The sequence below is a fragment of the Bos mutus genome, chromosome 1 (genome assembly GCF_027580195.1).
Source record: "Bos mutus isolate GX-2022 chromosome 1, NWIPB_WYAK_1.1, whole genome shotgun sequence".
NCBI lineage: Eukaryota > Metazoa > Chordata > Mammalia > Artiodactyla > Bovidae > Bos > Bos mutus.
The window spans coordinates 101,038,404-101,326,761 of NC_091617.1; the positions used below are offsets into that span (position 1 = coordinate 101,038,404).

At 35.8% G+C, this 288,358-nt stretch overlaps 2 protein-coding genes and 2 pseudogenes across 2 annotated transcripts; all 4 read left to right on the forward strand.

The window, feature by feature from the left end:
* The first annotated feature begins 24,174 nt into the window (after window positions 1-24,174).
* SLITRK3 (SLIT and NTRK like family member 3) lies at window positions 24,175-27,117 on the forward strand. The gene has a single exon (XM_070380827.1). The coding sequence runs from the start codon at window positions 24,175-24,177 to the stop codon at window positions 27,115-27,117; it is 2,943 nt and encodes a 980-aa protein (XP_070236928.1).
* Window positions 27,118-84,572: 57,455 nt separating this feature from the next.
* Window positions 84,573-85,189, forward strand: LOC102269159 (securin-like; annotated as a pseudogene).
* A 7,629-nt stretch (window positions 85,190-92,818) lies between these two features.
* LOC102269450 (zinc finger CCHC domain-containing protein 17 pseudogene) lies at window positions 92,819-93,511 on the forward strand (annotated as a pseudogene).
* Window positions 93,512-111,848: 18,337 nt separating this feature from the next.
* On the forward strand, window positions 111,849-225,255 carry SI (sucrase-isomaltase). Its single transcript, XM_005895337.3, has 47 exons — window positions 111,849-111,966; window positions 113,190-113,284; window positions 115,151-115,268; window positions 115,564-115,673; window positions 116,607-116,758; window positions 118,260-118,431; window positions 120,243-120,342; window positions 121,423-121,535; window positions 123,666-123,791; window positions 125,981-126,112; window positions 126,199-126,318; window positions 128,148-128,261; window positions 134,985-135,069; window positions 138,571-138,688; window positions 140,681-140,852; window positions 144,375-144,491; window positions 146,385-146,539; window positions 147,499-147,583; window positions 148,476-148,532; window positions 149,232-149,356; window positions 151,206-151,294; window positions 154,474-154,523; window positions 155,995-156,165; window positions 164,134-164,289; window positions 174,385-174,588; window positions 176,182-176,336; window positions 177,770-177,938; window positions 179,521-179,617; window positions 179,723-179,835; window positions 179,924-180,049; window positions 181,515-181,643; window positions 183,338-183,448; window positions 186,169-186,231; window positions 188,175-188,291; window positions 189,698-189,785; window positions 190,715-190,853; window positions 195,555-195,688; window positions 196,601-196,635; window positions 196,723-196,839; window positions 199,999-200,147; window positions 203,100-203,184; window positions 203,267-203,323; window positions 203,925-204,049; window positions 207,180-207,268; window positions 221,688-221,737; window positions 222,196-222,363; window positions 225,187-225,255. The coding sequence occupies exons 1-47, from the start codon at window positions 111,849-111,851 to the stop codon at window positions 225,253-225,255; spliced, it is 5,439 nt and encodes a 1,812-aa protein (XP_005895399.2).
* Window positions 225,256-288,358: the final 63,103 nt, after the last annotated feature.

Below are 288,358 nucleotides of genomic sequence, written 5' to 3' on the forward strand. Positions count from 1 at the left end.
GGAATGGTTCTAAAGCATGTCAAAACTTCTAAGGTTCCATAAGGTTAATTTCTGCTGTTAGGAACTCTTCTGATTTGCTTGAACTTTTAGCAATTCTGACTACTTGTAGTTACACAACATCCCAGAGACACAGGCATGCCAGAAGGTATCTATTCCAGATATAAATAACTTTACTGAGTCAAGGTAAGTTTGAGGCCTTTATAGATATCTTCATATTTCAAATATTATTTTTTAAAAAGATGTCTCATTTCAAAGTTTTATTTGAGGAGAAGGAACTTTCTTTTTCTGCTGTGGTGTGTCAGATATAGCCCCAGTATACAGAGTCTAGAAAGATTTCCATTTTGCCTTTTAGAAGTCACTTCTATATGACTACAATCACTTATTTGAATTTGTACAAAAAAAAGAATTTCATCTTTACTTAATCATCAAGTAAACAAACTTCAGTGCTGTTTGTGGCTGGTAGTGTAAAATAGGAAGATTCAAAGGAAACACAGGATTTATTTCCTTTCTTTAAGGAGTTTGCATTATGGTTGGAAAAGCTAAAAATCATCTTAAAATGATTTGGGGCACTGACCACAGAAAAGAGTAATATCAGGACACCAGAGGAAGAAAACTTTTCTCTACACTAAGAAAGAGGAGCATAACATGGGATCCAGTAGCACAGTTTTCTATTATTTATATATATTTTGTATCTGTGTTTTTTGAATCCCTAGTTTTCCAAATAAAGGAAAGCATCTAGTATATTTTTCAAGGCAACGTATCTTTCAAAATGATCACTTAAATAAATTAAAAAAAATGTGCTCTCCTGAAATAAGTTTTTAAAAATGTATGTTAGAGAATCTTCACCAAACTATTTCCAATATGCCAAGAAAAGTATATTTCAATTGTTACAAGAAACAGCAGCTTTAATTCAACCACTAGGGGGGAAATCCTGCAGTACTCACTGCAGTATATTTCTCTGAAGCTGAATTTTTAGCTTTATTTGAACAAGGTATGCTTCCTCTAAGCCGTTAGTCTCTAGCCGAGCCAAGCTCCAAGGCTTAAAATAAGGTGAAAGTCTTGGGTCACTATATCTTACTACTTCTTCTCATATGGATTAAAAATAAAACAGTAACAGCGGATCCAACTCCAAGGAATGGTGTGGAAATGTGTCTTTCTGACACTGAAGAGAGAAGGCGCCTGACTCTGTGCAGATTAGCTCACAGAGAAATTCTGCTTCCTCACTTCAACTGACACTTAAAAAATTCCAACAATTTTTTAGTTGAAGAATTACACTCTTGCATAATTTTGGAGACATTATATAAAATCAAATTAAAACAAAAATATCATCATCACAGAAGACAGGTCTGTCTTGGACAAAAGGGGAAATTCCAGGTCTTTGTATAATTTTTAATGCTGTGGATTCAGTGACATTGTTTTTTAGCCTCTTTATTTGTAAGACACTATACATCTATCTATAATTTAAGTAGATAACATTTATAAGTTTCTTTAAAATGTTTATTTTCATTTAGTGTCATCTTTTCAAATGACACAAGTTTTTCTTTACATATGCCTATCACTCTCCATACAAGGTATAGATATCATTACACAAAGACAAAAAAAAGGACAGCCTGTGTGTGAAGGCTGGGACCCCAAGAATGTTACCTCAGTGCTCCCCAAAACTATGTAAGCAAATACCTAAGGATCTCCCAAGAAATTACTTTGGACTCCTACAATTGTAAAAGAGCTGTAGAGAGTATGACCTAAACTATGTTATGGACAACCAAATATTTGATCTTCGTGTAAGAAGAGAAGCTTTTATTATAGGATGCAAAAAAACAGTCCTCAAACTCTTCAACTGTTTCCTTAAATTTATTGCTTTAACATGTATTATATATCTACTCTATCTCTACTGAAGAGATATAAAGATAAGCTGGTGAATTCTGCCTGAATAATTATACAGTTTATAACTGTCTTAATAACACTTTTAAAACCATAAAGGCAGGACTATTCGTGTAAGAGGTTAAAGACAGAGTAAGATTAAACATCAACAGTGGCTATCCTAGCCACTATTCTAACTTGCTCTGCCTTACTTGAGCCATAAAAGCAATCAACTAGAACAACAGCTCCAAAGAGCTTGGTAAATTTTGAGGTTGTTAATCATTGTTGAGTGTTAGGAAATCTACATGTAAATAATAAATAAACCTGGCCTTGTCTTCCTTCTACCATTCATTTATTATGGTAGATAAACACTTTTCAAGAAATTTCTAGGTTCTCTGGATATAATATTGAAAGACTTTGTGTTTTGGAACTTATATTCCCATATGGTAGATACACAATAAGTTAATTACAAAATTACTGTAAAAATCTCATATTGGCTCTCACTGTTATGCACAGCCCTCAATGTTTCTAGAAGAGTACTGAATGCCTATATTGTCAGTGGCACTGGGCACAAACTAGTGATAAAATCCAAAATTTTCAGCCCAATGTTCAAGGCCATCTCCAATACTGCCTCACCCGCCTGTATGATATGATCTCTTACTGCTCACATCTAAGACCAATGGAGAAGGCAGAGCCCAACACAAATGAAATGTGTGGTAGGACATTATCATTTTCACCCACCAAAATTGCTCTTTCTGTCCATGCCTTGAGAGGAGAGCCTTCCAATGTGGTCTCTACTAAACCCCTAAGTCCAATTTTTCCCTCCACTTAAATGCTATAAACCTTGTGCATACTGTTCTCTAGTAGCATTTATTTTGATTTGTAATTTACTGGGTACTCATATTCATATATATGCCCATCCTGGTCATTTGACTGACCACTTTTTGAGGGCAGGAACTGCCTCTAACTTTTCTTGGCATCTCAGGCTTTTCTTTTTTAGCATATTATCTTACATAGTTAACTCAATTCATTTTTTTATGTTGAATTGTGTTATATTTGCAATGGCAGCACATAAAATTCAGTATCTGATTCACTTTACACATCTGTTACAAGGGAATACATACAAGTTTATAAGTGGTCTAACATTAGTTTTAGAGTATTAATACTAACAGTAAAACCTCAGCAACTCAGCGTCTGATATTTCCAAATTAATTCTGAACTTTTGAATCATTCATTTTCTGGCTAGTTTCTAATATGAACTCTTAGTTAGAACTCTAAAGTTTTCAGAGTTTTTGTGCATTTTGGCCATCTCAACTCTAGGGAACCTGAATTTATATATCTATGTATCCTCTTTTCATATAATCATGTCAGCCAATATTTCCTGTTCAAAATATAAAAAAACATTTCCCCAAAGTTTAAAAGCACAAAAAACTAAGCACACAACTGAATGAAACAGTGAAACAAGTACATTCTTTAAATTTAATATTTTTCAATAGATAATCTTCATACTAAGTTATCTAGCTAGAAATTGGTGTGTGTATGTGAAGGTGCAAAAATCCATCTAATATCCAACATATTCTTTTTTATAACTGTGCAATATTTCTGCAACAGAGTCACATATGCATGCCACTGACTACACATACACAACACACATTTACATGGCATATTAGACTACACAAAATTACACACAAAACACATATTTTCCATCTTCATTGTTTTCATAGTTACACAACATTCTTTCTGGCACACAGATGTGAAAATCACTCATATTTTACAGGTGTGTTTATGCCTACACCTACAGGTAAAAGTGATTTAATATTTAATCCCTGGTAGTTAAATATAAATATTTTTTGGTTTTTAGAAGTCGATCTGGTAAAATTACATGGTAATATGGTTTAGGTTTACTTTCTTCTTCTTTTTCCCCTCTAACAAAGAAATATAAAAGTATTTTTGTGCCACTGTCATGTGTTTCTTGAGACCATGATTCGGGTCATATTTTATCAATAAACAATGTTCTGTAAAGCTTTTATTATATCATGTTGGAAAAATTAAAGATTGTTATCCCAAGCCCCCATGATCCAGGTGAAAATGAAATGAGGGTATACACATAAGCACAATTCAGGACAGAGAACGTTTGGTACACAAAGAATAATCAGATGGGTTCCTACCCAGCACAATTCCATTCAGTAGTTTCTCTTGCACGTACCAGCTCAGCTGCCCACGATCCATGCTGCTTTTAGATACTACAAAGCAATTTTCACTCCAATTGCCGCTCGCTCAAGTTCTTCCTTTTGCACTCAGAAACGGATATGCCTGGACAGTGAGTGATGCCCTGTTGCAGCTGCCTCCCGGAATCCTTCAGCAACCCATCTCAGAGCTTCGCCGGTTTAAGCCCTGCCGCCAGCTCCAAGCTCGTTTTCCCTGGCAGCTGGTGGTATTCCGTCGGCCACTGGGCGGAGAGAACGAGCACTAGGGCGCCATCTGGAGGCGTCTTTAGGCAGCCACAGCAAGCTTAAAACAACTAGGTGTAACAAAAATGACAGCAAATTCTTTGTTAAATAAGCATACCGTTCTATACACTTTCCTGCGAACATTTTTTTAAAAGACAGAAAAATGTAGGAGAGTCTCATTCTGTTCCCTATGAGCATTCTCTCTTTCTTTTACACATCACAATAAAGTGAAAACTTCTATTTCTTTTAGGTACAAATATCAAGAGATGCCAAATTAATTGCTTCTTCTTGTCTCATCTCAAAAGAAAATAATCAACACTGGCTACTATCAGAAATTTTCAATATTTTAGTAGCTAACTCAAAGGCAGCTTTTCAAAAGAGAAATATATGCCTCTGAACTAACATAATGTAAGCATGTTAAACATGCTGTGCTACTTTAAAAATTACAAAACTTACCTCTGGAAATGTTTAGTGTGTTCCTTATCAATGCAATATACTGACTTGAGAATGATAACAAGGAAAACCAGTTTCAGTTCAAGCACATGTGATAAGGTGTTCATATGACTTTAATATTTCAACAAAAGCTCTTTGAATTAATTTCCCTCTAAATATCTCCCTAAGCTTCTTTCCCTTAAAGAGGATAATTTGTATACCTGAATGAGATATAAGCTTAATTAATTAATTGAATGGAGCACTTAAAGTCTTATCTACTGTGATATGCATTTAGAAATGTGATTATTGGATGTTTCATTACTCCCTACAGATCAAAATGAATATGCATCACCATCCACAATCCCCATTCAACCACTAGTCCTACTTCCACTAAGCATCATGATTTGGTATTTCACTTTTCCTTTAAAATTAAAATTTGACTTTTAAACTATTTAGTAATAGACACATCTACAGTGATTTATAGTTTTTCAAGCAAATGTGGACTAGAGCTTGATTATATACTCTGTGAGACCCCTGTGGGAAATAGAAATTCTTAACACTTCAATTTCAAATCAGTGTTTGAGAATTTCTGTCAGGGTAAACAGAGAATAAATTTGTTTCATCAATAGTTCATCTTAATTTTTATTTATGTATGTATGATAAATGAACGTACTGGCTTTTCAAAGGCATGCCATTAAACATATTCTTAAGAAACATTAGATTTTTTTTTCTTTTAAATAGAGCATGTACCAAATAATCAAGCCATAATTTCTGTGGGTTTGTAAAGTCTCTAAAAATTTATGTGCTGATGAGATTAAAAAAGAATGTTAACTCTTCATGTCTGTATATCCTCAACTCCTACTATTGTGGAATATGAAAACATATTAGTTAACTGATTACTAAATTACATGACTTACATGTTGCACTATGGTTAGTGTTGCACCAGAACTTCTTAGATGACAAGACACTGAAATATATAGTTTAAGACAACAAACAGAAAAATAAGGCTTGGAAATTTACAAATAATAAAGTAATAAGCACTGACCAAATACAGATATGCCTAACTTTTACCAAGTAAAATTTTATACATGAAAATGTAAATGTAAGAAAGAGATAAATTAGAGGATAAAGTTTCCCCTGATAAATATTTTGAACTTACAAAATCATTCTTTATGTAAAAAATCCCCAAAATCTCAAGAATGTCTTCATTAAAATATAAATTTACATGCATAAATAGAAAAAAAGAGATATTAATGAGAAGAGTAGATGTATGAATTTCATAGCCAGAGTTACTCTGCCTATCTACATCATCACCAAAAGCTAAAAATGATAGAAAATGGATGCTGCATGCAAAAGAGAAGATTATGTGGCTAGAAGGAGAAAAAAAGTATTATAATCATGTGCTGTCCCCTGAAAGAAGGTCTAAAATTAATCTCAAGACACTGAGACAAGAGAAAAATATAGGGAAAGACTAAGTCCCCAAATAGAAGTATACTAAGGAAGTCAATTATTTCAATTTAGCATGTAAAACTTATAGAAAGCAAAAAGGTCCAAGTCAAAGTCACACACTGGAGTCTAAAAATGAAAGCAACATGTGGAGTCTAAACATCTGTCTTTTACAATGAATTAAGATAAAAGGCCTGTGTTAGTGTTCTATGTAACAACAACAACAAATTAAATGTATTACCTGTCAGGTTTTGTAGGGCAGCCATCCACAGACAAAACTTTGATGAGTACCCAGCTCAGAGTCTCACAGGCTGCATGCAGGTATCAACTGGACCATATTCTTGTCTAGAGACATGATTGGGGAAGAATGTTTCTAAATTAAATCAGGTTACTGGCAGAATTCATTTCCTTGACTTCTTCAAGGCCACCAGGAAAACACGTCTTCATTTCAGGGAAGCAGCAGTCTCTCTTTTAGACTTTCACCTGAGTTAAGTCTGACTGACTCAGAATAATCTCCCTTTCAATGAATTCAAGATCAACTAATTTGTGACTTTAATTACATCTACAAATATCTTTCTTTTTTTTTTTTTTTTTTTAATTGGGTAGAAGCAAGTCATAGGTTCTAGTTATACCAAAGAAGAGGGAGTTATGTAAGGGTATTTACACACTGAGGGTCACCTTAGGGTGTGTCTACGATAGGTTCTATGTAGACACACTTGAGTTTTATTGCTTATTGTCCAAAAACATGAGTGGAACGGCCTGATAGGCATGGGAGTTCATTTTGTTGCCTTTAGGATCAGGGCAGAAACATATCATAGAGGTTTTATAGATGCATGGTTATATCTAACAAAAAAATATTACAGCAACAACAACAAAAATACCTAGAACAGTCATTTGATCAAGGACACGGGGCAGAACATAGGAGCCTTGAACTGAAGAGTGATATGAGACACATGAGCAAGACTTGGGACAGGGAAGAGCACTGTTGCTGATGTAGTTGTAATGGTTATTTGTACTAGACATATTTGTGTTGCCTGGTTGCCTGCCCACATCTCCTCACATCTAGTCATCCATACTCAGCCTTATTAGACCAGGAATATATGCCTGAAGAAAGAAGACATCCAGAGATGGGCCAGAAACTTATGGGAAAAATAGAAACCTGTCCAATTAGATTTTGAGGAATTTGAACTAAAGTAAAAGGGAGAAGCTGCCAGTTGGTGGAGAACACTGCAGCTGAAAGGCCACACAGCAATTAAGAACCATGTGTTAGCTGATGTAGAGAAAGAAGCTTAGCATAAGGGAAAAAAACACGGTGCAGACTCAAAAACAAGTAGAGATTAGAGAAACCATTCGTTCTCTTAATTCCTCTAATACATTCATATGGAGTTCCCATTGTGTACTAGGCACTGTTCTAGGTGCTAGGAATACCACAATAACTAAAACAAAGTCCCTGTTCTTGCGAAGCTTATTCTTGTAGTGGGAGATGGTAAATATGTACCAGCATATAAATTATATTTCATTAGTTGAAAAAACTGTAGAAGCAAAAACAAAGCAGGGAATGCAGTTTAAAAGTAATGGGGGAAATGCTACCTGGGGAAATGGGCAGGGATATTTGATCATGTGCCTTTTGAATGGAAACTTGTATGCCAATGATGGTGCCAGCCATGCTGATATTTGTGGAAAAGGGATATTGGACAGAGTGCAAGGCAGGTACAAAAGCTCTGAAACAAATGTGTGCTTGATGAATCAAAGCAACAGCAAAGGGGGAAAACTGCCTTGTATAGTGAAAGCAAGAGAGCTGGCAATAGGATCTGAAGTCAGATACGGAGAGAGTGAGAAGATCACACAGGGCTTGTGAACTTGTGTCAGAATGCTAGCTTTTACCTAGAGAGGTGAGGCTTACCAGAAGATGATATCAGGCTTACATTTTTAAGAATTATTCTGGCTACTGTACAGAACAGATGGGAAGTGAGGTAGGTAACTGGAAGGCCATTTGGACCCTGAGACAGATGAAGTCTGGCCTAATTTCCAATTATGTTTCCCATGAGGTCTATATATTTGTTTGAGTCTTTGAATTTCCATGAGCCAACACTATATCTTTTTCTTCCAGAAAAAGAAGAAAAACCCTTTTCTTAAACTACATTGCTAAAGACTCTAAGGAATGTTAAAAGTATTCCAGACTTGGATATTTTGAATTTTTATATGTTTTGGCATAAGAGCTAAAAGATACTAGTACTTTAAAATCATGATACCCTTTTTTTTGGTTTGTTTTATAAATGATAGAAAGTACTTGCACATGGGCAGGTGATGTCAACCTATTGTTGAACAGAGTTATTTTTCCAGGGCATTGGCTTAAGCCAGAGAAAGATCAGTTCCTAAAAATTATCTTCTGATCCTTTGTGGCATGAGTGTTTCAAGAGTTTTCAAAACCATGAATATTATCATCCAATATCAATAAAAGAGAATTTAAGATATATGTCTGAATTTTAATATTTTATGGATAACTATTTTGTTTGTTATACTATGTGTATGCTAAGTTGCTTCAGTTGTGTTTGACTCTTTGTGACCCTATGGACTGTTGTGCACCAATCCCCTCTGTCCATGGGATTCTCCAGGCAAGAATACTGGAGTAGGTTGCCATGCCCTCCTCTAGGGGGTCTTCCCAATCCAGGGATTGAACCCATATCTTTTACGTCTCCTGCATTGGCAAGTGGGTTCTTTACCAGTACTGCCACCTGGGAAGCCCTTGTTATATTATAGTTTTAAAATTAGGTATGCCTTCCCTTTTAGAAATAAGATAATTTTAGAGACAAAACAATTCAAATATTTTATAAAGAATCCATTAATTTCCAATTTTATATCCTAATTCACACAAATACAGAAACACATACAGATGTGGGTCATTTGTACATGTGTAGACATATTTTGTGTACTTTTCATGGCATTTCAAATGAAATTTTACAAAATCAGTCATAAAGTATTTCAAAATGAGAGGGAGTTGGGACAGTTAGCAAACACTCTGTCACTGTGTTAACCATAAGAGACATCTCATCACTACCTTTTCAATAAAAATATCCAATCAAATCAAGAAATAAGAAAATTAGTGTTTGTTCAGATTATCCTTTGAAAATATTAAGTGCACATCACATTAAAATACATGCTTAAATATACAAAATCCTTATCTTTTATTTATATTTTTGGTGAAGATTTCTAGAAGGTATTTAATTATATTTTTAGAGGGGAGTAAATTTATAGCATCATCAGTTCCACATTGTTTGATAATCTTGTCATCATTAAAAACAGTGAATGGTATCTTTTTTTATTCTTATTTTAAAAATTTGCTAAAATAGCATTTAAAATAAACATTTCCCACTCACCGAGTTCTTAAAAATACCAACCATTAGAAGAAATAAAATTCAGATCACTATCTGTGAAAGAAGAGAATTTCGTTTGTATGAAGGTAAAAAATTAGCACCCATGCAATCATATATCTATGCTGAGATTTCCAAATGTAGAAGCACACACAAAACATCAATTTTAACATTAAAAAGGACAGATTTATAGATATAGTAATCAACTAAACATTGAGCGGGGCCTTCCAGATGACACTGTTTTAAGGAACTGGCCTGCCAGTGGAAGAGATGTAAGATCTCTGGGTCATGAAGATCCCTGGGGTAGGAAATGGCAAGCTACTCCAGTGTTCTAGCCTTGAAACTTCCATGTTCAGAGGGCCCTAATGGGCTATGATCTCACAAAGAGTCAGACATGACTGAGCACACAGCACACACACAAAACACTAACAACAGAAATGTGAAGGGAGACTTATTAATAGATATAACATAAAAGTAGATAAATTAATAGGACAAAAAAAGATGTCCTTATCCTTATAGGGGACTAAAATGCAAAAGTACAAAGTCAAGAGACACCTGGAGTAACAAACAAGTTTGGCCTTAGGGTACAAAATTAAGCAGGGCAAAGGCTAATAGAGTTTTGCCAAGAGAATGCACTGGTCATAGCAAACACTCTCTTCCAACAGCACAAGAGACAACTCTACACATGGACATCAGCAGATGGCCAATACTGAAATCAGACTGATTATATTCTTTGCAGCCACAGATGGAGAAGCTCTATACAGTCAGCAAAAATAAGACTGGGAGCTGACTGTGGCTCAGATCATTAGCTCCTTATTGCAAAATTCAGACTTAAATTGAAGAATGTAGGGAAAACCACTAAGCCATTCAGGTATGGTCTAAATCAAACTCCTTATGATTATACAGTGGAGATGAAAAATAGATTCAAGGGATTAGATCTGGTAGACAGAGTGCCTGAAGAACCATGGATAAAGTTTCATAACATTGTACAGGAGGCAGTAATCAAAACCATCCCCAAGAAAAAGAAACGCAAAAAGGCAAAATGGTTGTCTGAGGAGGCCTTACAAGTAGCTAAGAAAAGAAGAAAAGGGTAAATATAAGCATCTGAATGCAGAGTTCCAAACAATAGCAAGGAGAGATAAGAAAGCCTTCCTGAGTGATCAATGCAAAGAAATAGAGGAAAATAATAGAATGGGAAAGACTTTCTCTTCAAGAAAATTAGAGATACCAAGGGAACATTTCATGAAAGATGGACACAATAAAGGACAGATATGGTATGGACCTAATAGAAGCAGAAGACATTGAAAAGAGGTGGCAAGAAAACACAGAACTATACAAAAAAAGATCTTCGTGACCCAGATGATCACCTTGGTGTGATCACTCACCTAGAGCCAGACATCCTGGAATGTGAAGTCAAGTGGGCCTTAGGAAACATCACTACGAACAAAGCTAGTGGAGGTGATGGAATTCCAGTTAAGCTATTTCAAATCCTAAAAAGATGATGCTGTGAAAGTGCTACACTCAATATGCCAGGAAATTTGGAAAACTCAGCAGTGGCCACAGGACTAGAAAATGTCAGTTTTCATTCCAATCCCAAAGAAAGGCAATGCCAAAGAAGGTTCAAATTACCATAAAATTTCACTCACTTCACATGCTAGCATGATTATGCTCAAAATCCTTCAAACTAGGCTTCAGCAGCACATGAACTGAGAAATTCCAGATCACAAGTTGGATTTAGAAAAGGCAGAGGAACCAGAGATTAAATTGCCAACATTTGCTGGATCATAGAAAAAGCAAGGAAATTCCAAACAAAAAAATCTACTTCTGCTTCATTGAGTACACTAATCTTGTCATCAAGATTGTGTGGATCCCAGCAAACTGGGAAATTCTTAAAGAGATATGAATATCATCAGACCAACTTACCTGTCTCCTGAGAAACCTGTATGCAGGACAAGAAGCAACAGTTAGAAATGGACATGGAACAAAGGACAGGTTCAATATTGGGAAAGGAGTAATTCAAGGCTGTATAATGTCACCCTGATTATTTAATTTATATTCAGAGTACATTATACAAAATGCCAGACTAGATGAATCACAAGCTGGAATCAAGACTGATGGGAGAAATATAAAAAACCTCAGCTATGCAGATAATAACACTTTAATGGCAGAAAGTGAAGAGGAACTAAACAGCCTCTTGATGAAAGTGAAAGAAGAGAGAGAAAAAGCTGGCTAAAACTCAACATACAAAAGCCAAGATCATGGCATCTGGTCCCATCATTTCAAGGAAAATAGATGGGGAAAAAGTGTAAACAGTGACAGATTTTATTTCTTAGGCTCCAAAATCCTTACAGATGGTAACTACAGCCACAAAATTAAAAGACACTTGATCCTTGGGGAAAAAAACTATGGCAAATATAGCATATTAAAAAGCAGAGACATCACTTTGCTACCAAAGGTCCATCTAATCAAAGCTATGGTTTTTCCAGTGGTCATGTATGTTATGAGTGTTGGATCATAAAGAAGGCTGAGTGCTGAAGAACTGATGCTTTCAAACTGTGGTGCTGGAGAAGACTCTTGAGAGTCCCTTGGAGGGCAAGGAGATCAAACCAGTCAATCCTAAAGGAAACCAACACCGAATATTCATTGGAAGGATTGATGCTGGAGCTGAAGTTCCAATATTTTGGCTACATGATGCAAATAGCCAACTCACTGGAAAAGTCTCATGCTGGGAAAAACTGAGGGCAGGAGAAGAAGGGGTGACAGAGGATGAAATGATTGAGTGGCATCTGGACTCAGTGGAGACAAGTCTGAGCAAATTCTGGGAGATAGTGAAGGAAAGGGAAACCTAGCATGCTGCAGTTCATGGGGTTGCAAAAAGTTGGACACAACTTAGTGATTGAAGAAAACAACAACATAAAAGCTAAAAGGAGCTGTGTGGCTAAGTAACCAAGCAGAGTGATATAGGGGAGGTAGCCAAATTCAGGAAAATAATTTTTTTTTATATAAGTCACTTTAGGAATTACTAACATTTATTTATATTCAGTGTTTTATAACATTCTTGTTCTATCCCTAAAATGCAAAGTTCTATTTAAGATTTTCACTATCTGTGATTTTGAGAACATGATTGTATTAAAGCCTTTTATCTTGTCCCATAGTTGCTGGGGAAAGCATTTTTCATCAGGTTTATATTGAAACCAGTCTGATATAACAATATTCACTCCATATTCATGTTATCATTTAGAGATCAAAAATTCAAAGACCATGGAAAATTTGATTTGACTTATAAACATCTAAATGTATTGTTTTGGCTCTCCAGCTTCTTTCGTTGATACCAAATGATATTCCTCTATGATGCTGCAGTTGATCTGAAATTACATTGAGGACACATATAGAACTTCAAATGTGGTCCCTTGGAGATTTCCATGAAAATTAGCTTAAATATTTTGAATATTTCAGAAATAATTTTTAAGTCCTATAAAGTCCTCTAACATTTTCTCCCTGCAGTAATTATTACAAATTCTATAGTTTCATGACTTCACATCAATTTAAATGACTCCTTTAGCTCTAACTCATCTCTTGAATGGAGAAGGCAATGGAACCCCATTCCAGTACTCTAGCCTGGAAAATCCCATGGATGGAGGAGCCTGGTAGGCTGCAGTCTATGGGGTCACAAAGAGTCGGACACGACTGAACGACTTCGCTTTCACTTTTCACTTTCATGTGTTGGAGAAGGAAATGGCAACCCACTCCAGTGTTCTCTCCTGGAGAATCCCTGGGAGGGGGAGCCTGGTGGGCTGCCGTCTCTGGGGTCACACAGAGTTGGACACTACTGAAGCGACTTAGCAGCAGCAGCAGCATCTCTTGAAGATCTGGTTCTGTATTTCTACCTGCCAGGTGAGTTTCTCTGAGTAAATAGATAAATAGATAGTTTATTACCTCAGATTTTTTCAACAAATTCTTAAGAGGTAACTAATACACTGATGTATAGAACAGTCTTTTGGACTCTGTGGGAGGGGGAGGGGGTGGGAAGATTTTGGAGAATGGCATTGAAACATGTATACTATCATGTATGACACGAGTTGACAGTCCAGGTTCGATGCACGATATGGGATGTTTGGGGCTGGTGCACTGGGACAACCCAGAGGGATGATATGGGGAGGTAGGAGGGAGGAGGGTTCAGGATGGGGAACACATGTATACCTGTGGCGGATTCATTTCAATATTTGGCAAAAACCAATACAATATTGTAAAGTTTAAAAATAAAATAAAATTTTAAAAAAAGAGGTAACTAATGCAAATTAATAGGAAGTAGAAGAAAACGTTTTATTTTTAGTTTGCTTAAACATTTTTCTATTGATTACATTTATCAAAAAATAAAATGGGCTTCCCTGGAATGTACTATGCTCCACATCCTAGGCAATACTAAAGAGCATAGGCTAGATAACAACTTGGCAAGGGATGGTGAAGTAGGAGTTTGACTATCACATAGTTGATCAAACAAGATAAACTTTCAAGTCCCACTTAATTCTGAGGTTCTATTATGTTATACAATTACTCTTATGCTCTTCTCTCATCATATATTTTTTGAAAACACTTCTTTCACTGATAAAACTTACATGGTTTACATTTTTCCATTACATATAATACAGATTACTTACTTCCTGGTATATTATTCAACAGTTTAATTCATTTCAAAAAATATATTTGCTCCTAATTTGATCTCTTAAGGATTTTTTTTTTTGTCTCTTAGTAAATTTAATCTTAACACCTATAATCTGTTAATTCCAAATAAATTTAGAAAATCTTTTATAAAAGAAACAACTTTCTAAGCTTGATCCAAATTACAAATAAAAATCTGGAAATATGTTCATATTGAAAGATTTACTCTAGGAATCCTAAAATAGTTTTTCTTCGAGAAAGATGTGTTTACTTCAAAAATAAACTGAGATTTCATTTGACGGATGCCTATAAAATGTATCTAAATGTTTCAGTGAAACAGGATAGAAAAGATCACTGTCTAATTGAATATCTTGGACCTACCCCATACTTATGGCTTGTTAGTTATAATGAAAGTGCAGCTAACATTACAAATCTAAGTTGATTAACTAAATTTTACAAGATGCTTTTGAACAAAGTTATGAGTGCTCTTGAGCTTTTTCTACATGATATAAAATGGTACAAGCATGTTTCTTATGGAGGTTTAGAAAGATCTATATCTTTCTAATAAATATTTATGTAAAACATAATCTCAGTATCAATTAATCAAGCCTTTGAATTCTCTCAATAAATACCAATAAGCTCAAAAACAAAACAAAACTAAAAATATTTAATTTCTGTTTCCTCATACTTTTATTTGCCTATTTATTTTTGGCAGGCTAAATTTCCATTTTAAAACTTGTGTAAGTAATTGTATTTTCAATTGTTTCAACAATGATCTAAAAAGTTGATGAAATGAGGCTACAATTAACATTTTTATAATTATTAAATACATGGCTTATTGGCCTGAAAATTATTTGGAATCCACAAATAAATAAAAGAAAGAAATAGGGTTCACAATGCTTATGCAATAGTTGAAGACAAATGAATACAATATTTAGATAATTTAGATATGCTATATAAAATCATAAATTGCTACAGTTTGGAACTTTCTTGGGTGAATGTTCCATTATACAACAAACTCTGTAGTGATATTTCAATTAGTTTTAAATCTTTCAAAAGATGTATTTATATCATTTAAATCAGAGTAAGTAAAATATATATTAGACAAAAGAAATGTGCCTCCTTTATGCATTTTAATACCCTTGTCTTTCTCTGGAAAATGGCACAGTAGTAAAAAGGAACCTTGTGAAGCATTATAAAGTCTTTGTAACTAAAAATATATGTCAATCAGCATTATAAACATTTAATTTTTACTGAACTGAAAACTATATTTTGTATGTTATGGCTACATTTTCCCTTTATCCATTATGCATTTTTAATAAAGAACAGTTTTTTTCATAAGAGTTCTCCCTTTCACAATGTAAATTTATATGTAATTAAAACAAAACTAAGGACTTCTCAGGTGGCACTAGTGGTAAAGAATCTACCTGCCAATGCAGGAGATGTAAGAGATGAAATTTGGATTCCTGGGTCAGGGAGACCCTCCTGAAGACAGGAATGGCAACCCACTCCAGTATTCTCACCTGGAGAATCCCATGGACAGAGGTGTCTGCTGGGCTACAGTCCATAGGGTTGCACAGAGCTAGACATGACTGAAGAGACTTAGCACACAAAATAAAACTATGGACATATAAAAGGTTTTCCCAATGGCTCAGCAGGTAAAGAATCTGCAGTGTAGGTGAAACAGGAGACACGTATTTGATCTCTGAGTTGAGAAGATCCCCTGGAGAAGGAAATGAGAACCCACTCTAGTATTCTTGCCTGAAAAACCCCATGGACGGACGAGCCTGGAAGGCTACAGCCCAACGGGTAGCAAAGAGTCTGACATAACTGGGCAATTAAGCACACACAAGCATGGACATATAATTGCCTTCACAGAATCCACTAAAACTCACAATACAGAATCACTCTAAGGCCCATGAAATTTACTACCCTGCTGCTGCTGCTAAGTTGCTTCAGTCGTGTCTGAGTCTGTGTGACCCCATAGACTGCAGCCCACCAGGCTCCTCCATCCATGGGTATTCTCCAGGCAAGAATACTGGAGTGGGTTGCCATTTCCTTCTCCAATGCATGAATGCATGCTAAGACGCTTCAGTCGTGTCCGACTCTGTGTGACCCTATGGACAGCAGCCCACCAGGCTCCTCTGTCCACAGGATTCTCCAGGCAAGAATAGTGGAGTAGGTTGCCATTGCCTTCTCCACAACATTTTTATAGCCTGAAATATTTGTGTTGGAAGTACTCAACACTAACAATCTGCCTTCTCTATTCAGTCTTATGTAGCTCCCCAGTACCCTCAAGCCATACCAAAATCTGCTCAGTATTAACATGTTCAGGGTCCTCTCATCAACAAATAACTTTGAAAATCAAATAAAATGAAAAAAATTTTTTTCAAAAGTTAAAGAGATTCAGCTGTTTTAGAAATGATGTTGCCTGACGGCTTTCAGGGTTACTCTAATATCCTCCAGTCCTAAAGCTCAGGGGTGTGTATGTGATTTCACACCTGCCCACATAGAATATGGTGTACTCAGGAGTGATTCTCCTCAAATTGAGCAACCACCTGAAAAGGCCAGAAACATGTCTATGACTCATCAGCTTACTGATGTAGCTTGGTTTCCTCTAAATCAGACTGATTTGTTATAGGTATGGATCTTTTTTGCAACCTTTCCTGGATATAGCTCTTCAAAACTGAACTTAAAGACTTAATGATTGTGAAACCTAAGATAAATGTTCTTTTCATATCCATGTTTTCACTTATGTAAAATTCATATGGAAGTATTTATTACCTAAGAAAATACTGAGGAAATGTTTGGAATTCATGCCAGTAGATATGCAAAGCTACATTTACAGGAATAAGTTTTGATATCATGGTACTCTTTTATCACTTTCTTGGTTCCTATAGATATCTTGTTAATCTAAATAGTTTTAAAGGAAACAGTATTTTGGAAAACAAATTGGAACATTGCAATTATTTTTAAAAAAACAATATGTATTCACACTTTATACATAACTGATACAGTTAGTATACTGACTTTGGCATATATTTGATCCAAAAAAATTCACAGGCCTCTAGTTTTTCAATATAACCAGTTTCATCCTTGTCATTTTTTAATGAAGGTAATATGGACACTAGACTTCTCATATGCATATAATAAAGAGTAACAATGATATAACACAGAAAATAGAATCCATTAAATAAAGGCTAAAATCGTATCTTGAGACCTGCTCCTCAGAGATTTTCATATATGAAAGCACTGTCTCTTAGTAAGGGTTGAGTTAGAGTTCCTTTGAAAGCTTTTGAAAATAGGGTGAGTTCACGTTACATCTACAATTGTAATAGCTACACAACTTCTCCCGTCTTGGACAATTTATTGCATTCACTTCAGGAAGGAATGGTAAGAGATACAGAGATGATTCTGCAGACTCTGTCCTATTCAGTTTGGTAGCTAGTGGAAGACTGCCCTCTCTACCAACACAAGTCTCTGATGAACGGGGTCTATTAAGAACTGCGTTGGTTTACACTGCAGATTGAATGGAGCATTAAGTGACTGCTTTAGTATGACTGCAGTGGGGGTAATGGTCGCCTTCAGTGGGTATATAATGTTGCAATAATACTTTCACATAGGTGCAACAATTGTTCAAGTGTCCTTAATTTGTCTCTATCCAGCATATCTCCGTTAAATTCCCCCACCATCCTTCACTCTACAATCTTATTTTCTTCTTTCTTAGCAGGTGTAAACAGATGAGCAAATATACGTACTCTCAAATTGTCACTTATGTATCATGAAGGTGGAGGTCTACTGCAAATAACTTGAAAACTGCTTCTAGGAGGCGTTTAGCGATACCGCCCACCGAGACAGGTCAGATGCGCTTAATTTGATCACCCCCACCCCCTCAGGCCTGGGCTGTAATTTTCCAAACAACCATCTCTCATTTGCAAATAAAAGTTAAAATCAATCCAGAGATACAGAATGCTAACTTCTTGTTAGTCAAATTTACAGGGTTTTTCTTTGTAGAGCTGCCAGATTGTGACCGATCAAAAGAGGAGAGAGAGAGAGAATATGAATATCACTTGCTTCCTTGCTTCCTAAGCAGGGATTTGCCTGCGATGCGCGGCGAGAGGACTGCGGCGGCTGATTTACACAGTTGGAGCGGAGGAGGGGCCGGGGGTGCTGGGGGGACAAGCTGGCGGAGGCTCCGGTGATGGGCTGATCTGGGGGCTCCCGAGCGGCGCTCCCTCCATGAGCGATTTGGGGGCGGCTGATGGATTTGCATTCGGGTTCCAGCCTGGCGTTCGGTATATTGTCTCCTAACACCCGACCTGGTGCTCCCAGTTTGGGTGCAGACGTTGGTAAGTAACGTGTAATCCGATTTTAGTTATTTCCTAGGCCATTAAAGTGGCACTTTTAAAGCAGGTCAGTCTTAAATGAGGCTGCCGCCGAGAGCGTCTCCTTGGCCTGAAGCATTCCGCGGTCCCCTTCCCCGCCCCCCACCCTCTCCTGCTCCAGAAGTGAGGACGCTTGAATGGTGAGCTGTCAGGGGGCTCACTTTCTGCCAACCGGATCGCTTCACCTTGGTGTTTTACCCGAGATCCCCCAAATTCAAGTAGAATTTGGAGTGTTCAGCCATACTGTTGTATTTGTATCCCGTCTCTCTTTTTCTCTCCTCCTCCCCCCGCCCCCACCTTCGCTGTCTGGCCAATGCTGGGATCTGGGATCTGGACACCCCCTTCCAGTCTGCTTCCCACTCCACCCCACCTCTTCTTCTCTCATCTACACAGCACCCACCCCCACTTCCACCTACCCAAAGGGTCAAGAGCAAAGACACCGGGAGAAGGCAAGGTCTAATCCCAGCTCCCTTTAGGGAAGGAGGCCTCGGGAAGGGATTGCGCTTTGAGTGACAACCTTTCAGGAAGCTAGAGAGAAAAACCGGAGACCGAGCCAGGGTTCTCGGGGACCGTGGAGCTCACAGCTGAATCGAGATCACCGAGATCTGAAATCAAAGAGCTCAGTCCTGGGACACTCACGCTGCCTGCCTGCCATCGAGGGTATATAGAGCTGTGGTCCTGAGTGTCTGTCACCGGCATTGCCGCGCTAGGTGTGCGCCCGGCTCTCCCATTGGTATGCAGCGACCATTTCCCTGCGAGTCTCAAAGGTGGAAACACTTGAAAGGATTACAAGCGTGATTTGGTGGCCTTTCTGAAAGTTGGCGGCCTGGGGAGGAGAAACTGCAGGCTACGGCATGATGGATATAATTCTGCCTCCCAGAGAGTTTGCACCTCTCGCTGGGAAGCCCCTTGGAGTAAACCTCGGAGATCGAGAGCGCTCTGCACTGATAGGTACTCGCCGCCATCCTTTCCTACTTTGCCTAATTGAAACCAGTGTTCTCGCGTGTAAGGATGTTCTTTGTAGAGCGTATAGTTTGGCCGCGGTGGCTTCTGTACGCTCACAGGTGCTCGAGGGTTATATCTTTGAAGCGGATCATTTAGCTGTAAGGACGATGATAGAAAGAGTGGTACTGGAAACTAAAATATCCTCGGACCCCTTTTCTTGGGGGTGTAAATCGTAAGTAACTCCAACAAATAGGCCAGGTGGCAGAGCGAAGGGCCCCTCCCCCAGCGGATCGCTCGTGTTGTAAAGGATAGAAGGAAAATGGCTTGAGCTTTTTAATCATTTTCCATTTCTAAACAGACCCATTGTGCGTTTCGCCTGGCGACAGATTAGAAAAGGACCTCTGGAAGGATCAGGGCTTTTCAGAAAATGAATGATGCAGCATTTTAATTATTTGTTCTAGGGAAGATCATTTTGCTTCCATATTGGAATATTTAATCTTAGATATGGAGAGATTAGTGGGCTCGGAGATCCAGCAAAGGGGAGGGGGAGGTGGGAGGGGGCACTGTGGGGAGAAAGGGCTTCTTGTCCTCCCTGTGGACAAACAAATGATGCCGGGCGCTCGCAGCAGGAAGCGGTCGAAATCCGGACTCCAGGGCCCTTCATCTCCTAACTTTTGGAGCTCTTCCTATCTCTGAGATACCCTGCATCGAGAAAAAGGGAAGGAAAATGGTGAAATGCCCTTTAGGACATGTCCCGGATCAAGAACTTGGAGCGGGATGTGGGGGTGGGGGGTGGTGGTGGTGGTGGTTGTAGTTCAAGACAGAACAGAGAATGATTGCAGAGAGGGCCATTTACTGTCACTGGAGCGCAGGGAAGCCTCCCGGTTACCCATCGATTCCATCGCATCTTGGGTTCCGATAAGATTCCTGAAATAGTCACCATCTCTGCACGTTGGGTACAGAAGGTGGTGTTGGGGGCTGGGGCGGGGGGCAGCTGGTGAAAGAGACGGGATTGCTCTGTTCTGAGCTCAGCCTCTTGGCTGAGAGACCGATAGATTGGGTGGGTCTGGAATGTTAAGGTTGGGGAACGTTAAGAGAATCCTGCCCTCCTTCTTACTTAGTCTCTGACAGCCACTGTGGAGTGTCGGACACAGGTGCGGTCACTTCTAATGCAAAATATGCAAATATCCTATGACTGATTTTTAAGTAACGGTTTTTTTTCTGTTAGATTATTTATATATATTTAGAATGGTAATGACATATACATTTGGTCTCGTGAAAAAGTGCTTTAAGAAAAACTCACCTCTACGGGCTAGCTAACTTTGAGCCCTTGGGCAAGTCCAGTTCTTTAGCGACCATAAAGCCTTTCCTTTCCCCGTGAGATGATGACAGGATTCATGTGTGTTGTGGGGGCGAGGGCGACATCCTCGAGGCACAGTTGTCGCTAACTAGACTCCTTTGCTGCACACTTGCCTCTCTCCAGTTTCCCTACTAAGGTGCATTTTCGTCCCAGCAGGTAGGACTGTAAAACCATCAGATGAGGCTTTAAAAACTCTTCTTAGAGAATCCTTGTGAGCTCTGATCTGGTGGCTCCTCTTCACTGAAATGTCTTCCCTCAATCAACCCCACCCTCAGGACTCTCTACCATCCTCTTCCCGAAAATACCACGGAGAAATATGAGGGGGTTGGGGGGGAGGGGCGGGGCAAATAAATGAAAGGAAAAAAAAAAAAAAAAAGAATCTAAACCCTGAAATGCTGCCCCCTATCCCAGCGAGGTCTTTCCTGGTGGAAGAAGTGAAATATGTCATTGTTATCCAAGTGGTCTGCGTATCCTTCCAGAGCACTGGCTTGTCTCTGGTTTTTAGAAGGTGGAAGCAGCCAGAGCTGTTGAATCCAGGGGAAATCGAAGGCTCTGAACTGCTGCACAACAAAAAGGATTCCTGGTGCAAAGAAATCGAAGCAAAATGCAGGAGAAACTCGGTCCAAGTCGCTCAGGCTGCCTGAGCTCTTACTCAGGACACCCAAGCAGAATCAGCTATATTCAGCTCTTCTGCTTTGGAGACCTGAATTTCCCTTTATCCCCGTCTTTGAGAGTAAGTGTGGGCTGTGAAAACGATAATTCTAAAGAACAGTCTTACTTTTCAAACTGTCTACACTAGAGAGCGGAGATTTGGGAACTAGAGGAGCAAACTAGTCAGGCAATGGTTTCCTTCAGTTAAATTAAGAAATCAAAAAAAAAAAAGCCAACCACCCCTTCCCCCGTCCCGACCAAAGGAATGTTTCCCTTTGGTTGATCTCTTCTTCCTTTTTAAAAAAATTTTGACAGTTTGTCATCTTGACCCCTCCACTTCTTTTCTCTCCCCTTAAACACACACACACACTCACACCCACACAACTGTATAGTCACGGCTTCCTAGTGCTCGCGCCCGACCCCATGGTAAGCGCGTTCCCCTTCTCGGGGCTCATTTTCGTGACGTGGAAAGCCGGATCCAGGGTTACAGCACATATTAAAAAAAAAAAAAAGCCAGCGCAAGAGAAGTCCGCGATTCTGCACTGTGATTGAGCCTGCCCTCCTCCCTGCCTTCCTCCCGCCCTTCCTCCAAGTGCCCAATGATGTGCTGCCGGTACCCAGGGAGAGCAGCTACCGCGGCGGCAGCGGCGGCGGCGGCGGCAGCGAAGCTGGAAGCCTGCAGCAGCCCCTTCTCTCTCCTCTATTGAGTGTGCCAAGCGGCAGTTCTGCATTCTAAAGAAACCCATTGAAAGGCCCCTTGCATTCCCAGCACGTCTCAAGCTTGCTTTTATTTTTTTTTCTGTGGTCTCTCCCCCCACCCCCCACTATCCCCCTTTGCTTCAGCTTCAGCAAAAGGAAGGAAGGGGGAGGGAAAGAAAGAATCCTTAAACTCAAGCTTCTTCTTCTTCTTTTCTTTTTCCTTCCCCCCTCCCCCGATGATCAATGCTTAAAAAAATAAAAATCCTGCAAAATAGGTAAGTCAAAGCCATATGGAGCTTTTCTTGTCTAAATATCAGGGACCTCAAAAACAAGGAAAAACATAGAAAAAAAAAGAATGGTAAAAAAGAAAGAACTTAAGTAGGTTTTAATATTTTAAAAGGGGTACAAGGAAGACTTATACTGCAGTGTAGCCTCATCTGCTTTCTTTTTTCATTTAATTGTTTCCAAAAATTGAGTACTGCATGCCTGAGGCAAATTTCTCTTTGCTTTCTTAAGGGTTCTCCTCTCCGTACAGTTGTGTACATCATATGCAAGCTGAATGTGGAGATTTATTCTTTTCACTCTCCCTATAAGTTATATCATTGTGTTTTAAGTTAGGTTGACAAAATATTTCCTTAATGGATGCATCTGTGTGGAAAGAAAATACATACTAAAAACTCCGGTCTATTTTTATTGATCAAAAACAATTTAATTTTGATTGATATTTCAGTGACTTAGAAGGGCAATCTAATATAACTGCATCATTATAATTTATTTATATATGCATTTTCATATATGGATATTAGGCTCCAAGAGATCCATGGAGGAAAGCTCCGAATTATTAGATTAGTGCACTGTATTTGTTCCTTCTCATTGGAAAAGAGCAATATCTTTCTGAAATGTATTTCATGTGATCATTTATCAGGAGGTAAGAATCCAGGTTTCCACTATTTCTTGCCTTTACCCAAACCTCCTCTACAAACCACCTGCCATTCCATCTTTTTGCAGGATTCCTCAGTTGATCATGATGGAACAGATATACATTCCAAACTAAGCTCTGCAAGTGTTTTAATACAGACACTCCTAGGCTCAGCACCCTTTAGCTGTCACTATCTTTAGCTCTGACAACTGCATGGGCTTGTTCTTTAGAAAGGCTAATCACGCCTAAAGGATTTAAACAGCCAAATGATACACATATGTAGAAATAATGTAATTAAAGGAGATGTTAATAATCTGTGCTTGGGCAAAAGGGGTTGGGGTACAGTGAGTTACTGGGCATGCACTAAAATTAAGCATATTGTGCTCATTTCTTAAGAGAAATCTTGGGTTTTCCTGAGATACCAATCATCTTACACAGCTTAACATCTGATGTTGGTCCAAAGGCTCATAATCTATCATACTCTTTAATCTAATAACTTTGAGGCATGCCATATCTTTTTATGAACAGAAACCCATAGTTTAAAGAACATTTTCTTCCATCAGAGTTTCAATCAGATCCATAATAGGCACCTCTGATAGCAATGAGAGTTTTAACAGGCAAACAAGTGTAATAGCCAAATAATTGCCATTATTACTGAATCTGCCTATCCCTAAGAGGAATCACTGTATGCCAGTTTCCTTGCTTGCTACAAGAGACAACAAAGGATGCTTTTGATTTAATGATACACCCTTCCCCAGGTATGGCTTGATTCAGGAAAATGTCATCACATGGCACAATACTTCAGTCTCCTAATTTTAAGATATAGGACATATTAAGCATGTTGATAGGTCATTTTGAGTGTCAGTTCAACAATTACTAAAGTTTTTATATCACTCTTAAAAAGGTCCACATATAGGAGTCAATTAGAGTAGTGTATATGATGAAAAGCTAAAAATCTGCATCTTTATTTCTGTTGCAGTTTTGTAATCAACCGCGAATGATGAAACCTTCTATAGCTGAGATGCTTCACAGAGGGAGGATGTTGTGGATAATTCTTCTAAGCACAATTGCTTTAGGATGGACTACCCCGATTCCCCTCATAGAGGACTCAGAGGAAATAGATGAGCCCTGTTTTGATCCATGCTACTGTGAAGTTAAAGAAAGCCTCTTTCATATACATTGTGACAGCAAAGGATTTACAAATATTAGTCAGATTACTGAGTTCTGGTCAAGACCTTTTAAACTGTATCTGCAGAGAAATTCAATGAGGAAATTGTACACCAACAGTTTTCTTCATTTGAATAATGCTGTGTCCATTAACCTTGGGAACAATGCATTGCAGGACATTCAAACAGGAGCTTTCAACGGTCTTAAGATTTTAAAGAGACTGTATCTTCACGAGAACAAGCTAGACATCTTCAGAAATGACACCTTCCTTGGCTTGGAAAGTCTGGAATATCTTCAGGCAGACTACAATGTAATTAAACGTATTGAGAGTGGGGCATTTCGGAATCTAAGTAAATTGAGAGTTCTGATTTTAAATGATAATCTCATTCCCATGCTTCCAACAAATTTATTTAAGGCTGTCTCCTTAACCCACTTGGACCTGCGTGGAAACAGGTTAAAAGTTCTTTTTTACCGAGGAATGCTAGACCATATTGGCAGAAGCCTGATGGAGCTCCAGCTGGAAGAAAATCCCTGGAACTGTACATGTGAAATCGTGCAACTGAAGAGTTGGCTGGAACGCATTCCTTACACTGCCCTGGTGGGAGATATCACCTGTGAGACTCCTTTCCATTTTCATGGAAAGGACCTGAGAGAAATCAGGAAAACAGAACTCTGTCCCTTGTTGTCTGACTCTGAGGTAGAGGCTAGTTTGGGGATTCCCCACTTGTCATCAAACAAGGAGAATGCATGGCCAACTAAGCCTTCCTCAATGCTGTCCTCTGTCCATTTTACTGCTTCTTCTGTTGAATACAAGTCCTCAAATAAACAGCCCAAACCCACCAAACAGCCTCGAACACCAAGGCCACCGTCCACATCTCAAGCTTTATACCCTGGTCCAAACCAACCTCCCATTGCTCCTTATCAGACCAGACCACCCATTCCCATTATATGCCCTACTGGGTGTACCTGTAATTTGCATATCAATGACCTTGGTTTGACTGTCAACTGCAAAGAGCGAGGATTTAATAACATTTCTGAACTTCTTCCAAGGCCTCTGAATGCCAAGAAATTGTACCTGAGTAGCAATCTGATTCAGAAAATATACCGTTCTGATTTTTGGAATTTCTCTTCCTTGGATCTCTTACATCTGGGGAACAATCGTATTTCTTATGTCCAGGATGGGGCCTTCATCAACCTGCCTAACCTAAAGAGCCTCTTTCTCAATGGCAACGATATCGAGAAGCTGACTCCAGGCATGTTTCGAGGCCTACAGAGTTTGCACTACTTGTACTTTGAGTTCAACGTCATCCGGGAAATCCAGCCTGCAGCCTTCAGCCTCATGCCCAACTTGAAGCTGCTATTCCTCAACAATAACTTGCTGAGGACCCTGCCAACAGATGCCTTTGCAGGCACATCCCTGGCTCGGCTCAACTTGAGAAAGAACTACTTCCTCTATCTTCCTGTGGCTGGTGTCCTAGAACACTTGAATGCCATTGTCCAGATAGACCTCAATGAGAATCCTTGGGACTGTACCTGTGACCTGGTTCCCTTCAAACAGTGGATTGAAACCATCAGCTCAGTCAGTGTGGTGGGTGATGTCCTATGCAGGAGCCCTGAGAACCTCACCCACCGTGACGTGCGCACTATTGAACTGGAAGTTCTCTGCCCAGAGATGCTACACATCGCACCAGCTGGAGCATCCCCCGCTCAGCCTGGAGATGCTCACCTTGCTGGGGGGCCGACGAGTGCATCACCTTATGAGTTCTCTCCCCCTGGAGGCCCTGTGCCACTTTCTGTGTTGATTCTCAGCCTGCTGGTTCTGTTTTTTTCAGCAGTCTTTGTTGCTGCAGGCCTCTTTGCCTATGTCCTCCGACGGCGCCGGAAGAAGCTGCCCTTTAGAAGCAAGAGGCAGGAAGGCGTGGACCTCACTGGCATCCAGATGCAATGCCACCGACTTTTTGAGGATGGTGGAGGTGGTGGAGGTGGAAATGGAGGTGGGGGCCGACCAACTATTTCTTCCCCAGAGAAGGCCCCTCCTGTGGGTCATGTATACGAGTACATTCCTCATCCCGTTACTCAGATGTGCAACAACCCCATCTACAAGCCTCGTGAGGAGGAGGAGGTGGTTGTTTCATCAGGGCCAGAGGCAGGGGGTGCAGAACGTGGGGCTCCTGTGACACAACCTCCGGGAATGGGGGAGGTTCTCCTAGGAAGTGAGCAGTTTGCTGAGACACCCAAGGAGAACCACAGCAACTACCGGACCTTGCTAGAAAAAGAAAAGGAGTGGGCGCTGGCAGTGTCCAGCTCCCAGCTCAATACCATAGTGACCATGAATCATCATCACCCTCACCCTCACCACTCAGCAGTTGGTGGGGTTTCCGGGGTAGTTGCGGGAACTGGGGGAGACTTGGTTGGGTTCCGCCACCACGAGAAGAATGGCGGGGTGGTGCTGTTTCCTCCGGGGGGAGGTTGTGGTGGCAGCAGTATGCTACTAGACCGAGAGAGGCCACAACCAGCCCCCTGTACGGTGGGGTTTGTGGACTGTCTCTATGGCACAGTGCCCAAATTAAAGGAACTGCATGTCCATCCTCCTGGCATGCAATACCCAGACTTACAGCAGGACGCCAGGCTCAAAGAAACCCTTCTCTTCTCGGCTGGAAAGGGCTTCACAGACCACCAAACCCAAAAAAGTGATTACCTCGAGTTAAGGGCCAAACTTCAAACCAAGCCGGATTACCTCGAAGTCCTGGAGAAGACAACATATAGGTTCTAACGGAAAAAGAAAAATACATTAGTGCTTTTTTTTTTTTTCAAAAGAAAAGAAAAATAAAAGAAATATATCCCTTGCTCCCTTTACACTTGTCCCAATAACTCCATCCTCACAAACTTCCCTGCCCTGAACAGAACTGAAACCGCATGATAACTAGAAAATACAGATGTATGCTCTCCCCACTCAGATGTGATTTGGAGGAAGGGCCATACACAGATCATTAATCAATGAAGTGCCTTCGCAGACTTTTGCCAGCAAATGTTATCATTATTTTTTTATACTGAAACTTGAGACTTTGACTGTGCCATGTATAAGGTATATTGGGGATCATTGTATTGATCCTAATTAAGTAAAATTCAATGTGTCTTTTTATTTTCAGTAACTTTTTTTTTTAGTTGTAGTTTTGTTTTGACAGGGAGGGGGGAAAACAGATTGCCATTTGTGGTTTTCGTTCCTCTTCCCATCATGGCACAGATTCTGTACATGTATTAACAATGCAGTTTGCTGCATGCCTGGAAACTGCAAGACGGGGAGGGAGGGGGCGGGCTTTGCTGGAATGTTCTCACCCACTCGTTTTTTCTGTCACACACATACCCACATGCACATCACAAATCCCTGCACATAGTTAGGTCCCTAAACCTGCAGTTTCTTCCTTCTGGTGTAGGTACACACACACACACACACACACATACACACACACACACACCCCTCATCCATTCAACCCAATCTAATTAGTTCAGGTTTGATCCATTCCTATCCTCTCCATAGCTTCACCTTCCTTTCTCCTCTAGTGTACAGCTCAAAACATCTCTCCTACCACCCTGGAAAAGTCATCTTCTAGGCTGGAGCCTACTGAAGTGGAGGCCTGATGGTTTAACAGCTGGAGGCACTCACCTAGGGATGAGCACCTTCTTTGTGACACTTCAGCTTGATGCCAAGATTTTTTGGAGAACATCTGCACTTTCTTATATATATATAATATAAAAAAACATAAAAAAGCAACTGGGTATATATCACTAACAGCTTTGTAGGAAGCACTTTTAATGTTTTCTCTCTCACACACAAAGATTCAAAAGAAATGTGCATATATTTATTCTGTAATTTCAGTGATTATAAATTGTAAAGGTAATGTTTAATCATTGTATAGTGATTATGCGTCTGGTATAGCTTTCCTAATAAAAAGTTTTTGAAAAACATAATACATTATATATAGAGGATACAAAGCTTGAACTTTAAACTCCAGCTATGCCATGCCTTTTGTGCTCCCATTTTTTAAAATCTTTCTTTTACTTCTTACACAGAAAGCTAGTTTATTAACAAGTTTGATGCACTGTGATGTTAATAAATCTTGTAACTCACGACACCCATTCCACACCCTAGGATAAAAATGGGACATAAAAAAATGTGATTTATCAATATATAGTTCACTTCTTTCTCTTGAATTATGAGTTTCAAACTTAGTACTCCAATGATGTATCATTTTTCCTAGGCAGGATGCAGTTGGGAGAAACTGTAAATATATTGCTAAGAAGTACAGGATTAATTAGGAAACACTGATCAAGAATCCATGAATCGTATGATAGTTAAAGGCTTAAAGGAATGCTATAGTTTTTAAAAAATATGCACTAAAATTACTTACACACACACACACACACACCAACCAATCAAAGTATAAGGCCTGGGAGCCAATTTGACAGTCAGCATTCTGTTATTTCTGAAAGCTGTCATTGTTATATTTTAGCTCTTGCTTTTATCAACCGCTTACTGCAACCGACCCCAAACATGCTTGAACTAAGACAGGATGCTGAATGAGTTTATCTTTCTGTATGACACTAAAATTATGTTACAAAATTAATCTGACAATAATTTGAGTTATTATCCATTTACATGTGAGCGAAACCAAAGAAAATCGTATTTTTAAGGTGCCAGTATCTTGTTTGTGAAGGAAACTGAACTAATACAAAGAAACCAGAGAGCTTTGAGACAGGCATTTATCTCATCAGGCCAGTAGAGGACAGCAGAGCTCCAGAGATTCATAGACCCTTTACCTGCAGAGCTGTGCAGTGAGGCCAGCGTTCTCTGCTAGTTTCCTCCAGTTGCCCTTAGTAGAAATTATCATTATGCTTTGAATGTAATTCACTGCAGGCCCTGATGCCTTACATCACATTTTTTTTCCATAAAAAAGAAGACTAGTAGCTTCTAAAGCTCCTTAACTGATACGAAACTAAGGCACGGTACTTAAAAAAGCCCCATGAATGTCTAGAATAACATATTTGTATTTCTTGATTAATTATATATGAGTAATAACATAGATATGCATAAAATAAAAAACACAAGTATATCAATGTAAAACGCAACTTTTCAGGACTACCTTGTATTTGGCACATTATATCTAAAACTTTCCTCCTCCATTATTTGAAGTATATTTTGGAATTAGTTCAGATGAAGAAAAGCCCTTGGGCATAATTCACTATTTCTCTATATACAATATTGAAATACAGATCTTTTGCAAGAGGATCAGATCCACTATTACATAGCTGTTGTTCTTTGTTTCTTCTTTTCACTTTCCCAGAAGTTACCTTTTTCTAAGTTATCTCACCTTCCTTGTTCTTTCTAATCATCTCTTCATCCTTTACCTGACAATTTTATTTTTTAAGGTACAGAAAGTTAGTATTAACCTTTAAGTGGCTTACTATCAGATTTATGAAGTCCCTCTAGACTAGGTATTTACCATGTTCCTATTCCTCCTAATCAAATGTTTTAATGATTAGCATAAAGCATGTGCATAATAAAACTCAGAGTGCAAAGCAAGATACTTCTAACATTATCATCATTTCCTTAACAACTATGCATACAATCATAACATGACATATTATACAAATCAGACTATAGTACAATCCCTAATAAAACCAGATCTTTCAACATTTGAAGTGTCCATAAACCATATCAAATTATAACTTGATAACTGTAATGTTTATATTTTATTCATTAAATACAGAAAGTAAGACTATCTCTTCTTATATAGGTATGAATTTTATCCTTGAATTAGGAATAAATTTATTTAATGAAAATAAATTTACATGAGAATGAAATTTTGTATCTAAAGAGATAATATTTTGCTTCCATGGAGTTTTCTATCCCCTGGGCAAGGCCACTTATTTTAGCTGTGCATTAAAAATAGTTAAGTTAGCTTCAATTTATGATATCAGATAACATTTTCTTCAAGTACCATGGGCATTAACATAGGTCCTATGATTAGGATTTGTTCTATGTTTTTGCTGCAGTAAAATGATTATTTTTTTTAAAAGACAGATTATTAATTCACTTCATAATGATGGTCAGTTTGACTGAAGCAGTCCCAGATCTGACTAATATCTTCTTATCTTCTTTGCTGTTTTAGTACAAATTAGAATAACAATATTTGACAATAACATGTATTGTTTTAGCCCTTTAACTATGAGATGGTGAGTAGAAAATACTCGAAAGTGAAATGTTAGTTTGACTCACTACTAGTTTTAACACATTATTTTTCTATACAGAATTATTATGTGAATACTTTTAGGTTTTAATTTTAAAAGTATTGTTTCATCTAATTGCAAAATACTAAAAAATATAAGGATAATGAGTACCATATTTTAAATAAAAGTTTAGAAAGAGAGATCACAAGGAAAAAGCTTACTGAGCTTGAAAAGTTTTTTTTTTTCCCCTTATCTAGGAATCCTAGTTTTAAATTCTTACTATCTACAAAAAATACTTGTGTTTAGAATTATTAAACTTGGTAATGCAATCACAGAACATAACTTTTCTTTGACTATTGTAACACATTATTTTGATCCATTTAGTATAAATACATTGCTCACACAGTGCTAACCTTTTTCAATTATGTTGTCTAAGCCAATAAATGTTGTATTTTTTTGTAAAATTGCTACAACAAAGCAATCATTAACAAGATGCTCCACAAAACGTAAGACATATGACTGTAATGAGTTAAGATAATGTGAGAGGAAATGACTAAAAGAAGACTTCATCTTAAGTGACTTGAGCAAGTTGAATTTGAGCTTAGACATTTTTTTTTTTTCTTTTTTTCCTTTTTGCCGAACCATGTGGCATGCGGAACTTCCCTGACCAGGGATGGAACCTGTACCCCCTGCAGTCTTAACCACTGGATCTCCAGGGAAGTCTAAGCTTAGGCATTTCTAATATATTTAGCTCAAAATTCTCAACTGTGAAAATTCAGGTAAACAGAACATAAATAACTATCACGAATTTTACTATATAAGTATTCTGCTTAACAAATATACTACATGCCTTTTAAAATAGGAGCAATAACACGTGTAATTGGGCAGTCATGTGTGTGTGTGTATATAAATATAGTACTATTATATATGTATATACATTGTATATACATGTATAGAGTTTATATATGCTGGATTATACATACATGTAAATTATGGATCTTTTTCTTTCATGTATAATAATTTCAGTTTTATGCATTTATTTTCCTTGCTTCTGTTTAGCTACCGTCCAAGTAAAGCTGGATGAAATTATGAGTCTTCACTTTGGGAATATTCACATGTAAAAAGTAACTCTGTAATTAGTATCTTTGAATTTAAAAGTCTTTTATCTTCCAATTTGTTTCATTTTATTATTTAAGTCATAGGGGACAAATCTCAGTCAAACTGTGATTTAAGTCAAGTCCTCACAGAAAAGAAACTAATCTCTTATAAATATGCAACACAAGTCAAATGAAAAGCAAGTGCTTCTTTCATTTTTATATTTCCAAAATAAATTTTACAGGTAAAAACAATTTCAGCAGCTTTATTAATTTGATAAGATCTTTGTAATTTATTTAGATATATAGAAAAAGTGAAATCTTAAAGGTAAATATAAGTAAAGGACTTATTTAAGACATTCAGCATCCTATTTTACTTTTTAAAATAATATCCTTGATATATAATATATAATACTAGTAATAATAATAAGCAGAGGTGATCATTTCTAGTATGCTTTTACAAAATATAAATATAAGGCAAAGATTTTTCAATCAAGAAGGCAGGTGTACACCAGGTCTGCTAGTTGTGAAGAAGTAATGGTTTGACTATCCTCTTTAATTCTGATACTATTTGCTCCTGAAAATAATATACATTTTTTAAGAATATGTATGGTTTCTTCTGTATTGCATAAATATAGATAATTTTTCATATGACTTTAAAATTTTAATAGAAACTGATACTTGTGATGAACTTCAAAGATATATAGCCAGGAAGACTTTATCATAAATTTATGGGTGACCCAATACCTTCAAACATTAAAACATAGATGAACACTAGTAAAAAGGAGCCTTTCTTCATTAACACCCAGTATAAAAAGGCCCAGCATACATAATTAAATATTTCTTTAGTGTATCAGTTCATCCATGTGTTTATGAGTATAGTAAACTGGTAGAATTTACAGTGTATTCAATGGTATCAAAAAAGTTTCATTGAAAAGAATGTGCTAATAACCATTTAAAAATAAACCTGAGTACTTTATTTTAATTCAATTGTAATAATTAGCAGACCATTCTCTTAAAGAGGAATTAGCAGACCATTCTCGTGAAGAGGAAAAGTACCATGTTACTGATATCGTATTATATCTGAATGCAGGGTTTTTGTGCATTTGACCTACTTTACTGGGAACTTTTGAGGTTTAGAGTTTATTTGCATGATGAAATACTAAATAATGATTTTTGGTAGAATTTAAAACAAGAGCATATCTTGCCTAACCTGAGGTGGCAAAGTTAGCTCTGAAAAAGGATGCTGAAACAAGGATGTCACCTGATTATGTGAAGGAATGGAAAGTTCTCTTCTGGCTCCTGATCTTATTCCTTTCACTATTCCTGACAGTTCTGCTTCTACTTCTGTTTTTGACTCAGTACCAAGATATTCTTGTGACTAAGGGCACAATCACTGAGCTCAAATTAGGTGCTAAGGCAAGATGAGGGAATGATGAGAAACCCCTCACCCGATAACAAAATGTTCAATTCACTTATCTTGCACCTGAAGCTGAGAAAATAATTCAACATATCTCATTTCACTGTGAAATCATGTTTAAGTCCAGTGAAAAAAGTCAGAATCTAAAATAATAAACTCAGAACCACTTCTAAAGATCAAGAGAGAACCTCCAAATGCTTTAAAACTGTGGACCTTATCTTTAAAATCTCAATGCCCTGATTTTCCTACTCTAAAATGCCTTTGTCTTTGCCATGCATTCAAAATATTGGTTTAATCAAAATTAAAACAATAATGTAAAATACCTGTATTAAGACCCACTCTTCCTATTGGAATCCACACATTTTCAGCAGATTTCCCTTATTTGCAATTTAAACTTTCCATTTAGCTGTTACAATGTTCATTAGAATTCTAAAGGTTTCTTTCCCCACCAGAATTATGGCAATTTATCTTAAAATGTCTCTTTTTTTGCCTTTCATAACTAGCTTTATAATAAAACAAGTCTGTCAATATGTAAACTATTAACCATATACAGTAATTTGCAGGGAAAAAAAAAAAAAACTCTAAAATCTACCTAAATTGGGCATCTTATATGTACTGAATTGAACTGGGATTTTTTTTTTTTTTTTGCTTACTTATGCTCTTCTTCACAAAATTTGTATTCAAAAGTGAAATCTAGTCCTTTATTTCTAATTAACAGTTTATTAGATGCTTTATATTTTCAGCAGGTAATAAGAGGAAGGTGGGCAAAGAAAATATTAATGGGTAAAAATAATCTGTTTGTGTAATAATTAAGTCCATGACCTCTCCTTTTTCCTTTAGTAAAACTTCCTCAACATGAAGGACAATGGAAAGAGAAGAGAAAAAAATAAATATGCTTTCTCTTTTTGAAGACCATTTGATAAAGGCTTAGTGGAGAAAGTTTGAACTAGACTTTCATAATAATTTTTTGATGTTCTACCTTTGGAAGAGTTAAACCTATACAAGATACAGTTGGTTCACCGTATCTTCCAACACGATTCTAAGCCATTTCAATCTCCATTATTTGACATAGTCATTGACATGAAATTAACCCTTAACAATAATTAAACCAATCATAATTAAAAGTAAATATTTTGTGTGTATATATCAATCTCAATCTCCCAATTTATCCCTCCCTTTCTTACACCATAATTTTTATTTTTAAATCTGTAACTCAATTTCTGTTTTGTAAATAAGTTCATTTGTACCCTTTTTTAAGATTCCATGTGTAAGTGATACTGTATGATATATGTCTTCCTGTGTCTGACTTAATCTCACTCAGTAGGATAATCTCTAGGTCCATACATGTTGCTGCAAATGGCATTACTTTGCTCTTTTTTTTATTGCTGAGTAATATTTCAATGAATATATGCACCACATTTTCTTTATCCATTCATCTGTCGATGGACATTAAGGTTGCTTCCATGCCCTTACTATTGTAAATAGTTCTGTAATGAACATTGGGGTGCATGTATCTTTCCAAATTATAATTTTCTCTGGATATATACTCAGGAGTGGGATTGCTCCATCATATGAGAGTTCTGTTTTTAGTTTAAGGAATCTCCAGACTGTTCTCCATAATGGCTGTACCAATTTACATTCCCAACCACATGGTAGGAGAGTTCCTTTTCTCCACACCCTTTGCAGCATTTATTGTTTGTAAATTTTTTGATGATGGACATTCTCACTGGTGTGAGGTGATACCACATTGTAGTTTTAATTTGTATTTCTCTAATAATTAGTGACATTGAGCATCTGTTCATGTGCTTTTTAAACCATCTGTATGTCTTTGGAGAAATATTAGATCTTCTGTCCATTTTTTTATTGCCTTTTTTTTTTTGATACCGAGCTACATGAGATGCTTGTATATTTCAGAGATTGATCCCTTGTGGGTTGCTTCATTTGCAAATATTTTCTTTCATTTTGATAAATGTTTTCTCTTTTGTTTATGGTTTTCTTTACTGTGCAAAAACATGTAAGATTAATTAGGTCCTATTTGGTTATTATGGTTTTAATTTTTTTTACTCTAGGAGGTGGATCAAAAAAGATACTGCTGCAGTTTATGTCAAAGAGTGTTCTGCCTGTTTTTTCCTCATGGCTCTAGCAGTAAAGAACCTGTCTGCCAATGCAGTAGACATAAGAGACATGGGTTCCATCCCTGGGTTAGAAAGATCTCCTGAAGGAAGGCATGGCAACCCACTCCAGTATTCTTGCCTGGAGAATCCCATGGACAGAGGAGCATGCAGAGCTACAGTCGAGGGAGTTGCAAAGAGTCAAACATGACTGAAAGCGACTTATAGGCACAAGAGTTTCATAGTATATAAACTTCCATATAGGTCTCTAATCCATTTTGAATTTATTTTTGTATTATGATGTCAGGGAGCATAAAAAATAAATTTTAATGCAAAAGAAATTATAAGGATAAAGGAAGGTAATGATGCAAACTAAGACAATTAACTTAATTCATGTTATAGATGTGTAAAATGAAGTCTTCTCTTTTAATTAGTGGTTTTTCCAAATAACACATAAATCATTACAACACAGTTAATTTGGGGGCTGTGTTAACATATTTTTATCCTTTGCCCCATATCAGAGTTTATTTAAGGAACATAAACCAGTTATGAATATTTAAGGAAAATAATTATTTATTAAAAATTTACTGTGATTTGTCATATAATATATCCTAGATCTATGACTATTCCAGAGTCAAATATATGTAATTTAAAACAGTTTTCATTATTTTTCTTGTTCAGTCGCTCAGTCATGTCTGAATCTTTGTGACCCCATGGATTACCACACACGAGGCTTCTCTGTCCTTCACCATCTCCAAGAGCTTGCTCAAACTCATGTCCATTGAGTTGGTGATGCCATCCAACCACCTTATCCTGTGCTGTCCCCTTCTCCTCCTGCCTTCAATCTTTCCCAGCACCAGGATCTTTTCTAATGAGTTGGCTCTTTGCATCAGTTGGCTAAAGTATTGGAGCTTCAGCTTCAGCCTCAGTCCTTCCAATGAATATTCAGGATTGATTTCTTTTAGAATTGACTGGATTGATCTCCTTGCAGACCAATGGACTCTCAAGAGATTTCTCCAGCACCACAGGTAAAGCATCAGTTCTTTGGCACTCAGCCTTCTTTATGGTCTACATCTCACATCCACACATGACTACTGGAAAAACCATAGCTTTGACTATATGGAACTTTGTTGGCAAACTATCTGCTTTTTACTATGCTGTCTACATTTGTCATAGCTTTTATTTTATTTATTTATTTATTTTAATTTTATTTTATTTTTAAACTTTACATAATTGTATTGGTTCTGCCATATATTGAAATGAATCCGCCATAGGCATACACGTGTTCCCCATCCTGAACCCTCCTCCCTCCTCCCTATCCATACCATCCCTCTGGGTCATCCCAGTGCACCAGCCCCAAGCATCCAGTATCCTGCATCGAACCTGGACTGGCGACTCATTTCATATATGATATTATACATATTTCAGTGCCATTCTCCCAAATCATCTCACCCTCCCTCTCCCACAGAGTCCAAAAGACTGTTCTATACATCAGTGTCTCTTTTGCTGTCTCGTACACAGGGTTATTGTTACCATCTTTCTAAATTCCATATGTATGCGTTAATATACTGTATTGGTGTTTTCCTTTCTGGCTTACTTCACTGTGTATAATAGGCTCCAGTTTCATCCACCTCATTAGAACTGATTCAAATGTATTCTTTTTAATGGCTGAGTAATACTCCATTGTGTATATGTACCACATCTTTCTTATCCATTCATCTGCTGATGGACATCTAGGTTGCTTCCATGTCCTGGCTATTATAAACAGTGCTGCGATGAACATTGGGGTACACGTGTCTCTTTCAATTCTGGTTTCCTCAGTGTGTATGCCCAGCAGTGGGATTGTTGGATCATGAGGCAGTTCTATTTCCAGTTTTTTCAAGGAGCAAGTGTTTTTTAATTTCATGGCTGCAGTCACCACCTGTAGTGATTTTGGAGCCCAAGAAAATAAAATCTGTCACTGTGTCCATTGTTTCCCCATCATCCATTTGCCATGAAGTGATTGGACCAGATGCCAGGATCTTCATGTTTTTTGAATGTTGAGTTTTAAGCCAGCTTTTTCACTCTGCTCTTTCCTTTCATTAATAAGCTCTTTAGTTCCTTTTCACTTTCTCCCATAAGGCTGGTATCATCTGCATATATGAATTTATTTGATATTTCTCCCAGCAATCTTGATTCCAGTTTGTGCTTCATCCAGTCCACCATTTTGCATGATGTATTCTGGATATAAGTTAAATAAGCAGGGTGACAATATATAGCCTTGACATACTCCTTTCTCGATTTGGAACCAGTCTGTTGTTCCATGTCCCATTCTAACTGTTGCTTCCTGACCTACATACAGATTTCTCGAGAGGCAGGTAAGGTGGTCTGGTATTCCCATCTTTTAAAGAATTTTCCACAGTTTGTTGTGATCCACACAGTCAAAGGCTTTGGCATAATCAATAAACCAGAAGTAGATGTTTTTCTGTAACTCTCTTGCTTTTTGTATGATCCAACAGATGTTGGCAATTTAAATCTTGGCCTGCATACAGGTTTTGCAGGAGGCAGGTAAGGCGGTCTCTTTAAGAAATTTTCCACAGTTTGTCGTGATGCACACAAAGGCTTTAGCATAATCAATGAAGGATAAATAGATGTTTTCCTGGAATTCTCTTGCTTTTTCTATGATCCAACAGATATTTGCAATTTGTCATGCAATATATCCTAGATCTATGATGATTCTTGTTTAAATATGTAATTTAAACAGTTTTCATTAGCTATAATATTGTTCTTCTCTATTGGTATTTTTAATTTAAATTTTATCAAGTCATACTGAAATTACTCCTTAATTTGGATCATAAACTCTTATCTCTTTATAAACGTAGATAACTGATATCTGAGTACTGCTTAGATAACTTTAATATATATAAGGAATGATGCTAAAGCTGAAACTCCAGTACTTTGGCCACCTCATGTGAAGAGTTGACTCATTGGAAAAGACTCTGAAGAGGAGAAGGGGACAACAGAGGATGAGATGGCTGGATGGTATCACTGACTCGATGGATGTGAGTCTCAGTGAACTCCGGGAGTTGGTGATGGACAGGGAGGCCTGGCATGCTGCTATTCATGGTGTCGCAAAGAGTTGGACATGACTGAGCGACTGATCTGCACATATAAATATATACACACATATATGGATTTTATTTACTAATAACTTTATCAAATAAATTTACATAATGCATCACTGCACACAGATGAAATTTTAAGAAGATTTAAATTAAGGATTAAAACAGGGTTAAAATATACTGTAGAATGCTGAATAATACATAAAATCTGGTAATTAATGTTTTCTTTGTTAAACAAACCAGGCTTAAGTTTGACAATAAATCACTTCTCGTCTCATTAATTTAAGCATGGCTACCCCATTTTGAGATGATAAATGCACTACTTCTACCCCATTTCAAAATTAAATTAGCATTTCTATAAATCACTGTGTCTAAAGAAGGGCAGGTAGAGATACCAATTCTGGGAAATTTCTCTGCAAACTACTCTCTGCCTATACTAACTGCAACATGCAAAGTTCCACACTTATTTCCACTACAAGAGGCACCACAAAAAGGTAATAAACAAATATATATTTCACACAGAAAATGAAACAAGAGAGAAGATAGTGTGTTGTCGGTTGAAAAAGCTCCTAAGGTAGTTCTGATATATTCACTCATCAACCTGAACTTAGGGAACTACTGTTCTCAGCAAGTATCTTTAGTTGCATCCAAGTAAATGCTTTATCTTTCAGTGTTTGCAATTTGCTAATTTCCATGTTTGTACAAATCACCATGGTTATCCTTTTATTTTCTGAAAATACACATCTCTCATGGACATCTAAGTTTAGTTTCAATTTCCATCATCCAGTAGACCTTTACTGATACAACAAAATTTTGATATTCTCTCAAATACTCATGTATGCAATGCTGATTTAGATAAATTATGTTGGAATATTTTACCCTAAGTGTCCTTCAGTCACTTTGCCTGTCTAAACCAAGAATTATTGACTTATCCATTATATTATAAGCACTTGAGAATACACACTCTCTTCAAGTCTTCTGTAGCTCTTGTCTGGGACCATATTTTGCATAGCTATGGAAAATGCATTCTGATCAAATTTCTGAGCTTTATGGATCTTATCTTGTTTCTAGAATAGCTACAACACTATGATTTTTCCCCATTATTTCGAATACACAGCCTTCATAACAATAGACAGTATGTAAATATTTGTTGACTAAATACATGAACAGAGTTTTAAAATATGTAAGGCCTATGAATTCTTGCAAAAAGTTTATAGCCTTTTGGTATGTAACCCAGGGCAAAGCTGAAAAGAGATAGAGGGGGCTGGAGTATGGAAGAGGTGGTAAGAACTATGACAGTATGTGAAATTAATAGCCTTTTATATTTTTCTTTCATTTCTGTACTAGTAATATACACACTGACCTAAAGGAAATAAGACCGAAGAAACTGAGTAGTGTGAGTTTGTCTCTTGGGAGAAAATAGTGAAAAGAAAGACAGGAAAGATGGGAAGGAGGAAGGAAGGAAAAGAGGGAAGGAGGGAGAGGGAGGATCTACAAAACTGAGTTTTATCTTCCTCAACAGCACCCAAAGCAAAGGAATTTACCCAGTAGTGTGCAGATGTTGCATTAGTGAAGCTTGTGCTCAGTTGTTTAAATGTTTATAAATAAGAGCAATAATTTAATAGGCTTTGTTGATGTCTTCATTGTCATCATTGTTTAACTGATAGTTTTACTGCTTTACTGAAAATTTTATTGAAATATTAATCCAGCCAAGATTGGTAAGTAAAGTAGGGCATATATACACGAATTTTATGCACAACCTTCCTTTAAAGAGATGTGCAATTTAAATTTTTAATTTTTCTATACCATCCAAATATATCACTACAAAATTTCACACTTAGTGACAGATGATGACTATCTCTATTCATATATTTCAGTCTCTGATCCTGTTGTGGATAATGGTGAGGTAAATTTAGCTGATGAGTGAAGAAGTGCATGGCTCATCATATGAATAATATATAAAATATATTCCTATCTTATAAGATTCAAATATTAATGCATAGCTAACCACATTTTCACTTAGGTAATGCCAGACTTTAAAAAGAGAAAAAAAGTCATTTATGTTCTTACTAACATTTGAATCTTTTTTGTTATTTATTTTTTTTAAGTTTTTATTTTGTATTGGGGTATATAGCTGATTAACAAACAATGTTGTGATAGTTTCAAGTGAACAAAGAAGGGACTCAGTCATACATACACATGTATCCATTCTCCCACAAAATACCCTGCCATCCAGGTTGCCACATAACATTGAGCAGAGCTCCATGTGCTATACAGGACTTTTGGTTGTCCATTTTAAGTATAGCAGTGTGCACATATTCACCCCAAACTTCCTAGTATCCCTTCCCCACGTCCTTTCTCCCAGCAACCATAAACTCCTTCTCTTAAGTCTGTAAGTCTGTTTCCGTTTTGTAACTAAGTTCATGTGGATCATTTCTTTTTAGATTCCACAATTAAGAGACATCCTACAATATTTTCCCTTCTCTGTCTGACTTACTTCACTAAGGATGACACTCTCTAGGTCCATCCATGTTGCTGAAAATGGCATTATTTCTTTTTTTTTAATGTCTGAATCATATTCCATTGCGTATATATACCACTTCTTTTTTATCAATTCCTCTGTCAATGGACATTTCGGTTGCTTTCATGTCTTGGCTATGATAAATAGTGCTGCAGTGACATTGTGGTACATGTATCCTATCAGATAACGTTTTTCTCCGAATATACGAAGGGTCATACGGTAGCTCTATTTTTATTTTTTTAAGGAACCTCCATACTGGTCTCCATTGCAGCTGTACCAATTTACATTCCCACCAACAATGTAGGGAGCTTTCCTTCTCACCAAACCCTCTCTGACATTTACTCTTTTGGGGGTTTTTTGATGACAGCCAGTCTGGCTGGTGTGAGGTGATACCTCATTGTAGTTTTGATGTGCATTTCTCTAATAATCAGCGATGCTGAACATTTTTCATGTACCTATTGGTCATCTGTATGTCTTCTTTGAAGAAGTGTCGACTTTAAGTCTTCTGCCTATTTTTTGAGTGGGTTGTTTCTTTGGTGTTGCTAAGCATCTTTGGAGACTAATCCTTAATCAGTTACATCATTAGCAAGTATTTTCTCCCAACCTGTGGACTGCTTTTCCATTTTGTTATTGTTTCCTTTACTATGCAAAAGCTTTTATTTTATTTAGGTCCCATTTCTTTATTTTTGGTTTTATTTCCATTATTCTGGGAAGTGGATCAAAATAAATATTGCTGTGATTTCCTCTAGGAGTTTTACAGTGTCTGGGTCACAGTTAGGTCTTTAATCCATTTGAGCTTGTTTTTTGTGTATGGAGTTAAAGAATGATCTAATTTCATTTTTTCACATGTAGCTGTCCAGTTTTTCCCAGCACCATTTGTTGAAGAGACTGTCTTTCCAATACTATGTAGTCTAGCCTCTTTTGTCATAACCATATGTGCATGGGCTTATTTCTGGATTTTCTATCCTGTTCCATTGATCTATATTTTCACTTTCATGCCAGTACCATACTATTTTGATGACTGCAGCTTTGTATATAATCTGGAGTCAGGGAGCCTGATTCCTCCAGCCCTGTTTTCCTTTCTCAAGATTGCTTTGGCTATTTGAGGTTTTTGTGTCTCTACAAATTTTGAGAATTTTTTGTTCCACTTCTGTGAAAAATGTCATTGGTAATTTCATAGGGATTACACTGAATCTGTAGATTGCCTTAGGTAGTATAGTCATTTGACAATACTGATTGTTCCAATCCACAAACATGGTATATCTTTCCATCTGGTTTTGTCTTTTCTTTCCTTCACAGGCTTCTTACAGTTTTCTGAGTACAGGACTTTTGTCTCCTTAAGTAGGTTTATTCCTAGGTATTTTATTGTTTTGATGCAATGGCAGGTGGAATTATTTCTTGAATTTATCTTTCTGATCTTTCATTGTACTAATGTTTGAACTTTGAAATGCTACTATGATCACACTCTTTTCTATCCTACCAAAGGAAATAATAAGGCAATCAATGAAAGTTTAGTTGATGGTAAAATTAGACCAAAAATAAACATGTAAGGCAAATACAATGACATACTTTTATAATTTGCAGATATTTATTTCATTTATCTTCAGCTTATGTAAATTCAGAGTTCTTTTTTGGGTATCAGGAAGCTTGCTACTGTGGTGCTACACCTTAACTGTCTTGACTGCTTAACTTTGCATTAAAACTGCATATTCCTGTTGGCATTTTATGGGGTTATTGAAATATACTGTGTTTCAATTTTAATTCTATTATTAAAAAAATGATCCTAAATTGTACATTTGTATCTTTTAATACATCTAGAGTATACTTCATTCACATATCTTAGAAGTTATTGTGCAAAAGAATTGCAGAATTTCAAATGATTGTCAAAGCAAATAAATGATATATAGTACACTGTGTTTTAGAAGATGTAACATAAGAGTATCTTGCTTATTAAACAGAATCAGGCATGTAGAGATAATGAATTCCTCAAATGTAAAGTAAGCTTATATAAAATTAAAATATAAAAATATGATATTAAAGACTAATATATTGGGATTTTAAAGTAAAATCTTCAAATATATAGCTATATGTACTTATATTCCACATACTTTTATTACTATTTCCATTAATAAAAATGCTACAAACATGGGTAAAAAAGTTAACATACAACTTATAAAAGCTATGAACATGCGACACAAATTGAGAATCAAATCTTGACCCAGCGTAAAAGTTAGTAAGCATATCAACCTGAATTTTTCTGAATAACCAGCTTATGTAAAAACATGATGTTGTATGGAGGGCAGATATGGTAGTAATGAATAACTCACAGGGAAAATTTTTCCATGCCTTGAAAATGGTCATAAACTATATATCTCACTGGAGCTTTACAGCATGCTGAAATCTAAGAAACATAAAAGGCCTTTTGCATCTCCTAATAAAATGTATTTTTTGATTGCATATAGTTATGAAATTGCAACATGATCAGATTTGTTTTAAAGAGCTGAGGATTTCCAATATATCACTGCGGTATGTAGATTCTGCTCTGAGTCATTATTATTTTTGTAATATTATCGATTATGCTATTATCTTAAAAGATGAAAATGCCAAAACAAATGAAAAATATAAAAACACATATCCCAACAACTATGAATCTTTGTTAAATGAGTATTATATGCATTAAGATTTCCTGTGCTTTCTGCAATTAGCAACTGAAGTGACAACTAGAAGCAAAGAAAACTATAGTTTGTGATATTAAGTTTCTTCACTAAAGTTACTATGGTTCAACAGAAAGCTAGTCTAATGAGGATCCCACAGATAAACAGAGATAACAGGTCTCAGGGCTAAATATCTTCCACCCCATGAAAACTGAACCTGGGATATTAGGGCTCTTTGTTGTTGTCGTCCTGTCACTCAGTTGTGTCCAACTCTTTGCGACCCCATGGACTGCAGCATGCCAGGCCTCCCTGTTCCTTACAATTTCCTGAAGTTTGCCCAAGTTCATGTCCATTGCATCAGTGATGCCATCCAGCCATCTCATCCTCTGACATTCTCTTCTCCTTCTGCCCTTGATCTTTCCCAGCATCAGGGACTTTTCCAATGAGTCAGCTGTTCACATCAGATAACCAAAATACTGGGGTTTCACCTTTAGCATCAGTCCTTCCAAGGAGTATTCAGGGTTTATTTTCCTTAAGATTGACTAGTTTGATCTCCTTTTTGTCCAAGGGACTCTCAAGAATCTTCTCCAGCATCACAGTTTGAAGGCATCAATTTTTTTGGCACTCTGCCTTCTTTATGGTACAGCTCTCATGACCATATGTGACCACTGAGATGACCACAGCCTTGACTACACAAACTTTTGTTGGCAGAGTAATGTCTCTACTTTTCAAAACACTGTCTAGATTTATCATAGCTTTCCTCTGCCTTCTGCTATTAACAACTGAAGTGATAACTGGACAAGAAAAGACTACTGTAGCTTGGAATCTCATCCTTTGTCCAAGTTTCTCCACTAAAGCTACTTATGGGTCAACAGAAAGCTAAGGTTAATGAGGATCATGTAGATAACCAGAGATAATAGGTCTCATTGCTAAATGCCTTCCCCCTGTGAAAATGGAACTTGGGATATTAGGGGTCTTTGACCTAATACTGAGCTGAGTATCCTATAATAATACAGCTTGAAAATCCTTGTCTTTTTTTTAAACATAATCTTAGTTCCCCATTAAACTCAAGAATGTGGGATGGGCCTAAACTACAAAGGATGTCTTCATGATTCAGGTACTGCTTTGTAAGGAAGGGGAGAATGAAGCTCAGTATTCAGGATGTGGAACCTCTGCTAATGACCCATTTGATAGTGTATCCTTTTGAAAGTCCATCCCTGTAAGGCATCATTGTGAAGGCAATTGTGACTACTGTAATAACCTTTCAGGAAGACTTTACTCATACCTTGATAAAAATCTCAAAAACTGCATTGTAGCTGAAAAACATTAAACCCCCTACCCCCACACACATCTTTTTTTAATCTCTTGCCTAGCAGTTTAGTTGGTATTGAGGAGGATTTCTTAGGATTTTGAATCAGACTGAATTATACCATGAGTAGGACATATGCAAAGCTGGGAGACACTGATTTCTTTCTGATACATGTTGAATTCACGATTCACATAGAGAACCCAGGAGTAAAATGCTTAAGATACAGTGAATTCTGTCAGATCTGGATGAGACTCCCTGTTCAGCCATTAATACCAATATAATCTTGGGCAGGTTGTTTTACTCTTTCTGAGATGCTTAAACTCTCTAAGTTACATGGCCAAATTTATATTATAAGAAGATCACTCTAGCAACTGTGAAGAATGGACTGAAGGGGACTAGATAGCAGCTAAGAAAGTAGGGTTTATAAAAGAATTTTTCTTTGCAATAATTTGTGATGTACAGAAAAGCTGCAAAAATAGTAAAGAGAGTTTCATGTGTATCATTCAATCAGGCTACCCTAAGAATATATCACATACTGATGATGCGATTGTCAAAAATAAAAATTGGTACACCATTATTAGTTCAACTACAACTTTACATTTCAACAGTTTTTTTTCCTCACAAGTTTCCTTTTTTTTTTTTCTGATCTAAGATCCAACTCAGGATATCATATTGAATTTAATAGCATTGTTTTTACTTTTTAAATTTTATTTTCTTCCACATACCAGCCTAGACTTGATGGTAGCAGTGAAGATTGAAGGAAGTAGATGTGAAATATATGCTGAGGCTATCTTCACCCATGAAACAATGGGTGAAGTTACTAACAGATATAAACCATGAGCAAAGGAAAGAATCAAAGATGTTTTATACCTCTGGCTAGAAGAACTGAATAGATGGTGGTGACTTTCACTGAGACAGGTGACTAGAGGGAAGGTGGTATTGAAAACATGTCTAGAATGAAAATCATGAGTTTCATGTTAGACTTGTTAAGATATATTAGCAATAATGTACATAAGACTTTTAGATCAATGGCTGTTCCACAGTATGTGTCCAATAAATGATGACCACTACACAATTATGATGATGATCACCACTATCATCATTATCATCATTATTGTCATCAGAAAGTAATTTTGATATTGCTTCAGATTGCAAAGAAATTTTCTATCAGATGCCAGTTAGACACATTCCTGTTTGGTTCTATACTTTTCTCTGTAGAGTGTATTCAGATTCCTATCCAAGGTAAGTGTAATCTCAAAATGCCAGGCCTTGTTCGGGGCCACAGAAGGATGTGCATATTAACATTCCCTAATTAAGGACCCTATAATACAAGGGCTCCACTGTAAAATCCCAAGTTGAGAGTAACTGCATGACTTGAACAAAGCCACAGGGGTATAAAAGGGAACAAAATGTTATGACAACTGAAGAGTTTTGGTGAGTTGAAAGGAATAAAGATGAAACTGTTAAGGCAGACTGGGGTCATACTGAGAAGGGCTTAAATGCATACTAAGGAGTTTGGAATTTATGGTGCCTGAGATGGTAAAGAATCCACCTATAGTGTAGGAGACCCGATCCCAGGGTCAGGAAGATCCCCTGGAGAAGAAAGTGGCAACTCACTCCAGTCTTCTTTGCCTGGAAAATCCCATGAATAGAGGAACCTGGTGGGCTACAGTCCATGGGGTTGCAAAGAGTCAGATATGACTGAGTGACTAACACTTTTATTTCAGAGGGGAGAGTATATAATTTTTTAATATCAATATCCTTCTCAGTGGGAAAACTACTACATCAATGTAATAATGGAATTCAAAGTGAAAAAAAACAATCCTTATAAGGAACATGATTTCCTGTATTCAGTCCATCACTAATCATATAGTGCTTTTTAGAACAGTAAGAAAGGATATTTTGAGGATGAGAATGGTGAATTTAGCCAAAGGAGTCACATTTGCTTTTGATAGAAATATTTAGTAGATTCCTACACTGGAAAAGGCCCAGGGCTGCTGGAAATGTTCAATTATCATGTTCCTTTCCTCTGTCCATCTGAAACCATTCTAAAGTCAGAGAGTGAGAAGACTAACGTGCCAAAAATGAGGGATTGCTCTTAATCTTCTCTGAAGGAAGGTAAAATATTTTAAATCCTGGCATAAGTTTTATCCAGTGCCAAGAAGTAAATTCTGGCTGAGCCAAGAAATTAGTCATCTCCAGGGTAAGAAAGACCAGTATGTCTTCATGATGCTATAGGATACTTCCTTTGTGCTGTTCATAACCAAAATACCCAGAATTTGCTGGCTACCTGATTTTAAAAGTATCATCATGTATCTAGACTCCATGCTAATCATAAGGTAGTCTAATTGGAATTATATGTTATATTTAATCTTGTGACAGGTTCATTATACATGTGACTTGAACACTGAAGAGGGACAAAAGGGTAGCCTCAAAGTACTACTGAATGTGAAAACAGGAAATGAGTTGCATACATACTAACCAATTAAGAGTTTTTCTATCATTCATTAGATGGAAGGTGGGCACATGTAAGTTGGTAGAATATAAAGCAAAGGAGCAAAGATTGCTTCTTAACTACTAATAATCTTTCAAACTCTAGTCATATTTCCCCTGTGCTGGTATTATTGGGCATCAGACACATTCCCTAGAATTATTTAATTGTGTTGACATAGGTTCCTGAGACTCAGATTCTTCAGTGTGAACAGTACAGAAAGGACTGGAGCTGAACTGCACTTATCCTTCTACTTATCCTTCTGCTCTGTTTATCCTTCTGTTTATAGCTTATGTTTATACTTTTCTATCTGCTTATATTTTATTCTCTGAGCACACATACATGCTAAACAGTAGAGAATAATAAGGTTTAAAGCATTCACAAACAAGGAAATGTTATTAAGAAAATGAATATTTTTACTTAGAGTTAGCATGGTAGAACCCAGGCCATGAATCCCATTAGTCGATTTAGTCCTTTAATGCAGCCCGTGGGGATAGATAAAATGCCAATAAAGATTGACTTCACATACATATATGAAGAATGGGAGTGTGAATGTTTAAAAACATTCCCACTTCTTCCTCATCCAAAGGGTTATTTAATCTTACTGGTGTTTCAGGAATAATGGTCTCAACTCTCTCCTTTGCTTTTCCTGTGCAGACACAGCCACCATAGTGCTGAGCGGAGAACCTGTTTTCATAATTTAAGTACTGTTAGAATAAAAATAGGAGATGAGCCTTCAATAACGTGTGTACTATTTAAAAATATCTTTGAAAGTTCTCTGAATGATATTCTATAGGCTTCTTTCTTAAAGTAAGAGATGTCATTTTTAAAGGCTTAATTCTGAATGACTTTAACATTGCTGTCTGTGATACTGATGCCTGACCTTTCTCAGTTTCACTTAGTCCAGTTTCTGAACCAGTAATCCTCCCCGCTCACCCCATTTGTATCTTGTTTTGAGTGAAGAATTTAATTATATCAGTTTAAATTTTAAACCTGCCATAAAACGGGCAACAGTGGCAGGGATTTTATAACTAAAATGATACAACATGATGCTTCTTAAATGATGTTTAAAAATGTGACTTTCAGGTGTCCTAGGAATGATGCAAAGTTACTTATCAAGAAGTATGTGAGGTACTGACAAGGATATATAGATCCATATTTTGCAGAGGGCTACTGAACATCTGCTGGAAGGCAAGTCACTATGAATACAAAACTGTATTATCTCAAGGAAATGACAGACTAGTTTTTGGAGATGTCATCTACACATGCAAAATTATTTAAAGGTTTAAAAACTACTGCTATAGATAAAACAGTATAGGAATTAAGAAGGAGTTAATTACTATTTGATATTTTTTGATACCTTGATATGTAATCTAATGACCAACACAAAGGTCAGCCCTTGGCAAGAACCTTTTGAAATTTAAAGAACACAGCTCAAGCTCCTTATTCACAGCTCATTTTTGTCTCAGTTTGTATTAGCTTGAAACAACTATTAAGTGTATAAAATGCAAAGTCTGTAAATTATTTGAAGGAAAAGATTAACCGTGACTTGATGCTTATAAGTCCTGAGATGCAAGTCACTTAATGATACAGTTATAATTATTCAAACTACTGTATATTATTAAAGTGGTCTAAGCAAATAGATTTAGAAAAATGCTGACTTGTTCAAACAACTGCATCTGAAATCATTACACTCCTTTTGCAAGGAAAAAAAAAGAATCTCATATCATCATGTTTTAAAATATTCATTTTAGCATATTTTATGGAAATAAACTCCAGCTCCCTGAATTTGGTTGTCTTGCCATTTTTATCTCTGAACTGATTCATAATCATTGTTTCCATACAGCCTTCTGTGAACAGTAGAAAAGGACTCACAGTGCTATGAAAGAATGGCTGAAGTTATAGTGGTTGTACAGTTGGGAATCAGGTTTTTCCAAAATCTTTTAGGTTGCTATGACTGCACTCACCACTATGCACATTTCAATAAATAATTATTGATCTCTGCAATAAATCTATAGGAGTCAGCAATATTCTACTCCTTAGAACTTAAAAAGAGGCTCTTAAAGTAAAAATCATAAGCATAATGCAATCATTCATAATAAAAAATGTTATCCATCTGCAGAATAACTCAGGCAGTTATTTCTGTTGTCAGTTTCTTATATAATCATATTTGGTCAGAATGATTTAAGTGTAGTCTCAGGAATCCATGGCAGGAAAAAAACAGCCTATTGATTTTTATATCCTTAATATTTCTGGAATTGTTTTTATCTACCACTAGAAAACCATTCTTTAAGCCATCATAATTTATTCCTAAACTAAGCAATAGCTAATTATTTCTAACAGTTTTCACTCTTGACCCTACCCAGATAAATACTTGATAGCCCTAGCAGTCAAACTGATAATTTTAAAATGGAATCCTAACTAGTTTCTTCCTTGCTTAAAAACCCTTCAACAACTTCTTAGAAAGTCCAAAATCTGTAATACATTCAGGAATCCCCTGCTTGGTCTCTACTTCCCAAATCTTCACCTCTGCCCTTCATTATTAATCACTCTTTCCTTCATTCACTAAGCTTCCATATATCTACTCTCTGTTAATTACTTAAAATACCCAAGTTATTTCCCACCTGGGGACCTTGCTCTGTGTCCCCACTGCCTAAAAGTCTCTTCCTCTACTTCTCTGTCATGTCCATGCTATAAATCCTAAAGTGAAAGTCGCTCAGTCGTGTCCAACTTTTTGTCACCCCACAGACTGTGCTCATGGATTCTCCAGGCCAGAATACTGGAGTCGGTACCTTTCCCTTCTCCAGGGGATCTTCCTAACCCAGGGATCAAACCCAGGTCTCCCGCACTGCAGGCAGTTTCTTTACCAGCTGAGCCACAAGGGAAGCCTACCTTAAAAAATCTCTTCCACAGGAAAGTCTCCTCTGACTTCCCACAGAAAACTGGGTCCTCTGTTTCGCAACCTCACAACACCACTCACTTTTCCTTTAGAGTAATGAAGGCAGCTGTAAATCATTTTCTTGTACTTACTTCTTTAGTAACTGACTCCATCACTAAACTATAAGTTCAGTGAGGGCAGAAACTATGTCTGCCTTGTTAATATGGTGTCTTCATGATTTACTCAGTGCTTAGCACATAGTCTGTGTTGAATAAATATCTTTAAATGAATTAGTCAATGAATAAATGAAAACAAAAACCTAATCAAGTTAGAGGAATAACTACTAAAACCAAATACTAACTAAAACAAGTCAGTGAATAAGAATTTACCACTACTTCACTGACACTGTGTCAGAAATGTAGGTGCCTCCTGAGGAAACACCAAGGTTAAGTGTCCTGCTGTGGATAAGAATGAATTATCCATTAAGATTATCCAGCTACTATTCTTGCTTGATCTATGCCCATCAACCAACACTCTCTTTTCAATTTTTTCTTACCTTGCTATTTTTTTCAGAAAGAAATGCCACTGTGAGACATGGAACTATCCTGATTTCTCTGATTCTCACTGATTATCCAGTGACACAGTTCTCACTGTAAATAAAAGATATTAATATTTAATTTATACATAATTCCTTATAATTGAATTAATATGACTCAGTCTCGCAAATCCAAATACCTCTCCCCTGGTGGACAGAATGGAGAAGAACTAAGAAGATAGGATTTTGAAGAAAGCAACCTCACTCACAGCTGAAGTGGACCTTAAATCCAAGGCATAAGCACAATCTGTTCCAGTAAAAAAAAAAAAAAAAAGTTAAATGTCTAGAAGGGACTTCAAATATATAGAATAGAAACTGTTACAAATTAGGATATGGAGCTAAGAATTCAACAGTGAAAGCAATAAAAATGAGAGGAGGTTGAGTACAACTAGAGTGGTCTGAGAAATTTGTATGCCAAAAACACTGTTCTTCATAGCAGAATAACAGAAGTCCTACATTGTGGCTGCTTGGTCATCTGCATTTAAAGCACAGCACACTTGAGCGACACTAAAGACTGGACATAAATGAAGCAACACAAATGCAGTATCACAGGATAGGATCACAAGAAATCTAAAAGTATACCAGTTAAAAACCGGTCAATCTCTCTAGGGAGGCAGGAGGTGGAGTCACAGAGTGCTTGAGTAAGAGATGGGATCTAGAGTTAGAATGCCTAGTACTGAGTCCCAGACCTCCACTAACAGCTATGTGACCTTCAACAAGTGACTTTACATTGTTAAGCATTAGTTTCTTATTTTATAAAATGGTGTCAACTTGTGAAAATTTGATGGGAATTTATGTATACACTGCTATTTAGCATGGTTCATAGGACAAAATAATGTTTGTAATGGTCCCTAAATAAAATAACCTACTATCTTCAGAGCACTATAATAACCATTCACAGGAGGAGGTAAGGGAGGGTGAAGGAAGATAAGTTTGGAGATAAATGAGACTGGGCTCCTATCATATATTTACGATTTAATAAGAGAGACTATCTGGTTAAAATGAAACAAGAGCTTGTCCTCTCGCTGTTTGACCAGGACAAATTCTTTTGGCAGATGGACTTAGTTATACAAGAAGGAGAAAAGATGAAGTACAGAGATTAACTTGTTAGATTTATTTAACCTTTTGGTATAACTGAATTAATAACACTTAGTAGAAGACAATTAGCAAAGTCATCTAGGGACATGAAAAGTTAAATGTCTGTCTAAACAGAAATACTATCTCATACTAAAATTAAGCCTGGATGCAAAAGCTCACTTAAATAAAAGTAATGTGTTTTTTGACTTACTAATGTGTATAATTACACAATTTAACAAATAAAAATGATGCTGACCTCCTTTGAAAAATTCTGAGCAATATTTATGGGATGTTTATGTAATAGGGGCTTCCCTGGTGGCTCAGATGGTAAAAGCATCTGCCTGCAATGCTGGAGATCCAGGTTTGATCCCAGGGTCAGGAAGATCCCCTGGAGAAGAAAATGGCAATCCACTCCAATACTCTTGCCTGGAAAATTCCATGGATGGAGGAGCCTGGTGGGCTACAGTCCATGGGGCCGCAGAGTCAGACACAACTGAGCAGCTTCACTTTCTCTTTCTTTTATGTAATAGAGAAATTGAAGATTTCAAAAAAATAGACACAGCGTCAGAGGAAAGAGAAGGAACACTGTGAAGAAAATAAGAGAATTGTTCGGTTCACATGCTCTTACACATATATTTTAGGTAGGTGGTCGACCATTTGGGACAAACTATACCAGTACCTACTGAAACAGTAAATCATAAGAGGAAAGTTATCAAGTTAGTATTTTACAAGTAAAGCACAGAATAATGGCTTGATAATAGGAAGAAATCTTGAGCTCTTTAAAATACTTTGAAATAGCAAGTGTTAAAGGCAAAGCTAGATTTAGAAAAGCAGAGGAATCAGATCAAATTGCCAACATCCACTGGATCATAGAAAAAGCAAGAAAATTCCATAAATACATTGACTTCTGCTTTATTGATTACACTAAAGCCTTTGAATGTTTGGATCACAACAAACTATGGAAAATTCTAAAAGACATGGGAATACCAGATCACCTTAGCTGTCTCCTGCAGAACCTGTATGAAGATCAAGAAGCAACGGTTAGAACCAGACATGGAACAACAGACTGGCTTAAAATTGGGAAAGGAGTACATCAAGGCTGTATATTGTCACCCTACTTATTTAACTTATATGCAGAATACATCATGAGAAATGCTGGGCTGAATGAACACAAGCTGGAATCAAGATTTCCAGGAAAAGTATCATTAAACTCCGATATGCAGATGACACCACCCTTATGGCAGAAAGTAGAGTAACTAAAGAGCCTCTTGATGAGAGTAAAGGAGGAGAGTGAAAAAGTTGGCTTAAAACTCAACATAAAAAACTAAGATTATGGTATCTGGTCCCATCACTTCATGGCAAATAGATGGAGAAACAATGGAAACAGTGAGAGATTTTATTTTTGTGTGCTCCAAAATCACTGCAGATGGTGACTGCAGCCATGAAATTAAAAGATTCATGCTCCTTGGAAGAAAAGTTGTGAAAAACCTAGACAGCATATTAAAAAGCAGAGATATCACTTTGCTGACAAAGTTCCATAGAGTCAAAGCTATGGTTTTTCCAGTAGTCATGTATGGATGTTAGAGTTGTACCATAAAGAAGGCTGAGTGCTGAATAGCTGATGCTTTTGAACTATGGTGTTGGAGAAAACTCTTGAGAGTCTCTTGAACAGCAAGGAAATCAAACCAGTCAGTCCTAAAGGAAATTAACCCTGAATATTCATTGGAAGGTCTGATGCTGAAGCTGAAGTTCCAATACTTTGGTCATCTCATATGAAGAGCCAACTCATTGAAAAAGACTCTGATGCTGGAAAAGATTGAGGGCAGAAAGAGAAGCGGGTAACAGTGGACATGAATGAGATGGCTGGATGGCATCACTGACTCAATGGACATGAGTTTGAGAGAACTTTGGGAGACAGTGAAAGATAAGGAATCCTGATGTGCTGTAGTCCATGGGGTTGCAAGGAGTCAGACACAACTTCGCGACTGAACAGCAACAAGCAATGCAGTAAGTCAGCATGGTGAAAAGCATGTATAAGTAAGCCAAACATTGGTTTTCAGTTTTTGGTTGAAACCACCTACTGATGACTCAATAATGGGACTGAAAAGTAAGAATGATAAAGTATAAAAGAATATGCCTGTAGGTTAGGAAAGTGTATGTGTGTGTGTGTGTGTGTGTGTGTGTGAAATAAAAGAGTATATATGACTGAAAATTCAACTGTCTGATAAGAATAAACCAAGGATAGCCAAAATAAAAATGATGTAAGGAACATGGCCTTGACCACATAAAGTGACACTACAAGTCTGATAAAAGTTTCACATTTCCCAAACCTGCTACAAATAATAGATTATTTACCCCATTTACCAAGGGATCTCATTTACCAAGATCCAAGACTTAGAATATAGCATGAATTTCAATTCAGCAAAACTAAACAGACCTAGAAGCAAATTTACTGTTTAAAGAAATGCCAAACCATGTCTAAGCATTACCAGTTATTCAGGTGTTTTGAGCAAGATGTTATAAGTTCAAAACATAATCCCTTAAACTATATGTAGAATCCTTGAGAAGTGAAATTCTCTTACTTCTGAGCACCTTTCTGTATTCTGAGCAGTAGTTAATGGTAATAATGAAATCTGTTTGACTGATGGGTGTTTGTATGTGTGAGAATGCTGGTACCAAATTCAAACTACATTTGAATTCCACATAATTATTCTGCTCTAAATTTGTCTAAGGGATTACCTTAATATATTTGCCTTTTTGTCAAAAGCATTTATTTTGCTTAATACTTTTAAACTTGTGAATCATTATGGTACATTTTATCAACTGAGGTTCTATCTTCCAAGCTTTATATAGACATATGTGTTTAAAACATTTTTAAATACTGACTCATTACGTTTTTAATTTCAATGTTTTAGTTTATTATAGGTTGCACTGAAACCTCTACAAAGTTTCATTTTATTTGTTTTTTTTTAATTTTATTTTATTTTTAAAATTTACATAATTGTATTAGTTTTGCCAAATATCAAAATGAATCCGCCACAGGTATACATGTGTTCCCCATCCTGAACCCTCCTCCCTCCTCCCTCCCCATACCATCTCTCTGGGTCATCCCAGTGCACTAGCCCCAAGCATCCAGTATCGTGCATCAAACCTGGACTGGCAATTCGTTTCTTACATGATATTTTACATGTTTCAATGTCATTCTCCCAAATCTTCCCACCCTCTCCCTCTCCCACAGAGGGGAGAGGGTGTTTTTAATGTAACTTGCCTTTAAACATTTATTTCAAATGAATAATAGAAGGCAATTCCATTTACCCCAAACAAACACTAAGTAGAATAAAGTCTCTTTTACCAGAAAAATCTATGGCAAAATTAGATGCTGGAGAAGAGACAAATACCCTGTGTATGAAAGCAAAGACCAAAACATACTGAGGTCCTTTACCCATTCTAGTAAGACACCCAAAAGTAAAGATCTTGCCTTTCTAAAAAACAATTTTAATACCATTTTCAGAAGGTCATAGTCAGCAATCAGTTTCACAGAATTCTGGTCTTATTATTTAAAATGGGATTTCAGAAGTTCATGGGAGAGCAAAATCTACCCCTTAAGATATATGTTCATCAATGTTTCATTGAAGGAAAAAAAATACAGAATGTTGTTATGACAAAACCTATTTACACAAATAAACTTTTACATGATATGGAATGTTCTGAACTTTCAAAAATAATTTTTTTTCTTAAAGTCAAGATTTTTAAGAAACTGACCTTAATTATTCAGCCTTAGTAGAAAAGAGCTTCAATACTATGGCTTCTTAAAACTGTGTTTTATCATCTTAGCCATTTATGAAATATTATGTTATGGGTTAGACAGGGAGAAATGAAATCATGAATTCTTTGAAAACATGTGTTTTACTTGTTTTAAGATTGAAATACACATGGTACGATCATTTTATATATAATTTTAAAGCACAGAGAGATGAATACTATTCTCCTCCAACTAAGAAATTTCTCCTAAAGGGTAGAAAGGTAGTGGGAAAATATATTTATTTGTACTTGTCTTTAATGCTTCATCACTAAACATGTTAGTATGTTATCCATGTGTTTAAAGGGGAAACTTCTATTTTTATACAAGTGCCTAATATAGATGCAGGAAATCTGCTAAAGTGGACTATCTGGATATAAAAAAGAAAATTTACATCAGCACATTTTTATTCCTAAACTGAATGAAAAGTATATGAACTACTATTCTCTAGCATAACTAAAGAGAGCAAAAATTTATAAAAGTGATTCCCTCTGGATTTGTACTCAAGAAAAGGGTAGTACATCCTGTAGAAGGCTGGATTTTGAGGGTTCATATTGATGGGGTTGCTATGTTAAGCCTCAGAATATATCCCAACTAGGTGGGCTGGTCTTGTTTTTACAAATGTGCTATACAGATTGAATGCTATTACCCTTCCCAAACTCATATATATTAAATCTTAATGCCCACTGTGATGGTATTAGGTGATGGGGCCTTTGGAGAGTGATTAGATTATAAGGGTAGAACCCTCAGGAATGGGATTTGTATCCTCAGAAAGGGAATCCAGAGAGCTCCTTTGCTCTTTCTACCTTTTGAGAACTCAGAGAAAAGACTATGGTCTAAGAGTTAGAAAATAGTATCTTACCAGACACAAATCTGTCAGTGCCATGATTTTGGACTTCCCAGCCTTCAGAACTGTAAGAAATAAACTTCCATTTTTTTATAGGCCACTTAGTCTATAATATTTTTATAGCAACCCAAATGGACTAGAACAGAATGACCAGGATTGATATGAAATATGCATATTTTGTATCATTCCATTAAACAATGAATTAATAATTTCTGCTTGAGCCAGGCTTCAGGAATGAGAAGAAAGTCCAGAAGAACAGACCAAAAATAGATTATCAGGCTATATAGGGTTGTATGTGCCAGTCTTAACAGACTAAAGTTTTCCTAAAAGTAAAAAAAAAAAAACCAGTCCGGATGTCCCTTTCTGTCTCTATCTCTTTCTTGCTGTTTTGTCAATGTTTGCTTGCAACTTTCAGAGCTTACACAGATAGGGATAAGACATCACTGCCTCGATGGACATGAGTTTGAGCAAGCTTCAGGAGTTGGTGATGGACCGGGAAGCCTGGCGTGCTACAGTCTCTGGGGTCGCAGAGTCGGACATGACTGAGGACTGAACTGAAGACATTACAGACTTGAATATTACTGGGAAATTTCCACTTTGGTGGGACAACTTATTTCCATTGGCTGTAAAATTCATGTTACTTTTACCACCACAAAGATTATGAGAATGTATGATTATAAAGTGTTTTTTTTTTTTTCAGGGTGGCATATAAGGTAAGACATGTGAACTTCTTTTTTTTTCAGCTAGGTAAGATTCCACAGATTTGGACAGATTACACTAAGGTTTAGCAGGTGCTGGGTTATGACAATAAGCTTTTGTTAGACCAGAGACAGGGAGAGCTTTCTCCAGACCATACAAAAGATGTTATATTAGCAGGATTAAACTGAAAATCAGAATTGAGAGTGTTTAAAATAGTGCCTGAATGGGATGAGATAACTGATAGTCTCAAAGGAGAACTGAGATGAGACAGGACTTTAGAATTGGGTAGTTATTGCTTTTTGTAGGTTATTTCCATAAACTGATGCTTAAATGTTAGTGATTGGGATGATAAGAGAAAGATTGGAGCTAACCTATACCATGCTTTCTGTTTCAACTTGTAAGTTTTTAAATCTGTATTCATGATAGTTTAATAGTCTGTAAACATATGTCACATCATAAATTTGTGTTGGAATGCACAGGGTATATACTTTACTTGAAAATACGTTATTTGAATTTAATGCACGTCTTTCAATTTCAGGGAGTAGAAATTGACATATTACTGTCAATTCATTATAAAAATTTTTAGCACTAAAACTTACTAAAAGCCATTTAAACTCACTAATCGGACTCTAACTTTTCAAGCATTCACTGAGGTTAAAAATAATAACAGGAAAATTAACTTTGATGGTATAATAGATGATTTATATTGTTTAATACCTAAAAACAGAAGCATAAGTATTCTAGGTTAGAAGGAGGTAGGTTACATTCTAGGTTAGAATGTAAACATCATAAACACCCAGTCACAAAGAAATAAACTCTTATAGTCAGTGCCTGAGGCTAGTAAAGGTACAAGCACACCTTCACTAAACATGTGCTGTGAATACTTTTGGAAGACACAAAACAGGAAGAAAGGACACATTTCAAAGGTTTTAGAGAGAACTGGATTGCGAATTGTTTTAAAAAATTGAGTATAAAATTGGAATTATTGATATGCCTGCTCTAAACTCAGATCTAAATTCTAGGAAGGAATCAGTGGGAAAAATCAGAAGTGAAATAGTCCTTGTAGTTCAGATGTCCCAAATAGGGCCTGCATTCTATCTCCTTCAACTTGAGCTAAGAAAAAATTCTCCTATTAAAATAATACCTTTTCCCACTTGACTGTAACTTCTTCCTAGTCAGAGGCTGTGCACATCTTTTACCTAGCAGAGTTTCTGGTATATAACACACTGAAAAAATGGTGTGTTCTTATTATTCCCAGTAGTAATTTTCTATAAATGTTAGAGGAACACTGAGTAAGTAAATATTGAACTTTTGCTTCTAGGAGAAATACATATATATGTATACCTACATGCATGCAATGCACACACATATCACATATAGAGTATAATACTAAATCCTAAAAACAACTCATTCTGGTAAATTCTATTTTATTTTGCAAAAAAGAAAATGATGTTGAGAAATCACTCAGGAAAGTGATTGTCCTGAGGCTGCCCCATTATACATGCCAGAGTCCACATCCAAATCTCACCCAACTGGCCCCAAATCTAGAGCATCTTGCAATATACTGCACTGCCCCTTACTCTCTCCATCTCCTGGTCATCTCTGAACAAAAACTGAATCTAGACAGTGTGCTGCATGTTTGACCTCAGCTGAATATATGTATGTTTGAAGGTGCTCTAAGCATGTCCAGCAATTACCCTAGAAACTGCCTCAAGTATTAACCTTGAGGTTACAAACAGATTTCAGTAAGAAGGTGAATTCACTAACAGAACCCATGAATAACAAGGATATGTTATGATTGAATTGATAACATATCCTTGTTATTTTATCTTTTCCTCTGCTTTCAAGTACACTAATCCTATCAAGAGAGTCCCTTCCTCATGACCTCATCTAAATGTCATTTTCTCTCAAAGCCTCTACCTCTAAATACACCATAGGAGGGGTTAGAGCTTTCAAGACATGAATTTGGAGAGGAGGTATAGTCAATAACATATTCTAAATAGTATTTGCACTCCAACTATTTTCATTAATTAGAGAAATAGTAAAAATAGAATTTTCAAGGTGAAATGCAATTTTTAATGGGTTATACATAAAAAGATCACAGAGATAAAGTGCCATGTTTATCAAATGTACACACAATCAACATGATTTATGACTGTTGATGTTGAACTTGATCCCTTGGCTGAAGTACTGTAAGGTCTCTCTACTGTAAAATTACTGTTTATTTCTTCCTTTCCATACTGTACACTTTGTGCAGCATAGGCCTTTAGGGCAAGTTTCTGTATAATTTATTTGAAATTCTTCTGCATGAGGGATTTATCTTTTTTTCTCCGTGTGTTAACTTAGTCAATCATTTCAGTATGGAATCATATGTATTTATTTTATACTTCTGGTTATAATCCAATACTAACATTTTCAAATCTTTCACTTAACTCCTTTGCCCCTTTGATACATTTATGTCCCCATTAATGTGATATTTTAGCACTTCCTTAACTTTCTAAGATGCTCCTGCTTGAGGCTCATCTTAATTATTTCCTGTCACAGTCATTTCTAAAAGAAACCTTGGTTCCTCTTAGTGGTGAATGATATTATAAACCAAGATCTAGGTTCCAGTCATAGTCATCACTACTGGGATGACTTTACTTTAAAGCCCTCTCAAATGATAAAGAAAATAAATCTATCTTTATACACTAATGTATAGATGCACACCTATGAATATTTCTGTATTTAACCATCAGTGAACTCAGTTAAACATGAGTTCTGATTACTCTGCAGTTTAGTTCCATCGCTCAGTTGTGTCCAACTCTTTGTGACCCCATGAACTGCAGCACGCCAGGCTTCCCTGTCCATCTCCAACTCCTGGAGTCCATCCAAACCCATGTCCATTGTGTTGGTGATAGCATCCAACCATCTCATCCTCTGTGGTCCCCTTCTTCTCCTGCCCTCAATCTTTCCCAGCATCAGGGTCTTTTCCAATGAGTCAGCTCTTCACATCAGGTGGCCAAAGTACTGAAGTTTCAGCTTCAACATCAGTCCTTCCAATGAACACCCAGGACTGATCTCCTTTAGGATGGACTGGTTGGATCTCCTTGCACTCCAAGGGACTCTCCAACAAGGGAAGTCCAAGACTCTTCTCCAATACCACAGCTCAAAAGCATCAATTTGTCAGAGCTCAGCTTTCTTTATAGTCCAACTCTCACATCCCTACATGACCACTGGAAAAACCATAGCCTTGACTAGATGGACCTTGGTTGGCAAAGTAATGTCTCTGCTTTTTAATATGCTGTTAATATGCTTTTAATATGCTGTCTAAGTTGTTCATAACATTTCTTCTAAGGAGTAAGCGTCTTTTAATTTCATGGCTGCAATCACCATCTGCAGTGATTTTGGAGCCCAGAAAAATAAAGTCAGCCACTATTTTCACTGTTTCTCCATCTATTTGCCATGAAGTGATGGGACCAGATGCGATGATCTTAGTTTTCTGAATGCTGATTACTCTTACCCCATGAATAATCTTAGTGTCTTTCCTCTTGATAATTTGTAAATTCCCACTTCAATAGTGATAAACCTTGCTCCCATCAACCACCATGCACTTACTTATTGGATTCTAGAATTATGTACAGCAGTTTCAGATAGATAACCTGTACTCCTGTGGAAAAAAATAAATCATCAACCAGAGTACAGTGTTTATGGGCAGATCCTTTTGCATTTAATTTTACAGATTCCATTCATTTCCAAAGTTACTTAGGTCAGTAACTCCACCTTATGACCCCTCCATGAGATTGTTTTATACATTTATAATTCAATTAGATTCCCTTGTCACAGTGTTCATTCTTCCCTAGGACCTGCTGATTTCCTAAATTATTATTTAAAATTGCGTTCTTATGTCTCACTCTGTGTTGTAAAGTTTCATGGATTTTTGAAAATGTGTAATATCATATCCACCCATTATTCATTTAATTGCATCACACTCCCAAAATACATGTTTGGGTTCTACCCCCCACCTAGTACCTCGAAATGTGATCTTATTTGAGAAAGAGCCTTACAGAGATGAAACGTAAAATAAGGTCACTGAGGTGAGCCCTTACCCAATAAAGCTAGCATCCTTATAAAAAGAGTAAACTTAGATACAGGGACACAGGGAGTTGCCACATTAAGGTGAGGGGTAGGGATCATAGAGATGCATTACAAGCCAAAGGATGCAAAATCTTCCAGCAAACCACCAGAAGCTAGGAGAGAGTCATGAAACTGACTCTCCCTCATAGCCCTCCAAAGGAACTAACCATGTCAATACCTTGATTTCAGAGTTCTAGCCTCCAGGACCGTTCTAAGCTGCCCAGTTTCTGTTAATTTGTTAGGCAGGTCCAGGAATCTAACACATCCACTATTACATATAGAATAGTTTCACTGCTGAAAAATGTCCTGTGTGTCACTTATTCACCTCTCATTCCTTCCTCCTGAGTCCCTCACTATCACTGACATGTTCAATGTTTCTATTGTTTTGCCTGCGGAATGTAATTTTTAAGTAGGACTTTAGATAATCGTGGGCAACTAAAAAAGGAAAGAGAAAAGACAGAAGAAAAGCACTTGACTTTCAACTGTTATATCTAGGTATTTGTTGACAGTTTCAGGAATAATTGAGTGTGGAGACTAAGTAGTGTAAAAAGAACTGTCAGAACAAAGAACCCTTCCATTTTTTTGAGGCTACATGTGGAGTAAGGTAAAATAACAGGTGTTGCTGGAAAATAGTAAAATCTTAAGTACTAAATATTGTCAGTTATAAAACTTACTACTGAGGTCAAATAAAGCAGAGTAATCATCCTATCAAAGCAATGATAAATTAATTGGATTAATGGAATGCATAGTAAAATATTTTTATTGCCTTTGCTGCATCAGCCGGGGCCACACATTTATATTTAAGTTTATTAACAAAGTATATTATGTGCAGAACCTAAAACATATAATGCTCATTTACAGACACAAACTTGTGCTAAGCAAAAAATGTCAAATTTTATCAATAACTTCTCTTAAAATGTACATATAAATGAAAGAAAATAAAGATTACACTCTTTCAATGGGCAGAAATAACTTTACAATGAATATTAACTCAATGTTCAATCCTTTACTCTCTTTTTCATCTAAAATGCATTGCTGCATGGAGAACCACACCAAAAGTTTAGGCATCAATTGATCACTTACTAGAGGCGAACACTGCCTCTAGTTACTTTTAGGGAAAACTGAATCAAGAAAAAAGAGTGAGCTATGGTTTGGTTTTAGTAATTCCATCCAACTCATCTGGTTTTCATACACAATTGATTATTTTTTAAGAAGTGAGCATATTATTTTGCTATCACAAACGGGGTTTTGACCCTATAGCATGAAATCCTCTATATTACACCACGACCAGTCATTTATGTGTGTAGGAGTGTGTGTGTGTCATCTGTCTTCTCTGCTACACAGTGGGATTTGCAGGGATTATATTTTATTTATCTTAAATTACCAAATACTTTAAACTTGGAATACAGTACACATTCAGTAAACACATCATTTTCTCCTTCTTAGTCCAAGATTATTTAAAAAGTTGACATACAGAAAAATATAAAGCAAAATATTTAAATAACCAGTTAAGATTACTAAGGGCTTCCCTAGTGGCTCGGACGGTAAAGCATCTGTCTGCAATGCAGGAGACCCGGGTTTGATCCCCGGGTTGGGAAGATCCCCTGGAGAAGGAAATGGCAGCCCACTCCAGTATTCTTGCCTGGAAAATCCTATGGATCACAGAGCCTGGGAGACTACCGTCTATGTGGTCGCAAAGAGTCAGACACGACTGAGCGACTTCACTTTCGACTTCACTTTAAGATTACAAACCAAAATTACTTACATTTTGATATATATATTTTTAAAACTGCACATGTACTTACATATCTATATGTAGACATCACTTGAATCAGATAATAAATTCTGCTTGCTGCTGCTGCTGCTAAGTCTCTTCAGTCGTGTCTGACTCTGTGCGACCCCATAGACGGCAGCCCATCAGGCTCCACTGTCCCTAGGATTCTCCAGGCAAGAACACTGGAGTGGGTTGCCATTTCTTTCTCCAATGCATGAAAGTGAAAAGTATGCAGCTACGCATCGAAAGGGGTATAGGCTGCACGGTCATAATTTTTGGAGGCTCCGTCAGGTGGACAAAGCCAAAAGAAAAAAAAAAAAAAAAAAGTGAAGTCGCTCAGTCGTGTCCGACTCTTAGTGATCCCATGGACTGCAGCCTACCAGGCTCCTCTGTCCATGCGATTTTCCAGGGAGCCTCCCTATTTTGCTTATGAGTATACATGCTATTTTAATAATATCATTAATCATTTAAATATATCTTTAATGGCTGTGCAATATACACCAATTTATTTAACCATTCTCACGTTGACTAATGTTTTAAATTAAAATTTATACTGTATATGATTTCATAATGAAACAATATGGTCTGAGTCTATGAGTACATTATTATGGCTTAGCAAGTGTTTCTTTTTTTATTGAAGTATAGTTGCTTTACAATGTTGTGCTAAATACTGCCATGCAGCAAAGTGACTCAGTTATACACACATATACACACACACACATACATACATACATATATATATTTAAACACATTATTTTTCAAATTCTTTCCCATTATGTTTTAAACACAGGCTATTGAAGATAGTTCTCTGTGCTATATAGTACAACCTTGTTGTTTATTCCCTTCTATATTTACCAGTTTGTATCTGCTAATCCCGAACTCCTAATTGATCCTTTTCTCATCTCCCTATCCCTTGACACCAGCAATCTACTCTCTATGTCAATGATTCTGTTTCTGTTTTATAGATAAGCTCATTTGATTTATATTTTAGGTTCCGTATACAAGTGATATCATATTTATCTCTATCATTTTTACTTAACTTTACTTAGTTTGATAATCTCTAATTGCATCCATGTTGTTGCAAATGGCATTATTTCATTCTTTTTTATGGCTGAATAGTATCCCATTGTATATATGTATCACATTTTATTTATCTATTCCTCTGTTGATGGACATTTAGGTTGCTTCCATGTCCAGGCTATTGTAAATAGTGCTGCTATGACCAGAGGGGTGCATATGTGTTTTTGGGTTAGAGTTTTGTCTGAATATATGTCCAGGAGTTGGATTGTTGGATCATAAGATAATTCTATTTTTAGTTTTCTGAGGAAGCTCCATACTGCTTTTCATAGTGGCTGTAACAGCTTACATTCCCACTAACATGTAGCAGGGTTTCCTTTTCTCCACACTCTCTCTTTAGCATTTGTTATTTGTAGACTTTTTAATCATGGCCATTCTGACCAAGGTGAGGCGGTATCTCATGGCAGTTTTGATTTGCATTTCTCTAATAATCAGTGATGTTGAGCATCTTTTCATGTGCCTATTGGAAATCCGTATTTCTTCTCTGGAGAAATGTTTCTTTAGGTCTTTTGCCCATTTTTAATAAGGTTGTTTGTTTTCTGCTGTTGTTGTTGAGTTGTATGAGCTGTTTGTATATTTTAGAAATTAAGCCTCTGTCAGATCATTTGCAAACGTTTTCTCCCATTCTGCAAGTTCTTTTTTGTTCTGTGTATTGTTTCCTTTGTTGTGCAAAAGTTTGGTAAGTTTGACTACATCTCATTTGTTTATTTTTGCTTTCATTTTTATTTATCTATTTATTTTTCACTATGTTAAGTATTCGTTGCTTTGCATGGACTTTCTCTAGTTGCAACTCTGTATTTGAGGTGCACAGGTTTCTCACTGTGCTGGCTTGTTTTGTTGCAGATCACTGGCTCTAGGCGTGTGGGCTCAGTAATTGTGGCATGCAGGCTCTAAGGCATGTGGACTTCAATAGTTGTGGTTTGTGGACCCTAGAGCATGTGGACTTCAGTAGTTAGGGCTCTTGGGCTTAGGTGCTCTGTGGCATGTTGATTCTTCCTGAATTGTGGTCAATTCCATGCTCCCTGCATTAGCAAGTTGATATTTATTCACTGTACCACAAAAGAACTCTTATTTTGTTCTTATTTGTACTGCTTTGGGAGACTTACCTAAGAAAACATTGATATGATTTATGTCATAAAACATGTTTTATGTTATTTTTTAATAAGTTTACTGGTATCATGTCTTATGTTTAGGTCTTTAAGCCATTTTGAGTTTATTTTTGTGTATGGTGAGGGTGTCGCCTAACTTCATTGATTTACATGCAGTTGTCCAACTTTTCAAACACCAGTTGATGAAGAGATTGTTTTTGTCTTCCTTTGTTGAAGATTAATTGGCTCTAGGTGTGTGGGCTTATTTCCAGGCTCTATTCTCTTCCATTGATCCATATGTCTATTTTTATGTCAATACTATGCTGTTTTGATTACCGAAGATTCACAGTATTGTCTTAAGTATGGGATGGACCGTGAACTTCCTGATGTTCAAGCTGGTTTTAGAAAAGGCAGAGGAACCAGAGATTGAATTGCCAACATCTGCTGGATCATGGAAAAAGCAAAAGAGTTCCAGAAAAACATCTATTTCTCCTTTATTGACTATGCCAAAGCCTTTGACTGTGTGGATCACAAAAAACTGTGGGAAATTCTGAAAGAGATGGGAATACCAGACCACCTGAACTACCTCTTGAGAAATTTGTATGCAGATCAGGAAGCAACAGTTAGAACTGGACATGGAACAACAGACTGGTTCCAAATAGGAAAAAGAGTTCGTCAAGGCTGTATATTGTCACCCTGTTTATTTAACTTATATGCAGAGTACATCATGAGAAATGCTGGACTGGAAGAAACACAGACTGGAATCAAGATTGCCAGGAGAAATATCAATAACCTCAGATATGCAGATAACACCACCCTTATGGCAGAAAGTGAAGAGGAACTCAAATGCCTCTTGATGAAAGTGAAAGTGGAGAGTGAAAAAATTGGCTTAAAGCTCAACATTGAGAAAATGAAGATCATGGCATCCGGTCCCACCACTTCATGGGAAATAGATGGGGAAACAGTGGAAACAGTGTCAGACTTTATTTTTCTGGGCTCCAAAATCACTACAGATGGTGACTGCAGCCATGAAATTAAAAGACGCTTACTCCTTAGAAGGAAGGTTATGACCAACCTAGATAGCATATTCAAAAGCAGAGACATTACCTTGCCAACAAAGATTTGTCTAGTCAAGGCTATAGTTTTTCCTGTGGTCATGTACGGATGTGAGAGTTGGACTGTGAAGAAGGCTGAGCGCCAAAGAATTGATGATTTTGAACTGTGGTGTTGGATAAGACTCTTGAGAGTCCCTTGGACTGCAAGGAGATCCAACCAGTCCATTCTGAAGGAGATCAGTCCTGGGATTTCTTTGGAAGGAATGATGCTAAAGCTGAAACTCCAGTCCTTTGGCCACCTCATGTGAATAGTTGACTCATTGGAAAAGACCCCGATGCTGGGAGGGATTGGGGGCAGGAGGAGAAGGGGATGACAGAGGATGAGATGGCTGGATGGCATCACTGACTCGATGGACATGAGTCTGAGTGAACTCCGGGAGGTGGTGATGGACAGGGAGGCCTGGCATGCTACGATTCATGGGGTCGCAAAGAGTCGGAAACGACTGAGTGACTGATCTGATCTGATCTGATCTGATGGGATGGTTATGCCTCCTGTTTTATTCTTTTTTTTTTTTTCCAGGATTACTTGGGCAATCTTCATCTTTTAAGGTTTCGTATGAATTTTAGGATTATTTGTTTTAGTTCTGTGAAAAATGTCATGGGTATTTTGATAGGGATAGATTTAAATGTGTAGATCGCTTTTGGTAATATGGCTATTTTAACAATATTCTTCTAATCCAAGAGCATGGGATATCTTTACATGTCTTTCAATCATCTTCAATATCCTTTATTAATGTTTTAAAGTTCTCAACAAATAAGTTTTATTAATGTTTTATAGTTCTCAACAAATAAGTCTTTCACCTCCTTGGCGAAGTTTATTCCTAAGTATCTTATTGTTTGGGTGGCATAGCAAGTTGTCCTAATTTTATGGTGCATTAATTTTTACAAGATTTTTAGACTATATTATTAAGTTTAATAAATGGTAGGGCTAAGGCTATAGCTACGGTGAGACAAGCAAAGTGCCTGTCTCTTAAATATTTAAAAATTTAAGGAGATACTCTTCCATGCAAATGCACACCCTGCACCTAAATGAACCAAGTGTCAGTATGTCCTTAAATTTTATGCTAGTTCCCTTGTTTGCCTAACCCTAATTATTATTTTGCTTAGTCCATCAGTCATGTCTGACTCTTTGCAACTCCATGAACTACAGCATGCAGTTGCCCTGTCCTTCACCATCTCCCAAAGCTTGCTCAAACTCATGTCCATTGAGACGGTGATGTCATCAGCCATCTCGTCCTCTGTCATCCGCTTCTCCTCCTGCCTTTGATCTTTCTCAGCATCAGGGTCTTTTCCAATGAGTTGGCTCTTTGCATCAGGTGGTCAAAATATTGGAGCTTCAGCTTTGGCGTCAGTCCTTCCAATGAATATTCAGGACTGATTTCCCTTAGGAATGACTGGTTTGATATCCTTGCAATCCAAGGGACTCTCAAGAGTCTTCTCCAACACCACAGTTCAAAAGCATCAGTTCTTTGGCACTCAGTCTTCTTTATGGTCCAACTCTCACATCCATACATGACTACTGGAAAAACCACAACTTTGTCTAGACATACCTTTTTGGGAAAAGTAATGTCTCTGCTTTTTATTATGAGGTCTAGGTTAGTCATAACTTTTCTTCCAAGGAGTAAGCGTCTTTTAATTTCATGGCTGCAGTCACCATCTGCAGTGATTCTGGAGCCCAGGAAAATAAAGTCTATCTCTGTTTCCATTGCTTCCCATCTATTTGCCATAAAGTGATGGGACTGGATGCCATGACCTTAGTTTTTTGAATGTTGAGTATTAAGTCAGCTTTTCACTCTCTTCTTTTACCTTCATCAAGAGGCTCTTTAGTTCCTTTTTTCTTTCTGCCATAAGGGTGGTGTCATCTGTATATCTGGGATTATTGATATGCTACTGTAAAAGAAAAGAGAAATAGCTTAACAAGGAATAAAGAGGCTGAGTCAAAGCAGAAACAATGTATAACTGCGGATGTGGATGTATCATCTGGTGGTGAAAGTAAAGTTCGATGCTATAAAGAACAATATTGTATAGGAATCTGAATGTTAGTCCCATGAATCAAGGTAAATAAATTGTAAGTGGTCAAACTGGAGATGGCAAGAGTGAATATCGACATTTTTGGAATCAGTGAACTTAAATGTACAGAATGGGTGAATTTAATTCAGACCACCATTGTGTCTACTACTATGGGCAAGAAACCCTTAGACAAAATGGAGTATCCCTCAAAACAGTCCAAAAGTCAGTACTCTAGTGCAATCTAAAAAACAACAGAATGATTTTGGTTCATTTCAAAGGCAAACCACTCAATATCACAGTAAACCAAGTCTATGCCCCAACCACTAATGCCAAAGAAGTGGAAGTTGAACAGTTTTGTGAAGACCTACCTACAAGACTTTCTAGAACAGACAGCAAAAAGAGATGTTCTCATCACAGGCGACTGAAATGTGAAGTGAGTCAGAAAGAGAAAGATAGATTCAGTATTCTAACTCATATATATGGAATCTAGAAAAATGGTACTGAAAAATTTATTCACATGGCAACAATGGAGAAACAGACATAGAGAATAGACTTATGGATATGGGGAGAGGGGAGGGAGGGTGAGATGTATGGAAAGAGTAACATGGAAACTTGCATTACCGTATGTAAAATAGATAGCCAATGGGAATTTACTGTATGTCTCAGGAAACTCAAACAGGGGCTCTGTATCAACCTAGAGAGGTGGGATGGGGAGGGAGATGGGACAGAGGTTCAAAAAGGAGGGGATATATGTGTACCCTTTTCCAACAACACAAGAGGTGACTCTACACATGGACATCACCAGATGGTCAATACTGAAATCCGATTGATTCTATTCCTTGCAGCTGAAGATGGAGAAGTTCTATACACTCAGCCAAAACAAGACTGGGAGCTGACTGTGACCCAAATCATGAACTACGTATTGAAAACTTAGTTAGGTGCCTGACTAAGTGTTCATCTTAATTTTTGCAGCATCCTAAACACCGCGATGGCACCCCACTCCAGTACTCTTGCCTGGAAAATCCCATGGACGGAGGAGCCTGGGCGATTGATCGACTTCACTTTCACTTTTCACTTTCATGCATTGGAGAAGGAAATGGCACCCTACTCCCATGTTCTTGCCTGGAGAATCCCAGAGACGGGGGAGCCTGGTGGGCTGCCGTCTATGGGGTTACACAGATTCGGACATGACTGAAGCGACCCAGCAGCAGTAGCAGCAGCAAACATATACCATGTGAGAAGTATTGGGCTGTTCTGTTCCTAAAACCTAACCTCTGATTTCACATTTGGAAGAAATCTTTTAAATCATTGTCTTTTCATTTGGAGTTCTTCAGTATATATTATTTCTTCTAAGTTAGGATCTTTAAATTTTCCTATTATGTTATTATGGATAAAGTTCAATTTAATTGTACTGTGCTGGAGAGGTTGATAGGACTTTCATAAGGGAAGATCAAGTAACACAATTCTGAGAAATGTAGTGGGAGTTAAGAATTTGGCAGTGATCAGCACAGAGCTAGTTAGTCAGGTTTATTTTTTAAAGATATCCCCTAAAAATATTATAAGAAAAAGAAAATAAGCAAAAGTGATAGAATTCTGGGGATGAAATATAATTGCTTGGTAGAAAATGAAAATCATGAAACTGAAAAGCACTTGGTGGTTGATAATGACAAGAGCTTCGAAAGGAAATGTGATGACAGAGAAAGTGTCATTTGATTCAGCATTTATGAGGCATTGAGTGTTAGGCCTTTGAGATCAGTGAAGGAATGTGACTAGATAACCAGTGCACAAATGTAATGATAATGTGTAAGAAACTGAAGCACCAAATGACAGTGTAAAAAGTTCAAGAAATTTGGCAGTATATAAGTTTAAATGGGACCTGAAATAGAGAGGAGGATTTTTTCATTAATAATTAAAAATGTGAACCTGTTTATAGATCTCTTAATAGCGGCTTGACATCTGACTGTTGATAATAAAAGAAATTATTGGTACAGTTGAAGGTTTCTCTGAAATTACATGACTTCTTAGGGGATTCAATTAGCAATTAGGTGACTCTTCTGTACTGCTTAGAATTGTGGGACTTAATAGAATGGCGGGGCAGGGGGAGTGGACATGAATTCAGTGAACCTAGTGGAGAAAATGAATCCAGTGTAGTACCAATGAATGTGCTAACCATCGGACAACTGCACTCATCTCCCATGCTAGTAAGGTCATGCTTAAAGTCTTGCATGCTAGGCTTCAGCATTATGCAAACCAAGAACTTCCAGATGTCCAAGCTGGGTTTAGAAAAGGAAGAGGAACTAGTGATCAAATTGCCAACATTTGCTGGATTATAGAGAAAGCAAGAAAATTTCAGAAAAACATCTATCTCTGTCTCATTGACTACACTAAAGCCTATCTCTGTCTCATTGACTACACTAAAGCCTTTGACTATGTGGATCATGACAAACTGTGGAAACTCTTAGAAAGATGGGAATACCAGACCATCTATCTGTCTCCTGAGAAATCTTTATGCGGGTCAAGAAGCAACAGTTAAAACCCTGTAAGGAGCAAGTGACTGGTTCAAGATCGAGAAAGGACTACCACAGAACTTTCTGCCGTCACCCTGTTTGTTTAACCTAAATGTTGAGCACATCATGAGAAATGTTGGGCTGGATGAATCACAAGCTGGAATCAAGATAGGCGGGAGAAACATCAACAACCTCAGATATGCGGCAGAAACATCAACAACCTCAGATATGTGGATGATACCACTCTAATGGCAGAAAGTGAAGAGGAACTAAAGAGTCTCTTGATGAGGGTGAAGGAGGAGAGTGAAAGAGCTGGCATAAGACTAAATAATTAAACAAAACTAAGATCATGGCATCTGGCCCCATTACTGCATGGTAAACAGAAAGGTGGAAGTAGTGACAGGTTTTCTCTTCTTGGGCTCTAAAATCACTGCAAACAGTGAATACAACCATGAAATCATAAGATGATAGCTTCTTGACAGGAAATCAATGACAAACCTAGACAGTGTGTTGAAAAGCAGAGACGTTACTCTGCTGACAAAGGTCCATATAGTCAAAGCTATGGTCTTCCCAGTGGTCACATATGGTTGTGGAGCTGGACCATAAAGAAAGCAGAACACCAAAGAATTGATGCCTTTGAACTGTGGTGCTGGAGAAGACTCCTGAAAGTCTCTTGTACCACAAGAAGATCAAAACAGTCAATCTTAAGGGAGCTCAATCCTGAATATTCTCTGGAAGGACTGATGCCGAAACACCAGTATCTTGGTCATCTAATGAAAATAGATGATTCATTTGTAAAGTTCTTGATGCTGGAAAAGATTGATGGCAGAATGAGAAGAGGGTGTCAGAGGATGAGATGGCTGAATGGCGGCCATCACCAATGCAATGAACATGAACTTGGGAAAACTCCAGGAGACGGTGAGGGACAGGGACTCCTGGGGTGCTGCAGGCTATGTATTTGCAAAGAGTTGAACACAACTGGGCGACTGAACAACAAGAGGAGAAGGAATGGTGGGACTATGAAAGTGGCAGGGAAATATTTTAAGTTTAATATCATGGAAGTAGAACAGTTCTAATTGATAATCAGGCCAAAGAGGCAACTGTGCATGTGAGCAGTAACTGTTTGGCACAGAGGACTTGCCAAAGAGAACTGTAAAGTGAAGGTGCAGGAAAAGGCACCGAGGTGACGCAAAGGGGTATATATAACTGGGTATGGCTGTGATAAAGCAGAATGAAACATTCTTTTAGTGATGGAATTTGACCCTTGGTATTTTACCACAAATAACTAAATTACAAATAAGTGAATCTGAGTCATACAATCATAAAGCTTTAAAACTGAAATGAATATCTAAGATAGACTTACTGAACTGCCATCATTTTACAATTGAGGAACTGGTGAAAATATGAGTTGTCAGAGGTCACACTTCTAGTGAGTAAGAAATTTAAGGCTACACAAAAACTTAGTACCTCATGGACGAACTTAATATTATCATACTAAGTGAAGTAAGTCAGACAGAGAAATACAAATATCATCTGAAATACAAATATAATCCATATCACCTATATGTGGACTCTAATAGAAATGAGACGGATGAAACTTTTTACAAAACAGAAGCAGGCTGATAGATCTCAAATCAAATCTATGGTTATCAAAGGAGAAAGGTGGTGAGACATGATAAATTAGGAGATTGGGATTAACAGATATAAAATAAATAACTAACAAAGATCTGCCATTAGCACAGGGAAATCTACTCAATATTCTGTAATAACCTATGTGGGAAAAGAATCTGAAAAAGATTGTGTGTGTACAGTGTGTGTATATACACACACACACACACACACATATATATGACTGATTCTCTTTTCTGTACACTTGCAATTAACACAACATTATAAATTAACTATACTCTAATTAAAACAAACAAAAAAAAACTTAGCACTTGGCTACATGTACAGGCCTACCTCAGATGTTACAAGTTTGATTCCAAAGCACCACAATAAAGTGAATATAGAAATACAGTGAGCCACATAATTTTTTTTTGTTTCCCAGTCCATATAAATGTAATTTACACTGCTGCTGCTGCTGCTAAGTCGCTTCAGTCATGTCTGACTCTGTGCAACCCCAGAGAGATGGCAGCCCACCAGGGTACCCCGTCCCTGGGATTCTCCAGGCAAGAACATGGGAGTGGGTTGCCATTTCCTTCTCTAATGCATGAAAGTGAAAAGTGAAAGTGAAGTCGCTGAGTCGTGTCCGACTCTTAGTGACCCCATGGACTGTAGCCCACAAGGCTCCTCCGTCCATGGGATTTTCCAGGCAAGAGCACTGGAGTGGGGTGCCATTGCCTTCTCTGAATTTACACTGCACTGTAGTCTTAATAGCATTATGTCTAAAAAATGTACATATCTAATCTAAAAATACCTTACTACTAAAAAAATACTGTCATCTGAAACTATAGCAAGTTTTTTTTTTTTTTTTTTGCTGGTAATAGGTTTGAAATATTGTGAGAATTACCAAAATGTGACCCAGAAACAGTAAATGAGCAAATGGTGGAAAAATGGTGCTGATAGACATACTCAATGAAGAATTTCCACAATCCCTCACTTTGTAAAAAACGCATTATCCGTAAAGTACAATAAAACAAGGTATTCCTGTAATTTAAATGGATTATATCTTACTAATCCCAAAGAGTATTTTCTATAATACCGTGTGAAAAATATATGATTTGTCTTTTCCACAGAGTTGCTTAGTTCTTTGTACTTCAGTATTTATTGGATTGGTAATGGTCCATTAACTGATAAAAACTGCTTGATAAGAGACATAGTTACACAGAACAGGCAAGTTTTGATTGGTTCTAATAGGTTGTATCACTTTTAAATAATTTTATGTTTTATTTATAACTTAAACTGATTGAAAATGTATTCTCAAATATTGTCACTGGTAAGTGTTGAATAATGTTTGAATCATACTGTGATTTGCTCAGCTAAATATTAGTAAGTTTCTTTTAATTTCACTAAACTCAACAGAAAAAAAATATTGATTTATCTATACGTATGATGACTTAGTAGAACTATAGAATGAATTACATTGATAGAATAATTCATTGAAAGATTAACCAATCCACCCCCTCATATTTTTAGATGAGCACAACAGAGATCAGAAAAGTTTAAATGATTGTTCCACCTGACTTGCACGACATGACTAGGTTTCTTAGATTTCTTAATTCCGTTAGCATTTCCCAAGCTTCTCCTATCCCAGAAATTTAAGTACTTGGTGACGATAGTTGTGGACTAATGGAGTTTCTGAGCCTTAACCTCCACTACAATTCATTTCAGTGCCTCTCTTCTCAGTGTAATACCTTATTTGACCTTACTTTACATATTGATATTCAGATCCTATATATCACATGGATATAAGCAATTTATTATATTTTTGGTTGATTAAAAAAAAATCCCTAGAAAGGAGGAGCCTAAATAAGACAAAAATACTTTTATATAATAACCACTCTACTACAGTAAAAAAGCAAACAAAACTGTAGTCCAAAGCCAACCATATTAGCAAAATCAGAGTGGAGAGGAGAGACTTCTGCCCTCACCAGTATGTACTAACGTGTCTCTACACCCCTATTGAGATTGCTGCAGTAGAGATCACATGGAAAGTCTGGACTTGAACCCTGTCTGGGTAATAACCAGATGCCCTGCCCCTTCCCCTCTAGCAAGGTGTTAAAGGAGGCTTAATGGAGTCGGGACTTTTGCCATCACCTGACACAAATAAGGTTACCCCTGTTGCAGCATTTGTAGATACTTGGGGAGCTAGAAGCTCCACCCTCATGCAATAAAATGAGAATCCTTCTTCCCTTCATGTGTCAGTGCAGACCAAGTAGGGGAAACTGGACTTCTACCTCTATCTAGTAGTAACAAGAAGGTACTCTTATTTTCCCCAATGAAGCAAGAAGTGTCACATAAAGCCAATTAAAACAGAAGATTTAAGTAAGATGTAAGCTCTCACAATACAATACTAAATATTCAGGTTTCAATCACAAACCATTCATTATTAACTACCAGGAAGATTTCTAACTAAATGAAAAGAGACAATCAATAGATGGCAACACTGAGATATTGGCTCACAACTGCCTCACAAGGGTTGTTAAGCAGCCATGGTAAAAGTATTTCAGCAAGCATTTAAGATCACTCTTGAAAAATTAAAAAAAAAATTTAGAAAATAAATAGAAAGTTTTGGTAAATAAACAAAGCATAAAAAGAACCACCAAATGAAAATTTTAGAAGAAAGATGCAAAAGAAAGAATCAGTAACATGGAAGACAGAACAATAAAAATTGTCCATCTGAACTAATTAAAAGTAGGATGGGAAAAATCCAAAATCTCAGACACCTTTTGTACTATAATAAAGATCTGGTATTTTTGCCATCATAATTGTGGATGGAGAGAAACTAGGGCAGTGCTGAAAAAAATACTTGAAAAAATAACAACTGAAAATTTTAAAATATGACAAGAGATATGAATCTATGGACTCTAGAAATAATAATCACAAACAGGAGAAACCTAAGGATACACCATAATTAAGATGAAAGCAAAGAAAATATCCTGAAATCAGTCAGAGAAAAATGACACTATATCTGTAAGGGAAAAACAATTTAAATGACAGACTATTGCCTATCAGAAATCACAGAAGACAAAAGAAATGGGCACAACAGGAAGGAACTGTCACTCAGCATCTTATACCCAACAAAAATATCCTTCAGAAATGAAAGGGAAATCAAAACACTCTCCAATGAGGAAAAACTAAGAGAATTTGTCATCAAAAGATCTCCCCTAAAAAACTAGCTAAAGGAAGTTTTTTTTAAGCAGAAAGTAAATGATAAAATAAGGAACCTTGAAACAACAGGTAGGAAAAAAGAACATAGATGGTAAGCAAAATATGGGTAAATGGAACAAATTTCCCCTCTACTCCTGAATATTTTAAGTTTGAATATTAAAGCAAATATCATAAGACTGTCCTATGTGGTTCCAAATGCATGTAGTAAAAGTATTTAAAACAATTACAAATAGAAGATAAAGGATATATAGAGAAATGAGTTTTCCATACTTCACAAAATTTTATAAAATAATGACTCCAATTGACTGTGATAATACATATGTATATATAATGTAATATATACAATTAAGAAATAAACTAAGAAAAACTATACAAAGATATGTTCAAAATAACTAGAAAGATACATTAAAAGAAAAAACACAAATAGGAGAAAAAGGCAGGCTTAAGCCTTAACATATTAAATATGCTGTAAGTGGTATAAATACACCAATTAAAACACAAAGCCAGATTTGATTAAAAACTATGGCCCAACTATATGCTGTCTATAAGAAAATCATTTCATGTATAAAAAGCTGGAAGTATAAGAATGGAAAAATATGTATCATATAAACACTATATAAAGAAAAGTGAGAGTTGCGATGTAAATATCAAAACAAATCAACTTCAGAGAAAATAAAACTAACAAGGACAGAGAGGGACATTATATATTAAAGTCGATTCAAATAGAAAATACAGCAATTCCAGAAATCCTAAATAAATATGCATCAAAAAATGAAGCTGCAAAATATATGAAACAAAAGTAAGTAAAACTAAAAGTAGAAATAGAAAAACCTACAATTATAGCTATTTCACCCATCTTTCCTCAACAATTGATAGAACAACTAGACAAAAAAATCAGTAAGGATATATAAACTCTGTACCACACCAACTTGATCTAATTAAAATTTATACAAGACTTCATGGAACAGCAGCAGTATACATTCTTTTCATGCCAGTCTTCAGAAAATACATCAAGACAGGCCATATTCTGGGACATAAACAAATATAAAGAGCAGAAATCATGAGTGTATTTTCTGACCATAATGAAGTAAAACCAGAAATCAATAGTAGAAAGACACCAGATAAATCTCCAAAGTCTTAGAAACTAAAGAACACAATTCTAAATAATCCATGTGCCCAGGACAAAGTCTCAAGGGAATTTCTTTTTTTAATGAACTGAATGAAAATGCAAATACAACATATCAGATTTACGGGACAAATCTAAAGCAATGAAGAGAGGAAAGTTTATAGCACTAAGTGCATATATTAGAAAAGAAATATCACAAATCAATAATCTAAGTCTAATCTTAAAAAACTAGGAAAAGAAGACAAATATAAACCCAAAGCAAGCAGAAGGATAGACATAGTAAAAATAACAGCAGATTTAAATTTAGTTGAAAACAGAAGACAATATAGAAGTATCAATGAAAAGAGAAGAAAGAGCTGGTTCCTTGAAAAGATATTAAAATTGGACAAACCTCTAGCAAAACAGAAAAAAAAAAAAACAAAAAAGATGCAAGTTACTAATATCAAGAATGAAATAGAGAATATCACAATAGACACTTCAGGCATCAAAATAATAACAAGGAAATACTGTGAACAACTTTACACAAGTGGATTTGACACAAGGAAGAAATGGAGCAATTCTTCAAAAAAAAAAAAAAAAAAAAGAATCACGAGCTCTCAAAATTCATTTAATATGAAATAGGTAATTTAAGTAGCCCTATGAATATTAAAGAAACTGAGTTCACAATTTTGAACATCCCAAAAAAGAAATACCTAGGTCCAAAGGGCTTCACTGGAGATTCTACCAAAAAAGAATGAATACAAACTCAAAAAAATATAAAAGATTATAAAAATTTCCAATTCATTTTATGAAACTAGTACTACTTATATACCAAAATAAGGCAAAAAGTCAGAACCCCCCAAAAAGAAAACTACAAACATACATTCCTCATATATACAGAGGCTGAGATCCTTAACAGCAAGTAGAATCTGACACTAGTTAAAAGAATTAGAAATAATCAAGTATAGTTTATTCCGTATATGCAAAGCTTGGTCAGTATTTGAACATAAATCAGTGTAATCCACCATATCAACATATTACAGAAGTTAAAATTCATATTGATTCTGGCAGTGAAAAGATGGAAGAAGGACCCTGGTTCTTGTTGTCTTTGAAGAAAGAATTCAGTGAAGAAACCAAAATTGTGAAAAATATAAAAGTGTTTATTGGGAGCAAAGTACCAGTGAAAGAACACAGGTGGGTTCTGAATGACTTACATGTTATGAGGGTGACTAATGGTCTTTACATGGGACAGTTTTCCAGGTTGTCTCTGGCCAATCATCTCCATATTTGGTCCTGGAGTGTGCATGTATCTCAGCCAATATGAATTACAGCTGTCATCTTCTTCCTCCTTTTGTCCTTCTGCTAGACTGAGGGCCTTCTCTGTGCATGTGTCAGGCTGGGAAATCCACACAAATGCACCCAGCCCAGGGCTCAATGCTCTCATTAGTATCCCATCTCAAAGAATTAGCATTTGCAGCTCTTCTGTCTGGGGCCTATCTACTCCTTAGCTCAAAATGCTTATATCAACATATATAGCAAAAGCTTTTGGCAAATTTTAACATCCATATATGACAAAAATAAGAATAAGCTTGATGCAAAGCATCCACAACAAAAAAATATGTATAGCTAACATTATATTTAATAGCCAAAGAGTAAATGTTTAAATCTACAAAGAACAAGATAAGGATATCCACTCTCACCACTCATTCAACATAGCATTGGAAGTACCAGCAACAAAGGTCAAGTGTTTAGAATGTATAAAGAAGTCTCAAAACTCAATGATAATAATAATAAAAACAAATAATCCAATTAGAAAATGGGCAGAAGAGACTTTTCATTAATGAGGACATACAGATGGCAAATAAATGTCAATTAAAACCACAGTGAGATATTAGTTACCATAATGCCTAAAATAAAATAATAGTGACAGCACCAAATACTGGTAAGGATTCATAGAAACTGGATCACTCATACACTGCTGATGAGAATGTAAAATGGTACAGTCACTTCAAAAAGTGTTTCAGTTTTTATAAAACTAAACATGCAACTACCATACTACTCAGAAATTGCACTCTTGGACATTTATCCTAGAGAAATGAACATGTATGTTCACAACAAAACCTGTATATAAATATTTTATATCAGCTTTATTAGTAGTAGCCTAAACACTGGAAATGACCCAGATGGTCAACTGGTGAACAGTTAAAGTAGCTGTGTAATATCTATACCATGAAAAATTACTCAGACATTAAAAAAGAACTACTAATGCACACAACTTGGATAAATCTCCAGAGAAATATGCTGGGTGAAAAAAGCTAATCCTAAAAGGTAAGTTACTCTATTTATGTTAACATTCTTGAAATGACAAAATTATATATAAATGGAAAACAGAGGAGTTGTTGCTGGGATTTAGAAGATAGCTACTTGGAGCAAATTGGGTATGGCTGCAAAAGAACACAGGGCTTCCCAGGTGATGCAGTGGTAAAGAATCTGCCTGCCAGTGCAGGAGAAGCAGGAGATGTGGGTTTGATTCCTGGGTCTGGAAGATCTCCTGGAAGAGGAAATGGTAACCCACTCCAGTATTCCTGGCAGTAAAAATCCCATGGACAGAGGAGCCTGGCAGGTATAGTCCATGGGATCGTGAAGAGTTGGGCATGACAGCCCAGCACAGCACATAAAAGAACAAACAGGATCCCTGTAGCTATGGAAATGTTCTGCATCTTGACTGTATCAATATAAATATCTTGGTTGTCATATTGTATCATAATTTTTTTTCAAATGTTACCATGAGGGAAACTAGGTAAAGAATACATGAGATATTTCTATATTATTCCTTACAACTTACGTGTGAATCTACAGAACCGGTGTCTCCTGCATTGCAGGCAGATTCTTTACCAACTGAGCTATCAGGGAAGCCCAATCTAAAACTAAAAAGTGTCAATAAACAATAAATCCCTAACTCTCTCCTTCCCTTCCCTGGACACTCAGTCCACCACCAAAAGTTTCTTCTTTCAAGTGAAACAAAAAAGTCATTCCCACTATATTAAAAAGAAAAAAGAAATTGCAACACATAAATGATTATAAATGGTTGCAATGTATGGGAGAATAAAAAGAATCAGATGACACCAAATAATGCATAATCTGATAAAATGTTTCTTCATCTTATATAAAGACGTGATCACTTTTGATAAATAGAAAAATCATATATTTTCTCTATAAGACTATTGGAAATTTCAAAATAAATGATAATCATTAAACCGTTCAAAACAGTAAAAAAAAAAAAAAAAAAAAAAATCCGATTCTGTGTTTTCAACCTTACTCCCAGGGATTGAATGCACCTAATTCATAAAACACCAATGTATTAATAGAAGGAACACAGCCTTAATCTGAGAAAGGCTGTGTTTGACTCTATGTATCCTGGTCTCTGCTGATTTCTGGGGACTTAAAATTGAATGTTGTGACTGAGAAGAAAGCCCAAAGAAAGTAAACATGTTTCACTCTTTAAAGTTGAGGTTTAACTATACTTGGTTTGTTTAACATCATCAATAAAGAAGAACAAAAGCACACAAGAAGAGAAAGTGGTGATGGGACACACGTAACCTGAGAACTGGTGCCAGGCAGGGGGCATAAAGAGAATGAAACATATAAACAGATTGTTGTTTCTTTCCTGCTTCCTCTTCCATTTACAAAAATCTCTATGTACATCCCTGACTCCAGGATCCACTTCTCACCACCTTCATCATTACTATCCTGGGACACATCACCAAATGATGCTCAGTTGTCTCAACAAACTTCTCCACCTCTATAAGCAATACCTACACAACAGCCAGGGGCCTCATTAAACCGGATAGTGTTATTTCTCTGCTCAAAACTGAATGGCTCTCACTTGTCTCGAGGAAAAGCTGAAATCCCATAATTGTCTACCAGGCCCCACAGGCCAAGCCCCACACTCACGCGACTTGCGCAGCTCTAGCTATAGCACAGGCTTCCTCAGAGGAGGAGGCCAGGTGCTGAGGAGCCGGGAGGCAGCATCTCACCTTCCGGTCCTCAGCTCTGTCCTCACCGCAGGGACACCGCGTGGACCTCAGGCCTACCTCCAACCCCTCCAGTCTCTTTCCTCCACAACTTCCGGGTCTCACTCACTTCAACAGCAGCACTAGGTCGGCAGGGAAGGAGGCTCCCCAGGTCCTGGAAGCAGAGGCGGGAACTCAGGGAGCCCCCAGGTACTAGGATGGAGGTCAAAGGTGATGGGGCCCAGGGGCTGCACCTGTGCTTCTCCTGGCTCTGGCCCATCCAGGGAGTGAGGTGAGAGCGGAGGCTGGCTAGCAAACATGGAGGGCAGAGCGCCCAGGCCCATGCAGCCTCTCCGCAGAGCTCTCATGCTCTGGTCATCCCTCCCACACTGGGTTAGTGTCCCTGCTTACGATGTCTGTTGCCTCCTACCCCGCTGCCCACCGTATTTGCTTCAATTTGCCTGTGGTTCAATTCCTTACTGCCTTGAGGTGTTACCTAGATCACCTGTTCTTGAAGATGCATCATCTGATCAGGATATTTCATTATACAACCCTTATCCCCACCTTTGTGATCTATGCTACTTTATTTACTTTTTTCTTTGTTCAACGCACTACTCACCTTCTAAGATAGGTATTTTTACTCTTTTGTTTTCCTTGCTGCTGCTGCTAGAAGTCAACTTCCTCACGGCAAGAAAAAAATATTCTTTAACCATACCAGCTTCGGCTTTTTAGGTCACAGCAAGGACTTTGTCTCCTACTTCAGATCTGGCACTTTTCTTCATGCTCACAGTCACTATCTAGATCCAAGCAAACATCCTTCTCTTGAATTGCCACCAGCAGTAGGTTACTTCTGCTGCATACTATTCAGTGTATCTTCCTTACGTGCATTTAGAGGGTTTTCTAAAATTCAAATGTGACTATGTTACTCCCCTGTCTGAAACCATTTAATGTTTACTCATTGCGTTTAGGATTATGTAGTATTTGAATGAGAAAGCTCATTTGACATAGAATGATGGAGCATCCTTACAGACAGCTCATCCTGGAGATCAGAGAATTATTCCCATTACAGTGAGACTTCTGAATATGGCCTTAGGGAGAGGGAGTGGGTGTGACTTACTGAGAGCAATGTGCCTAACTTTATGTGTCACCCTAGATTCAGCCCTTCAGATGAACCTCTCTAGAAGTCATGCTTTCCCAGTTTAGACACATGCTTTCCCAGTTTAGACACATTTAGGCAGTCAATGGGATTCTCTCAGGATTTCTGATTGGCCAATAGTTTAAAAATACTGAGAAAACTGGAAATTTATAAGCATTAAAGGAAGACTGTGAGGATTAGGGGAGAAGTGAAACAAGGCAGTATGAGAGCAATTGTTTAGAGAGACTTATAACATTCCTGGGTATTTAGCAGAGAATATGTCTTCTGATGGCAGGAGGGGAAATGGTGAGGTTTGTATTGATCAGTAGCCTGATCTCCAGGTGCTGAGGTCAGGGATTTGAGACCATGTAGAATCACTGGCACATAAAAAGATAAAGCTAGACGATATCTCAGTAAAATCTTAATATATTAGTTAGTAAAATCTTAGTGTATACTTAGTAATATCTTTATAGCTCTTTCATTCTAGGTTAATTCTGTTAATGTTTACCTAATTTAAAGCACCTCTATCACAAGATGGAATGTGACTAAGAGTGTTGTATCATTATGTAAATAATGTCATAGTCTTGTTAATTTGATAGACTAATTTCTATCAAAGCATGGATCATATCTGTCTTATTTTTTATTCTTGGTTCCTAGAGCAATGCTTGGGAGCATGCTTTTTTGAATAAATGAATCACATATTTTAGCCTTATATTGTTTTTGTTTCATATAATATTGCCATTATATGCATAAAAGTTTATGAAAATGTTTACCTGAGTAAGAATATTGCAATATTATTATTTATAATATCGTGTGAAAAATAACTTATGAAGGACACTTTGAAAGACGGTTGTTCATGGTGGATTATCTTGAAGTTAGAAAACGAATGTCCTATTAGGATGTTTTTTAACTTAGGTTATATAATAGGTTGTAGGTCAGTAGTATTGTGCAATAAGGTAGTCCTTATTCATCTCAAGAAAATAGTAAAGCCTGTGGCATGAGATTCAGAAGCAAAGTTCATATTTGAGGATAACTGAAATAGCCACATTTGAATAGTTGAATAGTATATTTTCAAGGATACAAAAAGATTTTTCAGTTTAAGTTTAATACTAAATTTTGGAACTTAAGTCATTCATTACCTACCTATTAAGGACTTACATTTTACAGGATGTAGAGTCAAAACAAAGTCCCTATCAATACATTCACACACACACACACACACACACACACACACATTACCCTCTGCATACTTATATGCCTACTGTACATATCCACATACCTATATGGTTGTTTTATCTATTCACATATACCTGTATACATATTACATATATACACATACATACCTACTACTTCTATTGTACATATGTATATATTTTCTGAGACTTAAGAGAGTATCAAAATTAAAATTGGTGACTAAAACGATTGTGAATGAGAAAGTAAATTTATAATTTTAATAAAATATAACCATGATAAGAAAAGTCTGTAATTTCATGAAATGACATTGTCTAAGAAATGACAGCTTTATTATGTAAGTTTCTTCAGAATTATATCTTAGATATGTGGAAGCTTTCATACTGAAGTATGTGCTCAATTTTTAATTTGTACTTTGTCATAACTTTAATTGTATCTCCCAAGAATTTTCTGTTATCTCTGAAGGATTCACCTTGCTAAAATGATTATTCAACTTTAAAAGTCTTCTGTTTTCAAAATGTTTTGAAAGATAAACCATGTTAACAAATTATTTAGCCTATTTTTAAAAAATGGCACTGTGTAAATGTACTAGACTTTCTTTGTGCTTCCTGGAAACATCTCTTTATAAGACACATTGACTCTTTCAGGCAATCAAGGTGCTGTTTAGTAAATGGCTTCACAGAGCATCGATTTCCATGAAAACAAGTGCTGGATGTTCTTTATCAGCCATTCTCAAAAGTATTTTTCTTTTAAAGGCAAGAACAAATTGAATAAATGAAATATTTATCTTTCCCTTGCAAAGTCTGACAGACTTATATTCCAAGAGTATTTGTATTCTAAATCTTGGGTTTTACTTAATGTATATGCCTCGGAAGAGCAGGTGTTTTCAACCACATGCGGAAAAGCTGACCCTGAAATTGTGTGTGCTATCTCATAATTTTTATGGATGGTTATCATAGGATTTTTGTACTGGACAAAGATTAGTTTAAAACAAGTAGAGGTAAATGCAATTAAATACAGCTTGTTATTAAGTGGTATCCACTTTATGTCAAATCTTGTCCTCCAAAATATTTAAAGTACATAACTATAAAAACTTGATAAGCTGTTCACCTGAAGAGAAAGCAATCATATTATATACGGATTAATAAATGCAATAAACAAGAAAGTGTGAAGTAGAATGAAAGGTCAGGAGTCAGGGAGAGAGAAGAAAGACAGCAATGGTAGGCAGGAAGCAAAATATTATGCAAAACAGATAAAGAATAAAAGAATTTCAACAAAATGATGCATTGTTACTCCTTAGTTGTCTGGTCTCTTTTCCCCAGTTTTAAAAACATTAATATTTGTGATCACATTAAAATTTTAAAATTCTACATCACTGTTCTTACATATATATTAATAAGACCCTTTCTCTCCTTATTTCTTCCTTACCACCAGTTTTAGATGGAGCAAGGAAATACTCTTAGAAAATATATACATACATCTGATGAACCAGGCACCCATGTGGCTTCTAAGGACAGGCTGAACATGGGGTCTGTGCCTTCAGTCAAAGCTTTAGATGGAAGATCTCAGATTTCAATGCCACGTGTTGACAAATGTTTGATGCTCCATCAGCTTTACGAAAAGCTGCCAGAAAGACTTTGGGAACTGTCAACAGAGCTACAGAAAAATCGGTTAAGATGAATGGACCGCTCAGACAGAAACAGACAACTTTCTTTACCAAAAAGATTGCTGAGAAGACTGTTAAAGCAAAAAGTTATGTTCCTGCCTCAGATGACACCTACTTGGAAATAGAAAAATTCTTTCCCTTCAATCCACTAGATTTTGAGAGTTTTAACCTGCCTGAGGAGCACCAGATGCAACACCTCCCCTTGAATGGAGTGCCTCTCATGATCCTTGATGAGGAGAGGGAGCTTGAACAGCTGTTACACGTGGGCCCCTTTTCGCCTCTGAAGATGTCTCCTCCGCTGTGGGAGTCTAATCTGTTGCAGTCTCTCTCAAGTATTCTGTCGACTCTGGATGTTGAATTGCCACCTGTTTGCTATGACTTAGATATTTAAATTTCTTAGCACTTTATAATTTGGGTATGTATTAATAGTTTGTATTAATAAAGCAATTATTTGTTTAACAGAGTCTTCCTAAAAAAGAAAGAAAAAAAAAGGCTTATTAGGCTTCCCTGGTAGGAATATATATATATATTGTGAAAGTTGCTCAGTCGTGTCTGACTCTGTGTGACCCCTATATACCTCATGGGGTATATAGTCTATGTATGTATATATACATATATATATATATATATATATGTATACACACACGCACACACACACACACACACACACACACACAGCTTCCCTGGTGGCTCAGACAGTAAAGAATTTGCCTGCAATGCAGGAGGCCCAGGTTCAATCTCTGGGTCAGAAAGATCCCCTAGAGAAGGGGATGGCTAGCCACTCCAGTATTCTTGCCTGGAGAATTCCATGCACAGAGGAGCCTGGCAGGCCGCAGTCCATGGGGTTGCAAAGAGTTACACATGACTGAGTGACTGAGCACCACTAGCACCAGTGAAATTATAAAGTCCTTTTTGGTTTTTGCTCATGTTTTGTTTCAAGATATTAAATTGCTTCTAAAGTGCTTGAAGCTTTTTCTTTGTTTTTGACCAAAGTTCATAACCTTAATGCATTTATACCTAGGAAGGTGACATTGGAAGTGCAAATGCCATATTTTTCTTTCCTTTCACTCCATTACCTGATGTAATGAACCAAAGTAGGAGATCTTTAGCCTTTTATTGTATTTATTCTTTTTTGAATTCTTGATTAGGATGTCGTCGGTGCATACCCTAATATTTGGAATTCTGGAAAGCAGAAGTCCATAAAACTGTGGACATTTCACCAAATAATAGAAACTAAAGCTGAAAGAATTTTGCTTGAAAAACTGAGTAGAAGAATAATCATAATCAGGACTGGGGAAACAAAAACCCTGTTTTTCAAATGTGCAAATTCTAGTAATCACGTCATAAAGTTGATTTGATAGGTCCTAAAATCTATGTGTGGACCCTGAACAGGCCTTTTTATGACCACATACATCTGGTGAATACTGAAACAGTATTAATGTTCAGTTAGTTTGATGAAGGCATGTTTGTAAAAGTCTTCAAGACTGAATCTAGAAGGAATTCATGACCGTGGTTACTATATATGGGTGAGTCTTAGATTCTTATTCACAGTATTTCTACAATTCCTATAAACTTTGAAATGCAGCTTTTTAAGAGGAAATTTACATGTGATAAAATGTACCCATTTTAAGTAAATATTTGAATAAGTTTTGTCTATGCAGTTACAGTGATGAAATACTTGGTACATATTAATGATGTGAGGAAATATCTTTTATTCTTTGCCAATTGAAATTAGTTTTCCCATTGATTTTTCTTGAACCTAGATAGCAGAAAGCCTCAGAGAATGGCTTGGGACATCTGCTTTTATCAACTATCTTCTGATAGCTTGGCTATTGTGATAGTATGAATGTCTTCAGATCTGATTGCTTACATCTCTCAGTAAGCAAATTAATTTTCATGATACTCTTACATGGCCTTCTTAAAGTCTTCATTTGAAGTTCCACACTTGAAGACATTATCCTTTAAGGCATAACATCTAATTACATTTGAGTTTTGTCTATTAAAAAAAATGACAGTCCCAACAGTTTTGACAAAAGAAATAAAGAATGCTGTGAAAAGCATCTTTATAAGTCATAATCAGAATGTTTTTTATCTTACTTTTAGGCATGTTTGATGAAACCACAGAATGCCATGTATATTACCTTGTTATTTCTGTAAATTATGTAACTCCTACACTTTACAGTTATTTAGGATATTCAAAACATACTTATTCTAGAAGTTGTGGACTGAATATGTGATAGAGGGTAAACACTATGAAGCATCATAAAATTCAGATCTTTACCCAGCAAACCTACACAAAATCAAAACACAATGCTAACAACCCTTTAATTTATGGCTTTATTTCATTTATATTTGCATAAAAAATGAAAGTAAATTTGATAATGCCCTTGATTCAATAAGTACATGTTCTTGATCTGTGTTTTATCATTAATTATCGCATAGGTTCAGTGATTAAAAACATGTTCTAACTCAGTGACCAAGAATACTCAGAGATCTTGAAATGTTTTTTTCAAATACTTGTTTCTAAATTCTGAGTAGAGCTTGGAAGTAAGGAATGTATTATGGTTATTTACCTGGTCCTTAAACAAGCATCTATTAACCACCTTGTAGTGCTTTTTATTTCATTTCATAGTCTTTTACTTAAAACATCTTTTACCTGAATGGAAAGAATTCCTTCTGTAGTTCACTATATTGTACCTGGGCTTCCCTAGTGGCTCAGTTGGTAAAGAATTTGCCTGCAATGCAGGGAGACCCAGGTTCAGCCCTTGGGTGAGGAAGATCCCCTGGAGAAGAAAATGGCAACCCATTCCAGTATTCTTGCCTGGAAAATCCCATGGACAGAGGAACCTGTAGGGCTATAGTCCATGGGGTTGCAAAGAGTCAGACATGACAGAACAACTAATGAATTAAAAAAAAGAAAAATAGTGTACTAAGACTTTTTTCTACTCTTATCTTTAATAATAATATTCAGTTATATTTTTTTGTGTATCAACTCAGCTTTCAAACTTTTATTTTAGCAATTATGGGTATATGGTACTGTCATCTACTCCCTTTAGTTTTCTCTTTATTCAAATGAGTTTCCATAATTTGACATTGATTTCTGACTGATGTTTATGTATGTGAAAATATATCTTTTAGATAGTAAGGATAAGTGTAACTCATCCTGATAAAATAAATTTACTATTTGAATGTGATGGTAGTGGGAAAAATGTCATAACCAAAGGAAACATTTAAACAACAAAACTATTTGATAGACTTAAATTTGACTTTGGCATTGGATATGTTTTACATTGATGCTCTAAATATGAGTTCTTCAAGATAACCATTTGTATTAATTAGTGTACAGTTTCTTAGCCAGATTGACTGTGAATTGTCAGGGTTCTACAGCCAGAATCATGTTTATTATATAGCATTTGTTGTACTGTTTTAATTTGAGAAAAGCAAATATTAAAATTATTTCAAATATTCCAAAACAAGTTGAATTTAAAGAATGTGTAGAAAGGGACATATGCTGTTAGCCAAAGCTAAAATATATTCAAGTTATTAATACTAATTTCCAGCCTGTGTTGTGCCATTTATATTTAGTTATCCTGAAGCTTACCTCCAAATCCTTCTCTCTCACAAAAATCCAATACAAAAATAAATCCTGTATATTTTGATTTTCAAATTATTTTGCTAAATAATATTTTTTTTCAAAGAGATAGAAAATATGTCATTAAAAATTAATCATATGATGTTTCAAGCTTTCACTGCTTTTAAGGCAGTTAAACGTTAATAAGAAACTCTGAAGTCAATATATTGTAAATCCCCAAAGTATGTAAGAATTTTCTTAGTTATATAATTAGAGTTGTACTATTCATGCTAATCTAGAGCAATTTAAGAAAATTTATGTGTGTCCTTATCTTTTTATATTGCTATCAAGGACATTTTGTTTGAAAATATGATCTACAATGTTATGAATTTGTTGTTGTTTAGTCACTAAGTTGTGTCTGACTCTTTTGTGAGCCCATGGACTGTAGCCCACTAGACTCCTCTGTTATGGGATTTCCCAGGCAGCAATACTGGAGTGGGTTGCCATTTCATCCTCCAGGGAATCGTCCTGACCCAGGAATCGAGCCTGGGTTTTCTGCTTGGCAGGCAGATTCTTTACCAGTGAGCCACCTGGGTAGCCAATGTTGTGAATAGGTTAAATTTAATCAGACAACAGATGTAGGCTTTTCTGTCTGTCACTATCTTATATCTCTGAATAAATCATTTAAACTTTCTGAGCCTCATTGTTCTTACTGGCACCACTAGGAGATAGATATTATCCTCGATATCAGTTGTGAAAATTAAGTGTAAATGGTTTAAGTCACTTTTCAAGGACCCAAAACCAAGAAATAACAAAGCAAACCCTTAGACTTAGGTTTGTAGCCTCAAAATCCCTGACTTGACTTACTAGGACTCACTGACTTTTATTAAAATAAGGTTTAAACAAAGATTAAAAGTCAGTATGTCCTAGTAAGTCAAGTCAGAGGTTTTGAGGCTACTATGACACACTGAATTTTATTAAAATAAGGTTTTTTAATCTTTGCTTTATACTTGAGGTAAATTGAGACAAAGAGGTTCAAGTACTTACCCAAGATTATATGGTCAGGAAATGTTAAAGCTGAGACTTGTATACAGAGCTGCTGCTACTAAGTTGCTTCAGTCATGTCTGACTCTGTGCGACCCCTGAGACGGCAGCCTACCAGGCTCCCCTGTCCCTGGGATTCTCCAGGCAAGAACACTGGAGTGGGTTGCCATTTCCTTCTCCAATGCATGAAAGTGAAAAGTGAAAGTGAAGTCGCTCAGTCGTGTCCAACTCTGAGTGACCCCATGGACTGCAGCCTACCAGGCTCCTCCGCCCATGGGATTTTCCAGGCAAAAGTACTGGAGTGGGGTGCCATTGCCTTCTCCATATACAGAGCTACTAATTCTTATTCTAGTTCTTTCTTCTGGACCAAGCAGCCTTCCAAGATGAATGCCTCATGAAGTTCAGCAGGAGTAAAAAGGAAAAGACTCTAGAAATAATACCTGGTGTGTGCATATGGGTGGGTGTGTATAGTGCATATATGTAACATATGTAACATAAATATAAATATATATATGGTTTTCAGTAGAATGCTATTTTTTCAGATTGTAATATATGTTCATGCTGCATTTTATGCACACTATTTTGATTCTTGCTTTTTCCCCCTCTTATAAATCCTGACATATGAGTCCAATTTTAGAGAAAAGGTGAGGTAAAAATGCAACATATCATTTTTCTCCAGGTGACTACCCTCTTTTTCTAACACTGTTTATGGAATAATCTTTCATTTCTCCATAGATATGAAGCAAATATTAAGGTCTAGAATTTTTTTAACAGTATTTCATAAACTGTTTAAAGAGCTATCTGCCCTCTGTTAACCAAATTAATAAGCATATATCAGAGACATACTGTAATAATTTCTAAGCCCTTGAATTACCTTAGAATCAGTAAGGTACTGATTTGACCATATTCAGTTGTTGAGTTAAATGTTTATTTTAGTGCAGTTTCCATAAGCAAGATTTAGGTAATGATTCAGGGTAAAGAGAATGGGTAGTCAGCAAAGGGAAGAGCTGTCTATGAAAAATCTTGAATGCTACAGTTTTGAATGTCACAGTGGTACACTTTTGGTCATTTATTTGGAAGAATTAACCATTAAAGTAAATATTATAGCTGCTATTTGGTATCCATGGCAAATAAATGGAGAAACAATGTAAACAGTGACAGACTTTATTTTCTTGGGTTCCAAAATCACTGCAGATGATGACTGCAGCCATGAAATTTAAAGACACTTGCTCCTTGGAAGAAAAGCTATGCCCTAGACAGCATATTAAAGAGCAGAGACGTTATTTGCCTCTATAGAGTCAGAGGCAAATAAGGTCCATTTAGTCAAAGCTATGATTTTTCCAGTAGTCATGTATGGATGTGAGAGTTGGACTATAAAGAAAGCTGAGAGCTGAAGAACTGATTCTTTTGAACTGTGGTATTGAAGAAGACTCCTGAGAGTCCCTTGGACTGCAAGGGAATCCAACCAGTCCGTCCTAAGGGAAATCAGTCCTAAATACTCATTGGAAGGACTGATGTTGAAGCTGAAACTCCAATACTTGGGCCACCTGATGCAAATAACTGACACATTCAAAAAGACCCTGATCCTGGGAAAGATTGAAGGCAGGAGTAGAAGGGGATGACAGAGGATGAGATGGTCGGATGGTATCACCCACTCAATAGAAATGAGTTTGAGCAAGCTCCAGGAGTTGGTGATGGACAGGGAAGCCTGGCGTGCTGCAGTCCATGGGGTCTCCAAGAGTCGGACAGGACTGAGCGACTGAACTGAACTGATTTGGTATCACAGACTTATCTATATATGGATTATTTTAGAATTTCTGGAGATGGTTAAGGAGTCTTAGATACACTTAAGATTGTACAGACGCCCATGGACATGCAACAATTTTTATCTTTTATGTGCATTTTTCATTATCTACTTAATTCAAAAAATTTTACCACCTTTCTGCATTTCCAGTCTCCATGGTTAAGAGAAAAACAAAGTATCCTTGGCAAAGTGCCTCATTGGAAACTTATACACTGCTGCTAAGACGTGATTCCTGCATGTACACTCTCAGTATCAAGTTAATATCTTTATAAATAAAAATGACCTGATGAACTCTGGGAATTCACCCTGGTGATTCAGATAGTGCTGGAGCTTATTCATGATTATATTGGGCATGAAATTGTTATTTACTGTTTAAAATATATGATAGGCTAAACTCCAGATATTTATGCTTTCATGCAAAGAACATGGACTTTGGAGATAGAAATCTCTAGCTCTTTCACGGACTGTCATTGAACCTTGCCTTCCACACCTGTAACTCTAGAGCAGTGTTCATTTTTCAGGGGGAGGGGGTAAAATAAAATAATGAGATAAGAGTATAGCACAGTATTTTATACCAAGGCTTAGTATATGTGAACTCCCTTCGTTTTCTCTTCTTTACTGGAAACTATTTTTATTCCATAATGCCAGCTGTTTTATCTTACTTCAACAATTTGCTCCAATAACTCTTCCAGGATGTTATTATAATATTAAAGTGTTTTATCTTTGAGGTAATTGTTTGTGGGAACTAGTTTTTAAATATAAATTCTTTTTTCCTTAACATCAAGGTAACTGGAACACAACCTGAAATATTCAAAATATTTCAAGTAGTGAATTTTATTTCAATCAATAAATTATTTTTTATAATAAGCAACCTAGATTTACATAACATTGTACATTTTCAGTTATTAAATGATTTTTATGATCATGTTTCTCTGTTTTGAATGCTATTTTTTCTGTGTTACATGACTTTTAGTCATTTTCCTTTGCAGATTTATCTTCTTTTGGTGATTTTTCAAAAATTTTTTTTCTGTTAGTGGCCTTGAAAGAGAAATGTAGGCTCATGACATTTCAAAAGCAATTCACTTGGGCTTGTTGGCACTAACTGGAATGTTGATGTTGTTGCAAGGGTAGGACAGATGTTCTTCAAACAAATAGCATGTACTCCCCCCGTTTATTGCACAAAGTGACCAACAGAATACTCAAAGTATAATCTAATCTGATTTAATCTCAAACTCTTTATTTCTTGCTGATTGTAGGAAATAAATTTAGATGTTAACTACTATAATAAAACATATATAAAATGAGATTATTTAAATTTATACCTCCATACATCCAGCTTTATTTTTTGTTTCTTTTCTTTCATTTGTGTCCTACAGCTGACCTTGAAACCAAGAAAATTATGATTTAAGGAAGTAAATACAATATTTTTGGATAATGCGTTTCCATTCTTGATTTCTGGAATTATACTTTAAGGACAAGAGGTAGTTCTGTGTGATTAAAAATCTGTCATTAATGCTGCAAGGGGAAGACCAGAGGCTGACACCGAAACACTTCAATTAGCTTTAGCAGAAGAGAAATGGAGGAGCTATAGAACATTAAGGATGAATTCAGGAAGACCCGAGACCATGGAGAACTTGCCTGCTCTGTACACTATTTTCCAAGGAGAGGTTGCTAAGTCATAGACTATGGAGCCTTTATCAAAATTCCAGGCTGTCAGAAGCAAGGTCTGATTTGAACTCACATGTCATCCTATTGCGTGGATAAGCCCTCTGAGATAGTAGATGTTGGAGACAAAGTGTGGATGAAGTTTACTGGCCGAGAGAAAAAAATGATAGGATAAAATTATCCTTCTCCATGAAGGCTGTCAACTAAGGGACTGGGAAGGACCTTGATCCCAACAACATTATCACTGAGCAAGAAGAGAGGCAGAGGCGGTCCTTCCAGGATTACACTGGGCAGAAGATCACCCTTGAGGCTGTCCTGAACACCACCTGCAAGAAGTGTTGCTGTAAAAGCCACTTTGCAAAGGATTGTTTCATGCAACCAGGTGGGACCAAGTACTCTCCTATGAGGAAGAGAAGGAAAAGGCAAAGTCAACAGAGTTTGAAAAGCCTGACCCCATGAGAAATTCTTCTAGAAAAAGAAAGGAGAAATGTAAACATAGAGACAGGAAGTCATCTGACTCTGACAGCTCAGTCTCTGAGAGTGATACAGGCAAGAGGACAAGGCACACATCAAAGGACAGCAGGTCAGCAAAGAAGAAGACAAAGAAGCACAAGGAGAGTGGAGAGTAGAGGGGGTGGTTGAGAGAAGGAACCAGGAGTCTGTGGTTTGAAGCCCTGGCTCCTAGAAAGACTCAGTAGTGAGAATATGGCTTCTCACCCTCTTCTCTCCCATGAGAGATGCCATTCTTCATGCCACAGGCAAGTTTAGGAGTTAGGTTTCAAAAGCATCTGCCTGAATGAGTTGTTTCCTTATCACTCTTGGTCGCTTTGCAAGTGACCCCTGCAGCTCACCCATTCATTCACCCAATTTCATGCAGCAGGAGGTCTTATTACCCTCTCCAGCTGCCACTTCCAGAGCCAGATTCCTGTACAGGAGTCCAGGCTAGAGCCACAGGAAGTGCTGTAGGGGTGAGTCTGGCTGTAGGTGAACAGAGTGATTGGCCCCTCCCTGTTGGCCTACCTACCCTGTCCTGGTTGGTGGATGGTCTCTGCTACATCCAGGACGCAGGCAGAGGGAGAATGGCAGTATGAGGGAGAACACGGTAAGAAGTGGTGCTCACTTCTTCCATTCCCTTAAAATGATTCTGCCCTGTTAGAAGTGACAGCTGGTGGTCACAGCCAGGAAACCATTGTTTGCAGTGACTTAGCCTGTTGTGACGTTCCATCAGACCACTCAACCAGACATCTCAAGCCAAAATCATTGGTTTACTTTGTATTTACTTCATTGTGAGGCAATTGGTTTCATTTCAGGTTTATGTTTAAATTCCTAGTACTAAAAAAAAAAACCTCTCATTATTTGGCCTATGTCAATAGATTTGACTGTTAATATCTCTCCTCAGTATAAGCTGTGCATGCAGTTCTTATTTCTGATGTTATCCCAGTCATATCTGACAGATATCAGTAGTCTTTCTAATCTATAAAATGCTCAAATAGTAATCCTCTTATTCAATGTCTTCTCCCTTTTGCACATTTCAGTTACTCTAACTGCAAAATTTAATGTAATTGTTAGTAAACGTAAGTGGGCATATTAGCAGTAGAATGATAGAACCGAGGTAAAGAAAAGGGGCTGGTGATCCAGAAAGTATATAAGCATCTTTATAAAGAACAGAGATATAGAAACAAACCCTCTTGTCTTGTTGGAGGACCACTGAGACCAACAGAATGCCAGTAAGACTCTTGGATTCCACTCATAAAGAGCATATGTACACTGGCACCCCAGGAAGGGAAGAAAGAGGTCACTGTCCAATCCCACACCTTAGCCTAAGCCAAGTTAATTCTCAGGCCCTGCTTACTCCACATCACAGCATGGCACTCTATCTAGGGTAGCCATAATTGGGGCAGAGACTCAACAGTGAACTACGAAGGTAATCTAATTGTAAGAAAAGACTAGGTGGGGTGGCAGAGGTCACAGAGGATCCATGCTACCTTACTGAAATCCTCAGCCCATATATGCACCTGCTGGTACATGCAGGGTCTGGGTGCTGAACCCTGGGCTTCAGAGAACTGGGGCTGGCTGCACAGAAACAGCCTGAAGTGGCTTGAGTGTGGTATGGTCCACAAGGGGTTGGATGGGGCGTGGAGGGGAGGTGTACGTGGAGGAAGCACAGCCCCATCACAGAAGCAAAATGTCCTCACTAAGGTATGCAAGGATGGAGGGCCAGGGCCCACCATAGCAACCTCACTTTTGGCATGCTCACAGTACAGTGAACATGTACTGCCACTGAAATCCCACTATTAATGCACAAGCAAGGAAAGGGCTAGATCCACCATAGCCGCCTCTTTCTTGTTGCTGCCTCTGTGAGTTCTGCCAGCAAGACAACAGGTACTCCAGTGTCTGGGATGGGTCCAGCCTCAGCATCTGTGGGCTTTGCGGGAGTGTACACACAGAAGCAGGGCCAGGGTCTGGGTTGCTTCCATTGCTCCCACAGAAGGTCCAGGTACTGTGTTCTGGGTTCCTGATTTCTTCAACATATTGGCACCCAAGGATCCATGCTGGCAGCTTTGTGAACACTGAACCTTGAGGAACACCAGCGCAGATTGCCTGCATTTCAACACTGGAGGTGGGGCCAATGGAAGTGCCTTCCAATGAACACCTAGGACTGATTTCCTTTAGAATGGACTAGCTGTATCTCCTTACAGTCCAAAGGACTCTCAAGACTCCTCTCCAACACCACAGTTCAAAAGCATCAATTCTTCAGCGCTTAGCTTTCTTCACAGTCCAATTCTCGCATCCATACATGACCAATGGAAAAACCATAGCCTTGACTAGACGGACCTTTGTTGGCAAAGTAATGTCTCTGCTTTTCAATATGCTATTTAGGTTGGTCATAACTTTTCCTCCAAGGGATAAGCATCTTCTAATTTCATGGCTGCAGTCACCATCTGCAGTGATTTTGGAGCCCCCAAAAATAAAGTCTGACACTGTTTCCACTGTTTCCCCATCTATTTCCCATGAAGTGGTGGGACCAGATGCCATGATCTTTGTTTTCTGAATGTTGAGTTTTAAGCCAACTTTTTCACTCTCCTCTTTCACTTTCATCAAGAGGCTTTTTAGTTCCTCTTCACTTTCTGCCATAAGGGTGGTGTCATCTGCATATCTGAGGTTATTGGTATTTCTCCCGGCAATCTTGAATCCAGCTTGTGCTTCTTCCAGTCCAGCATTTCTCATGATGTACTCTGGATATAAGTTAAATAAGCAGGGTGACAATATACAGTCTTGAAGTACTCCTTTTCCTATTTGGAACCAATCTGTTGTTCCATGTCCAGTTCTAACTGTTGCTTCCTGACCTGCATATAGGTTTCTCAAGAGGCAGGTCAGGTGGTCTTGTACTCCCATCTCTTGAAGAATTTTCTACAGTTTATTGTGATCCACACAGTCAAAGGCTTTGGCATAGTCAATAAAGCAGAAATAGATGCTTTTCTGGAACTCTCCTGCTTTTTCGATGATCCAGTGGATTTTGACAATTTGATCTCTGATTCCTCTATCTTTTTTAAAGCCAGCCTGAACATCTGGAAGTTCATGGTTCACATATTGCTGAAGCCTGGCTTGGAGATTTTTGAGCATTACTTTATTAGCGTGTGAGATGAGTGCAAATGTGAGGTAGTTTGAACATTCTTTGGCATTGCCTTTGTTTGTGATTGGAATGAAAACTGACCTTTTCCAGTCCTGTGGCCACTGCTGAGTTTTCCAAATTTGCTGGCATCTTGAGTGCAACACTTTCACAGCATCATCTTCAGGATATGAAATAGCTGTACTGGGATTCCATCACCTCCACTAGCTTTGTTCGTAGTGATGCTTTCTAAGGCCCACTTGAATTCACATTCCAGGATGTCTGGCTCTAGGTCAGTGATCACACCATTGTGGTTATCTGGGTCATGAAGATCTTTTTTGTACAGTTCTTCTGTGTATTATTGCCACCTCTTCTTAATATTTTCTTCTTCTGTTAGGTCCGTACCATTTCTGTTCTTTATCAAGCCCATCTTTGCATGAAATGTTCCCTTGGTATCTCTAATTTTCTTGAAGACATCTCTAGTCTTTCCCATTCTCTTGTTTTCCTCTATTTCTTTGCACTGCTCACTGAGGAAGGCTTTCCTATCTCTCCTTGCTATTCTTTGGAACTCTGCATTCAGATGCTTATATCTTTCCTTTTCTCCTTTGCTTTTCGCTTCTCTTCTTTTCATAGCTATTTGTAAGGCCTCCCCAGACAGCCATTTTGCTCTTTTTGCATTTCTTTTCCATGGGTATGGTCTTGATCCCTGTCTCCTGTACAATGTCATGAACCTCCATCCATAGTTCATCAGGCACTCTATCTATCAGATCTAGTCCCTTAAATCTATTTCTTACTTCCACTGTGGCTTCCCTGGTGGCTCAGACGGTAAAGCCTCTGCCTGCAATGCAGGAGACCTGGGTTCAATTCTTGGGTCAGGAAGATCCCCTGGAGAAGGAAATGGTAATCCACTCCAGCACTCTTGCCTGGAAAATCCCATGGACAGAGAAGCCTGATAGACTACAGTCCATGGGGTCGCAAAGAGTTGAAAACAACTGAGTGACTTCACTTTCACTTTTCACTTTCACTTCCACTGTATAATCGTAAGGATTTGATTTAGGTCATACGTGAATGGTCTGGAGGTTTTCCCTACTTTATTCAATTTAAGTCTGAATTTGGGAATAAGGAGTTCATGATCTGAGCCACGGTCTGCTCCTGGTCTTATTTTTGCTGACTGTATAGAGCTTCTCCATCTTTTGCTACAAATAATATATTCAATCTGATTTCAGTGTTGACCATCTGGTGATGTCCATGTGTAGAGTCCTCTCTTGTGTTGTTGGAAGAGGATGTTTGCTATGACCAGTGCATTCTCCTGGCAAAACTCTATTAGCCTTTGCCCTGCTTCATTCCATATTCCAAGGCCAAATTTGCCTGTTATCCCAGGTGTTTCTTGACTTCCTACTTTTGCATTCCAGTCTCCTATAATGAAAAGGACATCTTTTTTGCATGTTAGCTCTAAAAGGTCTTGTAGGTCTTCATAGAACCATTCAACTTCAGCTTCTTTAGAGGTACTGGTTGGGGCATAGGCTTGGATTACTGTGATAGTGAATAGTTTGCCTTGGAAACGAACAGAGATCCTTCTGTCGTTTTTGAGATTGCATCCAAGTACTGCATTTTGGACTCTTTTGTTGACCATGATGGCTACTCCATTTCTTCTAAGGGATTCCTGCCCATAGTTGTAGATATAATGGTCATCTGAGTTAAATTCACCCATTCCAGTCCATTTTAGTTCACTGATTCCTAGAATGTTGACATTCACTCTTGCCATGTCCTGTTTGACCACTTCCAATTTCCTTTGATTCATGGACCTGATATTCCAGGTTCCTATGCAATATTGCTCTTTACAGCATTGGACCTTGCTTCTATCACCAGTCACATCCACAACTGGGTATTGTTTTTGCTTTGGCTCCATCCCTTCATTCTTTCTGGAGTTATTTCTCCACTGATCTCCAGTAACATATTGGGCACCTACAAACCTGGGGACTTCCTCTTTCATTATCCTATCATTTTGCCTTTTCATACTGTTCATGGGGTTCTCAAAGCAAGAATACTGAAGTGGTTTGCCATTCCCTTCTCCAGTGGACCACATTCTGTCAGACCTCTCCACCATGACCCACCCATCTTGGGTGGCCCCACACAGCATGGCTTAGTTTCATTGAGTTAGACAAGACTGTGGTCTGTGTGATCAGACTGACTAGTTTTCTGTGATTATGGTTTAAGTGTGTCTGCCCTGTGATGCCCTCTTGCAACACCTAGCATTTTACTTGGGTTTCTCTTACCTTGGATGTGGAGTATCTCTTCACGGGTGTTCCAGCAAAGTGCAGCCGCTGCTCCTTACCTTGGACGAAGGGTATCTCCTCACAGCCGCCCCTCCTGACCTTGAATGTGGGTTAGCTCCTCTCAGCCCTCCTGCACCTGCGCAGCCACCGTTCCTTGGAGGTGGGGTTGCTCCTCTTGGCCTCCGCCCTTGACCTCAGACATGCGCCGAGAGGAGCTAACCCACGTCCGAGGTCAGGGGCAGTGGCCGAGAGGATATATGTATATGCATGGTTAAATCTCCTCACTGTATACCTGAAACTTCCAGAACATTGTTAATCGGCTATATTTTAATGCAAAGTTAAAAATTTAAAGTTTGAAAAAAAAATAAAAAACCAATCAATCCTGACTCTATCGCTTTCAAAAAAAGAAAGAAACAGAACTCTTCAGTATAATAGATACCAAGTTCAAAAAGGAAATAATGAAAATAAGGAAAGAATTAAGAAAGGTTATTGATAGAAATGAAAGTTACTGTTAAACGAACTAGAAATTATAAAAAGAAACCAAGAAATGTTAGAAAAGTCACTCACCAATTCAAAAGCTGAGCTAAAGGCAGTGAATAGCAGAATGAATCATGCAGAAAAACAAATAAGTCATCTAAAAGATAGAATAATGGAAATCACTCAATCAGGACAAGAGACAGAACACCAAATTAAAAAAAAAAAAAATGGAAGCAAATAAGTTACCTATGGGATAATAGAAAGCATGCCAATCTATACATAATAGGAATCCTGGAAGGAAAAGAAAGAGAACAGGGGACTGAAAGTGTATTTTAAGAAATTATGAATGGAAAGTTCCCAAAGCTAAAGAAGGAAACAGATATCTAGGTACAGGAAGCATTCAGGGTCCCAAACAAGATATCTGATACCAGAACCAGACAAAGAAACTACCAAAAAGTCACAGCCCAAAATCTTTGATGAATATAGAAGCAAAAAATTCTCAAAAAGATATTAACAAACTAAAGCCAACAATACATAAAAAAGATCATACATCATGACCAGGTTGGATTCATCCTAGAATCACAAGGATGGTTTAGCATAGGCAAGTCAATCAATGTGATATACCATATCCACAAAAGAAAAGACAAAAACCACATGATCATCTCAAGAGAGGAAAGAAAAGCATTTGATAACATTCAACATCCATTCATGATGAAAGTGAAAGTGAAAGGCACTCAGTTGTGCCTGACTCTTTGCAACCCCAGGGACTATACAATCCATGGAATTCTCTAAGCCAGAATACTGGAGTGAGTAGCCTTTCCTTTCTCCAGGGGATCTTCCCAACCCAGGAATTGAACCAAGTATCCTGCATTTCAGGTTTATTCTTTACCAGCTGAGCAACCAGAGAAGCCACCATTCATAAATGGTGGCTTTTTATGAAAAGCCACTTTTCATAAAAGAAAAAAAAGCCACTTAATGGAATGGGAACAGTGACAGACTATTTTGGGGGGCTCCAAAATCACTGCAGATAGTAACTGCATCAATGAAATTAAACGACACTTGTCCTTGAAAGATAAGTTATGCCCAACCTAGACAGTATATTAAAAAGCTGAGATGTTACTTTGCCAACAAAGATCCATCTAGTCAAAGCTATGGTTTTTCCATACACATCATGTATGGATGTGATAGGTGGACTATAAAGAAAGCTGAGCACTGAAGAATTGATGCTTTTGAACTGTGGTGTTGGAGAAGACTCTTGAGAATCCCTTGGACTGCAAGAAGACCCAACCAGTCCATCCTAAAGGAAATCAGTCCTGAATATTCATTGGAAGGACTGATTTTGAAGCTGAAACTCCAATACTTTGGTTACCTGATGTGAAAAACTGACTCATTCAAAAATACCCTGATGCTGGGAAAGATTGAGAGTGGGAGGACAAAGGGATGATAGAGGATGAGATGGTTGGATGGCATCACCAACTCAATGGACATGAGTTTGAGTAAACTCCAGAAGTTGGTGATAGACAGGGAGGCCTGGCGTTCTGTAGTCCATGCAGTAGCAGAGTTGGACACAACTGAGTGACTGAACTGAACTGAACTGAATGGAAGTGGGTATAGAGGGAAAATATTTCAGCATATGAAAAGTCATTTATTGTCCATCGATAGAGGAATTGATAAAGAAGATGTGGTATGTATATACAGTGGGATATTACTCAGCCATTAAAGAAGAATGAAATAATGCCTTTTGCATCAACATGGATAGGCCTAGAGATTGTTATACTAAGTGAAGTAAGTCAGAGAATGAGAAATATAGTTTGATATCCTTTATATGCATAAACTAAAAAGAAATATAAATGAACTTGTTTACAGAAACAGACTCACAGACTTAGAGAACTAACATGGTTGCTAGGGGGAAAGGATAGGCAGAAGGGATAGATAGGGAGTTTTGGATCAGCATGTACACACTGCTATATTTAAAATGGATAGCCAACAAGGTTGTGTAGCATAGGGAACTCTACTCAATGTTGTGTGGCAGCCTGGATGAGAGGGGACTTTGGGGGAGAATGAATACATGTATACTTGTTACTGAGTCCCTTCACTGTCCACCTGAAACTGTTACATTATTAATCAGCTGTACTCCAACACAAAATTAAAAGTTTTTAAAAAAGGTGGGGGACTTAAAAAATGGCCCACATTAAAAAGATTCTTTTAAAAAGAGCCTGTGAATAGGTACAAATGTCCCTTGTCTTTGGCTTTCAGGGTTACTTTCATATGAGCCACATTCAACCTCTAGCAATTCAGTACAAATTTTAACTGAATTTTCCTTACTGGCTTGTGTGACATTGGTGTCCATGTAATTTGGTTAAGCAAATGTGTTCTGTGTCTCCTTGCATTCTTCTAGCTTCAATTTCAAGTTATCAATTTTACCTGTTACCAGTGAATTCAAGAAAAGTTGTGGTTTTGCAGGTTAACTGACTTTTTGTTGTTTTAAAATTGATATCATTATGATCTTTCCAGATTTCTATATTCCAGGCAGAAGTCCACATTCTGAAGTATAAATAAACTTTTTTTTTTGGAAGTCATATTGTTAAAATTGACCTGTCAAAAAATAAAATTCTTTAGCAACTCAATGCTGATGGAAGAAGCTGATAAAATATGTCTTGGTGCGAGTTTTCAGTTTTGTGCTGGCAACCTTGTGGCTATCCAAAGCATGATATATTTTGAGTCGTTTTCCTGTGCTACTTGGGAAAGAGCACAACAGTTAATCAGATATGTATATTATAGGTAACATACAATACATGTATTTTTCTTGGATTAGAATTTCTGTTAATATAATTCAAGTAATCTAGTCCAAACTTAAAATTAACCCCAACTATTAATATTTGACTTTATATTGTAGGTATAAGTTCTCAGACATTCTGGGGGAAATAATTACAGTATTTGTATTGTAAGCTTGTTTTATATATTCTGAAAACATCAGAGAAGTTTGCTAATAATATAAAATGTTTTAACTCTGGTTTGTTTTCTCATTTTAATTAGACAATTTTCCTATTGTGTCATAAACAGTTTCATAACTTAAGACTTTTGTACCTAGTGCAAAGTCTCACATACTTTATGAGGCAGTGAGCATAGAAATGGGAGTACCATTCATCACTTTATTCTCCTTAATGCAAAGCTGGCATATGGTAATGTATCAACGGATTAGAATGGTCATAAAAATCTCAGAATTTATTGAATGTAAGTATTAGAGCTGGGCAGAATTTCTTAGTTCAATGGTTGCTCATTGTCTTGGAAAACTTATGAGTTAAATGAGCTTTGAGTCTATATTTTCCTCCTAAAACTTATGTTTCATGAAACTATTTCTGATATGGGTGAATACTAAAATGAATATTGGAAAATATCTGATGTAATTTTAACTGAAAGTGTAAAAAGGTTACATCTTGGAGATGCTCACTCATAGGGGCTACTGCATTACCTTCAAATAATTTATATTTAAATTTATTTAAAATTCCCTATTAGTAATTGCCAGATAATAAATATTTCAGCTAATAAATATTATTATGGGTGAAGAAACAAGAAACTGAAGTGTTTAGTCCATGTGTCATTGAAAACTTACTGTCACTGTTGAAACCTTCACAGAATTAGACATAGAGTTCTATGCAACTTTACTGATTATTCTTAATGTAGAAATTACTCCAGAAGGGTTTAGAAAGTTGGTTTCTAAGAAGGCTTCAGTGTTCTTATTTGCCAAAGAAAAATGACTTTAAGTCTTTAGTAAATATTTGTTTAAAGTGAGTAAATCTTTCAGTGCTAAGGGGATCAGATTCATCTTAGAACATCCTCTAGTCACTTTGTTTTTCTTTTTCTTTACTGTTATGCATGAAACTACTATTTCAGGAATATATACATTAGTAGCCATTTGAATGGCACCCCACTCCAGTACTCTTGCCTGGAAAATCCCATGGGCGGAGGAGCCTGGTAGGCTGCAGTCCATGGGGTCGCTAAGAGTCAGGCACGACTGAGCGACTTCACTTTCACTTTTCACTTTCATGCATTGGAGAAGGAAATGGCAACCCACTCCAGTGCTGTTGCCCGGAGAATCCCAGGGACGGGGGAGCCTGGTGGGCTGCCGTCTATGGGGTCGCACAGAGTCAGATAGGACTGAAGTGACTTAGCAGCAGCAGCAGCAGCAGCCATTTGAAATAAATCATAGTCTGCTTACTTAAATATGAATGAATATCCCATCATCAAAAAGTGCTTTTTCCTACCAAAGATTGCCTAGAATCCAAATATGGAAATAGGGTCAAAAAAGTTATTAATAAGTTGGAAACTTTAGTACAGTTTTCATAAAACAAATATCATTTTGATATTTATATAGTTTCAATGATATTTGCAATAAATACAATAATAATTAGATTACTTTCAGGCATTCATTTTTATTAGTTATTCCAGTTTTATGTCAACTGCATAGACTGGTATTACACAGACAAAATATATTTTATATCATATGATTGGAACTTAATAGATAACAATCTATCATGTCAATTTTTCCCAGTGAGGATTGACATTTTTTTAAATTTATTTTTAATTTTTTTGGCTACTCTGGATCTTTGTTGCTATGCACTGGCTTTCTCTTATTGCGGTGAGTGGGCATACTCTTTGTTGTGGTGTAGAGAATTCTCACTTTGGTGGCCTCTCTTGTGTGTAGCACGGGCTCTACCTGTGCGGGTTTCAGTAGTTGCAGCACAGTGGCTCAGTAGTTGCAATTTGTGGAATCTAGGGTTGTGGCACACGAGCTTAGTTGCTCCACATGCTGTGGAATCTTCCTGGACCAGGGATCGAACCCAAGTCCCCTGCATTGCAGGGCAGATTCTTATCCACTGTACCACCAGGAAAGTCCTAAATGACTTATTTTGAAAATTACCTTACTAGTTCTTCAAGAACTTATATTCAAAATGACCCAGCCCTTCCCATCCACATCACTCTTCACATTTCAAGAGTGCAAATTTGACAGAAATAAAATCTTTCCCCCAACATAGGAAAGCATGAGTAATAAAGTAATAATGAATTTTTATTTCAATTTGGCAATCATTTGTAGTGATTCTCTTAGTCCCTTTAATATTTTATTATCTATTAGTTCTAGATATTTATGCATATGTATGCATATAATTTCCTGATTTGGGAAAATACTTGGCAAGCCACACAATTGAAGGCCAAAGGAGGTCACAGATAGTACACATAATCCAATTAGCAATCTTTTGATTTATAGTGGATACTCTTAATATTTTATCATTAGAATTTATAATTCAGTAGCCAATGTCTATTCTTACCATATGTATTAGATGTGTATAAAGTGCTCTAATAAAGATGCTCAAATCTTCAGTGATTTAAAGCAGACAGATTATTTTTCTCCCGTTTAACATTTTAGAGGAAATTTAATGATCCAGGGTAGATAGGTTCTTCTGGTCCACAAGGTGATCCAGGAGTTTAAATCTCTCCTAACTTCTTGTCTACTGGGGATACACACTCAAAGCTGGCTTATAGAACCAATATATGTCTGGCTCATATCCTCTATTCTAAATAGAGGATATGGGGGGAAGTGTGTGTGTATATATATATATATATATATATATATATATATATATATTATTATATTGGGGCTTCCCCAGTGGCTCAGTGGTAAAGAATCTACCTCCAATGCAGGAGCCGCAGGAGACGTAGATTCAATCCCTGTGTCTGGAAGATTCCCTGGAGGAGGGCACTGGCAAGTATTCTTGCCTGGAAAATCCCATGGAGAGAGAAGCCTAGCAGGATACAGTCCATAGAGTTGCAAAGAGTCTGACACGACTGAAGCGACTTAGCACGGCATGGCATATATGATGTTATATTATAACTTAATAAAAGTCACTTAATATAAGTCCACTTAATGTAAGTCCCTTAATATAAGGCTTAATATAAGAATCTGCCTGTCAATGCAGGAGACCTGGGTTCAAACCCTGGGTCAATGGAGTTGAATAAGATTGAACATGCACACACATACACACAGTGTAAGTACAAATTCTATAATAAACACTGCCAACTTTGTCTGAGACATCCTGCCCTTCCTTGCTTGAATCCAGTCATGTTCCTGATGGGTTTTTGCTGGTGAACTTTGACAAGGGAGGACTGATATAGATATACAATTTACAGTCACTGCTATATCTTGCTCCATAAAATGTTGTGTGTAGTGTTGTGAATTGAGTGAAGAAGTCATTGTCCTTGCTAAATGTGCTCAGTCTCATGTGGGCAATATAATCAAGCATGCTGTGCTCTGTGTGCTTAGTCGCGTCAGACTCTTGTGATCCCATAGACTGTAGCCTTGCCAGGCTTCTCTGTCCCAACCCAGGAATCAAACTTGGGTCTCCTGCATTGCAGGCAGACTCTTTACTGACTGAACTAGGAGGGAAGCCCTAAGGAAGCATGGATAGTGGTAATACATAAGCTAAAGCAGTACTGTAACACAATTGCAAAATACATGGTTATGAAAGGGAATGGGGAGACATTAACTAATGCTCTTGAGGACAAGTAGAAGAATTCAAATGTCCCTTTGGTAGAAAAGTGATGTCAACTGATACTAGAAAGATAGAGCTTGCATTGAAGAAGGGCAATCCAGATTTTGGACCAAATAAGCACAGGTGTGAGAGTAAGAAAGTGGAAGAGCTTAAGTAATAGTTATGGCAGGAGAGTGGGTTCACTGAGGATGTCAGATGAAATGGCAAATGCAAAATTTAGAGTGTAAATATAAAGTTAAGAAGTTTAAATCTCTATCTCCAGGCAATAGGTGCTATTGGAATACTGCACTGGGATTAAAACAAGTTGCATTGTTTTGCTGGGGAGTGGTAGATGAATACTTTAGGGAAAGAAAGAGAAAATCAGATTAACTGGAGTCTGGAAGAGAAGTTAAGCCCCACCTGGAAAGCCCCATTCATTTATATCTCTCTAAATATGCATATCTATTTCTATCTACCTGTATGTCTGTATTTTAGTTTCATTGTCCAATCATTCATTGCTGTTTTATAGAAGCATGAATGACCTTTGTTATATAAACCTTATATCCTGTGACTTTGTTCCACTCGCCTCTTGGTTCTAGAAGATTTAAGTTGATTTAATGAGATTTTCCACTTAAAGAATTATATACTTTGTGAATTGAGAGAAATCACTTTAATCTTATTTCCATATCACTGCTATTTATGTACTGGAAGTTCTCCTTTATATCTCCCCAGGTTTTAAGAGTAATCCATGTGTACACTTCTTTTACTCTTTCTGTTTAAACTCATATTCAGGATGCCTCAAGAAACTAGTTACTCTACTCTGTGTGACCACACTGTTTTAATACAAATTCCTTTGAAAATGTAGTGCCCTGACTATATGCAGAACTCATACTAACCATTTCAGAGTCAAATTGTACTCTGTGGTAGCAAAGCTGTAATAATGATAATGGGCTATGTGAGCACATATAATTCTTATGATGACACTATGGGTAAGTGTTTTTATTTCTAATTTGTAGATACAGAGATGGAGGCTTGAATAAAATTAACAAATGTGCCCAGAGTTTCTCGGACATATGTGTTACAGCTGGTATGTGTATGCAAGGCTCTTGTTTCAAGTCTTTTGCCCTTAAACATTATTTTAACTTAAACCAATAGTGTAATAATTGATATCCTATATTTTTTCTGTATGAAAAGTTAAGTGTTTATGCAATAATTTTTGATAATAAAATCAGTGCTATAAGTAATAAATAAATAAAATGTTGATTTTATTTCTGTACTACTTATTTATATATCTATACTTTTACACTTCTTTCTTAGGGATTTTGTTAGTTCTTCAACTTTAAGTTTAATAACAAGACACAGGAGATAACTTATTTAATCACTGCCTTTTATGAAATATTATCTGCCAATTGTCATTTCCTACAAGTGTTTTTCAAATCCTAGCTTACAAGTATGTTTGAACTTTCCAATGAGAGTTTAAATTTTGCACAATGAGATAAAACAGTAAATGAAACAGCATCTACATGGTAAAAGAAATACAATTTTGAAAAGGGAAATAAACACTATAAATAAGTACTTTTATGTTCTTAGGCTAGTCATAGCTTCCAGAAATCAAAGACTATCTGAGGGCACAATTATTAATTAACCTAGATTCCCAGAGAGAGATTTACACAACAGTTTTCAGGGTTAAGTTTTTTTTATGATTGCACATTGAACAGAAGTTTATTAAATACTGATAGGCTGATGAGAGTGCAATAAAACTTTATGAGTAGCTCAGTTTATAGCTGAGAAGTTTTCCCTGATCATTACTTTGGCAGCCTTACTCAACTCTGGTACAGCAGAGCTGAAAGAACAGACTATGAAATAAGGTAAGTTTACCTATCGAATTTCTTTGTTTGAAAACAAAGAAATAATAAACTTGGAAACTCAATAATTACTTGGAAACTCAAATAAACATTTGAGTTTCCAAGTAATTGTGTGTGTATTCCTTTAATTCATGTTAGCAGTATTCCTGTCTATCTTCAATTGGTTAAAATAGCAATGATAACATATTTTCATTTTCCATATTAAATGTATAGCCCCTTGTACTAAAACAGGAAAAAACATTTCTAAAATGTTTTAAAAGATAGAATATTTTATTCAACCAGCTATTCATTAAAACTGTCAAACCCAAGTAGAATGATAGCAAGTTTAGTTGTTCTATATAGATGAAAATAAATATAAAATATATTTTGAAATTTAGAGAAATACTGTAGGCATGATAAATATATATTTAAGAAAAATATATGCTGAATGGAATGCTACACTTATAAAACACTTAAATCTTTTCTAGCTAATTTTTTTAAAGACCAGTCGTTAGTGATCTTTAAAATTAGTAGTATTACTCATTTGAAAACAAATATACAGAGAAATGGCATCAGTATATAATTTCTCCAAAAATACTTTGCTTAAAATTACTGCAATCCAAAATACAATTACTATAATTATCACCTACAGCTTATGACCAACTTTAGTACTGATCATTTATAAGTACTCATATAAATAATTTAATTTTGGTACATTTTTGTTCTGACTTATTATTTTGTTATTATTTTGTTCTAATTTATTGTTACTGTAATTTTGGTACATTTTTGTTCTGACTTATTTAAATTAAAGAGGGTTAGCTTCATGACAAGGCATTTTTTTTTTTTTTAGATTTCCCTTAACAAAAGAAAAGAACAATCATTTTTATTGGCTTCTTGATCTCAAAATAAAATTACTTTGTGTGTAGGTTAAACTTACTTCAAGTTAAGCATTAAATGCATTTCTGTTGTTTCTCACATAACATTGAGCAACCCGGATTCATTTTCTAAACAGCCTTTTAGATCATGGTGCTTTATTTAAATTTAGCTTACATTCATTCAAGTTCTCTGAAGATTACTGATGCAGTAAACAGCTTACATATCTATAACAGAAAATCATAAGCTAAAACTGAATGCTAATCTTTAAACTTTCAATCATAAGGTATATTTTTAAAATTGAGCTTATACTAATTTGATGTTAGGATCTGAACTACTTTCATGATTCTTGCTATTAGGAATGTGACAATACAATGGAGGAAATTAACACGTGCTTAAATAATTACAATAGATATACTATATATTGTTGTAAAATAGGAAAAGAAGAGATTTAACTCTGCTTGTAAAAGTAAGAAAACTTTCACAGATTACATAGTATTTGAACTGGGCATAAATTGGAACTAGAAGAGCAGGTGTGGAAGAATTGAAGAAAGATTAAACAGCATGTACTAAGACATGTTATCCAGAAAAAATATATCATTGTTGGAGATAAGGGTAAAATTCTGAAACTATTCCAGAAGTAGAATCAGCAAGACTTGTTGAGTGCTTTATTGTTGTAGAAAGATATGGAAGAGAGAAAAAAAGTTTTTAGATTGGGACAACTCCATATATGAACTGACATAGACAGAGGAGAAAGGGCGAGTATAAGAAGGCAAAAAGAAAAACTGATTTTATTTTATTTTTTTTTAATTTTATTTTATTTTTAAACTTTACATAATTGTATTAGTTTTGCCAAATATCAAAATGAATCCACCACAGGTATACATGTGTTCCCCATCCTGAACCCTCCTCCCTCCCCATACCATCCCTCTGGGTCGTCCCAGTGCACTAGCCCCAAGCATCCAGTACGTGCATCGAACCTGGACTGGCATCTCATTTCATACATGATATTTTACATGTTTCAATGCCATTCTCCCAAATCTTCCCACCCTCTCCCTCTCCCACAGAGTCCATAAGACTGTTCTATACAACAGTGTTTCTTTTGCTGTCTCGTACACAGGGTTATTGTTACCATCTTTTTAAATTCCATATATATGCGTTAGTATACTGTATTGGTGTTTTTCCTTCTGGCTTACTTCACTCTGTATAATAGGCTCCAGTTTCATCCACCTCATTAGAACTGATTCAAATATATTCTTTTTAATGGCTGAGTAATATTCCATTGTGTATATGTACCACATCTTTCTTATCCATTCATCTGCTGATGGACATCTAGGTTGCTTCCATGTCCTGGCTATTATAAACAGTGCTGCGATGAACATTGGGGTACACGTGTCTCTTTCCCTTCTGGTTTCCTCAGTGTGTATGCCCAGCAATGGGATTGACCCGACTTCAGGCTCTACTACAAAGCCACAGTTATCAAGACAGTATGGTACTGGCACAAAGACAGAAAAACTGATTTTACAACCAGCAATTTATAAGAGCACTTACTCCAAAATAACTGCAGATGGTGACTGCAGCCATGAAATTAAAAGACACTTACTCCTTGGAAGGAAAGTTATGACCAACCTAGATAGCATATTCAAAAGCAGAAACATTACTTTGCCAATAAAGGTTCATCTAGTCAAGGCTATGGTTTTTCCTGTGGTCATGTATGGATGTGAGAGTTGGACTGTGAAGAAAGCTGAGCGCTGAAAAATTGATGCTTTTGAACTGTGGTGTTGGAGAAGACTCTTGAGAGTCCCTTGGACTGCAAGGAGATCCAATCAGTCCATTCTGAAGGAGATCAGCCCTGGGATTTCTCTGGAAGGAATGATGCTAAAGCTGAAACTCCAGTACTTTGGCCACCTCATGCGAAGAGTTGACTCATTGGAAAAGACTCTGATGCTGGGGGGGATTGGGGGCAGGAGGAGAAGGGGACGACAGAGGATGAGATGGCTGGATGGCATCACTGACTCAATGGATGTGAGTCTGGGTGAACTCTGGGAGTTGGTGATGGACAGGGAGGCCTGGTGTGCTGCAATTCATGGGGTCGCAATGAGTCAGACACGACTGAGTGACTGAACTGAACTGTGAAAATTCTCAATTTCTACCTAGGTATATTCCATTGAATTAAACCATATAGCAACATAAAATATAGAAAAATCATAAAAGCTTAAAGACAAGGAGAGATAGATTATGATCAAAACTAAGTTAAACAAATAGGCTTTAAGATAATTACTAGAGAAGAGCTCTTCCCTCATAGAAGGCAATGGCACCCCACTCTAGTACTCTTGCCTGGAAAATCCCATGGACAGAGGAGCCTGGTAGGCTGCAGTCCATGGGGTCGCTAAGAGTCAGACAAGACTGAGCGACTTCACTTTCACTTTTCACTTTCATACATTGGAGAAGGAAATGGCAACCCACTCCAGTGTTCTTGCCTGGAGAATCCCAGGGAGGGGGGAGCCTGATGGGCTGCCGTCTTTGGGGTCGCACAGAGTCGGACACTACTGAAGCGACTTAGCAGCAGCAGCAGCAGAGCTCTTCCCTACCTACATTTAGGCAACTCTGGACAATAACTCAAATACATAATATTATCTGAAATAAATACATTTTTGATTTGAGTGTCTGGTATATTTTGCTATTTGAGAGCGGAATTTGGCGATCATGTAGTTTAAATGCTTTTCTAAAGCAACAACTCCTAAATGTATAGCATATATATGTATCTGTGTGTGTATGTGTCCTGTATATATGTATTTTCTACAACATTTTATATTTGTATTCTTTTATATGTTTATATTTAGTTTATTTGCCCCATATTTATATTTATATACTTTTCCATAATAGCCTTATAAGAAAGCAGTGCTGGAATTGCAGAGCAATAGTTATAGTAGGAAGAACTGGTTTTTTTTACTTTGAAAAAATACTATTTTCTCTAAGCCTGAAGTTCATAAAATAACAGTGTCTTCTTCATACAGTTGTTGTGGAATTAAGGATCACAATACAAATATAAGCTTTCCTTGACTTAAAAATTGCTCTAAAATGAGAAAGCAACTAATCACTCTCAGAAATTTTTTTCCTTTTATATTTTCATTTCAGTGTACTACTATAATGTTCATCACTAATTCTGTCTTTTACTTGAAATTGCATGTGTTGTTAACCCTTTTGCAAATGTGCATTATTTTAGATTGTAAACTGTTAGAGCTGTCTGCAGCTCTGCTTGCATTATGCTTAGTAGAAAAAATATATAATTTTATGATACTTATGGTCATTTATTATATATTCTACATTTCAAATGTATATTCTTTTTCTTTCTTTAGATGGCAAAGCAGAAATTTTCTGGATTAGAAATTACTCTGATTGTCCTCTTTGCTATAGTTACAATAATAGCTATTGCCCTAATTGTTGTTTTAGCAACTAAGACACCTGCTGTTGAAGGTAAATAATATTGAAAATACTTATACATTATAGTGAGGTTGAGATAAAGTTTACTCTATAATAATTATGGATCTTGAAAAGTAGTTTATAATCTATATGAGATCTATATGAGATGAAATACTTAAAGAAAGATCTCAGGTAAGTTACAGTTACTCCAACTTTTTCTAGCCATTATATTACAGATATTTCAATGAAGTGTCATTGAAATTAAGAAATTCATATGCTTTGATATTAATGGCCTTGCTTTAGAACTAGAAAATAGGCAAAAGAAACAAAATATTAATAAACAGCACAGTAATCTTCTGTAGTTACCAGTGAGGTTCTTCTAACTAGTGGGAAATCTCATTAGTCGGGTTTTACTCTAGCTTTCAGCATTTGCAAGCGGGGTTAGGAAATTTAAGGGGATAACATCTTTGTCATAGACTTTTTTTTTTTTTTTTAAAGAGTGAGGTCATATCAGAGAAACAGAGAGTAGGTGAAACAGGCTTGAAGTGTTTATCATTTTTTCCTGAATATTTATATCCTAATTTAGAGTTAACGCATGCTACTTTCATCCACCTGATCTACTTTTTCTTTCTTCGTCATTCTCTCCTAATTAAATCAGAAGTGGAAAATGTACTGCAAATTATTTTCTAGTCTAACAGTAGTTAGTGTTTTCTGCTGCCTCTTGTTTCATATTCTTCTAGTAAACTGAAAGCTTGCTCTATTATGAAGCAATCAAATTTATCTTCCTCATCTCTGGTTGCTAGAAAGTCCCTCTTTATTATATAGAGTTGAGGTTTTGCTTTTCTTTGCTGTTCTCTTCTTTCTCTTCTGTTTAAGTATCTTCTTCCTCCTAAACTTTTTTTCTTCTCTAATTCTTGTCTCCTTCTCTGCATCCTCTCTCCATATATATTTCCCATACATATTTCTCCATCTTCTTTCTTCATCTCTAAAACACAGTTTATGAGTATGGTGCAGAAAACATTTTGTTTCCTTTTGAGTCTGTCTTTTAAGACCTTCTGTGAATATACTTTGATTCTCTTAAGGAACAGTCAAAGGGCTTTTGGATCATTTCCTTTTGGTAATTAGGAATTGAATTTGTAGGGTTTTTTTTAAGTTAAGTTTAATTTTCATTATATATATATATATATTTTTATTTATTTTAAATGTATTTGTTACTTGAAAATTTGAAAAGTAAATTTAAAACCATGTTTTGTTTTATTGACCTGTTTCTGTCTCAGAAATCAGTGATTCAACCCGAGGCACATGCCCAAGTGTACTGAACGATCCTATCAACCAGAGAATAAACTGCATTCCAGAACGATCTCCCACACAGGTCTGCAACCAAAGTATTTTATATATCTATGAATAGATATATAGTATGATAATTATATTAAGACAATTATTCAATATTGGATATATTCATATTTTAAAAAGTATAGCCATTTATTAGGCCACATTTATTTTTATTTATGTATGCACAGATGAGAGATAATGGAAATTACTGAGCCTGCTTTTCTGTACTTCAATTCAAAATAGCCAGTTAATATTTTACATACTTAAAAATCTATTGTTAAATTTATAATTCTTTATGAAATTCTATCCTCTCAAACTACTGCTTAAAAGTGTGACCTTTGATAAATATATAACTTTTAAGAAAGAATATCTACACTCTATTAAATTGTTTGTGACAATGACATTAACAAGAAGAATCTGTGGAAAATAAAGTAACATTGATTCTTGTAACTATTTAATTTTAAAAACCATTTATTTTTTTATTATTTGGGGAGAAGGAATTCAACTGGAGCAAATTAAGTGTAAATAAATGGATTCACTTAACCCTAAATTGACTCTTCCTTAGTCATTATAACTTGTATGGGATTAAAAGGTCAATGAGTAAAGGTGTATATGTGTGTATTCCCATTTTGTGATGTTTATATCAAAAGTCACACATACTTCAGATTCTGTTAGGTAATGACACTCCAAAATGCTCAGTTCCTGTTGAACTATCATTTTTATAACATATATGCATGTGTATGGGTATGTACACGTATGTATGTGTGTATGTATGTGTGCTCTGTAGCTCAGTCATGTCTGAGTCTTTGCGACTCCATGGACTGTAGCCTGCTAGGCTCCTCTACCCATGGGATTCTCCAGGCAAGAATATGGAGTGGGCTGCCATTTCCTCCTCTAGGGGATCTTCCCAACCCAAGATTGAACCTGCATCACCTGTGGTTCCTGCATTTACAGGCAGATTCTTTACCATTGAGCCACCTGGGAAGCCCCTGTGTATATGTGTACCTGATGCCACTTTGATGTTAAAAATGGGAGAGAATTCCATAAAGAAAAAAAAAGAAAAAAAAATGGGAGAGAATTTAACATGTGTACCGTTAACTGGTAAACATGGAGATTTTAAAAAATTTTTTTCAAGGCAAATAGCCAAGAAAAATGTCTCACAAGTATTCAAATTACGAAAATATGTTACACTATTAAACTTAAATATTAAATAGATTTTTTATTATACCAATGTTAACACACATCATCACCATATAACTCAAATTTTACTATAAACATATATAATCTTTCTTTCCCTTCATGTAATCTTTCCATATAGATCATAATATTAAGGAGAATTTATTATTTTACTTTATACATTAGATGCAATGGCAGCTACTAGTTGCAACAGCTGGCATATGAACTAGTTTAAATAGTATAAATCATATCAAACTAATAATTATCTGGAAATAAAGACCTTAAAAATTTTGCCTAGGCTTAAATTTGGGACCATCTCTTCTTTATAGCCTCATTTGCAACTTGATACGTAATTGGTGCACAATAAATATTTTAGTTCTTCTGCACTGGCTACATGGCAACATAACAGACTATAATTAATTATCTGGAGGGCAGGAATCTTGAAAATAACATGACCTTATGATAATGTGTATTCATATGGAAAATTGATAAATCACAACTCAGAGCATCGATCACTGATGTAATTCAATTTATCAAATATTTACATTTCTTCAAAGTGAAAGGAACAAAAGAATAAATGATATTTTAGTTCATTACATATTTGAAGAAATAAGCATTTTTAAATATTCATTCAAACAATTATTGTAATGAGTGAATGTTTAAAAAATAGAGACCAACATATATAATAACAGTACTAATCCTATGATTCCTTTAATAAATGTTTTATCAGACACTTTGTGCAGCTCGAGGTTGCTGCTGGAGGCCATGGAATGATTCTGTTATTCCTTGGTGCTTCTTCGTAAATAACCACGGCTATAATGCTGAGAAAGTAACATCAACAAATGCTGGTGAGAAGTGTTCTACCATGGTGATCCAACATATTTTAAGTTGAATAAAAAAAGTATATTTAAATTTTTTCTTTGGAAAAATATCTTAAATAAAATCAAATAGGAACATATACACAAGAATGTTCAAATTTGGTATGTTAAGAACTTTTTTTTTTCATGATTCTATCTTTCAAATTAAAAAAAGAAAAGGTTATTTGTGAGACCTACAATAAAATTGGAAAAAATATGAAAATATTTAGTGATTACTAATCATTATAAATAAAACCATAATTCATACAACTTTTTTTTCTTCAAGGAGTTGAAGCCAAATTAAAAAGGAAAGCTTCACCTACACTCTTTGGAAATGACATTAACAGCGTTCTCCTCACAACTCAAAGTCAGACACGCAATCGTGTGCGGTTCAAGGTTTGGTTTTTGAGTTTCCTAAAGAAAAGTTAATACTAAATAGCATGTTATGAGTATACCCTCTAACCCACCAAGACATTTTCCCTCTTAATAAATGTCTATTCCAAAGAAAAGAACTTATTGGACTAGTTACTCCACTTCTCTGAGCCTTCTCCTCAGATAGAACATACGAACTAGCTCCTCTGGCAGTAGTTTTTAAAGAATTTAATAATATAGTCAGCGTAAAATATTTGATACAGTGTCCTGAGAAGAACTAACACTCAAAAAACTGTAGTAATTTTTTTTTTTATTGAACTACAGACTGTGATAAAAGATTAGTTTAGAATTTAATTTAAGGAAGCTGTTAATTGTTCCATGTAAGTGTGACACAGTCACTAGTTCTTTTTACTGGTATCACTTCTAGTCATGATTTTAAAGAAACTAATTTCTGCTTTCTTTACCAAATTGTTTGCCAGTATGGTCTTTTGGATTGGCAGAAAAAACAATATATCCTTTGTACAATAACTTGTAGCAACAATTTCACAAAAATTGTTTTTTTAAAACAAAATTCAAATTACTTTCAGGACTTGTTAGTGAGTGATCATCAAAATACTGCATGGATAATTAATAATTAAATTCACAAAAATCTACTATTTAAGAATCAATATTTAATAATAGTCTCATGATTTTTTATATTGGTCAATAAAAATTATATTTGATATAGTACCTTTATAATTAACTGATTCTATTAATTCCTTAACAGTATTACAATTTATTCTTTGCATAGCCATTCAACAATGTAAGTTAAGTTTATGACTAGATTAATAACTCTTCTATAAAATCATTAGATTTATTGTTTTGTATTTGGAACTTGCATTTAATACCTAATTCAGAACTGAAAAATTCAGTAACAGTTTTGAATCAAATAATGCTAATTTTAAAATATCTTTGCAGATCACTGATCCAAATAATAGAAGATATGAAGTTCCTCATCAGTTTGTAAAAGAATTTAGTGGAACTGCAGCTTCTGATCCACTGTATAATGTGGAGGTTATACATGATCCATTTAGCATTAAAATTTCTAGAAGAAGCAATAGTAAAATTTTGTAAGTAATTATATTTATGTTAAGTTTAAATAATTGGTCAGTTTTATTGTATTATCATAGAACCACAAAAGTCTCATTTTTAGGGCATTTTCAGAAAGAATAAATTTCCTTCCAAAAGAGGGTGGGTGTACATGTTTTTAAATATTATAATATCAAAGAAGCTTTAATTTCTTATGGATGAAATGTACCAGAATATGAAGTATAGAATGGGCCAACCGAAGTTGAAATGAAGAGAGCCACTGATACAATTTTAGCCTTGCATATAGTTTGCATACCTAAAAAACCTTATATGTCTTTTCCTTGTTATCTATCACATTCTCTTTCAACTGGTAGGATCAAATAGTTACTATTCAGAGAGGGACAAATTTCCATAGTATTGGAGGATTTTTCATTATGTGTATGAAATTAATTGAATAAATTTACACATAATAAATTTAAATAGCCATATATAATAATTTAAACATTATCTTAATGCCTTCATTATAAATTTATTTTGAGGGACATTTCTGGCAAAAAAGTTAGTAATTTTCAATATTGCTGCTCTTGAGTTTCCGAGAAAGGTTAATTGGATGATTATCAGGACTTAATCTCAGCAATTAATTTTCATAAATGTATTTTGATAACTTGAAGTTGATTTTATGTTAAATCACAAAAGAAATGTTATTTGACACTTTGCATAGTTTATATCTGATATATATAAAACATGAAACCTTTCTTTTTCAGGAAAAATGATTTTCAACTTAATTTTAATACATGTATAGAGGTATAGAAACCAGTATAGTACTACATTTTAAAACTCTGTCTCTCACTGATATATGGAACAGTCTTATGGACTCTGTGGGAGAGGGAGAGGGTGGGAAGATTTGGGAGAATGGCATTGAAACGTGTAAAATATCATGTATGAAATGAGTTGCCAGTCCAGGTTCGATGCACGTACTGGATGCTTGGGGCTAGTGCACTGGGACGACCCAGAGGGATGGTATGGGGAGGGAGGAGGGAGGAGGGTTCAGGATGGGGAATACATGTATACCTGTGGCGGATTCATTTTGATATTTGGCAAAGCTAATACAATAATGTAAAGTTTAAAAAAAAATAAAATAAAATAAATAATAAAAAAAATAAAACTCTGTCTCTGTAGAAAGTCAAAACTGGGTTTGAAATTTGGTTGTGCTTCCTACCAGTTTGTCACCTTGAAAACATGAGTAAATTTGTCCAAATTGTAACATTTGTGAAATGAATTTATAATAGTGGTTGTGCTTCAGTATTGTAGTAAAGATAAAAGGAGAGAGATGCACGTGAAGAATCATATTGTTGATGATGAGGCAAACTGTGTTAATAAAATTAACAAGTTCTGGTTATGGTACAATTCATGTGTTCATAAGAAGTAATCACAGCTAAAGACTGACCTATTTAAAATGAAATGTTCTGGATGATAACATAGATCCATATTTAGCAGAGCATTTTATATATTTTTAGCTCTTTTATTTATTTCATGCTCTAGGTTTGACACCAGCATTGGTCCCCTGGTATACTCTGACCAGTATTTACAGATCTCAGCCAGACTTCCCAATGAATACATTTATGGTCTCGGGGAACATATTCATAAGAGATTTCGTCATGATTTATATTGGAAAACATGGCCAATTTTTACTCGGGATCAACTTCCTGGTGATGTAAGGAACTATATTTCTTGTTATAAATAAAATAATTATATTTGAAAGGAGATAATTCTAGCCTTTTTTTTTTTTTTTAATTAATTTTTAAATTTCAGGTATACACGTGCTCCCCATCCTGAACCCTCCTCCCTCCCCCCTCCCCATACCATCCCCCTGGGCCGTCCCAGCGCACCAGCCCCAAGCATCCAGCATCGTGCACTGAACCTGGTCTCGTTTCATACATGACATTTCACATGTTTCAATGCCATTCTCCCAAATCTTCCCACCCTCTCCCTCTCCCACAGAGTCCATAAGACTGTTCTATACATCAGTGTCTCTTTTGCTGTCTCGTATACAGGGTTATCATTACCATCTTTCTAAATTCCATATATATGCGTTAGTATACTGTATTTATGTTTTTCCTTCTGGCTTACTTCACTCTGTATAATAGGCTCCAGTTTCATCCACCTCATTAGAACTGATTCAAATGTATTCTTTTTAATGGCTGAGTAATACTCCATTGTGTATATGTATCACAGCTTTCTTATCCATTCATCTGCTGATGGACATCTAGGTTGCTTCCATGTCCTGGCTATTATAAACAGTGCTGCGATGAACACTGGGGTACACGTGTCTCTTTCCCTTCTAGCCTTTTTGTAACCATCATTTTTTGTTGTCAGTGATATATATTCCAGGAGCTTCTTTACTTTAGAGGTGAAGATTCATATCAAAGTCCTAAATTAACTAAATAAGTGAACAGATTTTATGAATATTTTAAAAGGTATTTCCAATTTATGAATGTTTTCCTTTGACTTTTCACTTTTATATTTTATCAACCACTTTTCAGTTACTCTTGTACTTACACTATCTAGGACTAGTCATTACATAAGAACACTTCCAAACACTTACCATGTTCGACATGGCTTTGTATATGTGCTGTCTGTCTATCTAGTGGACATCATGTCCTGCATCTATATCTACTTTTTCCTCATCTATAACATAATAATCTTTCTTAGGTTCACATATTTTCATAAGAAGTTAGTTTTTTATTATTTATACACACCATTGATAGCTCATTTGATCTCACCTCATAAGAAAATTTCCCAAACTCCTCCATGCAGAATTAATCTTTATTTTCTAATAGTTTATTTATATTTTGTTACGATGTCATCAGTTATTATTTGTGTACATATATTTCTGAATTTCAAAAGTATGCAGTTTTTTATGAGAAATACAATAGCATTAAAAAGCTTTTAAAAATTGACTCATGATTGCTTTGAGTCAAATGTTACTAATTTTTAAATTTCCAGTGCTACTGAAATGAGTAAGTCAGTTGTTTTAAAGATCCTCATTTGGTACAAAAATATTAATAAATTTTGCTACTCATCAGCTCTCAACAACTATACTGAAAAAGTTATATGAAGTGGAATTCATCTTAGAATTCCTGGCAATACCTTGGGGCGAACATGAGACATGATATATAAACATTCCATTACCCTATCACAGATAGTTTATTTTTTCATTGAAATATACTTGATGAATGGCTTATTAAAACTCATTTAATCATCATAAAACATAAAAGAAAGTTAAATAATCTATTAATAGCATAATATATAGTTATATACCTATATCTTAATGTATTAATAAGTAAAATGACTTATCAATGACTTTTGTGCTACAATGTTTCATATGGTATATAGTAGAAAAAATTATTATAGAATATGAGGAGTAAATTACAGAAAAATATAGAAATACATAAAAGCCATTCAAGTATACTTTTTAATTTTAAACGTATTTTAAGTTTTAATTTTCAAATTTATGCCTTATAGAATAATAATAATTTATATGGCCATCAAACATTCTTCATGTGCATTGAGGATACTTCTGGAAAGTCATTTGGTGTTTTCTTAATGAACAGCAATGCAATGGGTAAGAGTAATTTATCTGATAATATGTTCAAATGAGACTTGAAATGTTTTAACTGCTTTATTTATTCCAATCATAGATATATTATAACAGAGTAAACTTTGTTGTTAGTGATTTAGAGTGTGAAAGTATTATAAGCAGGTTTTATAGTTAGCGAGGGCTTCCTTTGTGTCTCAGGTAAAGAATCTGCCTGCAATGCAAGAGACCTGAGTTTGATCCCTGGGTTGGGAAGATCCCCTGGAGAAGGGAATGGCTACCCACTCCAGTATCCTTTCCTGAAGAATTCCATGGACAGAGGAGCCTGAGATATGGATATTTGTGTGTCTGTTTTGGGGGAAGTATGCTATATCATGATATATAGACACTTCCTTTTCCCTCCAGAGCAACATCGAATATATCCATGTAAATGACTATTCCCATTCCCATAGCCTTGATTGTTAAGTTCATATGCCCTGCAGATTAAAAAAACAAAGGTCTCTATGGGGATAAAAAGAGAGAAGAATCACATTTCAGTTTACCATAACTCAAATAATGTAGAACCTTTTATTTTCTAGTGTTGTGAATAATGTGATACCTATATTTGATAGATGAATTAGTGATAATTAAAAAAAAACTACAAAAATAATAATATTCCAGCAAGAGCAGTGCATATGGTTATCCAGACAATTACTATGTTTAACATATAGAAAAATTAAAACTTTCATAGTTTTATTTTATAGAAATCAACATGTGATATGATCTTTCACTGAATCTTCAAATAAAATAACTAACTGGGATGCAACTTCAAAAAGAAATATTTTTTATTGTAAAAGGACTGATCCTCTATTCTCTGCTAAGCAGTTTCTAGGGGAGCTTTTGCCAACATCTGTAAAAGGAATATCTGGAATAACATACCATAAACTTCATATATGGTGGCATTCCACTTTTATCCTGTATTCTTATCTTAAATATCATATTTTATCTTAATAAAAAACTCTAAAATTATGTGATTAATGTGAAGTACTTTAAGTAGGCATTGCAATTATTTTCTCATTATGTACATTTTTACTATATACATATGCTTTTCCAATTTTTGTTTTGTAGAGATTTTCATCCAACCTACTCCAATAGTAACTTACCGAGTTATAGGTGGAATTCTGGACTTTTATATCTTTCTGGGAGACACACCAGAACAAGTAGTTCAACAGTATCAAGAGGTGTGTTGCAGGTCTATTTTAAAAATTTTTTCTACCATACTTTTCTTTCATCTAACGTATTGAAATGATTTTAGCTAAGCTACTGGAGGCCTCTTAGCTGAATATATTTTTATACCTTACCATTTTTCAGATATGAGAAGATACTTTTTATTTTTGTTTTTCTTGTACAATGACACCTAGGTATATTTAGAAGTTTATATTTCTGATAACAAATCAGTTCTTGCTTCCAGGCAGCTGAGTTCAGTATTTGGATTTCTTTGAGATGTTACATATTAAACTACGACCTTATTTGATGGGATAAAACAAAATGGGGTATCTTGTCTTCATTTGATAAGAATTCTGGAGGCAACTAAGTTTTAAAAAAGGGTTACTGACACTTGGTGTTAATCTACAGTAGGTAAATCCCAGTAAAATTGGCTCTGACAATCAGATTTAGAAAGGCAGATTTTGAAAACATAGTCTGAAGTCTTACACCTTAAACATACTATCTAACAACTTTCATTTACCTATTAAATAACATGCTATTGTACATGAGCCCAAGAAGGACTTTAGAAAGGTGAAGAACTCAGGACTTATTTTGAGCCTGATTCTGAATGTTTCTCCCATGTAAATTGTTATTCTGTGACTATTAGCATATATGAATCTTGGTGTTATCATGAAAAATAAATCATTTTTATAGACATACAATTTAAGAATTATGCCTTTTTTTTAAATCTTGTTTTACTGATAAATCTTTTGACATATATCTCCCATTTCCTAGAATAATATCAAAAGAGAAGTAATTACTATCAAAAAGTTTAGTTATGATCTAAAAACCTGAACTAACAGTAGCTAGAGTTTTACCCAATTGAATAATTTACAAAGTCTTGCAATTCCCAAATTGCTGTTCATAAATGTGAATTTCAGAAATGTACACAAAATTTACAGTCTCTCTAATATGAAATCATAGTTACTGTGTATGGTTGTCACACCATCAAAACAGGCGACAGCACATTTTTGAAAGAGTTTAAGATTTGATTTGTGAAATATTAGTTGGGATAGTTGTCTATTACATGCTGAGTAAAGTCTGTGGTCAGCACTACCTGAACATGAGTCATGTTTGACATGCCAATGCAGCATTCATGCATTAATAATACAGTTATCCACTTGCATACATCATTTTATAGGTAAGCTTGCAAAATCTTGAATTTAAATTAAAAAAGACGTGTGGAATATAGCACTATTAATTTCAATGGGGGAACAAATTAGATAGAGAATAGACAAAAGTAACTATTTCTTATCTGAAGAAGAACAAGCTATCCTTTCTGTACAAATTAACTCAATAGTGGTGCCAGGATGTCAAAATTGAAAACTTTAATGCGTTTGAATGACCAGACCATTTTATACGTTTTAAAGATGATATATACATATAAAGTATAAGATGAAAAGTACATAAATTAACATAATACATAGCAACACCTATTTTATATACTTTTATGAAAATAAATTATGTGATATGTATAACATACACACACAGAAATTTCAATCACATGTCTAAATCTTTAAAATTTTATGGAACATAATATGTTTATAAATAGTGTAAACATATTGACTTTTGGCAGAGTTTTATTTGATACCAAGTTTTAAAAGATAAATTTAGTGCTTAAATTGAAGAAAATACAATGACTTAACATTGTCACTCATTTTTGTCATACATTTTATCAACATTGTCATACATTTACATCAATTGTAAATTCCTTTTCTTACATGTTATCATTCATTCATTTTGTTGCTACAGGAAGTGGGAATGCAGTGGGACAGTTTTCTTGTTCTCTAATATCTTTAATGCTATCGTTTTATTCTTTTCTTTAATTTTCCATGCACAGCAAAATACACTTTTATAAATGCTACCTTTAAAGTGCTACCTTTCTGATGTTTTAACACAAAATAAAAGATGAGTGACTGAACATAAACTTGCTAAGTGTTTCATAACACAATTCTAAGAGAATATCCATTTTAGAATGTAGATACCACAAAATCATTTAATATATGTAGTTAAATTCAAATCAATACTAGAGATACAGCAATTAATATTAATATTAGTTTCTAATGTTCGTCATTGAAAGTAATTAAATATCCATTTACTTCAAGCTCATTGGACGACCAGCAATGCCAGCTTATTGGAATCTTGGATTTCAGCTGAGTCGCTGGAATTACAAGACACTTGATGTAGTGAAAGCAGTGGTACAAAGAAATCGGGATGCTGGCATACCATTTGTAAGTAGGATGAAGGGTTTGTGGGAATATATATAAAGTTAAATATTTTCGCATAAAAATAAATGCAGGGCATTTTCAGGATTACCATGTTTGCCAAATATAAGTTCAGTTCAGTTCAGTCACTCAGTCGTGACCAACTCCTTGTGACCCCATGGACAGCAGCACGCCAAGCCTCCCTGTCCATCACCAACACCTGGGGTTTATTTAAATTCATGTCCATTGAGTTGGTTATACCATCCAACCATGTCATCCTCTATTGTCTCCTCCTGCCTTCCATTTTTCGTAGCATCAGGGTCTTTTCAAATGAGTCAGTTCTTTGCATCAGGTGGCCAAAGTATTGGGGTTTCAGCATCAGGCTTTCCAGTGAATATTCAGGACTGATTTCATTTAGGATGGACTGGTTGGATCTCCTTGCAGTACAAGGGACTTTCAAGAGTCTTCTCCAATACCACAGTTCAAAAGCATCTATTCTTTGGCACTCAGATTTCTTTACAGTCCAACTTTCACATCTGCACATACTACTGGAAAAACCATAGCCTTGACTAGACAGACCTTTGTTGGCAAAGTAATGTCTCTGCTTTTTAATAAGCTGTCTCAGTTGGTCATAACTTTTCTTCCAAGGAGCATGTATCTTTTAATTTCATGGCTGCAGTCACCATCTGCAGTGATTTTGGAGCCCCCCAAAAAATAATGTCTGTCACTGTTTCAACTGTTTCCCCATCTATTTGTCATTAAGTAATGGGACCAGATGCTATGATCTTAGTTTTTTGAATATTGAGTTTTAAGCCAACTTGTTCACTCTCCTCTTTCACTTTCATCAAGAGGTCTTTAGTTCTTCTTCGCTTTTATGACATAAGGGTGATATCATTTGCATATGTGAAGTTATTGATATTTCTCCCAGCAATCTTGATTCCAGCTTGTGCTTCAGCCAGTCCAGCATTTCTCATGATGTACTCTGCATATAAGTTAAATAAGTAGGGTGACAATATATAGCCTTGACGTACTCCTTTTCCTATTTGGAACCAGTCTATTGTTCCATGTCCAGTTCTAACTGTTGCTTCCTGACCTGCATACACATTCTCAAAAGGCAGATCAGGTGGTCTGGTATTCCCATCTCTTTCAGAATTTTCCACAGTTTATTGTGATCCACACAGTTAAAGGCTTTGGCATAGTCGATAAAGCAGAAATAGATGTTTTTCTGGAACTTTCTTGCCTTTTCCATGATCCAGTGGATGTTGGCAATTTGATCTCTGGTTCCTCTGCCTTTTCTAAAACCAGCTTGAACAGATATAGGTTATTAAGCTGCTTATTAATGATGAAGTACACTTTATGTCGATACACAATGCCCAGGTGTACCTGAATTTTGAGACTGATTATGAGTTATACCAGAGTAGAGCACATGTTGAAGTATGAACAAAATTATGTTGTTTTTTATATATACTTTTAAAGTTTGTATACTTTTAATGTAATATAATTTTATGTATTTTATTTAATGTGAAGATTTTTGTTTTTTATACAAGCCCATATATGTACACATGCATGTGTTTATAACATAATACATACTGAGTGATCATCACTTAAACAAATGTGAATAATGATTAGAAAAACTAGCTTTATAAGCCATATCATTGTGTCTTTAGTGAAATAAAAGAGATCTAAGTTCAGTTCAGTTCAGTTCAGTTCAGTCACTCAGTCATGTCCAACTCTTTGTGACCCCATGAATCGTAGCACGCCAGGCCTCCTTGTCCATCACCATCTCCCAGAGTTCACTCAAACTCACGTCCATCTAGGTGGTGATGCCATCCAGCCATCTCATCCTCTGTCATCCCCTTTTCCTCCTGCCCCCTTTTCCTCCTGCCCCCAATCCCTCCCAGCATGAGTCTTTTCCAATGAGTCAACTCTTTGCGTGAGGTGGCCAAAGTACTGGAGTTTCAGCTTTAGCATCATTCCTTCCAAAGAACACCCAGGGCTGATCTCTTCTAGAATGGACTGGTTGGATCTTCTTGCAGTCCAAGGGACTCTCAAGAGTCTTCTCCAACACCACAGTTCAAAAGCATCAATTCTTCGGTACTCAGCTTTCTTCCTTTTAATCATTAAATTTATAATAGAAATTCTTTGGACTTTAGGGTTGATGTGATTAAAGGATTCTTTCAGTACTGTTTATTGAAATATACTCTGATAATTTTTAGGATACACAAATCACTGATATTGACTATATGGAAGACAAGAAAATCTTTACTTATGATCAAGTTACCTTTAACGGCCTCCCAGAATTTGTTCAAGATTTGCATGCTCATGGGCAGAAATACGTCATCATCTTGGTAATAACTGAACATATATATTAATTTTTAGTATTTACACATTTGAAAATTAATTGATTTTCTAGTTTCTTCTCTCTATTAATTAGGACCCTGCAGTTTCCATAGAGAAACGTGCGAATGGGGCAGCATATGAATCCTATGATAGGGGAACTGCCCAAAAGGTGTGGGTAAATGAGTCAGATGGGACCACAGCAATTATTGGAGAGGTAAATTATGATATTCATTAAATTTGTGTTGCTTGGATTTTCTATTGTACAACAAGTGTTTCTGAGTGTGTGTTGTGTATGTATGTGCATGTCTCAGAGAATTTGCTTGCTTTCAAATCTGGATTTGCTATTTTAATTGCATAGAGAAGTTTTAGGGTAAATATTCCAATTATCTCTAAAACAGTTCTTGTAAGAAGGCAGATAATGTTTAATGATAAGCAATGAAATTATTTATACAAATATGATAAATACCTTGATTACAGCAATTCTCATATTTGATGTAAAATAATTGCATGTATAAATTTAGTACTTACATGTTGGATAATAAGATTTATGGTGTACATTTATGGTATAATGATTTTACAATAAAATCATTAGATATCTATAATTAAAGTTATTTTTAATACTTTACATTTGAAAAAAAGCCAATATGAGATGGCTTTAATGTTTAAATTTCCTTTTCCAATTTTAACTTTCCTCATATCATGGAACTAATAAAGAGCAGTGTGAAGAAAATGCCCGATTCCCAAAGGCATAATTTTTAATCAAGATAAATATTCTTCTAGAGACAGCTTTATAAGACATATCAAAACCCATAATGTGTAGATTGTTGACCTGATAATTCCAATGCTGTAATTTAGTCAAGGGAAATGAAACAGCAGAAAATATCAACTTATAGAAACATATTTATTATAGCTTTATTTACAACAATAAAGACTATACTAACCATCACTTTTTATTTAATCACATTCACCAAAGTTAAAATTTCTGATAAAAATGTTCTTAATTATGAGCTCCATCAGGGAAAAAAAAACCAATATTCCTCCCCTAATATCATTAATATCTTAAAAAATACATTTTGTTAAGACCTATACCAGGGCTTCCCTGGTAGCTAAGTTGGTAAAGAATCTGCCTGCAAAACAGGAGTCCCAGGTTCAATCCCTGGGCCAGGAAGATCCTCTGGAGAAGGAAATGGTAACCCACTCCAGTATTCTTGCCTGGAGCATCCCATGGACAGAGGAGCCTGGTAGGCTACAGTCCATGGGGTTACAAGAGTCAGACACAACTTAGCATCTAAACCACTACCAAGACCTGTTCTATTGAATATGGACAGATCTGATCGCTAATATGCGTAATTTGAATATAAAACAATATTATTTGTCTCAATACATCTGAAATTGAATTTATCTTACTAAATGTCATTATTTTACATGGTAAGTAAAATAATATGAAGGAGCATAAATCATAAAGAGGCATCTAGTGTTTAATAGCATGGAATTGGATATGAGACTGCTTGGATATGTGATTGGATATAAGGTTCCTTCTGTACTACTTATTAGCAAGTGATTTTGAAAAGCTCCTCTGTTTATCACTTCTTTCATCAGCAAAATGGGTTTAATTATACTACTTACCTCATCTGTAAAGTGATGATAAAAATAGTACCTAGTTCCTAAAGTTCTAGTGAAGATTTAATGAAGTAATAATTAAAAGCAGTTGGAGTAGTCCCAAGAACATCATAATTGAGTGACTAAGCACACACACACACAAATAAATAAACACAAAAAGAACCTTTTAGCTTAAATTTCTTGGGAACATATGCCTTTGGAAATGCACTAATATAATTCCTCTTATCACACAGTGAATATGTCTGTGCTTTCAAGCAGACCTAAGATTATTATAAATGTAGGTGGTCCAGGGATCACATATACCTAAAGAAGTACCATGTCATAACTTTAAGAATTTTTACTCTTCCTCTTCACTCAGTCTGAATTTCCATTATTTATGTTTTCTTTTACATTTGTATATATAGGAATAATCTGTTTTTCTAGGTATGGCCAGGATTAACAGTATACCCTGATTTCACAAATCCAAGCTGCATAGAATGGTGGGCAAATGAATGCTACCTTTTTCATCAACAAGTAAATTATGATGGACTTTGGATTGTAAGTAGTTATTTTAGACTTGTGATTTTGGACAATGAACATAGAATTATTTTTCCATAAATTAAATATAAGTTCAATGAGATGTACTTTATAATGTATTAAGCATAAAATAATGTTATATTTTTTTATAGAATATATAAATATCATACCTGACATGTTCATGGGTCAGAACTAAAACTAAGAACTATTAATTGAGATTTTTATCATCTAATAATATTCTTTATAGAATAAAGTTTATTTCTGTAACTAATGGGGTTATATTTTTATGACTAATAATTTAAGTTGAAAACATTTAACAAAATTTGTAGTGCAACTTCAAAAACTTTTACTAATAGCTACAGTAGTTAAGCAATTGCAGCAACATGGGCTTGAACAAGCTCTTATCCTTTAGAAACTTTCTTTTAATAAGTTATGAGTAGAACAAATCAATGTTGGCAATAAGTTAAGTGTTTTATCTCAAGACAGAGGACAACAATAAATAGACAAAATTGTATGTTTACTGGTAAAGTTATTAAAGGGAAACAGTAATGTTTAAAAGTTTCTTTGGATAAAATTTTTATATCTGTAGCTATTGATGCCTACTGGTAGGTTTATGATTTAAAATAATAGTGATTATAGTCAATGATTTAGTGTCTTTTGTTTAAGATACTTGGCTTCCATGTTGGCTCAGTGGTAAAGAAACTGCCTGCAATGCAGGAGACACAGGTCTGATTCCTGGGTTGGGAAAATTACCTGGAGAAGGAAATGGCAACCCACTCCAGTATTCTTGCCTGAATGGACAGAGGAGCCTGTCCATTTGGGGAATTAAATTACTTGGTGATCTGAGAACTCTGTATTTCAGGAAAAGAAAAATCTAATAGTTTGGTACAGAACATCAGCCATGTTTTACAAAGTTATTACAGCTGTACAAAATTTTGGAAGGAAAAATAATAGATATCTGGGTATAGCTAAATTTTTTGACCTTTGAGGTCACAACATCTCCACTTTCCTGAAATTTTCACTATTAATTCAGTCATTATTAAATTATTCATCTAATCATTTATTTATCCAATCAATTACAAGTGTTTATTTTTCACCATCATGAAAACATGGAGTTGATAAAAGATTAGCATAACCTTCAGAATCCTTATGATGATAACAGAATGAAGATGGAGAGGCATTTAGTTATTTGACAGAAAATTAGTGAGATTGCAATGATAATATCTAGCTGCTGGCATTTTATTTTCATGATTTACTTTCTATCTTTTTAATAACATTGCAAATTATCAGATGCTCCACACAACACAGTTATTGGTGAGATAACTACAATTTCACCCCAAAACTCATAAGACATACTGTCATCAAGCAATCCTCTCTTTTGTCTTTTTACCAGTTAAATTTCCATTTATCCCCAGTGAATACTCCATTTTACTAACAGCTCTTATCTACAGAGAGGACCTCTCTTTCTCCTTTATCGAGATAATGGAAGACTATGACATGAACTGTCTCCACTTCCCACCCCAACCCATAAAAGCCAGAATCCCTCCTCTTTTTCTTCACCTTCAATTGATGAAGTGGCTCTTACTCCAGTCAGAATCAGTCATCCCATGTGGATTTTTCTTTCTCTTCTGTGCAGTTTGCCTTCTATATTTTTAAATCTCTTTTGCTAATGATTTATTTCACTTAATTCTATTTAAGTTTTCCTTAAGGTGAAGAAAAAAGCCGGGTAGGGAATCCTTGACCATACTTGTCACCATCAATCCTACCTCATTTCTTTATTTCCTTTTTTAGCCACAATTCTTGATAGAATCCACAACACTCAGTGCTGGTAGAAATGACAAAAATAATAATAATAATAATAATAAAATTAAGCAAACTTCTCTTGAGTTTTGTTTTCAATTCTAGCTCCAATTTCAATTGCTTTATTTAAATTAGAAGTGCCTTTTTGCCTTCTTTCCTTTCTTTGTTTCCTTTTTTCCCTCCTTCTTTCCCTTCCTTCTTTTCTTCCTTCCTTTCTTTCTTTTTATTGCATAGGAAACAATTTGAGTCCATTGCATCAGAGTTACAAGTATAAATGGCATTTAGCCATAGTGCAAGAGAATTTGACTGAGCTATGAAGAGAAAATACTCCATTTTCCAAGTCTATTGAAGAATGAAACACTTGATTCATATCCAAAGAGAGGGAGGGATGGGAAGAAGAGCACCTGAGCAAGTCAGAGTAATTATGACACTAACACAGAAGCATTTTGACTAATTCAAAAAGGAAAAAAAAAAAAAAAAAACACAGAATGATGACCAGTATGATTTCAAAGCTCATTCAGTTCAGTCGCTCAGTCGTGTCCAACTCTTTGCAACCCCATCAATCGCAGCACTCCAGGCCTCCCTGTCCATTACCAACTCCCGGAGTTCACTCAAACTCAACTTCCATTGAGTCGGTGATGCCATCCAGCCATCTCATCCTCTGTCGTCCCCTTCTCCTCCTGCCCCCAATCCCTCCCAGCATCAGAGTGTTTTCGAATGAGTCAGTTCTTCTCATGAGGTGGGCAAGATACTGGAGTTTCAGCTTTAGCATCATTCCTTCCAAAGATCACCATATTCATATATACTCTGTTCTTGTGTATGTTGAGTTGCTTCAGTCTTGTACAACTCTTTGCAACCCTGTGGACTGTACTCTTCCAAGCTCCTCCATCCATGGACTTCTCCAGGCAAGACTAATGGAATGGGTTGCCAAACCCTCCTCCAGGGCATCCTCCCAACCCAGAGATCAAACCCAGATTTCTTAAGTCTCCTGCATTGACAGGCAGGTTCTTTACTCTTAGCGCCACCATACATTTGGTTTATGTAGTAGATATTCTGTTTCCAGCTCTTTCCTAAATAACTGCCAAATTCTAGTGCTAGTTGTTTCTCTACTTTTTTCATTTTATTCAAATTATTTTTTCTGACAATGAATATACAGTAAAGGAGTATTATTTAACTCATGAAAAATTATTTTCATGTCAAATTTTAAAATATTTGTATAATTTTATAATTTGGTAGATTTTTAATTTAGATTCAATGCTAATGCTTTTTAATTTTAAGTGTTAAAATCACTTCAGAAAATATCATAAGCTTAATTGAAACAGAAAAATAGATTTTTTGCATATAAGCATATATTACAGTTGAATTATATTTTTTGTGTCATTCTTAAGGTAATCTAATATTTTAGAAATAAGAGCCAACTGCATTTGGTACAATTAAGACTAAAAATGTGATTTTAAAATAAAAGTATCAGTCAATATTTTTAAAATTCAAAGAACATTTCCATTTTTTTCTGAAAAAATAGGCATATTTTTGTAATCACATTGTTATTATGGTTTTATTCTTTAAAATCTGAACATTTGAGTTTTCCCATTAAGAAGTCTAATAATTTAATATATAGTGTTGGGAAACTTAAAATTCATCAAGAAAATATATACAAACATGCTCAAAGTATCCCAAATAACTGAAGGCTTAATTGAATATGTTCTCTTGACATTTCATAAGATTCTTAGAAAAAGTTTATTATTTGAATTTCTTTGAAAATAAGGGCATTATCATTTAGACTTCTGGAGAAGGAAATGGCAACCACTCCCATACTCTTGCCTGGAAAATCCCATGGACAGGGAAGCCTCATAGGCTAAAGTCCATAGGGTCGCAAAAAGTCAGACACGTCTGAGCAATTTTACTTCACTTCACTTAGATTTAGTTTAAATGTGAAGTTATGTAATATCACCAGATTATTATACAATTTTCAATGGACTTTATAAAGTACCCCTAAAAACGCCATTGCCAATTTCTACAAATAGTCATTACTAGACTTGAGATGATTTTAATAATACCTGAAAATCTGTAGGAATACATCTTACTATCAATTCACTGAGTTCTTTGCCTCAAAACTTACAAAACTTTCAATCTGATTCTAATGTTGAAATGCTAATCAAAATCACTTCTTACATGACATTATATAAATGTAACATCACTTAAATGATTTGAATATGTTAGAGAAAAGTATTTTCAGAATTCTGAAAGAACAAAAATACAAAATACATTAAAAGAAATACAAATCAATTCCTTCAAATTATGAGTAGTAAGTTTAGCTTATTAATACTATAATCTTTCCAAATAGATAAGACATTTTAATTAAAAATAATAAAATATTAAATGCTATCCATTTGCTATAGAATATAGTTAAAATCACACAAATGATCAAATTTCATTTTAAGTTATTTTATTATAATACTATATTAAATTATTTTATTTACTCTTAAATTGAATAAGATAAAATATATTTTTGAGTGAATGCTGCAATTTTATTGCAAGTTACAAATACACAGTTCAAGAAGAATAACATTAATATCAGAGTTAAATGTTTGCTCTTGCATTTCTTCAGTGATATTATATACAAGAGTTAATAAAATATTTTAGAAAAAGACAAAATTTAAAATAATACAACTCAGTTCCATTTATGAATTTCAGTACTTGATGCTATGTTTAAATTTAATTCAATTTGTGCAGTCAAGAAGAAAAAAATATTTATGTTTATCTAAAATTATTGCCTGTTCAACTATAGTATCTCCTTGTATTAATTCTACTGGACATATGACAGAAAAATTGAATATATTAGGTAATTTTAGTAAAATAACCCCAATGTATACTTTAGAATAACTACTTAATTGTTTTTCTTTGTGGCTCTTAAGAAAACAAAAATGTGTATCAAGATGAGAAATTATATCTTCTTCCTGAATGGCCTTAATTTCTTACATTAATTCCATCTGAGCATCATGTGGATTGAAGAAGGGAAGAGTAATGAAGAGAATATGCGTCCTCTGAGGAAAACCAAATTAACAAAGGAATTGATTGAGTTTGATACCTTTGTGAGAGCAGAAACAACATACTGTAGAGATGTGGGAAATAAGACTCAAAAATATGTAGAAGTCTGGTATATTAACAGAGAAGGAGAAAGACACACATTTCTTGAGCATGTTATAAATGATTTTATATGAATTATCTTTTTTAGTTCAAAGATTTTACTCAACTGTTTGTGGACATAGAACTAGTAAGCAGGAAGATAATATTGAGGCCTCAGTTTACAAAGAACTGGTTCTTATAATGTGGTCCAGCAGCCTTAGGGTTCCCTGATACTCTTCCAGGGATTCAATAAGGTCATAGCCATTTTTATTAGATTACTAAAATGCTATTCACCTTTTTTATATTCTCACTGTCTCATGAAAGTGTAGGAGTTGTGTTAGTCACTCAGTTGTGTCTGACTCTTTGCAACCCCATAGACTGTAGCCCCGGAGAAGGCAATGGCACCCCACTCCAGTACTCTTGCCTGGAAAATCCCATGGATGGAGGAGCCTGGTAGGCTGCAGTCCATGGGGTGGTGAAGAGTCGGACACGACTGAGCAACTTCACTTTCACTTTTCACTTTCATGTATTGGAGAAGGAAATGGCAACCCACTCCAGTGTTCTTGCCTGGAGAATTCCAGGGACGGGGGAGCCTGGTGGGCTTCCATCTATGGGGTCGCACAGAGTCGGATACCACTGAAGCAACTTAGCAGCAGCAGCAGCAGGACTGTAGCCCACCAGGCTTCTCTGTCCATGGGATTTTCCAGGCAAGAATACAGAAGTGGGTTGCCATTCCCTTCTCCAGGGGATTTTCCCAACCCAGGGATTGAACCAAGGTCTCCTGAAATGTAGGTAGATTGTTTACCATCTGAGCCACCAGGGAAGCCCAGGCAAAAAGTGCTGTGTCTAGCTGCTAGCAAGGCACACAATAGAAACTAGATAAATGCCAGCTGAAATTAATAAACTATGCTAAATAAATGAATGTGCTGGAAATACGTACAATGATAAGTTCAGTGAGAAGATCAATACAGTTATTTTAAAAGACCATTGCTTAATACATTTAATCTAATATGATTAATGCTTTATATATATTTTAAACAAGGTAAATCAAGTATATTTTTGTTGTATATAATCCTTTGCTGCTGCTGCTGCTAAGTCGCTTCAGTCGTGTCCGACTCTGTGCAACCCCATAGACGGCAGCCCACCAGGCTCCCCCGTCCCTGAGATTCTCCAGGCAAGTACACTGGAGTGGGTTGCCATTTCCTTCTCCAATGCATGAAAGTGAAAAGTGAAAGTGAAGTCATTCAGTCATGTCCGACTCTCAGCAACCCCATGGACTGCAGCCCACCAGGCTCCTCGGTCTATGGGATTTTCCAGGCAAGAGTAGTGGAGTCGGGTGCCATTGCCTTCTCCGTATAATCTTTTAAACCCATCCAGATACCTCTGTTATCTGGTATATATATTTATGCAAACATAAGTAATATTTTTTCTCACTATAATAATTTGTTCATACTAGAAGTAGAATCAAGTAGTGAGAATAGTTAAACAAGTTGTTTGTAGGTTGGTAGGACACAACTGAGCGACTTCACTTTCAGTTTTCACTTTCATGCATTGGAGAGGGAAATGACAACCCACTCCAGTGTTCTTGCCTGGAGAATTCCAGGGATGGGGGAGCCTGGTGGCCTGCCATCCATGGGGTCGCACAGAGTTGGACACGACTGAAGCAGCTTAGCAGCAGCAGCAGCAGGTTATATTTGCCTTCTGGAGAAGAATGTCATGGTTGCGCTTGATAAAATATTTACAAATAAATAGAGACCTTCTACAGATATGATTTACAACTATATAAAATATGTTGTTTTTTATCTTATATCCATTCAGGACATGAATGAAGTTTCCAGCTTTGTTCAAGGTTCAAAGAAAGGATGCAGTGCAAACAACCTGAATTACCCACCTTTTACTCCCGGTAAATTTCATTTATCTTCTACAGTTAATTGAGAAAAACTATATTTATTTACTGGTATATTCAAGCATATCTTTCTAAATTACAGATGTTGATAAAATTTTGAGACCCTGAAATAACTGTGGTGTTTATTTTTGTTCAAAATATTTATGCTTAAGGAAAGGAGCACATTTTTAAATTTTGGTGTAGAATATTTGTCTTTACCACTGATGAATTGCCCATGATTAAATGATAAATGAAAGAAACAAAATTTGTTTGAAATCATAATGTAAATGATAATTCTTTTTTTCCTTGAGCACCATGCTGTAATTCTGTGTCATTATGCAGTTAAGTTCAGTCACTCAGTCACATCCTACTCTTTGCGATCGCTTGGATTACAGCACACCAGGCCTCCCTGTCCATCACCAACTCCTGGAGTTTACTCAAACTCATATCCACTGAATCGGTGATTCCATCCAACCATCTCATCCTCTGTTGTCCCCTTCTCCTCCTGCATTCAATCTTTCCCACTGAAGCATATGGGTTTTTTCAAATGAGTCAGTTCTTTGCATCAGGTGGCCAAAATATTGGAGTTTCAGCTTCAGCATCCGTCCTTCCAATGAATATTCAGGACTGATTTCATTTAGGATGGACAGGTTGGATCTCCTTGCAGTCCAAGGGACTCTCAAGAGTCTTCTCCAACACCACAGTTCAAAAGCATCAATTTTTTGGTGTTCAGCTTTCTTTATAGTCCAACTCTCACACCCATGGATGACTACTGGAAAAACCATAACTTTGACTAGACAGACCTTTGTTGGCAAAGTAATGTCTCTGCTTTTTAATAAGCTGTCTCGGTTGGTCATAACTTTTCTTCCAAGGAGCATGCATCTTTTAATTTCATGGCTGCAGTCACCATCTGCAGTGATTGTGGAACCCCCCAAAAATAATGTCTGTGACTGTTTCAACTGTTTCCCCATCTATTTGTCATTAAGTAATGGGACCAGATGCCATGATCTTCCCTGGTGGCTCAGAGGTTAAAGTGTCTGCCTGCAATGCGGGAGACCTGGGTTTGATCCCTGGGCCAGGAAGATCCCCTGGTGAAGGAAAAGGAAACCCACTCCAGTATTCTTGCCTGAAGAATCACATGGATGGAGGAGCCTGGTGGGCTACAGTCCATGGGGCCACGAAGAGTTGGACACAACAGAGCGAGTTCACTTTCAAATTTCACTTTAATGGGACCCGATGCCATGATCTTTGTTTTTTGAATATTGAGTTTTAAGTCAACTTTTTCACTCTCTTCTTTCACTTTCATCAAAAGTTCTTTCATCTTTAGTTCACTTTCATCTTATTTCTTCCTTGCTTTCTGCCATAAGGGTGATGTCATCTGCATATGTGAATTTATTGATATTTCTCCCATCAATCTTGATTCCAGCTTGTGCTTCATCCAGTCCAGCATTTCTCATGATGTACTCTGCATGTAAGTTAAATAAGCAGAGTGACAATATACAGCCTTGATGTACTCCTTTTCCTATTTGGAACCAATCTGTTGTTCCATGTCCAGTTCTAACTGTTGCTTCTTGACCTGCATACAGATTTCTCAGGAGGCAGGACAGGTGGTCTGGTATTCCCATCTCTTGAAGAATTTTCCACAGTATGTTGTAATCCACACAGTCAAAGGCTTTGTCATAGTCAATAAAGCAGAAGTAGATATTTTTCTGGAACCGTCTTGCTTTTTCAATGATCCAACGGATGTTGGCAATCTGATCTCTGGTTCCTCTGCCTTTTTTAAAACCAGCTTGAACATCTGGAAGTTCATAGTTAAGGTACTGTTGAAGCCTGGATTGGAGAATTTTGAGCATTACTGTACCACTGTGTGAGATAAATGCAATTGTGTGGTAGTTTGAGCATTCTTTGGCATTATCTTTCTTTGAGATTGGAATGAAAACTGACCTTTTCCAGTCCTGTAGCCACTGCTGAGTTTTCCAAATTTGCTGGCATATTGAATGTAGCACTTTCACAGCATCATCTTTTAAGATTTGAAATAGCTTAACTGGAATTCTATCACTTCCAATAGCTTTGTTTGTAGCAATGCTTCCTAAGGCCCACTTGACTTCGCATTCCTGGATGTCTGGCTCTAGATGAGTGATCACATCATCATGATTATCTGGGCCATGAAGATCTTTTTTGTATAGTTCTTCTGTGTATTCTTGCCAACTCTTCCTAATATCTTCTGCTTCTGTTGCTGCTGCTGCTAAGTTGCTTCAGTCGTGTCCGACTCTGTGCGACCCCATAGACGGCAGCCCATCAGGCCCCGCCGTCCCTGGGATTCTCCAGGCAAGAACACTGGAGTGGGTTGCCATTTCCTTCTCCAATGCATGAAAGTGAAAAGTGAAAGTGAAGTCGCTCAGTCGTGTCTGACTCTTAGCGACCCCATGGACTGCAGCCTAACAGGCTTCTCTGTCCATGGGATTTTCCAGGCAAGAGTACTGGAGAGGGGTGCCATCGCCTTCTCTTCTGTTAGGTCCATACAATTTCTGTCCCATCTTTGCATGAAATATTCCTTTGGTATCTCTGATTTTCTTAAAGAGATCTCTAGTTTCTACCATTCTAATGCTTTCCTCTATTTCTTTGCGTTGATCACTGAGGAAGGCTTTCTTATCTCTCCTTGCTATTCTTTGGAACACTGCATTCAAAGGGGAATATCTTTCCTTTCCTCCTTTGCCATTATTAGATGTAGCTAATATGAATAGTTGGGCTTCCCTTGGGAATTGGTGGTAAATCATCCGCCTGTAAATACTGGAGGCACAGATTCAATTCCTGCATTGGAAAGATCCTCTGGAGAAGGAAATAGCAATTCCAGTGAACAGAGAATCCTTGTAGGCTACACTCCATGGAGTCTCAAAAGAGTTGGACATGACTTAATGACTAAACAACAGCAATAACAAATGTGAATAACTTCTCACCTATTTTAAAAAGCATGTTTTCATCATTAAAACTGGTAAAAATTTAACGTAAAGGCAAATAAGTGATCTTAGGGAAATACATTGTAATAAGGACATCTGAAGAAAGCAATAATTATTACAATGCTACATAAGCCTGCAAATTAAAACACAATAAAAAAACTGAAAAGCAGAAATTTAAATGATTTTCTGTTGTGTAACAAGTCTACATGTGTGGAATTAGGTTATATTTTTAAAAAGTTACACAATTTTCAAATAGGACTATAATTATATGATTTACAATACAGATGTATATATTTCTATATACATGTTAAAGTCTAATATTTCCACGAATTTATTCATTACTGAAGCTAAGAAACATAGTATGTATTACTTTAAGTGCAAATGTAATGGTCAGTTAATGAGAATAAAGGGTAGAGACCCAACTGGAACTTAGCATAAAGTGATGTCTCTCATTATATTTTCATTACATATAGTATTACATAGCACATCACTTAAGAATTATGAAGCTTAAAATGGCAAAATATTTCTTACCTAATTATTTCTTTCTTTTTTTTTTTCTAAGATATTCTTGACAAACTCATGTATTCCAAAACAATTTGCATGGATGCTATGCAATACTGGGGAAAACAGTATGATGTACACAGCCTCTATGGATATAGTATGTCTATAGCTACAGAGAAGTAAGTGCAGTTTCATTCAGAATACTCTCTAATATTTATTGTCTAGAAATGTAATTGGTAATTTACATAGAGTGGATAATAACAACTGTAGGAAAGGAAAGAAAGATACTATTTTCATTGTGAAAAATTAGGACATAAAAGCATCACCTCTTTTATTAAATATTCACATATTTAAAACTTAATTATTAAGAATTACATGATATATGTACTTAACTGTGATCCTTTTTTAATTCATCAACTGAAATTATCCTTCTAAATTTTGATTCAGCTTGGTGTGTCTGAACATGTATTCTAAACATGAATCTCATAACTGGCCTAAGACAATGGTGCTATTTGGACAAGTCACTATTTTTTTTTAAAGAGTATTTCATTTAAAATGTGGTTTTCTATGTAGTATTTCACAAGTAATTCTCTATAAAATGTGTTTGCTTGTGTGTAAAAAAGTAGCATGATACAAAGCAGAGAAAGGAGATAATCATATATGGATTGCTTACTTTTTCAAGCATTGTATAAGGACCTATAATTCAATAGTAAGTCAAAAAAAAGTTCTGGATCAATAAATTTTAAATTTTATCATAATTAAGCAACTGTGATCAAGTTTTAATTCTAAAGCATATTTGGTCCCAAAGCATACCAGGATATCAAAATTGTATATGCTATCTTCATAGTGTTCACTTCTCTCTATATATAATAGAGTATAAGTAAATAAATTCTAGAAAGAACATTATAGTTCATATAAAGGTAATTTTAAAAAAGCACCTCAGTATACTACTATATTTTTATTAATGTAATCTACCAAATTAAAATTTTATTACCTTTTTTCTGATTATTTTCCAATTATGGAAAAATTTGTCAACAATATTCAAGTACTAATAGAGGTGAGATGAATAATGCTAGTATTGTGGATGATGAAATTCTAAAACAAAATAAAATGCTTTGCAAGCATATAAGTTTTACATCAACATTGCTAGATAATATTTGAAAATATAGACATTAATGTATGATCAGCCAAAATCACTGCAGATGGTGATTGCAGCCATGAAATTAAAACACTTACTCCTTGGAAGGAAAGTTATGACCAACCTAGAAAGCATATTCAAAAGCAGAGACATTACTTTGCCAACAAAGGTCTGTCTAGTCAAGGCTATGGTTTTTCCAGTAGTCATGCATGGATGTGACAGTTGGACTGTGAAGAAAGCTGAGTGCTGAAAAATTGATGCTTTTGAACTGTGGTGTTGAAGAAGACTCTTGAGAGTCCCTTGGACTGCAAAGAGATCCAACCAGTCCATCCTAAAGGAGATCAGTCCTGGGTGTTCTTTGGAAAGAATGATGCTAAAGCTGAAACTCCAGTACTTTGGCCACCTCATGCCAAGAGATGACTAATTGGAAAAGACTCTGATGCTGGGAGGGATTGGGGGCAGGAGGAGAAGGGGACGACAGAGGATGAGATGGCTGGATGGCATCACTGACTTGTTGGACATGAGTTTGAGTGAATTCCAGGAGTTGGTGAGGGACAGGGAGGCCTGGCGTGCTGCAATTCATGGGGTCATGAAGAGTCGGACACAACTGAGCAACTGAATGAACTAAACTGAACTGAGCACCACTGAATCACAAAAAATGTGTTTTGGGTTCAAGTTTGGACTACTGTACTTTATATTATAAAGAGATTTTTCAATGGATTTAAATCATATATTTCAAAAACAAATATTGATTTGTTTTCTGGGTACAGAAAATCCATGTTTAATTTGGTAAAGAAAATTATTCAAAGTCTAAATCATTTCTAGAATATTTCTTTTCCATGTTTGATCTGAATGTATTTTACTAAGTAAATATTAATATGTAAATGCAAAATTAATATAAAATACTAATAGTTGTAACTATTATAGCTTGGTTCTAAAAACTAATATATGCCTTGAATTTAATATTTTAGAATTTATCATATCAATATTATTTTAAAATAGATGTTATTTATTAATTTGATTTTGTTTTTAGAGCTATAGAAAAAGTTCTTCCTAATAAAAGAAGCTTTATTCTTACCCGATCAACTTTTGCTGGATCTGGAAGCCATTCTGCACATTGGTTAGGAGACAATACTGCTTCTTGGGAACAAATGGAATGGTCTATTACAGGAATGCTGGAGTTTGGTTTGTTTGGAATACCTTTGGTAAGTAGTTTTTACAATATTATTTATAAACACTGTAATTACAAATTTTGTAATATTGTCATCTTAATGATTTTCAGTTAAATGATTAAAGGCATATGACAGAAAATTTCAATTTCTATTCCTAGAGACTTTATGAGAAAAATAAGATTGTGAATGGTGTCTATAACATTAGAGTGTAAAGTGAGAATGAACAAAATTTGGTCAAATCATACTAATTCCTAAAACAAGAGTCAATATAAACAAAGCACAGAAAAATCTTACATAATAAATACAAAAGCACCAGAGAAAACCGTAAGGAAAAATCCAAATTGGCATTGTAAAGAAAGTAAATATCAATTGTCTAGATATATTCAAAATTCTCTAGATTATCAATTTATGTTAAAAAGATAATAAAGTTGTTTCTTCTATTTAAAAGAGAAAAGATGACAGAAATGTTTCAAATTTTTAAAGCAGAGAAAATTATATAAGCTATTCCAAATGTAAGAAATCAGGTAAGTCTCTGTATCAAGCAAATAAAGAACTATACATGTTGATTTTCAACAGTAAGGAGTATCATTACATAACAAAATAAATATGAAATATTTATAAGATTATAGTGATTTATTCTTTCATATGTATCAAACAAAATGAAAACCAGAAACAAACCAAAACAAAACAAAAAAGCTACCACATACACACGTACACACACACACACACACCCCATCTTGAATTTGGAAAGTAAAGTAAACACATTACCAATTGATTCACCAAAATAAACTGAATGGAAATGAGGGAGAGAAACCATAGAATTGAATGCAAACAATTGTACTTCATATCAGAAATTTGGGACATCAGACAAATTGGTATTTAGAAGAAAATTTTTAGCCTTAAATGCTTAGATTATAAACAAAGAAGTTTTGAACATTAATTAGTGAAGTATGTGAATTAAGAAAAAGAAAACAATGAAATGTAATGAAAATAAGAGATGAATGCCATGAAAGCAATGTCTCTAGAGAAACAAATGTCAAAATAAAAAGGTGACTCTGAAATTTTGAATAAAATAGATCAATATATGGCAAGTTTTGTACAAAAAAAAGAAAAAATAAGCAATGTTACAACGTATTCCAAGATAGGATGTTATGTATGGTATAGCAACTAACTAATAAGCAATAACCAGGAGTAAGTATTCAAGCTAAGTGTGGGACTTTTTGAGAGAAATTGTAGTAACTTAGTAAATTAAAGATACACCATATTCATAGATAAGGAGTCTCATAGAAATAGGCTTTCTCCCAAAACTGTTATCTAATTCAGTGACATTCTATTTTAAACTATAAAGAGAATTTGAAGAACATATAAAGTTACTCTAAACTTCATGTGGAAGACAATACACTTCAAAGACATAGAAAAGAGCACATGGATTTTGCCCTATCAGCTAAAATAATAATATAATGCAATGATACTTAACTGTGAATGATCAGATAAATTAATATTTCAAAATAGGATATGGGTCCATACATTAATAAAAATTTGTTTAATGGTAGTACTATCACTGCAGCTCAGTAAATAAAGTATCAACCATTCATATGGACAATTGATCATCCATTTAAAATATAAAATAAAATTACTCTCTGTCTCAAATAATACACAACCTATGTGTGAAAAGTAAACTTTAAGCATCATAGAAGAAAATATAAGTGAGTAACTTTATGATGTAAGGTTAGGAGTTGAATTTCTTAAACAGAGCACAGAGGCACAACTAATAAAGAAACAAATTTGGTTACAAAATGAAATTTTCTGTTCATCTAATGTCTATTTTAAAAATTAAAATAAAATGTTTCCTACTACTGGAAAATTATATATTCAATTCATATAAGTAATAAATGAGTAATATTTAATTTAAATAACCTACTATAAATCTGTAAAAGGTAAGAGAGTAGAAAAATCAGCAAAGGACATGTCAAGCAATTCTATAGAAAGAGAAATACATATGGACTAAAAAAAAAGTGAAAAAATTCTCAACTTTCCTAGTAATAAGAGCCATGCAAGTAAAAACTTTAATGAAACGCATTAATATATAAGGTGATAAAAATTAAAAACCTGAAAATATCAGAAATCAGCAAGAAAATGAAGCAAGTGGGAACATTCCTGTATTGTGACTGTACTCACTATAAGTAGTTACTGTTGGGGTCCTTTAATGGACTCAGAACCTGGTGGTCCAGAGTCGACGATAAAGTGAAAGAGAGAAAGAGAGAGGAAGAAAGAAAGAAAGACAGGGACCTGAGCTCTGATGGAGCAAGAGTGCTTTATTAGCAGAAATGCAAGCTTATGTGATTACTCAGCTATTACACAAGATGAAATTTTATCAATAGCCCCGGTATGGATAGTCTAATACATACAAGGTTGCTGACACTGAAAAGAGTCACTGTATGTCTCATCCTATGACCTCAGTCCTGAGAATGGTGTGCAGCTCTACTCATTCTTGGAATAGGAACTGATAAGGAACAAAGAATCCTCGAGAAATAGAAAACAGCATGCAGGAATCCTCCTGTTAAATGTTACCTGACAAGTTACAACTAGTTTTGATTTAAAAAATATACTTTTCCAATAAGTCAGGAACGTAGTCTTATATACATATATATTCACAAAGATGCTTATATACACACTTCATACAATCATATTTTATAGTGATGGGATCCCATACAATAGAGAACTGCAGCCATATTAACCTAATTGCATCTCACAAAAATAATTCTTTGAGAAGTGAGATGCCGTATAACACATACATGTCATTTATGTAAAGCTAGTAAGAATGCAAAATAGTATTATATATTATTTATAGATACATATTGGAGAAGGCGATGGCACCCCACTCCAGTACTCTTGCCTGGAAAATCCCATGGACGGAGGAGGCTGGTGGGCTGCAGTCCATGGGGTTGCTAGGAGTCGAACAGACTGAGCGACTTCACTTTTACTTTTCACTTCTCGCATTGGAGAAGGAAATGGCAACCCACTCCAGTGTTCTTGCCTGGAGAATCCCAGGGACGGGGGAGCCTGGTGGGCTGCCATCTATGGGGTCGCACAGAGTCGGACATGACTGAAGTGACTTAACAGCAGCAGCATAGATACATATATATCACTTACAAAAACAGAGAAATGCCTGTAAACATTAAATACTGAATAGTTAAGTAGTCATTTTTTCTGAAGAGTTCTTGAGGGACAAAAAGTGCAATTATATGTGATCATACATCTGGCAATATTTTTACTCTTTTACTCCTACAGCAATATAAATAGGGAAAGTCAAATCACAGGTGGTGAGTTTTGGATTAAGAAGCCACACATTTTAATAACTAAGTTTCAGCTTTATACATTGAATTAGAGGCAAGTGTGTGGCAAAAATCCAAAATCAATTAGACCAAGGAGGAGTAGTAAGACAGTAAAACAAAGACTATAAATTGGTACAGATTAATCAGTTGTATAAATGTGATGCCCTGGGAAAATTTGAGAATTTTTACAATATAAATAATAGATATATATGTTATTTAGGTTGGAGCAGATATCTGTGGGTTTGTGGCTGAGACCACAGAAGAGCTTTGCAGAAGGTGGATGCAACTTGGAGCTTTTTATCCGTATGCCAGAAACCATAATGCTGATGGATATGAGGTAAATGCCTCTTGTTCTCCATGTTTCAAAATAAAACATAATCCTATTTTTAGCAATGTGCTTAAATGTATATGTATAGAGATCTGGTCTGAAAGTTTGTGGTATAATTCACAAAGACGAGTTGGAACTCCTCATCTCAAGGTCTGTATTTTATATATAAAACTATGATCAAATAAGGAAATCATGACAGTATCGCAGAAATATTTTAAGCCTAACACATGTACACATGTGTGAAATTATAATATTTTAAGTTAATGACAAAGCTTTTTGAGTCTGAATTCTTACATTCTAATAATAAGTTCCAGGTAACTTTCTTTCATAAATAGAATATATTCTTAAGGATTTATCATTTTTCTTTTATTAAAGATACCCAAGAAATTAAAGACACTTGCAAAGTAGTTTGGGTCCATAATTTTTCTTTAATAAGTAAAACTGTAATGACAGGTGGGGAAAAAAATAAAACTAACACTTTGTAAACATGCATCTGAACTGGTGGGAGGTTAATCTACCAACCCTGAGCTATGGGCTCTCATAGGCATATTTCTTAGAGGGAATGAGAAAATTAGGTGAAAGCATTAAGTCAATTAAGTGCATACTGGTTAGGAAATTATTCACCGTACACACAATGGGGCTTAATTCTCTTTGAGAAGAAGGACAGCCACTCAGAGCTCCGCCTGGAAGGAAGCATGACAATACAGAAGTAAAAGGTATAAACTGGATAGTCGTTATTTCCTAATCCACCTAAGTGATGCTTCAAGAAATTTGTGTTCTTGGGAGATCCTCATGTGAATTAAATTATACTTGTGTTCATTTATGTCCTCCAAAAAACAGACACCAAGACAGAGTTAGAAACGTTAGCAATTTATTGCTGAAATACTTGTGGTGGATAAAGAAGAGGAAGAAGGAGAAAGTGGAGAGAGCTTCAGATCACAATTCAGGCCTAAATCTGAAAGCAGATGAAGGCAAAGAAGGAGGTTTGATAAAGAGTTATATCCTACAGCCCAGTTCAACGGAAATTTTGACTCATCCGATAGGGGGTCCGCAAGGCAAAGTTGACCACTGGGAAAGACCTGTATCTCCTTGGCATGGGTCTTATATATCCCACCAAGCTCATTGATTTCCAGGAAGCAGCCAAAGGAAACTGTGGCTTTGGCGTAAACATTATGGTGTATCCAGGCAGGCAGTAGCTGGTTTGAGGAAACCTAAGCAGGTTTGCTTACATCATTACAGCTTGGCTGAAAGAGTCAACTGAGCTAGCTTAGGCTCAGCAAGAAGGCTGTCCTTCTTGCTGGTTGCAAGCCTACAAGGCTGACCAGATGGCTATGTTCGTTGTGTCCCTTGGTTTGCAGACTGTTTGAGCTTATTGTTCTAATAGCAGTGACAAGGTGCAAGGCAGCAAATTCTTTGGCAATCCAAGCACGTTTCAAGCCCTTACTTGACGGTGTCCCGTGTCCTAAGACTACATTGGTCAGAGTATATCAAAGTCAAATAGTGGGGAAATGCATTCCACTGTTAGAGGTAGATACTAATAAGAGTTATATAACAGAAATTGTGGGTACAAGGAGGCATGAAAATTGGGACCAATAGTCCAATCTACCGCAAATAATAGAAATGAAGAATACTTTGTTAAAATATGTTTTATCTTCTCCAAGAATGTATATTCAAAAGGGAAATGTCCACTTTAAAATAAAGTTTAATTAGTATATATATCAAAATGAAAACATAAAAACTAGAAATTCATATACTTCAGTGATGAAATAGGGGTCATCTCAACTTTTTATAAGCATGCCACAAAGTACACATTTTGGTTTTCAAAAATAGATTAAATGCTTATGTTTCAATTTGTATTCATATTCCAACTTTCTTATTTCAATTTCTCTGTTTATCCCACAGCATCAGGATCCAGCATTTTTTGGAAAGGATTCTCTTTTGGTTAAATCATCAAAACACTATTTGAATATTCGCTATGCCTTGTTACCTTTCCTTTATACTCTATTTTATAAAGCCCATATGTTTGGAGAAACAGTAGCAAGGCCTTTTCTTCATGAGTGAGTACTATGTTCAAGAATTTCAGTCTTTCAAATTATATTCAGATAAATAATAAAAAATTAAGAGTAGATCAAGATGTCATGTGGATTTCTGATGCTTTTCTTGACATTTATGTAAATTATTTGGTGAAATGTGAAATGATAGTAAATATAATTAATTTGGTGAAATGGACAAGTTCAATCTATAAATGTGATAATTGTATAGAACTTAAAAGGAAAGAAATATGTAGAATATATTAAAGTATATCAGTAAGTAATATTAAATATATAATATTAAACATATATTAAATATCATTTAATATTATTTATCAAATAAAACATTAAATATCAGTAAATAAACAAGAAAATATTAAAAATATAATCATGCATATTGTGAAAATTATCTAAATATAAATCACATATAGTATAGTTATAAAACAATGAATTGTGCCTGTCTTTGTATCTCTTGATGAAAACAAGGTCGTTCCTCAAGAAATGACTAAAGATCCCTTCAAGTCCAAGTCAAATTGAAGTTTATAAGGAAAAAGTATAAAAAGGAGGAAAGTAGAATATGAAGGATTTCTGATAGTTCATGAACCTATTTTACGGGAAAAAATGAATTAAACAGAAGAGTAGTTTATTATACTTTTTATTTTTATAGTTGTTTATTTATCATATATGATAGACTATTTTTTTGAGTCCCAAATGAAGTAATTTCCTCTTTCCCACCTTTTTTCACTTTCTACTTTCCTTTCTATGTTCATTTTTCTTGAGTGTCAGGTGTACCATAAGGATGCATTAATAATTATAGATTCAAAATTACATATTAAGTCAGTTTTGACGTTATAAAGTCAATTTTACATATCAAGCAAAATTAAAGACAATGATTATTCCCAGGGAATAACTTAAAAGATAATAAATTGACATGTTTGGATTAACATTTTTTATCTTTATGTTGTAAACACTGTCATTGTTCTTAGGTTTTATGAGGATACTAATAGCTGGATTGAAGATACTCAGTTCTTATGGGGCCCCTCATTACTTATAACCCCTGTATTGAGACAGGTAGGATACAATTTTAATAAATTTTAAAGGGAATTTTGTGTAATCAAATCCACACTAAATTACAAAACATCTGGGTAATAAATGTTACTCAGTAGAATGCTTCAAACTGATAAGTGTTTAATTAAATTCTAAAACATAGAAGAAATTTTGAAAAGTTATAAGTATATTAAGTAGATTTATGCTTTTCAAGTATATAATATGTACTGGGGAGAAGAAATTGTATAAAATTAGTATTCTTCCACAAAAGAAAGCTTTATTTATGAAACATATCAAATCTTATAATAGTAACAAATAACTGTCATTCATGTAGTCATAGACATTGAAATTGTGCTATACTGTAAATAAAGAAGAACTTGAAAGCCAATAGATCATATGAAAATGTTGAAAAAATAGTGGAATGAAATATTTGGATTTTGCCTGTTACTTAAAAGTTGGTATGTCATGGAAATATATAGAAATGAATGTGTTCACACTCACGCTTACCATGCAGATGATAATGATACAAATATATGCATCCATTTTTTTAGTTGCCACTAAAATTTATTTCATATTTGCTTTTGGAATATTGTATATTATGAAAGTATCTAAAACTATTAAAATAGCCTTTTGTTATATATAGAAAATATTGTAGTGTAACATACAAAGGAAGCTTTTCACTTCACTATGAAAATCCGACATTTGATGTGACTCTTTTCTGTTACATATAGAAGTAAAATATATATATCTACATATAAATTGGTGTTGTTTAATTGCTAAATTGTGCCTGACTCTTTGCAACCCCATGGAATCTATAGCCCACCAGGTTTCTCTGTCCATGGGATTTTCCAGGCAAGAATATTGGAATGGGTTGCCATCTCCTTCTCCACATATACATTATTTTGCTTTATTTTAGGGTGCAGAAACAGTGAGTGCATACATCCCTGATGCCACTTGGTATGACTTTGAAACTGTAAGTAAACCTAATATAATAATAGTTCAAAAGTATATATTGTCCAACATTTATACATGGGAAATTAACAATATTTCTGTTATTATTCTAAAAAATAACAACTTCAGATTTTAATAATGCATAAAAGTCTGCACAGGTATATATTTTTTTACATGTGAGCAGGTATATGTTCCATTGCACATGATTAATATGAAGTATATTCTTCAGTGTAGTTATCCATCTTAAACTGTGGAAGTAAAAGGTCAAGAGTAACTTTAAGAAGAATTGGTAACTTATTTTAATACTTTTCCTATTTTACATATTCTTCCAGAAAAATTGTGTATTTTAAAGGGAAGTATTTTGCAGTGCACTTATATTTGCTAAGCAGAACCTTTATTTTTTATAAGAAAGATTTTTTTTAATCCTTTCAAGAGACCTGGTTAACTTTAACTGAAAACAAAGAATAAAAATAGGACTAATTAAGAATATTATTAATTATTGTGGAAAGGAAATGGATTTCTCTATGGTGATTTTTTTTGTTAAACTGAATTTATTTTTAGCCAAATTTATTCAGTAAACTGAAGAAGTTTCTTTAAAAGTTAGGAAACAACATGTTACTATTCACTAAAATGACATGAATGGCTCATAATAAGAATTATTTCTCTGTGTAAATTTTATGTGTAATTCTTGTGAAATTACTTTTTATTTTCCAAATATTAGGGTGTAAAAAAGCCATGGAGAAAACAACGTGTTGATATGCAGCTTCCAGCAGACAAAATAGGATTACATCTTAGAGGCGGTTACATTATCCCCTTTCAACAACCTGCTGTAACTACAACAGCAAGGTAAAATTCAGTTCAGTTCAGTTCAGTTCAGTCGCTCAGTCGTGTCCAACTCTGCAAAAGGCATTAATTGAAATCTGAACTATAATTTAATATTTAATGTTTCACATATTTATTAAAAAATCAATGATTGATATTTAGCTTTTTAACCAGAAGATATTTAATGCAAGGGATTCTTACATATAACTTTCATAGTTATAAAAGGAATAAAGAATCAAATTATGTATTAATATATTACAACAACATTTTAATTAAAAAAATGAGCATAATTAGATTAGAACTTTATCTCCTGTGTCAAAACTGTACTGACTTATTTCTGTAAAGAATATATATAATTAAAATTAGTTGCTGATTATTACTAAATAGTGAAATATTAAATGTTATATAATTGATTAAAGTGTCAGTTGTTACCTGTTTGTATCATCAATATATAAATGTCAAAATGATTGTTTTCCAGGTAAAATGTTTAAAGTCAATAAACAAGGTAGATATTTCTGTATAGGTAAAGAATGATATAGAAATTAAGTTGTTCAGTAAGAATACATTTTAGAACTACTTAGAAAAAAGGAGAAACTTGAAAATTCTGGTACTTCATCTTGCAAAATTCATTCTGGGTATATGGACAGAATGTGTCATATTGCATCTACACATTTCCCCATGTTCTACAACACCTCAACAGATAGTCACTCTATGTTCCTTACCCTGCTGTATTTTCTTCATAGCATTAAGAATATATGTAATTATATTTTTACTTGTTCTTATATGTAGTATGTCTGTTCTCCTCAACTATATACTCCATGAAGGCAGGGACACAACTTTTCACACTTTAGTTCACATACCAATAGTGTCACCCTATTATGGAATGAAAGTGAAAGAAAGTGAAAGTGAAAGTGAAAGTCCCTCAGTCGTGTCTGACTCTTTGTGACTCCATGGACTATACAGTCCATGGAATTTTCTAGGCCAGAATACTGGAGTGGGTAGCCTTGGGGGATCTTCCCGACCCAGGAATCGAACCAGGGTCTCCTGCAATGCAAGCAGATTCTTTACCAACTGAGCTATCAGGGAAGCCCTACTATGGGATAAGCTCCTGGTTTTCCCTAGATATTTGTTGAAGGAACAAATTTATGAGTGAATGAATTAAACTAGTTAGTCATGTAATTAGGTTTGTTTCCTAGAATTATTTTCATATTCTCAATGTTTCATGATTATGTTCTCAAAATCATTAGTTATACTCTAGAGATGTATCAAATGAGAGAAACATACGCTCTGATGAGTGTATGCTAGAAAGAATATATTCTGTATAAAGCAGTTACCTGGACTATACAGCCTTATTTTAAGTTTAGAAACCAATAGTAATATACAACTAAAAAAATATTAACCACATTTCATTTCACATGGTATAATTAGCTTCATTTTTATGATTATTAGAGATTCTACTTGGCATTTAAAAGTTTATTTTATAGTTTTTTTCATTGTTTTGTAACCTTGATGCATTGTAATTCAGGGTTAATATATTTGTGACAAATACATATGGTACTTCATAAGATATATTTAATTTTGTTGTTTGAATTGAAATATTATTTTACTGTTTCAATTTTGATGGTGGTGTCTTAGCCTCCAAGAAGTTCCATACTATATTTATTGTATTTATTTCTTTCATTTATTTTCTAAATATATAAATTACTTTTCTCATTGATAAATTATTAATAAAAATAGACATGAATTTTATTAATATCAATGTTTTTTGTGCAGAAATCCTACAAATCCTCATGTTGAAATGGATTTATTTATAGGATATTTTACTATTATAAATTTATATTTACTCATAAATACACCCAAACTTACTTAACAGCCGAAAGAACCCTCTAGGACTTATAATTGCATTAAATGATAATAACACAGCAAAAGGAGACTTTTTCTGGGATGATGGAGAAACTAAAGGTAAGTTTCAAAGTGATATGCTTTAAAATGTTTATTTTGATGATGGGAAGTTTTGCTTTTATTATGAAATTACATTCATTTAAAAATGTCACAAGTTTTAATTTTTTTTAAATTTCTAATTTCTGTTTTATTATCTATCTTAAGAGTTTAGGTAACTTTATATAATTTAGCATTGCTATTTAAATTATGTATATTTAATTACAACATTTAGTTTTCTCTCTTGGTTTATTGTAAAAATCTTTGACAAGTGTAGATACTTTTATTTATTAGATTATTGAATAAAAATTAAAGTAGTTAATAAGTTCACAGATGTGTAAATTGCATCCTATTTTCAACTATCTTAGATGATTATAGTGGTTAAAACTAAAATTTTATTACTGTAAAAGAAAACCAACATTAAAGTTTACTCAATGTAGAAAGGAGGAATAAATTGGTAATTTGAGATTAACAAATACACAATACCATATATAAAATATATAAACAACCAGGACCTAGTATATAGCACAGAAAACTATATTCAGTATCTTTTAATGAACTGTAATGGAAAAGAATCCAAAAAAAAATATACATGTGTATATATATAAATATGTTTAACTGAATAACTTTACCTGAAGTGTTGTAAATCAACTATACTTCAATAAAAATATTTAATGTCAAATTATTTGAGATAAGGATTTTACCATATAAATGTCATTATTTATTTGAATTATTAAATGTCTTCTAATTAATTAGCCCAAAAGTTGAGAATTCAGTACATCAAGGGAATAAAAATAGAATCATTCTTTCTAAAATTAAATTATGCTATAGAAAATTAATCTGTTTGGATTTACTTAGTCAATTATAAACACTCATAAATTTAAGGTTTTTTAATCTCATTTTTTAATAGAGGACTCTTAGATATATGTTTTATATATGTGTGTATAAAAATTATAGTTTACCTTCTATTATAGCTCACTACTTCTCAGATGTTTTATAGTATATGGCCTGCCTGGGTGCTCAGTCATGTCTGACTCTTTTGCAACCCCATGGACTGTAGCCCGTGAGGCTCCTCTGCCCACTGGATTTTTGAGGCAAGAATACTGAGGTGCCATTTCTTCCTCCAAGGGATTTTCCCAACCCAGGGATGGAACCTTCATCTCTTGTGTCTCCTGCATTAGCAGGCAGCTTCTTTACCACTGAGCCACCTGGGTAGCCTATTATAGTATATGAAGCATCCAATATCTCTAACTAAGCTCCAAGAAATAGTCTATGTATTGGTGTGTTCTCTTACAATTTGAAAAATATGGAATCTTTGAAAAAATTCTGTTCTTTTTGAAGTCTTACCTGCCTGTGAATATGTAAATTACCACAGTATATCTGCTCCATTAAATGCATCGTCTTCCACTTGTCAGTTGATGGTAACTTCATCTCTACAAGATGCCAACAACTTTACGGTTCACTCTTATCTAGGAATCTCTTTTGGTTCCATCTTGATCTAGGAATCTTATCAACTCGACCATTGTTATCATCACTACTTTTCATTCTAATTACTGCAATAGCTCCCTAATCAGTCTATAGGTTGATGGCTGTTGTCAGCCGCCTCTTTTTACATTCTCTTTACCAACTGGCAGATAGAGTAAGCCCTTTAGAAGATGATTCAAATTATCTCTTTCTGCTCACCTCTTTGCTCAAAACCCTCTAACAATTCACCATTATATTCAGGAGCCACAGTCTTTACCAACATCCAGAGTACTCACTATGTCCTGTAGATTTTACATACACACACATGCACACATGCACTCTCACACAAATCTTTCCTTACTGCTCTCCATTTTTCATTCTACTTCAGCACACCAGACTTCTCTTTCTCACTCAATATGTTAGAGTCTAAGCATACTAAGGTTAGCTCTGACCTGAGTATAGATTCCAAACACTTATTACATAGAAATTCAGTAAGAGTGGATTTCAGCAGAAACATTAATAAACTGTTCATAATCATCAGGTAAAGAATTTTGTTGAGACAATACCTCTATTGGTAGCATGTGAGACTTGACTTTAAGGTTATTCTTATTTCTCAAATTATTTGTTTCCAAGTTCATTAATTTTTCCTACTTGCAAAAATTTACCTATGGCTGATTCATGTTGAGGTTTGACAGAAAACAGCAAAATTCTGTAAACCAATTATCCTCAATAAAAAATAAATAAATTATTAAAAACTATATTGATAATTTACTTCATATGCTATGCTATGCTAAGTCACTTCAGTCGTGTCCGACTCTGTGCGACCCCATAGACGGCAGCCCACCAGGCTCCCCCATCCCTGGGATTCTCCAGGCAAGAACACTGGAGTGGGCTGCCATTTCTTTCTCTTACTTCATATAAGATGGTTAAAGTATGGAGTTATGATTTAATCAGTCATCTAATATGATGACTATATACTTAAGTGTGTTGAAAAGTTAAAATCAGAATTTTCTGAATAATCAAATACATAAACAGCAAAATAACCTTCAATTCAGATTCTGATTTTAATTTTATTCCCTAGGATTAAAATTTTAAGTTAATTAATGTTACTCAAAGTAGTCTATATAAATCCTAGGATTCTCTTTATATTTTCCACTCTATTTTCTCCCAAATATTTTAGTTATAATCTATAGTTTCCTGTTAAAGAAACATGTTGATAAAAATGCTATGTTTCATATATGATGCAGAAAATAATTATTTTCTTCCATTTTTTCTCATTAAAGTGTACATGAATCTTTAATATGTCTCCACATTCAGTCCTTTAGATAATGAAAAAAAAATTGAAAGATGCAAAACAATATTGCGGTGTCCCATGTCTTCCCAAGATAAACTTCTTGTTACACAGTTTATTAGAGAGAGATAAAATATTATTCAAAACAATAGTTATAATTGTATATATTTTGCTACAAGTTTGCATTCTCTGAATTTCTAGAACGATTTTACTGGTCTGAAAAATCAAACTGGGCAAAGATGCATTTATTACCTTTACTTCCTGGGAAAATAAACTACCAAAGTTATTTTATTTAAAGATAATTAAGAAGTTTAATGAAAAGAATTTATTTAATTTGCTTAATAAATAATACTTATTTTAAAAAATGTTCCTGTGTTGTCTAACTGTAATAATAAAATAAAAATTTGACATTATTTTGATCTGATAACTTATTTTTCCCCCATTACAGATACCATCCAAAAGGGCAACTACATTTTATATACATTTTCAGTTTCTAATGTAAGCATTCTCCTTGAACACATAGTTAAATATAATAGCTTGTTAATGTCTAGATTGTGCCTTTTCTTGGAAAAGTGCATTTCTCTCCAAAGATCAATGGAAAGGAATGGAAAAAATCATTTAATTTAAATTATTAAATTGTATATGAATTACCTTAGATTTTTATGTTTCAATATAATAGTATACTTCAATATAATAGATGAGTTTCTGATGATGAAGTTTGTACACAAAATCATTAGACTTCTTGATGCACTATGTCTTGTTTAAGCAGATCTTAGGAAAATAATCTCAGCATATTTGACAATGTTTTAATATACCAATCATAGAAGTGACTGTCATGCATTTGGGGTGAAAATGAAAACGCTTTGCACAAGGTTAAATTTTGAATAATTAGTAGCAATGCTTCTTGTAGAAGTTAGATTTCTTCATATATTTTTTTTTTGTTAAAGCTAAGTTATTCTTCACCAACATTAAGCCTAGAATGAGAAGGGATATGCATGATTTGCATCATGCATAATTTATCTCTGAAAATAATTTTATGGCATATATACAAAAAATTTTAATTTTTTACAATAAGTATAAACATATACTTATATATTTATAATTATTATATATACTTTTTATTTTTATATAAATATTTATATAAATATAAATACTTATATATAATTATTATATATAATTTATATAATATAATTTATATTATATATAAATAATATGTATATATAAATAATTTATATAATATAAATTATTATGTAAATAATATATATAAATAAATAATATATATTATATATAAATAGTATATACATATAAATTATATATAAATAGTATATATATATATTATATACAAATAGTATATATATAAAAATTATATATAAATAGTATATGGAAGCCTGGATGGGAGGGAGATTGGGAGAAAATGCATATGTGTATATGTATGACTGGGTTCTTTTGCTGTCTACCTGAAACTATCACAACATTGTCAATCTGCTATACAAATAAAATAAAATGCAAATAAAATAAAGTGCAAAATAAAAATTTAATATAAAAAATTATATATAAATAGTATATATATGTAATTTTTTAATAATAAGTATATTTATATAGGGTACTTGAACATGAAGGGCCATTGAGAATGTAGGGATAGATGATTGGTTATTTACTTATTATATATATATATATAAATACTAAATACTAAATTATTAATGATATCAGTGTAAATGAATTCTAAATTATGTGAGATTCAAAATATTTTCTTAGAATTTTATCTAATTCTTACACCCTTTGGGTTCAGAGTTTTTCACTTAGCAATTTTCATAAAAATGTGTGTTGGTTAATTGTCTTTATTTGGTAAACAGAATATAATTTATATATATTTATAACTATAAGATTTAATCCATTGTTATAAATACAATTGTATTTTTATTTCTGATTTGTATCCAGTGACCATCTATTTGATATATATATTTTCCAGAACAAGCTAGATATCACATGTATGCATTCATCGTACCCAGAAGGAACTGCTTTAGCATTTGAGACTATAAAAGTCCTTGGGTTGATAAACACTGTTACAGAAGTTTCAGTGATAGAAGATAATCAACCATTGAGAGCTCATTACAATTTCAGTTATGATGCTTCCAACCAGGTAAATACAATCTCTTAAAATATTTTAGTGTCATATTCTGTCATTTTTAACATATAATCATTCAGGCTCATGGTTTTATGATTTTTTTATTCATTACATTTCTAGTTTTATTTTCCTTTTGCTGGCTATATCCCATTTTAGGTCATTTCAATTTATATTGAGATATCAACCATAAGGTTAATTCATACTACTCCCTCTCTATTCAATTTTTTCTTAGACATCACTTATCTCTGCCTTCCTAATATTTTTTTATTCCATTTCTCTATTTTACCTACTGCATACAATAAAAAATGTAAATGTTTTAACTTCTCATTTAAGACTCATTAAGTTATTGATTGAATTCATTTCTTCAGTTTTTCCCACTTCTCCTTTCATAAGTTCTTTTTGTCCTCAACATATCTTGTATCAATAAACTTTTTCAAATTTTTGTTAACACTCTTCCCTTATAGTGGGCCCTTTCTTATCCTCATTCTTTCCTCCTTTGACAAATGTACTAGAGAGGGTAAAGAAGTACCAGAACTGGGTTCAATTCTAGACCTGCAGTTTGTGCATTTAAATAATAGATTAATATCTCAGCTTCCTCATAAGTAAAATGAAATATTTAGTCATAATGTTGCTTAACTATGTTAGATAAAATAATTTAGAACATAGAAGTGATTTTTATTGGCATTTACTTTCCTACCATTTCTATAATCCTAATTATTAGTAATGTTAGCATAAATTCTAAATTAACATATATAACATGATTTTGCAGTGTTTTTGTCTAGCTCCTAAGCCCTCTAGCCCAGAGTTTTCCATGTAGGAATTTCCATAAAATATGTATTGGTTAATTGTTTTTTTATTTAGTAAATATACTATAAAATATATATTCCTGTGACTATAAGAACTCACCAATATAAATTAAACAACTTAGGCTTATTGAGAATTTTATGAGTCTAGTAAAGATTATATGGGGGCACAATACAAAATCATTTTATTATATGTTTTTTACAATTCCAGTTCATATTTATTTCTAGCTTTATGCTAATGTAGAGATTTATGAGGACTTGGTGACTCAGCAGTAAAGAATACTCCTGCCAGTGCAGGGAACAAGGGTTTGATTCTTGGGTTGGGACGTTTCCCTTTGGAAGGAAATGGTAACCCACTGTAGTATTCTTGCCTGGAAATCCCACAGACAGAGGAGCCTGGCAGACTATAGCCCATGAAGTCACAAAAGAGTTGGATATTATTTAGCAATTAAACAACAACAAAGATTTACAAAGACACTTGGAAGTACATCTTTCTAATTCCTCTAAGCTTTTAATCTTTATATGACTTTTTATTTCTAAATTAGAGCTATGAAGGATAAAAAAAAAAAAAAAAAACTGTACAGATGAAATTGTGGTAAATTTTGTCACTGTCATAAACGGTAACCAAAGAAAAATTTGTAATATTGTAACAATGAAAAAACATTCATGGGATTCTCAAGGCAAGATTTGGTTTGCCATTCCCTTCTCCAGTGCACCATATTTTGTCAGAACATTGTACAGGAGGCAGTGATCAAAACCATCCCCAATAAAAAGAAATTCAAAAAGGTAAAATGGTTGTCTGAGGAGGTCTTACAAATAGCTGAAAGAAGTGAAAGGCAAAGGAGAAAAGCATTTCATGCAAAGATGGGCACAATAAAGGACAGAAATGATATGGAGCTAACAGAGCAGAAGAGATTAAGAAGAGGTGGCAAGAATACACAGAAGAACAATACAAAAAAGTTCTTAATGATCTAGATAAGATCATGGTGTGTTCATCCATCTGGAGCCAAACATTGTGGAGTGATAAGTCAAATGGGTCTTAGAAAGCACCACTAAGAACAAAGCTAGTGGAGGTGATGAAATTCCAGCTGAGCTATTTCAAATCTTAAAAAATAATGCTGTGAAAGTGCTGCACTCAATATGCCAGAAAATTTGGAAAACTCAGCAGTGGCCACAGGATTGGAACAGGTCAGTTTTCATTCCAATCCGGAAGAAGGGTAATGACAAAGAACGTTCAAACTACAATTCTCCATGCTGCACTTCAACAGCACATGACCAGAGAATTACCATATGTATAGACTGGATTTAGAAAAGGCAGAGTAATCAGAGATCAAATTGCCAACATCCATTGGATCAAGGAAAAAGCAAGAGAGTTTTAGAAAAACATCTAATTTGCTTCATTCACTACAGTAAAGCCTTTGTGTGGATCACAAGCTGTGGGAAATTCTTAAAGAGATGGAAATATCAGACCATCTTACCTGCCTCCTGAGAAATCTGTATGCAGGTCAAGAAGCAGCTGTTAGAATCAAACTGGAACAACAGACTGATTCAAAATGTGGAAAGGAGTGCATCAAGGTTGTAAATTGTCACCCTGCTTATTTACCTTACATGAAGAGTACATCACGTGAAATGCCAAGTTGGATGAATAACAAGCTGGAATCAAGATTGAAAAAAGAAATATCAATAAATCAAGATATGCAGATGACACCCCCCTTATGGCAAAAAGTGCAGAAGAACTAAAGAGCTTCTTAATGAAGATGAAGGAGGAGCGTGAAAAAGTTGGCTTAAAATTCAACATTCAAAAAACTAAGATCATGACATCTGGTCCTGTCACTTTAAGGCATATAAATGGAGAAACAATGGAAACAGTGACAGACTTTATTTTCTTGGTTCTAAAATCATGCTGACAGTGACTACAGCTATGACATCAAAGGATGCTTGCTCCCTGGAAGAAAAGCTATGACAAACCTAGACAGCATATTAAGAAGCAGAGACATTACTTTGCCAACAAAAGTCTATGTAGTCAAAGCTATTATTTTTCCAGTAGTCATGTACGGATGTGAGAGTTGGGTCATAAAGAAAACTGAGTATTGAAGAATTGATGTTTTTGAATTGTGGTATTGAAGAAGACTCTTGAGAGTCTCTTGGATTGCAAGGAGATCCAAGCAGTCAATCCTAAAGGAAATCAACCATGAATATTCACTGGAAGGACTGGTACAGAAGCTGAATTTCCTGGCTACCTGATGCAAAGAGCTGACTCATTGGAAAGACCTTATGCTGGGAAAGATAAAAGGCAGGAGGAGAAGGGGATGACAAAGAATGAGATAGTTGGATGGCATTACAGATTCAAAGGACATGAGTGTGAACAAGCTCCAGGAGATGGTGAAGGACAGGGAAGTCTGGTGTGCTGTAGTCCTTGGGTCCCTAAGACTGGGACATGAGTAAAGGCCTAAACAGCAACAACAACAATGAAAATTATAGTGTATGGAATAAATAGTATACACTCCAATATACTATTATATATATATGTATGCTGCTAAGTCACTTCAGTCATGTCCGACTCTGTGAGACCCCATAGATGGCAGCCCACCAGGCTCCTGTCCCTGGGATTCTCCATGCAAGAACACTGGAGTAGATTGCCATTTCCTTCTCCAATGCGTGAAAGTGAAAAGTGAAAGTGAAGTCACTCAGTTGTGTCCGACTCTGAGCAACCCCATGGACTGCAGCCTACCAGGCTCCTCCGCCCATCAGATTTTCCAGGCAAGAGTACTGGAGTGGGTTGCAATTGCCTTCTCTGATATATATATATATATATACACACACACATATATATATACACACACTACAATATACTATTATATTTGTAAACTAAGCCATGCCGTGTGGGGCAACCCACGATGGGCAGGTCATGGTGGAGAGGTCTGAAAGAATGTGGTCCACTGGAGAAGGGAATGGCAAACCACTTCAGTACTCTTGCCTTGAGAACCCCATGAACAGTATGAAAAGGCAAAATGATAGGATACTGAAAGGGGAACTCCCTGGGTAGGTAGGTGCCCAATATACTACTGGAGATCAATGGAGAAATAACTCCAGAAAGAATGAAGGGATGGAGCCAAAGCAAAAACAATACCCAGCTGTGGATGTGACTGGTGATAGAAGCAAGGTCCAATGCTGTAAAGAGCAATATTGCGTAGGAACCAGGAATGTCAGGTCCATGAATCAAGGCAAATTGGTAGTGGTCAAACAAGAGACGGCAAGAGTGAACGTTGACATTCTAGGAATCAGAGAACTAAAATGGACTGAAATGGATGAATTTAACTCAGATGATGATTATATCTACTACTGCGGGCAGGAATCCCTTAGACGAAATGGAGTAGCCATCATGGTCAACAAAAGAGTTCAAAATGCAGTACTTGGATGCAATCTCAAAAATAACAGAAGGATCTCTGTTCGTTTCCAAGGCAAACCAGTCAATACCACGGTAATCCAAGTCTATGCCCCAACCAGAAACACTGAAGAAGCTGAAGTTGAACGGTTCTATGAAGACCTACAAGACCTTTTAGAGCTAACATGCAAAAAAGATGTCCTTTTCATTATAGGGGACTGGAATGCAAAAGTTGGAAGTCAAGAAACACCTGGGGTAACAGGTAAATTTGGCCCTGGAATATGGAATGAAGCAGGGCAAAGGCTAATAGAGTTTTGCCAAGAAAACGAACTGGTCATAGCAAACACCCTCTTCCAACAACACAAGAGAAGACTCTACACATGAACATCACCAGATGGTCAACATCGAAATAAAATTGATTATGTTCTTTGCAGCCAAAGATGGAGAAGCTCTATACAGTCAGCAAAAACAAGACCAGGAGCTGACTATGGCTCATATCATGAAATCCTTTTGCCAAATTCAGACTTATATTGAAGAAAGTAGGGAAAACCACTAGACCATTCGGGTAAGACCTAAATCAAATCCCTTATGATTATACAGTGGAAGTGAGAAATAGATTTAAGGGCCTAGATCTGGTAGATAGAGTGCCTGATGAGCTATGGAATGAGGTTTGTGACATTGTGCAGGAGACAGGGATCAAGACCATCCCCATGTAAAAGAAATGCAAAAAAGCAAAATGCCTGTCTGAGGAGGCCTTACAAATAACTGTGAAGAGAAGAGAAGCAAAAAGCAAAGGAGAAAAGGAAAGATATAAGCATCTGAATGCAAAGTTCCAAAGAATAGCAAGGAGAGATAGGAAAGTCTTCCTCAGCAATCAATGCAAAGAAATAGAGGAAAACAACAGAATGGGAAAGACTAGAGACCTCTTCAAGAAAATTAGAGATACCAAGGGAACATTTCATGCAAAGATGGGCTCGATAAAGGACATAAATGGTATGGACCTAACAGAAGCAGATGATATTAAGAAGATGTGGCAAGAATACACAAAAGAAGTGTACAAAAAAGTGTGCAAGACCAAGATAATCACGATGGTGTGAACACTGACCTAGAGCCAGACATCCTGGAATGTGAAGTCAAGTGGGCCTTAGAAAGCTTCACTATGAACAAAGCTAGTGGAGGTGATGGAATTCCAATTGAGCTCTTTCAAAACCTGAAAGATGATGCTGTGAAAGTGTTGCACTCAACATGCCAGCAAATTTGGAAAACTCAGCAGTGGCCACAGGACTGGGAAAGGTCAGCTTTCTTTCCAATCCCAAAGAAAGGCAATGCCAAAGAATGCTCAAGCTACTGCATGATTGCACTCATCTCACACACTAGTAAAATAATGCTCAAAATTCTCCAAGCCAGGCCTCAGCAGTACGTGAACTGTGAACTTCCAGATGTTCAACCTGATATTACATAAGGCAGAGGAAGCAGAAATCAAATTGCCAACATCTTCTGGATCATCAAAAAAGCAAACAAGTTCCAGAAAAACATTTATATCTGCTTTATTGACTATGCCAAAGTCTTTGACTGTGTGGACCACAATAAACTGTGGAAAATTCTTCAAGAAATGGGAATAGCAGACCACCTGACCTGCCTCTTGAGAAACTTATATGCAGGTCAGGAAGCAACAGTATACAACAGACTTGTTCCAAATAGGAAAAGGAGTATGTCAAGGCTGTATATTGTCACCCTGCTTATTTAACTTATATACAGAGAGAAACGCTGGGCCGGAAGAAGCACAAGCTGGAATCAAGATTGCCGGGAGAAATATCAGTAACCTCAGATATGCAGATGACGCCACCCTTACTTATGGCAGGAATCGAAGAGGAACTAAAAAGCCTCTTGATAAAAGTGAAAGAGGAGAGTGAAAAAGTTGGCTTAAAACTCAGCATTCAAAAAACTAAGATCATGGCATCCCATCACTTCATGGCAGATAGACGTGGAAACAGTGTCAGACTTTATCTTTTTGGGCTCCAAAATCACTGCAGATGGTGATTGCAGCCATGAAATTAAAAGACGCTTACTCCTTGGAAGGAAAGTTATGACCAACCTAGATAGCATATTGAAAAGCAGAGATATTACTTTGCTAACAAAGGTCCGTCTAGTCAAGGCTATGGTTTTTCCAGTAGTCATGTATGGATGTGAGATAGTTGGACTGTGAAGAAAGCTGAGTGCTGAAGAATTAATGCTTTTGAACTGTGGTGTTGGAGAAGACTCTTGAGAGTCCCTTGGACTGCAAGGAGATCCAACCAGTCCATCCTCAAGCAGATCTGTCCTGGGTGTTCTTTGGAAGGACTGATGCTGAAGCTGAAACTCCAATACTTTGGCCACCTGTTGCGAAGAGTTGACTCATTGGAATAGACCCTGATACTGGAAGGGATTAGGGGAAGGAGGTGAAGGGGACCACAGAGGATGAGATGGCTGGATCGCATCACTGACTCGATGGACATGAGTTTGAGTGAACTCCAGAAGTTGGTGATGGACAGGGAGGCCTGATGTGCTGTGATTCATGGGGTCGCAAAGAGTCGGACATGACTGAGCGACTGAAATGAACTGAACTGAACTGATATATTCTGTATACATATGTATATGTTGTGTGTGCTTAGTTGATCAGTTATGTCCAACTCTTTGCTACAAAATGGACCATAGCCCATCAGGTTCCTCTGTCTATGGGGATTCTCCAGGTAAGAATACTGGAATGGGTTGCCATGCCCTCCTCCAGGGGATATTCCCAACTGAAAGATCAACTCCCAAGTCTCCTGCATTGCAGGTGGATTCTTTACTTAGCCAGCAGAGAAGCCCATACATATATTGTGGATATGCATATATGTGTGTGTATGCCTACTATGTCGCTTCAGTCATGTCCAACTCTTTGAGACCCTATAGACTGTAACCCTCCAGCCTCCTCTCTCCATGGGATTCTCCAGGCAAGAATACTGGAGTGTGTTTCTTTTTCCTGCTTCAGGGGATCTTCCCTACCCAGGGGTCAAACCCACATCTCTTATGTCTCCTGAATTGGCAGGCAGGTTCTTAATCAGAAGCACACCTAGAAAGCTCATATGTCTATCTATCTATCTGTCTATACACACACACACACACACACACATACATATATATATATATTTGTATATATATGTGTGTATACACTTCAATACACTATATATATATATATACACACACATAAAACACTATCCTCTCATTTTTTTCTTTTTGTGTATTGCCATATCATTTCCTAATTTGTACCTCAAATATTGTTAGCAGTGGATTTGACTCAGGAAGCCTCCACATCAACCAGTGTCAACATTGTCTTCATTGAAGAAATTAATATTTATTTCATACCTGATATTCTAAGCCTTGTGCCCCAAGCATTGTATGTGTTTTAAATTTCACATATTATTTATCTGTTAATCTAATTTTACAGAGGCAGGAAATTGAAGCTAAAACAAGATAGGTGTTTCCTTAGACTCATGAGCATTTATTGGCAGAACTGAGAAGTAAACTCATGTCTGGATTTAAAGATGTTTTTCATCAGTATTCTGTAATTTCTCATAGTTTTCCTGTCTTGAGGTTCTAGCTTTTCCAGTGGGATGACATCTATTTTCTCCTATTCTTTTTTTTTAGTATTGCATTAAAATTATTAAGATTCGATTTTAAGAATTGCTGATGGGTTGCTGCATTTTATAAATGCTAACTATTTTTGAATTATCCAATGGTCAGAAATACTTTTCACTGTTTTCTTTGTCCCCAAAGATTCTACTAATTCACAATCTGACATTTAACCTTGGAGGAAACTTTACTGTTCAATGGGATCAAACTTTCTTGGAAGTTGAAAAGTTTACTTGTTATCCAGATTCAAACACTGCAACTAAAGAACGCTGCGAAGAACGTGGCTGCTTATGGCAAACGGTAATAAGATTTTTAATTATTCATGAATGGATTTCACATAAGCATTTCAATGTAAACTGTACATATTACAATTTTAAGTCTACAGCATACAAACTAAATTCATCTAGAGAAGCATTTGAAATTTGAAATTAAACTTCTAATAGGTAATTTATCTTAATTACTTCTCCAAAGACATGGTTTAGTACATGCTATGCTAAATGTAAAGCTCAGTTTTCATTCCAATCCCAAAGAAAGGCAATGCCAAAGAATGCTCAAACTACTGCACAATTGCACTCATCTCACACGCTAGTAAAGTAATGCTCAAAATTCTCCAAGCCAGGCTTCAGCAATATGTGAACCGTGAACTTCCTGATGTTCAAGCTGGTTTTAGAAAAGCCAGAGGAACCAGAGATCAAATTGCCAACATCCGCTGAATCATGGAAAAAGCAAGAGAGTTCCAGAAAAACATTTATTTCTGCTTTATTGACTATGCCAAAGCCTTTGACTGTGTGGATCACAATAAACTGGAAAATTCTTCAAGAGATGGGAATACAAGACCACCTGACCTGCCTCTTGAGAAATTTGTATGCAGATCAGGAAGCAACAGTTAGAACTGGACATGGAACAACAGACTGGTTCCAAATAGGAAAAGGAGTTCATCAAGGCTGTATATTGTCACCCTGCTTATTTAACTTCTATGCAGAGTACATCATGACAAATGCTGGACTGGAAGAAGCACAAACTGGAGTCAAGACTGCCGGGAGAAATATCAATAACCTCAGATATGCAGGTGACACCACCCTTATGGCAGACAGTGAAGAGAAACTCAAAAGCCTCTTGATGAAAGTGAAAGTGGAGAGTGAAAAAGTTGGCTTAAAGCTCAACATTCAGAAAACGAAGATCATGGCATCTGGTCCCACCACTTCATGGGAAATAGATGGGGAAACAGTGGAAAGGGTGTCAGACTTTATTTTTCTGGGCTCAAATCACTACAGATGGTGACTGCAGCCATTAAATTAAAGACGCTTACTCCTTGAAAGGAAAGTTATGACCAACCTAGATAGCATATTCAAAAGCAGAGACATTACTTTGCCAACAAAGGTTCGTCTAGTCAAGGCTATGGTTTTTCCTGTGGTCATGTATGGATGTGAGAGTTGAACTGTGAAGAAAGCTGAGCACCGAAGAATTGATGCTTTTGAACTGTGGTGTTGGAGAAGACTCTTGAGCGTCCCTTGGACTGCAAGGAGATCCAACCAGTCCATTCTAACGGAGATCAGCCCTGGGATTTCTTTGGAAGGAATGATGCTAAAGCTGAAACTCCAGTACTTTGGCCACCTCACGGGAAGAGTTGACTCATTGGAAAAGACTCTTATGCTGGGAGGAATTGGGGGCAGGAGGAGAAGGGGACGACAGAGGATGAGATGGCTGGATGGCATCACTGACTCAATGGACATGAGTCTGAGTGAACTCCGGGAGTTGGTGATGGACAGGGAGGCCTGACGTGCTACGATTCATGGGGTTGCAAAGAGTCGGACATGACTGAGCGACTGATCTGATCTGATCTGATGCTAAATGTATGTGTAAATTGCTCTCCAGGTACTTTAGAAATAGTGTAACTTTATTTAATAAAATAGCATTCTATTTGTTGCAATCTGTTAAATGTTGGTTGTGACTGACTAGCTTAGTTCAGTAAGGTATTTTGCCAGTAGGGAATAGTCTTTCAAAAGCATTGTCTCAAGTTATCAAAACTTCTGAAATTGATTGATGGGTTGTAACTGGTCCACTAAGAGGTGACAATTTCTGCCAGTAATTCTGGTCAAAACTTCAAGAACAATTAAAAGCAGAGGTTTTTACAGAAGGGTATATGAGAAGAGTACCCTTATGTGCTTATTTTATTTTATAAATTCTCGGCTTTTCGTTACATCATTGGGATTTGTTGGGGGAAAAAACAAAACAAAACAAAACAAAAGCACATATATTTCGTGTTTAGTTCAGTTGCTCAGTCGTATCTGACTCTTTGGGACCCCATGAACCGCAGCACCCCAGGCCTCCCTGTCCATCACCAACTCCTGGAGTTTACCCAAACTCATGTCCATTGAGTCGGTGATTCCATCTAACCATCTCATCCTCTGTCATCCCCTTCTCCTCCTGCCATCAATCTTTCCCAACATCAGGGTCTTTTCAAATGAGTCAGTTCTTATCATGTGGCCAAAATATTGGAGTTTCAGCTTCAACATCAGTCCTTCCAATGAACACCCAGGACTGATTTCCTTTAGGATGGTTGGATCTCCTTGCAGTTCAAAGGACTCTCAAGAGTCTTTTCCAACACCACAGTTCAAAAACATCAATTCTTTGGCGGTCAGCTTTCTTCACAGTCCAACTCCCATATCCATACATGACTCCTGGGAAAACCATAGCCTTGACTAGACAGAGCTTTGTTGACGATGTTTCTGCTTTTGAATATGCTATCTAGGTTGGTCATAACTTTCCTTCCAAGGAGTAAGTGTCTTTTAATTTCATGGCTGCAGTCACCATCTGCAGTGATTTTGGAGCCCAGAAAAATAAAGTCAGCCACTGTTTCCACTGTTTCCCCATATATTTGCCATGAAGTGATGGGACCAGATGCCATGATCTTAGTTTTTTGAATGTTGAGTTTTAAGCCAATTTTTTCCACTCTCCTCTTTCACTTTCATCAAAAGACTCTTTAGTTCTTCACTTTCTGCCATATGGGTGGTGTCATCTGCATATCTGAGGTTATTGATATTTCTCCCGGCAATCTTCATTCCAGCTTGTGCTTCTTCCAGCCCAGTATTTCTCATGATGTACTCTGGATATAAGTTAAATAAGCAGGGTGACAATATACAGCCTTGATGTACTCCTTTCCCTATTTGTAACCAGTCTATTGTTCCATGTCCAGTTCTAACTGTTGCTTCTTGACCTGCCTACAGGTTTCTCAAGAGGCAGGTCAGGTGGTCTTGTATTCCCATCTCTTGACGAATTTTTCAGAGTTTATTGTGATCCACACAGTCAAAGGCTTTGGCACCGTTAATAAAGCAGAAATAGATGTTTTTCTGGAACTCTCTTGCTTTTTCGATGATCCAGCAGATATTGGTAATTTGATCTCTGGTTCCTATGCCTTTTCTAAAACTAGCTTGAACATCTGGAAGTTCACAGTTCACGTATTGCTGAAGTGTGGCTTGGAGAATTTTGAGCATTACTTTACTAGCGTGTGAGTTGAGTGCAATTGTGTGGTAATTTGAGCATTCTTTGGCACTGCCTTTCTTTGTGATTGGAATGAAACCTGACCTTTTCCAGTCCTGTGGCCACTGCTGAGTTTTCCAAATTTCATGTTACCAACAAATTAAATGCATGTCTTATTACACTTAGAAGAGTCTAGACACATCTGCCAGCAACTTCCTAGAAATATCTGCACTTATATGAGGAATACATAGAATACCTGCCCCAAAAGAAATGGCCCTCATTCCTCTTCATTGCTTGGTAAAATTGCATAATCTTTACCATTAGGAAAGTTTATGAAAGAGCTGAAGAAAACAAGTGAGAAGGAGAAAAGATTCTGAAATCAATAAAAACAAATACTGAAGTATCATTACAGTTTGCCTACAGTATCTTCTTTTTAAATTGCAACTCTTCATTCAAATCCATACCCATCCTCCATTGAGTTCAGTGCACAGTCACTTCTGTTATCAAAATGAATCTAAAGGATGGTACTAAAGCTCCAATAACTTCTAATAAGAAAGTGTGAAAAATATACTCTTCTCATTACTATTAGTCTTCATATTCAACACCTTATAGATTTTTAATTCAAATAAGTGGAGCTTTAACATTAGAAATTTATCAAATATAATTTAGAAAATTAATGTTTCTTTAGACCATACTGTTTATTCATTGATTCATTTAACAAATACTTGAGCACTACTATGTTCTAGGCACTGTTCTAAGGAGAACAAAATAAATGAAACTCTCCTGTCTGTTAGGGATTATATTTCAGTGTGGGAAAACAAACAGGTAACTTAAAAAGTTGTTTTAGGGACTTTCCTGGTGGTCCAGTGGTTAAGACATTGTCTGCCAGTGCAGGGGCTGTGGGTTCAATTCCTCTTCAGGGAGTTAAGATCTCACATGCCCTGCAGCCAAAAAACAAAGCGTAAAACAGAAATAATATTGTAACAAATTCAATAGACTTTAAAAATGGTCCACATCAAAAAATATTTTAAAAACTTAAAAAATAAAAATTGTGTTCTATGTTAGATAATTATTATAGAGATCAAAAAGCAGAAAAGGAAAAGGGAGGATGTGGGATGTCGTTGGTATAACTATAATTAGTATGCATAAAAGGTTTCTTTGAGAAGATGGCATTTGTTAAAAGAGACAAAGGGAAGAAAGGAAGGAATAATATTCCAGAAAGAAAATAAATCAGCCTGAATTGAACCTGAAGTTAAAATGTACCTGGTAGAGTCTACAAACAGCAAGGAGGCCATCGTGTCTGAAACAGAATGAGTGGAAGGAAGAATAGCCAGAGATAAAATTACAGACATATGAAAACAGATAATATAGTTCCATTACTTTGACTACATTTAGGAATAAAATTTCTACTCCGAGATAGAATTCTACTAGAGAGTTTTGAATAGACAAATAAGTAGATTAAATTTCCATGTTAATGGAACTATAATGGTTTCTGTGTTGAGAACAGAATGTGAGAAGACTAAGACAGGGAGACCAGGAAAGAGGTTACTCCAGTAAACAAAGTAAAATATTGGTAGATTGAGCCAAAGTGGTAAAGGTAGAATTAGTAATAAGTGTTTGACTTTGTGGGGAGCTTCCCAGGTGTCTTATTGGTAAAGAATCCATTTGCCAGTGCAAGAGACCCAGGAGACTCAGGTTCAATCACTGAGTCAGGAAGATATCCTGGAGGAGGAAATGGCAGCCCACTCCAGTATACTGGCTTAGTAAATCCCATGGAAATAGGAACCTGGTGGGCTACAGTCCATGGGATCACAAAGAGTCAGACACAACTTAGTGAGTAAACACACACACGATTGATTTTTGTCCATATTTTTAACATAAAGCTAGAAAATGTTGTTCTTTGATTGGATATGGGATATGAGAGAAAAGAGTAAAATGACTTCAAGTTTTTGGTGTAAACAGCTGAGAAAAAGAGAAAGTATTTAGTAACACACTGTCAAAACTATGGGGAAACAAGCAAGGAGAGGAAGAGTTTTGTTTTGGACAAATTAAAATTGAGACACTCAATACAAATCAAAGTGAAGCTTTCCAATTGTGAGATAATCTTCATGACCTGGATAACTGTGATGGTGTGATCACTCACCTGGAGCCAGACATCCTGGAATGTGAAGTCAAATGGGCTTTAGGAAGCATCACTATGAACAGAGCTAATGGAGGTGATGGAATTCCAGTTGAGCTATTTCAAATCCTAAAAGATGATGCTGTGAAAGTGCTGGACTCAATATGCCAGCAAATTTGGAAAACTCAGCACTGGGCACAGGACTGGCAAAGGTCGGTTTTCATTCCAGTCTCAAAGAAAGGCAATGCCAAAGAACATTCAAACTACTGCACGATTGCCCTCATCTAACATGCTAGCAAAGTAATTCTCAAAACTCTCTAAGATGGGCTTCAACAGTACATGAACTGTGAACTTCCATGTATTCAAGCTGGATTTAGAGAAGGCAGAGGAACCAGAGATCAATTTGCCAACATCCTTTGGATCATAGAAAAAGTAAGAGAGTTCCAGAAAAACATCTGCTGCTGCTGCTGCTGCTAAGTCACTTCAGTTGTGTCCAACTCTGTGCAACCCCATAGATGGCAGCCTACCAGGATCCCCCATCCCTGGGATTCTCCAGGCAAGAACAATGGAGTGGGTTGCCATTTCCTTCTCTAATGCATGAAAGTGAAAAGTGAAAGTGAAGTCGCTCAGTTGTTTCCGACTCTTAGCAACCCCATGGACTGCAGCCCACCAGGCTCCTCTGTCCATGGGACTCTGCAAGCAAGAGTACTGGAGTGGGGTGCCATTGCCTTCTCCAAGAAAAACATCTACTTCTGCTTTATTGATTACGTCAAAGTCTTTGACTCTGTGGATCACAACAAACTATATCTGCCTCCTTAGAAATCTGTTTGCAGGTCAGGAAGCAACAGTTAGAACAAGACATGGAATAAAAGACTGATTTTAAACTGGGAAAGGAGTACATCAAGGCTGTATATTGTCACTCTGCTCATTTAACTTATATGCAGAGTACATCATGTGAAATGCTAGCCTGGATGAAGCACAAGCTGGAAACAAGATTGCCCAGAGAAATATCACTAACCTCAGATATGCAGATGACACCACCCTTATGGAAGAAAGTGAAGAGGAACTAAAGAGCCTTCTGATGAAAGTGAAAGAGGAGACTGAAAATGCTGGCTTGAAGCTCAACATTCAAAAAACTAAGATCATGGCATCCAGTCCCATCACTACATGGCAAATAGATGGGGAAACCATGGAAACAGTGGCAGACTTTATTTTCTTGACTCCAAAATCACTACAGATGCCTAGTGCAGCCATGAAATTAAAAGATGCTTGTTCCTTAAAAGAAAAGCTATGACCAACCTAGACAGTATATTAAAAAGCAGACACATTTCCTTGCTGACAAAGGTCCATCTAGTCAAGGCTATGGTTTTCCAGTAGTCATGTATGGATGTGAGAGTCAGACTGTAAAGAAAGCTGAGCCCCAAAGAATTGATGCTATTGAACTATGGTGTTGGAGAAGACTCTTGAGAGTCCCTTGGACTGCAAGGAGATCCAACCAGTCCATCCTAAGGGAAATCAGTCCTAAATATTCATTGGAAGGACTGATGCTGAAACTGAAACTCCAATACTTTGGTTACCTGATGTGAAGAACTGACTAATTGGAAAAGACCCTGATTTGGGCAAAGATTGAAGGCAGGAGGAGAAGGGGACAACAGAGGATGAGATGGTTGTATGGCATCACCAACTCAATGGACATGAGTTTGAGCATGCTCTGGAAGTTGGTGACAGACAGGAAAGCCTGGGGTACTGCAGTCCATGGGGTTGCAAAGAGTCGTACACGAATGAGTGACTGAACTGAACTGAAACTAATGAAACTGAAAATTTTACATCATTGGTAATATATAAAATGTAGAGTCAGTATATATATATATATATTTAAAGTTATATGATGCAGTGACATCATCAAAGGAAGGAGCTTGAGAAGGGGAAAGTTCAAAAACTAAACTTCTGAATCATCCAAAGCTTTGACTCAGTGAAATGATAATCAGTTAAAAGACCGAAAATAAATCGTAAATGAATTAGATTGAAAACAATCTAATTGTTCTTGTCAGCCAAGCGAACAAGGCATTTCAAGACAGTGAAAATTACCAATTGTACAAATTATGTTTAAAAATTAGTAAGATAAGAACTGAAAAGTGGCATGGATTTGGCATCATGGAAGTCTTTGGTAACTATTACAACAGAAATACTGATAGAGTTATGGGAATAAAAGCCTCATCAGAGTGAGAATGAGATTCCATTAACGTGGAAGTCACAACTTAGATATAGAGAATATGGTGAGCTTTTTGTATTTGGCCATAAGAAAAGCATAAAAAATAGAGCAGTAATTGGAGAAATTAACGAGGTGACAGTTTCTTTAAGATGAGTACATGCTAAGTCACCTCAGTCATATCTGACTCTTTGCAGCCCCATGGACTGTAGCCTGGCAGGCTCCTCAGTCCATGAGATTCTCTAGGCAAAAGTACTGGAGTGGGTTGCCATTTCCTTCTCTAGGGGATCTTCCCAACCCAGGGATCTAACCTACATCTCTTGAATCTCCTGCCTTGGCAGGTGCAATGTTTACAACTAGCACCACAAGATGGGAAAAATCAAATCAGTTTATGCCATTGGGAATAACCTGTAATGAGTGGAATATTAGTGATACAGGACAGAAAGTTAAGAATTGCAGGAGAATGTCTTTGCTGGCAAAGAGGCATGGGACTGGGTGCACAAATGAAATGGTTCTCCTTATATAGAATCACAGGCAGAACATATTTTGTAACAGGAAGTAAAGAGATGGTTGGGTAGTTGTCCTGTTTCATTCTGATATTTCTTCTGATTGCTTTCCTTTTCATACTGAAGTAATAAGGAAGATCATTAGGAGATGATGAGAATAGGGAGGATTTTTCATGAAGACAAAAGGAAAATGTTATCCAGAGCAGTGTGATAGTGAATGAACGAGGCAAATATACCATGATTGTGTCTTTTGGACCCACTCTAACTTTCATGATTATGTAAAGGGAGAGCAATCTGCATGATTTCCAGCATTTTTCAAGCCACATTCAGCCAAACAACTTAGGCACTGAGATTTAAAAAGAAAGTGAATGTGTTAGTCACTCTGTTGTGCCAGGCTCCTCTGTCCCTGGAGTTCTCCAAGCAAGAATACTGGGGTGGGTAGCCAATCCCTTCTCCAGGGGATCTTCCTGACCCAAGGATCTCCTCAGTTCAATTCAGTTCAGTCACTCACTTGTGTCTGACTCTATACCACCCCATGGACTGCAGCATGCCCGACTTCCCTGTCCATCACCAACTCTTGGAGCTTACTCAAACTCATGTCCAACAAGTCGGTGATGCCATCCAAGTATCTCATCATCTGTTGTTCGCTTCTCCAGCCTTCAAACTTTCCCAAAATCAGGGTGTTTTCCAATTAGTCACTTCTTTGCATCAGGTGGCCAAAGTATTAGAATTTCAGCTTCAGCATCAGTCCTTCCAATGAATATTTAGGATGGACTGGTTGGATCTCCTTGCAGCCCAAGGGACTCTCAAGAGTCTTCTCCAACACCACAGTTCAATAGCACCAATTCTTGAGCACTCAGTTTTCTTTATAATCCAACTCTCACATTCATACATGACTACTGGAAAAACCATAGTCTTGACTAGACAGACCTTTGTTGGCAAAGTAATGTCTCTGCTTTTTAATATGCTGTCTAGGTTGGTCACAGATTTTCTTCCAAGGAGCAAGCATTTTTTAATGTCATGGCTGCAGTCACCATCTGCAGTGATTTTGGAACCCAAGAAAATAAAGCCTGCCACTGTTTCCATGGTTTCCCCATCTATTTGCCATGAAGTGATGGGACTGGATGTCATGATCTTAGTTTTTTGAATGTTGAGCTTTAAGCCAGCTTTTTTACTTTCCTCTTTCACTTTCATCAAGAGGCTCTTTAGTTCTTCTTCGCTTTCTTCCATAAGGGTGGTGTCATCTGCATATTTGAGGTTATTGATATTACTCCCGGCAATCTTCATTCCAGCTGGTGCTTCATCCAGCCTGGCATTTCGCATGATGTACTCTGCATATAGGTAAAATAAGCAGGGTGACAATATACAGCCTTGATGTACTCCTTTCCTGATTTGGAACCAGTCATGTCCGGTTCTAACTGTTGCTTCTTGACCTGCATACAGATTTCTCAGAAGACAGGTAGGTGGTCTGGTATTCCCATCTCTTTAAGTATTTTCCACAGTTTGTGTACAGTCCAAGGCTTTGGCGTAGTCAATAAAGCAGAAGTAGATGTTTTTCTTGAACTCTGGTGCTTTTTCGATGATCCAATGGATGTTGGCAATTTGATCTCTGTTTCCTCCTAAATTGTGAAATTTATGAGTCTTGTCTTTTATAATCGAAGATTACTGGCAAGGTTTGTGGTAGAATGCCCATCAGTTTGGGTCTAGTTGATGTCTTCTGAGGATGGTGGCTCAGATGGAAAAGGGTCTGCCTGCAATGCAGAATAGCTGGGTTCAATCCCTGGGTTGGGAAGGTCCCACTGGAGAGGGAATGGCTACTCTGATAGATAATGTTTCCTGATAGATATTTTGTGTTATGATTGTACTTTCATTTTAGTATTAAATAATTTGTAAATTATTTAATGTATTTTATTGCACTAAATAATATAAATTTGTAATTAATATTTAATGTAAGTTATTTATAGATTTTAATGTAAACACTTTATAAATCATACATGTAGTTAACATGTCTACTCTGGTTTTCTTTAGCTAAAAATTACAATTCTTACAATTTCTGAAATGAACATGTATTGTGTTTTTAGGTTCATTTAGGATCCAAAGCACCTGAGTGTTACTTTCCTAAAGAAGACAACTCTTATTTAGTCCACTCAACTCAGTACTCATCAGTGGGTATAACAGCTGACCTCCAGCTGAATACTGCAAATCGAATAAAGCTGCCTTCCGATTCCATTTCGTCTCTTCGTGTGGAGGTGAAATATCACAAAGATGATATGTTGCAGTTTAAGGTATGTTTATTATAAACTATCACAATGCATGATTCATCTCTCAAGAAAAATTTTAAATAGATTAGGTGCTTGAGTTTTTCATGTAATATTAAGGATTGTTAATTGGATTGATGATCTTTTGATTCTATAAAGCTTTTATTGTCTTCCTACAGAGCTCATAGCTAGATGCACAATAAGTAAAACTTTCTGTTTTTGCTAGCTTTTTGAATAAGTAAGCATATAGTGGTGATTTTTAATTATTTAAATTCTTGATAAATTGATAAATCGTTTAGTTGGACTCTGTTGGTTGTTCCATTCAAGTAAACAAAATAGGACAAAACAAACACAATAAGATCCTTATTGTTTCCATTCTTTTTAAACAGTGATCTGAAGTTTATGGCCAATACAGTAAGAAATACGAAAGAGATAATTTCTTTCAATAGTTATACTTAGCAGTTATTTTTTACTTAAGAGCACTGAAGAACTCCATTAAGAAAATTATTAGAAATGGTACTGACTTATATATGACAAATGGAAAGCAATTTCAACTCATACATATGCAGACATTTAACTGAAGAAATACAATCTGGAATAAAAATTAACACCCTTTATTTTTTTTAATATAAATTTATTTATTTTAATTGGAGGCTAATAAAAATGAAAGAAATTAAAGACAAATACAAAAAATGAGAAAACTAAGTGTTTATCCTCATCAGCAAGGAAATAAATGGCAATTAAAAAAAAAGTGTTTTCTTGTTTAACAAAGAATAGTATTAGAGTACATATGTTAATAAGAATGTTCATTAATACACCAATTCTGGAAAACAGTTTACCAATAGATATCAAGGATCCTACAAATTGTAATATATTCTGACCTAATATTATCACTTGTAAGTAATATACTAAGTAAAGATGTGAATGAAGATAAATTAGCATTAATATTCATTGTAAAATCATACATAAGGCAAAAATATTGAGGCAACTGTGTCTAACCATGAGTGGTAAATAATTTTGTGTATCCATATAAGTGAATATCTAGCTCTGAAACTTCTCTTCTTTAAGAGGTCTTACTGTATGAAAAAATGAATTACAAAACATTAAAACAGGTAAAATACAGTACATAATTTAATTCATTATACATCTATATATGTTTATGGAATTTGAAATAGATATATGGGCCATGGATACAAAATTAAGAATTATGTAAATAAGAATTTAAATGTTCTTGTTTGAGGCATTATTTAAATTATTTAATGATATGTACCTAAATATATTGGGCTTCCCTGATAATTCAGCTGCTAAAGAATCCGACCTGCAATGCAGGAGACAACAGTTTGATTCCTGGGTCATGAAGTTCCCCTGGAGACAGGATAGGCTACCACTCCAGTATTCCCTGGTTTCCCTGGTGGCTCAGATGGTAAATAATCTGCCTACAATGTGGGAGACCTGGGTTCCTGGGTTGGAAAGATCATGGCAGCCCACTCCAGTATTCTTGCTTGGAGAATCCCCATGGACAGAGGAGCCTGGCAGGCTATAGTCCATGGGGTCACAAAGAATCTAATATGTCACTATTAAGAACTAAACATATCTCTTTTCATTATTTCTCTGTAATAGATTTATGATGCCCAAAATAAGAGATATGAAGTTCCAGTACCATTGAACATTCCAAATACACCAACAAGTACTTATGAAACTAGACTTTATGATGTTGAAATCAAGGAAAATCCTTTTGGCATTCAGATTCGAAGAAGAAGCACAAGAAGAGTTATGTAAGTAATTAAATTACTTGATATGAAGGACATTTTCATTTTAGCTTAGGTGGCAAAGTTGGATGATTATTTTCACAGCCTTCACTGTGCTACTTACTGTGTCATCAAATCAAAAGTGGCTTTAAAGGTATTAAATAATTGGCTTATTTTAACGTTCAAAAACAAAAGTTAGTGAGCCATCAACAATTGGTCTAAGATTTTATTGACACTTTGGATGTGATGAATTTGATTATTAAATATCAGACCCATTCTTCTATTCAAGCTGAGAGCAAAAATAAAGACTCATGTTGAAAAGCCTGAGGAGTGTTGTCAAAATAAGTATTTATAAATGTGTTTAGAAATATGTCAATATTTTACTAGAATGATTGAAATTGGAGTTTTTTAGTTCTGGATTTTGATGAAGTTAATACTATCTCTGTCAGGAATCAATGAAAGGAAGTTTAGATTCATGCATATAGATATGATTTTTATGTTCAATGAATAAATTTAATTTTTAAAATATTTCCTTTATTTTAGTGAAAAGTTCTACAAAGTACACTCTTATGTATTTTCTATTACAAAATACTTCTATGTAATTTAAGCTTTCCCTGCTATTCTTTACATGATATTGTCAGGATGTTTTCAGGTATTGTCAGTATGGATACAAATAATGAAGAAAAACATGTTATATTGTTTCAAAATGTTCAAGAGTTTCATTCTAAATGTTAAAAAGCTAAATGATTTTGTGGAAAATCCCTGGTTCAGAGACATTATTTATTGTTATTCAGGAAGCATTATTCTTTAGCAAATACTTTTCCAAAATCATTAATATAAAAATATGAATATGTTCCAAATTTTTTGTAATAATATGTTTTCTTCCTCTGCCAACTTTCTTTTCCTCTTCTTTTATCTTCTTATTGTAAATGACATTCTCTGTAACACATTTCTTCTGGATTTCTTTGTAAACACGTTTTTACAAATATAAATTAAAAGATGAAGAAAATGATAGGATATAGTAATAGAGTTTGAAATTAAAATATACATATGTGTTATTTATTTTGATATTGATTTCTTTTTATTCTATATGTAGTAAAAGTTTGCTGATTCTCTCAAGAGAACAGGAAAATGAAGGACTTTCAATTCTTAGGACATTTATTACTTCTAGGTCGTATATTATTTATATATTATATTGATTTTATTTTAAAAACTGATATATATCTAAAGACACATATAGTCATAATAAGATTATGAATTTGTAAAACATATTTTGATATTTGTTATGTTAGCCACAAAAGTATTGGAATAATCTATTTCCATCTATATCTGGGTATGGTAAGCCCTATATAGGGAAAAATACTACTGATTTTAACATCACCTAAGAAAGAATTACCATTATTATTTTGATCCTATTTGTATGCATATACAGGAATAAAATTGTTTTCTTTTGTTTTCAGTTGGGATTCTCGCCTTCCTGGTTTTGCTTTTAACAACCAGTTCATTCAGATATCTACCCGCCTGCCTTCAGAATATGTGTATGGTTTTGGGGAAATGGAACACACAACATTTAAGCGTGACCTGAATTGGCATACTTGGGGAATGTTTACAAGAGACCAACCCCCTGGTGTAAGTACCAGTATTTGACTACCATAAGTGGCAACTAAGATACAGCCATCTCTTTGTTGGCCTGTATTTCAATATTGAAACAATAAAAGGGACTAGAAATCATGACAGTTGCTGGAGTGTTTTTCTGAAAAACAAAAAGTCACAATAAAGTACAGGTGAAAGTAAATGACTAATCAGATAACATCATTGACTACAGTGAGAAGTGAGGTCGTGACCCAATTGCTTACTCTCTCAACTGCATAGAAAGAACATTCAGATTCAATATTCCCTGCCAAATCCATGTTTACTTTCAGCTTTTAAAAAATAACTGGCTAAGGTTCTCCTTGAAATTTTCTTTTTTTACCCCTTAGATAAAGATTGGATTCTCACTTTTTCCTTTGTTACCCTAAGCTGCAGTTGTGCATTTTTATGAGGTTATGCTGTTAGTTACAAGTTTAGGAAATATTTTTATATGCTCATGACACTTTCCCCAAAGTTTTGTCTTATTAATGGTGTATATTTCATGAATATTTAATATATTTCTCACAATTAATATTAACTATAATTACTCTAAATATATCAAAGTACATTTTAATAAAAATACTAGTTCATTTACATTTTTCATATGTCATGTGTACTTAAAGGATATATTCAGCATGAGATTATAAATGTGTATACTATCATAACCACTTTTTATTTTAAGGTGCTCATACAACTTTTATTTGTATCACAATAGTTCAAACTTATGAATGCTGTTTTTCATTTATTCCAGTTTGAAAGACCATGTCTTACCAAAGTTTACCTCTTTAAAACCCTTCAGGAACTTCCCTTGTGGTGCAGTGGTTAAAACTCCATGCTGCCCCTGCAGGAAGCACAAGTTTGATCCTTGGTTGGGGAATCAAAAAAAAAACAAAAAAACAAAAACCCTTCAACATTAAGTATTGGCACTATTAGGTTCATATAACCTTGGTCTTAAATATATAAATTTTCTGTCACAAGCTACTCAGTTACTAGGATTCATTGTGGGTCAATGACACTAATTTGATTAGGGATCATCAACTTATAAGCTTTGTAATCTTGACATTGCATGACTCTGCATATAGATTTTCCGTTCTGAAAAATTAAAAGATGATGCTGAAAATGAAATTAAATGCTCAGTAGGAGAAAAAAAGAATTATTATAGAAACTTAGATACCCCATTAAGTACTTAGGGAGATTGAGTACTTATCACTTTAATCATTAATAAAACATTCTATTATTGAAAAAGAAGTACCAATTCATAAATAAATTAAGATACATAATCTATGGAAAGAAACCCAACTATTCTAAAACCAGTGGTTTCTTTATGTAAGTTAATTTGGCAGTATTTGTGAGTGTTACACATTTGTATATTCATTCTCATACTCTAATGCACTAATGGTTTGAATAATAAATAAATTAAAAAAAAAGGGTTTGTTTTAATTCAGTCATAGTTTGGCTGTGCAATGAAGGAATATTTAAATTCCTAGGCTCAGTCTTATAGTGAATTTAAATATTACATTGACAAAAATTCACATGCTATTATTATTTAAATATACATTATGTTTATTTTTTTCAATTTTAGTACAAACTTAATTCCTATGGATTTCATCCCTATTACATGGCTCTGGAAGATGAGAACAATGCTCATGGAGTTCTCTTACTTAACAGCAATGCAATGGGTAAAACAATTTTTTAAAAATTTAAATTAAAAAATCATATTTTATGTGACTCAAATAAAATAATAACATATATAGACAAAATTTAATCATATTTTGGATTTCCAGATGTTACATTTCAGCCAATGCCTGCTCTGACATATCGCATGATTGGAGGAATCTTGGACTTTTATATGTTTTTGGGCCCATCTCCAGAAGTCACAACAAAGCAATACCATGAAGTATGATTGTGGATTTTAAAAAGAGATAAAGTTTTTTTATAATATAAAGTATTTATCTTAGTTCACCAGGAATTTTTTTTTTTCAAAGGTAATCGGCCAACCAGTCATGCCACCTTATTGGGCTTTGGGATTCCAGTTATGTCGTTATGGATACAGAAATACTTCACAAGTTGAAGAAGTATATAATGACATGGTGGCTGCCCAGATCCCCTATGTATGTATATCAATTTTTAAAACAGTGTTAAATATGTCATCTACAAAAGCAGAATAAAATAAACATACACTTTAAAATTATTTAAACATTTGACAAAAAGCAATGTGTAGTTTGTTAGTAGCACCAAATGAATTGGATATCAGATTATACTGATTGTCTTTAGCAGAGGGATAAAGAAAGGGCTAATACCATTATTTTTCCTTCTTTCTCATCAGTCTTATGACTGTAAGTTGTGCTAAACAAGTCACTATGCACTTGCTTTTCTCTGAGAAACTGTGTGTCTCATAGGTAGTCAAACACATTTATTGTCTTCTTTTAAATGAGAGTACGAATCCAGTGAACTTATTTCATCAACTGATATAACAAATTAAAGAAAAACAATTTGAGGTGAAACGATTTTTGCCATGGAATTGATGACAGCTGTCATAGAGAATCAGTGGGCTTGCAGAATATCCTCTTCCCTCAATGTGTGGGAAACTAAAGATTTTTAAGTATCCAGAAATAATCAGTTCCTGTGATTTTTATTTTTTAGCAACATTAAGAAATCTCAGGTATCCTCCCGGTAATATTTAAATATTAAAATCTAGAATGCTTTGTATATAAGAACTCACTCTAAGAAGAATAAGTAGAGTCTCATTTATAAGACATCAAGACACAGTAGAATCCAACATATGGTTCCTGAATACATTATTATAAGGAAATTAATTGTATAGGTTAATGATGTAGTGATATGAAAGTGAAAAAAAATTTTGAAGAAGATTTTTTCATTATTAGTCCTATGCTATCCATATTTTTGTAATATCTAGAAAAAGAAATTGTCTTTAACAGAAAATAATTTTTTAAAGTACTTTAGGCCTAAATTAAAGATTTAATAATATAATGCAAGCATTTATTCATGTAAATATATTTGTAAATATCTACTGGTAAATAATATTTTGCTTATTTAAGCTTAGGCTATTATTTTGAAAATGACTTTGGTGGATGATATAAGAATAACAAAATAATTGATGAATTTATTAATAATTTTTTCTCCTTTTATAATTTTAGAATTATTGAAATTATCCCATATTTGCCTTTTGTTTCCAGAAATAGAGCAATACTTTTTTTCCGTATACTGTACAAAATTCCAAGTTATCATTTAGTATAATTTCATGACCTCATAAGTCCTTTACTCTTATGTCTTATTTCTTTTGGGAATTATAAAACAAAAGATACTTATTTGAAAGGATTTTTACTTCTAAATCAGAATTACTATTTAATGAACTTTTAACAAAACATAGCATTTATATGAACTTGTTCTTAGAATATTTTGCATCTATACATGCTATTTTTATTTCTTGAATATCACATTACTCAATTCTCAAGCATTGAAACTTTCATACTACTATTACTTTTATAAACATGATAGAATGTGATGAACTCACTCTGCTGATTCTTACCACACTACAATTCTCATATTTTTCAGGATGTTCAGTACACAGATATTGATTACATGGAAAGGCAACTAGACTTTACAATTGATGATGAATTTCATGACCTTCCTCAGTTTGTTGACAAAATAAGAAGTGAGGGAATGAGGTACATTATTATCCTGGTCAGTACTTATATTTTATCTTCTTTTTTTAAATTTAATTGTATTTAATTTAATTGGAGGTATTTCATCTTCTATCTGAGCCTTATTATATTAGTTTTGTTCAGATTTCTCTTCTTAATGAGGGAGGAAAAGGTGTTTCAAAATATGAAACATGTAAGTTTGAATTCTACTCCCAAATCTAAACCTTTCTTCCTTTAACACTTCATTTACATGGGCAGCCACAAGGCTACCTTCATTCTTGGGTTTATCCATAGAGACCTAAGATTAAATAAAGCTGGGAGTCAAAGACAGGCTGTTTCTTAATAATCACCCAAGCTACAAACTGACCTCAGTTTATAGACACTATCACAAAGTGATGATGGATTTTTCTATTCCTTTAAGATTCTCATATCTTTCTCTGGGACTGCTTCTTACGCTTGTCATGTTTAAAAATTTGCCTTCAAATTAGTGATTCTATGGGGAGAATATTTCATCAATACATTACAAAAAGCAAGCTAGGCAGTTAGAAATCCCACTGGGGAAATAAAAGCAAAACAAAAATGCTAGTAATCTTGCTTATAATCATAGCTAACACATTTTCAAAAGTTCTTAAATTTTCCTTCTAAAAATTTAAAAAACAATCAAGCTAGAACACAAAAATTTATACCATCACATGAAAAGATGCTCAAGATCACTCATTATCAGAGAAATGCAAATCAAAACCACTATGAGGTACCATTTCACGCCAGTCAGAATGGATGCGATCCAAAAGTCTACAAGCAATAAATGCTGGAGAGGGTGTGGGGAAAAGGGAACTCTCTTACACTGTTGGTGGGAATGCAATCTAGTGCAGCCACTATGGAAAACAGTGTGGAGATTCCTTAAAAAACTGGAAATAGAACTGCCTTATGATCCAGCAATCCCACTGCTGGGCATAGACACTGAGGAAACCAGAATTGAAAGAGACACATGTACCCCAGTGTTCATCGCAGCACTGTTTATAATAGCCAGGACATGGAAGCAACCTAGATGTCCATCAACAGATGAATGGATAAGAAAGCTGTGGTACATATACACAATGGAGTATTACTCAGCCATTAAAAAGAATACATTTGAATCAGTTCTAATGAGGTGGATGAAACTGGAGCCCATTATACAGAGTGAAGTAAGCCAGAAAGAAAAACACCAATACAGTATACTAATGCATATATATGGAATTTAAAAAGATGGTAACAATAACTCTGTATATGAGACAGCAAAAGAGACACTGATGTAGAGAACAGTCTTTTGGACTCTGTGGGAGAGGGAGAGGGTGGGATGATTTGGGAGAATGGCATTGAAATACGTATAATATCATATATGAAACGAGCCACCAGTCCAGGTTCGATGCACGATACTGGATGCTTGGGGCTGGTGCACTGGGATGACCCAGAGGGATGGTATGGATAGGGAGGAGGGAGGAGGGTTCAGGATGGGGAACACATGTATGCCTGTGGCGGATTCATTTCGATATTTGGCCAAACCAATACAATATTGTAAAGTTTAAAAAATAAAATAAAATAAAAATTTATACCATCAGTCCATCTGTCAGTCTATGTGATAATACAATACAATGATAATTTAAAAATGGAAAATTGTAATATTTCATAACAGCTACCCAGCGGGCTATACTTCCATATCATAGACACCTGTTTTGTATTTCATTTTCATTTTAGGATCCAGCAATTTCAGGAAATGAAACGAAGCCTTACCCTGCCTTTGAAAGAGGACAGGAGAAAGATGTCTTTGTCAAATGGCCTAACACAAGTGATATTTGTTGGGCAAAGGTATTGAATTGATAGCTTGAAATAAAATAAGTGTAAAAATGCTATTTTGTTGAAAGTTTCTACTTAATTAAGCTACTGTTAAGGCATATTCAGAAGAAGAGATACAATGATTTAATAGCTAATAAATAAAATAATAGCTACTCCATGAGTTCAGTCCAAACTGTTAGAAAGAATTCATACATCATATGTCCAAATACTATTCGTTTCATCTTTCATTTGTTTTTTATATTTCTTGGTACCTTTGTGTTTTATTATAAAATTACTACTAATAAGATGGTTATTCATTATTCTATACTACAAAAGTCATTTAATATTTGTCAGTCAGTTCAGTTGCTCAGTCTTGTCCGACTATTTGCAACCCCATGAATTGCAGCACCCCGGGCCTCCCTGTCCATCACCATCACCCAGAGTTCACTCAAACTCTCGTCCATCGAGTCAGTGATGCCATCCAGCCATCTCATCCTCTGTCGTCCCCTTTTCCTCCTGCCCCCAATCCCTCCCAGCATCAGAGTCTTTTCCAACGAGTCAACTCTTTGAATAGAGGTAGCCAAAGTACTGGAGTTTCAGCTTTAGCATCAGTCCTTCCAAAGAAATACCAGGGCTGATCTCCTTCAGAATGGACTGGTTGGATCTCTTTGCAGTCCAAGGGACTCTCAAGAGTCTTCTCCAACACCACAGTTCAAAAGCATCAATTCTTCGGTGCTCAGCTTTCTTCACAGTCCAACTCTCACATTGTAATTCTCTTTAAAACATCTTGTATAATTGTAAACGGAGAAGGCAATGGCACCCCACTCCAGTACTTTTGCCTGGAAAATCCCATGGATGGAGGAGCCTGGTAGGCTGCAATCCATGGGGTTGCTAAGAGTCGGACACGACAGAGAGACTTCACTTTCACTTTCCACTTTCATGCATTGGAGAAGGAAATGGCAACCCACTCCAGTACTCTTGCCTGGAGAATCCCAGGGACGGGGGAGCCTGGTGGCTGCCGTCTATGGGGTCACACAGAGTCGGACACGACTGAAGTGTCTTAGCATAGCATAGCATTATTGTAAAAGCTATACCTATATTCCTTACTTGAACAGGGAACATAATTCATTGTATTTCATTTAGACAATAATATTCAGATCTGATTATATTAATACACTGTAGAAAACATCCTCCTTTGGCTTATACATAGAGTAAAGATGCTCAATACTCTATAAAAACCTAAATGGGAAAAGAATTTCAGAAACAATAGATGCATGTATATGTATATGAACTAACACAATATTATTAATCAACTATACTCCAATATAGAATACATTTTTTTTAAAGAGTAAAGAAAAAAATCCACTAGTCACAATTGAAATGAAAATAATTTCCATAGTGGGAGATGTAATTAAATGCAATGTGCAAGTCTATTTGGATCTTAGACCAAAAATATTAACATCAGTGATAAAAGTGGTGACATTTGAACATGGCCTATAGATTAGCTAGTAATATTGTATTAATGTTAACTTCTTGGTTTTGATAATTGTACAGTGGTTATAAATATATTACTATTAAGAGAAGCATGGTGAAGGGTATAGAAAAATACCAGGTATATTGTTTGTGACTTTTCTATAAGTCTGAGAGTATTTCAAAATAAAAAGATAAAGATAAAATAGAAAAAATTCTGTGGTAAAGGTGAAAAATCACAATGCTTTAAGAAACATGCAAGTATAGAATATTGATTATTAAAAGGCTTTGTGGGAGAGGGAGAGGGTGGGAAGATTTGGGAGAATGGCATTGAAACATGTAAAATATCATGTATGAAACGAGATGCCAGTCCAGGTTCAATGCACGATACTGGATGCTTGGGGCTAGTGCACTGGGACGACCCAGAGGGATGGTATGGGGAGGGAGGAGGGAGGAGGATTCAGGATGGGGAACACATGTATACCTGTGGTGGATTCATTTTGATATTTGGCAAAACTAATACAATTATGTAAAGTTTAAAAATAAAATAAAATTAATTTAAAAAAAAGGGATTATTTCCCTCCTACTTTCTTCTAATTCTATATTTTTGTACATTTTTTCATTTTACTACCTTTTAAGCACTATTCTCTATCAGCAACTAATCTCTTATATGTAATTACCCTTCTGTGGATTCTACTTTCTACAACATAGATTTAAATCCCAGAGCTTTTGGCATGATTGAATCTGAGTCCTGTTTTGTGTTTGTGATTGGAGTAGAAGAAACATTGGTAGACTAAGAAGCAGTGACTGGAGTAGGAATATGGTGGTGAGAGGATTTTAGTACTACTGTGAAAACCAAGAGGATTATTTGCCTCAGTATGGCATCATTCAACTCAGATATTCAATTCCTTTCATATAAAACTATATATATTTTTGTTTTTCAAGTGTTATCCTGGAGCAAGTGTAGAAATAATTTTAATATATCACATTAAATTAAATTTGGTGTACATGTTTCAAATTAATTGTTGACTAGACAATTTGGTTACACGCATTGTTTTCAAAATCACTACCTACACCAAGGTTGGATTTTTTTTATTTGTCATATTAAAAAGATTAATATGGAAAATGGAAATAGTTTCCAAATGATACATATGCCAAAACACAAACTAAGCAAATAATTGAAGGAATTATTTTTTATTATTTGCTTATAAAACTTTATTTACAAAAGTCATACCACACTGAATTTATTTTGAACTGGTTTCTCATTTCTTCTCTTTTTGTAGGTTTGGCCAGATTTGCCTAATGTGACAATAGATGAAAGTCTAACTGAAGATGAAGCTGCTAATGTAAGTTTCATATTGATTAATTGTAGAACTAAAAGAAATTCAGCACTTAGATTTAATAATTAGAGATTTCACTGTTCTGCATGTGAATATCCAGTTTCTCCAGCACCATTAGCTAAAGAGACTATACTTTCCTCATTGCATATTCTTGCACTCTTATCAAAGATCAGTTAACTATACATGTGTGGATCAATTTCTGGGCTCTTTAACTCTGCGGTTGGCCTATATGTTTATTTTTATGCCAAGACCATGCTTTTCACTACTGTAGCTTTGGAATATATCTTGAAATCAGGAAACCTAATGCCTTCAGCTTTGTTCTACTTACTCAAGATTATTATGATTAAGGAACTATTCAAGGCCTTTTGTGGTTCCAAATAAGTTGGAAGCTTGTTTTTTCTGTTTCTGTAAAATATGTCATTGGGATTTTGATGGGGGTTACATTGAATCTATGGGTTACTTTCAGTACTGTGGATATTTTAACAGTATTATTTCAGTCCATGAACTTTGGTTTCCTTTCTATTTGTCTGTTTCTTCTTAGATATCTTTCAGTAATGTTTTATATTTTTTAGTGTACAAATCTTTTATTTCCTTAGTCGTTTATTTCTAAGTACTTTACTATTACTTATTGCTATTATATATTGGATTACTTTCCTAATTTTCCTTTCAAATAGTTTATTGTTAGTGTACAGATGTGTAACTGATTTTTGCATGTAGATTTTGTATTCTGCCAACTTTATTGAACCTATTTATTAATTCTAATAGTTTTGTGTGTGTGTGTTCTTTAGGGATTTCTAAGATTACATCATCTACAACAGAGACACTTTCAGTTCTTTTTTCTGATTAGCATGCTTCTTTCCCCCTTATTTATGTCTAGGTATTCTGGCTAGGACTATGTTAAATAGAAGTGGTGAGAGTGAGAAGCCTTATCTTGTTTCTTATTTGAACTAGAAAACTGAAAGTGTTTTCCTAAAGAGTATGATATTAGTTTTGGGCATTTAATATATAGTCTTCATCATGTTAAGGTAATTTCTTTCTATTCCTAATTTGTTGGGAGTTTTTTGTTTTTATCATGAAAAAGTGTTGAATTTTATCAAATATATTTTCTGCATTGTTTATTGATATGCTTATGCTTAGTCATTCAGTCATGTCTGACTCTGGGACCCTTTGGATTATAGCCCACCACGCTCCTCTGTCCTTGGGATTTTTCAGGCAAGAATACTGGAGTGGGTTGTCAATTCCTTCTCCAGGAGATCTTCCTGACCCAGGGATCAAACCTGCATCTCCTGTGGCTCCTGCATTGCAGGGGATACTTTACCCACTGAGCCACTGGGGAAGCACTGTTATTGATATGACCATGTGATTTTTACCATATATTCTGTTGATATGCTGTATCACAGTAATTGATTTTTGTGTGTTATATAATCCTTGCCTCACAGGGAAAAATCCCACTTATTCATGGTGTATGATCCTTTTGATGAGCTGTTGAATGTGTTTTGCTAATAGTTTGGTTGAGGATGCTCGTATATCTACTCATCAGATATTGTTAGTTTGTGTGAAACTAGGAATGTGTCCATTTCTTCTAGGCTATCTAGTCTGTTGTATAATTATTTATCGTGGCCTCTTACCATCCTTTCTATTTCTGTGACATCAGTTGTAATTCTCATCTTCCATATCTGATTTTATTTAACTTTCTCTTTTTTCTTAGTCTAGCTAACAGTTTGTAAGTTATATATATGTTGTCTATGAGAAACTCAGTTTAGATTTAAGGACACACATGGACTTGGTTGTTGGAGGATGATCATGGATATTCATTCATTAGGGTTGAGATCAAGCTGCCTTTACTATCACTTGTTCACAATTTATGAATCTGATAGATAAATGTCTTACTGAAATATAAGATTTCTTTTATGACTTTCTACATGTTGGTCTAATTTTTGTTTTTACAGGCTATCAAAGCTCATGCAGCTTTTCCAGATTTCTTCAGGAATTCCACAGCAGAGTGGTGGGCAAGGGAAATTATAGATTTTTATAATAACCAGATGAAGTTTGATGGATTGTGGATTGTAAGTAAACTTTGAGAAATTTATATTTTAAGTTATTTATTGTGTACTGATTATGCAAAAATTTTACTAAGTTCTAATAATCTTAACAAAGTATTCTTTATGAAATTATCTCACTCATTTTTTTCTGTAGAATTTTCTTATGCAAAGAACTGATAAAATGCAGTTTTAACAATTCAAGTATTTGGCTGTTTTTTGCTGAATATTAAAATTGAATTTCAACTTTACCAAGAAACCAAAGTAGTCTCTTTAATGATTTATAAGTGCTTATAAATATTTATTTTATTTTCATTTAATGTAGGAATAAATCTTACACTCAACTGTCAGTCTTTGGTTTAAGAAGTCATAGTCTCTTACAGATGTAGCAAAATCATCCTTTAAATAATTTTCTAATTTTATGTGTAACTTTAAAGTGTTGATATAAGAGTTTTAGTAATAACATTTTGAGATAACATAAGATGAATTTACTATATCACAAGTAAACATTTAATACAGGATATTTTACATAATACTTCTCTAGATTTTTGTAGGTGAACTTATCTGTTGATTTTTCAGCATGTCTGCATTAATTTATTTGCTTTTTGAATTAAAAAAAATTATAGAGGTGATATTAAGTACAAGCCTTGAGGATATAAAAGTATGTATTTTTTAAATTAATGGAAATACAATTTTATTTTATGTATAAAGTTGTGCACTATAAGGGATTTTATTAAATAATCCCTAAGAATTATATCTTGTTCCAGAAAAAATAACCTTTTTATGCTAAAGGAATCACCTTTAAATGTGTGTGTTATTTTCTTCTGTTGCGTCCAAATCTTTGCGACCCCATGGACTATAGCCCACCATGCATCTCTGTCCATGGGATTCTCCAGGCAAGAATACTGGAGTGGGTTGCCATTTCCTCCTCACCTTTAACTGGCAACTAATTTATATATTTATACGATGGTCCCTTTATATGTGGCTACTAAGATGTGTATTCAATAGAGACTTTTTGAAGTTTTCTGTATTTATAAACTATATCTTGAAGTTTTAAAAACCACAAGCAATTTTTCAAAAATAAAAATTATACAAAGTTCCAGGGCAGAAGTGGAGGGAAAAAAATATACACTATTATAATTTAGTTTTATGTCTAGAAACACAGAAAACAATTTACTTTTACATGTAGGTTTTATCTACAGAGGAAAATAGGACATTTTATATTTTAAAAAAGGAGACATGAACTGTAAAATGTTAAGAAATATTGAGCTAAACAAAATTCTTTGGTATTGTTGAGATTGTCTTATATTTTTGCTTTTTAAAAGTGTTGTTATTTGGATATGCTATTTCAATTTATTGAGTTCCTGAATTAGTTCTTTTAAGAAGATAAGCCCTAAATTTGTTTTTTGTTTACTTTTCTTTCTCTCTTTAAGGATATGAATGAACCATCAAGTTTTGTAAATGGAACAACTACTAATCAATGCAGAAATGCAGAGCTGAATTATCCACCTTATTTCCCAGGTACAATATTGCCGTTATACCTTTGATGTTATCATGTTATTATCATTTATTTATCAGGTTTATATACTTTATGATTTAGAGAACAGGATTCACATTCTCAATTCTCACTACCCATTTGCACACTGGACTACACCTCAGCTCATTACCAATATCATCTAGATCATCTAACATTACTTTGAGGAAAAAAAAAGTCAAGAAATATGCTTTACCTATATGAATACATTTCTAAATTTGATTATTTTGATTTTCTTATGAATCTTCTCAGATTTGAGAATCCTTAGTATTGTTTGAATAAAAATCTTTAAATCTTTCATAAAGCTTTTTTTTTTTTTTAAGTTTTTCTTCACTAGGGAAAAAGTGAAAGAATGCTAACAACACTTCCTTGGTTGTCCCTGACCTAGGAGAGAAAAGTACAGTCTTTTGGCATTCATCCATATACTCCTACATAGTCAGTAAACTGCATAAAAGCTCTGAAAATTTTAATCTGAAACTGAGAAAAAATTGGAACAAGAGATAGTGCTATTGTAGCATTTGCCTGGCTCTTTATCCCAGGGCTTTATGTTAGCAAATGGAGTCTTTTTTAAAAAAATCTATTTAATCAGTATTTCTCATCTAAATGCGTAAAATATAGTAGATTTTAAGAAGTACATTTTTCATGGTTTTATGAATTCATATTATTAACATTTTTGTTACTAAATAAAGTAAAATTTTGCACATATTTTCCAGTCACAATTGTAATTGCAATCACTTACAATTGCAGACCAGTTTTTAATTTAAAATTAGCATAAACAAAGTGCACAATTGGTTAAAAAGTACTCTTTTTCAAACAGTGATTAATGTTTTACCAAAATAGCTTATGACTACAGGTTCCACATTTCAATATAGATGACTTTATAACATATTAATGTTTTTTCATTGATTCTCCCTAGAACTCACAAAAAGAACTGATGGATTACATTTCAGAACCGTGTGTATGGAAACAGAGCAGATTCTTAGTGATGGATCATCTGTTTTGCATTATGATGTTCACAATCTATATGGATGGTCACAGCTGAAACCAACTTATGAGTAAGCAATTTTCATAATCATCCTTTCTATTATTTGTTAGATATTAATGTTCCTACTTTGAGTCCTTCCCTGATGACCTTACCTTACTTGGCCATTCAAAGCACTTAGAATAGTTTCTCTCTCTCTCTGTATATTTATTTTAAATTTTCATCCTATTCCCAAAGGACCCTGAATCATTTTATTTTGTTCCCAAGCATGTACTCAGCTCATAGTAGCACAATGCCTCAGGAATAGTAAGTGCTCAAAGAATAATTTTTAATGAATATTTGAGTAAAAAATATATAGTTTGATGTCATTAATTAAAGCACAAATGCTAGGCTAAATCTGCTATTTAAATCTATTATTAGCAAATAAGAAACTATGTAATTGACTTTGAGCTTCTCAAACTTTAATAATCATACTTGTGCTCAGTCATGTTTGACTCTTTGCGACCCCATGGACTGTAGCCTGCCTGGCTCTTCTGTCCATGGAATTTTCCAGGCAAGAATACTGGAGTGGGTTGCATTTCCTATTCCAGGGCATCTTCTCAACCCAGGGATTGAACCCATGTCTCTTGAATTGGCAGATGGATTTTTTATCACCACAACATCTGGGAAGCCCACTAATAGCTCTATTAAACAAATTCTTATATGAGGCTAATAATGATGAAACATAGTCAATTCTTTAAATATCAAGTCTCTATTAACACTGTGCAATGGATTTTTCTGCAATGATACAAATGTTCTATAATTCTGGATTGTTCAATATGGTAGCTACCGGCCATATATGATTGTTGAACAATATGGCTAGTGTAACTCAGGAAAATAATTTTACATTTTATTTAATTTTCATAAATTTAAATTAAACAGTACCATGTGGCTTATGGTCACCAAATTACACAGTGCAACTCTAGATCATTGGTTCTTAACTACACATTGTAATCAACTGGATATTTTTTAAATTTTATTTTATATTGGAGCATATAACACAACATATTAACAATGTTGTGCTATTTGTAGGTGTATGGCAAAGTGGTTCAGTTTCTTTTCCCATTTAGGTTAATAGAATATAAGTAGAGTTCCCTGTTCTATACAGTAGACCTTTGTTGGTCATCTATTTTAAATATAGTACCAAATTGGAGATTCTTGTACTATATAAATTCTGATTTTAATTAATCTGAACTGTAGCCCAAGAATCTGAATTTTTTATTTTTTTTAATTTTTTTTAGTTTAATTTTATTTTTAAACTTTACAATATTGTATTAGTTTTGCCAAATATCAAAATGAATCCGCCACAGGTATACCTGCGTTCCCCATCCTGAACCCTCCTCCCTCCTCCCTCCCCTACCCTCCCTCTGGGTCGTTCCAGTGCACCAGCCCCAAGCATCCAGTATTGTGCATCGAACCTGGACTGGCAACTCGTTTCATACATGATATTATACATGTTTCAATGCCATTCTCCCAAATCTTCCCACCCTCTCCCTCTCCCACAGAGTCCATAAGACTGTTCTATACATCAGTGTCTCTTTTGCTGTCTCGTACACAGGGTTATTGTTACCATCTTTTTAAATTCCATATATATGCGTTAGTATACTGTATTGGTGTTTTTCTTTCTGGCTTACTTCACTCTGTATAATAGGCTCCAGTTTCATCCACCTCATTAGAACTGATTCAAATGTATTCTTTTTAATGGCTGAGTAATACTCCATTGTGTATATGTACCACTGCTTTCTTATCCATTCATCTGCTGATGGACATCTAAGTTGCTTCCATGTCCTGGCTATTATAAACAGTGCTGTGATGAACATTGGGGTACACGTGTCTCTTTCCCTTCTGGTTTCCTCAGTGTGTATGCCCAGCAGTGGGATTGCTAGATCATAAGACAGTTCTCTAGGGGGTTGTAATGAGCATCCAGGATTGAAAACCGGTAATCTAGTAGATGGCTAAAGTTGGTAAAAGAATGAAAAGCATTTTGCAGTAAAGGGTATGGGTAATATTTCCTCATTTAGCGAAACACACATCTTATTTCCAGGACCAAACTCTTTTCAACCTAGAATAGGTGAATTGTTTAAGATATTATTACATGAATGACTGACTATAGATTTGTTCACTAAATCCCAATGTAAGGGCATTCAGAAAAACTAGTAGATGTATTTCTTAAGAGTAATACTTTTTTATTGAGACAAATGCTTCTTCAGTTAACCCTACTGGAACATAATATGGAGCACAATTATCCTTCCCTAACCTCACTTTACCATAAAACTATAGATATTAAAAATAACAGAAATATTGAGAGGTGACTGGTGAACCCATTAGCAAAACTTATATAACTTGAGATGAATGTATGTACTTTAAGGGAAATGAAAAAAAATTTTTTTTTCCACAGAGCAAAATAAATTGAATTTCTGGAGCACATTACAGAATCTAGCATGGTTCCTGACACACTGTGCAATGTTTAGTACATCTAAGTGAACCAGTTTTATCTTACCACAGCTATTAAAATTGTATAAATAAATTCAGGGAAAAATTAGGTAAATCTCCAGATAGTTGGTATGTTGTTATATGATACGTTATAAGTTATTTGGGGAAGTTAAAATCCATTTTCAGCTCTCAAATAGCATTATGAGGAAGATATCGGTACAGTTTTCCAAAGAACATCCATTTAATATTAATTTTGTTCTTGTACATAAAATCTTTCAGTAAAAGTTTAACCATATTTGTTGTTTAAATTAAAAGATTAATAGATTTTAAATGTTGAGTTAAATAGCTCAATTTATGCATAGCCATAGACTTTTCATATCTTTTAAGTACTTTCTTATTATTTAACTTTTTCAGTTAAATGAGAATAAAATTGTTGAACTCTCAGCTATTATAGAGATTAAATATAGTCATTATACATTTAAAGATCTTGCAAATGTAAAAGGATGCTATAAATAAATTACATTTAAACAAATGATGGAGAGTAAGACTTTTTAACATTGGAAAAAACTGAAAGAATGAAAAGCATAATATTTTTCTTCAAGTTATTCAGACTGTACCATTTTCAGTTTCATTATTTCAGTTTCAATAATTTTGTTTCCTATAAGTTTGAGATATTAATTCAAAAATTAATTATATGCCAAGCACTATATTAGGTATAAGGAGTACAAAGAAGATTAAGGCATTCCTTAAACCTCCAGAGTCTCAAGGTCTCATTGAAGAATTTTTATGTATAAAGAAATCAGTACACACTGTGATCCATCTTTAACAAGGAAATGATTACATACAGTTGATAACATGCCTGTAGGTTACAAATATGCCTAAGAATTTGAAATATTTTTCCAATATAGTTCTATAGTCCCTATTCATATACTATTTATTTTGAATAATAAAATAAAAGCAATTATTTTTATAACTAATACAATAGTGTTTTTTTTTTTTTGTACATTTATAATTATAATAGAGAGATACAGATAATATATTGTATTATTCTTAACACTAGCATATATTTTAAATAAATAATAAAGTCAATAAACTTGTTCTTCAAAGGCTGAAAAGAGAGGAAAATAAAAATATATAATCTAATTTTTAAAACCATTCTTTTGAGATCTGGCTTTGGAGAGATTCTATGCTTAAAATAGAATAACTATTTTTAATTTTTAAAAAAATTTTTAAGACCTAGAGAAGCCTTTCTGTCTTAAAACTACCCTCTAAAACAGGGAGTATTATAGCAAAGATTCTCTGCAGAGTGATATGGAGATTAATTGTTGACAAATTATAAATAAGAGTTGAAGCATTAATAGGGCCTAAACTTTATTAAGAGAACCTGTTTAAGTAGAATGAAATGAGTTAATTCCAAAGCTCACAATATAATTAATTGAGTTGATAATATCAATAGTTGGCTTGTATTCACTGGTCAAATAGCAAAAGGGCCACTTAGGCATGTTGTTCTGCTAAATGTTGGAAGGGAAAAAAGATGTCTTCCATGTTTGTGAGGATTTTATAGTATAAGAGAGAAGACTCACTTGTAAAGAGCTAGCTATAGCAAGAGACAGCATCAGTTCAGTTCAGTTCAGTTGCTCAGTCGTGTCTGACTCTTTGCGACCCCATGAATTGCAGCACACCAGGCCTCCCTGTCCATCACCAACTCTTGGAGTTAGATGGCAAATAGATGGGGAAACAGTGGAAACAGTGTCAGACTTTATTTTTGGGGTTTCCAAAATCACTGCAGATGGTGACTGCAGCCATGAAATTAAAAGATGCTTACTCCTTGGAAGGAAAGTTATGACCAACCTAGATAGCATATTTAAAAGCAGAGACATTACTTTGCCAACAAAGGTCTATCTGGTCAAGGCTATGATTTTTCCAGTAGTCATGTATGGATGTGAGAGTTGGACTGTGAAGACAGCTGAGTGCCAAAGAATTGATGCTTTTGAACTGTGGTGTTGGAGAAGACTCTTGAGAGTCCCTTGGACTGCAAGGAGATCCAACCAGTCCATTCTGAAGGAGATCAGCCCTGGGATTTTTTTGGAGGGAATGATGCTAAAGGTGAAACTCCAGTACTTTGGCCACCTCATGCGAAGAGTTGACTCATTGGAAAAGACTTTGATGCTGGGAGGGATTGGGGGCATAGACACCATAAATAAAATACTTTTTTGTTTAAGGAAGTAGTCTTATGTAGAAATATATGAAAAAAATATCTCATATATTATAAGAACTCATAGTTCCTCTCCATCTATATTAGTGCATTGCAAAAGGCAACTGGCAAAAGAGGAATTATTATTTCTCGTTCCACATATCCCTCTGCTGGACGATGGTCAGGACACTGGCTTGGAGACAACTATGCAACATGGGACAATTTGGAAAAATCTATCATTGGTATGTGAGAGTCACCATCTTTCTCATTATTCTTTTGAAGTTTGTATTAGCTATTCACTGTTGCTAGTTCATATACTTTATAAGTCCTTTGAATATGCTTTTGGCACCATGTTCTCTGACAAATAGCATAATGAAAAAGCAGTGGGCCAGAAAGCAGGGTTTAGCTTATTTTGAGAAAATAATTTTGTCTCTTTTGGTCTCAGTTTCCTTTTGTGAAAGGGCAGAAATGGAAAGATAACATATAGAACTAAGAAAAGAAATGGATAGAAATTCTAGAGTCTAGGGAATAAGAATATCTTGTAGATGCTAAAGTATGAAACATCTCAAACAAACTTTTAAAGTTTTCTGACTATCTTTGAATAAAGAGTAAATAAAATATTATTTTGTTAAAGGCATTATTTTTCAGTTTCAGATACAGACTTAAATATTCTTTATATTTATATTAGGATTCAAGGAAAACATTTAATCAATGTTTAGAAATATTCCTTTAAAAGGAGAGCTGGAAATTCACATACATTCTATTTCATGAAAATGATCACTCCTCAGGGGATTTTGTCTAATAAGGATAATTCAGTTTGTTTCAGATGATAAGATCTATGGCAAAATAATTACAGAAACAGCCTTTTATTTTAATAATAAAACCAAAGAAGCCATTAACATATTCTTATACTATTGTTCATAACAGTTTTGTGATCTAAATGTGTCATCTTGAAAGAATCAGAGTCTTATTTTTATAAATGTCATTAACACTATAAAGTAAAAAAATGCATACATTTTATAGGAAGAAAAAATAAAAAGTGTATTAATCTGAAAAGCTGTTTTATTGAATTAGAGGTCAGTTTTAGAAAAAATAAATAGAAAAAAGCAAATATCAAAATATTGATTTCTACAATTTTCTTTTCTAATTTTTAGGTATGATGGAATTTAGTCTCTTTGGAATGTCATATGTAAGTAGCTCCATTCCTCTTATCTTCATCACTTGTGAATATTAAAAAACATACTATTAACATTCATTAAATATAACTGTATTTTAGACTGGAGCAGATATCTGTGGTTTCTTCAACAATTCAGAATATCAGCTTTGTGCCCGCTGGATGCAACTTGGAGCATTTTATCCATATGCAAGAAATCACAACAGTGCATTTACTAGAGTATGTAATTACTGCATTTACTCTCATTCCTTTGTCCCACTAACCTTAAGCATCTTTGACAAGAATTCACCCTTCCTGGCTGATTTCCAGCTTTGAATCTCTTTACATTTACTGAGGGCATCTAAGCCCATCAGTTTAAGAATTTTCTGATTTGGGTTTTCTTTATACTTTGGGGTTTAAGACTTGGTTGGCTGGCATATGTACTGCTGCTCTATATAATTTTGTGGAAGCCAGGGCAAAAACTGCTTCTGGAAATCCTTACAAACCTGGATAGAACAATAAAAAAAAATTGACTTCAACCTAAATAATTAGAAAAAGTCATTTAAAATATTAGTATCAATGCGTGAAATTGGCAAGTTTAAACAGCAAACATTTTAAAAATGAGTTGAGAAGAAATAAAAGGAAAAGGGAATCATGAGAACTAATTTATATGTGGTAGCACTATATACTTTATATATACTTCACTAAACTGGAAGAACTTTTTGAGTGAGGTGGTTGGTGGCGTTAGTGGTAAAGAACTTGCCAGCCAGTTCAGGAGACATAAGAAAAGTGGGTTCAGTCCTTGGGCTGGAAGATCCCCTGGAGGAGGTTGGCAACCCACTCCAGTATTCTTGCCTGAAGAATCCCATGGACAGAGGAACCTGGAGGGCTATGTTCCATAGGGTTGCAAAGAGTTGGGCACGATTGAAGCGACTTAGCACACAGCTCATGGAAAAGTATAAACAATTGAAGATAGTATCTAACTAAGTGCTAAATTTTGTGATATTCACTTTTGGTGAAAAAATATAGAAAAAAAGATAAATTATCAAAATGCACCTCATGGAAGAATTGTAGATGGAGTTGGTCTTTTAAGGATGCACTCTAGCCATAATAACTGAATGGTAGAGTTCATCATGTGTTGTGAATTCTTCATGTCACCTCTGGGAAATTTTAGTCAGAATAGAAGGAAAAATTTATATTACAAAATGAAAATATATACAAGGTTAAAGGCAGTATGAGTCTACATTTTGGGAGAATTTGTAATTCTTTGTAATAATTTATACTAAGTTGGGCAATAGAGAAGTTGATAAGATAGGAATATTTTAACAGGAGAACATTATGTCAATAATGCAATTCAGAATGCTGTATTATTGGGAGACTGAGGCTTGAATGAATAAAATCCTAAACAGGGGTTCTTTAGTAATTCCTTAATTCTTCTTTTATTCAAGAGGAATTCATTGAAAATCTATTATTTAATAATTTACAAAGTCCTTGCGCTATATGATTTATATAATGCAGGAAGGATAGAGATGATAGACAATTTTATATACATATATATTACATATACAGAGAAGGCAATGGCACCCCACTCCAGTAGTCTTGCCTGGAAAATCCCATGGATGGAGGAGCCTGGAAGGCTGCAATCCGTGGGGTTGATGAGGGTCGGACACGACTGAGCGACTTCACTTTCACTTTTCACTTTCATGCATTGGAGAAGGAAATGTCAACCCACTCCAGTGTTCTTGCCTGGAGAATCCCAGGGACAGGGGAGCCTGGTGGGCTTCCGTCTCTAGGGTCACACAGAATCAGACATGACTGAAGTGACTTAGTAGTTGTAGTATATTATATATAATATATTATAGAAGAGCAAGTCCAAATAAGTCATATGAGGGAGTAAGCTAAATGATAAAGATTTATGAGGGTTCTGTTTTAGAGGGGGTGCTCAGGGAAGTCCTCTTGGATAAAGTGACATTAGCATTAGAGCAGAGACTTGAGTTGGGGAAAGAAACAAATTTAAACATATGGGGATGAATTTCAAGTCAGGGGAACAAGTGAAAGACCACAAGGTGGGAATGTGCCTGGAGTTTTTAAGACTATGGAGTTGGAAAGGGTGAAGTATTTCTGAACGAAAATGTGAAGAACAGAAGTCTCAAGTTTAGGAGGTAGTATAATTGAATTCAGGGATGTATGGTTTAGGATTAAATGCTTATTTTCAGCATTTAAAAACTGAAATAATGTCAACAAAGTTAGTATGCAACAGATATGGTCTTTGCTTCTTTCTTCTAACTTGACTTGGAAACTGCTAACAGTAGGAGAAGACAGAGCTTAATAGTTATTGGATCATTGTACTTTCAAGGTTGCCTATTCCAATTCTACATGTACCAATGTAACAGTTGGTCACCATTCAAACATTTTTACTACTGGAATCTAGAAAAGTTGGAATCTTCATAGATAGGATACCACTCTTAAAAACTCTGTTCCTGTTGATAACCACAAAAAACATTGAAAGTTTTGTCCCCTGCAGTCATGTGGCAGTCTTGTTTGTTCCCTTGGTATAAAGTAGAATGGAAGATAGTAATCAATTATTATTTTTTAACCAGTAAGTGCAATAACATTGTTTGGGTGCGTGCATGGGTTGTACAACCCCATGGACTATAGCCCACCAGGCAATTTCCCAATCAAGAATACTCAAGCGGGTTGCCATTTCCTCCTCCAGTGAATCCTCCTGACCCAGAGATTGAACCAGCGTCTCTTGAGTCTTCTGCATTGGCAGGCAGAGTCTTTACCACTGAGCCACCAGGGAAGCCCATAATAACATTATTGAGAAGTTTTTAACTTTCAAGTATCAATTTTAGGCTTTTTACCTGGAGAGTGATTCCAGAGCAGATTTGGTGGGCATGTTCTTTTTTGTTATGCAATAGTAATTTGATCCTCTCCTTTTCCTATACTATTAATTCTTCAGTACCATAGTTTATTCATTTCTCATGAGATCACAGTGTGCAGGGTTATTGTGATGGACTTTGCATGTCTCTATTTCAATCCACTTTTGTATAGCATTCTGTTTCTCCCCTAGATTTTTCATCATATAGTGAGTATCACCACAGTTGACAAGGGTAATTGTCACCTATTCAAATATAAACTACTCTTTAAGTAGGTTCACCTACATGAAATCATGTATGGGCTTAATTTGCATTTTCTTATTAGAGTGTTAATATTATGCTCTGTCTTTCCATCATAAGAGATAGAAATATTACTCCAGAAGAATTTTGTGAAGAATGTATATAGCATATGATGGTGATTCAAATTATTCCATACTTTTTATCCTTCAAATATGTATTTGAAAATTATGATTTAACCAAGGACTGGAGCTTATGACTATTTCATTTTGCTTTGTTTCAGAGACAAGATCCTGCTTCCTGGAATAAAACTTTTTCTGCAATGTCAAGGGATATTCTAAATATTAGATACACTTTATTGCCCTACTTCTATACACAGATGTATGAAATTCATGCTCATGGTGGCACTGTTATCCGACCCCTTTTGCATGAGTAAGTTCACATTATTTTTTTCCTACCACAAAGAGAATAGCTTTTCTTTGTTTTATTCAATAATCAATATAAAATGGGCTTTCCCTGATGACTCAGCTGGTAAAGAACCTGCCTGCAATGCGGGAGACCTGGATTTAAACCCTGGGTTGGGAAGATCCCCTGGAGAAGGGAATGGCTATCGACTTCAGTATTCTGGACTGGGGGATTCCATGGACTCCCCATGGAATAGCAAAGAGTAGTCTATGGGATAGCAAAGAGTCAGCATGACTGAGCGACCTTGACTTTCACTTTCCAATCTACTTTCACTTCAATATAAAATATTTTAAACTAAAACATTTTTTGTTGTTTTAGTGTACGTTTTGGATTAATAAGTATTTACATGAGGAAATCTACTAAAAAGCAGTCCAATATGTGCCATTAAAAATGAAATACATTAACCAGTTTTTAAAAAGTAATAATTTTTAGAAATAACTACTATACACCAAGTATTGTTTTAGATTACTTACAGACCTTATTACATTGTGTATTTTTGAGAATTCTTGGAAATAAGTAATATTATCTCTATATTATAATTTATTTAACTGAAGTTTACTGCAATCCAGTAAATGTACCACATACAAATGCCTGACTGAAGAAGACCATCCTATTTCTCCCATTATCTATAGAAAATTGTTTTGGATTTACTCTTTAAATTGCAAACTATATATGACCAAATCTTGAAATTCAATTCTATGAATATAGTTGCAAAAACATTAACATGTTCTGTTTTTAGTGCAAATACATTTCTTATGGATGTTACACAAAGTAAAAAACAAACACATATACAAACGAAAAAAAAATGGAAATAATCATGATATACTTATCTTCTTGTGTGCCCTATATTATCAGAGTAATTGAATGAGGTAATTTGTTAGATTTCACTATTCATAAACCAGTAAAAAATATGCAGAGGATATTTACTCAAATTAAGCAGTTCAGTTCAGGCCAGTTCAGTCGCTCAGACATGTCCGACTCTTTACGACATCATGAATCACAGTACACCAGACCTCCCTGTCCATCACCAACTCCCGGAGTTCACTCAAACTCATGTCCTTCGAGTAGATGATGCCATCCAGCCATCTCATCCTCTGTCATCCCCTTCTCCTCCTGTCCCCAATCCCTCCCAGCATGAGTCTTTTCCAATGAGTCAACTCTTCGCATGAGGTGGCCAAAGTACTGGAGTTTCAGCTTTAGCATCATTTCTTTCAAAGAAATCCCAGGACTGATCTCCTTTAGAATGGACTGGTTGGATCTCTTTGCAGTCCAAGGGACTTTCAAGAGTCTTCTCCAACACCACAGTTCAAAAGCATCAATTCTTTGGCCCTCAGCTTTCCTCACAGTCCAACTCTCACATCCATACATGACCACTGGAAAAAGCATAGCCTTGGCTAGATGGACCTTTGTTGGCAAAGTAATGTCTCTGCTTTTGAATATGCTATCTAGGTTGGTCATAACTTTCCTTCCAAGGAGTAAGCGTCTTTTAATTTCATGGTTGCAGTCACCATCTGCAGTGATTTTGGAGCCCCCAAAAATAAAGTCTGACACTGTTTCCACTGTTTCCCCATCTATTTCCCAGGAAGTGATGGGACCAGATGCCATGATCTTAGTCTTCTGAATGTTGAGTTTTAAGCCAACTTTTTCACTCTCCTCTTTCACTTTCATCAAGAGGCTTTTTAGCTCCTCTTCACTTTCTGCCTTAAGGGTGGTATCATCTGCATATCTGAGGTTATTGATATTTCTCCTGACAGTCTTGATTCCAGCTTGTGTTTTGTCCAGCCCAGCATTTCTCATGATATACTGTGCATAAAAGTTAAATAAGCAGGGTGACAATATACAGCCTTGACGTACTCCTTTTTCTATTTGGAACCAGTCTGTTTTTCCATGTCCATTTCTAACTGTTGCTTCCTGACCTGCATATAGGTTTCTCAAGAGGCAGGTTAGGTGGTCTTGTATTCCCATCTCTTTCAGAATTTTCCACAGTTTATTGTGATCCACACAGTGCAAGGCTTTGGGATAGTCAATAAAGCAGAAATAGATATTTTATGGAACTCTTTTGCTTTTTCCATGATCCAGCAGATGTTGGCAATTTGATCTCTGGTTCCTCTGCCTTTTCTCAAGCCAGCTTGAACATCTGGAAGCTCATAGGTCATGTATTGCTGAAGCCTGGCTTGGATAATTTTGAGCATTACTTTGCTAGCATGTGAGATGAGTGCAACTGTGCGGTAGTTTGAACATTCTTTGGCATTGCCTTTCTTTGGGATTGGAATGAAACTGACCTTTTCCAGTCCTGTGGCCACTGCTGAGTTTTCCAAATTTGCTGTCATATTGAGTGCAGCACTTTCACAGCCTCACACTTTTCTTCCAGAGTGTTTGTATCTTTGCTTCCTGTGTTTTTGATCTTCTACTTGGCAAAGTTAATATTTGAACCTATGTAAGTTCACTTCAAAGGAGATTTCTCACTCAGTTGGTCTTACATGTCCATTGCAACTCTGCATTTTGTCAGAAGGTTTAGTCATACTCAGATTTACTCATTAAATATTGTACCACTGCATATTGAATTCCAGGACTTCCTTGGTGGCTCAGCTGGTGAAGAATCTGCCTGCAATGCCGGAGACCTGGGTTCAATCCCTGGGTTGGGAATATCCCCGGAAAAGGGAATAGCTACCCACTCCAGGATTCTGGCCTGGAGAATTCCATGGACTGTATAGTCCATAAGGTCACAAAGAGTTGGACATGACTGAATGACTTTCACATATTGAATTCCAAGTGATGAAATTGTTTTTGATCTTTTATAGTTTGATTTGCATTTCAATCCACAAAAGTCCATAGTTCAAAATATGATTTTAATAATTATTTTATTGTATTTAGAAGAGCTAAATGTCTTTGATTTAACTTTGTATATATTTTATCCAGGTTTTTAAATGAAAAACCAACCTGGGATATATTCAAACAGTTTCTGTGGGGTCCAGCATTTATGGTTACTCCTGTATTGGAACCTGTAAGTCCCATCATATATTTTTGTTCACAAAATAATATTCTTTGGTATATATGTTTTTAATGACTATATTTTTAAATTCCAGTACGTTGACACTGTAGAAGGCTATGTCCCTAATGCTCGGTGGTTTGATTACCATACAGTAAGTAATTAAAGAATTCTGGGGGACTGACAAAATATAAATGAGTAACATCTTGATTATAGCCTTTTTAATAATGACATATTTATTTTCCTTTCCATTTAAAAAGAGTAAGATGTTTCTTACCAATTATATCTGAATCAAATTAACAAACAGTGAGAGAGTTAATTTTTTGTGCCATAGATTGTTATATAGTCATGGATTTATTTTACTAAATAAATTTCAAAATTGTACATTGTGCACAAAAAGGTCATTGCCTTTTATTAAGTATGCAAGAAGATTGTTAGCAGTAATGCATTCCTTCCAAGAATAATATATGTGACAAGTCAAGAATAGCTTTTGTGACCCATCAAACACCCATGTATTTTCTGCATGTGCATACTACAAAAAATAGTGGTAAGTTAATTTCAAAGCTATAAATAAACTAAGGAATAAAGTGGTTTATCCTTTAACCAACATAACTTCCTGAATAAATGTGTGTGGTTTTATTTTTTTAATTAAAAAGTATATTATTTGATTCTATAAATGTGCCCCCTCAAGTACCAGTATTGCTGATGATTCTTTTATTGCTTCTGTTCTTTTCTTGCAACTGTCCCATTTCCAGGGCAAAGATATTGGTGTCAGAGAAACATTTCATACATTTGCAGCTCCTTTATATGAAATAAACCTACATGTCCGTGGTGGTTACATCCTACCATGTCAAGAGCCTGCTAACAATACATTTTACAGGTAAGTGAAGTGTAAGTCTTGAGAGTCCCTTGAACTGCAAGTTGATCAAACCAGTTAATTATAAAGGAAATCGAGCCTGAATATTCATTGGACGGACTGTTGCTGAAGCCCCTTTTTGGCCCTGTATGTGAAGAACCAGCTTATTAGAAAAGACCCTGATGCTGGGAAAGATTGAAGACAAATGGAGAAGGGGGCAGTAGAGGATGAGATGATTAGAGAGTATCACCGACTTAATGGATCATGAAATTGAGCAACACCAGGGAGATAGTGGAGGACAGAGGAGCCTGGCAGCTACAGTTGTAAAGAGTTGGACACGATTTAGCAACTGATCAACAGCAACAAAAACAAAGTGTTTACTGAACTCAGATTAGATTTTCAGATACATAATGCTAGAATTGTCAAGAACCAGGAAAGGTCTGAGATTTTATCCTACTTCCAAGTTTACAGGTTAGCCTGCCAGTTTCATGACTACTGTGTCTGAGACAAAGGTCTTACTCATGGCAAAGCAAGAAATATGAGCTTCATGTTTCCTTCAGTTTTCATTTGACTTCCAAGTCCCATATAGGTGAGTGATATCAAGTGACCTAGGTGGATACTGTCCATGCAGGAGGTTTGTGTCACAATGAAGAAATGCCAAGTTTTGGGAAACTCAACCTTTTATAATAGACTTTGAGTAAATTATCCACTATTTGCTTTGAAGGGAGAAAAACTGTTAGTACTTAAATATGCAGAAACTTGACTCATGTAAAATTGACTTCCAACATGATAGGAATGTTTTCCGGACCAAAAAAACAACTGAAATTTAATGTCTTCTGTATAAACATGCAAAGGTATTGATAACATGCAAAGGTCTTGTATTTTTAAATGGCTGCCTCACCTAAGACTTATTATTTTTTCTGAGTCTGATATGTGGAAAGAAGTATTATTTTATTCATTAAAGTATATTTTTAAAATGAGCTTTTCTATGAATTTTAAGCAAACAATGCTCAGAAGACCTCCCTTTCCTTCTGTCTTTTCCAGTCCCCCTTTTCTTCCTCCATCAGTACTATGACACATTCCCTGATTCACTTTAGTTTATCAAAGTAGGTATCCATTGACAATATCACTACTCCTTCAAACTGCTAAATCTTCTGTTGTCCATAGAAGAACCAGACCTGTTTTTATCAATCTTGTCCCATTTTACAATGAAAGTTAATTCATATTTTCTATCCATTACCATTTATAACTGAACATCTTCTAAGACCACTTATGTGACATTATCTCCCTCTTGTTCAATGATGTGTCATATCTACCAGGGGTTGTGGGTCCATTCTGTCTCCTATGACTGATGTAAGAATGAATCTCTGATACCAATCACAGGATCTATTTCCACTGTTCAACTCCTGGCTTAGCTATTCAGATTCTAGAGGACTCAGTTCTGTTCCTCTTCTCATGTCCTGTTGTACCTTGTCTCACATGTGCTGACAGCCCCAGCTGGCATGAATAGGTTATTTCTATCTCCTAAAGCCATCCAGATCCATTTCTATCAACACCTTATCTTGTGTTGTGGATAGTTGCTCAGTTGTGTCTGACTCTTTGCAACCTCATGAACTGCAGCTGGCTAGGCTCCTCTGTCCATGGGGATTCTCAGGCAAGAATACTGGAGTGGGTTGCCATGCTCTGCTCCAGTACTCCTCCAATACTTTATATTGATATCAATTAAAGAGGAGAAAAATAATTGCACCTGATAAGTGAGAGTCTCGTGAAGGATACCAGTTATAAGTTGTGCCTTGAAGAATCCTTGTTATTAAAGAGGACTAGAGAGGCCATTCTGTGTGTGTGTGTGTGTGGGTGGGTATGCGTGTGTAAATGGGTAAAGTAAATAAGATATTTAGGTATACAGTTAACCTTTGAACAACATGGGTTTAAATTACATGAGTCCACTTATATGTGGATATTTTTCAATAGTAAATAGTACAGTACCACTCAGTCCGTGATTGGCTGAATCTGTGGGTGCAGAGGAACTGTGCTTACTTGGATATATGTTGTTCAAGGGTAAACTCTATATACAGGGTAGAATGAAAGTTGTGAAGCTTCTCTTAATCTCATTTAAGTATGTTGGGAAATTATGTTAAACCGTATTTTCATGTTGCTAATAAGATCTACTTATATTTTAATTCAGTGACAGTGAACTGAAATACATATATACATACTTGCTAAGACATGCTAAAATCTTTACACGGAAAGTATAAAGTTGCTATGGAGATTTGAACTTTAGATATTTTGGATATTTTAGGAGACTTCCATAGTAGTACAGCCTTTAACATTTGTGTTCAGAAAAGGCAGATAGCTAAACATAATTAATCCTTCCATGGCAGTATAAGGCTGTTAAACCAAGTGATTTGTATACTGAACATGGAAGCAGATACTTAATTCAGAAATAAGCATATTGTAGGCAGAAGATGGTAAGTATTGCTCAATCCAAGGAGAAGATTTGCAATTTTCTACTAGCTACTCTTTACATTCTTATTAACAACTGCCAATGATAATTAAATTATTTATATATGGAAATATGAAGATAACTTAAGTCATAAGGATTAAAACATGCTACTGAAATAGCTTTATGTTTAATGGTCAATCGCAGAATTATCATGGAAAGTATAAATAAATACATTAATAACCTTAACATAGTTTTAATTATAAATGAGGTCACTTCTGATTTTCTATAGTAGGTGAATCCTTGATATAAAAGATATGCATGATATTTTCTATTAAATATGAAGGATTTGTGGTTTATATACTTTCCATTCTTGTTAGTCACTCAGTTGTATCTGACTCTCTGTGATCCCATGGACTATATCCCACCAGGCTCCTCTCTCCAGGGAATGCTTCAGGCAAGGATACTGGAGTAGGTAGCCATTCCCTTTTCCAGAGGATCTTTCCAGGCCAGGGATTGAACCTAGATCTTCTGCATTACAGGCAGATTCTTCACTATCTGAGCCAGCAAGGAAGCCAGGAAAATCCTCTTATTTTATTTTCCTAAAACAATTTGTATTCTCCTTAATTGATATTCTTATTTGTGTTCTTTGGACACATACAATAAAACACTTGATACTCTTTAAATGTTGATAAAATTATATTCTTTTTACAGCCGACAGAATTACATGAAGCTCATTGTTGCTGCAGATGATAATCAGATGGCACAAGGATCTCTGTTTTGGGATGATGGAGAGACTATTGGTAAGTCTTCCATTTAGGAGTGTTGGGGGAGTGTGTAATTTCCTCAGTTCTGTCTCACCGCAGCAAAAATTTGAAGCAATGGACAGACCAGTGTTACAGCTTGGTGATATAGCTCAGTTTCATTTGGCAAGCAAAGGAAAATACATCCTTGAATCGTGAGGGTGGGCCAACCGAAAAGAAGTGAAGAGAAGAGAAAAGAAGCCAGAGGCTCCTCTTTTTATACATTTTTTTTTCCTCCTCCCCATGAGCCTGCCCTATGTAAATTGGGCTAGCCAGTAGAGCTGTTTGCTTCACCTGAGGTTCTTACTCTGGTCCTAAGACCTTCCTTTGTTCTATTTTTGCAGGCTTTTTCTTTGTCTTTTAGCCACTGCTATTTTTTGGACTCCTTTTTCCTATTCTAAGTACCTAAAATTCCCCCCTCAAGAGATGGGAAGTGCAAATTCTTTGGGAATAGAGGCCTCCATCGAGGTCTGTCTGGCTACTTCCTACTGAGCTGGGATGGTGAGGGGTATTGGGCTTCCTCCTCTTGCTAATCTCAAGCCTCAGAGTCTTTATAGTGGTGTCTATCTAAGGGTGAGTGATATTCCCCATGGTCGGGTGTAGTTTTATATATCCTTATTGAACTGGCACTGCATGTTGTAGCTTATTGACCTGGGCAGAGACAAACTGCGTTACACAATTGATAATACATGGATCAATCACAAGCAGCATCAATATTGTGATAACAGGGATTAGTAGGGGCATTCAGTTCAGTTCAGTCACTCAGTCATGTCTGACTCTGCAATCCCATGAATCTCAGCACACCAGGCCTCCTTGTCCATCACCAGCTCCCAGAGTTCACTCAAACTTAGGTCCATCAAGTCAGCGTTGCCATCCAGCCATCTCATCCTCTGTCGCCCCCTTTTCCTCCTGCCCCCAATCCCTCCCAGCATCAGAGTCTTTTCCAATGAGTCAACTCTTCGCATGAGGTGGCCAAAGTACTGGAGTTTCAGCTTTAACATCATCCTTCCAAAGAACACCCAGGGCTGATCTCTTTTAGAATGGACTGGTTGGATCTCCTTGCAATCCAAGGGACTTTCAAGAGTCTTCTCCAACACCACAGTTCAAAAGCAGCAATTATTCAGTGCTCAGCTTTCTGCATTAGCCAGCTCCAAATCCTCCATCACCAGAAGAAGGATCCACAAAGAGAGATTGTAGCCACCCCAAGAACTCTCCAGCTCATTCTTTGAGCTCCTGTAGGATCTGAATGTTTTGTTTTTCTTGAGGACTGTGAGACTTTCTTAAACTTTAGCTGGAGGTATTTACCCAGAAAAAACATATCTCATCCAAGATGGCTCAAGTCCCTCCTTGTTCAGGGATCAGGAGATCTATTTCTTGTCTATTTTGGAGTACAACCCTTACCAAGCTGTGCTGGCTGTTTAGAGCTATCCTGAGAAATTTTATCCCCAGAAACTTAATTTTTGGCTGTTCATTAGAATGGTACTCATTTGTAGTTCTAAATAGGTATCTGAGATCTCCCAGGGGCTCACAGGTATACTGATTGTCCTCTTCAGTTTTCTTCCATGGCTTGACTTGTGAGTAGTGAATCCAGGAGTCGTATCCTGTTAACTTGACTGCTGTAGGGGTAGAAAGTATTACAGGGAAGGGGCCCTTCCATGTGAGCTGGAGTTGAGCTTTTGGGGACCCATCTTTCCAGATTTTAATTAGGACTTGAGTCCCTGGAGCACATAGTGGTGGTTCTTTAGAATCTTTTGGGTCCTGGTTGATACCCCACAAGTGTATATCTTGTTGGAATTGCCCAGTGGCCATGGTATGAGACCGGAGGGTCTGAGCCTCTGGATCTAGGAAGAGGTCATTGACATAAACAAATGATCTCCCATATAGCATCTCATAAGGACTAAGACCAACCTGTTCCTTAGGGGCAATATGGATGTGGAGGAGAGCTATTGGTAAAGCCTCCTTCCATCCCAGGGAGGTCACCTGGGTTATCTTTTTAATCGCTGATTTTAATAATTGATTGGCTCTTTCTACTTTTCCTGAAGACCGAGTCCTCCAGGCACAATGGAGATAATAAGTAATGCCCAATGCTTTAGAGACCCCTTGGATGACCTTAGAAGAAAATGATGTCCCATTGTCACTTTGTAATGATCTTGGCAGACCAAATCTCAGAATGATTTCATAGAGCAGTTTTTTTTTACCACCTCCTCAGCCTTCTCAGTCTGGGTGGGAAAGCCTTCAGTCCATCCTGTGAATGTATCTGTCATGACTTATAGGTATTTATACCCTTGAGAAACTGGCATCTGGGTGAAGTCCTTCTCCCAGTCCTCTCCTGGGTAGGTACCACATTGTTGGGCAGGCTGGGCCAGCTGGTGTCTTTGGGCTCCTTGAGCATTGTTTAACTGACAAGTGGGACAAAAGGAGAACACTTGCCTTCTAGTTGTCTGGAGGCTTGTTCCTCTGAAGGACCTTTCTAGTAATCTTTGGAGGGCCTTTTCCCCTAAATGAGTAGTGGCATATAAGGAGTTAACCAACTTCCATTGAAGGTTCCCAGGCAGAAAAAGGAACCCCTCCTTTTGGAACCACCCTCATATGATCTTTGTGAAAGCCCTCACTCTTAGCTTTAAGAGTCTCTCCTTCAGTTTATGAAGGAGTTTCTGGCAAATTAGTCTGTGGATCTAAGGTGGCAACCCCTATTAGGTCATTGTTCTGTAATGCTGCTCTCTTAGCTGCCTGATCGGCTGCTTGTTTCCCTTGTACCACTTCTGTGCTCCCTTTAGAGTGGGAGACTGAAACCTCAATGAGCAGATGGACTGCCTTCAAGAGCCTAAGGATTTGATCACCATATTTCATTGGGAACCCTCAGGTGGTCAAGTGTTCTCTTTCTTTCCAAATAGCAGTGTGTATATAGCACCACAAAGGCATACTTGGAGTCAGTGTAAATGGCTACTCTTTTTCCTTTTCTCAGCCCTAAAGCTCAAGTCAGGGTTATGAGTTCAGCTAATTGGGCCAAAGTAACTGGTGGCAAATGTTTAGCACCTGTGATCTCAAAATTGGAGGCTACTGCATATCCAGTTCTTCTTTTTCTGTCCAAGACAAAGCTGCTTCCGTCAGTGTACATGATTTCCTCAGGATTGGTCAGAAGATTTTCTGACAATCCCTCTTGGGTTTTGTCCAGTGGTCCAAGGTTTCTAGGCAAGAGTGAAAGAGAAGAGAGACCTCAGAGGTAGGCAGGAGGGTAGTTGGGTTAAGAACCTCACAAGGGGATATAGTCAGGCCTGGATTTTCCATTAGCACTACTTGATATCTGAGGATCCTTTGATCAGACATCCATAAATGGCCTCTCCCATTCAGGAGTTGTTTCACTTGGTGACTGGTAAAAATAGTTTGACCTCAAAAGAGTGTTTTAAAGCATCTTCTATTAGGACTGCAATAGCTGCAAGATTTCAAAGGCAGGGAAAGATGTCTTTCCAATAAGGGAATAGGACACTCAGGGACCACCAGAAACTGGTGGGAAAATATTTGTCCATCCTAGCAACAAAGAAGTGCTCAGGTGAATCTTTTTGTAATTGCTTTTCCTGTAGCACTCAAAATGGTAAAAGTTTGGGAGGAGAAGGCTCCAGAGTAGGAGGTCAGGACAGACTAGGTAGCCCCTGTGTCAACCAAGGAATTCTCGGACCTACCTGCCATATCCCATTGCACCCTTGGCTCCAGCCCTGTGATGGTTATCTGTGACATGTGGGCTGGCTGAAGTGGGCTGCTTCAGTCCTGTTGAACCATCATAAGGGAAGGCTTGGCGCTTGACTTTAGGCTCTTGTGTCCCAAGGACAGAGTGCCACCTAATGCCCCAACTGATGGCATTTGTAGCAAGCCATTTTAGGAAACTTGTCATGGTTTGGACACTTTGGCCCAATGTCCCACTTGTCTATAATTGAGGTATTTGCCCCCTGCCTTGTCCTTTAAGGGCTGGGTGTTTGCCATAGGGCTTCCCTGGAGGGCAGTCAGCACCTGGGCATGCCTTGTCTCTTTCCTTTTCTCCCTTTCCTGGGCCTTGGCTCCTCCCTTTCCTGTTCTCTGTTATAAAAGGTATGGTGGCTGTCTGGACCTTCTCATCTAAAGAGGTAGCAGGGTCCTGCTGCTGTAGCTGTTATAACTTTATCCTGATGTCTAATGCACATTGGGACAGGAATTTGTCCTTTAAAATCACCTGTCCCTCTTAAGAATCTAAGTCCAGATTGGTAAACTTTGGAAGGCCTCTTTTAGCCTTTCCAGAAAGGCAATGGTGTTCTTATTGGGCTCTTGAGTAATCAGGCATAGCTGATTACTTTTTGCTGGGCTGCTTTTAGTCCTGCCTTTACACAGATCAGAAAATAATCCCTTTCTCAGATGTTCTTAGGGTTATTATAATTCCCATATTATATATTATTATAATTCCAATTAGGACCTGATGAGGGGACCGCAGTTTCCCCCACTGCGTATTTATCGCTTGACCTGTGAAGCCCCCTAGCATACCTTCATGCTTCCTTTAATACCCCAGCATACTCAGGGTCAGAAAAAGTTTGACTAAATATGACCATGATGTCCTTTCACGTTAAATCAAAGGCTAAGGTAATGTGTTGCAATGTATCTGTATATTTGCCTGGGTCATCTGTATAGCTTCCCAGGCCTGGTTTGATCTATCTTAGTTCTCAGAGGGAGAAGGGCTTATGGACCCGGGTTGGTCTGAATTCTCCTCCAGTTTCAACTAAGTGACGTACTCAAGTTGGTTTTTGTGGAGGGGGTGATCCTGGATATGGGGGCAATTTTGAATACAAGGAAGGAGCACCAGGCAACTCGGGAGCCATGGGAAGTAAGCCTTCATGGGGGCGGCAGGCAGGGGGGGAGGGGCGGGGTTCCTTCTCTTGGTTGTCTGTGCCTAACACCATTTGCCTAGTCAGCTCACTTTCAGGTATACAATCCCATACTTAAGACAGAGTTCCTTCATATCACTTAGTCAGGAGAAAATTTGGACAGGGTATCTATGTCCATTTCTCTTGTCTTTTGCAGAATAAGTCTAGCTGCAGGATCGTATTGTAATTTAAACTTCCATACTCAGGCAAGAGTTCCTTATCCCTGAGGATACCATGGCCAGGCAATGGCACAAAGAATTTTAAGCAACTTCTCCTTAAGGTTAGAGGATTGAACAGCTTCTGGTTATCTCAAGGGTGCATCTCAAGGGTGTCTGTTAGGAAGTGGATTGGTTATTTCCTACCTGAAAAAAGATAGTGATGACAGGGAGGGGAAAAAAAAAAAAGAGTAGGCCTCCTTCTATTTTTACGGGTGGACTTCCTTAGGGGTGAATCTTTCTGAAATGTATCCTACCAAGTTCTGTTGCAACCTGAGAGCCAGGCTTCTCCAGGTCAGGGTGCAGATCTCCAGACCGGCTGAGACATGACAGCCTCCTGAAGATCAAATCCCCAGGCAGGTCGAGGCATGTCAGCCTCCCAAAAATTGGGTCCCTGGGCAGGTCGAGATATGTCAACCTCCTGGAACCCCTGGATTGGCAGATCTCTGAGCAGATTGAGGTGTGACAACCTCCCAGGGACCAGATCCCTAGGCAGGTTGAGGCAGATCAACCTCCTGGGATCCCAGGCTGGAGTTGGGCGTCCCCAAGGTATCCAGCATGACTACTGCTGCTTAGGATTAAGGGGTTGTAATCTTAAATCATTGCCGGTTTCTCCACCACAGATGGGAATAGATACCATGATGTAAAGCAATACAAAGCTATGGCCTGAAACTGGGAACCTGGGGAAACAGCCATAAGCCTTATCCTGTTATTGCTCTGAGGGAATGTAAGGCACTGATTTCTTCCTCTAGTCCTCCATAAGAGCAGTTTAGGATGTTTCCAGTGGTAAATATTTCATTGTCATAGACCCACTTTAGGTAATAATAAGTAATGACAAAGGATTGGGTTATCTGGTCCTGTTAGGGGCATTAAGAATATTTTAATCATAAGCAGGGTGGAGCAATGCCTACAAGAGAACAGAGTTCTGGTTGTAGGAGTTAGTAAGTGGCTTAAGAACAAATTGGTAAGAAGCAACAGAACAGATGTTCCATAAAAGTGGAGAGGAGATTTGATCTGAGGGTACGTTTATAAATTTAAGAGAAGGATGATAAGGGTTTGGGCCCAAATGGCCTGCAGGGCTAACTCACCAAGTGGCAAACATTATCCATGGAAGCCCAATTGCCCTTAAAGGGATGCCACCAACAGACAGACTTCTAGCAGGCATTGTGTGCCTGTCACCAGCCCTAGTGAGTTCACTGAGAATACCGTTGTTGCACATGTTGTACAAAACATGGAAGATGAAGGCTGGAATATCTAGAGAGATTGGATATTATACAGTATTTCCCTCCCAAGGGCAAGCTATTTTCTGGTTTTCCCTCCAGGAGATTATAGAGGCAACACTGTGGGCCCTGATAGGGCTTAGGAAAAGAGCATGAAACAGGAGCTAAGGGAGCAGGGCACAACCTTTGAAAGAATGACATAGCCCAAGGTCTAACATAAACTGATTAAAATCAAATGGGTCCAAGATGACACACAAGTCAACTGATTAAAATCAAATGGGCCCAAGATGACACACAAGTCAAATTTATCAAATTTAACTAAAACTTGCCTCTTAATCTGAAAGCTAAATGACACACACAGAGGCATCATGACTGTTCCAAGGCATTCCCCAATTGTTGGAATGATCCTCCTACTCATTAGCATATGAAATCACCCAGCTCACAAAAACTAACCACACCACATTCCATGGCCACAGCACTGGAACTTGCCCCCTGTGGCCTGTGCTCCTCTCTAAATCCAAACAAATACACCTCTTACCTATCACTGTGTCTCTCACTGACGTTTTTGCAATGACATCAAGAGCCTGAGCTTCATTAGGTCCTAAGACCAGGCACTGTACATTTTGGCTAGGGTCAAGTCCCAGTCAGATGCGACTGACTGACTAAGCATAGCACAGTCCCTGCCACGTAGATTTGAGTCCCAATCTTAGGTAATCAGTTTCAAACACAACCTTCAGTAATTGAAAAATGATGACCTGTCCAATATTTTGTAAACAGTTGCATAGATGGAGAGAGGAGATGAAGACAAGGAGGAAAAAAGAGTGGGAAAATCGTGCCAAGGAATCGCCTTCATAACCTGCTGGAAAATCTGCTAAATACCTGACCTGTGCTCACAGTTTTAATTGGCCTGATCCTTGGCACAAAGCAGGTTAAGGACAAAGAACCCCCGCTTGCTTGGGCAACAGCTACTAAGTAGCCCCTGCCAGAGTCCCTCAATTGCACACACTGCTGCTCGCCTGTTTGCAAGGGGTTCAAAGAAACAAGAAATGAGAGATTATAAAGGAATTAAGTGTGGTGACCCAAGGACAAAAGAGCATATAAAACCAAGGAGGATCTTGGAATGCAGGAATGGAAAAACCAGACCCTTATCATCCTTCCTTTCCCCATGTTGTAACTATTAACAAATTTCAGGTCCTCCTGAGCATTATAACCTGTCTCCCTTCCTACCCCATTCAGTTCAGTCGCTCAGTCATGTCCAACTATTTGCAACCCCATGAATCGCAGCACGAAGGGCCTCCCTGTTCATCACCAACTCCCGGAATTCACTCAAACTCATGTACATTGAGTTGGTGGTGCCATCCAACCATCTCATCCTCTGTCGTCCCCTTCTCCTCCTGTCCCCAATCCCTCCCAGCATTAGGGTCTTTTCCAGTGAGTCAACTCTTCACATGAGGTGGCCAGAGTATTGGAGTTTCAGCTTTAGCATCAGTCCTTCCAATGATCACCCAGGACTGATCTCATTTAAGATGGACTGGTTGGATCTCCTTGCAGTCCAAGGGACTCTCAAGAGTCTTCTCCAACACCACAGTTCAAGCATCACTTCTTTGATGCTCAGCTTTCTTCACAGTCCAACTCTTACATCGATACATGACCACTGGAAAAACCATAGCCTTGACTAGACGGACCTTTGTTGGCAAAGTAATATCTCTGCTTTTCAATATGCTATCTAGATTGGTCATAACTTTCCTTCCAAGAAGTAAGCGTCTTTTAATTTCATGCCTGCAGTCACCATCTGCAGTGATTTTGAAGCCCCAAAAAATAAAGTCTGACACTGTTTCCACTGTTTCCCCATCTATTTCCCTTGAAGTGACAGAATCAGATGCCATGATCTTCGTTTTCTCAATGTTGAGCTTTAAGCCAACTTTTTCATTCTCCTCTCTCACTTTCATCAACAGGCTGTTTAGGTCCTCTTCACTTTCTGCCATAAGGGTGCTGTCATCTGCATATCTGAGGTTATTGATATTTCTCCCGGCAATCTTGATTCCAGCTTGTGCTTCATCCAGCCCAGCACTTCTCATGATGTACTCTGCATATAAGTTAAATAAGCAGTGTGACAATATACAGCCTTGAAGTACTCCTTTTCCTATTTGGAACCAGTCTGTTTTTCCATGTCCAGTTCTACCTGTTGCTTCCTGACCTGCATATAGGTTTCTCAAGAGGCAGGTCAAGTAGTCTGATATTTCCATCTCTAAGAATTTTCTACAGTTTATGGTGATCCACATGGTCAAAGGCTTTGGCATAGTCAGTAAAGTAGAAATAGATGTTTTTCTGGAACTCTTTTGCTTTTTCAATGATCCAGCGGATGTTGGCAATTTGATCTCTGGTTCCTCTGCCTTTTCTAAAACCAGCTTGAACATCTCGAAGTTCACGGTTCACATTATTGCTGAAGCCTGCTTGGAGAATTTTGAGCATTACTTTACTAGCATTTGAGATGAATGCAATGAGTGCAGTAGTTTAAGCATTTTTGTCATTGCCTTTCTTTGGGATTGGTATGAAAACTGACCTTTGCCAGTCCTGTGGCCGCTGCTGAGTTTTCCAAATTTGCTGGCATATTGAGTGCAGCACTTTCACAGCATCATCTTTCAGAATTTGGAATAGCTCAACTGGAATTCCATCACCTCCACTAGCTTTATTTGTAATGATGCTTTCTAAGGCCCACTTGACTTCACATTCCAGGATGTCTGGCTCTAGGTCAGTGATCACACCATTGTGATTATCTGGGTCATGAAGCTCTTTTTTGTACGGTTTTTCTGTGTATTCTTGCCACCTCTTCTTAATATCTTCTGCTTCTGTTAGGTCCATACCATTTCTGTCCTTTATCAAGCCCATCTTTGCATGAAATATTCCCTTGGTATCTCTAATTTTCTTGAAGAGATCTCTAGTCTTTCCCATTCTGTTGTTTTCCTCTATTTCTTTGCATTGATCACTGAGGAAGGCTTTCTTATCTCTCCTTGTTATTCTATGGAACTCTGCATTTAGATGCTTATATCTTTCCTTTTCTCCTTTGCTTTTCACTTCTCTTCTTTTCAGAGCTCCTTGTAAGGCCTCCTCAGACAGCCATTTTGCTTTTTTGCATTTCTTTTCCCTGGGGATGGTCTTAATCCCTGTCTCCTGTACAATGTCACGAATGTCCATCCATAGTTCATCAGGCACTCTGTCTATCAGATCTAGTCCCTTAAATATATTTCTAACTTCCACTGTATAATAATAAGGGATTTGATTTAGGTCATACCTGAATGTTCTAGTGGTTTTCCCTACTTTCTTCAATTTAAGTCTGAATTTGGCAGTAAGAGGTTCATGGTCTGAGCCACAGTCAGCTCCTAGTCTTGTTTTTGCTGACTGTATAGAGCTTCTCCATCTTTTGCTGCAAAGAATATAATCAGTCTGATTTTGGTGTTGATCATCTGGTGATGTCCATGTGTAGAGTCTTCTCTTGTGTTGTTGGAAGAGGGTTTTGCTTTGACCAGTGCATTCTCTTGGCAAAACGCTATTAGCCTTTGCCCTGCTTCATTCTGTATTCCAAGACCAAATTTGCCTGTTACTCCAGGTGTTTCTTGACTTCCTACTTTTGCATTCCAGTCCCCTATAATGAAAAGGACATCTTTTTTGGGATGTTAGTTCTAAAAGGTCTTGTAGGTCTTCATAGAACCATTCAACTTCAGCTTTTTCAGTGTTACTGGTTGAGGCATAGGCTTGGATTACTGTGATAGTTAATGGTTTGCCTTGGAAACGAACAGAGATCATTCTGTCATTTTTGAGATTGCATCCAAATACTGCATTTTGTCATGTCTGTCTCCTCCGGACAGAGGAGCCTGGTGGGCTGCAGTCCATGGGGTTGCTAAGAGTCAGACACGACTGAGCGACTTCACTCACTAAGTAGTTAGAGTAGGAAAAAGGAGTCCAAAATAGCAATGACTACTCAACAGGAGATTAAATATAACTGATAACATACATATTATCTCACATTATTTTTTGGTTACCTATTATTGTGCTTTGGAAGCTGAGTACAAAAAAAGCCAATAATGTGATTGAGAGCTAAAATAGTTTAATAAATATTTGAGTCAACTTAAAAATAGACTTACAAATATTTAAAGATGTTCTTCTTATCCTAAATATATGTAATCCCTATGGTCAACCTCTAGATAACAAAGAGATTTGTGTGGACAGGGATGGTATACTGATCATCTTTGTATTCCCAGAATTAGCCAGTTCTGTTTGCATAATAGACATTCAGTATGTGTGCGGTCAGCTGAGTTGAAAAGCCACTTTCCCATGTGCACATATTGATGCATAACGATGCCTTTAAAACATGAGATAGTTCAGAAACAAATTTAAACTTAGTCTGTATGCTTTATGGCTATAGCTTTTGCTTTTTTGTTTTTCTTTTTTAATATTTTACAGTTTTTTACATGAAAAGTTTGAGGATTTAAATTTAAATCTTTGTTTACTCCATGGCTATTCCTCAAAATCAGACTTAACTGCTAAACTTTTAGCAGTGTGTGCTCTGCTTCCTGAGAAGTTTGTAAAGAATGGATATTCTAAGGCCATCCAAATTCCATTAAGTTAAGGAAAGGCCCAGAAATCTGCCTTTGAGTCAGTGCCCCCAGGTTATTATTTCACTGTTAAATAAACACTGTTAGAGGATTAGCAATGTCAGCTCCCTAAGATGGGGATCTAAGTATTCTCTTGACATGGCTCTTAGTCATAGCAACTAACATCTGTGTGGAGCTGTAGGACAGTTTACTACAATTTAAATACATTATCCATAGATGAGAGATTTTTCATTAATAGCAAAGACATCTTTCTTTCGTCTTTTCAGGTTAATCATAGTTAATATTCTACAACCATAAGAAATAGGAATCTATTAGTAAGTAATCTATATCAGAAAGTGATATAAGAATCATATGGTAATAAGCAAGCCTCAAAATAAATAAATAAATAAATAAGCTTTTCCTAGTATTTTGTGAATTAGAAAGTGACTGAACTGCTATTAGTTAAATAAAATCTTGTTTTCAGAGCCCTGAACTTCATTAACACATTAACTGAGGGTCTACAAAGTTTATAGCCTTTCTTCCTCACTAGGAGGCACTTTGAATTTGCCTACAATTCTCCAGGGGTATAAAGTTGAGTTATGCATAATTTGCATGCTTGTCTTGGGATATTTGAATCTCACTCTCTAGCAAATTTAGATAATTCATTTTAACAGTAGGGAGACAAGGCTTCTCTTAGTTTTTTTTTTTTTTTTTAATACAGCTATTTCTATCAAGCTAAGATATAGATGAAAGAACTTGGTAAAACCTTTACTCTGTTGAAGTTTCATGGCAGGTTTTTCTTTTGTTTTATCACTGAAAAGTGAGCAGAATTCATATATTTCTCTATGTTCTCTTTATACAAACATACAAAGTTGTTCTGACCCATTCTATCTACTAGTTTGGTTATATTTCACAATCTCAGTATATTTGTTATAAGTAATTATAAAGGTTTCAGCAAATCCTCTGAAATTTCTTAAATGAATAGCAACAACAATACATAGCAAATGCTTGGAATCTTTGGATTTATTAGATCAGAATCTCTGAAGAAATTTTCTCTTACAACAAGCTTGCCAACCTATCCAATAAACTAGATATCTAAATAAAATTTTCTTTTAAGTATATTTAAATTTTAAGGAATACTATTGAAACTGTAAAAATGTGTTTTGGGAGGCTCCAATTCTTTATGTTTCAGGGCAGAAAGAATTAAGCAAGAGGATTCTCAATAAGATGCAAGAATTGGGCTCTTGTGAGGTTTATAAGCAGGTGGGCAAGAGGATGTTGCACTGAGAACTTAGTGGGCTACTGTTTTATAATCAAAGGAGAGGTGGGGAGGGAGAAAAGACCACCTTCTTCCTCATTCTTGAGTAGACATCAAGCTTCCAACATCAGCTCCTCCTCCACATCAGGCAAGGGAGGGAGTTTTCTTATTCCTACATGGTCAAATGGGGACTGTCATGGCACAGTGGAAATGAGCAAAAAGGGGGTAACATACTAAAATATAGTAAATTATCTCAGGTTTCAGTGTAATGTCATCTTTTCCTTATATTTTTGTTTTTAGTGTGTGCATAAAAGCTTGTCCCAGGATTCATTAACTTACTGATCTTACTGAGCAGGGTGTGGGTTTCACTCCACTTTTGTTTTATTCTTTTGGACCATGTCTCATGCTTGCATTGTATGGTTTTGTTGCTAAGCAAGCCTGCTTGATTTTGTAGTTAAGCAAACCTATTTTCCTGAGTGATCATTAGGTTACAGGATTTTCTTTCTTCTTCTTTTTTTTTTTTTTTTTTAAACTTAAAATTCCCTAGTGGAATTAACTATTTAATCGTCTATCTGGTCCCTTTCCTCTGTCCCAATCACTTTTATTTGTAGACATGTATATTTCTCAAAAAACAAAAATAAGATAAAGCAAAATAAACTTATTTTGAAATGTGGGTATATTAAGTAAATTTTGACTGTTCTAGCTAATAAGGTTGTAGTTTAGTAAAATATTAATTTGTCCTACTCATCTTAGTGAAATAAACATATGTCTACCTTGAAGTAAGATCATACGTGGTATCTTTCTCTTATTCATTAAAAACAAAAAAAACTGTTCATATGCTCTTAATAGCTGTCACTTTTGCTTTCTTTCATCTCATAGATCTGTACTTAAAAATTGCTCTTAAAAACTTGTTATACTTATGTATTTTAAAATTAGTCTAATTTTTTGGCCTCAAATGTGTTATTAAATCATATATGAATTAATCTATTTATAGAGAAAAAGTTTACAGAGAATATAATTTAATTTTTTATAAACAAAATTATTATCCAATTAAGCATTTTATTCTTCAGAGAATTAATGAATACAATGCTGGCATGGTAATAGAAGAAGGAATTAAAATTTGTTACTTTTTCAATGTTATCCTAATAATTGTTTTCATCATGCCTTTGACTCTACTTTTGATTTTCTGTCTTACATGTTTGTGTGGTTTTACATATGAACACAATCATAGAAATCAGAGAAAACCGGAGATAAGTTCAGACTTGATATTAATTAGTTGTTTCATTTTGAGCTATTTATTTAATTTCTCTGGGACTCATTTCTCTCTTCTATACAGTAGGAAAAATAATAATACATTTCTTACAGCATAGTGATAAAGTAGTTAGAATTTGACAGATACTAAATAAATTTTAGCTCTAAGATTACATTTTTAATTGATTTTCAGTATGGCAAGATTTGGAGAAGGCAATGGCACCCTACTCCAGCACTCTTGCCTGGAAAATCCCATGGACAGAGGAGCCTGGTAGGCTGCAGTCCATGGGGTCGCTAGGAGTTGGACACGACTGAGCAACTTCCCTTTCACTTTTCACTTTCATGCATTGGAGAAGGAGGTGGCAACCCACTCCAGTATTCTTGCCTGGAGGATCCCAGAGATCGCGGAGCCTGGTGGGCTGCCGTCTATGGGGTCGCACAGAGTCGGACACGACTGAAGCGACTTAGCATGGCAAGATTATACCTAATTTAAAGTGATGATTATAAAGCCTATGTTTTATCCATTTGATTTCAATTTTCCTGTTAATAATCTCTAACAATGAATATTTTTCTCAAATGACACTAAGATAAGTTGCCATCATATTCTTTTTCCTTTATGTTGTTATTCTCAGCCATCAAGATGGCCAGGAAGTGTCGCTGATTATCACACCTAATTCTGTTTATTCTTATACTTCTTCCACCCTCCTAGAGAAGTGTTTAGATCTGTGTCTCCCCTAGAGTTACTCTCCCACACACAAACACACACACATCAATCTGCCTATCCATGTAGGACTCTGTCTACATGGATACATGACTTATTCTTCATATTTCAGTGCTCCTCAGAATGTGTTTGAATGATACATAAACTTAGACAGAATAAGATATACATTGATGGTATTTGGTATCCTTTGTACTGTGAAAGAAAAGAAAAATATGCTAGTATTTACTACAGATTATTTTTTGGAAATATAAATACATCACTCTTTTTTTCCCATAGACACCTATGAAAGAGACCTATATTCCTTGGTACAATTTAATTTAAATAAGGTATGTATTCATTACGGATCATTTATATGCAATTGTGTTAAATAATATTTGAAGTTTTATGCCATGTTTTGTATTTACATACTATGTATGTTATATAATATACCTCTTTTAAATATATGAATAAACAATCTGTATACTATGAAATATTGATATAGTTTGGTTAACATATATATGCTTTTTAAATATTTAATGGGACTTCCCTGGTGGCTCAGTGGTAAAGAATCCACCTGCCAATGGTTCAATACCTGGGTTGGGAAGATTCCCCTGGAGGAGGGCATGGCAACCCACTCCAGTATTCTTGCCTAGGAAATCACATGGACAGAGGAGCTTGGCAGGCTAAAGTCCATAAGGTCGCAAAGAGTTGGACATGACTTACCAACTAAACAACAACAACAAAAGATTTAATTGCTCTTGCTAGATGAAAGGTTCAAATGATTTCTTTTTCTTTGTCTTCATAGACCATCTTGACGAGCACTATACTGAAAAATGGTTACATAAACAGAAATGAAATGAGGCTTGGATATATCCACATATGGGGGAAAGAAAAGATGCGTGTTAGTGAGGTTACTCTCACACACAACGGAAATAAAGAGTCTGTTAATTTTACTGAAGACCCAAACCTGGAGGTAATTGACAGAAGAAAATGTGTCTTTTTAAAAGGAACTATTCAAAATACCTGTGTGAACCTCTTACATTTCTTAGATCTAAAAAAACAAACAAACAAACAAACAAACAAAAAAACACAACCTATTACTGTCCTTATTTATTTATTTTCATTAAACTTTCATACATATTTCTATATTATCATCCTTGGTAACTTGTCATAGAAATCAACCTAGTGGAATCTATTTTATAATTGTTCTGACATAATCAAAGCAAAATTAACATTAAACCTCTAAATTATTTTCATCCCTTTACGATAAAGTGCCTCAAAACCTAATGGTTTTCTAAAACAAAATGCTCACATTTGAACATTTAATATGTCTTGGATAAATTATACTTGAAAGCCCTTTCAAAATGAATAGAATTATCAATTAACATCTATGAATAATATGGCATACAGTACAAGGATATGAATCAAACATTAAATAAGGACTCAGGATTCTTATGTTAAAGTCCCTTTGCTGCTAGTAATGAGCTTTTTATTTTGATTAAATAATTTCAGTGTTTCTTTTTCTTTCCTATTAAATAAGAATATGCAAGTAAAAAATCTCTTAAACTCTTTCTCATCCTAAATTCTACAAAAATAGATTTTAAAGAACATATATTTTAGAATCCATGAACTGTTTTGTTTGATCCAAGTTCAAGGCTACATCTAAACTGCTAAAACGTTAAGTGTGTGTACACATACCTGTTTTGTGTTTAAAGCTGAATGAAAACAACTGGCTTTTTAATCAACTGACCACTTCAGTGAACATAATTTACAAAACAGCTAGTTGTTTGGCTGACTACAACTGAAAAAGAAAATAATTGTGTCTTGGACACAATTTTAGGTTTTCATAATTTTACAAGTTGTGAGAGTTGAACAGCACCTGAAAAGTCATTTCATTCTGTTGAAATTTAGCATCTATCCTATTATTACTGCTATTCTATAGGCAATCAGAATTTCCCCTTTCATATATATCTGAGTCTTAATTACTACCTTGACATTAAATTTCTTTAAACTCTATAGAGTTTGAGAAATTAGAGTTTTATGTATTTTGTGTCCCTCTATGGTAGAATAAAAGTTGATAACTTAGCACCTCACCCTCATTTTTTTCTTCTTAAATTTTTACTGGTTTATAAAATTCTATAGTATGGGAATCAGTGGTTTAGTCCAGCAGTCTTATATGACAGTCTAGGAAACTGGGCTTGAAAGGGAAAATTAATTCCCCAAGAATAAACAGTCAATAATTATCCATCATAGTCAGAAATCAGCATTTCTTTTAATAACCCAGTTTTCAATGAGATTAAAGAATGATGGTTTCCCTTATTTATTTTCTTGTTCTTTCTTGTTCTTGTTCATTGTTCTACAATGGTGAAAAATAAAGCTCACAACTTTTACTGTAAAACTAAATACAGTCAGTTAAGCAATGTCAAATAAGGTATTTTAACATATGAAGTATTATTTCAAGTTAATTTTGACCAAATACTTGGCATTAAAAAAAATCACTATTTATAAAGAAAAGTTCATTCCACTGCTTTCAAATATTCACAAAGAATTTTAAATATTAAGAATATTTTTTTAATATTTTATAATCTCAATGATTCTAAAAGAAGATGTTAAGTTTACCAAAAAATGGAGCAATCCCTTCTAAGTACATTTAAATAAAACAAATATTTATGAACACCTTCTGTTTTATAAGGTTTTATAGATATATGGGAAAAGGAAGGAGTGATCAATTTCTTTCTCTAACTTGGTGACCCTTGCCCATGGGTGTAGGAATAACATACAAAAGATGATTTAATTGCTGTATCAGTGCAATTTTAAAAATATTTACCTAGCAACGATTACGCCTAGTTGCCATCTATGCAGCTATTAAGAGCTATGAGATGCATGGGTTTGTTCTTCATGTTTGAAATAAAAGAATTTTCTTAGGTTTTTGTATAAGATGGATCAGTTTCAAATCTAGCTGTTAGATACTAAGAACATTATTTACCTGTTATGTTTTAAACTCTTCTACTATAATGTGTGGGAAATTCTAAGGTGCTCTAATAAAGAATAAATTGTATAATGTCCCTACGTGCATACTTGGTATTTGGTTAGCAGTAAAGGAATGCTCATAATCTTCTTCTTCTCTTACATATTTGATGATTGAATCCAACTTTCTGAGCTAAAGGCACTGAGAGTCATGTGAGTGTATCAGAGCAATGGGAAAGTCTAGTGAATTCATTATATTACAGATGATTATTTAAGTACAGCTGCTTCATTAGTCACCTCCCTACTTAGTCCCTATATGGTCTGATAGAGATTCTCTCCAGTGAAAGAAAGTAACATACATGCAATGAAATCATTGGCAATAAATTCAGCATAAAGCCCTTTGAGACCGATGCAAAAGGAAGCATATTACCAAAATCTAAATTCTGTGTGTAGATGACTGGATAATATTTGAGGGCAGAAAGCATAGAGGTATATGTAATGCAATTATAATTGAGTATTTATGAGTCATAGAGAAAGAGAAAAGTTGTAGAAATAACCGGTAAATAGTTTCTGATTGTGTTTTGACAGCTATTCGCCCTCTTTGAGACTTATTTTCATCATCTGTATAATGGGTGGTTGGGCTGGAAGTACTACTGAAATGGTTGCAAACTCTCTGAAGTAAAAATTCATCAAAATAGGAAAGAAAAACAAGCTATAATGTGTTTACTTATAAAGTATTTATTTATGGAATTAGTTTTTGTTGAAAAAAAAACCCACAGTTCTGATTAAACAATTAATTACCATTTTTGTTTTTTTTTTCTTTTTTAAGATATTAGACATTGATCTAACAGGGAATAATGTTACGCTAGATGAACCAATAGAAGTCAACTGGTCATGAAGATCACCATCAGTCCGAGTTGTCAAAGAGAAATTAACACCTGGATTTAAGCTTCATCACCTTACTTACAGTTTACCCTCTTCACTTGTTTCTTATATTATGTAAAATATGATTTTAATAACATCTATCTAAAGTTATTGCAGAGTGTTCATCAATATTAATATTAATTATATACTATTAACATGGCCTAGATTCAATTTTTAAATATATTTAGTAGAATTTAATGGTTCTAGTTGCTTTTACTAAGTATCAGCTGAAACTGTAATCTAATTACTAAATACATGTGTGTGTAACTAAGATATAGTTAAAACAGGTGATTTTTAAATTAAGCAAAAATTTTGTAATTTTATATGACATTTTCTTCAATGTTTAGTAGATTTAAGTTACGCACCACCAATTGTCATCAGATTTAATTATTTCTTATTCTGTACATTTAATTAGAAAACAAAAAATAAAATGTATTTAAATATAAATAATGTACATTTTTCTTTATTTTCCAAAAGGAAATTGTCTTAGTTTGGGTTGCTGTAAGAATTTACCATAGATTGTGTGGCTTAAACAATAAAAATGTATTTCTCACAGTTCTGGGAAGTTTGAGATCAAGGCACCAGCAGATCTGGTGTCTGGTGAGGGCCCTCTTTCTGCTTTGCAGACAGTCAGTTTCTCCTTGTGTCCCCACATAGCAGAAAGCAAAGAGAAAAGATCTGAGCTCTCTGACATCTCTTCCTATAGGACACTATTTCCATTCATGAGGGCTCCACCCATATGACTGTATATGTCCCAAAGTTGTCATCTCTAGATACCAATTTGTCAGAAATTAGGGGTTCAACATATGAATTTGGGGAAGGCGGACACAAGCTTCAGGCCAGGGCAGAAATCCAGATTTCTTCCTCTAGCTTTCCTTTATGGATAGGAGAAAAAAACATTACAATCTATTTATTTAATTAGCTGAATAAATTACCTTAGCTCATTCATTCTGGTTGAATGACTAAGTCATGATTTAAAATAATATTCATTGGTATTTTTTTTCCTTTCTTTTTTTAAATTTTTTTAAAATTTTATTTTATTTTTAAACTTTACAATATTGTACTGGTTTTGCCAAATATCGAAATGAATCCGCCACAGGTATACATGTGTTCCCCATCCTGAACCCTCCTCCCTCCTCCCTCCCCATACCATCCCTCTGGGCCACTATGGAGAACAGTGTGAAGATTCCTTAAAAAACTGGAAATAGAACTGCCTTATGATCCAGCAATCCCACTGCTGGGCATACATACTGAGGAAACCAGAAGGGAAAGAGACACGTGTACCCCAATGTTCATCGCAGCACTGTTTATAATAGCCAGGACATGGAAGCAACCTAGATGTCCATCAGCAGATGAATGGATAAGAAAGCTATGGTACATATACACAATGGAGTATTACTCAGCCATTAAAAAGAATTCATGTGAATCAGTTCTAATGAGATGGATGAAACTGGAGCCCATTATACAGAGTGAAGTAAGCCAGAAAGAAAAACACCAATACAGTATACTAACACATATATATGGAATTTAGAAAGATGGTAACAATAACCCTGTATACGAGACAGCAAAAGAGACACTGATGTATAGAAGTCTTATGGACTCTGTGGGAGAGGGAGAGGGTGGGAAGATTGGGAGAATGGCATTGAAACATATATACTATCATGTATGAAACGAGTTGCCAGTCCAGGTTCGATGCACAATACTGGATGCTTGGGGCTGGTGCACTGGGACAATCATTGGTATTTTTTAACATTTAAGTTTCTTTGAATCTACTCAACCAACTAATATCTGGAACAATATATAATTTTTCCTAATTAAAAAAATTTGAATGTTGTTATAATTGAAATATTCAAGAGAATTCATAACTCAGAAGAGCTCAGTCACATTCTCAGTTGTGCTAAGTCTTTGCAACCCCATGGATGGTGGCCCACCAGGCTCCTCTGTCCATGGAATTTTTCAGTCAGTACTAGAGTGGGTTGCCATTTCCTACTCCAGGAGATCTTCCTGACCCAGGAATTGAATCCACATCTCTTGTGTCTCCTGCATTGGCAGGTGGATTCTTTACCACTGAGCCACTAAGGAAGCCCCCATGTTACACTTGATCTTAGCCAAAAGGCTCAGAATACAAGGATGCCATAATGATAATGATGGCTATAATCCAAAACACAAGAAATATGTGTTGGAGAGGATGTTTATAAAAGGAAACTTTGATAGACTGTTGGTTGGTGGGTGATAAATTAGAAAAAAGTACATACATATGATTTTGAATAAATGTAAAGAAAGTGGCTTTTTTATCACATAGATTTGGGAAAGTCATTCTAGATGAGAAGAAATACAAGATTAAGGGAGGAGCAAGCTAACTGGCACCAAGATCTCTGCAGGGAACAAAATATACTTATACACTTAGTCTAACTGAAGTTAATATTTTTATTAACTTACATCAAAGGTGTGAGAGCAACTGCACATTACATACAGAGGACGCTCCCTAGGAGATCTTCTGGTTCAACTAGGTAGGAAATGTTGAGACATCTTTTGAGCAGTTGAAAGACTGCAGAGGAGATTGTGGTGTTTTTATCTTTTGTCATTACAAATTTTTATCAATACAAGTTTCAAAATTGATACAGTTTGCATAAATTAAGGGAAATGAAATATTATGTTACTACCCTATATATGTTTTACTTTTCCAGATAGTAACTCTTAGACTCCAGGGCTTGAATGTAGTCACAAACTTATCGAAAAACAAATCTCACAGTGTCTCTTGAGAGCATGTATTGTATCTTATGGTTACTGAGTACTACAGATTGTGGTTGTCCAAAAGACATATTTTTCTCTTCTCAAAATTTAAATATTTCTCTTCTTATAATTTATTTAATTGAAATTGTTGGAGAAATTATTTGAAGTTTATTCTTTCATAAAATTCGTTTTCTTCTGCTTCTTGTCTATTTGTATAGCTCCTCGTTATATTTTTATGTATTTCAGTAATTCTGGACATTATCTGAATAGTTGGATGTAAATTTGTTTCTTTTTAAACTTGACATATCATATAGGCCATGAAATTATCAGCCATTTCATCAAATAATTATTTTCTTTATTACCCAGGTCTTCCACATTTTGTTCCTGATGTATGTTACTACCATATCTGACTAAGCTTTTTCTATTTTAATATATACATTTCATTTCTTAATGTCATTTTAGTAAACATTTTCAAGATCTTTGATATAATTTTGTGTTTACTATTGACATGAAAATTGCTTCACTTTTTAAATGAATACTAATAATATGTAGTGACCACATGTAATTTTATTTTAAAATGAGATTACATGAAATAGGTTAATTGGAAAAAAAATAAATCTATTACTTTATTTTAGTCCTTTTATCACTGTGGACTTTATAACATCACCAACTAGTATTTCATTTCTCAACACTGAGTTTGGGAAAAAATTATAGCTCATGTAGGTGAAATCCTTACTTGAAATATCTGATACATCATGATATAATATTCAAAGAAGTCACAGTGTATGAATTGAGAAAAATAATTATCTAGAAGTACAATAAGATTAAATAGCATTGAATCAAAACATTTACTCTTAAATTTCATCTGATGTGATAGTTTAAATGTGAAAGCTATTATCAATACACAGATGTTATAGTAAGATAAATTTTAAGAATTTGGAAATAAGATGTCTCCAAAATCAACATGCAATGGTTCAGAGCAGAAATATGTAAATTAACTTTAGAGGCCTTCCATATCCCTCAAAGGCTCCCTACATCCTTTGCCCTTCACAGGTATTTACTCCTCTACCTCCTACTCATTCTCTGGGCCATTTCAGCTTTACAGTCAGTAAATGACCAGATCCTTCCACTGCTCAGAATATTCCCTCAGCACATTTTGCTATCCTTAGTGGAAGCTTGACTTCCCCCTTGGCACTGCTTCTGTAGCGCTTTATTGCTTCAACCTTCAGCAATCTGAGCCTCTAGGCCAGATCTCCATGTGGGCTTCACACCTGTGTATGCAACTCTTTTCAGTAGTTTTTTGGACATCTCACAAGCCCCGCAAACGTGAACTTTTCATATCTGAATTCACGATCTTCCCCAACTTTGCAACTCCACTTTAGTTGCCAAACTAGCTCTTTATCCATTCCTTTTCACTTCAGAAAATGGCCCCACCATTCACCCAGTATTTCATACCAAAATTAGGAGGTCATCTTTGACAGTGATTTCTTCTTTATACCCCAGGAATAATATGTCCCCAAATTCTGTAGATTCTAGGTCCTAAATTTTTCTTTCAACTCTTTATCTCTCTAGCTCCTGACATAGTACAAGTCATTTTTATGGCTCATCTGGAATGCCAGAATAGGCCATTAATTACTGTATCTTCCTCAGTTTCCTCAATTCTTGCCCCCCCCCCCCATTCTCTTTACAAAAGCCAACATGTTTAATAAAAACAACTACAATTACATTGCGTTCATGCTTACTCATCAATGGCTTCCCTTTTCTCTTAGGGTGAAAATAAAGCCATCACATGAGCCTTCCTGATATGGTATAGTTCTGGTTCTCCATATTCACCTGGTGTCACACTGTCCTTCACTTTCCCTACTTCAGTTATACTTATCTTCTTTGTGTTTCTAGAAATGCTATGCTTCTTCCAACTTGAGTCATTTGAACCTACTCTTCTATGGGACACTCCCCCCACCTTCCCCCACACACACCATGGGGCATGGCATGCAGTATCTCCATGGAGTAAGAAATGACAACCCAGTCGAGTATTCATACCACTAAAAATTCCATGGACTGAGGAGTCTGGCACGCTATAGTCTATGGGGACACAAAGAGTCGGACATGACTGAGGGACAACATGGGTGGGCATGCAATATTTCAGTTCCCTGGCCAGGGAACAAACCCAAGCCCCCTACAGTAGAGTCTTAACCACTGGACCACCAAGGAAGTCCTTCTATGGACACTTATTGTTCTCTATGTGTAATAGCACATCTGATTCCCTCACTTCCTTTAGGTGCTTGAAAGTGGTTGCCTTCTCAATGAGGTCACCCCTGACCAGACTGCTGTACTTCCTACCCCCCTTCAATGGTTCATCTTTAGCACTTTTTACCATAAAAGACACTATAATGTTTATTCGTGTATTTGTCTACCTGCTTGTCTACCTGCCCCCAGAATGTGAGCTCTTTGATGCCCAACTCCTAGAAAAGCACCTGCCAATGAATAGATAATAAATATTTTTGGAGAAATTAATTCACCTTCTTTAACTCTCCTGACAACACAACATTTATATAATTGTCTCTATCTTTTTTTTTTTTAATGAGAAATCTGATCGTTAAGGTCAGCCAGCATGAAAGTAGCAGAACAGTGATTTGAATCTCAGCTATTTTAGCTGCAAGGTATTCTGGTTTGATACTCTTGCATGCATTTGCTTGAATCAGGAGTGGCAAATAAAAAGGTGTTTCCTCCAAAAGAATGTTTACTATTTTCCATAGATTCATTATTTCTATGTTAAATGATGCCTATTAGGAGGAAACAGAAATCAGTATTATTTACCTTGGCACTAATGGATTTCTGCATATAATTAGACATATCTGTAGTAAAATTTAGCTGACCCAAGGAGCATTCTCACCCTCTGAAACATCAAAACACAGAAAACATTTGCATTTGCATGCTGAAAATATGGATATTTCCTTTTTCAGTTCAACACATTCTAATAGGTGTAAATTGGTTTAAAACAGAATTCAGAAATGTGTTTTATCTCTTCAAATACTGTTAATTTTTAAAATAGACATTTTCATAATATAAACACAAATTTCCTTGATAGGAACAATGTTATGAAATGAAAAATTTGGAAACTGCCTTTATATACAATATTTACAATATCGAAGTTCCCACAAAATACTGCCACAGCTATCATCACAACAATTACCATAGCAAATACATTTTTTTGGGGGGGGGGAACTTGGCATATTTGCTCAAAGAAGACCATAGTAATCAGATAGAGGAAAACAATAGAATGGGAAAGACTAGAGATCTCTTCAAGAAAATTAGAGATACCAAGGGAACATTTCATTCAACTGCTGCTACTATTGCTAAGTCATTTCAGTCATGTCTGACCCTGTGTGACCCCATAGATGGCAGCCCACCAGGCTGCCCCGTCCCTGGGATTCTCCAGGCAAGAACACTGGAGTGGGTTGCCATTTCCTTCTCCAATGCATGAAAGTGAAAAGTGAAAGTGAAGTCACTCAGTCGTGTCCAACTTAGCGGCCCCATGGACTGCAGCCTACCAGGCTCCTCCATCCATGGGATTTAGGACAGAAATGGTATGGACCTAACAGAAGCAGAAGATATTAAGAAGAGGTGGCAAGAATACACAGAAGAACTGTAAAAAAAAGATCTTCCTGACCCAGATAATAATGATGGTGTGATACTTACACTCACCTAGAGGCAGACATCCTGGATTGTGGAGTCAAGTGGACCTTAAAAAGCATCACTACGAACAAAGCTAGTGGAGGTGATGGAATACCATCTGAGCTATTTCAAATCCTGAAAGATGATGCTGTGAAAGTGCTGCACTCAATATGCTAGCAAATTTGGAAAGCTCAGCAGTGTCCATAGGACTGGAAAAGGTCAGTTTTCATTCCAATCCCAAAGAAAGGCAATGCCAAAGAATGGTCAAACTACTGCACAACTGTACTCACCTCACATGCTAATAAAGTGTTACTCAAAATTCTATAAGCCAGGGTTTAGCAACATGTGAACCATGAACTTCCACATGTTCAAGCTGGTTTTAGAAAAGGCAGAAGAACCAGAAATCAAATTGCCAACATCCTCTGGATCACTGAAAAAGCAAAAGAGTTCCAGAAAAGCATCTATTTCTGCTTTATTGACTATGCCAGAGCCTTTGACTGTGTGGATCAACACAAACTGTGGAAAATTCTTAAAGAGATGGGAATACCAGACCGCCTGACCTGCCTCTTGAGAAACCTGTATGCAGGTCAAGAAGCAGCAGTTAGAACTAGACATGAAACAACAGATTGGTTCCAAATAGGAAAAGGAGTACGTCAAGGCTATATATTGTCACCCTGCTTATTTAACTTATATGCAGAGTACATCATGAGAAATGCTGGGCTGGATGAAGCACAAGCTGGAATCAAGATTGCTGGGAGAAATATCAATAACTTCACATATGCAGATGACATCACCTTTATGGCAGAAAGTGAAGAAGAAGTAAAGAGCCTCATGATGAATGTGAAAAAGGAGAGTGAAAAAGTTGGCTTAAAGCTCAACATTCAGAAAATGAAGAACATGGCATCCGGTCCCATCACTTCATGGCAAATAGATGGGGAAACAGTGGCTGACTTTATTTTTTGGCCTCCAAAATCACTGCAGATGGTGATTGCAGCCATGAAATTAAAATATGCTTACTCCTTGGAAGGAAAGTTATGACCAACCTAGACAGCATATTAAAAAGCAGAGATATTACTTTGCCAACCAAGGTCCGTCTAATCAAGGCTATGGTTTTTCCAGTAGTCATGTATGGATGTGAGAGTTGGACTGTGAAGAAAGCTGAGCGCCGAAGAATTGATGCTTTTGAACTGTGGTGTTGGAGAAGACTCTTGAGAGACCCTTGGACTGCAAGGAGATCCAATCGGTCCATCCTAAAGGTGATCAGTCCTGGGTGTTCATTGGAAAGACTTATTTTGAAGCTGAAACTCCAATACTTTGGCCACCTGATGCGAAGAGCTGACTCATTTGAAAAGACCCTGATGCTGGGAAAGATTGAGGGCATGAGGCGAAGGAGACGACAGTGGATGAGATGGTTGGATAGTATCACCAACTCAATGAACATGAGTTTGGGTTAACTCTGGGTGTTGGTAATGGACAGGGAGGCCTGGTGTGCTGTGGTTCATGGAGTTCCAAAAAGGCAGACACAGCTGAGCAACTGAACTGAACCAAGCTGAATCAAATAGTCATCCAGTTAAAGGTTAGTGATCTAAAATCTTTATCTTTGGTCTATTTTTTTATAGCCAATTGTGATAGGCAGAATAATACCCAACCCAGAGATATCCATGTCCCTATCCTCCGAATCTTAGAATATATTAGGTTATACAGCAAAGGAAAGTTGCAGAAGAAATTAAAGTTTCTAGTCAACTAACCTTGATATTGAAAAATTATCCTGGGTTACTTGAATAGTTCCAGAATAATCACAAGGATCCTTATACGGGGAGGAGGGAGGCATCAGTGTCAGGGTGCTGTAACTGGCCATTTTTGGTTTGAAGATTAAAGGGAGCCCAAGAAATATATCACAGGAACTCTTGGGCAAGAAAGTCTGGGAAAGGTTTAGAGGCCTAATGGCCTTGTGGTAAGAGTTAAAAAGCTAGGTGGGATACTGAATATCAACAAGCATTACTGTGACTATTAAGTGCATGACTTTGGGTAAATTATGTAATTATTTTTATCTGTAAAAAGGGATAATGATAGTATCTACTTCGTATATTTATGTGGATTAAAAGAAATGATAATTGGAAAAAATTTAACGTATGACACACAGAAAGATCTTATATAGTTTAGAAATTATTTTAATTTCAAAAGAATGCATTAAAATAATATATGTAAAACTTAGGTGCTCATAGATTTAAATCTTGATTTTTATATCACTTACTAGTTTTACACATTTGCTGTTACTTCATTCTCTAACCCTTCTTTTCTTCAGCTGTAAAAAAAATAGACACATCCATCCATGAGTTAATGCATGACAAGCACAATTTGTGACCAGTATATTAAAGTCAATGTTATGATTAAAATTAATATAACAAATAATAAATTTGAATTAAATAAATATCTTCCAATTAGATAATTTGTTTCATATATCAATAAATGAGTTGTGGTTGTTCAGTGGCTTGCTTGTCTCTGACTCTTCGCAACCTCATGTCCTGCAGTATACCAGGCTTCCCTGTCCTTCACTATCTCCTAGAGTTTGCTCAAACTCATGTCCGTTGAGTCAGTGATGCTATCCAATCCTCTCAACAAATGAGCTGAATACAAATACATAAAATGTGAAGTAGGACTCATGATTACACAGTTTAGTTCAGTTCAGTTGCTCAGTCGTGTTCAACTCTTTGTGACCCCATGAACTGCAGCATGCCAGGCCTCCCTGTCCATCATCAACTCCCAGAGTTCACCCAAACCCATATCCATTGAGTCGGTAGTGCCATCCAACCATCTCATCCTCTGTTGTCCCCTTCTCCTCATGCCCTCAATCTTTCCCAGCATCAGGGTCTTTTCAAATGAGTCAGCTCTTTGCAACAGGTGGCCAAAGTACTGGAGTTTCAGCTTCAACATCAGTCCTACCAATGAACACCCAGGACTGATATCCTTTAGGATGGACTGGTTGGATCTTCTTGCAGTCGAAGGGACTCTCAAGAGTCTAATCCAACACCATAGTTCAAAAACATCAATTCTTCAGTGTTCAGTTTTCTTTATAGTCCAACTCTCACATCCATACATGACTACTGGAAAAACCAAAGCTTTGACTAGATGGACCTTTGTTGACAAAATAATGTCTCTGCTTTTAATATGCTGTCTAGGTTGGTCATAACTTTCCTTCCAAGGAGTAAGCATCTTTTAAGTCTAGCTTTATCTTGAAAATGTATGTTAAAAGAGATTATTCATTAAGAACACTTTCTCCCTATTCTCACTCCAGCCAAAAATGATTGCATACTAAACCTAACTGACTTGAAACTTGGGTTTTCTGTAAATTTAGTGAATGATAAAAGTTCACAATAAAACAAATCTTTAGAATGCCAATATAATATTTAAAAGTATTACAAAGGATTTTTATTTTCAATTGTCTATTATTTAAGAAAATATAGTGCATTATTTTTTTTAATTGAGCAAAGCAGAAAAATACTAAGAAATCTTAACCACCCAAAATCACACCACCCAGAAATAGCATTATTTATATTTGATGACCACTATTCTAGAGATCTCAATATTTATATTACAGAAAGACACCAAAAACTGTTTCTTACTGAATACTTCAATTTTGTTGTTAGTGTCAAAGCATAAAAACTTCATTAGCTTTTATATTCTTTCTGTCCTTTAGGATTTTATAAGTAGTACTATCTTAGAAAAATATATAGACTTGTAATTACAGTAGTTACCACACTACAGTTTTATTTGAAATTGTCATTTTAAAATGTTTTGCTCAGATTATCATTAAGAAAGTGTTAAAGAAGGTAAGATTTTATTACTTTACTTCTAGGACAAGGGAACAAAAATCACTTTCCCTTTAATTTTGATTTTGCCCTTGTTAAGTCGCTCAGTAGTGTCCGACTCTTGCGACCCTGTGGACTATAGCCTACGAGGCTTCTCTGTCCATGGGATTCTCCAGGCAAAAATACTGGAGTGGGTTACTGTTTGCTTCTCCAAGGGATCTTCCCAACCCAGGGATCGAACCCAGGTCTCCCTTATTGGAGGCAGATGCTTTAACCTACCCTTGGATGAGCATAAAGCTCCAGCACAACAGGTTGTATGTGTATGTATGTGTGTGGTTTTCAGAGAGACATTTACTTAATTCTAATTTTTAGTAGGAAATAAAAATCTCTAAGCCCATCTCCCTCAGAATTCAAATCTTCAAAATTTATACATACAAATTGATAACGAAAAGTTGAAGTAACAACCTTCAGCCCCGTATTGTTTATTTGAGAGCAGACACAAGTGGAAAAGAGGGAAACTGCATTGAATTCTTGATGCTGTGTAGTAAACCAGGCTCAGTTCCCAGATGAATGTCTCTTTTCCACATTTAAGACTTCCAGCAGGTGTATGACTGGAATTTGTTTCGGCAAAGTTGCAAATTACCATGCCATAGACTTTCCAAGTCATTCATGAATTGTTCGGACCAAGAATGCAAATGAAAGTATTTACAGCATCCCATTTCGGATATTTATATTTGAACTTCTGGCTTGAATTTCAAGAGGTTGTTTTGAATTATTTAAAGAAAGCTATAACTTTCACTTTTCAGACTGCTTGAGAAAAATAAATCCATTCTTGGTAATGTGACAAAAACCATTCTCCTGAGTTTGCAAAACTGTCTGGCAAGTTCTGATACGTGGCGAGTTCAGTTAAGGGAGACTAACTTGCACCTCCACTTACTGACTTCTCCAAATTACCATGGGCATGGGGACCAAATTTCTTCTTATTAGAGATCTCAAAAATGTGCATTTAAATTTTAGAATTGAAAACTATCATATAAATGTATTATTGTGCTTGATAATGGAATCTGCTAGCTCTGAGACTAATATCTTGCTGTTTTAAATTTTTATAAACCATTTTGACATAGTTGCTCTATGTTTCACTTTGCAGAAGCGAGAATTTCAGTGCTGTTAAGAATTGCAGCACAAGGTGATTAATTGCCAGGAATACAGCATCAAAGGAATAGCAGAAATGGAGAAGAGCTGGCTTAAATGAGGCCCATGTGATTTTCTTGTGTGGCTTAATAACAGGAAGATGGTGGTACCATCATCTGAGGTACTGAGATAGTAGAGAAAGGGGAGGGAAATTCCACAAGATGGAAGGGGGACTGATGGAAGGACATGTTAACAAACATTTGTAAACTAAACAATGTGTTTTTAAGAGGAGCTGTATAGCCACCTTCACATTAATCATTGATAAATTATTTTAGTGCCATCAACACTCTTTTCATGCCTATATTCATCATCTAGTTACAGTCTTTAATTACATTGTTTGTTATGTTGGAGATATGATCAGGATCTGTGGCTTTTAGTAGCTTCCATAAATCATAGAAGATAATGTCATAAATAAACAACATGTTAATTGCTAATCTGTTTCTTGATTATTATTATCTAGATGTTTTATATCTGTAATACTATTCAGCTATTAAAATATATTTTGAGGACCTACTATGTTTAGCATTGTACTAAAGCTTGGAATGGTGAAGTATGACTTCTCCTTTTCATAGAAATAATGAGGTAGGACACAACACTGAACTGTTAGTGCAAATGAATAGATGTACAAATGACAAGAGTTGCTCTTTCCACTCAAGGTATCCCCCATTATCCCAAGTAACTATTTAAAATTACCCAGAACTCCATCTTAGTGCAGTAATTTGCATCCATTCATCCATTCTACTTTAAAAAAATTCCTGGTAGGCAAGAATTAATGCATTTTAATTTTCCAAATTGAAAAATTTATTTTCCAGAGTGAAAAAGCTGGCTTAAAACTCAAAATTCAAAAATCTAAGATCATGGCATCCAGTCCCATCACTTCATGGCAAATAGATGGGGAATAAATGGAAACAGTGACAGACTTTATTTTCTTGGCTCCAAAATCACTGCAGATAGTGACTGCAGCCATGAAATTAAGAGACGCTTACTCTTTGGAAGGAAAACTATGACCAACCTAGACTGCATATTAAAAAGCAGAGACATTACTTTGCTGACAAAGGTCCGTCTATTCAAAGCTACGGTTTGTCCAGTAGTCATGTATGGATGTGAGAGTTGGACTACAAAGAAAGTTGAGTGCCGAAAAATCGATGCTTTTTAATTGTGGTTTTGGAAAACACTCTTGAGAGTCCCTTGGACTGCAAGGAGATCCAACCAGTCCATCCTAAAGGAAATCAATCCTGAATATTCTTTGGAAGGACTGATGTGAAACTGAAGGTCCAATACTTTGGCCACCTGATGCAAAGAAGTGACTCATTGGAAAAATCCCTGATGCTGGGAAAGATTGAAGGCAGGAGAAGGGGATGATAGGGGATGAGATAGTTGGATGGCATCACCAAATTGATGGACATGAATTTTAGCAAACTTTGGAAGTTGGTGATGGAAAGGGAGGCCTGGCATGCTGCAGTCCAATGTGTCTCAAAGAGTCAGATATGACTGAATGACTGAATTGACTGAATTTTCCAGAATGCAGATCAACAAGATACATTTTCTGACTTGGACCACATATATGTCTTCTATCATTTATAAAATAATTTCCCCATAGTTTTGGTTGTCATTTCTTTTGTTGAGCAAAAAGCAGTAAAATTGTATGCCACTTTTGGTTCTGGGAGTCTGGCTGGCAGTGGATAATGATGAAATCTCAGTCTCTGTGCAACAGTACCAAGTCAGATCTCAGTCAGAGTTTTGGATGAAGTAGAGAAGAATGGTTTTATTGCTTTGCCAGGAAAAGGGAGTTACAGCAGGTTCTTGCCCTTAAAACTGTGTGTCCTGACCCAAGCAGTTTTGGTAAGGAGTTTTATAAGCAATGGTTCAAGAATGGGGTTGTGGATAAGGCAGAGGACCTGAACTCCTTTAATCTGGCCTCAGGTGGACTCCTGATGAGCTTCAAGTTTATCAAATTATCAATATTATATACATATATATATTCTTTCTCATATATATTTCCATTGTGGTTTATTATAAGATGTTGGATGTAGTTCCCTGTGCTATACAATAAGACCTTGTTGGTTAGCTACAAATTTATGTCAATATATTCCTTAGGATTTCTTTTTTTCATTAACTGGTAAGGGGTGAAAGAATATGAAGAAAGGGAAGACTTACATATCTTCAAAGAGCTAAAAACAGTTGTGTCATAAGACTAAGATGATTTTACTCCATTTACATATAAAGTGTTAGTGAAAATATATAGTGGTATTTATGTACAATTTCCTTACATATATCATAAATGCAGTATTCTGATACTGCAATGTTACTTAAAAATATTTAACAGATCATTAATTGCTTCTGTCTAAATTTTAAGTGTTAATATTTAGCACAGCTTCTAAAGCCCCTCTCGGTTTGGGTAGCACTTCTCTCTTCTTTATTCTCACTTTCTGTTATTTCTTTACACACAAATCCATATTACATTCTCTAGCCATATTTTTAAACAGTATCAGTTAAACTATCTTTTGCATGACTCATGTTGCTCTAGGTTTGCCTATGAATTAAGGCAAAAAGTTTGCAGGATAAGCTGAATTTAGTCTAAGTTCTTTGAACTTTTCCTTCATTTTGATTGTGCAATATTTTCTTGTGGTTATACATTGTGGTATTTTTAATTTAATAAGTTCATAAATGAAAATTAGGTGGTGGTAGTTTAGTCACTAAGTCGTGTCTGACTCTTGAGACCACGTGGACTGTAGCCTGACAGGCTCCTCTACTCATGGGATTCTCCAGGCAAGAATACCGGAGTGGGTTGTCATTTCCTTTCCCAGAGGATCTTCCTGACCCAGGTATTGAACCTGGGCCTCATTCAATAAATGAAAATTAGAGAAGCAGTCATATGATTTACTCTTATAAATGCAAAATGGTAAAGACTGAGATATGCAATCACTTAGCTATTGAACACCATAGCTTAACATTAGTTTTTGTGTCTCTTTACTATTTCCAGATTTTGAAGATGAAAAAATATATTATATACACTTTTATTTCAGTAATTTATAGAGTCTGTTCATTATTGTTGAGGACATGCAAAAATATCCTTGACAACAGAAAGGAATTAGAAAGACAGCAGTGTATCTGGTAAGAAAGGGTACAGAATGACATATGCCATCTACATGTGCTTGTGGTTAAAAAAAGACAAAGTCACAGCAGTGAAAATAAAAACCAAAATGAAATTCTTTTAGAAAACAGTAAAACATAGCTTTTGCAGATAGTACTTAGTATCCACAGCATTTAATGACAGAGAACAGATAACATTTAAAGAAGATAAGTAGTAGAATGTGCTGATAAAAAATGGAACACACACACACACAAGCTGAAAGTATTTAATTATTGCTTAAAAGATTAGATAAAAAGGATCAGGAATGTGAGTCATAGATTTAGGCCTGGTTCACCAATTCACTGCTTGGTTTGAGTCAATTTCACATAATTAACTTTTTGGAAAAATAAGCTGGGAAAATGGAATAATATGGGTACTGAAGGCCCACATATAGAAATAATTTTGTGATGAAATCTAGCCTGTCAGTAAAAAAGCAATCAGATATGAGGAAAGCTGATAATCATAAATGAAGCTAAAACTTAACCATTAAAAGGAGGGGGATACTAAATATCAACATCTAATAATGAAGAGTCATTTCTGGGGATCTAAAAATACATTACATGAATTTTAATGTATTAATTATCTGTTATTCAAGCATAAAAATAGGATGATTGCTGACCATTCAAAATGTATTTTGTATAAAAGGAACACAGCTCTATTAAGGATTAGGGGTTTTCCATTCAGTCATTGAAAAAAAATATGAAAAATATTGCAAAAATACAAAGGTAAGTGTTTCTAGAACTCTTTAGAATAACACTAACATCTTTTGGAAGCTTGTAATCAATTAATATTTATAAAGTAGATATAAGTAGCTTTGGACTTTGTATATGAGTTATTTATAGCTTATTTCTACTTCTACCAAACCTTTCCTAAAAAGTATCCTATTTCTCTGTACCATGTAGGGCTTCCCTTGTAACTCAGCTGGTAAAGAATCCACCTGCAATGCAAGACCCTGGTTCCATTCCTGGGCTGGGAATGTACCCACATGTACTATATGATACTTGAAATTAGTTTCAGTTTTTCTAAAAAAATGTTCATTCAGCCTACATCAATAATAGCTTACAAGGTTATTGGAGACATTCCAGATTTTCTTTTAAATTTTTGTGAGAAATAATCCAGAAGAAGTAGTAAAATAGCAAGTTGTATGTAATAAATAATGAGTATGTAATAAGGAACTTAATGCTTCCTTCACTGTTCATCCTAGCTTTGGTAACATTTAATACTTACTAAAATTGTCAGGTTAAGAAAAAGTATATATAGGAAACTTTGAGCCTGGTAGGCTACAGTGCATGGGGTCGCAAAGAGTCAGACACGACTGAGCGACTTCACTCACTCACTCGCTTCTTCACTGACCATTTTGTCGCTTAGTGGTAAGGAACCTGCCTGCCAATGCAGGAGACATAAGAGACATGGGTTCGATCCCAGGTCCAGAAGATCCCCTGAAGGAGGAAATGGCAACCCACTCAGGTTATCTTTGCCTGAAGAATTCCATGGACAGGGGAGACTTGCAGATGACAGTCCATGGGATCACAAAGAGTCAGACATGACTGAAGTGATTTAGCAAACAAGCAACTAGAAATATTAGTAACATAGTTACTTTAATAGGGAATTGACTTTAAAGAATTACCAATAAGCATTTACTACTCCTCTGTAAGAATTTCAATGGGAAAAAATCACTTCTCCAAATTGTCAAAAACGTTTTTATATATTCTAGATAAAATAACATTTTTCTAAGGTGAGTTTTTGCTGGCACTCACTTAAAACAGTGGTATATATTTGAGAAAATAAATTTAATGATGATATTGATGATGATAATTTTTAATCCCATGTGACAAAAGTTTTTGTCTTGAGTGAGACAAATTCAATTGCCATAGATAATTATAATATTCTTATTAATACCAGCATTGTATTTGCATATTTCTTGAGTAATAAACTTTTACAGTGTCATCTCAAGACAGAGCACATATGGAAAAGGAAATGTTCTGTGAGATATGATTTTAACTAATTTAATTTGGATGAGTAAATACAAAAATTTTGAAGTGAAATACTAATTAAATGTCTTTATCTGAGCTTAAGGAAATTTTTTTCTGATCTCAATGTTTTTGTCCTTCAAAAGTCAGTAATATGCTTGAACTTAAGACAATTTACTTACTAACTATGGGGAACCTAGAAAATAGTGTTTATTATCCCAAATCATAAATATACATCATATATATATATACATATATATATATAAACTGCAATGTAGAGTATTAAATACAATTAACTTTTATTGAGAGCTAACTATTGACCAGGTACTCTTCTAGATCAGATAATACTCTAAACTCATGCTTATTCCATTTTATTTTCAATCCACCTGCAGTGCAGGAGACCAGGGCTTGATCCCTAGGTTGGGAAGATCCCTTGGAGAAGGGAATGGCCATCCATTCCAATATTCTTGCCTGGAGAATTCAGAGGAGCCAGAAGAGTCTGGCAGGCTACAATCCATGGAGTTGCACAGAAGTCAGACAGAACTGAGTGACTAACACTCACTTTTGATAGTTGCTGAAGTGAAAGAAAACAGATTTTCCTGTAAGAAAAGCCTGTCTTTGCCCAAGCTTATTGGACCACTCCTGATATCTTCGAACTGGACACTTGAGTTCCACTTGAGCCATTGGAATTATTTAACTATGCATGATGTGAAGAAATGGTAACTAGAAATTTGAAAAGAGGCATTTATTTGGTTTTGCTTGGTAACTAAGTACAGTATGGAGTGTTTGTTTTACTTTTAAAAAGCAATTTTCCTCAGAGCCAGTAAGACATCTGAATTTAAATAAAGATATCTTACAGAAGATAGTGCTTTTTAGGGAGATTATACACTCTATAGCCACCACCAAGAGAGAATAATAATGAACTGCATAAATAAATGGTAAACCAAGCAATAAAAACTCTTAAAATGTCAGTGAGTTATTATTTAATCATGCATATTCATCCATGGTTATATGTTACTCTGGTATCGACGACAGACTAAATGTCATTTCAGCATTCCTCAAAGTAGTATATTGGGAAATAATAGAAAAAAAATCCAAACAAAACAAACCAATGCAGCTTACATACATACATACACAGACACTGATCTGTTGTAATGAAAAAGCATTCTATATTTCAACAAGTAAAGGAAACCTTGGTACAAACAACTGAATAAATAATTTTACAGATGGATTTCTCAGATGCTTTCATCTATGTATTTATTATTTTTTAAAATCATTGATTTTTAGCCTTTAAACTTTTAATTTTGCTTTTTTAGCTGCATTTTGTGGCTTGTGAGATATTATTTCTTTGACCAGGGATCAAACCTGTGCCACCTGCACTGGATATGTGGAGTCTTAACTACTGAATCACCAGAGAAGCCCCCTTGGATGTTTTAATTTATAGTGCTACTATGACAATGTGCACTGAGGATCTCTAAGAAATAGGCACCTGAGTATTTTCACAAACATGCATATTCAGGGAATGCTGCTTCAGGTCACTCCTCTGAACATCTCTCAGAAGAGGATTACTGAGTTGCATCAATGTATTAACTATATGTGGTTTTAGAAATTGATGTACATTAAAGATGTATGGCTAAGTATACTATAGAGCAAAATTCAGTAATAGCTAGTCTAATTTGTGGCAATGTAGCTGGATGATTATTCGCAAAGCTTTTAAGCCAATAAGAATCTGTTCTTTTGCTATTAAGGGATAGGATTTGTAACTAACTGAACAATCAATAGGGAAAGACAGAGAATATATTGTGATATGGAAGTTATACTAGAGGAGAAAAGATGAAGTTTGTCATCAATTTTTTAAAACATTTTATGTTAAGATACTTGAAAAAAACAGGTTAGAAGCTAAAATTTAAGAGTGATAAAAGTTAGATGGTAGAATTAGTGTGCTCTGGTATATTTTCCCCTCTCAATAAGAAATATAAATTATGCAAAGTAATACAAACTACATAAATAATTTTTCTGTTCAGTCCTAGTGAATGATAACTTTAATAATAAGCTTACACATTCTTTTAAAAAGTACAATAAAAGCATGATCTGTGAATAAAGACTAGATGTGGAGAGAAATTTTAAAATCTCCAGAAGATACAGAAAGGTTTACTTTAGCAAGAAAATTTAATGGTCATAATTTTCACTAATTATTGCACACCCATACTTTCCTTTATCTTAAGTTTTATTTTGAAACACATACCTGGACTGAAGACATTCAGTTCTTATGGGGCTTGACGTCCTTTATTGCTTCTCTCCTGAAACAAATAAGTACAGTCAGCCCTTCGTATCCGGAGGTTCCAGATTGAAAGATTTAACCAACAGCAAATGGCAAATATATATATTTTTTTAATTCCAGATATTTTCAAAACACAAAACTTGAATTTGCCCTGCTTGCAACTATTACAAAAGAATTACATTGTATTGACATTAGGTCATTATAAAATAAGAGACTTGAGCATCCATGAATTTTGGTATGAAGGAGGGTCATGGAACCAATCCCCTACCATAGCTATATGAGTTTTGGAATATTTGTGTATGTCTCCATATAAAATTTCTTAAATACAGATAATAGCTGATAGGTTTTCAATAACAATTTTTACTGAATTATCTTAATTTTATCTGTATCAGTTTACTAGAATATACAATATTACAGGCCAATGCTATGGCTTATTCTATGTTCCTCTTCTCTACCTTGAATTCTGTAATTCTTATTTTATTCTTTGTATTTCTTAAAGTAGTCGTGAGAAATGATATTCAAAATCTACTATCTGGAAGATAGTGTGCTTGTTATTCATGGAATTGGTCACTGTTCCCATACCTATTGTAATGAACAGAACTAGAAAATATGCATAATTTAAAAAAGGAAGTATTTTGGGAATTATATTGATATTTCTAGTTTAAATGTAGAATTGTGTGGTTTTATTAAATCCTTAATATATTGTAACAGGAGGTAAAGGGGGAGGGTACAATTTTTGAAAGAATGACCTAACCAAAAGACACAACATAAACTGATTAGAATCAAATGGGATCAAGTTGGCAGATAAGACTAGACCTTGATACTCAATCAGCAAGTGAAATGACACACCCAGAGGTGCCATGACAGTTCCAAGGCACTGCTAAACTACCAAGGAATGGGTGGTGATCCAAATCCTAGAAATCTCTACCCCTTCCCCCAAATAATCTTCCCACTCATTAGCATATGAAATTCCCACCCTATAGAAATTAACCATGCCAAATTTTGGGGCCACACTTGCTCTCTGTGATGCCCCACACTCTGTCTATGGAGTGTGCTGCTCTCTGAATCTGAATAAATCCACTTCTTACCTATCACTTTGTCTCTCACTGAATTCTTTTAGTGATGAGACATCAAGAATCTGAGCTTCAGATTAGGGTTAGGGTTAGGGCTAGGGTTAGGGTTAGGGTCCTAAAATCAGGCACCTTGGGTTTTGGATTGGTTTGTGTCCCAGCTACATGAGTTCAAGTCCCCAGCAGGGTTTTGGCTGGATTCGAGTCCCAATCTGTGGTATATGGTTTCAATATCATCTATTTTCTCTTACACTTAAAATATTAGTTCCCTAAACATTACTGAAACTATTTGTGATGCTTATTTCAAATAGGTATTGACTCTAACAGTATCACTAAAAGCTGTTTAAGATTTTTTTCCTTTTTTCTCCCAATTATTTTTATTTACAATCAAATTTTATATTTTAAGCTCAGTTAAAATATTTCCTCTCTGCATGGTAGAGCTATCTGCTCAACTTTAATTACTCTGTTTTGTTCACAGATTATAGGTGTTGCTTTTTTTCTCCTTTGATTTAATTTTGTTTTATAATTATGCAAAACTTTTACATGCTTCTAATGCCAAATCTACAAAAGAGTATATTCAGAGAACTGTAGCTTCTGTTTCCTTCTTGTTTCTGTCCTCCATATTGTCAACTTAAGCACTTAATGAATTATTTTTCCAGTTTAAAAAGGTAAGCAAATATGTATAATTTAAAATTTTATTTCTAATATACCTGTTGCCATAAATAATGTTTTAATAATTTGCATACTTAAATTTATTTTATTATAACATCAGAGTCTCATGAAACTCAAAATTATACTAAATGACAATAACTCAGCAAAAGGAGACTTCTGGGATGGTGGATGTAAAGGTAGACATATTATATGTAACACAGCCTTTGGTTGAAGGAAATAAAAGTTATTAAGTACTCAAAAGGTATAGTAAAACTTGTAGCTAAGCAAAATAATTTGTTTTGTTTAAACTTCAAGATGACAAAATATAGCTAAGATCGGTTTTCATATGTGGTTTATGGGTCAAGATAGAATGTCATGATAGTCAAATGTTATAGAGAAAATTAATCATGTTTTCATATATACGTATGCAGAGAAAGATAAAATTATTAAATAATAAATAGAAATAGAAACTAAGATAATTTAGTGTGTACACACATACACACACAGATAAAGATAGAGAGAGAGGAAGAGATAAGGAAAGAATAGAAAGCAAGAGATACATAATTAGAAACCAAAAAAAGATTTATATTAAAAAGCATATGCTTCATAAGTCTGTAATATTTATTTAATGCAGATTAAATATTTGACTTTGGTACTCTTTTTCTATTATTGCTTGAAGTGTAATTGATATACCATATTATATTAGTTTCAAGTGTACAACATAGTAATTCAATAGTTTTATAGATTATGCACTACACAGTTTTTTTTATAACATATTTAGTTATAAACATTTTGCACTTTATCAAAGGAATATAGTTTATATAATTCAATATTACTATGCCCACTAAAGAATCCTTAAAGGCCTAGCAGAACAGAGAGTATACAGAAATGTTCCAATATTATATTATTATTTCGTCAATGGTGGTGCCAGTGGTAAAGAATCCACCTGCCAATGCAGAAAGAGCAAGAGATGTGGGTTCAATCTTAGGGGATCTCTCAGGAAGATCCCCTGGAGAGAGAAATGGCAACCCACTCTCACATTCTTGCCTGAAAAAATCCCATGGACAGAGGAGGCTAGCAGCCTAGCAGGCTACAGTCCATGTGGGTCACAAAGGGTTGGACATAAGTGAACACAAACATACATATTTTACCAATGAAGCATCCAAATTTCAAAGATAACAAAGATGTTCATAAATATAACAAATTAAAGATTAAAAATCAGAGGAAAGCCTATATCTTTTAATTCTATTTTTATTGTACCATGCCATCTCTGACAAATAGGTACTAGAAGAATCTGACTCATTTAAGATAATTATATGTGATATAATAGCTTGTATTACTCCTGTGTGGTATCAAAATAAATGAGAGCTAAGAAGTCTCATAATTTCAAAATTAGTCAAATTATTTTTCATGCATTGTCTCATTTAATACATACAGAAGCTTTGAGATACAACATTATTTACCCCATTTGTTACATTAGAATCAGAGTGAACATATGGCTTCTCTAAACTCTCATAATAAGAGAGTATATGGGTTAAGAAGGGATTCATATTTTGGAATTTTGATTCCAAATAAAGCATTCTTTCTACTAATATATAATTTTAAATGTTATAACCACTTAATCTATTGGTTGAGTCATTTATGCAATAAACATTTATTGAAGAGAAGTTGGTATGAATTATTTGACATATTATCAATTATTATCTGAAAAACAAAAATTGCAATAAGATTTAACTTCTGTTCAACAAGAACTCACAATATACACAGGAAATAAAGTGAAAGTAGACCAAAGTTAGTGCTCCAAGTATTCTAGTAATCAACTCTTTTGTTGTTATAAACTTTTTGTTTCATAAGTGGTGTCAAATGGTAACTTCCCAAAATTTGCACTATTCTAGAATACTGTATCTTTAATTTGCTTTAAGATGCATAAATGAATGATATCATTAATAATATCGTTAAGTACAATGACTGACATAAGAACCATTATTAGTTATAATTGCAGCAAGAATTGTTAATAACTATTGTAATAAAGCTAAGAAATGTTCATAATTTTTATTCATGCTGTTAAAATAAAAATTCACCTTGGTTAAATAATGTATGCTAAGTTGAAATTTTTCACAAAAGAGTTATCTCCTCTCTCTTTAAATAATCCTACTGACAAGAGGTCAAATAATAACCACTGTGAAACTGAAATATATCAAAAGAATTATTGGAATCATTCATCATTTACATATTGTATTACTAAAGTGCAAGACTTTTTTGGACTTTAATGAATTCCATGCTTATCTTTGAAATTTTGACTTCCCAGTCATGATATATTCAGTGTCTGAATTGGAATTTCTTTTTCCATATGTAAAATAGATACCAATGGGAATTTGCTGTATGGCTCAGGAAACACAAACAGGGGCTAGGTATCAATCTAGAGGGGTGGAGTGTGTCGGGAGGTAGGAGGGAGATTCAAAAGGGAAGAGATATATGTATACCTATGACTGATTTATTTTGAAGCTTGACAGATAAAAACAAAATTCTGTAAAGCAATTATCCTTCAATAAAAAAATAAATAAATAATCTTTTTCAGTAAAATGTAAAACACATTTAAATAAACATTAGGAAAAGTGGTCACTTGCATAGGATATGAGAAATTCCTTTTGTTTTGATTTTCTTTTTTTCCAGTTTAATTTGGTCCCCACCTTCATTTACAATGCTTTGGGACCTTTCCTATTTTTTCCCCCATAATTAAATGATTCTAGATATCCCTTTTGAAATCAGATTCAGTTGCAATTTGGGAACTGATTCAAACTAACTATGTGTCTATGGGGAAGTCATAACTTTTATATGATTTACTTCCTTCTCCTGTAAGATGATGATTTTTTTAAAAAGCCTCAGTTACAACAACAAAAAAAATCATTAAGTGTATGCAGTATATATGCTCCAATTTATAACATTTTCTATGGTCCTTTTTAAAGTAAGAGTTAAACTGAGAGACGTGAAGGTATTTTAAGTAAAATTAAACAACAAAATAATCCTGTGTTTAAATGCATAGTTATAGCTGCAGGGAGAGAGTCCTCCTCCTCCCTACATACAATAGTGTTTTTCTTCTGAACCAAAGGAAAAATTCAAGAATCCTGTGTTTATTAAGAATGTACCTTTCGTTTTGGACAAACCTATCCATTTAGTAAACTTTATCTGGCTTCTTTCAGTTAACTTACCTACTTAAGAAATAATATCTTAATAAACAAAAATTGTTTTTTTTTTTTTTTTTTTTTACTCTAGAAGTTCACTAGCCCTACTTTGGAATAATTTTTTTCCATGAAATTGAATAATTTTATTGCTCATTACTTTTATAAATGACTTATTTTTAATGAAAATGTGAATTTTTATAGCATTGTAAAAACAAATACATGTATAGTAACGTACAGTTTACGATTTCTTGGTGGTGCAGTGGTCAAGACTCTGACTGCCAAAGCAGGAGACACAAGAGACACAGGTTCAATCTAAGGATTGGAAAAAGCCACTGGAGTATGGAAAATCCCATGGACAGAGAGCCTTGGTGGGCTATAGCCCATGAGGTTGTAAAGAGTTGGACATGACTGAGCACATACACACTTTCAAATAAACTGATGTGCTACAACTGTTATATTATTCCTAAGCATTATTACTCCTCATAGTGTTAATTACTCACTTGTGTCTGATCTTTGCAACCTCATGGACTGATTGTAGCCCATAAGCTCCTCTGTCCATGGAATTCTCCAGGCAAGAATACTGGGAGATCCCCTTCTGCAGGGGATCTTCCTGACCCAGGGATAGAACCCAGGTCTCCTGCATTGCACGCAGATTGTTTACAATCTGAACCACCAGGGATACTCATGACTTCTCTTGGGCAGTTGTAAAACGAAGATGTATACTCAGTTATACTCTACTTTGAGGGAATATGTATTTAAGCATATTTAAGGATGTCAGAATGTGGCAGCAAAATTTCCTCAGGGGTTCTTATGCCTTTATGTTATATTCTCAATAGATAACCTAATAGTTAGTGTTTATTTTTTCTTTCAGATGTAGCATTGATTTAAAGCCAGTAACAATATCCACAGGAACAAATATGAGCCTTTCCAACTTTAAAGTTCTTAGAAAAGAGATCAGACCTACATCAAATGCAGTTAAACAAACAAAAAAAAAAATCAAAAAAGGACACCTGTTTTTTCTTTTCACATAATGGTGTGAATAAAGTGAATAAAACCTATATATCCTTTGTCTATATTTTATATCTAGTTCTGGGTAATCTAGATTTGTTGCTTAAAAAGACATAAAGAATATTTTAATGATTTTTTCCTACAATTCTAATTTTTAACTATTAATTTAATTTTTAATTATTTTCTTTTATATGCAATTCAGTTATCATAGTAGTTTCTGTCTTTCAATAGCCTTGTTAATTATTAAATTTCTCTTAGACTGTATTAATAACTTCCTAAACAATTTGAACCTATACTCAGTCTTGATTAGTGAATATAATTCCTAAAATATTACATTCATAAAATCATTCACTTTATAATAAAAAACATGCTGTGTGGCCCAAATGTCTATTGGATGAAAATTCAAGTGAATTGTGCTGGAATTAAAAATCTCCATTACCTATGTCCAAACAACAATTCTAAAGTGTTTGCTAACAGCAAATATTTAATGTCACAAATTTGTCTACTTAGTTGCCTATTTAGTAAGTCATGTGTAATATGATAGTATGAGCTATCATAGTTGTTGAATCATAATCAGTTCAGTTCAGTTCTGCTCAGTCACTCAGTCATGTCCGACTCTTTGCATGTCTGACCCCATGAACTGCAGCAGGCCAGGCCTCCCTGTCCATTACCAACTCCCGGAGTTTACCCAAACTAATGTCCATTGAGTTGGTGATGCCATCTAACCATCTAATACTCTATTCTCCCCTTCTCCTTCTGCCTTCAATCTTTCCCAACATCAGGGTCTTTTCAAATGAGTCAGCTCTTCACATCAGGTGGCCAAATATTGGAGTTTCAGCTTCAACATCAGTCCTTCCAATGAACACCCAGGACTGATCTCCTTTAAGATGGACTGGTAGGATCTCCTTGCAGTCCAAGGGACTCTCAAGAGTCTTTTCCAACAACTCAGTTCAAAAGCATCAATTCTTCAGTGCTCAGCTTTCTTTATAGTCAAACTCTTACATCCATACATGACTTCTGGAAAAACCATAGCCTTGACTAGATGGACCTTTGTTGACAAAGTAATGTCTCTGCTTTTAATATGTGTCTAGGTTGGTCATAGCTTGCCTTCCAAAGAGTAAGCATCTTTAATTTCATGGCTACAGTCACCATCTGCAATGATTTTGGAGCCCAGAAAAATAAAGTCAGCCACTGTTTACACTGTTTCCCCATCTATTTGCCATGAAGTGATGGGACTGGATGCCATGATCTTAGTTTTCTGAATGTTTAGCTTTAAGCCAACTTTCTCACTCTCTTCTTTCACTTCTATACTATCTGCCATAAGGGTGGTATCATCTGCATATCTGAGGTTATTGATATTTCTCCTGGCAATCTTGACTCCAGCTTGTGCTTCCTCAAGCCCAGTGTTTCTCATGATCTGCATAGAAGTTAAAATAAGCAGGGTGACAATATACAGCCTTGACGTACTCCTTTTCCTATTTGGAATCAGTCTGTTGTTCCATGTCCAGTTCTAACTGTTGCTTCCTGACTTGCATACAGGTTTCTCAAGAGGCATGTCAGGTGGTCTGGTATTCCCATGTCTTTCAGAATTTTCCATAGTTCATTGTGATCCACACAGTCAAAGGCTTTGGCATAGTCAATAAAGCAGAAATAGATGTTTTTCTGGAACTCTCTTGCTTTTTCAACAATCCAGTGGATGTTGGCAATTTGATCTCTGGTTCCTCTGCCTTTTCTAAAACTAGCTTGAATGTCTGGAATCTCACAGTTCATGTATTGCTGAGGCCTGGCTTGGAGAACTTTGAGCGTTACTTTGCTAGCGTGTGAGATGAGTGCAATTGTGAAGTAGTCTGAGCATTCTTTGGCATTGCCTTTCTTTGGGATTGGAATGAAACTGACCTTTTCCAGTCCTGTGGCCACTGCTGAGTTTTCCAAATTTGCTGGCATATTGAGTGGAGCACTTTCATAGCATCATCTTTCAGGATTTGAAACTTCTCAAATGTAATTCCATCACCTTCACTAGCTTTGTTCTTCCTGTTGCTTCCTAAGCCCCACTTGACTTCACATTCCAGGATGTCTGACTCTAGGTGAGTGATTACACCATCGTGATTATCCGGGTCATGAAGATCTTTTTTGTATAGTTCTTCTTTTTATTCTTACCACCTCTTCTTAATATCTTCTGCATCTGTTAGGTCCATACCATTTCTGTCCTTTATCAAGCCCATCTTTGCATGAAAAAATCCCTTGGTATCTCTAATTTTCTTGAAGAGAACTCTAATTGTTCCTATTCTATTGTTTTCCTCTATTTCTTTGCATTGATCGTTGAGGGAGGCTTTCTTTTCTCTCCTTGCTATTCTTTGGAAACTCTACATTCAAATGGGTATATCTTTCTTTTTTCCCTTTGCTTTTCACTTCCCTTCTTTCCACAGCTATTTGTAAGGCCTCCCCAGACAGCCATTTTGCTTTTTTGCATTTCTTTTTCTTGGGGATGGTCTTGATCCCTGTCTCTTCTACGATGTCATGAACCTCTGTTCATAGTTCATCAGGTACTCTGTCTGATCTAGTCCCTTAAATCTATTTCTCACTTCCACTGTATAATAATAAGGATTTGATTTAGGTCTTACCTGAATGGTCTAGTGGTTTCCCCCACTTTCTTCAATTTAAGTCTTAATTTGGCAATAAGGAGTTCATGATCTGAGCTACAGTCAGATTCCTGTCTTGTTTTTGCTGACTGTATAGAGCTTCTCCATCTTTGGCTGCAAAGAATATAATCAATCTGATTTTGGTATTGACCATCTGGTGATGCCCATGTGTAGATTCTTCCCTGTGTTGCCATGACCAGTGCGTTCTCTTGGCAAAACTCTATTAGCTTTTGCCCTGCTTTATTCTGTACTCCAAGGCTAAATTTGCCTGTGACTCCATGTATTTCTTGACTTTGCACTTTTGCATTCCAGTCCCCTATAATGAAAATTGAATGAAATAGATTGTAGGATAATATATTCATTCAGTTTGTACTCTCTCCTGAGGGTCTCTTGGATTGCAAGGAGATCATGTTAGTTAATCCTCAGGGAAATCAGTCCTGAATGTTCATGTAAGGATAGATGCTGTGCTGAAGCTCCAATACTTTGGCCACCTGATGTGAATAACTGACACATTGGAAAAGACCTGATGCTTGGAAAGATTGAAGGCAGGAGGAGAAGGGAACGACAGAGCATAAGATGGTTGGATAGCATCACCTACTTGATAGACATGAGTTTGAACAAGCTCTGGGAGATGTTAATAGACAGGGAAGCATGGCATGCTGCAGTCCATACGGTTGCAAATAGTAGGACATGACTGAGCACCTGAACTGAACTGATGACCTATACTTTTTGAATACTTTTTGTTGTATGGCAGAAATCACTACAACATTGTAAAGCAATTATGCTTCAATTAAATTTTTTTTAAAAAATTCAAATGATTCAACTGAAAAAACAAAACAAAACAAAAAAAAAACTGACCGAAATAACTTCACATGTTCTTATAGACAGATCTGGCTTGAGAAGTTGGAAGAAATCTAGGATGAAATTAGACTTTTAGAACTCGCCCAAAGATAAACCAAAAAGTGACTGTTTCACCGACCACACAATTTAATTTTTGTTATCAAACCTTGACGTTATTTGAATTTCAAGAGAAATCCAACAGATATTATTTATCTTTGTAAAATTTGGAAAGTAATAGTTATAGCTGCTGCTGCTGCTGCTAAGTTGCGTCAGTCGTGTCCGACTCTGTGCGACCCCAGAGACGGCAGCCTAGAGGCTCCCTTGTCCCTGGGATTCTCCAGGCAAGAACACTGGAGTGGGTTTCCATTTCCTTCTCCAGTGGATGAAAGTGAAAAGTGAACGTGAAGTTGCTCAGTCATGTTCGACTCTTAGCGACCCCATGGACTACAGCCCACCAGGCTCCTCCGTCCATGCGATTTGCCAAGCAAGAGTACTGGAGTGGGGTGCCATTGCCTTCTCCCAGTTATAGCTAATGAAGACCAAAACAAGAAGGCTCAATATTGAGAAACTGAATATTCAGCTTTTGTAATATCCATAAATTTGAATTACTGAAAATTAACATCTCTTTACTTGCAAAAAGTAAAAGATAAAATACTTTGTTAATGAAGTTTTGAAAATATAAAAGAGGCATTGTTAAAATCATGTTATAGATGGGAAATCTAAGACTGAGGAAACCTACTGATAACTAGCCTCAACTCAGATAGAGACAGATGGTAGAGACAGAGATTGCATATCGGCCTTTGAAAAGCTGAACTATGTTCTTTTTAAAGGGATAAATCAGTAAACTGTGGCTCAGTAAGAAGCAGTTTTTCAAGCCTAATTTAGTCTGTGCTCATTTAATAATGTTTACCTTGTTTTCGGGCTCAATCCCTGAGTAGGGAAGATCCCCTGGAGAAGGGAATGGCAACCCGCTCCAGTACTTTTGCCTGGAAAATCCCATGAACTGAGAAGCCTGGTAGGCTACAGTCCATGGGGTTGCAAAGAGTCGGACATGACTGAGGGACTTCACTTTAACTTTGACTTTCACTTTCTTTCACCTTGTTTTCTACTACTTATTTTATTATATAAACCATTAGCTTAAGTCAAAGTCAAATTTGTTTCTAGAACACTTTTTAAACGGTTGAAATATCTTTAGTTACCATATTCTATCTTCTGGAGTTTCTAGCTATTGAATTATTATTTGCAATTCAAGGATGTTTCAAATATAATTCTTCTAAGGAACTTCTATCCTGACATAAAAATTACTTAAATGATCCTAGGAAATAGCTCAGTAGCCATGTGACTATTAGCAAATTATTTCTTTATTCTGAGTCTTGCTTTACTCTTCTACCAGATGAAGAGGTTGAATCAAATAGTCCCAACATTATCTTTTGTAAGTACTATGATTGTCAATTAATCTTCAAATTAGTCTTTCTAATTCTCAATTAATCTGTAAATATATATAATAATAATGCCTACCAGACAGGGCTATGAAAATTAAGTTTGATTTTATTTATAAAAGGATTAAACAAGAGAATTGGGCCTAATGAGTATTCAACAAATGGAATTATTATTTCTGTTATTGTTATTATCATAATCAGAATATACAGTATACCTTTAGGAATAATTACAGATACTGAATAAATATTTGGTATTTAATAAATATTAATAGACTATTTGCCAACATTTATTCTTCTGCAGTTTATTTGTACCTTGAGATTTGCACATATGGAAGGCACACTATAAAGTTTTTTCAGTGTAGTACTTTTGAGTTTGCAGAGAGGAGGTAATCAAGCCCAATGTTTCAAGGGCAGCCACCTTCTCCAAAGCTCAGTTACAGGCTCACATTAAAATATAAACAGATAGCAGTTCAAAGTTTTATTGGCTGGAATGTTTTTTATTTTAATGACACAAATCCCTAAAGTCATGCTGATAAAATTTTAATGTAAGTTCATGCAAAACTCTGACCATTTGAAGATAATTATTTGGAAAGCAATTACTTAGAAATACAAACTATTTGTGTATCTAAATTTCCCTTTCATCTAAATTTGAGCTTTGCCATAAAATTGTAATTGTTCTATCTCCCACAAAGAACATCTGAAATCATCTTCTTTGAAGCAACACCTTATCTTCTGTTCACCTTTTTTACTTGTGCATTCATTTTGCCCTCTTTTTGTGCTTTTCCATAATAATCAACCTTCTGAACCAGTATAGCTGCCCCCTTGTTTCTGACATTTCACTCGTTGTCAATCAGGCAATTCTTGAACTTTTGTCTCTGCCCCTCCTTGTCATTCATTGTATATTCTAGAGAAGTCAATTTCTTCTTTCATTTTTTTACTCAAACATTGCTTGGCATTCTGGATGCCCAATATTATTATCCTTTTCTTCTCTACTCAATTTCAAAATTATATTTTCCTTTATTAGTTTTATTTTACTCCAAAAATATCTATCCCCAGCAAGCATATTCCCTACCTATAATCTTTCCCATCTCTTTATTTTATTTTTTATTTATTTATTTATTTTTTTTATATATATTTTTTAAATTTTATTTTATTTAACTTTATAATATTATATTGGTTTTGCCATATATCAAAATGAATCTGCCACAGGTATACATGTGTTCCCCATCCTGAACCCTCCTTCCTCCTCCCTCCCCATACCATCCCTCTGGGTCGTCCCAGTGCACCAGCCCCAAGCATCCAGTACTGTGCATCGAACCTGGACTGGCGACTTTTCATATATGATATTATACATATTTCAATGCCATTCTCCCAAATCATCCCACCCTCTCCCTCTCCCACAGAATCCAAAAGACTGTTCTATACATCCGTGTCTCTTTTGCTGTCTCGTATACAGGGTTATTGTTACCATCTTTCTGAATTCCAGGACTGGAAGAAACACAAACTGGAATCAAGATTTCCGGGAGACCACTTCATGGGAAATAGATGGGAAAACAGTGGAAATAGTGTCAGACTTTATTTTTCTGGGCTCCAAAATCACTACAGATGGTGACTGCAGCCATGAAATTAAAAGACGCTTATTCCTTGGAAGGAAAGTTTTGACCAACATAGATAGCATATTCAAAAGCAGAGACATTACTTTGCCAACAAAGGTTCGTCTAGTCAAGGCTATGATTTTTCCTGTGGTCATGTATGGATGTGAGAGTTGGACTGTGAAGAAGGCTGAGCGCCGAAGAATTCATACTTTTGAACTGTGGTGCTGGAGAAGACTCTTGAGAGTCCCTTAGACTGCAAGGAGATCCAAGCAGTCCATTCTAAAGGAGATCAGCCCTGGGATTTCTTTGGAAGGAAGGATGCTAAAGCTGAAACTCCAGTACTTTGGCCACCTCATGCAAAGAGTTGACTCATTGGAAAAGACTCTGATGCTGGGAGGGATTGGGGACAGGAGGAGAAGGGGACGACAGAGGATGAGATGGCTGGATGGCATCACTGACTTGATGGACGTGAATCTGACTGAACTCCGGGAGTTGGTGATAGACAGGGAGGCCTGGCGTGCTGCAATTCATGAGGTCGCAAGGAGTCAGACATGACTGAGCGACTGATCTGATCTAATCTGATGTGTTAGTATACTGTATTGGTGTTTTTCTTTCTGGCTTACTTCACTCTGTATAATAGGCTCCAGTTTCATCCACCTCATTAGAACTGATTCAAATGTATTCTTTTTAATAGCTGAGTAATACTCCATTGTTTATATGTACCACAGCTTTCTTATCCATTCATCTGCTGATGGACATCTAGGTTGCTTCCATGTCCTGGCTATTATAAACAGTGCTGCGATGAACATTGGGGTACACGTGTCTCTTTCAATTCTGGTTACCTTGGTGTTGATGCCCAGCAGTGGGATTGCTGGATCATAAGGCAGTTCTATTCCCAGTTTTTAAAGGAATCTCCACACTCTTCTCCATAGTGGCTGTACTAGTTTGCATTCCCACCAACAGTGTAAGAGGGTTCCCTTTTCTGGACCTTCTCCAGCATTTATTGCTTGTAGACTTTTGGATCGCAGCCATTCTGAATGGCATGAAATGATACCTCATAGTGGTTTTGATTTGCATTTCTCTGATAATGAGTGATGTTGAGCATCTTTTCATGTGTTTGTTAGCCATCTGTATGTCTTCTTTGGAGAAATGTCTATTTAGTTCTTTGGCCCATTTTTTGATTGGGTCATTTATTTTTCTGGAATTGAGCTGTAGGAGTTGCTTGTATATTTTTGAGATTAGTTGTTTGTCTATTGTTTCATTTGCTATTATTTTCTCCTATTCTGAAGGCTGTTTTTTCACCTTGCTTATAGTATCCTATGTTGGGCAGAAGCTTTTAAGTTTAATTAGGTCCCATTTGTTTATTTTTGCTTTTATTTCCAATATTCTGGGAGGTGGGTCATAGAGGATCCTGCTGTGATGTATGTCGGAGAGTGTTTTGCTTATGTTCTCCTCTAGGAATTTTATAGTTTCTGGTCTTACGTTTAGATATTTAATCCATTTTGAGTTTATTTTTGTGTATGGTGTTAGAAAGTGTTCTAGTTTCATTCTTTTACAAGTGGTTGACCAGTTTTCCCAGCACCACTTGTTAAAGAGATTGTCTTAATCCATTGTATATTCTTGCCTCCTTTGTCAAAGATAAGGTGTCCATATGTGTGTGGATTTATCTCTGGGCTTTCTATTTTTCTGTCTTTGTGCCAGTACCATACTGTCTTGATGACTGTGGCTTTGTAGTAGAGCCTGAAGTCAGGCAGATTGATTCTTCTAGTTCCATTCTTCTTTCTCAAGATAGCTTTGGCAATTCGAGGTTTTTTGTATTTCCATACAAATTGTGAAATTATTTGTTCTAGCTCTGTGAAGAATACCGTTGGTAGCTTGATAGGGATTGCATTGAATCTATAAATTGCTTTGGGTAGTATACTCATTTTCACTATATTGATTCTTCCAATCCATGAACATGGTATATTTCTCCATATATTAGTGTCCTCTTTGATTTCTTTCACCAGTGTTTTATAGTTTTCTATATATAGGTCTTTAGTTTCTTTAGGTAGATATATTCCTAAGTATTTTATTCTTTTCGTTGCAATGGTGAATGGAATTGTTTCTTTAATTTCTCTTTCTATTTTCTCATTATTAGTGTATAGGAATGCAAGGGATTTCTGTGTGTTGATTTTATATCCCGCAACTTTACTATATTCATTGATTAGTTCTAGTAACTTTCTGGTGGAATCTTTAGGATTTTCTATGTAGAGGATCATGTCATCTGCAAACAGTGAGAGTTTTATTCTTCTTTTCCAATTTGGATTCCTTTTATTTCTTTTTCTGCTCTGATTGCTGTGGCTAAAACTTCCAAAACTATGTTGAATAGTAATGGTGAAAGTGGGCACCCTTGTCTTGTTCCTGACTTTAGAGGAAATGCTTTCAATTTTTCACCATTGAGGATAATGTTTGATGTGGGTTTGTCATATATAGCTTTTATTATGTTGAGGTATGTTCCTTCTATTCCTGCTTTCTGGAGAATTTTTATCATAAATGGATTTGATTTTGTCAAATGCTTTCTCTGCATCTATTGAGATAATCATATGGTTTTTATTTTTCAATTTGTTAATGTGGTGTATTACATTGACTGATTTGCGGATATTGAAGAATCCTTGCATCCCTGGGATAAAGCCCACTTGGTCATGGTGTATGATCTTTTTAATGTGTTGTTGGATTCTGATTGCTAGAATTTTGTTAAGGATGTCTGCATCTATGTTCATCAGTGATATTGGCCTGTAGTTTTCTTTTTTTGTGGGATCTTTGTCAGGTTTTGGTATTAGGGTGATGGTGGCCTCATAGAATGAGTTTGGAAGTTTACCTTCCTCTGCAATTTTCTGGAAGAGTTTGAGTAGGATAGGTGTTAGCTCTTCTCTAAATTTTTGGTAGAATTTAGCTGTGAAGCTGTCTGGACCTGTGCTTTTGTTTGCTGGAAGATTTCTGATTACAGTTTCAATTTCTGTGCTTGTGATGGGTCTGTTAAGATTTTCTATTTCTTCCAGATTCAGTTTTGGAAAGTTGTACTTTTGTAAGAATTTGTCTATTTCTTCCATGTTGTCCATTTTATTGCCATATAATTGCTGATAGTAGTCTCTTATGATCCTTTGTATTTCTGTGTTGTCTTTTGTGATCTCTCCATTTTCATTTCTAATTTTATTGATTTGATTTTTCTCCCTTTGTTTCTTGATGAGTCTGGCTAATGGTTTGTCAATTTTATTTATCCTTTCAAAGAACCAGCTTTTGCCTTTGTTGATTTTTGCTATGGTCTCTTTTTTTTCTTTTGCATTTATTTCTGCCCTAATTTTTAAGATTTCTTTCCTTCTACTAACCTTGGGGTTCTTCATTTCTTCCTTTTCTAGTTGCTTTAGGTGTAGAGTTAGATTATTTGACTTTTTTCTTGTTTCTTGAGATATGCCTGTATTGCTATGAACTTTCCCCTTAGGACTGCTTTTACAGTGTCCCACAGGTTTTGGGTTGTTGTGTTTTCATTTTCATTCATTTCTATGCAAATTTTGATTTCTTTTTTGATGTCTTCTGTGATTTGTTGGTTATTCAGCAGCGTGTTGTTCAGCCTCCATATCTTGGAATTTTTAATTGTTTTTCTCCTGTAATTGAGATCTAATCTTACTGCATTGTGGTCAGGAAAGATGCTTGGAATGATTTCAATTTTTCAGAATTTACCAAGGCTAGATTTATGGCCCAGGATGTGATCTATCCTGGAGAAGGTTCCCTGTGCGCTTGAGAAAAAGGTGAAATTCACTGTTTTGGGATGAAATGTCCTATAGATATCAATTAGGTCTAACTGGTCTATTGTATTGTTTAAAATTGGTGTTTCCTTGTTAGTTTTCTGTTTAGTTGATCTATCCATAGGTGTGAGTGGGGTATTAAAGTCTCCCACTATTATTGTGTTATTGTTAACTTCTCCTTTCACACTTGCTAGTATTTGTCTTACATATTGCGGTGCTCCTATGTTGGGTGCATATATATTTATAATTGTTATATCTTCTTCTTGGATTGATCTTTTGATCATTATGTAGTGACCTTCTTTGTCTCTTTTCACAGCCTTTGTTTTAAAGTCTATTTTATCTGATATGAGTATTGCTACTCCTGCTTTCTTTTGGTCCCTATTTGCATGGAAAATCTTTTTCCAGCCTTTCACTTTCAGTCTGTATGTGTCCCCTGTTTTGAGGTGGGTCTCTTGTAGACAGCATATGTAGGGGTCTTATTTTTGTATCCATTCAGCCAGTCTTTGTCTTTTGGTTGGGGCATTCAACCCATTTACGTTTAAGGTAATTATTGATAAGTATGATCCTGTTGCCATTTACTTTATTGTTTTGGGTTTGAATTTATACACCGTTTTTGTGTTTCCTGTCTAGAGAATATCCTTTAGTATTTGTTGGAGAGCTGGTTTGGTGGTGCTGAATTCTCTCAGCTTTTGCTTGTCTGTAAAGCTTTTGATTTCTCCTTCATATTTGAATGAGATCCTTGCTGGGTACAATAATCTGGGCTGTAGGTTATTTTCTTTCATCATTTTAAGTATGTCTTGCCATTCCCTCCTGGCTTGAAGAGTTTCTATTGAAAGATCAGCTGTTATCCTTATGGGAATTCCCTTGTGTGTTATTTGGTGTTTTTCCCATGCTGCTTTTAATATTTGTTCTTTGTGTTTGATCTTTGTTAATTTGATTAATATATGTCTTGGGGTGTTTTGCCTTGGGTTTATCCTGTTTGGGACTCTCTGGGTTTCTTGGACTTGAGTGATTATTTCCTTCCCCATTTTAGGGAAGTTTTCAACTATTATCTCTTCAAGTATTTTCTCATGGTCTTTCTTTTTGTCTTCTTCTTCTGGGACCCCTATGATTCGAATGTTGTAGCATTTAATATTGTCCTGGAGGTCTCTGAGATTGTGCTCATTTCTTTTAATTCGGTTTTCTTTTTTCCTCTCTGATTCATTTATTTCTACCATTCTATCTTCTAATTCACTAATCCTATCTTCTGCCTCTGTTATTCTACTATTTGTTTCCTCCAGAGTGTTTTTTATCTCATTTATTGCATTATTAATTATATATTGGCTCTTTTTTATTTCTTCTAGGTCCTTGTTAAACCTTTCTTGCATCTTCTCAATCCTTGTCTCCAGGCTATTTATCTGTGTGATTCCATTTTGATTTCAAGATTTTGGATCAATTTCACTATCATTATTCGGAATTCTTTGTCAGGTAGATTCCCTATCTCTTCCTTTTTTGTTTGGTTCGGTGGGCATTTATCCTGTTCCTTTACCTGCTGGGAATTCCTCTGTCTCTTCATCTTATTTAAATTGCTGAGTTTAGGGTGTCCTTTCTGTATTCTGGCAGTTTGTGGAGTTCTCTTTACTGTGACGTTTCCTCACTGTGTGTGGGTTTGTACAGGTGGCTTGTCAAGGTTTCTTGGTTAGGGAAGCTTGTGTCGGTGTTCTGGTGGGTTGAGCTGGATTTCTTCTCTCTGGAGTGCAATGAAGTGTCCAGTAATGAGTTATGGGATGTCTATGGTTTTGGGGTGACTTTGGGCAGTCTGTATATTGGAGCTCAGGGCTGTGTTCCTGTGTTGCTGGAGAATTTGCTTGGTATGTCTTGCCCTGGAACTTTTTGGCCCTTGTGTGGTGCTTGGTTTCAGTGTAGGTATGGAGGCATTTGATGAGCTCCTGTCAATTAATGTTCCCTGGAGTCAGGGTTTGGACTTAAGCCTCCTGCTTCCAGTTATCAGTCTTATTTTTACAGTAGTCTCAAAACTTCTTCTCTGCAGCCATTGATAAAACATCTAGGTTAAAGATGAAAAGTTTCTCCACCGTGAGGGTCACCCAGGGAGGTTCACAGCATTACATGGAGAAGAGAAGAGGGAGGAGGGAGTTAGAGGTGACCCAAATGAGATGAGGTGGAATCAATAGAGGAGAGAGCAGGCTAACCAGTAATCACTTCCTTATGTGCACTCCACAACTGGACTGCTCAGAGATGTTCACTAAGTTATGCAGAGAAGAGAAGAGGGAGGAAGGAGACAGAGGTGGCCAGGAGGATAAAAGGAGGGAATGAAAAGGAGAGAGACAGATCCAGCCAGTAATCAGTTCCCTAAGTGTTCTCCACGTCTGGAACACACAGAAATTCACAGAGTTGGGTGGAGTAGAGAAGGATTAGGGAGGAGACACAGGCGATGTGGTGGAAAAAAAGGAGAATCTGAAGGGGGAGAGAGCAGTCAGGCCAGTAATCTCACTCCCTAGTAAAAAAACGGGTTCTGAAGATTGGGTTCTTAAAGGTACAAAATTGGTAACAAATACCTAAAAGCAAAAATTAAAAATCTAGAGTAAAGTTTGGAATTTCAAAAATACAATGTTAAAGAAAAGAAGAAGGAAAAGAAAGAGAGAAAAAGAAAAAGAAAAAAAAAGTCACAAAAATTATGAAGAAAATGTAAGTACAAATTTGATAACAAATACCAAAAAGCAAAAGTTAAAAAATCTAGAGTAGAGTTTGGAATTTCAAAAATACAATGTTAAAGAAAAGAAGAAGAAAAAGAAAGAGGTAAAAAAAAAAAAAAACAAAGTCACAAAAATTATAAAGAAGATGTAGGTACAAAATTGATAACAAATACCAAAAAGCACAAATTAAAAATCTAGAGTAGAGTTTGGAATTTCAGGAATACAATGTTAAAGAAAAGATGAAGAGAAAGAAAGAGAGAAAAAAAAAGTCTCAAAAGTTGTAAAAAAAAATAGGTACAAAATTGATAACAAATATCAAAAAGCTAAAATTAAAAATCTAGAGCAGAGTTTGGAATTTCAAAAATACAATGTTAAAGAAAAGAAAAAGAAGAAGAAAAAAAAAAGGTCACAAAAGTTATAAAAATATATATATGAAGTTTGCTTTTAAAAAAAAAAAGTCTTTTTTTTTTTTTTTTTTTTTTTGCAAAGTAATAGTAGGTTATAAAAGTGAAAATTAAAGGAGTAATAGAGGACTTAAATTTTTTTAAAAAATTAAAAAAAAAAAGAAAGAATGATCATTAAAACAGTAAAAAAATATATAGGACTTTCTCTGATGTTGTTGTGGGTGTTGTGGGTTCAGTTCATTTTCGGCTAGTTTCTTGTTCCGGCTTATAGTCCTCAAGATCTATAGGCCCCTTCCTATGTAGTCGGTACTAACCACAGGGTTTTAATCTATTGCCTGTCGCTTCCAAGGCGGTTCCCTCTGTTATAGCTTCTTCTGTTTGCTGGTCTCTTCAGTGTCTGATTTCCGCCCTGATACAAAGGGGGCGGTGGTGGACACCTTTTGTTTTGTTTTGTTTTGTTTTTAAGGCTCACTTTTTCAGTCGTGCTGTGGAGAGGGAGGAACACTGCAAATAAATAAGACTGGCATGTGCTCGCAGTGCCTCAGCCACACTGGGCCTGCCTCCACTCACAGCGCGTGTAGCCTCCCTGCCCACACTGCTCAGGCTCTAGATTGCTCCGCCGGGAACCATCTGTGGCCGGCCCTGGGCTGCTTGCACCTCCCAGGTCTAAGCCGCTCAGGTTCAGGCAACCGGGTAGTGTTCAGAGGCACAGACTCGGTTGGGCCTGTGTTTTGTGCCCTTCCCAGGTCCGAGCAGCTCAGACAAGAAAGACAAGCATATACTTGTCTTTCAGTGATGAGGTGTTTGGCTAGCGCAGTTGCTGTGACTTATCACCTCCCCGCCGCTGGGTTATCTGGGTATACAACCGGCACACCTTCTCAGGCGGATGTTGACTGTCCAGAACCCCAAGAAGTTTTAGTTAGCAAAGAAGCCTGCTTACAGTTTTGTAGATAATGTCTCTCTGGGGCTGCAATTGCCCCCTTCCGGCTCTGGCTGCCTGTCACCAGAGTGGGGACGGTCTGCAGCCGGCTATCTCTGTACAGTCCTTTGTTCCGTGCGCAGGCCTGGCCATGTCTTAGGTTAGGGCTGGCTTTTTGCGTGGTAGATATCCCACAGTCTGGTTTGCTAGACCAAATTATTTCGCTCAGGTAGCACTCGGGGTATTCAGGCCAGATCCTTACTCTAAGTGATGCAGTCCAAGCCGTGCCTCCCTGCCCAGCCCCCACTTGCTAATGGCGGATGCAGGCGTCTGCGCTGCTACTCCGCTGGGGGAGTTACCGTAGGGCTCCCCTATGGTAACTATGGGTTTTAATTGTTTATTTATTTTTCCTCCCTGTTATGTTGCCCTCTGTGCTTCCAAGGCTCAGCACAGACTCGGCAGTGAGAATGTTTCCTGGTGTTTGGAAACATCTCTCTTTTTAAGACTCCCTTCCCAGGACGGAGCTCTGTCCCTCCCTCTTTTGTCTCTTTTTTTGTCTTTTATATTTTTTCCTACCTCCTTTCAAAGACAATGGGTTGCTTTTCTGGGTGTCTGATGTCCTCTGCCAGCATTCAGAAGTTGTTTTGTGGAATTTACTTGGCGTTTAAATGTTCTTTTGATGAATTTGTGGGGGAGAAAGTGTTCTCCCCGTCCTATTCCTCTGCCATCTTAGCTCCTCCCCTGTTTCCCATCTCTTTAAATGCCACAATCATATAGGAAGCTAAATCCAAAATCTAAAAGTTATTATTGTTGCTTTTCTTTCCCTCAACCCCATATCAATCATCTTCACAAGAACACCTCAAATCTGTCCATTATTTTTTTATATTTACTGCCACCATCTTAGTGCCACCAGTCCTCATTGCTTCTTAACTTCTTCTGTTTTCTTGTATGCTTTTTTCCAGACCATATTCTATACAATATTCCAAGCGATCTTCTTAGAATAAAAAAACTGTATTTTGTCCTTGCTTAAAATATTACAGATTTCTCATTGTAGCTATAGCAAAATTCAAATTCTTTTACCTGTTATACAAAGTTTTTCGTGATCTGACTCCTGCATACTTCCCCAAGCTCATATCTTGTTATGTTCTCACTTGTTCACTTACTTTCTAGTCTTGACTCAAATTACAGTTGACTCAAATATAGTGGAGGTTAGGTCACCTATTCTCTGCAGTCAAAAATCCTACACTGAAAAAACTTCACAGTCCACACTCTGCATGGTTCCACAACCTGCAGATTCAACTAACCAAGGATTGTGTAGTACTGCAGCATTTATTGAAAAACAAATCTGTATATAAATGAACTTGCACAGTTCAATCTCATTTTGTCCAAGGGTCAATTGCATTTCAGTTCTTTCAACAAACTGTCAACTTGATTTCTGCAAGGCAGCAGCAAGATCTTATTCCCTGACCAGGAAGTGAACCTGGGTAGCCTTGATGAGAACCAGGAATCCTAGTCATCATACCAGCAAGGGTTAGAGGTTAGAAGTTATTTTTCCATGGAACTTTGTCCCCAGGGAAAAATATATTTATCATGGAGGCAAAAATTGTAAATGTAGGTACAAGTTTATTATTAGAGACATAGCACAGCAAGTGGGAGAGCACCTAGAGAAACAGTTTGTTTAGTTAAGACAGAAGCAAGGCAGAGATGCACACCTAGGGAGAAAGAATGTAAGCATACCTCCTAGTGAAGAGGAGCACAGTAAAAAGCCGTTAGGTCATTTATAAAGATCAGCTCTTCTGGGTCTTTGTCTTCCTTCAGGCCAATTATCTGATTTCTTTTTCCACACCTGACCTAGCCTGGGACCCTCCCTTGGGTGTGTATACACCTCTCAGTCAAGATGGGTCTCAAAATGAAGGCTTCTGGGAGGAGCAAGACTCATGGAATCTTTCTGCACACGTGTAGTGTCTCCCTTGTCCCAAAAGAAGAGATAAGGAGATACCTTAATCCTTTACTCAGACAGGGTTTTACCACTATGCCTTTGCCATGACTATTCCCTTAAGGTGTTTACAAGAGATAAACACTGGCTATTTATTGTTTCTGTTGTTACTTCCATTTCAGAGGGCAAACAGGAGGCTGATTATAAATGCCTCAAATCACCAGAGGGTCGACACCTAATGGAGACGCTCTATACAGTCAGTAAAAACAAGACCAGGAGCTGACTGTGGCTTGGATCATGAATTCCTTATTGCCAAATTCAGACTGAAATTGAAGAAAGTGGAGAAAACCACTAGACCATTCAGGTATGACCTAATTCAAATCCCTTATGACTATACAGTGGAAGGGAGAAATAGATTTAAGGGACTGGATCTGATAGACAGAGTGCCTGATGAACTATGGATGGAGGTTCCTGACATTGTACAGGAGACAGGAATCAAAACCATCCCCCCCCAAAAAAAGAAATGCAAAAAAGCAAAATGGCTGCCTGAGGAGGCCTTACAAAGAGCTGTGGAAAGAAGGGAAGGGAAAAGCAAAGGGGAAAAGGAAAGATATACCCATTTGAATGCAGAGTTTCAAAGAACAGCAAGGAGAGATAAGAAAGCCTTCTTCAGTGATCAATGCAAAGGAATAGAGGAAAACAATAGAAGGGGAAAGACTAGAAATCTCTTCAAGAAAATTAGAGATACCAAGGGAACATTTTAGGCAAAGATGGGCTCAATAAAGGACAGAAATGGTATGGACCCAACAGAAGCAGAAGATATTAAGAAGAGGTGGCAAGAATACACAGAAGAACTGTACAAAAAAGATCTTCACGACCCAGATAATCATGATGGTGTGATCACTCACCTAGAGCTAGACATCCTGGAATGTGAAGTCAAGTGGTCCTTGGGAAGCAACAGGAAGAAGAAAGCTAGTGGAGGTGATGGAATTCCAGTTGAGCTACTTCAAATCCTGAAAGATAATGCTGTGAAAGTGCTGCACTCAATATGCCAGCAAATTTGGAAAACTCAGCAGTGGCCGTAGGACTGGAAAAGGTCAATTTTCATTCCAGTCCCAAAGAAAAGCAATACCAAAGAATGCTCAAATGAAATGAAGTCACTCAGTCATGTCTGACTCTTTGTGACCCCATGGACTGTAGTTTACCAGGCTCCTCTGTCCATGGGATTTTCCAGGCACTAGTACTGGAGTGGATTGCCATTTCCTTCTCCAGCAGATCTTCCCGACCCAGGGATCGAACCCAGTTCTCCTGCATTGTAGACTGACGCTTTACCTTCTGAGCCACCAGAGAACTCTCAAACTACCACACAATTGCACTCATCTCACATGCTAGTAAAGTAATGCCTAAAATTCTCCAAGCCAGTCTTCAGCAATATGTGAACTGTGAACTTCCATATGTTCAAGCTGGTTTTAGAAAAGGCAGAGGAACCAGAGATTAAATTGCCAACATCAGCTGGATCATCAAAAAAGCAACAGAGTTCTAGAAAAACATCTGTTTCTGCTTTATTGACTGTGCCAAAACCTTTGGCTCTGTGGATCACCACAAACTGTGGAAAATTCTTAAAGAGATGGGCATACCAGACCTCCTGACCTGCCTCCTGAGAAATCTGTATGCAGGTCAGGAAGCAACAATTAGAACTGGACAGGGAACAACAGACTGGTTCCAAATAGGAAAAGGAGTACACCAAGGCTGTATATTGTCACCCTGCTTATTTAACTTATATTCACAGTACATCATGAGAAATGCTGGGCTGGAGGAAGCACAAGCTGGAATCAAGATTGCCAGGAGAAATATCAATAACCTCAGATAGGCAGATGACACCACTCTTAAGCCTGAAAGTGAAGAAGAACTAAAGAGCCTCTTGATGAAAGTGAAGAGGAGAGTGAAAAAATTGGCTTAAAGCTCAACATTCAGAAAACGAAGATCATGGCATCCAGTCCCATCACTTCATGGCAAGTAGATGTGGAAAGAGTGGCTGACTTTATTTTTCTGGGCTCCAAAATCACTGCAGATAGTGATTGCAGCCATGTAATTAAAAGACACTTACTCCTTGGAAGGAAAGCTATGACCAACGTAGACAACATATTAAAAAGCAGAGCCATTACTTTGCCAACCAACGTCCATCTAGTCAAGGCTATGGTTTTTCCAGTAGTCATGTATGGATGTGAGAGTTGGACTGTAAAGAAAGCTGAGTGCTGAAGAATTGATGCTTTTGAACTGTGGTGTTGGAGAAGACTCTTGAGAGTCCCTTGGACTACAAGGAGATCCAACCAGTCCATCCTAAAGGAGATCAGTCCTGGGTGTTCTTTGGAAGGACTTATGTTGAAGCTGAAACTCCAATATTTTGGCCACCTGATGTGAAGAGCTTACTCATTGGAAAAACCCTGACGCTTGGAAAGATTGAGGGCAGGAGGAGAAGGGGACAACAGAGGATGAAATGGTTGAATGGCATCATCAACTCAATGGACATGGGTTTGGGTGAACTCCTGGAGTTGGTGATGGACAGGGAGGCCTGGCGAGCTGTGGTTCATGGGGTTGCAAAGAGTCAGACAGGACTGAGCGACTGAACTGAACAAATGGAGCCCACCTATCCCTTGTCTCAAGAAATGCAAACAGGAGGCTCATTGTAAACATCTAAACTGGAACCCATAGATATCCTACATCACACTGAAAAAAATTGCCCATACTGAGAGGGTAACAGGCAGCAAGGCTAGGGGTCTCCCAACAGAGGAAATAGGCTGGAAGTGTCAGACATTTTTCTCTCTCTCTTCCTGCAGAAGGAAACAAAAAAGTGTTAACTTTTTTTCCTCTTCTCTACACAAATTTAAAAAGAGGTTTCTCTTAAAATTCTGTGTTGCCATGAAATCAACATGAAGACAAGCTGAACTTAACTTTTCTCAAACCTTGAGCTAACCAATGCCTTTTTCTTAAGGAAATGTTTATCTTAAGCTATGTAAATGAGGAATATATTTACCCTAGATTCTGACTTCAAGTCTTTGAGGATTTGAAATTGCTCAACTGGAATACCATCACCTCCACTAGCTTTGTTCTTCCTGATGCTTCCTAAGGCCCACTTGACTTCACATTCCAGGATGTCTGGCTCTAGGTGGATAATCATGATACCATCATGATTATCTGGGTCGTGAAGATCTTTTTTGTATAGCTCAGGGTATTTTTGCCACCTCTACTTAATATCTTCTGCTTCTGTTAGGTCCATACCATTTCTGTCCTTTATTGTGTCCATCTTTGCATGAAATGTTCCCTTGGTATTTCTAATTTTCTTGAAGAGATCTCTAGTCTTTCCCGTTCTATTGTTTTCCTCTATTTCTTTGCATTGATCACTGAGGAAGGCTTATCTCTCCTTGTTATTCTTTGGAACTCTGCATTCAAATGGGTATGTCTTTCCTTTTATCCTTTGCCTGTAGCTTCTCTTCTTTTCACAGCTATTCGTAAGGCCTCCTCAGGCAACCATTTTGCCTTTTTACACTTTTTTCTTGGGGATGGTTTTGATCCCTGCCTCCTATACAATGTCATGAACCTCTGTCCATAGTTCTTCAGGCACTCTGTCTATCATATCTAATCCCTTGAATCCATTTCTCACTTCCACTGTATAGTCATAAGGGATTTGATTTAGGTCATATCTGAATGGTCTAGTGGTTTTCCCTACTTTCTTCAATTTAAGTCTGAATTTGACAGTAAGGAGTTCATGACCTGAGCCATAGTCAGCTCCCAGTCTTGTTTTTGCTGACTGTATAGAGCTTCTCCATCTTTGGCTGCAAAGAATACAATCAATCTGATTTTGGTATTGACCATCTGGTGATGTCCATGTGTAGAGTCTTCTCTTGTGTTGTTGGAAGAGGGAGTTTGCTATGACCAATGTGTTCTCTTGGCAAAACTCTATTAGCCTTTGCCCTGCTTCATTCTGTACTTCAAGGCCAAATTTGCCTGTGACTCCAGGTATTTCTTGACTTCCTTCTTTTGCATTCCAGTCCCCTACAATGCAAAGGACCTTTTTTGTGGAGTGTTAGTTCTAGAAGGTCGTGTAGGTCTTCATAGAACCGTTCAACCTCAGCTTCTTCGGCATTACTGGTCAGGACATTGACTTGGATTACTGTGATATTGAATGGTTTGCCTTGGAGATGAACTCCAATACTTTGAAACTCCAATACTTTGCTACCTAATGCAAAGAACTGAGTCATTTGAAAAAGCCCTGATGCTGGAAAAGATTGAAGGAGAGAGGATAAGGGGACGGCAGAGGATGAGATGGTTATATGGCATCACTGACTCAATGGACATGAGTTTGAGTAAACTCTGGGAGTTGGTGATAGACAGGGAGTCCTGGCATGCTGCAGCCCATGGGGTTGCAAAGTATTGGACATTACTGAGCAACTCAACTGACCTGAACTGTCTTCAAGTCGGTTCCACCTAAGAATCAGAAATGACTTGACAAACCAGTGTGTTTTACCCACACATTGTTCTCCTAATCTGTGTTAATGAAACTATATTTACCTGGAAACCTGTCTTCTTCAAGACTCATGTCAATCATTTTATGGCCTGGAATGACTCACCTGGTGCCGATGTTATCTCAAAGTGCATGTTGTGGGTGAGGGGCTTATTGCTGCTCTGAGTTTCCGCTTTCTATAGTTAACAGCTTGCTCGTAGCTATATAGCTTTGGGCTAAAGACTAGCAGGGGGGCACTCTTTCTTCCCTCTTCTGAAGCTTTCTCTATTTCTTTTATACTTTAATAAAACTTTATTACACAAAGCTCTGAGCAATCAAGCCTCATCTCTGGCCCCAGATTGAATTATTCTATTTTGTAGGCCAAGAATCCCAGCATCTTTCGTGGTTCAGCAACAACCTTTCAAAACTAAAAGTTGAGATTATGTTTTCTTCAGCTGCCTTTCTGAAGACTTCCAGCCTAAGAAGTAATCTCTCAGATAGCTTAAAGGGACTGATCCTAATAGGTAAGGGAGGAGCCAGGATATATAAATATTTTTGCAAAGAAGACCAGAAAGTTGGTACATCAAAAGAGAAAGAAAGTGTCACTCAGTCGTGTCTGACTCTTTGAGACCCCATGGACTGTATTCTGCCAGGCTCCTCTGTCTATAGTATTTCCCATGCAAGAATACTGGAGTGGGTTGCCATTCCCTTCTCCAGGGTATCTTCCCCACCCAGGGATTGAACTCAAGTATTTTGCATTGCAGGCAGATTCTTTATTGTCTGAGTCACCTGGGAAAATCAGTATATCAATAAATTACTGCTGAAAACAAATACAAATAAACAAACAAAAAAACCCAGAGATCTCAAATTAATGAATTTGGCATTTTTCTATGTATAAGAAAATGTCAGACTTTGGGCTCATTGAAATCCTTTTGATATTCACCTTAGCTATCTAGGACCAGTATGTTTCCCAGCCTGCATTCCCTTAAGGTTCACCTTGAGAGGACTGCAGTGACTTGGTAGCTGCAACATCCTTTGTTTACTGATCTGGCAAGCAACATTTCTCATTCACAAAGCTGTACCATTTTCTACTGGAAAGACTTTTCTTATCTTTGGGATCCTATCTGGAATGATTTTCCTCCTATTTTTTACTTGGACAGTTTCATCTCATCCTTCAAGTCTTATTTTAAATTTCAGTTAAGTCAGGAGGAATTCTCTGTTCACTTGATTTAAAAGCCTAATCCTCTCCCTCAGCCCTTTTCTCTATCTAGCCCCCTTTTTTTCAATGCATATTATCCCTGTTTATTTATATAATATTTATCAGTGCTCTTACCTTTTATTTAGGTTCCTGTGCAGAAATCATGCTTGTTTCATTTTTCAACAAATCCCCAGTGATTAGCACTGTACCAAACTTATATAAATTGTCAGGTATGATTTGTTTAGTGAAGCAGTAAATAAAGCCTGAAATTCCATCCTATGGTGTTGATTTTTTACATTAATAGAATGATAGAAACTGTCTAATGAGAATTCTTTCAAATTTCTACTTTTCACTTCAAATTTCTTCATAATTTAAATTATTTCTTCTCTCTCCATTTTCAGAGAAACACTTAACTACTTGAATGACTGGTCTTGTGTCTGCCAACCCTCCCAGAATTTTTCTTTTCCCTTTGTATTTTTAGGTTATCTCTTTTCCTCTAGTGACCTTGGCTTCTAAGAACTCAAGAAATTCAACCCTTGACTATGCTCTTTCTCGCCCTTGTATGCTTTGAAAGCATAGGCTATACTCTATAGTATTTTACAACCCACTCCATCACCTAACATGGCCTCTGCCAACAGCCCTCTCACTAAAATGTTTCTCAAAAAAAAAGATTGATTCATCAATCACAAACCTCTCTCTCTTTGGGTTTATTCTGGTAAATCTTACTATTGCATTTGACTTTGAGGCTGCCAGTTTGAGATCCTTGTGGTAATCTTAACTTTCAGTTGATTTTTCTCTGTATCTTTTGATAGTTTCTCTTCTTACTCTGAATCTAAAATGTGGAAGCATTTTTACTGCAAATTCTCAACTTTTTGTTTTTTTTTAAACTATTCTCTGTGAAGCTATACATTGATTTCACTGTTCAACTCTGTATAGAACAGAGTTTCATTCATTTTTATACTTTATATATGAAAAGTTTTCAATAAACATTTCTTAAGTAGAATTGATTTAATGTAGTATGCTTTATTCTTAACTGTAGTTTTAGATTTGAATCTGTTAAGTGGTACTGATACGGCCACCCTCAAAATATCTGCTGGATCAGTTGGATCAGTGGGGCATAATATGAATTAATGAGCCTTTCTTTTAAAGATGATACAAGCTGCAAAAGAAATAAAACCCTTTTCTACAAATTTCCTACATTAGATAACCATATTAGTCACTTCTCAGAAATAATGAAGAAAAATAAATATAAAGAGGACTGCTAGAGATAGCATAGATTTTATGCAACAATCATATTATTCTTTTAATATTGAATAATAGATGCTGGTAAAGGTTCAATGTTAAATTAAGTATACAAAATCTTATAGATCCATTTTAAATCTAATTAAACATAACTCATACCAGGTAGAGTTTGGGTCCTTCTACCATACGGCATACACACCTGCCCCACTGATATTTTCTCAAGGCTTCTGAGACCTGAGCCATCTTTAGAGATACTGCTACCTATATTATACTAATACTGCTACTTACAAACAAATTGTGCTACTAGGTCTCAGTCTTAAATGAGTTCTCTGGTATTTGTAACTTTCAAATATATATGGAGATTCTAAAAGCTACAGCATAATCCTTAATCAGAGAAATAAAAAGTATGTGACTAGGAAAAGTTGCTTTAAAAGTGGAAGGAGAGATGGAAATTTCCTAGTGGTCCAGAGGATAAGACTGAGATCCCACTGCAGGAGACCCACGTTCAATCCTTGGTTGAGGAACTAGATTGCACATGCTTGCTGCAACTGAGTCCTAGGGCAGACAAAATAAGAAATGATGTTTTAAAAAATGGAAGGAAAGAGATTGGACTAAGGTGGTAGAGTGAGCCTGTGAATCAATTCCAATGAAAATAACAGGACATATTTACAAAAGACAGCCATCGTGGCTTTAAAAAGACAAATATCATAGATAGACTTTTTGAGATATACCTAAAAGAAAGTTGTAAGTTCAAAGGGACAGAGAATTTCAAGGTACTTGAATCACTGCCTGGATTAGGTAGAAAGAGAAAAATAGAATAATTATTGGCCACAAAACAACTAACACCATAATGATTGGGACATTAATAATTATCTTCATGATTAACTAAAATATTGCATTTTAGAAAACCTGGTTCAGGGGGATCCTTATATATGCCAGTAGGTGACATTAAAGATGGTTGGTTACTCTAGCTGAAGCAATGGTTGCTTCTACTTTCCAAAGCTTGTGAGTAAAAGACTAGGTAGATGCTGAGTAGTCTTACTTTGTGTGCATGCTAAGTTGCTTTGGTCATGTCCCAGTCTTTGCTACCCTATGGACTGTAGCCCGCCAGGCTCCTCTGCCTATGGGATTGTCCAGGCAAGAATACTGGAGTGGGTTGCTGTGCCCTCTTCCAGGGGATCTTCCCGACCCAAAGACTGAACCCATGTCTCTTATGCCTCCTGCATTGGCAGGCAGGTTCTTTACCACTACACCACCTGGGATGCCCAGTCTTACTTTGCACCTTCACAAAAACAATAGGAGAAGGAACGGAAATGGAAAAATGATTAATCTGTGCACTTTCTTTCTGAATAATGAAGTGGTTTTAACTTAAGAGTGTTGCTGAAACAGATACTGGGGATATGGAAAGAGAAAAGGGCCCAGACATAAAATAACCTAGATGATTATGAACTTTGACAACCGTAAATCAAGCTATATGTGTATCTTGCCACTTCATCTCATATGTCCACCATGTCCACATTAATACCAACTGTAAGATCCTGTAATGGAGAGCTCTGTTTACCACTGAATGTACACTGATTTTCATCTAGGTGACAACATATATTTACTTGCTTCTGACTTTAAGTATGATAAAAAAATCTAAATATATGTAATGCAATTCACCAAAAGTGAGGAGGGCAATCCAATGAAAAGAGGTTGTTAACTCTCAGAATTGTAAAATAGATCTCAATGAAACAGTTAATAGAGGAAATACTTTAAAAAATATAATTAAAATACCCTCAATATGATTCTAACCTAGATAATAGTGAATCTACAGAAAATTATCAAATTATCATAAAAGTCTTCATATAAAAATATCAAGCCAGAATATATGGATAAATATTTTTCCTAAGGGAAAAATGTCTTTAAAAAGAGAGACAAAACATGATTGAATTAATGAGTTAGAAAAGGGAGCTGATGGATTTCTGAGAAAAGTAGTCTCTAAAACTCTCAAACATGTCTTTTCAAAATGTCTCAAAATACCTTTACAAAAAGGCAAAGACATAAATACTGAAAGAGAAATAAAAGGAAATATGAACATTTTTGAATATGATAAAAAATCCATAAGGGAGAGCAGACTGGATAAGAGAACAAATACGAAAAAAAAAAAATCAAAAACATTTCTCTTAGTTGAAAATAAGTATACGATTATGGTTTGAAAGGAAGACAAACAGAATTTCTGAATAATGCATCACACTTACAAGATAGAAGGAAAATCCTTAAAGTTTCTTTCATATGAATGAGGTTATGAATAATACTAGATGAAGTTCATGGATAGTTTTAATGTATTTGATGCAATGTATTAGAAGACAATTGAAGTTGCTAGTCATTAGATACTTTATATAACTTCTACTAAAAATATGGTTAGACTTGTTGAAACTAAATCTTATATTTAATATTTACTTTATAACAGTAAACAAAATAGTTACATGTAAAATTTATTTAAATATATAGCATTCATTGTTTTTTTCAGGAAGTATGTGTACTTAGGGAAATTCATCAACAATGTAAAAAGCATATTGGGGAAATCTAAAAATATAAAGTAAAACTCTGTTTAGCAGTCTATATCAATAGTTTAAAGTAGAATTTCCCAACTCTGCATATGAATAACCACTGGGGAGATTTAAAAAGTATTACTTCTAAAGACCTATTTCCAGAGATACTGACTAAATTGCATTGGATGGCACCCCTGGAATGACAGCTTTTCAAATCTCCCAAGAGATTCTGATGTTCACCCAGGAATGAAAAATACTGATTGTAATTAACAGTATAGGTTATTAGTCACTATTAGTATGTGTGTTAATCACTATTAGCACATGCAGTCTTAGCACTATTAGCTAACATTAGTCACTATTAGAATGAGGACCTCCTTCTTTCCAGCACTTTGCTCCTGTTCCCAGTCAAGTTTCCCCTGGTACACCTAGAAGAAAATTTGGTACCATTTGTATATGTACTGATGCTGCCTTCATACTTTTATTTATCTTTAGAATTAAATTATTTATTTCTTCCTCAGTACGTTGCATTGCTTTGCTCAGCAGAGGAATGATGCAGGAAAGAAAATGCTTTTACTTCTTGCATATCATCTCCACAATGTTAACTTTGAGAAAATAAACTTGTGCCTTTATGTGGATCTGTTTGTGTGGAAGCTTTCTTTTTTATCTTTTGAGAATAATCAGAGGAAACAGATAGATAAACAAAAGAAATAAAAAGTCAGCTAAATGCTAATATTGCATATTAGTCTTCCCAGAGTTTGTGGTAGAATTGGAGGAATGGGAGGTTTGAACAACTGGGATTTTCATTGGCTCCCCATGGGCACACTCATACTCTTATTCTTGGTTACTTCTCTAGGGATTTCCTTTCTTTCATGTGTGATAGCAGTTGCAATTCATTATCAGAAAAACTAGGACTCAGAAAAAGAAGTATCATCTTGAAAAGATAACTCATATTTTATAATTCAAAAATGAGAACATTATGATATTAAAAATGATGATAATCAGTAAAACAAATTACAATGGTGTTAAGTATAGATTGTTTTTATGAATGTGAGTATGGGTAAGATAATGAAGATTAGTGCTTTATAAAGTAAGATTTTTTTGTTCTCATTTTGTTAGCACATAAACTAAAATTGGATCAATACAGAGCTTAGAATGATGCCTGCTCAATGTTGACATGCAGAGAAGAATTCTGTATTTTGTGACAATAGTTAACAATACTGTATTGTATAATTGAAATCTGCAGAGGATAGAGATTAATCTTTTTCCACACATGCACACACACAAAAACAAAATTATAACTATGTAGAGGTGATGAATAGATTAATTAGCTTGATGTAGTGATTCTTTTACAATATATACTTATATAAAAAATCATGTACATCTTAATTATATATAATTTTATATGTCAATAAAGTTGTGTGGAAATTTAAAAAAATCAGACCTTTTAAAGATAGTGTTTATTGTTCAGAATGTTTATTGTACTATTTCTAAAATCTCATGGATTACTTATTCTAAAAATCACACACTACAATGACATAACTAATGCACATCTTGTGTTAGATATTCCATGTGCTATTTTGAATCTGTGTTGATAGAAAAATATAAATTGTAATGAACAATTTTTATTATTTGAAAACATATTTCTAATTTTCATTTTCCTTTATATGTGGTGTCATTTTTATTGCAATAAAGAAAAAATGTTTATGTAATTAATATTTATGTCAATTGGAAAAATATGATTTAATTTTCAGTGAATGACCAACTCTCATTCACATGCACTTTTGAGACTACTGCTATAATCTAGAATGAGAAGACTGTTATTTTCTTTCATGACAGATCTTGCACATTTTGATGATTATTCTAGTCTTTTTCTCTTAATTTTAGGGGAACTCCAGAAACTTTTGATTCATTTTCAGGTATTAGTAAAGGGTTAGAGGAAAGGAAAAAATAATTCCAAGTGTCCTGAAAATTATCCCTTGTTTAAAAATTTCAAAATCCAACAAATCTCCCAGATCAGATACTGAGGGCAGAATTAAGAAGAGCATCTCAGAGCTCCCTCAAGCTTATGGAAGTAGGTGTGTATAATTTTCTCTAGCAATATGTGTCTTTTAGCAGATGGCTGAGTGGGAACTGGACTTCCCAGGTGGTGCAGTGGTAAAGAATCCACCTGCCAATGCAGGAGACGCAGGAGACCCAGGAGATGCAGGTTCGATCCCTGGGTTGGGAAGATCCCCTAGAAGAGGCCATGGCAACGCACTCCAGTATTCTTGCCTGAGAAATCCCAGGGAGTCACAGGGCTGAATAGGGCAGAGCAACTGAACACACTGAGCATGAGTGAGAACTGAGGCCTCAATTACTCCAGCTGCAGGAAAGTTGCTGGCTGACACGGCTCAACTCTATCCCTTTCCAGGTATTGGCCTCAACTCAAAAGATCTGCTTTGCCTAAATCCACACTGCATTTGCAGGGCAGCTAGATTCTGAGGATTGGTTTATAGGAGTTCATAGAAGATAACTCCCTTTTCTTAAGACAGGATGATTCTATAAGGCCATCAGAGCTTGAGAACTCCCCAAGGGGTGTGCTAAGGCCTTTACTGTGTTTGTCTTGTGGTTCTCCTTCCCCTGCTCAACCCAACTCCCCTTCTCCAATAATCTTTCTGCATGAAATTCTCAGAGTCAGCTTCCCAGAGAAACCTCCCTGTGATGTGGCTATATAGATAAAGAACAAAAGCCAAAACATATATTCACACCATGTGTTTAAAAAAAAAAAAAGTCTTCTGGGGACAACCTCACAGTCAACACCTCTTGAGGCCCCAAATGAAAACACCCAGAACTGTTCACATACGTTCTAAGAATTTCTTTTTGACCTTCCCACAAAAAAATGAACATGTATGAATACAAGCTTTGCTGTCTACTCTATAAAATCATCTTCAAGACTAATGGCTTCTTTCAAGGTTGGAAAAACTGTAATCTCTTTTGTGCAAATAACATATTTATCAGGCAGATTGAGGAGCTCCAGTAACTAAATGACAGCTCTGATTTCTAGGTATTAATACATAAGGTGATGGATTCCTACTCTCTAGAAAAAAAAAAAAAAAAAATTGAAAACTTGTAACAAGTTGTAACAATCAAGCAGCAGTGGACAGTTCCTGGTAACTCTGTATTATCAATTGTACATCTAGGCTTTTAGGCATATTATGAAGCTTGCATCTGCCTTATGTCTTTAGAGCTCTAGAGTAAAGATACTAGACTGAAAAGAGGAAAAGAAAAATAAACAATTGTCCTTTGGTTTTGCTTGAACTGCAAAATGAAGCTAAGTGGTTTTTAACCAGTGATTTTTGCTCCCAGAGGACATTTGAAATTATATGGAGACATTTTTGGTTGTCTCAGTTTTGGAAAGGAGAATGCTATTGTCATCTGGTAGGCAGAGACCAACACTGCTGCTAAGCACCCTACAATGCACAGCACAGATCACTAAACAAAGAATTACTTGCTCCAAAATGCCAATAGGTTGAGGAAACCTGCCAGAAGCACTCAGTAATTAAGGAACGGACAGATTTATTCTATTCCTTCTGTGGACAATTGCTAAACTGGCCAAACAATTTCTCTAAATGTGGCACTATTATATAAACAAGTCCACAGTTAATTTTTCTTTCTTTCTTATGTTGTAGACTTTCACAGTTTATATGGTTTTTCCAGAATTCTTAACATCAGCAGATGAAGGAAAAATGATGAAAATAACAGAAATATACAATACTACTCCAATCTGCTATTTGAAGTTGCATATATAACTTACCATCAAACATGAGAGTGTAAGATACATATATATATATATGTATATGTATGTATATATATATATATATAAAACTTATCTTTCTGTTATTTTGTATGTTTGAGGTTATGTGAAAGAAAAATCTTTGGCATTAGATAATAATACTGGCAATATGACTTCTGTGAAAATAAGATTACAAATTTTTCCAGCAGCCTTTTCTTGTAAAAATGTTGGTGAACTGCTGCTCCAACACTTCAATTCAATAAGTATTTATTGTGCTTACAACAGATGTTGTTATGGAGGCTGGATAGAGTAGCATATCATTCCTGCCTGGACAATTTACATTTTTCCACATGGCTGACTGCTTTGAATTGGAACAATCTATCTGTCTAAACAAACTTAAAATTTATTTTCTTTGTATAATCTGCTTTTAGAGAAACAAAAAGACGGCTTTATTTTCTAGCTCAAGTCATTAACACTACAGGATGAACCTCAGAAGAGTCTATTTAAACACAGATATGTTTTATCATTATAAAATACTACTTGCAGAAGGTTAATTGATCATCTAGTTAGATCAGTTTGATTTCTTTATTTAGCCAGAGAAATAGTTAATGTAGTTTAAAAAATCTTATAATAGTCTATTTATTTATTAAGTTAGATAAGACTTAAAGTTGTTACTTTAATTGTAAAGGCAGAGTCAATCTCAGGTTTAAAGGTTGATTCTCTCCTAGCAATTGGACAGCTCCACTACAAAAATCATGATGCTCTGAATTAGATATTAACACCACATATGCAGTCCTCAGAAATTTGATAGTGTTCACTGTGAAATGTTCATTGTTTACAAGAGAATACAAGGATACTTGTTAAAAACTATTTCTCCATTGAGATCTCAAAGATGGTTTAGTGATCACCAGAATGATACTATGTTACCCTCTCTTTTGTTACTAGTCTATGGACATGGAACAACAGACTGGTTACAGATAGGACAAGGAGTTTGTCAAGGCTGTATATTGTCACCCTGCTTATTTAACTTCTATGCAGAGTACATCATGAGAAACGCTGGACTGGAAGAAACAGAAGCTGGAGTCAAGATTGCCGGAAGAAATATCAATAACCTCAGTTACGCAGATGACACCACCCTTATGGCAGAAAGTGAAGAGGAACTCAAAAGCCTCTTGATGAAAGTGAAAGTGGAGAGTGAAAAAGTTGGCTTAAAGCTCAACATTCAGAAAAGGAAGATCATGGCATCCAGTCCCATCACTTCATGGGAAATAGATGGGGAAACAGTGGAAACAGTGTCAGACTTTATTTTTCTGGGCTCCAAAATCACTACAGATGGTGACTGCAGCCATGAAATTAAGAGACGCTTACTCCTTGGAAGGAAAGTTATGACCAACCTGGATAGCATGTTCAAGAGCAGAGACATTACTTTGCCAACAAAGGTTCGTCTAGTCAAGGCTATGGTTTTTCCTGTGGTCATGTATGGATGTGAGAGTTGGACTCTGAAGAAGGCTGAGCACCGAAGAATTGATGCTTTTGAACTGTGGTGTTGGAGAAGACTCTTGAGAGTCCCTTGGACTGCAAGGAGATCCAACCAGTCCATTCTGAAGGAGATCAGCCCTGGGATTTCTTTGGAAGGAATGATGCTAAAGCTGAAACTCCAATACTTTGGCCACCTCATGCGAAGAGTTGATTCATTGGAAAAGACTCTGATGCTGGGAGGGATTGGGGGCAGGAGGAGAAGGGGACGACAGAGGATGAGATGGCTGGATGGCATCACTGACTCGATGGACATGAGCCTGGGTGAACTCCGGGAGTTGGTGATGGACAGGGAGGCCTGGCATGCTGCGATTCCTGGGGTCGCAAAGAGTCGGACACAACTGAGTGACTGATCTGATCTGATCTGATGAAGTCTTCAAAAGTCAGGAAGCATCTTTGGCTTGAGGAAAATAGACAAAGGACACCCTTGTAGATGGACAGGCAAAGGTGTTCAGTCCTCAGAGATGGGCAATAGAAGAAAGTTGAAGTCATTGGAAATTTACAGGAGCATCTGGATCACATTGCCTGTCAGGTGGAGGATCCTTTAGTCAGGGTTTTAGTAAGTATCAGCCAGTAGATCTGTACCTATTACAAGTGCTAGCAGGAAAACATCTGAGGATCATTTATCTTTAGTGAAAGCTGGTAATGGGACATCCCAGGTGGCACTAGAGGTAAAGAACTCACCTGCCAATGCAAGAGATGTAAGAGACATGGGTTTGATCCCTAGGTCAGGAAGATCCCCTGGAGGAGGGCATGGCAACCCCCTCTAGTATTCTTGCCTGGAGAATCCCATGGATAGAGGAGCCTGGTGGGCTGCCATCCACAGGGTCAGAAATAATATATCCTAATAACAAAAAATAAGTAGCAGATTATCCAGATTGCCAGTATTCAAGTATCATCTCCACAACTTGCTAGCTATATAGAGATACAAATATCTTAACCTCTCTGTATCTTACTTTCTTTACCTGTAAAATCAGAAAATAATAGTACATCTCTGGTTGTTAAAAATATTAGAAGAGTTAATATATGTAACATTAATAGTTTGCATGTTAGCTAGTATTACTGTAAAATATTTTAACATCAAGTGCTAGCCTCTGAAATTGGAGAATTAGTATGTTTTATTTCACAAATTTGTTTGAAGTTTGTGTTAGTCTAGGCAATAAAAAATAGCTTATTAAAAACCAGAGGCATTACTTTGCCATCAAACGTCCATCTAGTCAAAGCTCTGATTCAACAACGGTGTGATTAGCTTGTGAATTCTTCTGATTGGTTGGTGATGAGGTAAGTAGGATTCAGCATCATCAACCTTCAAGTTCCTACTAATGTGGGGCCTACATGTTTGTGGACAGCATGCCACTATTAACCATTAATCCTTCCATCTAGTGGGGGTTTCGTGTGTGTGTGCCCTGCTGTATCTGATTCTTTGCATCTCCATGTACTGCAGCCCACAAGGCTCCTCTGTCCATGAGATTATCCTGGCAAGAATACTGGAATAGGTTGCCATGTCCTCCTGCAGGGGATCTTCCTGACCCAAGGATTAAACTTGTGTCTCCTGCATTGGCAAGCAGATTCTTTACCACTGAGCTACCTGGGAGTGGGGGCTTCAGTATCTGCAAAACAGCTAAGATATTGTTGTTTCTCCATTGACTCACATCCTCTCCCTTTTCTAATTAATAACTGTTCGAATCTGCCCCTCAGAACACAGGGAAGGTCAGGGAGCCTGAATGAAACCTATTTCCCATAATCAAATAAATGGGGGACACAGAAAGGATTTTGTGCACAGGATTGCCACAGGGCACTGCTTGGTATCAAAATAACCTAAGGTTTAGATTCTACTCTTAAATAAGAGTGGTTCTAATTAAATAGTACCTAATTACTTAGTGTTTTCAAGAAAATAGATGAAAATATTAAAAATGGAGCTACATTGGATGTGAAACTAATCTCCAAAACATAGAATTTTAGAATAAAGACTTGGCCTTGGGATTAAATGGAGAAAATAAGTATTTAGTACTTTCATGGATATCATTAGGAAGGAGTTTAGAAAGAAATTCTAAATAGGCTCAAGAAGAATTTACATAAATCATAAATAATGCACCAAAGGAATTATGGATATTTAGGTTACATAATTACATGCTAGGGTTTTTTTAAGGAAAATTGCTTGAAAGGAAATGTTAATTCTCTTCCCAAAGCAATCTTTATTGCTTCTGTTAGAGACAAAATATTATCCCAGTTGGATTATTTTAAATGAGCATGATGCTTATCATGTACATAGACATTATTAGTGAGTATTAGACCCTGCAGTATGATAGAAAGAAAAGTGAATCTGAATCAACGTGGATTTTTGATTGGCTCTTGCTGCCTGGCTTTTGCTTCTGTAAAGCTATATGAGTATAGGCAACACAATTTATTTCTAGGAATCTTTCTTAGAGGTAAGGTGAAAAATAATTCCTATCCTTACCTTACAATTTTAATCAAGACCAGACAAAAGCAAATTTATAGGTCTTTGTAAAATTAAAAATATAAAATATAAGTAATAATAATAATTATTATTATAATTTTGCCTTAATTAACCATGTCATTTAGCCTTAATTAACCAGGAAATGACCATGGTAATTTACCATGGTCATTTCAAACAAATCACATCCATCCCAAAATACATAATGATAATTTAAGATATTTATAGCTGATAGAGATTGATCTGAATGACTTTATATAATTCAAATTTTAGATAAATTTTAATTAAATGAGAAAACAATCTTTTTGAAAATTTAAAAATGCTAAATACCTCAATTTTTATTTTAAGCTTATTTAGGTGTGAAAATATATAATGCAAAATTCAGGAATTTTATTATAACATCAACTAGCTGAGAAATAGATAACTTGAAGGAAAATTGAGGTTGTTCACACATACTATGTCCTAAGAATATGGACCATTTTTGGAAATGAGAATATCAATTCACTGAGCTTAATATGAACATATATAAATTTCTCCAGTTTTCTAAACATCTTTCAGTGACTTTTCTGAGGTTAACATTAGTTCCATTTATGTGATTATTTTACAGGAAAGAGAAATCATCAAAAACATGCTTAACAGCTCATTTTCAAATCATTTTCAAATAATATCAAGAGAGAAAAAATATATATATGGCAAGTCAAGAGACTAATTCACTGAAGCAATTCAGGCTACAAAACTTCTGAATTTTTTTCTCCAGATACCTCTATTTTCATTTCACTTTTTAAATCTGTATATATACACAAGTCAGTGTGCCTGTTCAGTCATGTCCACCTCTTTGCAAGCCCATGGACTATAGCCTGCCAAGCTCCTCTGTCCATAGAATTTTCCAGGCAAGAATACTGGAGTGGGTTGCCATTTCCTACTCCAGAGGATCTTCCCAGCTCAGAGATCAATCCCATATCTTTTGCATCTCCTGGACTGGCAGGCAGATTCTTTACCACTGTGCTACCTGGAAACCCCATTCCTCTCACTTCACTCTTCTAAATCTATATATACAAGACATTTACAGCAAACATTGTATTGTTGCATAAATAAAGAAAAAATATATATTTTTATTTTTCTACTCCAAAATCCCATAATAGCCTCTCCTTCAATGAGGTGAACAAGTTCAATCCCTTTTTCTATTCTCCCGATACCTTTCTCAATGAAGCTACATGGGTCCCTGCTGAACAGACAGTGAGCCACATGCCCCCTCCCTCCCTACTGTTAGTTGATTCCAAAGAGTAGATTCTGATTCATACTTGACTAACCTGTTTTTCTGTCTATGGAGTTGGAAATTGTATTGAAGATACGTTAATCCTATTTAACCTATAACAGTACTAGAATGAGGACTTGGCCAAAGAGGCAAAAAAAGAAAATAGACAGAGAGAGAGAGAGAGAAAGAAAGAAACAAACAACAACAACAAAAAACAACAAACAAAACCAGGATTAAACTCAAAGCACAGCAGAGAAGAAACCAAGAAGTTCTAGAAATGCTATTTTTCTTGTAGATTGCTAGTTTAATGCAAGTCCCAAATATACTTTCTGCTCTCAGTTTAATTATGGTACACTCTCTTCCCTTACATTAAATTTCCCTTTTCTGCTTAAGCCAATAGGAGTAAATTTTAGTTACTTCCAACAAAATAATTTGCCTATGGAATAAAAAAAAACCAAATAACTTGCACAATTATATAGTTTCAATTGAAGCAAGTGACATACAGATCTTAAGAGGTAGATTCTTAGGTCACACTGCTGCTGCTTCTGCTGCTGCTAAGTCGCTTCAGTCGTGTCCAGACTCAATTATTCCACTGCTTCTTCTTGGTCAAGGTTTTTTCATGCAGTCCATTTTATTTATTTCATATTATTTTTCCGTTTAAATTCTCTTATTATTTTCTCTCCCCAACCCCATTAGGTCCCATGTAGCAAAGATAAAGCCCTATAATTTGGTGAAGAAAAATAAACCCAAAGCAAAACATTGCAAACATTTTATAAATTTTCAATTAGAGGAATACAGTTTTCAGAACACATATCTTTTAAATGTAGTGTTTTTAATTGACTGTAAACAACAGAACATTCCTGGAAGATGTAGTATTGCATTCTTACCATTATTCCTGTTCAGGAGATCTCTTTGAAATGTAAGAAATTATAAACGATGAATAGTTGATTAAGCTCTGATAGGAAAAAAAAAAGAGAGAGAGAGCAGAGATAAAGATTCACTCATTCATGAACAGTTCTTACTAATTTTCTTATAAGAGAAGACTTCAGATTTAGGGTACAAAGAATAAGATACAACCAACAAGCATTTTCAGCACCTTACAATTAAGATCAAAGCCTTCAAAAAATCCAGCTGTGAGTTTCTTTTAATTAGCTTGCTACTCAGTATAACACATATTGCAAGTATTCCTTCTTGAATAACTTTCTTGAATAATGCATCTGGGAGTATAGTCAGTTGAGCATTGATGCAGCTGGGTAGCTTGAAAGATGAAAATCAAATGTGAATTCTGATGAAGTAATTTCATTTTGAGCCTTTCATATTTCTTCCCCCCTAAATTAAAAAGAAATGAAACCTTGAGTTCAGCTGGTTCACTGCCTACTCCATGCCAATTCACATTTTTAGATAATAAGAGTATTTTGCCCAAAATGAATACTAAGCACAAAATTATATTTTCTCATCTAATGGTGAGAAAAAAAAATGTTTTATGTATAGAGCTCATAGTAATTTGCTGTGATAATATAATAGCTGACCTGCTTTGTTAAGGAAGGTGAAAATGTTATTATTGCTAACAGAGTGTAATGTTGCTGTAATGTTTTATCATGAGATGTTGTCATCTTTATAAACATTCAGTAGTAGTATGTTCAGTTTTAATAAGAATTCTATTGTAAAATAACTATAATGATTATCCTGGAATAATCTTTTTATTATGAAATCATATTGGTAAGTTTTCAGAGACCATTTTCTTACTATATATTTGTAATGCAATGAATACAGTGAAATTTAATCAGCTGATAACATCATAATTTCAAACACTATAGCTATGAAATTCAATGAATATAATGGAAATATATCGTTGTTTTAGTTACATTTATGATAGGTCATTTAATTACGGTATAGATTTTATTTTTAGCTAACATTGTTTTGTGTTAATAATTATATATATTGGACCTTAAAATTTTAGAATATAAAAGTTTTACTCATTCATTAACTTATTCATTTATTTATCCAACATATATTTATTCAGGACACACTATGTGCCAGGTAGTAGATTAAGTACAGGAAATACAGAAAAGAATAATACAAAGGTTGTCTTTCAGATTCCCCCTTTTTTTTTTTTTTTTAAAAGAAAAGACCACCTTATAAACAAAACTAGACTTCATACCTATCAGATTGGCCAAAAAAAAAAGTGACAATACAAAATGATGTCAAGGATATGAAGAAATGGGATCACTCACACATTGCTCAGTTCAGCCACTGTAGAAATCTGTCAATTTGTTATAAAACTAATCATGCAACTACCTTATGACTCAGCACTTGCACTCCTGGGAATTGATCCCAGAGAAGTGAAGACTTGTGTTCATACAAAAATCTGTATACAAATGTACATAGCAGTTTTATTTGTAATAGTTGAAAACTGGAAACAGTCCATATTACCTTCAAAAAAGTAAAAAATTAAACAGTGATACATGCATATCATGGAAACTATATCAATAAAAAGGAACTAACTTGAATCATGTAACAACTTAGATGAAACTTCAGGAAATTATATTGAGTGAAAATATCCAATTTGCAATGCTAAAGTTTGCAAACTTCCACTTCTATAATATTTTTGAAATTATACAATTAAATGGAGAAAAGATTAGTGGTTGCCAGTGGAAGGGAGGTAGGTGTCTTTTTTAAAGGGCAATGTGAAGGACTGTGATGGACCTTTCAGTATCCTAACTGCTGTGGTGGATTCATGAACATAAAGACATGTGACAGAACTGTATAAAACTAAATGCATACACGCATACACACATACACAAGTGAGTACAGATAAAACTGGGGAAATATAAATAATGTCAGTGGATTGAATCAATTTTAATATTTTGGTTGTGATATATTACAGTTTTTTTTTAAATGTCAGTATTGGGGGAAACTGAGTGAAGTTTACATGGAAAGTATTATTTAATATAACTACATTGAATGCACAATTATCTCAAAAGTGTCAATAAAATAGTACAATGAAATACGAAGTTGCTTTCATGGAAGTCTGCATAGAATATAGTAGGAATAAAAGGAGAATGGAGTGCATGAATGCTTGCGACTATGTGCATTTTCTCCATTGTTGATTTAATTGATTCACCCACTAATTTGTTATGTATTTATTGAGCACCTAGTATGTTCTAGGCACAGATTACATAACAGTGAATGAAACACATAAACATTCTTGGCCTCATGTTACTTCCATTCTACTGGAGAGAAAAAACATTTTTAAGTGAGTGAAACACATAATATATTAAATTGTGAAAAGCTATATAATGAAAAATAAAGCAAGGGATGGGGAAGAAAAATAAAGCAGGAGGAGTGGCATTGGGTAGGTGAGAAATGTGATGACATTTACTATGAATGAAAATGGTGCTCTTGGACAGAAATACTATTTTATTTTATTTTTGTTTATTTTTTGAAGATTAACATAATTGCACAAGTCATAAGGTTAAAGTTGGATGAATTTTTACTGAAACTATTGTGCAGTCAACACCCAGATAATAAACAAAATCTACCTCAGGGAGCTCACTTTATGCTACCCTCTGGTCATAGCAAAACTAGCAGGGAAACATATATACAGATAAAATAAAATTAACTCCTCTAGTTT

Excerpts from the sequence above, each read along its gene's own strand:
- SI (XM_005895337.3), top strand. The coding sequence starts at position 111,849 with ATGGCAAAGCAGAAATTTTCTGGATTAGAAATTACTCTGATTGTCCTC. Across the intron at positions 123,792-125,980 it reads GGGATGCTGGCATACCATTT|GATACACAAATCACTGATAT; the intron begins GTAAGTAGGATG and ends GATAATTTTTAG. Across the intron at positions 174,589-176,181 it reads ATGATATGTTGCAGTTTAAG|ATTTATGATGCCCAAAATAA; the intron begins GTATGTTTATTA and ends TCTCTGTAATAG.
- SLITRK3 (XM_070380827.1), top strand. The coding sequence starts at position 24,175 with ATGATGAAACCTTCTATAGCTGAGATGCTTCACAGAGGGAGGATGTTG.